General features: G+C 54.4%; 2 protein-coding genes across 2 annotated transcripts; both read right to left on the bottom strand.

The window, feature by feature from the left end:
* Window positions 1-90,909: 90,909 nt before the first annotated feature.
* LOC138302239 (uncharacterized) lies at window positions 90,910-94,121 on the bottom strand. The gene is made up of 4 exons (XM_069242558.1): window positions 94,019-94,121; window positions 92,728-93,867; window positions 91,259-92,608; window positions 90,910-91,139 (listed from the first exon to the last, which is right to left on the bottom strand). The coding sequence occupies exons 1-4, from the start codon at window positions 94,119-94,121 to the stop codon at window positions 90,910-90,912; spliced, it is 2,823 nt and encodes a 940-aa protein (XP_069098659.1).
* Window positions 93,931-280,893, bottom strand: ENG (endoglin). Its single transcript, XM_069236953.1, has 15 exons — window positions 280,195-280,893; window positions 206,984-207,138; window positions 196,421-196,546; window positions 182,981-183,155; window positions 179,987-180,149; window positions 172,686-172,818; window positions 169,270-169,447; window positions 153,377-153,543; window positions 133,873-134,016; window positions 128,563-128,601; window positions 123,991-124,098; window positions 117,665-117,922; window positions 117,449-117,527; window positions 99,749-99,850; window positions 93,931-95,798 (listed from the first exon to the last, which is right to left on the bottom strand). Exons 1-15 carry the CDS (start codon window positions 280,250-280,252, stop codon window positions 95,680-95,682), a joined length of 2,004 nt encoding a protein of 667 aa, XP_069093054.1. The 5' UTR covers window positions 280,253-280,893; the 3' UTR covers window positions 93,931-95,679.
* Between the last annotated feature and the right edge of the window lie 7,465 nt (window positions 280,894-288,358).

The raw sequence follows: 288,358 nt of genomic DNA, 5'->3' as shown, positions 1-288,358 counted from the left end.
GTGCTCGGTGTATGATGCGTGCTCGGTGTATGATGCGGTGTATGACGTGTGCTCGGTGTATGACGTGTGCTCGGTGTATGATACGGTGTATGATGCGTGTTCGGTGTGTGATGTGTGCTCGGTGTATGATGCGGTGTGTGATGTGTGCTCGGTGTGTGATGTGTGCTCGGTGTGTGATGTGTGCTCGGTGTATGATGTGTGCTCGGTGCGTGATATCGTGTATGATGTGTGCTCGGTGTGTGATGTGTGCTCGGTGTGTGATGTGTGCTCGGTGTGTGATGCCGTGTATGATGCGTGCTCGGTGTATGATGCGGTGTATGATGCGTGCTCGGTGTTTGATGTTTGCTCGGTGTATGACGTGTGCTCGGTGTATGACGTGTGCTCGGTGTATGATGTGTGCTCGGTGTATGATGCGGTGTATGATGTGTGCTCGGTGTATGATGCGGTGTATGATGTGCGCTCGGTGTATGACGTGTGCTCGGTGTATGATGTGTGCTCGGTGTATGATGCGGTGTATGATGTGTGCTCGGTGTATGATGTGTGCTCGATGTATGATGCGTGCTCGGTGTATGATGCATGCTCGGTGTATGATGCGTGCTCGGTGTATGATGCGTGCTCGGTGTATGATGCTGTGTATGACGTGTGCTCGGTGTATGACGTGTGCTTGGTGTGTGATACGGTGTATGATGCGTGTTCGGTGTGTGATGTGTGCTCGGTGAATGATGCAGTGTATGATGTGTGCTCGGTGTATGATGCAGTGTGTGATGTGTGCTTGGTGTGTGATGTGTGCTCGGTGTATGATGCGTGCTCGGTGTATGATGTGTGCTCGGTGTATGATGCGGTGTATGATGTGTGCTCGGTGTATGATGCGGTGTATGATGTGTGCTCGGTGTATGATGTGTGCTCGGTGTATGATGCGGTGTATGATGTGTGCTCGGTGTATGATGCGGTGTATGATGCATGCTCGGTGTATGATGTGTGCTCGGTGTATGATGCGGTGTATGATATGTGCTCGGTGTATGATGCGGTGTATGATGTGTGCTCGGTGTATGATGTGTGCTCGGTGTATGATGTGTGCTCTTGTGCTCGGTGTATGATGTGCGCCCGGTGTATGATGCGTGCTCGGTGTATGATGCGTGCTCGGTGTATGATGCGGTGTATGACGTGTGCTCGGTGTATGACGTGTGCTCGGTGTATGATACGGTGTATGATGCGTGTTCGGTGTGTGATGTGTGCTCGGTGTATGATGCGGTGTATGATGTGTGCTCGGTGTATGATGCAGTGTGTGATGTGTGCTCGGTGTGTGATGTGTGCTCGGTGTATGATGTGTGCTCGGTGTGTGATGTCGTGTATGATGTGTGCTCGGTGTGTGATGTGTGCTCGGTGTGTGATGTGTGCTCGGTGTGTGATGCCGTGTATGATGCGTGCTCGGTGTTTGATGTTTGCTCGGTGTATGACGTGTGCTCGGTGTATGATGTGTGCTCGGTGTATGATGTGTGCTCGGTGTATGATGCGGTGTATGATGTGCGCTCGGTGTATGACGTGTGCTCGGTGTATGATGCGTGCTCGGTGTATGATGCGTGCTCGGTGTATGATGCGTGCTTGGTGTATGATGCTGTGTATGACGTGTGCTCGGTGTATGACGTGTGCTCGGTGTATAACGTGTGCTCGGTGTGTGATACGGTGTATGATGCGTGTTCGGTGTGTGATGTGTGCTCGGTGTATGATGCGGTGTATGATGTGTGCTCGGTGTATGATGCAGTGTGTGATGTGTGCTCGGTGTGTGATGTGTGCTCGGTGTGTGATGTGTGCTCGGTGTGTGATGTCGTGTATGATGTGTGCTCGGTGTGTGATGTGTGCTCGGTGTGTGATGTGTGCTCGGTGTGTGATGCCGTGTGATGCCGTGTATGATGTGTGCTCGGTGTATGGTGCGGTGTATGATGCGTGCTCGGTGTTTGATGTTTGCTCGGTGTATGACGTGTGCTCGGTGTATGATGCGGTGTATGACGTGTGCTCGGTGTATGATGCGGTGTATGATGTGTGCTCGGTGTATGATGCGGTGTATGATGTGTGCTCGGTGTATGATGCGTGTATGATGCGTGCTCGGTGTATGATGTGTGCTCGGTGTATGATGCGTGCTCGGTGTATGATGCTGTGTATGACATGTGCTCGGTGTATGACGTGTGCTCGGTGTATGATGTGTGTTCGGTGTGTGATGTGTGCTCGGTGTATGATGCGGTGTATGATGTGTGCTCGGTGTATGATGCGGTGTGTGATGTGTGCTCGGTGTGTGCTCGGTGTATGATGTGTGCTCGGTGTGTGATGTCGTGTATGATGTGTGCTCGGTGTGTGATGTGTGCTCGGTGTGTGATGTGTGCTTGGTGTGTGATGCCGTGTGATGCTGTGTATGATGTGTGCTCGGTGTATGATGCGGTGTATGATGTGCGCTCGGTGTATGACGTGTGCTCGGTGTATGATGCGGTGTATGATGTGTGCTCGGTGTATGATGCGGTGTATGACGTGTGCTCGGTGTATGACGTGTGCTCGGTGTATGATGTGTGCTCGGTGTATGATGCGGTCTCGGTGTATGATGCGGTGTATGATGCGTGCTCGGTGTATGATGCGTGCTCGGTGTATGATGCTGTGTATGACGTGTGCTCGGTGTATGACGTGTGCTCGGTGTATGATGCGGTGTATGATGTGTGCTTGGTGTATGATGCGGTGTATGACGTGTGCTCGGTGTATGATGTGCGCTCGGTGTATGACGTGTGCTCGGTGTATGATGTGTGCTCGGTGTATGATGTGGTGTATGACGCGTGCTCGGTGTATGACGTGTGCTCGGTGTATGACGTGTGCTCGGTGTATGACGTGTGCTCGGTGTATGATGCGTGCTCGGTGTATGATGCTGTGTATGATGTGTGCTCGGTGTATGACGTGGGATGTTGAACCCCCCCATGCCCTTGCAGTGGTATTTAGAGAGGTGTCTGTAGCGCTGCGTGCGGGGCCGGTGTCCTCGGGGTGCAGGGCCCTCCTAGGAGGCACGGAGGGGCCCCCGAGCTGCCCCCAGGCTGCGGCCTGTGCTGAGTGCTCGTGAAGTGCTCAGAGGCTGCACCGGGCCCTGGGTGAGGGGCCACTTGCCGCCCGGGCACATGGAGGGGTTCCATGGAGGGGCCCCAGGCACACGGAGGGGCCCCCGGAAGGGTTCACAGTTATGTGCAGCAGTTCTCCCTTCTGCCGCTAGATGGCGCCCCACCCCGGAGCGCCGCCCTGTGGGTGCCCCACCTGCTCCGCCGGCCTCGCGCCGCCAGCGCTTAACTTGAGCCGGGGTCCGCCGGCACGCGCTCGGGCTCCGGCGCTTCCACGACAGAGAAAGGGCGACGGAGGGACGGAGGAGGCTGAGAGAGGGGGGAGAAGGGAGGGAGGTGCTGCGGTAAAGAGGCCTGGGGTGCGGTCAGTACCACACAGCATCAGTACTCCGGCCGCGGCTTCTGAGCACTCGGGCCCCTCACTGCTGCTTCTAGGGATGGAGCGCTGCGACCGCGGCTGCTGTGTGGGGGCCACATCTGGGGGGGGGGGGGTGATAACAAAGGACCTTCTAGCCAGGGTGCCTCCTTCCCTGAAGACATGCAGATGTGCCCACCTGGTAAGTCTGCAGTGCAGGGGCTGGAACCCGGCACTGACTTCAGCCGAAGGAGTGACTGGAAGACATTACCAGGGCGGGACTGCAGGGGGCGCTGCCAGGGGGCGGTGGAGGGCGCGGGTTCTTCCGCTGCTGTAACACTGTTAGCTCGATCATTCACGTGGCATAGAGGGGCATACAGCGGAGTGCATCAGTCCTGTTACTGGGCGTCAGTGCCCTTGTTACACAGTACTGCTGTGCATCGGTCCTCTTACTGGGCGTCAGTGCCCTTGTTACACAGTACTGCTGTGCATCGGTCCTGTTACTGGGCGTCAGTGCCCTTGTTACACAGTACTGCTGTGCATCGGTCCTGTTACTGGGCGTCAGTGCCCTTGTTACACAGTACTGCTGTGCATCGGTCCTGTTACTGGGCGTCAGTGCCCTTGTTACACAGTACTGCTGTGCATCGGTCCTGTTACTGGGCGTCAGTGCCCTTGTTACACAGTACTGCTGTGCATCGGTCCTGTTACTGGGCGTCAGTGCCCTTGTTCCACAGTACTGCTGTGCATCAGTCCTGTTACCGGGCGTCAGTGCCCTTGTTCCACAGTACTGCTGTTATTAGGCATCAGTGCCTTGTTACACAGTACTGCTCTTATTAGGCATCAGTGCTCTTGTTACACAGTACTGCTGTTATTAGGCATCAGTGCTCTTGTTACACAGTACTGCTGTGCATCAGTCCTGTTACCGGGCGTCAGTGCCCTTGTTCCACAGTACTGCTGTGCATCAGTCCTGTTACTGGGCGTCAGTGCCTTGTTACACAGTACTGCTGTTATTAGGCATCAGTGCTCTTGTTACACAGTACTGCTCTTATTAGGCATCAGTGCTCTTGTTACACAGTACTGCTGTTATTAGGCATCAGTGCTCTTGTTACACAGTACTGCTGTTATTAGGCATCAGTGCTCTTGTTACACAGTACTGCTGTTATTAGGCATCAGTGCTCTTGTTACACAGTACTGCTGTTATTAGGCATCAGTGCTCTTGTTACACAGTACTGCTGTTATTAGGCATCAGTGCTCTTGTTACACAGTACTGCTGTGCATCAGTCCTGTTACCGGGCGTCAGTGCCCTTGTTCCACAGTACTGCTGTGCATCAGTCCTGTTACTGGGCGTCAGTGCCTTGTTACACAGTACTGCTGTTATTAGGCATCAGTGCTCTTGTTACACAGTACTGCTCTTATTAGGCATCAGTGCTCTTGTTACACAGTACTGCTGTTATTAGGCATCAGTGCTCTTGTTACACAGTACTGCTCTTATTAGGCATCAGTGCTCTTGTTACACAGTACTGCTGTGCATCGGTCCTGTTACTGGGCGTCAGTGCCCTTGTTACACAGTACTGCTGTGCATCGGTCCTGTTACTGGGCGTCAGTGCCCTTGTTCCACAGTACTGCTGTGCATCGGTCCTGTTACTGGGCGTCAGTGCCCTTGTTCCACAGTACTGCTGTGCATCGGTCCTCTTACTGGGCGTCAGTGCCCTTGTTACACAGTACTGCTGTGCATCGGTCCTGTTACTGGGCGTCAGTGCCCTTGTTCCACAGTACTGCTGTGCATCGGTCCTGTTACTGGGCGTCAGTGCCCTTGTTCCACAGTACTGCTGTGCATCGGTCCTGTTACTGGGCGTCAGTGCCCTTGTTCCACAGTACTGCTGTGCATCGGTCCTGTTACTGGGCGTCAGTGCCCTTGTTCCACAGTACTGCTGTGCATCGGTCCTGTTACTGGGCGTCAGTGCCCTTGTTCCACAGTACTGCTGTGCATCGGTCCTGTTACTGGGCGTCAGTGCCCTTGTTCCACAGTACTGCTGTGCATCGGTCCTGTTACTGGGCGTCAGTGCCCTTGTTCCACAGTACTGCTGTGCATCGGTCCTCTTACTGGGCGTCAGTGCCCTTGTTCCACAGTACTGCTGTGCATCGGTCCTGTTACTGGGCGTCAGTGCCCTTGTTCCACAGTACTGCTGTGCATCGGTCCTGTTACTGGGCGTCAGTGCCCTTGTTCCACAGTACTGCTGTGCATCAGTCCTGTTACCGGGCGTCAGTGCCCTTGTTCCACAGTACTGCTGTGCATCAGTCCTGTTACTGGGCGTCAGTGCCTTGTTACACAGTACTGCTGTTATTAGGCATCAGTGCTCTTGTTACACAGTACTGCTCTTATTAGGCATCAGTGCTCTTGTTACACAGTACTGCTGTTATTAGGCATCAGTGCTCTTGTTACACAGTACTGCTCTTATTAGGCATCAGTGCTCTTGTTACACAGTACTGCTGTGCATCAGTCCTGTTACTAGGCATCAGTGCCCTTGTTACACAGCACTGCTGTTACTATGCATCAGTGCCCTTGTTACACAGTACTACTGTGCATCAGTCCTGTTACTAGGCATCAGTGCTATTGTTACACAGTACTGCTCTTATTAGGCATCAGTGCCCTTGTTACACAGTACTGCTGTGCATTAGTCCTGTTACTGGGCATCAGTGCCCTTGTTACACAGTACTGCTCTTATTAGACATCAGTGCTCTTGTTACACAGTACTGCTGTGCATCACTCCTATTAGTAGGCATCAGTGCAATTGTTACACAGCACGAATGTTACTAGGTATCGGTGCTCGTTACACAGCACTGCTGGTACTGTGCATCAGTGCTCTTGTTACACAGCACCACTGGTACTGTGCATCAGTCCTGTTACTAGGCATCAGTGCTCTTGTTACACAGTACTGCTCTTATTAGGCATCAGTGCTCTTGTCACACAGCACTGCTGTTACTAGGCATTAATGCCCTTGTTACACAGCACTGCTATTACTAGGCATCAGTCCTATTTCTAGGCATCAGTGCTATTGTTACACAGTACTGCTGTGCATCAGTCCTGTTACTAGGCATCAGTACTATTGTTACACAGCACGAATGTTACTAGGCATCAGTGCTATTGCTACACAGTACTGCTCTTATTAGGCATCAGTGCTCTTGTTACACAGTACTGCTGTTACTAGGCATCGGCACTCTTGTTACATTTCACTGCTGTTACCAGGCATCAGTGTTCTTGTTACACAGCACTGCTGTTACTAGGCATCAATGCCCTTGTTACACAGCACTGCTGTTACTAGGCATCAGCACTCTTACTAGGCATCAGTGCTCTTGTTACTCAGCACTGCTGTTAGTGTACATCAGTCCTGTTATTATCCATCTCTTGGATTGGTATACATCACTGCTGGCACTACGCAGCACTCCTGTTGCTACGCATCACTGCTGGTAGTATGCCACATTCCTGTTACTATGCATCTCTTGCGTTGGTATGCATCACTGTTGGTTCTATGCAGCACTCCTTTGGTAATGCATTACTCCCAGTACCATGCATCACTCCTGTTGCTATGCATCTCTGCTGGTACTTCTCAGCACTTGTTACTATGCGTCACTCCTGTTGCTAGGCATCACTGCTGGCACTACGCAGCACTCCTGTGGGTAAGCGTTACTTTAGTTACTATGCATCACTGCTAGTACTACGCAGCACTCCTGTTACTATGTATCACTACTGGCACCACGCAGCACTTGTTACTACGCGTCTCTTGCATTGGTATGCATCACTGCTGGCACTACGCAGCACTCCTGTTACTAAGCATCACTGCTGGCACTACGCAGCACTCCTGTTACTATGTATCACTGCTGGCACTACGCAGCACTTGTTACTATGCATCACTGCTGGCACTACGCAGCACTCCTGTTACTATGTATCACTGCTGGCACTACGCAGCACTCCTGTTACTATGTATCACTGCTGGCACTGCGCAGCACTCCTGTTACTATGTATCACTTCTGGCACTACGCAGCACTTGTTACTACGCGTCTCTTGCATTGGTATGCATCACTGCTGGACCTACGCAGCACTCCAGTTACTATGTATCAGTGCTGGCACTAAACAGCACTTGTTACTATGCATCACTGCTGGCACTACGCAGCACTCCTGTTACTATGTATCACTGCTGGCACTACGCAGCACTTGTTACCATGCATCACTGCTAGCACTACGCAGAACTCCTGTCACTATGTATCACTGCTGGCACTACACAGCACTCCTGTTACTATGCATCACTGCTGGCACTACGCAGCACTTGTTACTATGCATCACTGCTGGCACTACGCAGCACTTGTTACTATGCATCACTGCTGGCACTACTTGTTACTATGCATCACTGCTGGCACTACGCAGCACTTGTTACTATGCATCACTGCTGGCACTACGCAGCACTCCTGTTACTATGTATGACTGCTGGCACTACGCAGCACTCCTGTTACTATGCATCACTGCTGGCACTGCGCAGCACTCCTGTTACTATGTATCACTGCTGGCACTGCGCAGCACTCCTGTTACTATGTATCACTGCTGGCACTACGCAGCACTTGTTACTATGCATCACTGCTAGCACTACGCAGCACTCCTGTTACTATGCATCACTGCTGCCACTACGCAGCACTCATGTTACTATGTATCACTGCTGGCACTGCGCAGCACTCCTGTTGCTATGCATCACTGCTGGCAGTACGCAGCACTCCTGTTACTATGCATCACTGCTGGCACTACGCAGCACTTGTTACTATGCATCACTGCTGGCACTACGCAGCACTCCTGTTACTGTGCATCACTGCTGGCACTACGCAGCACTCCTGTTACTATGTATCACTGCTGGCACTACGCAGCACTTGCTACTATGCATCACTGCTGGCACTATGCAGCACTCCTGTTACTATGTATCACTGCTGGCACTACGCAGCACTCCTGTTACTATGTATCACTGCTGGCACTACGCAGCACTCCTGTTACTATGTATCACTCCTGGCACTACGCAGCACTCCTGTTACTATGCATCACTGCTGGCACTACGCAGCAGTCCTGTTACTATGTATCGCTGCTGGCACTGCGCAGCACTTGTTACTATGTATCACTGCTGGCACTGCGCAGCACTTGTTACTATGCATCACTGCTGGCACTACGCAGCACTCCTGTTACTATGTATCACTGCTGGCACTGTGCAGCACTTGTTACTATGTATCACTGCTGGCACTGCACAGCATTTGTTACTATGCATCACTGCTGGAACTACGCAGCACTTGTTACTATGCATCACTGCTGGCACTACGCAGCACTTGTTACTATGCATCACTGCTGGCCCTACGCAGCACTCCTGTTACTATGCATCACTGCTGGCACTACGCAGCACTCCTGTTACTATGTATCACTGCTGGCACTACGCAGCACTTGTTACTATGCATCACTGCTGGCACTATGCAGCACTCCTGTTACTATGTATCACTGCTGGCACTACGCAGCACTCCTGTTACTATGTATCACTGCTGGCACTACGCAGCACTCCTGTTACTATGTATCACTCCTGGCACTACGCAGCACTCCTGTTACTATGCATCACTGCTGGCACTACGCAGCAGTCCTGTTACTATGTATCGCTGCTGGCACTGCGCAGCACTTGTTACTATGTATCACTGCTGGCACTGCGCAGCACTTGTTACTATGCATCACTGCTGGTACTACGCAGCACTCCTGTTACTATGTATCACTGCTGGCACTGTGCAGCACTTGTTACTATGTATCACTGCTGGCACTGCACAGCATTTGTTACTATGCATCACTGCTGGAACTACGCAGCACTTGTTACTATGCATCACTGCTGGCACTACGCAGCACTTGTTACTATGCATCACTGCTGGCACTACGCAGCACTTATTACTATCCATCACTGCTGGCACTACGCAGCACTCCTGTTACTATGTATCACTGCTGGCACTAGGCAGCACTCCTGTTACTATGCATCACTGCTGGCACTACGCAGCACTCCTGTTACTATGCATCACTGCTGGCCCTACGCAGCACTCCTGTTACTATGCATCACTGCTGGCACTACGCAGCACTTGTTACTATGCATCACTGCTCGCACTATGCAGCACTTGTTACTATGCATCACTGCTGGCACTACGCAGCACTTGTTACTATCTATCACTGCTGGCACTACGCAGCACTCCTGTTACTATGTATCACTGCTGGCACTATGCAGCACTTGTTACTATGCATCACTGCTGGCACTACGCAGCACTCCTGTTACTATGCATCACTGCTGGCACTGCGCAGCACTTGTTACTATGCATCACTGCTGGCACTACGCAGCACTTGTTACTATCCATCACTGCTGGCACTACGCAGCACTCCTGTTACCATGTATCACTGCTGGCACTACGCAGCACTTGTTATCCATCACTGCTGGCACTACGCAGCACTCCTGTTACTATGCATCACTGCTGGCACTACGCAGCACTTGTTACTATGCATCACTGCTGGCACTACGCAGCACTTGTTACTATCCATCACTGCTGGCACTACGCAGCACTCCTGTTACTATGTATCACTGCTGGCACTATGCAGCACTTGTTACTATGCATCACTGCTGGCACTACGCAGCACTCCTGTTACTATGCATCACTGCTGGCACTGCGCAGCACTTGTTACTATGCATCACTGCTGGCACTACGCAGCACTAGTTACTATCCATCACTGCTGGCACTACGCAGCACTCCTGTTACTATGTATCACTGCTGGCACTACGCAGCACTTGTTATCCATCACTGCTGGCACTACGCAGCACTCCTGTTACTATGCATCACTGCTGGCACTACGCAGCACTTGTTACTATGCATCACTGCTGGCACTACGCAGCACTTGTTACTACGCGTCTCTTGCATTGGTATGCATCTCTGCTGGCACTACGCAGCACTTGTTACTATGCATCACTGCTGGCACTACGCAGCACTCCTGTTACTATGTATCACTGCTGGCACTACGCAGCACTTGTTACTACGCGTCTCTTGCATTGGTATGCATCACTGCTGGCAGTACGCAGCACTTGTTACTATGTATCACTGCTGGCACTACGCAGCACTCCTGTTACTATGTATCACTGCTGGCACTACGCAGCACTTGTTACTACGCGTCTCTTGCATTGGTATGCATCACTGCTGGCACTACGCAGCACTTGTTACTATGCATCACTGCTGGCACTACGCAGCACTCCTGTTACTATGTATCACTGCTGGCACTACGCAGCACTCCTGTTAGTAAGGTTACTCTGTGTCAGGACCGGAGGCTCCGATTATACCTCGGTTTCTTTATTTAAATGTACAACAGCCAATCCCATCAAGGGAAGTAAAGCACTCCATTACCCGCGCCCCCCGCACCTCACAGCACATGCTCCAGTCGCCTGCGAGTATTCCACATACATTTCGTGGCCTCTTTCTTTGCTGCTTCGCAGCCAGATAAGTACTTCTCCCCTCACTGAAGGCGCTCGTGCTATTGAGCGCTATTTAATGGTTTCTTTTCCCCTCATGATCGCGGGATTAAGTGAGGCGCTTTACCACAACCTTGTATTCGGCACATGGCGCTACCTTCCTGCCGATATTCGGAGCGGTCGGGTTCCGACGCTCTGGCCTCTGTGTACACCTGAGGATACAAGGTACAAGGGGAGGATGCAGGGTCTGCAGAAGGATACATGGGGTCTTGTGGTACAAGGGAAGGATACAGAGTCTGCAGAAGGATACATGGGATCAAAGGAGACCTGGACACCTGAGGATACAAGGTACAAGGGAAGGATACAGGGTCTGCAGAAGGATACATGGGGTCTTGTGGTACAAGGGAAGGATACAGAGTCTGCAGAAGGATACATGGGGTCAAGAGACCAGGCACACCTGAGGATACCAGGGACACAGGAAGGATACAGGGTCTGCAGAAGGATACAAGGGTTCCAAGGAGACTGCACACCTGAGGGTACAAGGGAAGGATACAGGGTTTGCAGAAGGATACATGGGGTCTTGTGGTACAAGGGAAGGATACAGGGTCTGCAAAAGGGTACATGGGGTCATAGTATACAATTTACACAGGAAGGATACAGAGTCTATGGAAGGATACAAGGGCTCCAAGGAGACTCGGCACACCTGAGGATACAAGGTACAAGAGAAGGATGCAGGTTCTACAGAAGGATACATGGGATCAAAGGAGACCTGGACACCTGAGGGTACAAGGGAAGGATACAGGCTCTACAGAAGGATACATGGGGTCAAAAGAGACCATGCACACCTGGGGGATACAAGGTACAAGGGAAGGATACAGGGTCTACAGAAGGATACATGGGATCAAAGGAGACCCGGACACCTGAGGATACAAGGTACAAGGGAAGGATACAGGGTCCACGGAAGGATACATGGGTTCAAAAGAGACCATGCACACCTGGGGGATACAAGGTACAAGGTAAGGATACAGGGTCTACAGAAGGATACATGGGGTCTAATGGTACAAGGGAAGGATGCAGGGTCTGCAGAAGGATACATGGGGTCTTGTGGTACAAGGGAAGGATACAAGGTCTACAGAAGGCTACATGGGATCAAAGGAGACCTGGACACCTGAGGATACAAGGTACAAGGGAAGGATACAGGCTCTACAGAAGGAAACATGGGATCAAAGGAGACCTGGACACCTGAGCATACAAGGTACAAGGGAAGGATACAGGGTCTACAGAAGGATACATGGGGTCAAAAGAGACCATGCACACCTGGGGGATACAAGGTACAAGGGAAGGAAACAAGGTCTACAGAAGGATACATGGGGTCTAATGGTACAAGGGAAGGATACAGGGTCTGCAGAAGGATACAGGGGGCAAGAGACCAGGCACACCTGAGGATACAAGGTACACAGGAAGGATGCAGGGTCTATTGAAGGATACAAGGGCTCCAAGGAGACCTTGTGCACCTGAGGGTACAAGGGAAAGATGCAGGTTCTACAGAAGGATACACAGACATTTGAAAATACATGGTACAAGGCAAGAATAGAGTATACAGAAGGACCCATGGGCTCCAAGGAGACCTGGACACCTGAGGATATGAGGTACAAGGGAAGGATGCAGGGTCTACGAAGTATACATGGGGTGAAAGGAGACTGCCCACCTGAGGTTACAAAGTATAAGGAAAGGATATATGGAATCAAAGGATACCTGGACATCTGAGAATACAAGGTACAAGGGAAGGATAGAGTATACACAAGGATACATAGGCTCCAAGGAGAACTGTACACCTGAGGATACAAGGTAAGGATGCAGGGTCTACATAAGGCTACATGGGCTCAAAGGAGACAATACACACCTGAGGATACAAGGTAGAAGAGAAGGTTATAGGGTCTACAGAAGGATACTTTGTGTCTTAGGATACAAGGTAGAAGAGAAGGATACAGGGGCTATGGAAGGATACAAGGGCTCCAAGGAGACCGTGCACACCTGAAGATGCAAGGTACAGGAGAAGGATACAGGGTCTACAGAAGGACACATGGGGTCAAAGAAGACGTGGACATCTGAGAATACTAGGTACAAGGGAAGAATAGAGTATACAGAAGGATACAAGGGCTCCAAGGAGACCTGGACACCTGAGGAAACAAGTTACAAGGGAAGGGCTCGGGCTCCACATAAGGATACCTTGTGTCTTAGGATACTAGGTACAAGAGAAGGATACAGGGTCTGTGGAAGGATACAAAGGCTCCAAGGAGACCGTGCACACCTGAAGATACAAGATACAAGAGAAGGATGCAGGGTCTACTGAACGATACATGGGGTTAAAGGAGACTGCACACCTGAGGATACAATGTACACAGGAAGGATACATGGGATCAAAGGAGACCTGGACATCTGAGAATACAAGGTTCAAGTGAATGATAGAGCATACAGAAGGATACATGGGCTCCAAGGAGACCTGGACACCTGAGGATACAGGGTAAGGATGCAGGCTCTACATAAGGATACATGGGTTCTTACGATACAAGGTACAAGGGAAGGATATACGGTCTATGGAAGGATACAAGGGGTCCAAGGAGATCATGCACACCTGAGGATACAAGGTAGAAGGGAAGGATATAGAGTCTACATAAGGATACCTTGTGTCTTAGGATACAAGGTAGAAGGGAAGGATACAGGGTCTATGGAAGGATACAAGAGCTCCAAGGAGACCATGCACACCTGAGTATACGAGGTACAAGGGAATGATACAGGTTCTACCTCATGAGACAAGGGCTCCAAGAAGATTGCACACCTGAGGGTAAAAGGGAAGGTTACATGTTCTACAGAAGGATGCATGGAGTCAAAGGAGATCATGCACACCTGAGGATACAAGGTAGAAGGGAAGGGCTCGGGCTCCACATAAGGATACCTTCTGTCTTAGGATACTAGGTACAAGGGAAGGGTACAGGGTCTGTGGAAGGATACAAAGGCTCCAAGGAGACCGTGCACACCTGAAGATACAAGGTACAAGAGAAGGGTGCAGGGTCTACTGAACGATACATGGGGTTAAAGGAGACTGCACACCTGAGGATACAATGTACACGGGAAGGATACATGGGATCAAAGGAGACCTGGACATCTGAGAATACAAGGTTCAAGTGAATGATAGAGCATACAGAACGATACATGGGCTCCAAGGAGACCTGGACACCTGAGGATACAGGGTAAGGATGCAGGGCCTACATAAGGATACATGGGTTCTTACGATACAAGGTACAAGGGAAGGATATACGGTCTATGGAAGGATACAAGGAGTCCAAGGAGATCATGCACACCTGAGGATACAAGGTAGAAGGGAAGGATATAGACTCTACATAAGGATACCTTGTGTCTTAGGATACAAGGTAGAAGGGAAGGATACAGGGTCTATGGAAGGATACAAGCGCTCCAAGGAGACCATGCACACCTGAGTATACGAGGTACAAGGGAATGATACAGGTTCTACCTCATGAGACAAGGGCTCCAAGAAGATTGCACACCTGAGGGTACAAGGGAAGGTTACATGTTCTACAGAAGGATGCATGGAGTCAAAGGAGACCATGCACACCTGAGAATACAAGGTAGAAGGGAAGGATATAGGGTCTACATAAGGATACCTTGAGTCTTAGGATTCAAGGTAGAAGGGAAGGATACAGGGTCTATGGAAGGATACAAGGGCTCCAAGGAGACCGTGCACCCCTGGGGACACAAAGTAGAAGGGAAGGATAAGACATAAGGATAGGGTCTACCTAAGGATACCGTGTGTCTTAGGATACAAGGTAGAAGGGAAGGATACAGGGTCTACTGAACAATACAAGGGCTCTAAGGAGACTGCATACCTGAGGAAACAAGTTACAAGGGAAGGGTGCAGGGTCTACATAAGGATACCTTGTGTCTTAGGATACTAGGTACAAGAGCAGGATACAAGGGCTCCAAGGAGACTGCCAACCTGAGGATTCAAGGGAAGGATGCAGTGTCTACATAAGGATACTTTGGCCCATATTTATACTTTTTTTGCACCTCATTTGTGTCATTTTTTGATGCAAAAGCAGTGCAAACGTCCACAATTCAATTGTATTTCGTAAGTTTGCGCCGATTTTGCATCAAAAAATGACGCAAATGCGGCGCAAAAAAAGTTTAAGTATAGGCCTTTGTGTCTTAGGATACTAGGTACAAGGGAAGAATACAGGGCCTATGGAAGGATACAAAGGCTCCAAGGAGACTGTGCACACCTGAAGATACAAGGTACAAGAGAAGGATACAGGGTCTACAAAAGAATACATGGGAGCAAACGAGACCTGGACATCTGAGAATACAAGGTAAAAGTGAAGAATAGAGTATACAGAAGGATACAAGGGCTCCAAGGTGACCTAGACACCTGAGGATATAAGGTAAGGATGCAGGGTCTACATAGGGATACATGGGTTCTTAGGATACATGGTAAAAGGGAAGGATCCTGGGTCTATGAAAGGATACAAGGGGTCCAAGGAGATCATGCACACCTGAGGATGCAAGGTACAAGGGAAGGATACAGGGTCTACTGAACGAGACAAGGGCTCCAAGGAGACTGCACACCTGAGGGTACAAGGGAAGGTTACATGTTCTACAGAAGGATACATGGAATCAAAGGATACCTGGATAGCTAAAGATACAAGGTACAAGGGAAGGATGGAGTACACAGAAGGATACATAGGCTCCAAGGAGAACTGTACACCTGAGGATACAAGGTGAGGATGCAGTGTCTACATAAGGATACATGGGGTCAAAGGAGACCATGCACACCTGAGGATACAAGGTAGAAGGGAAGGATATAGGGTCTACATAAGGATACCTTGTGTCTTAGTATACAAGGTAGGAGGGAAGGAAACGGGGTCTATGGAAGGATACAAGGGCTCCGAGTAGACCATGCACACCTGAGGATACAAGGTAGAAGGGAAGGATGCAGGGTCTACTGAACGATACAAGGGCTCCAAAGAGACTGTGTACCTGTGGATACAAGGTACAAGGGAAGGGTGTAGGCTCTACATAAGGATACCTTGTGTCTTAGGATACAAGGTAGAAGGGAAGAATACAGGGTCTATGGATGGTTACAAGGGCTCCAAGGAGACTGTGCACACCTGACGATACAAGGTACAAGAGAAGGATACAGGGTCTACAGAAGGATACATGGTTCAAAGGAGACCTGGACATTTGAGAATACAAGGTACAAGTGAAGAATAGAGTATACAGAAGGATACAAGGGCTCCAAGGAGACCTGGACACCTGAGGATACAAGGTAAGAAGGCAGGGTCTTAATAAGGATACATGGGTTCTTAGGATACACGGTACAAGGGAAGGATACAGGGTCTATGGAAGGATACAAGGGGTCCAAGGAAATCATGCACACCTGAGGATACAAGGTACAAGGGAAGGATAAAGGGTCTACTGAATGGCTCCAAGGAGACGGTTACATGTTCTACAGAAGGATACATGGAATCAAAGGAGACCTGGACACCTGAGGATACAAGGGAAGGATACAGGGTTTATGGAAGGATACATGGGCTCCAAGGAGACCTGGACACCTGAGGGTACAAAGGAAGGGTACAGGGTCTATGGAAAGATATATGGGCTCGAAGGAGACAGTGCACACCTGAGGATACAAAGTACAGGGGAAGGATACAGAGTATATGGAAAAATACATGGGATCAGAGGAGATCGTGCTCACCTGAGGGTACAAGGTACAAGGGAAGGATACAGGGTCTACAGAAGGCTACATGGGATCAAAGGAGACCTGGACACCTTAGGATACAAGGTACAACGGAAGGCTAAAAGGTCTATGAAAGGATACAAGGGCTCCAAGGAGACCATGCACACCTGAGGCTACAAGGGAATGATACAGAGTATAGGCAAGGATAGATGGTATCAAAGAAGTCCTTGCACACCTAAGGATACAAGGTACAAGAGAAGGATATGGGGTCTTTTGAAGGATACATGGGGTCAAAGGAGACTGTGCACACATGCATACAGAAGAATACATGGTCTCCAAGTAGACTTGGGCACCTGAGCATACAAGATACAAAGGAAGGATACAGGGCCTACGGAAGGATACTTGGGATCAAAGGAGACCGTGCATACCTGAGGAAACAAGGTACAAGGGAAAGATGCAAGGTCTACAGAAGGATATATGGATCAGAGGGGATCTGCACACCTGAGGGTACAAGGTACAAGGGATGGATACCGGGTCTACAGAAGGATACATGGGATCAAGAGACTGTGCACACCTGAGGATATACAGCACATAGGAAGGATAGAGAGTATACAGAAGGATACATGGATTCCAAGGAGACCCCGACAGGTGAAAATACAAGATACAAGGGAAGGATACAGAGTCTACAGACGGATGCATGGGGGTCTTACCATACAAGGTACAAGGGAGGGATACATGGTCTACGGAAGGATACAAGGGCTCCAAGGAGACTGTGCACAGCTGAGGATATACAGCACGAAGGAAGGATACAGAGTATACAGAAGGATACATGGCTCCAAGGATGCCGTGCATGCCTGAGGATACACGGCACAAAAGAAGGTCACAGTGTATAAAGAAGGATACAAGGGATTGAAGGGAGCTGTGCAAGGTGCTTCGTAAGTTCAGGGATACATGGGCCCAGATTTAAGAGGGCCTAGCGCCAGTCCAGTGCCACATTAGCGTCATTTTATTGACGCTAATGTGGTATTGGAAGGCCAAAAACGCTGCGCCATATTTACAGTGCTTGCATTGTGCCACTTTGTAACCCCTTGCGCCACATTATTCCGGTGCAAGGCGTAACGTATGCAAGGGGGCGTTCCGTCACTATGGGGGGGGGATCTAGGCGATTTCTTTGCATCAGTTTTATAAGCATTTTCAACGCCTGCCAAGAGCAAGCTTTAAAGGGAGGCTCCCATTGTTTCAATGGGCCTCTGGGCGCTTTGCGGGATTCTGACGCTAGTACCCCTGGCTACCGCCATACCGCACACACAAGGTGGCGCTAGGGGGCGCTAAGGGGCGCGCGAGAAGTGCCGCTGCACTGGGTGCTGCTAGATACATCAAGGATCAGGCGTTGCGTAATGATAAAGATTTGTCTCAGTAGAACCACAGACCAGTTTTTGTCTCCACTGGGGAGCAGTGAGTGGGGGTTCAGAGTAAATGCTGTGGTTTGTGGTCTGACGACTTGCACCACTGGATGGGGCTGAGGGTATCCTTGTTTCTGGAAAGCCACAACCTGAGGGTGTTCACCTATATCTGGAATACATGGTCGTGACCTCTGTTTGGGGTCATTGGGACTAGTTCAATGTCCAGTTGGACTCTGAAAGACACGTCACGTTGGGATGCTACCAGCCTCCTTGGGGTGCCAGTGACCAGGATACCACTGGGGCGCTTGGACGTGGGGAACGCTCCACTGGCTTGTCTGCCACCAGTTTGGGTCACCCATGGGATATTATTAGGGTTTGAGGTCCCCCTCTCTGTCTGGCCCCTAACAAGGCCCAGGTCCTCATCTTAAGACAGTGAGCACCAAATCCAGCCCTCTCCGGGACCACAGCGGACGCCCCACCGGGCCTGAAGAGTAGCCCCCAACATTAACCAGCAGCACCCCGAGGGGGCATCGAACTCTACGAACGACCCCCGGAGTGCTCGCGATCCAGAGGGGACCTGTACCTCTACTAAAGACCCCCTGTCACTCTTGGGTTCTTGGGTCTAGTTTTCTAATTTCTTTCTTGGATCTAGTTCTCCTGTGTCACTCTTGGGTTCTTGGGTCTAGTTTTCTAATTTATTTCTTGGGTCTAGTTCTCCTGTGTCACTCTTGGGTACAGTTCTCCTGCGTCACTCTTGGGTTCTTGGGTCCAGTTCTCCTGCGTCACTCTTGGGTTCTTGGGTCCAGTTTCCCTGAGTCACTCTTGGGTTCTTGGTTCCAGTTCTCCTGCGCCGCTCTTGGGTTCTTGGGTCCAGTTCCCCTGCATCACTCTTGGGTTCCTGAGTCCAGTTCTCCTGCATCACTCTTGGGTTCTTGGGTCCAGTTCTCCTGCTTCACTCTTGGGTTCTTGGGTCCAGTTCTCCTGCGTCACTCTTGGGTTCTTGGGTCCAGTTCTCTTGGGTCCAGGTCTCCTGCGTCACTCTTGGGTTCTTGGGTCTAGTTCTCCTGTGTCACTCTTGGGTTTTTGGGTCCAGTTCTCCTGCGTCACTCTTGGGTTCTTGGGTCTAGTTCTCCTGCGTCACTCTTGGGTTCTTGGGTCCAGTTCTCCTGCGTTACTCTTGGGTTCTTGGGTCCAGTTCTCCTGCGTCACTCTTGGGTTCTTGGGTCTAGTTCTCCTGCGTCACTCTTGGGTTCTTGGGTCCAGTTCTCCTGCGTCACTCTTGGGTTCTTGGGTCCAGTTCTCCTGCGTCACTCTTGGGTTCTTGGGTCCAGTTCTCCTGTGTCACTCTTGGGTTCTTGGGTCTAGTTCTCTTGCGTTGCTCTTGGGTTCTTGGTTCCAGTTCTCCTGTGTCACTCTTGGGTTCTTGGGTCCAGTTCTCCTGCGTCACTCTTGGGTTCTTGGGTCCAGTTCTCCTGTGTCACTCTTGGGTTCTTGGGTAAATTTCTCCTGCGTCACTCTTGGGTTCTTGGGTCTAGTTCTCCTGCGTCACTCTTGGGTTCTTAGGTCCCGTTCTCCTGTGTCACTCTTGGGTTCTTGGGTCCCGTTCCCCTGCGTCACTCTTGGGTTCTTTTGGTCCAGTTCTCCTGCGTCACTCTTGGGTTCTTGGGTCTAGTTCTCCTGCGTCACTCTTGGGTTCTTGGGCCTAGTTCTCCTGTGTCACTCTTGGGTTCTTGGGTCCAGTTCTCCTTTGTCTGTCTTGGGTCCAGTTCTCCTGCGCCACTCTTGGGTTCTTGGGTCCAGTTCTCCTGCGTCACTCTTGGATTCTTGGGTCTAGTTCTCCTGCGTCACTCTTGGGTTCTTGGGTCCAGTTCTCCTGTGTCACTATTGGGTTCTTGGGTCTAGTTCTCCTGTGTCACTCTTGGGTTCTTGGGTCCAGTTCTCCTGCTTCACTCTTGGGTTCTTGGGTCCAGTTCTCCTGCGTCACTCTTGGGTTCTTGGGTCCAGTTCTCTTGGGTCCAGGTCTCCTGCGTCACTCTTGGGTGCTTGGGTCCAGTTCTCCTGCGCCGCTCTTGGGTTCTTGGGTCCAGTTCCCCTGCATCACTCTTGGGTTCCTGAGTCCAGTTCTCCTGCATCACTCTTGGGTTCTTGGGTCCAGTTCTCCTGCTTCACTCTTGGGTTCTTGGGTCCAGTTCTCCTGCGTCACTCTTGGGTTCTTGGGTCCAGTTCTCTTGGGTCCAGGTCTCCTGCGTCACTCTTGGGTTCTTGGGTCCAGTTCTCCTGCGTCACTCTTGGGTTCTTGGGTCTACTTCTCCTGTGTCACTCTTGGGTTTTTGGGTCCAGTTCTCCTGCGTCACTCTTGGGTTCTTGGGTCTAGTTCTCCTGCGTCACTCTTGGGTTCTTGGGTCCAGTTCTCCTGCGTTACTCTTGGGTTCTTGGGTCCAGTTCTCCTGCGTCACTCTTGGGTTCTTGGGTCTAGTTCTCCTGCGTCACTCTTGGGTTCTTGGGTCCAGTTCTCCTGCGTCACTCTTGGGTTCTTGGGTCCAGTTCTCCTGTGTCGCTCTTGGGTTCTTGGGTCCAGTTCTCCTGTGTCACTCTTGGGTTCTTGGGTCTAGTTCTCCTGCGTTGCTCTTGGGTTCTTGGTTCCAGTTCTCCTGTGTCACTCTTGGGTTCTTGGGTCCAGTTCTCCTGCGTCACTCTTGAGTTCTTGGGTCCAGTTCTCCTGTGTCACTCTTGGGTTCTTGGGTACATTTCTCCTGCGTCACTCTTGGGTTCTTGGGTCTAGTTCTCCTGCGTCACTCTTGGGTTCTTAGGTCCCGTTCTCCTGTGTCACTCTTGGGTTCTTGGGTCCCGTTCCCCTGCGTCACTCTTGGGTTCTTGGGTCCAGTTCTCCTGCGTCACTCTTGGGTTCTTGGGTCTAGTTCTCCTGCGTCACTCTTGGGTTCTTGGGCCTAGTTCTCCTGTGTCACTCTTGGGTTCTTGGGTCCAGTTCTCCTTTGTCTGTCTTGGGTCCAGTTCTCCTGCGCCACTCTTGGGTTCTTGGGTCCAGTTCTCCTGCGTCACTCTTGGATTCTTGGGTCTAGTTCTCCTGCGTCACTCTTGGGTTCTTGGGTCCAGTTCTCCTGTGTCACTGTTGGGTTCTTGGGTCTAGTTCTCCTGTGTCACTCTTGGGTTCTTGGGTCCAGTTCTCCTGCGTCACTCTTGGGTTCTTCTGCGTCACTCTTGGGTTCTTGGGTCCAGTTCTCCTGTGTCTTTCTTGGGTCCAGTTCTCCCGTGTCTTTCTTGGGTCCAGTTCTCCTGTGTCTTTCTTGGGTCCAGTTCTCCCGTGTCTTTCTTGGGTCCAGTCCAGTTCTCCTGTGTCTTTCTTGGGTCCAGTTCTCCTGTGTCTGTCTTGGGTCCAGTTCTCCTGTGTCTTTCTTGGGTCCAGTTCTCCCGTTTCTTTCTTGGGTCCAGTTCTCCTGTGTCTTTCTTGGGTCCAGTCCAGTTCTCCTGTGTCTTTCTTGGGTCCAGTTCTCCTGTGTCTGTCTTGGGTCCAGTTCTCCTGTGTCTTTCTTGGGTCCAGTTCTCCTGTGTCTTTCTTGGGTCCAGTTCTCCCGTGTCTTTCTTGGGTCCAGTTCTCCTGTATCTTTCTTGGGTCCAGTTCTCCTGTGTCTTTCTTGGGTCCACTTCTCCTGTGTCTTTCTTGGGTCCACTTCTCCTGTGTCTTTCTTGGGTCCAGTCCACTTCTCCTGTGTCTTTCTTGGGTCCAATTCTCCTGTGTCTTTCTTGGGTCCAGTTCTTCTGTGTCTGTCTTGGGTCCAGTTCTCCCGTGTCTTTCTTGGGTCCAGTTCTCCCGTGTCTTTCTTGGGTCCAGTTCTCCTGTGTCTTTCTTGAGTCCAGTCCACTTCTCCCATGTCTTTTTTGGGTCCAGTTCTCCTGTGTCTGTCTTGGGTCCAGTTCTCCTGTGTCTTTCTTGGGTCCAGTTCTCCTGTGTCTGTCTTGGGTCCAGTTCTCCCGTGTCTGTCTTGGGTCCAGTTCTCCCGTGTCTTTCTTGGGTCCAGTTCTCCCGTGTCTTTCTTGGGTCCAGTCCAGTTCTCCTGTGTCTGTCTTGGGTCCAGTTCTCCCGTGTCTTTCTTGGGTCCAGTTCTCCTGTGTCTTTCTTGGGTCCAGTCCAGTTCTCCTGTGTCTGTCTTGGGTCCAGTTCTCCTGTGTCTGTCTTGGGTCCAGTTCTCCCGTGTCTTTCTTGGGTCCAGTTCTCCCGTGTCTTTCTTGGGTCCAGTTCTCCCGTGTCTTTCTTGGGTTCAGTCCAGTTTTCCCATGTCTTTCTTGGGTCCAGTTCTCCTGTGTCTGTCTTGGGTCCTGTTCTCCCGTGTGTTTTTTGGGTCCAGTTCTCCTGTGTCTTTCTTGGGTCCAGTTCTCCCGTGTCTTTCTTGGGTCCAGTTCTCCGTGTCTGTCTTGGGTCCAGTCCAGTTCTCCCGTGTCTGTCTTGGGTCCAGTCCAGTTCTCCCGTGTCTGTCTTGGGTCCAGTTCTCCTGTGTCTTTCTTGGGTCCAGTTCTCCCGTGTCTTTCTTAGGTCCAGTTCTCCCGTGTCTTTCTTGGGTTCAGTTCTCCCATGTCTTTCTTGGGTCCAGTTCAGTTCTCCCGTGTCTTTCTTGGGTCCAGTTCTCCCATGTCTTTCTTGGGTCCAGTTCTCCTGTGTCTTTCTTGGGTCCAGTTCTCCTGTGTCTGTCTTCGGTCCAGTTCTCCCGTGTCTTTCTTGGGTCCAGTTCTCCCGGGTCTTTCTTGGGTCCAGTTCTCCTATATCTTTCTTGGGTCCAGTTCTCCTGTGTCTTTCTTGGGTCCACTTCTCCTGTGTCTTTCTTGGGTCCACTTCTCCTGTGTCTTTCTTGGGTCCAGTCCAGTTCTCCCGTGTCTTTCTTGGGTCCAGTTCCCCTGTGTCTTTCTTGGGTCCAGTTCTTCTGTGTCTGTCTTGGGTCCAGTTCTCCCGTGTCTTTCTTGGGTCCAGTTCTCCCGTGTCTTTCTTGGGTCCAGTTCTCCTGTGTCTTTCTTGGGTCCAGTTCTCCTGTGTCTTTCTTGGGTCCAGTTCTCCCGTGTCTTTCTTGGGTCCAGTTCTCCTGTATCTTTCTTGGGTCCAGTTCTCCTGTGTCTTTCTTGGGTCCACTTCTCCTGTGTCTTTCTTGGGTCCACTTCTCCTGTGTCTTTATTGGGTCCAGTCCAGTTCTCCCGTGTCTTTCTTGGGTCCAGTTCTCCTGTGTCTTTCTTGGGTCCAGTTCTTCTGTGTCTGTCTTGGGTCCAGTTCTCCCGTGTCTTTCTTGGGTCCAGTTCTCCTGTGTCTTTCTTGGGTCCAGTTCTCCTGCGCCACTCTTGGGTTCTTGGGTCCAGTTCTCCTGCGTCACTCTTGGATTCTTGGGTCTAGTTCTCCTGCGTCACTCTTGGGTTCTTGGGTCCAGTTCTCCTGTGTCACTGTTGGGTTCTTGGGTCTAGTTCTCCTGTGTCACTCTTGGGTTCTTGGGTCCAGTTCTCCTGCGTCACTCTTGGGTTCTTCTGCGTCACTCTTGGGTTCTTGGGTTCAGTTCTCCTGTGTCTTTCTTGGGTCCAGTTCTCCCGTGTCTTTCTTGGGTCCAGTTCTCCTGTGTCTTTCTTGGGTCCAGTTCTCCTGTGTCTTTCTTGGGTCCAGTCCAGTTCTCCTGTGTCTTTCTTGGGTCCAGTTCTCCTGTGTCTGTCTTGGGTCCAGTTCTCCTGTGTCTTTCTTGGGTCCAGTTCTCCCATGTCTTTCTTGGGTCTAGTTCTCCTGTGTCTTTCTTGGGTCCAGTTCTCCTGTGTCTTTCTTGGGTCCAGTCCAGTTCTCCTGTGTCTTTCTTGGGTCCAGTTCTCCTGTGTCTGTCTTGGGTCCAGTTCTCCTGTGTCTTTCTTGGGTCCAGTTCTCCTGTGTCTTTCTTGGGTCCAGTTCTCCCGTGTCTTTCTTGGGTCCAGTTCTCCTGTATCTTTCTTGGGTCCAGTTCTCCTGTGTCTTTCTTGGGTCCACTTCTCCTGTGTCTTTCTTGGGTCCACTTCTCCTGTGTCTTTCTTGGGTCCAGTCCACTTCTCCCGTGTCTTTCTTGGGTCCAGTTCTCCTGTGTCTTTCTTGGGTCCAGTTCTTCTGTGTCTGTCTTGGGTCCAGTTCTCCTGTGTCTTTCTTGGGTCCAGTTCTCCCGTGTCTTTCTTGGGTCCAGTTCTCCCGTGTCTTTCTTGGGTCCAGTTCTCCTGTGTCTTTCTTGAGTCCAGTCCAGTTCTCCCATGTCTTTCTTGGGTCCAGTTCTCCTGTGTCTGTCTTGGGTCCAGTTCTCCCGTGTCTTTCTTGGGTCCAGTTCTCCTGTGTCTGTCTTGGGTCCAGTTCTCCCGTGTCTGTCTTGGGTCCAGTTCTCCCGTGTCTTTCTTGGGTCCAGTTCTCCCGTGTCTTTCTTGGGTCCAGTCCAGTTGTCCTGTGTCTGTCTTGGGTCCAGTTCTCCCATGTCTTTCTTGGGTCCAGTTCTCCTGTGTCTTTCTTGGGTCCAGTCCAGTTCTCCTGTGTCTGTCTTGGGTCCAGTTCTCCTGTGTCTGTCTTGGGTCCAGTTCTCCCGTATCTTTCTTGGGTCCAGTTCTCCCGTGTCTTTCTTGGGTCCAGTTCTCCCGTGTCTTTCTTGGGTCCAGTCCAGTTTTCCCATGTCTTTCTTGGGTCCAGTTCTCCTGTGTCTGTCTTGGGTCCAGTTCTCCCGTGTCTTTTTTGGGTCCAGTTCTCCTGTGTCTTTCTTGGGTCCAGTTCTCCCGTGTCTTTCTTGGGTCCAGTTCTCCCGTGTCTTTCTTGGGTCCAGTCCAGTTCTCCCTTGTCTTTCTTGGGTCCAGTCCAGTTCTCCCGTGTCTTTCTTGGGTCCAGTTCTCCCATGTCTTTCTTGGGTCCAGTTCTCCCGTGTCTTTCTTGGGTCCAGTTCTCCTGTGTCTGTCTTGGGTCCAGTTCTCCCGTGTCTTTCTTGGGTCCAGTTCTCCCGTGTCTTTCTTGGGTCCAGTTCTCCTGCGCCACTCTTGGGTTCTTGGGTCAAGTTCTCCTGCGTTACTCTTGGATTCTTGGGTCTAGTTCTCCTGCGTCACTCTTGGGTTCTTGGGTTCTTGGGTCCAGTTCTCCTGTGTCACTGTTGGGTTCTTGGGTCTAGTTCTCCTGTGTCACTCTTGGGTTCTTGGGTCCAGTTCTCCTGCGTCACTCTTGGGTTCTTCTGCGTCACTCTTGGGTTCTTGGGTCCAGTTCTCCTGTGTCTGTCTTGGGTCCAGTTCTCCTGTGTCTTTCTTGGGTCCAGTTGTCCCGTGTCTTTCTTGGGTCCAGTCCAGTTCTCCCGGGCCTTTCTGTCTGAACCACTGTTGGGTTCTTGTGGATCAGAGCTGAAGACAGGATGGTGCCATCTCTCAGACCCTTGGGTCTCATTTCAAACCCTCTGAGATGTTGGTGACCAGCTTGTCATTGATGGGCTGTGATTCCTTTGGTAATTCCTCTTTCAGCTGAATGAAGGTTTACTCCTGAGGTCCAGGCCTCTGAAGATCTCCACTCTTGGTCGGTCCAAGCGCTGCCCCCTTTGGCGTCTTTGGCCCGGGTGGTCACTGGCGCCCCTGGGTGCCCAGAGCCTTGGAGCGCAGAGTCCTTGTGTCGGGGGGGGGGGCTGTCCTTGAAGGGTTTGGACGTGTCAAAGTCCTGGGGGGGCGGGGGGGGCTGTCCTTGTTCAATGGGGTTTTTGAAAGTCAACAGATGACATTCCTCCTCGCACATCTTTGGGATGTTTGCTCAGAAGCAGTCCGGAAGGAACTTGCTGTCCTAGTGCCAAGAAAATATTACTCTTGGTTGACGTGGTTGACCCTCGAGGCTGGTGCCACGGTGGTTCTTTAGAAGGCCGGATGGCCATGCTCAGGGGTCGTGGTGGTCTCCCTGCCTTCCTCTCCCGCCTTCTTGCTTTCTTAGAAGGTCTATGACGATGCTCAGCCTTCTCTGGTGGCCCGCCTGCCTTCCTCCCCCTCCATCTTGGTGCATTAGAAGCCCCGGGTCGGTGGTGGCCACCTGCCTTCCTCCTCGTTCTTGGTGCATTAGAAGCCCCGGGTCGGTGGTGGCCACCTGCCTTCCTCCTCGTTCTTGGTGCATTAGAAGCCCCGGGTCGGTGGTGGCCACCTGCCTTCCTCCTCGTTCTTGGTGCATTAGAAGCCCCGGGTCGGTGGTGGCCTTCATGCCTTCCTCCCTCGTTCTTGGTGCATTAGAAGCCCCGGGGTCGGTGGGGGCCTTCATGCCTTCCTCCCTCGTTCTTGGTGCATTAGAAGCCCCGGGTCGGTGGCGGCCACCACTCCTTCCTCCCTCGTTCTTGGTGCATTAGAAGCCCCGGGTCGGTGGCGGCCACCACTCCTTCCTCCCTTGTTCTTGGTGCATTAGAAGCCCCGGGTCGGTGGTGGCCTTCATGCCTTCCTCCCTCGTTCTTGGTGCATTAGAAGCCCCGGGTCGGTGGCGGCCACCACTCCTTCCTCCCTTGTTCTTGGTGCATTAGAAGCCCTGGGGTTGGTGGCCCGCCTGCCTTCCTCCCTTGTTCTTGGTGCATTAGAAGCCCCGGGTCGGTGGTGGCCACCACTCCTTCCTCCCTCGTTCTTGGTGCATTAGAAGCCCCGGGTCGGTGGGGGTCCACCTGCCTTCCTCCCCGTTCTTGGTGCATTAGAAGCCCCGGGTCGGTGGTGGCCACCACTCCTTCCTCCCTTGTTCTTGGTGCATTAGAAGCCCCGGGGTCGGTGGTGGCCACCTGCCTTCCTCCTCGTTCTTGGTACATTAGAAGCCCCGGGGTTGGCGGCCACCACTCCTTCCTCCCTTGTTCTTGGTGCATTAGAAGCCCCGGGTCGGTGGTGGCCTTCATGCCTTCCTCCCCGTTCTTGGTGCATTAGAAGCCCCGGGTCGGTGGTGGCCACCACTCCTTCCTCCCTTGTTCTTGGTGCATTAGAAGCCCCGGGGTCGGTGGTGGCCACCTGCCTTCCTCCTCGTTCTTGGTACATTAGAAGCCCTGGGGTTGGTGGCCACCACTCCTTCCTCCCTTGTTCTTGGTGCATTAGAAGCCCCGGGTCGGTGGTGGCCACCACTCCTTCCTCCCCGTTCTTGGTGCATTAGAAGCCCCGGGTCGGTGGTGGCCACCACTCCTTCCTCCCTTGTTCTTGGTGCATTAGAAGCCCCGGGGTCGGTGGTGGCCACCTGCCTTCCTCCTCGTTCTTGGTACATTAGAAGCCCTGGGGTTGGTGGCCACCACTCCTTCCTCCCTTGTTCTTGGTGCATTAGAAGCCCCGGGTCGGTGGTGGCCACCACTCCTTCCTCCCCCACCCACGGTGTTGGACTCCTGCGCTGGCCACGGGCCCAGGGCACCCTCCAGAGGCGCAGCGGGCGCGCAGTGGCGCCGGCGCCAGGGACCCTCGTGTCGGGAGGTGGCTGCTCCAGGGCTTCGCTTGCGTAAACGTGTCCTCAGCGGGTCCTCAGTGTCCGACACTCAAGCTGTTGAATTCCTGCGCTGACCTTTCCACTTCCGGCCGCGGCCTTTGTTCCTCCCTTGTTGGACCCCGGTCACTTCCCGGCGCAGGAAGGGGCCCCTTGGGCAGCAGAGGCTCCTGAACCCCGACAGTCTCCCGCGCAGCCGGCCTTGGCTCTCCCTCCACTCTCCCGGCGGCGCCCTCCCTTCCTGGAGCCGTCCTCCCTCCCAGGCCAGGGCCACGGCTAAGAATACTCCAGACGAGCATTAAAATACCTCGTGCCCCCCCGGAGCTGATGGAAAGATCAGACCATTCATGTCTGCGCACTGCGGGGACCCCCGTGGGCAGAGGGGGTGGGGGAGCAGTCATGGAGACAGGCACCCTGCTGCCCCTTGCCAACTCACGACTCCACTCTGCCCTGCCCACTGCATTAAAGTACCCCGTGCCCTCCCCCCACCCCCACCACCAGTCTGCCCCACGTCCTGGAGCTGATGTAAAGATGAGAGGGCCATTCATGTGGGCAGAGGGGGCTGGGAGGGTCAGTCATGGAGACAGACACCCTACTGCCCCCTGCCAACTCACGACTTCAGTCTACACTGCCCACTGCCTTCTACACCTCACGGATACCACCCTGCCCTTTGTTGTCATGAACTCTCTGCTCCCTGCCTCCCTGCCCAGTGCGGCCCATGCAATGACACACACACAGTACAGACAAGCTAATGCCCCTGCCCTCTCATGCCTGCACTCTACCCTGCCTTGCACTTCTCCCAGCTTCCACCCTGCCATCCCTTGCCATGACCCCTCCGCTCCCTGCCCAGTCCTGCCCTCTCCTGCCATGCCCCCTCCGCTCCCTGCCCAGTCCTGCCCTCTCTTGCCATGCCCCCTCCGCTCCCTGCCCAGTCCTGCCCTCTCCTGCCAACCTCTCCGCTCCCTGCCCTCTCCTGCCATGCCCCCTCCACTCCCTGCCCTCTCCTGCCATGCCCCCTCCGCTCCCTGCCCAGTCCTGCCCGCTCCCTGCCCAGTCCTGCCCTCTCCTGCCATGCCCCCTCCGCTCCCTGCCCAGTCCTGCCCGCTCCCTGCCCAGTCCTGCCCTCTCCTGCCATGACCCCTCCGCTCCCTGCCCAGCTCTAACCATGCGTAGGAGGCTGGCTCCGTGTGAAGTGCACAGAAACCACATGCCCTGTGTAGAGAGTCCAGGCAACCCCACCTCGGTATCCAGAGGTACAAAGCAGACCACCTAATGCTCTGGGACTGAGGCACTGTGGGAATCAGTGAGGATAATCCAGAAGTTGTGCTAAGCATTTGTTGTACTCACAGTATCAATAAATGTGGACACACACTCAAAAGAATAACTCAAGATCAATTTACAAAAATACTTTAGAATATTATAAAATGTTTAAGACCAAGAACATCGAAATTGGGTAACTGTGAGAAAGTAGCCTCTTTCTATCCTCGTTAACCCCACTTTTGGCCTGTTTGTGAGTATATGTCAGGGTGTTTTCACTGTCTCACTGGGATCCTGCTAGCCAGGGCCCAGTGCTCATAGTGAAAACTCTATGGTTTCAGTATGTTTGTTATGTGTCACTGGGACCCTGCTAGTCAGGACCCCAGTGCTCATAAGCTTGTGACCTATATGTATGTGTCCCCTGTGTGATGCCTAACTGTCTCACTGAGGCTCTGCTAACCAGAACCTCAGTGGTTATGCTCTCTCTGTACAAATTGTCACTAACAGGCTAGTGACCAATTTCACCAATTCACATTGGCATACTGGAACACCCTTATAATTCCCTAGTATATGATACTGAGGTACCCAGGGTATTAGGGTTCCAGGAGATCCCTATGGGTTGCAGCTTTTCTTTTCCCACCCATAGGGAGCTCTGACAATTCTTACACAGGCCTGCCACTGCAGCCTGAGTGAAATAACGTCCACGTTATTTCACAGCCATTTTACACTGCACTTAAGTAACTTATAAGTCACCTATATGTCTAACCTTTACCTGGTAAATGTTAGGTGCAAAGTTACTTAGTGTGAGGGCACCCTGGCACTAGCCAAGGTGCCCCCACATTGGTCAGGGCCAATTCCCCGGACTTTGTGAGTGCGGGGACACCATTACACGTGTGCACTATACATAGGTCACTACCTATGTATAGCGTCACAATGGTAACTCCGAACATGGCCATGTAACATGTCTAAGGTCATGGAATTGTCACCCCAATACCATTTCTGGCATTGGAGAGACAATTCCATGATCCCAGTGGTCTGTAGCACAGAACCCGGATACTGCCAAACTGCCTTTCCGGGGTCTCCACTGCAGCTGCTGTTGCTGCCAACCCCTCAGACAGGTTTCTGCCCTCCTGGGATCCAGGCAGCCCTGGCCCAGGAAGGCAGAACAAAGGATTTCCTCTGAGAGAGGGTGTTACACCCTCTCCCTTTGGAAATAGGTGTGAGGGCTGGGGAGGAGTAGCCTCCCCCAGCCTCTGGAAATGCTTTGATGGGCACAGATGGTGCCCATCTCTGCATAAGCCAGTCTACACCAGTTAAGGGATCCCCCAGCCCTGCCCTGGCGCGAAACTGGACAAAGGAAAGGGGAGTGACCACTCCCCTGACCTGCACCTCCCAGGGGATGTGCCCAGAGCTCTTCCAGTGTGTCCCAGACCTCTACCATCTTGGAAACAAAGGTGTTGGGGGCACACTGGACTGCTCTGAGTGGCCAGTGCCATCAGGTGACGTCAGAGGCTCCTTCTGATAGGCTCTTACCTCTCTTGGTAGCCAATCCTCCTAACCTGGTAGCCAAACCTCCTTTTCTGGCTATTTAGGGTCTCTGCTTTGGGGATCTCACCAGATAACGAATGCAAGAGCTCATCAGAGTTCCTCTGCATCTCCCTTTTCACCTTCTACCAAAGGATCGACCGCTGACAGCTAAGGACGCCTGAAAAACCGCAACAAAGTAGCAAGACGACAACTAGCAACCTTGTATCGCCTCATCCTGCCGGCTTTCTCGACTGTTTCCAGGTGGTGCATGCTCTGGGGGTAGCCTGCCTTCACCCTGCACCAGAAGCTCTGAAGAAATCTCCTGTGGGTCGACGGAATCTTCCCCCTGCAACCGCAGGCAACAAAAGACTGCAACACTGGTCCTCTGGGCCCCCTCTCATCCTGATGAGCGTGGTCCCTGGAACTCAGCAACTCTGTCCAAGTGACTCCCACAGTCCAGTGACTCCCCAGTCCAAGTTTGGTGGAGGTAAGTCCTGGCCTCCCCACGCTAGACTGCATTGCTGGGTACCACGTGATTTGCAGCTGCTCTGGCTCCTGTGCACTCTTCCAGGATTTCCTTCGTGCACAGCCAAGCCTGGGTCCCCGACACTCCTTCCTGCAGTGCACAACCTTCTGAGTTGTCCTCCGGCATCGTGGGACTCCCTTTTGTGACTTCGCGTAGACTCCGGTTCACTTTCCTTCCAATTGCCTGTTCAGGTACTTTTGCGTGTGCTGCCTGCTTCTGTGAGGGCTCCCTGACCTGCTGGGCGCCCCCTCTGTCTCCTCATCCAAGTGGCGACATCCTGGTCCCTCCTGGGCCACAGCAGCACACAAAAACCTCTACCGCAACCCTTGCAGCTAGCAAGGCTTGTTTGCAGTCTTTCTGCGTGGGAACACGTCTGCAAGCTTCATCGCGACGTGGGACATCCGTCTTCCAAAGGAGAAGTTCCTAGCTCTCTTCTTTCTTGCAGAACTTCAAGCTTCTTCCATCCGGTGGCAGCTTCCTTGCACCCTCAGCTGGCATTTCCTGGGCTCCTGCCCACTCTCGACACTGTCGCGACTATTGGACTTGGTCCCCTTGTCTTACAGGTACTCAGGTCCGCAAAATCCACTGTTGTTGCATTGCTGGTGTTTGTTCTTCATGCAGAAACCCCCTATCACGACTTCTGTGCTCTCTGGGGGTAGTAGGTGCACTTTACTCCTACCTTTCAGGGTCTTGGGGTGGGCTATTTTTCTAACCCTCACTGTTTTTTTATAGTCCCAGCGACCCTCTACAAGCTCACATAGGTTTGGGGTCCATTCGTGGTTCGCATTCCACTTTTGGAGTATATGGTTTGTGTTGCCCCTATACCTATGTGCTCCTATTGCAATCTATTGTAATTCTACACTGTTTGCATTACTTTTCTTGCTATTACTTACCTATTTTTGGTTTGTGTACATATATTTTGTGTATATAACTTATCCTCATACTGAGGGTACTCATTGATATACTTTTGGCATATTGTTATAAAAAGAAAGTACCTTTATTTTTAGTAACTCTGAGTATTGTGTTTTCTTATGATATTGTGCTATATGATATAAGTGGCACAGTAGGAGCTTTGCATGTCTCCTAGCTCAGCCTAAGCTGCTTTGCCATAGCTACCTCTATCAGCCTAAGCTGCTAGAAACACCTCTATTCTACTAATAAGGGATAACTGGACCTGACACAGGGTGTAAGTACCACAAGGTACCCACCACAAGCCAGGCCAGCCTCCTACAGTAACTCCTTCTTAAGTTATGATTGTTCACAGTTTATCAATAATAGTATTTTGTGCTAATTACGCACTATAGGAATCAATTGGAGAAAACTTTTAAAATGCCGATATAATCGGGCAGTGCTTTCCCAAGTGTCACCTTCGGTTTTTAGGTCGAGGTAATCAAGTTGTCCTGTGAGCCGGACTCAGAGAACTTTAGGGGAATCCCGGTTCAAGCAGCAGGGCCTGAAAGAGCAGAATGAAAAAGGGGACCCCTTGGACGCACACTGCACAAGAAGACTTAAAGGTAAGTCCAGTGGGTCCCCTGGAAGTGTAGAGGTCGCAAGGGGTTAGGGACCCCTAAAGCACAGATGGTTTTAGGATGCAGGCTTGGGGGTTAAGTTTCAAGGACAGTAAGCCCTTTGAATGTCACTGCAAGGACAGTGCACATTGCTGAGGGAGGGGGTGTTAGTTCTTCCACCCAGGAATTGCATTATCTTACAAACCAGAGGCAGGGCTTTCCCCCAAGGTTTGTATATTGACTGTCTGGAGGTGGCAGCTGGATAAGACCAGTCAGCAACCATGCCAGGATAGTTGGCTTTTGCAGGACGCACCTCTAAGGTGACCCCTGGGTATTTTTATCGATAAATATAATTCTGGCACTTGTTTGGATTTATCATTCTGACTTGTTTGATACCAAACTACCCAGGGTTCAGCGTGGCCATCACGTAGCTGGGAAACTCTTATTGACCAGTGTCCAGCACATGTATTAAATGGCTGCTCTGTTCACTCACTATGTCTCAGGTTTTGCAAGGACACAGCGGGGGCATATTGCTCATGCAGCTATGCCCTCACATATAATATGGAGCACCCTGCCTTAGGGGTGTAAGTCCTGCCAGAGGGGTGACTTACCCATAGTAAATGCAGTGTACGGCGGTCAGGACACACAGGCAGTGTACCATGTCGAGTTTGTATGTTAGGTTTGCACCAGGACACTCAGCCTGCAATGGCAGTGCTGGGTGCATGGCCTTAGAGGGTGGCACAGTCAGTGCTGCTGCCCTCAGGGGCCAACCCCAGCACCCCATACCCCAGGTACATAGGTACCCATTTACTAGGGACTTAAGTGATACTTAAGAGTGTATCACAACAGATTTAAGGAAAGCGCTCTGGCCCAGGGAACCTGGTTAGCAATTTCTAGAACACATCAACATCAGGCAAAAAGTGGGGGGATAACCATGGCTGAAAGAGGCCTCCTCTCACAGAGGCCACATCTCCAACCATGATTGGCTATTTTCCTGCCATCCAAGATGGAGGAAAATGTAATGGAATAATCCCCTCGCCTGCCACACCTTGGGGATGGTGCAGGCTGGGGGTGGTCACTCCGTACCTGGATGAGTTTTCCCACTGGCTTTCCCCCTCAAAGTGTGGGAAAAACTGTTGGGTGGCCAACTACTGCTAGCAGCAGTCAGAGGTCAAATTTCAAAGACGGTAAAGCCTTTGAAGCTACCGCTGGGCCTGGGTGCCCGCCTGGGGGCGGAGGTGTAACACCTGCATCCAGGAAAAGTCTTTTTGTTCTGGCTCCTGAGAGCAGAGGCTCTCACCCCAGGAGTCCAGATCTGTGTCTGTCGGTGGCAGGCTGGTAAAAACCAGTCGGCAACCATGCGAGGGCTGTTAGGCATTGGCAGGAGCCACCTCTAAGGTACCCTCTGGGTATTTGTTATAATAAATCCAGCACTGGCATCAGTGTGGGTTTATTATTCAGAGTTGGTTGATACCAAGCAACGCAGGGTTCAGTGAGGTCATCAAGTAGCTGGGAAACTCGTAATGACCAGTGTCCAGCACATGCACTTGCTATGGCTCCCCTGTACACTTACTGTGCCTTAAGCATTTGTAAAAACTCAGCCGGGTGTATTTGCTCAAGCAGCTATATCCCCTCACATGCATTATAGTGCCTTAGGGCTGTAACACCTGCCAGAGGGGTGACTTACCTATAGTGCATGCAGTGTTAGTCAACAGGACACTCTTGGTGATTGCAATGTCGAGTTTGCAGCTTTTAAACACATCTTGTCATGCACCTACAATGGCAGTCTGCATGAGGCTGGTGTGGGGCCTCTCAGAGTGGCACAATTGGCACTGCACCTCTGGGGGGCCATTTGCAGTACCCATGCCCTATCTACCACGGATACGACCTACTAGGGACTTACAAGGGTGGCTGAAGTGCCAATACATGGCAGCTTTGGGGAAGAGATCTGGCCCTGGGAACCTGTTTAACAGGAGCCCAGGGCACTCGCAATTTTGAAACCACATCATTTTCCAGACAGAACGTGGGGGCCTAACAATCCAAAAAGACACTACCCCTCCCTCCCCTCACCCCCCAATCAACAGGGATGAAACTGGCCTTTACCTGGAGAGTCGTCATCCTCTAAGTGGAAGAACCTGGAGAGGCCATCTGCATTGGCATGGGCAGTCCCAGGTCTGTGTTCTACTTTAAAGTCCATTCCTTGTAGAGATATGGACCACCTAATCAGTTTAGCGTTTTTCACCTTTCATCTGTTGAAGCTACTTGAGAGGCCTGTGGTCTGTTTGAGCGATGATGTGAGAGCCAAACAAGTATGACCTCAGCTTCTTCAAAGCCCCGACCCCAGCAAAGGCTTCCCTCTCTATGGCACTCCATTTTTGTTCCCAAATGGAGTCGTCATCTGCTTGTAAAAGCAACCAGCTGGTTATGTCCCTCATAATTGGACTAGGCTAGGACCTCTCCTAGCCCAAGTTCTGTGATGTCTGTTTGGACAATATATTTCCTGGAGCAACCTGGAGCAGAGCACATTGCATCCTTCAGAGTGTCAAAGGCCTCTTGACAACTCACTGTCCAGTTGATCTTTGTGGACTTTTTTTTAGGAGGTAAGTTCTGTGAGGGGGGCAACTATTGTGCCATAACCCTTCACAAACCTCCTATGATATCCAGTCAAGCCAAGGAATGCCCTGACTTGGGTCTCGGTACTTGAAGCTTCCCAAGCCAGAATTGTTTGGATCTTGGGCTCTAGGGGTTGAACATGGTCTCCGCCTACCAGATGTACACAACCTTTCCCTGCCCCATCTGGCTCTTACTGGCCTTGATAGTGAGGCCTGCTTTCTGCAGGGCCTCAAGGACCTTTCCAAGGTGGATCAAGTGATCCTGCCAGGTGGAACCTTAGACACCTATGTCATCTAAGTAAGCTGCACTAAAAGCTTCCAGCCCAGCAAGGACTGGGTTCACCAACCTCTGGAAGGTGGCAGGTGCATTCTTTAATCCAAAGGGCATAACAGTAAACTAAAAATGCCCATTTGGGGTGGAGAGTGCTGATCTCTCTTTTGCTCCTGGGGTCAGGCCAATCTGCCAGTACTCAGATGTAAGATCAAAGGTACTCGGGTATCTGGCTTACATTTCCCATGTACTCAGCCATTTGGAATGTAACCAAAGCATTTAGTCCACAATGTCCTGTTTGGGCTCCTTGAAAGCCCTCTCACAGTCTTCCTTCACAAGACTTAGTGGTCCCCTGACAGGATGCCCTAGCAAAATTTGAAAGGGGGAAACCCTACTCCCTATTGTGGCACTTCCCTGTAGGCAATAGACATAAAAGTAAGACATCCCATCTCCTGAGTTTTTCAGGGAGTCCTCCAATCATGCCTTTCAATGTCTGGTTAAACTTCTCAACCAGTCCATTGGTCTGTGGATGGTATGGGGTAAGGAATTTATAAGTCACTCCACAGTCCTGCCACGTTTTAAGTATGCAGACATGCAGTTTGAACCCCTGTCTGATACTACCTCCTTAGGAAACCAACTCTGGTAAATATGCCCAGAAGGGCCTTGGCCACTCAGGGGCAGTGATGGTTCTAAGTGGAATGGCTTCAGGGTACCTAGTGGCATGATCCACTGCCACTAAAATATACCTGTTTACTGAAGCTGTTTGAGGGTTAAGGGGGCAAACAATGTCAACCCCTACCCTTTCAAAGGGCACCCCAACTGCGGGTAGTGGGATTAGGGGGGCCTTTAGGTGGCCCACTGGCTTGTCAGGAGGGACAGGACTGGCAAACGTCCTTCACCTTCTGGGACATCCCAGGCCAGTAAAAGTGATTGACTAGCCTGCTCCAAGTTTTGTTTTGGCCCAGATGCCCAGCTAGGGGAACGTTATGGGCTAGAGAGAGAAGGAACTCTCTGTACTGCTGGGGCACTACCACCATCCTGTTTGCACCAGGCTTGAGGTCTCTGGCCTCAGTAAACAGGAGTCCATCCTTCCAATAAACCCATTGGGTACCACTGAAACTGCCCTTTTCTTCCTGTGCAGCATGCTGCCTCAGGATTTCAAGAGTGGGACAGGTTCTTTGTCCCTGGTACAGATCCTCCCTTGAGGGCCCCCTGGTCCTTAGAGTTCAGGGTGGTAAGGCCCAAGCTCTGCAGTCTCAGTTCCCTCTGGGGTTAAGAAGTCCTCTTCCAAGGAAGAGGGGTTCTGACTTCTCAGAAGCTGGTCCCTCGCGTTCTTGCCTTTTCTCTTGGAGGGTTGGGCCACTCTTTCAGGATCCAACACCTCTTTTTCACACTGGAGGTTGCTCTGTGCCCTAGTTTTAACACAAGCCCATTCTGGGAACCCAAGCATCGCTGCATGGGTCCTTAGTTCTACTTCAGCCCATGGATATTGCTCCAAATCATTTCCAAGCAGACAGCCTAGAGGGATGGATGAGGACACAGCCACTTCTTTCTGTCAAACTACTCCCCCCAGTCAAAAGATACCCTAGCCATCAGATCTTTGTGACATTGCCAGCATTGGTGACAGAATAACCTTTCCCTACCGGGTACTGATCTGAGTGGATCAGGTGCTTGGCCACCAAAGTGACACTAGCCCCAGTGCCCCTCAAGGCTTCTACCTTAGTCCCATTACTCAAGGGGTGCTGCCTGTATTTTTGCATGTTGGGGGCAAGGTAGCGCAGGACAGATCTAACCCTCCCTCACTAACTAACGTTGCCTCTGCGGGGTCACTGACATGGTCAGGCCACAACTGTGAACCCATCTGGATATTGGCAACTGCATTTACTGCAGATGAACTGGGGGCATTTTTCTTGTTTTTACAGCTGGGGTCTCCAGTTTGGTGCCCTCTATTCTTGCAGTCACAGCACCAAGCCTTGCTGGGATCAACGTTCCTATCTTTGTGTCCACCCTTAGGCTCAAGGGAGTCTCTGAGCCCACCCTCCTGAACATGTTTTTGAGGGCCTGGTGAAGACTCTGTTTTTATTTTGGCTCCCATCTTTCTCTTGGGGGGGGCTTTTTGGCCTCTTTCTTTCAGTCTTCCCCAGCAGTGGTAGTTTTTGTCACCCTTGCCTTGGCCCAGTGGTCTGCCTTCCTCCCCAATTCTTGAGGGGAAAGTGGACCCAGGTGTAGGAAAGTACCATCTTGCCTGGCATGTTACCCCCATATTTCACTGTATATATGTTGTTTTAGTTGTATGTGTCACTGGGACCCTGCCAGCCAGGGCCCCAGTGCTCATAAGTGTGCCCTGTATGTGTTACCTGTGTGATGACTAACTGTCTCACTGAGGCTCTGCTAACCAGAACCTCAGTGGTTATGCTCTCTCATTTCTTTCCAAATTGTCACTAACTGGCTAGTGACCAATTTCACCAATTTACATTGGCATACTGGAACACCCTTATAATTCCCTAGTATAGGGTACTGAGGTACCCAGGGTATTGGGGTCCCAGGAGATCCCTATGGGCTGCAGCATTTCTTTTGCCACCCATAGGGAGCTCTGACAATTCTTACACAGGCCTGCCACTGCAGCCTGAGTGAAATAACGTCCACGTTATTTCACAGCCATTTACCACTGCACTTAAGTAACTTATAAGTCACCTATATGTCTAACCTTTACCTGGTAAAGGTTGGGTGCTAAGTTACTTAGTGTGTGGGCACCCTGGCACCAGCCAAGATGCCCCCACATTGTTCAGGACAAATTCCCCAGACTTTGTGGGCGCGGGAACACCATTACGCGCGTGCACTATACATATGTCACTACATATGTTTAGCGTCACAATGGTAACTCCGAACATGGCCATGTAACATGTCTAAGATCATGGAATTGTCACCCCAATGCCATTCTGGCATTGGGGAGACAATTCCATGATCCCCCGAGTCTCTAGCACAGACCCGGGTACTGCCAAACTACCTTTCCCGGGGTTTCACTGCAGCTGCTGCTGCTGCCAACCCCTCAGACAGGTTTCTGCCCTCCTGGGGTCCAGCCAGGCTTGGCCCAGGAAGGCAGAACAATGGACTTCCTCAGAGAGAGGGTGTTACACCCTCTCTCGCTTTGGAAAAAGGTGTCAGGGCTGGGGAGGAGTAGCCTCCCCCAGCCTCTGGAAATGCTTTGATGGGCACAGATGGTGCCCATCTCTGCATAAGCCAGTCTACACCGGTTCAGGGATCCCCCAGCCCTACTCTGGCGCGAAACTGGACAAAGGAAAGGGGAATGACCACTCCCCTGACCTGCACCTCCCCTGGGAGGTGCCCAGAGCTCCTCCAGTGTGCTCCAGACCTCTGCCATCTTGGAAACAGAGGTGCTGCTGGCACACTGGACTGCTCTGAGTGGCCAGTGCCAGCAGGTGACGTCAGAGACTCCTTCTGATAGGCCCTTACCTGTGTTGCTAGCCTATCCTCCTTCCTAAGTAGCCAAACGTCCTTTTCTGGTTATTTAGGGTCTCTGCTTTGGGGAATTCTTTAGATAACGAATGCAAGAGCTCATCAGAGTTCCTCTGCATCTCTCTCTTCACCTTCTGCCAAGGAATCGACCGCTGACTGCTCTGGACGCCTGCAAAACCGCAACAAAGTAGCAAAGATGACTACTGCAACCTTGTATCGCTGATCCGGCCGCCTTCTCAACTGTTTTCCTGGTGGTGCATGCTGTGGGAGTAGTCTGCCTCCTCTCTGCACTAGAAGCTCCGAAGAAATCTCCCGTGGGTCGACGGAATCTTCCCCCTGCAACCGCAGGCACCAAAAGACTGCATCAGCGGTCCTCTGGGTCCCCTCTCAGCACGACGAGCGTGGTCCCTGGAACTCAGCAACTCTGTCCAAGTGACTCCCACAGTCCAGTGACTCTTCAGTCCAAGTTTGGTGGAGGTAAGTCCTTGCCTCACCACGCTAGACTGCATTGCTGGGTACCGCGCGATTTGCAGCTGCTTCGGCTCCTGTGCACTCTTCCAGGATTACCTTTGTGCACAGCCAAGCCTGGGTCCCCGACACTCTAACCTGCAGTGAACGACCTCCTGAGTTGTCCTCCGGCGTCGTAGGACCTTCCTTTGTGACTTCGGGTGAGCTCCGGTTCACTCTTCTTTGTAGTGCCTGTTCCGGCACTTCTGCGGGTTCTGCCTGCTTCTGAGTGGGCTCCTTGTCTTGCTGGGTGTCCCCTCTGTCTCCTCACGCAATTGGCGACATCCTGGTCCCTCCTGGGCCACCGCAGCATCCAAAAACCCCAACCGTGACCCTTGCAGCTAGCAAGGCTTGTTTGTGGTCTTTCTGCACGGAAACACCTCTGCAAGCTTCTTCATGACGTGGGACATCCATCCTCCAAAGGGGAAGTTCCTAGTCCTCTTCGTTCTTGCAGAATCCACAGCTTCTACCATCCGGTGGCAGCTTCTTTGCACCCTCAGCTGGCATTTCTTGGGCATCTGCCCACTCACGACTTGAGTGTGACTCTTGGACTTGGTCTCCTTGTTCCACAGGTACTCTTGTCTGGAAATCCATTGTTGTTGCATTGCTGGTGTTGGTCTTCCTTGCAGAATTCCCCTCTCACGACGTCTGTGCTCTCTGGGGGTTATAGGTGCACTTTGCACTCACTTTTCAGGGTCTTGGGGTGGGCTATTTTTCTAACCCTCACTGTTTTCTTACAGTCCCAGCGACCCTCTACAAGCTCGCATAGGTTTGGGGTCCATTTGTGGTTCGCATTCCACTTTTGGAGTATATGGTTTGTGTTGCCCCTATACCTATGTGCTCCCATTGCAATCTATTGTGACTGTACATTGCTTGCATTGCTTTCTATTGCTGTTACTGCATATTTTGGTATTGTGTACATATATCTTGTGTATATTTGGCATCCTCATACTGAGGGTACTCACTGAGATACTTTTGGCATATTGTCATAAAAAAAGTACCTTTATTTTTAGTATATCTGTGTATTGTGTTTTCTTGTGATATTGTGCATATGACACCAGTGGTATAGTAGGAGCTTTGCATGTCTCCTAGTTCAGCCTAAGCTGCTCTGCTATAGCTACCTTCTATCAGCCTAAGCTGCTAGAAACACCTCTTCTACACTAATAAGGGATAACTGGACCTGGTGCAGAGCGTAAGTACCCCTTGGTACCCACTACAAGCCAGGCCAGGTCTACCAGATGTTGATGTAGTCTATCATTGGAACAATTACTCATCAGATGTTCTTTCATGAAGAAATTGAAAAGTCCATCATAATCGTGTACCTGGTTACCTTCTAATGAGCCACCCAGCATTTTTACTGAATAGTCCACAAATTCTACCCAGGACTGAGACTGCATTTTTCGAGTCTCCCTGAATTTTCTGGGATACTCTTCAGTTGCAAATCCAAAGCCCTCAATCAGGGTGCCCTTCATGAGATCATAGTATTTGGCTTCTGCCTCATTTAATGTCAGGAGCCTGTCCCTGTATTTACCTGTTCCCGCATTAAAGTGCCACCATTTCCCCTTGCAACTCTCCTACATTCACAGGCTCTTTCAAAGGCAGAAAACCACTTAATGATATCATCTTCAGTGTAAGGGGGAACAACTCCTTTTGGGAGTTTTAGGTTGAAAGCTCCCTCTTCCTCCATAGTTATTTGCATGTTGCCACCAGAGATAGGCCCTAAGCCCATCTCCCTTGTTTTAACTTCTATTTCTAAAGATTGTGCCTCAAAGGCCAACGTTTTGGAGTCTGTCCAGATTCAGGTCCTCCTCTGAGGGGGCACTTGCGCTAGGGGGAGGGGGGCTGACTACTCCCTTTCTCCCTCCTCAGTCTTAGCTCCTTGCTCACAACCGTCTTCTTCATTTTCTCTGAGATGGTCGTTGTCGTACTGTGCCACAAGCTGTCTAAGCTTTTCTGTGGTAGGACACCTCCCAGTGGGGATATTGTAAGTCTGGCCAAGAGACCTTGGGTGTCTATGGTTATATTCTAGGTGAGGGGTCAGGTTGAGTTCCTGAGCCTGGGTCTCTGCATCAGAAATGTTTTAAATTACTAAAGTTGGAGCTTTTTTCCACTTTAGAAAATGTTTTGCAAACTTTCAAAAACTTGCAAACTTTTTGAAACTTTTTCTAAGACCTAACTAGAGTTAAGACGTTTAGGCCCATATTTATATTTTTTTACACAAAACTGCGCAATCACAGTTTTGCGTCAAAAAGCATAGTGCCAGCTTGCATGATTCCAGGATGCCAGCTGGGCACCAAATGTATGGAATCCTGCAAGCCGTCGCAAAGGGTGGGCTAGCGTCTGGGAAAATAACGTTAGCCGCGTGAGGGTGGCAGTATAGGGGAAGGGGGGTTTGCACCCAAAAAGTACATTAGGCTCGTTAGAGGCAAAAAAAAAAAAAATGCCTCTAACCAACCTAGAGTAATTTCCTGACGCAGAATCATCCATACCACATGACTCCTGCCTTAGAAAAGACAGTAGTCATGCCCACCACCCCAATGGCCAGCACAGTGGACTAGTGTCCCCTGGGCATGGCCATTGCACCCTGTGCCATGCAGGGGGCCCCAAGTTCGGCCCACGATGGCACTTTAATTAAAAACAAAAATACTTACCTATACTTATCTGGGATGGGGTCCGCCATCCTCCGGTGTTCCTCCGGTGTGGGTGGGGGTGTTCCTGGGGCTTGAGGAGGGTACCTATGGACCCATTCCATGGTGTTCAACCATGGAAATGGGTCCACAGGTCCCCTAACGCCTGGCCTGACCCAAGCGTTAAATAATGGTGCAAAACAAGCATGCAAGCTTAGCGCCATTATTTAGCCCCTCCTCCCACCCGTGCGTCGTTTTAGCACAGGGGATAAATATGGGGCTTGGGGGATAGCACCATTTTTTGGATGGGAACGCCTACCTTGCATCTCATTGACACAAGGTAGGTTCACACATCTAAAAAATGGTACAAACTCCTATATTTTGACATTATATCGGTCTTACGTCAAAATATAAATATGGAGTTAGTTTTGTGCCAAATTTGTGTAAAACAAATGACGCAAATTCGGCACAAATGGAGTATAAATATGCCCCTTAGTTTCTAATCACTATTTTAGAGACCTAAACAGGGCTCTAGTAATTAATTTTAAAAATTTAAAAAAATAGTACAGTTGTAAAAAATACAACTACAGGCATTTTTGTTTTTAGTTATTTCGGTGCTCACTTAGTGAAAAAGTTGTACCAGCAAATGCAAAGTGTTGGATCCCACCGCTGTACCACCATATGTAGGAGGCTGGCTCTCTATATAGTCTACAAAAAAGATGTGCACTGTGCGGAGAGTCCAAACAACCACACCTTGGTATGCAGAGGTTACAAGTAGACCACCTAAGGCTCTATTTTTTATGGTAGCTTGGTCGAGCAGTTAGGCAAATGTTGAAGATGTGCTAGGCATTTGTGGTATTCACAGTATCAACAAATATGGACCCACACTCAAACGAATAACTTGAGACCAATTTACAAAAATACTTGAGATTTTTATAAAACATTTTAAGACCAAGATCATTGAAATCAGGTAAGTACTTCTTAAGTTACGATTTTTCAAAGTTTAGAAAATGCTCTGTTTCTGTGCGTAATTACGCACTATAGGAATCAATGGGAGAAAACTTTAAAATTGCATATACTATCATGCAATGCTCTCAAAAGTGTCACCTTTTGTTACCAGGTCAAGGTCGTCGAGATGTCTTGTGGATTAGCTGGGAAGTTGCGGTGGCTCCCACAGGGAAGGGGACCGCTTAGAAATGAGCTGCACAGGCGTACTTAGAGGTAAGTCCGGCAGCTCTCCCTGGAGAGTAGAAATCGCAAGGGGTTGGGGACCCCTAGAGCACAGATGGTTCTTCAATGTAGGGGCCGGTGTGGCCGGGTGCAGAGCAGACAGGTCCGCCAAGGGTCGTGCGACCTAGGGTCCTTGGAGCCAGGTGCAGGTCACCTTGAGGGTGCATTGCAGGTCAGCAGGGCCACTCTAAGGGGTGGCCGTTGGGTGTCCTTAAGTCCCTCGACTGGTGCTTGCTTCTGGTCCTTGGAGAGTCCAGAGTGAACTTTTCTTCTGGGTGAGCGTCACTGGGGGTCCATTACCCCTGGCTGTTGCACGGTTCAGCCACTGGAGGTCGCAGGGCCACCAGTCTTGGCACACTCGCAGGGTGTGGTGAAATTTGGTCCCGCTGCGGTGTCCGGTTCATTGGTCAGTGGCCGGTCAGTGAACTGGACTTCACTGGATCTTGCTTGCTGGTTGCAGGGAGTGATGCCTTCACTCAGGAGGGGATGCTTGGCAATTTTTAGAAGGTTGGAGGCCCTCTTGGGTTACTTATAGTCCGTCCAATGTCCAGTCGACCCCTCAGCGGTGATTGTCGATGCCTGTGAGCAGCGGGCAGGGTTTTGTGCCTTTTCCTTCTTGCAGCAGGATGTCTGTTCTCGAGCTGTGGGTCTTCTTGTGTCTGTTGAATCTGATCTGCAGGTCGAGGGGTGCCCACTAAAGGCTGCATTTAGTGGCATTTAGGGGAGCACCGGGTAGTGGACACTGGGCCATTTACCTTAGGGTGGCTCCACTCACTATGTGACCACTTCCTGTCACATCCCTAACCCTGATTGGCTATTTTGCTTCCATCCAAGATGGAGGAAAATGAAATGGGAGGTCACCTCACCTGCCACACCTGAGGGGTGGTGCAGGCTGAGGGTGGTCACTCCCCCCATCGTTTGTTAGTTTTCCTGTTATTCCTCCCGCCAAAAGTAGGGTCTAGGATGGGGGTGGCCATCTGCTGCTAGCAGCAAATGGCTGGAGCGGTGCTTCAAAGGCCATAAGGCGTTTGACGCTCGGTAGCAGGGCAGTACACATTCCTGGTGCAGGAGGTGTGACACCTCCGCCCAGGAAAAGCTTTGTCTTCTGGCCTCAGAGAGCAGTAGCTCTCACCCCAGGGATCCCGAATCGTGTCTTCTAGTGGCAGACCGGTTAGGACCAGTCAGCAACCATGCCAGGGTGGTGTAGGTTTTGCAGGAGCACCTCTAAGGTGGCCCCTGAGTACATTTTATAATACAACCATGGCTTGTACCAGTTTGGATTCATTACTCTGAGTTGTTTATACCAAACAACCCAGGGTTCAGAGTAGCCATCATGTAGCTGGGAAACTCGTAATGACCACTGTCTATCACATGTACTTGCTGTGGCTGCTCTCCTCACTCACCATGGCCCTCATTATGAACACAGCAGTGAAAACCGCTGTGTTCATGCTGGCGGTCTGCTCAGTGACCGCCAGCGCCCCCGGAACTCTGCCGACCGTTTAATGTACATTCCTCTGGACCGGCGGGTGGAAATATTGTTTCCACCCCTGGCCCAGAGGACTGCATAGCCAGAACATTGACGGCGACTCCACATGGAGCCACCGCCAATGCCTCTGTGCGGCGGGTGCAGCTGCACCCGTCACGCAGATCACTGCCTGTAAATTGGGCAGTGAACTGCGCGATGGGACACTGCACAGGGGCCCCTGCACTGCCCATGCCAAGTGCCACCCTTCTGCCAGGGAAAGGCTGGAGGCTAAGGGATCATTATCCGAGGGGCAGCACCGCTGCCCTGTCAAATAATGATGTCGTCCACCGCCAGGCTGCCTGACGGAGGCAGCCTGGCGGTGGGTGAGGCGGCCCTCCACTGCTTGATTATGTGGCGGTGTCTCCAGCCGGCATGGCGGCCCACACCGCCATGTTCATAACATATAATATACCCTTACATGCATCCTAGTGCACCCTGCCTTAGGGCTGTAAGGCCTGCCAGAGGGGTGACTTAAATATATTGCATTCAGTGTTAGTGGATCGGGCACCCTTGGTGAGTGCCATGTTGAGTTTGTAACTTTTAAACACACCGGGTCGTGCACTTGCACTGGCAGTCTGCATGAGGCTGGTGTGGGGCCTCTCAGAGTGGGACAGTTGGTGCTGCAGCTCTGGGGGGGGGCGTTCTTCCTTTCCCATTACCTAGGTATCAAGGGTACCATTTACTAGGGACTTACAAGGTGGCTGTCGGCCAAACATACTAGTGTTGGGGAAAGAGTTCTGGCCCTGGGAACCTGTTTAGCAGGGGTCAGGGCATTTACAGTTTGAAACCACATCATTTTCCAGGCACAAAGTGGGGGCTAACCATGCAAAAAGAGGCCTCCCTCACTCGTGATATGGTCACTCAGTGTCAGACATGTTCACTCTATCTGCGTCTCCTCCATCTGCACGTCTCACACCTCCTCTCTTCCCTCTTCAGAGTGTCTCACTGACTCCTGGTATGGTCATTCGGTGTCAGGCATGTTCAGCCCCTCCATGTCTCTCTGCACGTCTCACACCTCCTTTCGTTCCTCTTCAGAGTGTGTCACTCACTCCTGGTATGGTCATTCGGTATCAGACATGTTCACCCTCTCCATGTCTCTTCCATCGGCACGTCTCACATCTCCTCTCGTTCCTCTTCAGAATGTCTCACTCACTCCTGGTATGGTCACTCGGTGTCAGACATGTTCACACTCTCCATGTCTCTTCCATCTGCACGTCTCACACCTCCTATCTTCCCTCTTCAGAGTGTCTCACTCACCACTCCTGGTATGGTCACTCGGTGTCAGACATGTTCACACTCTCCATGTCTCTTCCATCTGCACGTCTCACACCTCCTCTCTTCCCTCTTCAGAGAGTCACACTCCTGGTATGGTCATTCGGTGTCAGACATGTTCACACTCACTCCTGGTATGGTCACTCGGTGTCAGACATGTTCACCCTCTCCATGTCTCTTCCATCTGCACGTCTCACACCTCCTCTCGTTCCTCTTCAGAGTGTGTCACTCACTCCTGGTATGGTCATTCAGTGTCAGACATGTTCACCCTCTTCATGTCTCCTCCATCAGCACGTCTCACACTTCCTCTCGTTCCTCTTCAGAGTGTCTCACTCACTCCTGGTATGGTCACTCGGTGTCAGACATGCTCACACTCTCCATGTCTCTTCCATCTGCACGTCTCACACCTCCTTCCTCTTCTCTTCAGAGTGTCTCACTCACTCCTGGTATGGTCATTCGGTGTCAGACATGTTCACCCTCTCTATGTCTCTTCCATCTGCACGTCTCACACCTCCTATCTTCCCTCTTCAGAGTGTGTCACTCACTCCTGGTATGGTCACTTGGTGTCAGACATGTTCATCCTCTCCATGTCTCTTCCATCTGCACGTCTCACACCTCCTATCTTCCCTCTTCAGAGTGTGTCACTCACTCCTGGTATGGTCACTCGGTGTCAGACATGTTCACCCTCTCCATGTCTCTTCCATCTGCACGTCTCACACCTCCTTTCTTCCCTCTTCAGAGTGTGTCACTCACTCCTGGTATGGTCACTCGGTGGCAGACATGTTCACCCTCTCCATGTCTCTTCCATCTGCACGTCTCACATCTCCTCTCGTTCCTCTTCGGAGTGTCTCACCCACTCCTGGTATGGTCACTCGGTGGCAGACATGTTCACCTTCTCCATGTCTCTTCCATCTGCATGTCTCACACCTCCTCTCTTCCCTCTTCGGAGTGTGTCACTCACTCCTGGTATGGTCACTCGGTGTCAGACATGTTCACCCTCTCCATGTCTCTTCCATCTGCACGTCTCACACCTCCTATCTTCCCTCTTCAGAGTGTGTCACTCACTCCTGGTATGGTCACTCGGTGTCAGACATGTTCACCCTCTCCATGTCTCTTCCATCTGCACGTCTCACACCTCCTATCTTCCCTCTTCAGAGTGTGTCACTCACTCCTGGTATGGTCACTCGGTGTCAGACATGTTCACCCTCTCCATGTCTCTTCCATCTGCACGTCTCACACCTCCTTTCTTCCCTCTTCAGAGTGTGTCACTCACTCCAGGTATGGTCACTCAGTTTCAGACATGTTCACCCTCTCCATGTCTCTTCCATCTGCACGTCTCACACCTCCTCTCTTCCCTCTTCAGAGTGTCTCACTCACTCCTGGTATGGTCACTCAGCGTCAGACATGTTCACCCTCTCCATGTTTCTTCCACCGGCACGTCTCACACCTCCTCTCGTTCCTCTTCAGAGTGTGTCACTCACTCCTGGTATGGTCACTCGGTGTCATACATGTTCACCCTGTCCATGTCCCTTCCATCTGCACGTCTCACACCTCCTCTCGTTCCTCTTCAGAGTGTCTCACTCACTCCTGGTATGGTCACTCGGTGTCATACATGTTCACACTCACTCCTGGTATGGTCACTCGGTGTCATACATGTTCACCCTGTCCATGTCCCTTCCATCTGCACGTCTCACACCTCCTCTCTCCCCTCTTCAGAGTGTCTCACTCACTCCTGGTATGGTCACTCAGTGTCAGACATGTTCACCCTCTCCATGTCTCTTCCATCTGCACGTCTCACACCTCCTCTCTTCCCTCTTCAGAGTGTCTCACTCACTCCAGGTATGGTCACTCATTTCCACCAGGGGCGGCTCAGCAGAGAGGCCAAGGATTGAATGGTCATGTACTCTGCGCAGCCTTCTGACCCGCTGAGAGGCCCTGTGGGAGACACACTGCTTCCGGCCTTCAGCCTCACGAGCGCCCTGCTCTGGCCTCTTATAAACGCCAGGGGGCGGCACAGCTCAAAATATGAGCCTCACAGGAGTGATATCCTGCACTCAAAGTAAGCGCTATACAGGAGTGATATCCTGCACTCAAAGTAAGCGCTATAGAGGAGTGATATTTCTCACTCAAAGTGAACATCATAGAGAAGTGATACCCTGCACTCTAAGTAAACACTGTACAGGAGTGATATCCTGCACTACTAAACGGGAGTGATATCCTGCTCTCAAAGTAAGCGTGATACAAGAGTGATATTCTGCAGAAGAGTGATATCCTACACTCAACGTAAGCGCTACACAGGAGTGATATCCTGCACTCAAAGTAAGCACTATACAGGAGTGATACCCTGCACTCATCGTAAGCACTATACAGGAGTGATATCCTGCATTTAACATAAACACTATAGAGGAGTGATACCCTACACTACTATACAGAAGTGATACCACACACTCAAAGTAAACCCTATCTAGGAGTGATATTCTGCACTCAAAGTAAGCACTATACAGGAGTGATATCCTGCATTTATCATAAACTCTATACAGGAGTGATACCACGCACTCAAAGTAAACACTATCTAGGAGTGATATCCTGCACTCCTACAGAAGTGCTATACAAGAGTGATATCCTGCACTCAAAGTAAGCAATATACAGGAGTGATATCCTGCACTCTTAAGTGCTATACAGGAGTGATATCCTGCACCCAAAGTTAATACATACAGAAGTGATATCTTGCACTCAAAGTAAGCACTATACAGGAGTGATATCCTGCACTCAAAGTAAGCGCCATAGAGGAGTGATATTCTGCACTCAAAGTGAACATTATAGAGGAGTGATATCCACCACTCAGAGTAATATCCTGCACTACTATAGAGGAGTGATACCCTTCACTCGAAGTCAACACTATATAGGAGTGATATCCACCACTCAGAGTAAGCACTATACAGGAGTGATATCCTGCACTCAAAGTAAACACTATACAAGAGTGATATCCTGCACTCAAAGTAAACAATATACAGGAGTGATATCCTGCACTCAAAGTAAACACTATACAGGAGTGATATCCTGCACTCAAAGTAAAAACTATAAAGGATTGATACCCTACACTACTATACAGGAGTGATACCCTGCACTCGAAGTAAACACTATATAGGAGTGATATTCACCACTCAGAGTAAGCACTATACAGGAGTGATATACTCCACTCAAAGTAAACACTATACAGGAGTGATGTCCTGCACTCGTACAGAAACACTATACAGGAGTGATATCCTGCACTGAAAGTAAGCACTATACAGGAGTGATATCCTGTACTAGTACAGAAACACTATACCGGAGTGATATCCTGCACTCAAAGTAAGCACTATACAGGAGGGATATCCTGCACTCATACAGAAGCACCATACAGGAGTGATATCCTGCACACATGCTGAAGCACTATACAGGAGTGATACCCTGCAGTCATACAGAAGCACTACACAGGAGTGATATCCTGCACTCAAAGTAAGCCCTACACAGGAGTGATATCCTACACTCAAAGTAAACACTATACCGGATTGATATCCTGCACTCAAAGTAAACACTATACAGGAGTGATATCCACCACTCAAAGTAAACACCATACAGGAGTGATGTCCTGCACTCAAAGTAAACAATATACAGGAGTGATATCCTGCACTCAAAATAAATACTATACAGGAGTGATATCCTGCACTCATACAGAAGCACTATACAGGAGTAATATCCTGCACTCATACTGAAGCACTATACATGAGTGATATCCTGCAGGCATATAGAAGCACTATATGTGAGTGATATCCTGCACTCATGCAATTGAACTATTGATTAATGACATCCTGCAATCACACAGAATCACTATAGAGGAGTGATCTCCTACATTTACATAAACACTATTCAGGAGTGATACCCTGCACTCGAAGTAAACACTATATAGGAGTGATATCCACCACTCAAAGTAAGCACTATACAGGAGTGATATCCTGCAGTCATATAGAAGCACAATACGTGAGTGATATCCTGCATTTAACATAAACACTATACAGGACTGCTATCCTGCACTCAAAGTAAACAATATACAGGAGTGATATCCTGCACTAAAAGAAATACTATACAGGAGTGATATCCTGCACTAAAAGAAATATTATACAGGAGTGATATCCTGCACTAAAAGTAAAAACTATACAGGAGTGATATCCTGCAGTCATACAGAAACACTGTACAGGAGCGATATCCTGCACTCATTCTGAAGCACTATACAGGAGTGATATCCTGCACTGAAAGTAAGCACTATACAGGAGTGATATCCTGTACTCGTACAGAAACACTGTACAGGAGCGATATCCTGCACTTGTACAGAAACTCTATACAGGAGTGATATCCTGCACTGACAATAAGCACTATACAGGAGGGATATCCTGCACACATGCTGAAGCACCATACAGGAGTGATACCCTGCAGTCATACAGAAGCACTACACAGGAGTGATATCCTGCACTCAAAGTAAGTGCTACACAGGAGTGATATCCTGCACTCAAAGTAAACACTATACAGGATTGATATCCTGCACTCAAAGTAAACAATATACAGAAGTGATATCCACCACTCAAAGTAAACACCATACAGGAGTGATATCCTGCACTCAAAGTAAACAATATACAGGAGTGATATCCTGCACTCAAAATAAATACTATACAGGAGTGATATCCTGCACTCAAAGTAAATACTATACAGGAGTGATATCCTGCACTCATGCAGAAGCACTATACAGGAGTGATGTCCTGCAGGCATATAGAAGCACTATATGTGAGTGATATCCTGCACTCATGCAATTGCACTATAGATGAATGATATCCTGCAATCACACAGAATCACTATAGAGGAGTGATATCCTGCATTTACATAAACACTATACAGGAGTGATACCCTGCACTCGAAGTAAAAACTATATAGGAGTGATATCCACCACTCAAAGTAAGCACTATACAGGAGTGATATCCTGCAGTCATATAGAAGCACTATACGTGAGTGATATCCTTCATTTAACATAAACACTATACAGGATTGCTATCCTGCACACAAAGTAAACAATATACAGGAGTGATATCCTGCACTCAAAGTAAATACTATACAGTAGTGATATCCTGCACTCATACAGAAGCACTATACAGGAGTAATATCCTGCACTCATACTGAAGCACTATACATGAGTGATATCCTGCAGGCATATAGAAGCACTATATGTGAGTGATATCCTGCACTCATGCAATTGAACTATTGATTAATGACATCCTGCAATCACACAGAATCACTATAGAGGAGTGATCTCCTACATTTACATAAACACTATTCAGGAGTGATACCCTGCACTCGAAGTAAACACTATATAGGAGTGATATCCACCACTCAAAGTAAGCACTATACAGGAGTGATATCCTGCAGTCATATAGAAGCACAATACGTGAGTGATATCCTGCATTTAACATAAACACTATACAGGACTGCTATCCTGCACTCAAAGTAAACAATATACAGGAGTGATATCCTGCACTAAAAGAAATACTATACAGGAGTGATATCCTGCACTAAAAGAAATATTATACAGGAGTGATATCCTGCACTAAAAGTAAAAACTATACAGGAGTGATATCCTGCAGTCATACAGAAGCACTATATCCTGCACTCATTCTGAAGCACTATACAGGAGTGATATCCTGCACTGAAAGTAAGCACTATACAGGAGTGATATCCTGTACTCGTACAGAAACACTGTACAGGAGCGATATCCTGCACTTGTACAGAAACTCTATACAGGAGTGATATCCTGCACTGAAAATAAGCACTATACAGGAGGGATATCCTGCACACATGCTGAAGCACCATACAGGAGTGATACCCTGCAGTCATACAGAAGCACTACACAGGAGTGATATCCTGCACTCAAAGTAAGTGCTACACAGGAGTGATATCCTGCACTCAAAGTAAACACTATACAGGATTGATATCCTGCACTCAAAGTAAACAATATACAGAAGTGATATCCACCACTCAAAGTAAACACCATACAGGAGTGATATCCTGCACTCAAAGTAAACAATATACAGGAGTGATATCCTGCACTCAAAATAAATACTATACAGGAGTGATATCCTGCACTCAAAGTAAATACTATACAGGAGTGATATCCTGCACTCATGCAGAAGCACTATACAGGAGTGATGTCCTGCAGGCATATAGAAGCACTATATGTGAGTGATATCCTGCACTCATGCAATTGCACTATAGATGAATGATATCCTGCAATCACACAGAATCACTATAGAGGAGTGATATCCTGCATTTACATAAACACTATACAGGAGTGATACCCTGCACTCGAAGTAAAAACTATATAGGAGTGATATCCACCACTCAAAGTAAGCACTATACAGGAGTGATATCCTGCAGTCATATAGAAGCACTATACGTGAGTGATATCCTTCATTTAACATAAACACTATACAGGATTGCTATCCTGCACTCAAAGTAAACAATATACAGGAGTGATATCCTGCACTCAAAGTAAATACTATACAGTAGTGATATCCTGCACTCATACAGAAGCACTATATCCTGCACTCATACTGAAGCACTATACAGGAGTGAAATCCTGCACTCATATAGAAGCACTATACGTGAGTGATATCCTGCACTCATGCAATTGCACTATAGAAAAGTGATATCCTGCACTCATACAGAACCAGTATAGAGGAGTGATATCCTGCACTCATACAGAAGCACTATACAGAAGTGATATCATGCAGTCATATAGAAACAATATACAGGAGTGATATCCTGCACCCAAAGTGAGCACTATACAGACGGTATGTCCTGCACTCATACATAAGCACTATACAGGAGTGATATCCTGCAGTCATATAGAAGCACTATACAGGAGTGATATCCTGCACTCATGCAATTGCACTACACAGGAGAGATATCCTGCACTCATGCAGAAGCACTATAGAGGAGTGATATCCTGCACTCATACAGAAGCATTGTAGCGGAGTGATATCCTTCACTACTATACAGGAGGGATATCCTGCACTCATACAGAAGCACTATAGAGGAGTGGTATCCTGCACTCATACAGAAGCACTAAACAGGAGTGATATCCTGCACCCAAAGTGAGTACTATACAGACGGTATATCCTGCACTCATACATAAGCACTATACAGGAGTGATATCCTGCAGTCATATAGAAGCACTATACAGAAGTGATATCCTGCAGTCATTCAATTGCACTACACAGGAGAGATATCCTGCACTCATACAGAAGCACTATAGAGGAGTGATATCCTGCACTCATACAGAAGCATTATACCGGAGTGATATCCTTCACTACTATACAGGAGGGATATCCTGCACTCATACAGAAGTACTATAGAGGAGTGGTATCCTGCACTCATACAGAAGCACTAAACAGGAGTGATATCCTGCACCCAAAGTGAGCACTATACAGACGGTATATCCTGCACTCATACATAAGCACTATACAGGAGTGATATCCTGCACTCATACTGAAGCACTATACAAGAGTGATATCCTGCAGTCATATAAAAGCACTATACAGGAGTGATATCCTGCACTCATGCAATTGCACTACACAGGAGAGATATCCTGCACTCATACAGAAGCACTTTAGAGGAGTGATATCCTGCACTCATACAGAAGCATTATACCGGAGTGATATCCTTCACTACTATACAGGAGGGATATCCTGCACTCATACAGAAGCACTATAGAGGAGTAGTATCCTGCACTCATACAGAAGCACTAAACAGGAGTGATATCCTGCACTGAAAGTAAGTGCTATACAGAAGTGATATCCTGCACTCATACAGAAGCACTATTCAGGAGTGATATCCTGCACTCAAAGTAAGCACTATACAGGAGTGATATCCTGCACTCAAAGTAAGCACTATACAGGAGTGATATCATGCACTCAAAGTAAGGACTATATAGGAGTGATATTCTGCACTCAAAGTAAGTGCTATACAGGAGTGATATCCTGCACTCAAAGTAAGCACTATACAGGAGTAATGTCCTGCACTCAAAGTAAGCGCTATATAGGACTGATATCCTGCTCTCATACAGAAGCACTATGCAAGAGTGATATCCTGCACTCATACATAAGTCCTATGCAGGAGTGATATCCTGCACTCATACAGAAGCACTCGGTGCCGGACACGGCAATCACTCTTTGAGTGATGCAGTAAAAGTTGAGACTATGAGCAGGAAGTGACGACTGATCACCCGGAAGTTTTAGGCTCATTGCCAGAGGGCATCAGTGCTTCTGCCACTAAGATTAAGGACAGGAGCACAGGGCCCGGTGGGGCCGCCGGCTCTGAGACCCCGAGGGACCCTGCCCACTGTCCTGCCCTCTGTCCTTGCACTGCCCTGTGCACTGTCCTACCCACTGTCCTTGCACTGCCCTGTGCACTGTCCTGCCCACTGTCCTTGCACTGTCCTTGCACTGCCCTGTGCACTGTCCCCATGACCCGCTCCTTCCATCTCACTGCCCACTGTCCTTGCACTGCCCTGTGCACTGTCCTGCCCACTGTGCACTGTCCTGCCCACTATCCTACCCACTGTCCTTGCACTGCCCTGTGCACTGTCCTGCCCACTGTGCACTGTCCTGCCCACTGTCCTACCCACTGTCCTTTCACTGCCCTGTGCACTGTCCTGCCCACTGTCCTTGCACTGCCCTGTGCACTGTCCTGCCCACTGTCCTTGCACTGCCCTGTGCACTGTCCTGCCCACTGTGCACTGTCCTGGCCACTGTCCTACCCACTGTCCTTGCACTGCCCTGTGCACTGTCCTGCCCACTGTCCTTGCACTGCCCTGTGCACTGTCCTGCCCACTGTCCTTGCCCTGCCCTGTGCACTGTCCTGCCCACTGTCCTTGCACTGCCCTTGCACTGCCCTGTGCACCATCCACGTGACCCACTGCCTCCATCTCACTGTCCTATCCACTGTCCTTGCTCTGCCCTGTGCACTGTCCTCCCCACTGTCCTACCCACTGTCCTTGCACTGCCCTGTTCACTGTCCTGCCCACTGTCCTTGCACTGTCCCCGTGACCCACTGCCTCCATCTCACTGTCCTACCCACTGCCCTTGCACTGTCCTGCCCACTGTCCTACCCACTGTCCTTGCACTGCCCTGTGCACCGTCCCCGTGACCCACTGCCTCCATCTCACTGTCCTACCCACTGCCCTTGCACTGCCCTGTGCACTGTCCTGCACACTGTCCTACCCACTGTCCTTGCACTGCCCTGTGCACTGTCCCCAAGACCCCGCTGTGGGCGGGGTCCCAGTCCAGGAGTGGTGACCACAAAGCATTCCTGCTGCCCTGACTCAGGTGTGACACACAATAGCGGACACACAACACAGACACACAACAGCGGACACACAACACAGACACACAATAGCGGACAGACAATAGCGGGCTGCATTGTGTGCTCCCTCATGTCTGCAGGGCAGTGAGTACCAGCCAGGAGTACCAGTACCTTTCAACAGCGCCCTCATGTCTGCAGGGCAGTGAGGAGTGGGGTGAGGGGGTGAGGGGGTGAGGGGCAGAGGGCCCGTGACACGGAGGGACACCTGCTGCCTGCTCCTGCACAGGGCATAGGGCGGATTTAATGGTAATTTAAGAAACTTTACAAGGGTTTGTTCAGTGGTGTCTGGTGCATTGGGCAGATTTAATGGTAATATAAAGAAACTTCACAAGGGTTGGGTCAGTGGTGTCGAGCGTATTGCGCATATTTAATGGTAATTTCCATAAACTTTACAAGGGTTGAGTGAGGGGTGTCGGGTGCATGGGGTGGATTTAATGGTAATTTAAGGAAACCTGACAAGGGTTGAGTCAGTGGTGTTGGGAGCAGTGGGCAGAATTAATGGTAATTTAAGGAAACTACAAGGGTTTGGTCAGTGGTGTTAGGTGCATTGGGCAGATTTAATGGTAATTTAAAGAAACTTTACAAGGGTTTGTTTAGTGGTGTAGTGTATTGCGCATATTTAATGATAATTTCCCTAAACTTTACAAGGGTTGAGTGAGTGGTGTCGGGTGCATGGGGTGGATTTAATGGTAATTTAAGAAATCTTGACAAGGGTTGAGTCAGTGGTGTCGGGTGCATTGGGCAGATTTAATGGTAATTTCAGGAAACTTTAAAAGGGTTTGGTCAGCGGTGTTGGGTACATTGGGCAGATTTAATGGTAATTTAAAGAAACTTTACAAGGGTTTGGTCAGTGATCTCTGGTGCATTGTGCAGATTTAATAGTAATTTAAATAAACTTTACAAGGGTTGAGTGAGTGGTGTCTGGTGCATGGGGCAGATTTAACGGTAATTTAAAGAAACTTTACAAGGGTTGAGTCAGTGGTGTGGGGGGAATTGGGTAGATTTAATGGTAATTTAAAGAAACTTTACAAGGGTTGAGTCAGTGGTGTTGTGTGCATTGGCAGAATTAATGGTAATTTAATGAAACTTTACAAGGGGTTGGTCAGTGGTGTCAGATGCATTGGACAGATTTAATGGTAATTGAAAGAAACTTTACAAGGGTTGACTCAGTGGTGTGAAGGGCACTGGGCAGATTCTATGGTAATTTAAATAAACTTGACAAGAGTTGAGTCAGTGGTGTGGGGGGGCATTGGGTAGATCTAATAGTAATTTGAAGAAACTTTACAAGGGTTTGGTCAGTGAAGCCGGGTGCATTGGCAGATTTAATGGTAATTTAAAGAAACTTTACAAGGGTTTGGTCAGTGGTGCCGGGTGCATTGGCAGATTTCATGGTAATTTTAAGAAACTTTACAAGGGTTTGGTCAGCGGTGTTGGGTACATTGGGCAGATGTAATGGTAATTTAAGGAAACTTTACAAGGGTTGAGTCAGTGGTGTTGGGGGCATAGGGTAGATTTAATGGTAATTTAAGGAAACTTTACAAGGTTTGAGTCAGTGGTGTGAGCGGCACGGGCAGATTTAATGGTAATTTAAAGAAACTTTACAAGGGCTGAGTTACTGGTATCGGGTGCACTTGGCAGAGTTAATGTTAATTTAAGGAATCTTGACAAGGGTTGAGTGAGTGGTGGTGGGTGCATTAGGCCGATTAAGAAACTTTACAAGGGTTTGGTCAGTGGTGTTGTGTGCATTGGGCAGATTTAATGGTAATTTAAGGAAACTTTACAAGGGTTTGGTCGGTGGTGTTGGGGGCATTGGTCAGATTTAATGGTAATTTAAAGAAACTTTACAAGGGCTGAGTCAGTGGTATCCAGTGCACTTGGCAGAGTTAATGGTAATTTAAGGAATCTTGACAAGGGTTGAGTGAGTGGTGTTGGGTGCATTGGGCTGATTAAGAAACTTTACAAGTTTTTGGTCAGTGGTGTTGGGTGCATTGAGCAGATTTAAGGGTAATTTAAAGAAACTTTACAAGGGTTGAGTCAATGGTGTCGGGTGCACTGGAATGATTTAATGGTAATTTAAGGAAACTTTACAAGGGTTTGGTCGGTGGTGTTGGGTGCATTGGGCAGATTTAATGGTAATTTAAAGAAACTTTACAAGGGTTTGGTCGGTGGTGTTGGGTGCATTGGGCAGATTTAATGGTAATTTAAAGAAACTTTACAAGGGTTGAGTCAATGGTGTTGGGTGCACTGGAATGATTTAATGGTAATTTAAGGAAACTTTACAAGGGTTTGGTCGGTGGTGTTGGGTGCATTGGGCAGATTTAAGGGTAATTTAAAGAAACTTTACAAGGGTTGAGTCAATGGTGTTGGGTGCACTGGAATGATTTAATGGTAATTTAAGGAAACTTTACAAGGGTTTGGTCAGTGGTGTTGGGTGCATTGATCAGATTTAAGGGTAATTTAAAGAAACTTTACAAGGGTTGAGTCAATGGTGTCGGGTGCACTGGAATGATTTAATGGTAATTTAAGGAAACTTTACAAGGGTTTGGTCGGTGGTGTTGGATGCATTGGGCAGATTTAATGGTAATTTAAGGAAACTTTACAAGGGTTTGGTCGGTGGTGTTGGGTGCATTGGGCAGATTTAATGGTAATTTAAGGAAACTTTACAAGGGTTTGGTCGGTGGTGTTGGGTGCATTGGGCAGATTTAATGGTAATTTAAAGAAACTTTACAAGGGTTTGGTCGGTGGTGTTGGGTGCATTGGGCAGATTTAATGGTAATTTAAGGAAACTTTACAAGGGTTTGGTCGGTGGTGTTGGGTGCATTGGGCAGATTTAAGGGTAATTTAAAGAAACTTTACAAGGGTTGAGTCAATGGTGTCGGGTGCACTGGAATGATTTAATGGTAATTTAAGGAAACTTTACAAGGGTTTGGTCGGTGGTGTTGGGTGCATTGGGCAGATTTAAGGGTAATTTAAAGAAACTTTACAAGGGTTGAGTCAATGGTGTCGGGTGCACTGGAATGATTTAATGGTAATTTAAGGAAACTTTACAAGGGTTTGGTCGGTGGTGTTGGGTGCATTGAGCAGATTTAAGGGTAATTTAAAGAAACTTTACAAGGGTTGAGTCAATGGTGTCGGGTGCACTGGAATGATTTAATGGTAATTTAAGGAAACTTTACAAGGGTTTGGTCGGTGGTGTTGGGTGCATTGGGCAGATTTAATGGTAATTTAAGGAAACTTTACAAGGGTTTGGTCAGTGGTGTTGGGTGCATTGGGCAGATTTAATGGTAATTTAAAGAAACTTTACAAGGGTTTGGTCGGTGGTGTTGGGTACATTGGGCAGATTTAGTAGTAATTTAAATAAACTTTACAAGGGTTGAGTGAGTGGTGTTGGGTGCATGGGGCAGATTTAACAGTAATTTAAAGAAACGTTACAAGGGTTGAGTCAGTGGTGTCGGGTGTTCTCGTGTGATTCTGGGAGAAGGCTGTTACTTATCTGGTAAATGTAGGCATTTGAGAAAAATGCAAAAGTAGCCACCGCTCAGGGCTTCGTCTGCTGTCCATCCCAACGCCGTGGTTCGTCCAGTCTGTCTCCTCCTAGCCCAAAAGGTAATTCCATTCTCACTCCAGCGTCTCACTTTAATGTTCCAAGAGCTCCAAGAGCAGGGGCCTCCCGCCGTTTCTACTCCTGATCCCTGGAAGTACTCCTAGGGTACAAAGGACTCGGATATTGGTTGCAGCAGCGTCCAGTTCAGAGAGAACCACAGCAGTTACCACAACTTGCAGGATCACTAGTCGTGACCACCCAGACGTATGTCACAATACTGAGTGATGCCAAAATATCATATTCAGAATATTGAGTGATATCTATAGAAATGGCCACTTCTCACACGGTGGCGTCAACATTGTTTTTGCTAATCCTGCAAAGCCCGTTGAGGCTCATTGTACCCAGCGCCAGCCTTCTTTAAGTTACAAATGCCACAGAAACCGGCGCACAGAAATATTCTAGATTTCTTTGCGCCGTCTTTTAGGCGCCCCTATGGGTGAACGCCCCCCTTGCATACGCTATGCCTGGAGCATAAATGAGGCGCAAGGGGTTACAAAGAGGCCCAAGGCATGCATTGCGCTACTTTGTAAACTTGGCGCGGCGTTTTTGGCCTCGTTGGGCCACATTTGCATAAAAAAATAAAGCTAATGTGTTGCAAGGAGGCGCTTGGGGCTCTTAAATCTGGGCCTAATAGTGTCACACGTTTATGACGTCTTGTGAGAGAGTTACACATGAATGCGTGCCCCGACGGTTACACTGGAGCAGTGACACAGTGGTGTATGTAGCGTGTCCTTACCTTGGTTTCCATATGTGCTGGTTGAAGCCTCGTCCCGATGTGCTCAGCACTGCACACTCGCTGATGCCCTGAGGTGCAAGGAGCGCGTCTGCAGTGAAGGATGCAGGGGTGTTGTCTGACTGTGGTGGTCTCTGTCATCCTTTGCATCGGCCCCCCCTGTGGTGGGGACAAATCTGTCCCATTGAGAGGCCTCAGGCCAGAAAAGGCTGCTCTTCTGGGCTTATGTAACATACTTCATTAAGTCGGGCCCATTTCTAACATAGTCCTGGACTTAGGAAGACTGTTTTAATTTCTGATAATCACAAATTGTTAATTAGGTTGTTTTATTCTATGCAGTTTGTCTGTGGTTGTGAAAATCATTCTGTGGATGAATTAGTGTCCTGGGCAAACCAGGGCCCTGATTTATACATTTTGACGCAGAACAGCGCTAACGCAGTTCAGCGTCAAAAGGTTTACCGCCGGGTAGCGCATGTAGGAGGCTGGACTGGCTTGTAGTGAGTACCAAGGGGTACTTGCACCTTGCACCAGGCCCAGTTATCCCTTATTAGTGTATAGGGTGTCTAGCAGCTTAGGCTGATAGATAATGGTAGCTTAGCAAAGCAGCTCAGGCTGAACTAGGAGACGTGTGAAGCTACTACAGTACCACTTAGTGTCATATGCACAATATCATAAGAAAACACAATACACAGTTATACTAAAAATAAAGGTACTTTATTTTTATGACAATATGCCAAAGTATCTTAGAGTGTACCCTCAGTGAGAGGATAGGAAATATACACAAGATATATATACACAATAGCAAAAATATGCAGTATAGTCTTAGAAAACAGTGCAAACAATGTATAATTACAATAGGATGCAATGGGGAAACATAGGGATAGGGGCAACACAAACCCTATACTCCAAAAGTGGAATGTGAACCACGAATGGACCCCAAACCTATGTGACCTTGTAGAGGGTCGCTGGGACTATTAGAAAATAGTGAGAGTTAGAAAAATAACCCTCCCCAAGACCCTGAAAAGTGAGTGCAAAGTGCACCAAAGTTCCCCTAAGGACAAAATAGTCGTGTTAGAGGGAGAATGCAAGGAAAACACAAATCAGCAATGCAACAACGATGGATTCCTGTCTGAAGGTACCTGTGGAACAAGGGGACCAAGTCCAAAAGTCACAAGCAGCTCGGAGATGGGCAGATGCCCAAGAAATGCCAGCGGTTGGTGCAAAGAAGCTCTTTCTAGGCTGAAGAACTGTGAATACTGCAGGAACGACAAGGGCTAGAGACTTCCCCTTTGGAGGATGGATCCCCCACGCCTTGGAGAGTCGTGCAGAAGTGTTTTCCCGCCGGATGGACGCCAACAAGCCTTGCTACACGCAAATCGTGCGTTTGGCGTTTTTGGACGCTGCTGGGGCCCAGGAGGGACCAGGAGGTCGCAAATTGGACCTGCAGAGAGAGGGGACGTCGAGCAAGACAAGGAGCCCTCACTGAAGCAGGTAGCACCCGGAGAAGTGCCAGAAACAGGCACTACGAGGATGCGTGAAACGGTGCTCGCCGAAGTTGCACAAAGGAGTCCCACGTCGCCGGAGACCAACTTAGAAAGTCGTGCAATGCAGGTTAGAGTGCCGTGGACCCAGGCTTGGCTGTGCACGAAGGATTTCCGCCGGAAGTGCACAGGGGCCGGAGAAGCTTGCAAAGTCGCGGTTCCCAGCAATGCAGCCCAGCGAGGTGAGGCAAGGACTTACCTCCACCAAACTTGGGCTGAAGAGTCACTGGACTGTGGGGGTCACTTGGACGGTGTCGCTGGATTCGAGGGACCTCGCTCGTCGTGCTGAGAGGAGACCCAAGGGACCGGAGATGCAGCTTTTTGGTGCCTGCGGTTGCAGGGGGAAGATTCCGTCGACCCACGGGAGATTTCTTCGGATCTTCTGGTGCAGAGAGGAGGCAGGCTACCCCCACAGCATGCACAAGCAGGAAAACAGTCGAGAAGGCGGCAGGATCAGCGTTACAGAGTTGCAGTAGTCGTCTTTGCTACTATGTTGCAGGTTTGCAGGCTTCCAGCGCGGTCAGCGGTCGATTCCTTATCAGAAGGTGAAGAGGGAGATGCAGAGGAACTCGGCTGAGCTCATGCATTCGTTATCTAAAGTTTCCCCAGAGACAGAGACCCTAAATAGCCAGAAAAGAGGGTTTGGCTACCTAGGAGAGAGGAAAGGCTACTAACACCTGAAGGAGCCTATCACAAGGAGTCTCTGACGTCACCTGGTGGCACTGGCCACTCAGAGCAGTCCAGTGTGCCAGCAGCACCTCTGTTTCCAAGATGGCAGAGGTCTGGAGCACACTGGAGGAGCTCTGGACACCTCCCAGGGGAGGTGCAGGTCAGGGGAGTGGTCACTCCCCTTTCCTTTGTCCAGTTTCGCGCCAGAGCAGGGGCTAAGGGGTCCCTGAACCGGTGTAGACTGGCTTATGCAGAATTGGGCACATCTGTGCCCAACAAAGCATTTCCAGAGGCTGGGGGAGGCTACTCCTCCCCTGCCTTCACACCATTTTCCAAAGGGAGAGGGTGTCACACCCTCTCTCAGAGGAAGTTCTTTGTTCTGCCATCCTGGGCCAGGCCTGGCTGGACCCCAGGAGGGCAGCTGCCTGTCTGAGGGGTTGGCAGCAGCAGCAGCTGCAGTGAAACCCCAGGAAGGGCAGTTTGGCAGTACCAGGGTCTGTGCTACAGACCACTGGGATCATGGGATTGTGCCAACTATGCCAGGATGGCATAGAGGGGGCAATTCCATGATCATAGACATGTTACATGGCCATATTCGGAGTTACCATGGTGAAGCTACATATAGGTAGTGACCTATATGTAGTGCACGCGTGTAATGGTGTCCCCGCACTCACAAAGTTCAGGGAATTGGCTCTGAACAATGTGGGGGCACCTTGGCTAGTGCCAGGGTGCCCTCACACTAAGTAACTTTGCACCTAACCTTTACCAGGTAAAGGTTAGACATATAGGTGACTTATAAGTTACTTAAGTGCAGTGTAAAATGGCTGTGAAATAACGTGGACGTTATTTCACTCAGGCTGCTGTGGCAGGCCTGTGTAAGAATTGTCAGAGCTCCCTATGGGTGGCAAAAGAAATGCTGCAGCCCATAGGGATCTCCTGGAACCCCAATACCCTGGGTACCTCAGTACCATATACTAGGGAATTATAAGGGTGTTCCAGTAAGCCAATGTAAATTGGTAAAATTGGTCACTAGCCTGTTAGTGACAATTTGAAAGTAATGAGAGAGCATAACCACTGAGGTTCTGGTTAGCAGAGCCTCAGTGAGACAGTTAGGCACCACACAGGGAACATATACATGCACACCTATGAGCACTGGGGCCCTGTGTGACAGGGTCCCAGTGACACATACATATAGGCCACAAACCTATGAGCACTGGGGTCCTGACTAGCAGGATCCCAGTGACACATAACAACCATACTGAAAACATAGTGTTTTCACTATGAGCACTGAGGCCTGGCTATCAGGATCCCAGTGAGACAGTGAAAACAGTGACAAACACCCTGACATACACTCACAAACAGGCCAAAAGTGGGGGTAACAAGGCTAGAAAGAGGCTACCTTCTCACACAACCCCCCCCCAAACGAAGGACAATAAGGCTAACCTTGGCCAGTTGAGACTTTATTGTCTAAGTGGTGATAAGTAGAGAGTAGCTCTGCAATAGACTGGTTACTCCCTTTATCATCCACTATATGGTTACTTCCCTGTGGGGATGTAAACCACCCTGTTTGAAGTTTTTTAGCTAAGCAATAATGTGAAGATGTATTTTCAGAGTTTCTATCAGTAAGTTTTAGTTTAGAGCAGTGGGAATTGTCCACTGAACCTATTTGTAGTGATGGAAATGCCAGACAGGGATGCTGTCTCAGAAAAGCCATAGCTGGGCAAAAACTTTGTCCATCTGGCTGGAAGAGAGAACAGGGATGCTGTTTCTCTTGAGTTGGAGCAGGGCAGGGATGCTGTCCTATCAGCTCCACACTAGGGCAGGGATGCTGTCCTAAGTGTTGTGAGGCAGTGCAGAGTTTCTGCACTAAAGTTTCTCTGGGAGGGTTGGAGGGATGCTCCATGTTAACTAAAATGGTGCTCTTTTTCTCACCAATGTTAGTTATCCCACAGAGAGGTACTTCTACCTCAGGGAGTCCAGCTTTGCCAGCTGATGATTCCCTTGGAACAGGTGCCACCCCAGGAGAGGTTTCTCCCACCACCGGAATGGTATCCTGAATGGTAGGGTGGTTAGGGGATACTGTGATACCCTTTTTACCTGTTGATGGAGAGGGATCCTGAGTTTTCAGGCCTTCTCTCCTTTGCTTTTTCATTTCAGTAGAAATGAGAGGGAACAATTCCTCAGGGATGCCCAGCATGGCTGCATGGGCATAAAACTCTACATCTGCCCAACCTGAGGCCTCTAGGTCATTACCTAAGAGACAGTCTACAGGTAAGCTAGGTGATACCACCACCTGCTTAGGGCCAGTAACTCCACCCCAACTAAACTGAATTATAGCTAAGGGAAGAAACTTAGTGGAGTTATGGACATCAATAATCTTATACTGTTGTCCAATGATGTGTTGTTCAGGAGGCACTAGGTTTTCAGTCACCAAAGTGAAACTGGCACCTGTGTCCCTGTAGGCCAAGGCCTCAACACCATTTATTGAAACTGTCTGCCTGTACTTATCCATTGTAAGGGGACAAGCAGCCAGTGTGGCAAGGCCAATGCCACTAGGTGTGACAGAAACTGTCTTGGGACTGATTACATCAGTTTCCACTATGGACCCATAAGTGAACCCAACTACACCCTTTGCTTGACTGTTGCCAGCAGTCCCACCACTAGTACCACTACTGCTAGGGGCACTAGAGCTTGCTGTATTAGTGGTGGTAGGCTCAGGGGGTTTACCTGGACAGGACTTATCCCCTGGCCTATGGCCTCTGTTTTTACACACAAAGCACCAAGGCTTTTTAATGTGTGCAGGTTGGGAAGAAGAGGAAGAATTTGTTTTATCCCCACCCTCTGAAGAGTGTTTAAGATTTGAAGTGGGATCTTTGGTTTTACCCTTATCCCCATGCTTATCTTGAGATTTTTCACCATCTTTCTTCTTATTGCCATCTTTGTCACCCCCTGTATGAACTTTTCTGTTCACCCTTGTTCTGACCCATTTGTCTGCCTTCTTTCCCAATTCTTGGGGAGAGGTCAGATCAGAGTCTACCAGGTACTGGTGCAACAAATCAGACACACAATTATTAAGTATATGCTCTCTCAGGATTGTGTTATACAGGCTTTCATAATCAGTAACTTTACTGCCATGTAACCACCCCTCCAAGGCCTTCACTGAATGGTCAATGAAATCAACCCAGTCTTGTGAAGACTCCTTTTTGGTCTCTCTGAACTTTATCCTGTACTGTTCAGTGGTTAAGCCATAACCATCCAGGAGTGCATTCTTAAGAACTGTAAAATTATTGGCATCACTTTCTTTCACAGTAAGGAGTCTATCCCTACCCTTTCCACTAAATGATAGCCATAGGATAGCAGCCCACTGCCTTTGAGGGACATCCTGTACAACACAGGCCCTCTCAAGTGCAGCAAACCACTTGTTAATGTCATCCCCCTCCTTATAAGGGGGAACTATCTTGTGCAGATTCCTGGAATCATGTTCTTTTGCAGGATGACTATGGGGAATACTGCTGCTGCCACCATGGGTTTCTAAACCCATCTTCTGTCTTTCCCTCTCTATTTCTAAAGACTGTCTATCCAAATCCAGCTGTTGCTTCTTGAGCTTCAGTCTGGTTTGCTCCACTCTCAATCTATTGAGCTCCCTTTCCAACAATCTGTCATCAGGGTGGGTGGGAGGGACATTTCTAGATACAGAGGTATGATGGGAATGAACAGAAGGAGACCTGTCCCTTACAGAGGGCACCCTAACAGCTTGGCTACCAGTATAATGTGAGAGCACATCATCAGTATGATGTGATTCAACCTCTGTACCAACTATGCTAGACTGTCTAGTAATGGGCAGGCTGAGAAGTTTCTTTCCTGAACCTTTTCCTGGGGGAGTCCCTGGATCAGATTGAGAACCATTAGCTACTTTTTCTACAGATTGGGCACTTATGGCCTTATCTTGTACTCTAAGCATATTAATTAACAGTTCTAAAGAAGGATTCTTCCCTACACTCAAACCTCTCTCTATGCAGAGACTCCTTGCTCCTTTCCAGCTAAGGTGATCATATGCAAGTTTGGACAGTTCAACTTTTTGGCCTGTGCCAGACATTTTTTAGAGAGAGTAAAAGTGATAGACAAAGAGAAAAAAGTTTTCAGAACTTTTTGGAAAGACAGAAAAAAAACTTTTTAAACTTTTAAGAACTTTTTGAAAGTTTAGAAGTACTTTTCAGCACTTAGAAAAGAGTGAAAAGAGGAAATGCAAAACTTTTTGGCTATGTGTATATACACTGACCTTGTTTTGTATATTTTTCTCTTATGAAAAGTACAATGACAAGAGTGGTAAGTAGTCTCAAAGCACTTATCCCACCACTGCACAACCAATGTAGGAGGCTGGACTGGCTTGTAGTGAGTACCAAGGGGTACTTGCACCTTGCACCAGGCCCAGTTATCCCTTATTAGTGTATAGGGTGTCTAGCAGCTTAGGCTGATAGATAATGGTAGCTTAGCAAAGCAGCTCAGGCTGAACTAGGAGACGTGTGAAGCTACTACAGTACCACTTAGTGTCATATGCACAATATCATAAGAAAACACAATACACAGTTATACTAAAAATAAAGGTACTTTATTTTTATGACAATATGCCAAAGTATCTTAGAGTGTACCCTCAGTGAGAGGATAGGAAATATACACAAGATATATATACACAATAGCAAAAATATGCAGTATAGTCTTAGAAAACAGTGCAAACAATGTATAATTACAATAGGATGCAATGGGGAAACATAGGGATAGGGGCAACACAAACCCTATACTCCAAAAGTGGAATGTGAACCACGAATGGACCCCAAACCTATGTGACCTTGTAGAGGGTCGCTGGGACTATTAGAAAATAGTGAGAGTTAGAAAAATAACCCTCCCCAAGACCCTGAAAAGTGAGTGCAAAGTGCACCAAAGTTCCCCTAAGGACAAAATAGTCGTGTTAGAGGGAGAATGCAAGGAAAACACAAATCAGCAATGCAACAACGATGGATTCCTGTCTGAAGGTACCTGTGGAACAAGGGGACCAAGTCCAAAAGTCACAAGCAGCTCGGAGATGGGCAGATGCCCAAGAAATGCCAGCGGTTGGTGCAAAGAAGCTCTTTCTAGGCTGAAGAACTGTGAATACTGCAGGAACGACAAGGGCTAGAGACTTCCCCTTTGGAGGATGGATCCCCCACGCCTTGGAGAGTCGTGCAGAAGTGTTTTCCCGCCGGATGGACGCCAACAAGCCTTGCTACACGCAAATCGTGCGTTTGGCGTTTTTGGACGCTGCTGGGGCCCAGGAGGGACCAGGAGGTCGCAAATTGGACCTGCAGAGAGAGGGGACGTCGAGCAAGACAAGGAGCCCTCACTGAAGCAGGTAGCACCCGGAGAAGTGCCAGAAACAGGCACTACGAGGATGCGTGAAACGGTGCTCGCCGAAGTTGCACAAAGGAGTCCCACGTCGCCGGAGACCAACTTAGAAAGTCGTGCAATGCAGGTTAGAGTGCCGTGGACCCAGGCTTGGCTGTGCACGAAGGATTTCCGCCGGAAGTGCACAGGGGCCGGAGAAGCTTGCAAAGTCGCGGTTCCCAGCAATGCAGCCCAGCGAGGTGAGGCAAGGACTTACCTCCACCAAACTTGGGCTGAAGAGTCACTGGACTGTGGGGGTCACTTGGACGGTGTCGCTGGATTCGAGGGACCTCGCTCGTCGTGCTGAGAGGAGACCCAAGGGACCGGAGATGCAGCTTTTTGGTGCCTGCGGTTGCAGGGGGAAGATTCCGTCGACCCACGGGAGATTTCTTCGGATCTTCTGGTGCAGAGAGGAGGCAGGCTACCCCCACAGCATGCACAAGCAGGAAAACAGTCGAGAAGGCGGCAGGATCAGCGTTACAGAGTTGCAGTAGTCGTCTTTGCTACTATGTTGCAGGTTTGCAGGCTTCCAGCGCGGTCAGCGGTCGATTCCTTATCAGAAGGTGAAGAGGGAGATGCAGAGGAACTCGGCTGAGCTCATGCATTCGTTATCTAAAGTTTCCCCAGAGACAGAGACCCTAAATAGCCAGAAAAGAGGGTTTGGCTACCTAGGAGAGAGGAAAGGCTACTAACACCTGAAGGAGCCTATCACAAGGAGTCTCTGACGTCACCTGGTGGCACTGGCCACTCAGAGCAGTCCAGTGTGCCAGCAGCACCTCTGTTTCCAAGATGGCAGAGGTCTGGAGCACACTGGAGGAGCTCTGGACACCTCCCAGGGGAGGTGCAGGTCAGGGGAGTGGTCACTCCCCTTTCCTTTGTCCAGTTTCGCGCCAGAGCAGGGGCTAAGGGGTCCCTGAACCGGTGTAGACTGGCTTATGCAGAATTGGGCACATCTGTGCCCAACAAAGCATTTCCAGAGGCTGGGGGAGGCTACTCCTCCCCTGCCTTCACACCATTTTCCAAAGGGAGAGGGTGTCACACCCTCTCTCAGAGGAAGTTCTTTGTTCTGCCATCCTGGGCCAGGCCTGGCTGGACCCCAGGAGGGCAGCTGCCTGTCTGAGGGGTTGGCAGCAGCAGCAGCTGCAGTGAAACCCCAGGAAGGGCAGTTTGGCAGTACCAGGGTCTGTGCTACAGACCACTGGGATCATGGGATTGTGCCAACTATGCCAGGATGGCATAGAGGGGGCAATTCCATGATCATAGACATGTTACATGGCCATATTCGGAGTTACCATGGTGAAGCTACATATAGGTAGTGACCTATATGTAGTGCACGCGTGTAATGGTGTCCCCGCACTCACAAAGTTCAGGGAATTGGCTCTGAACAATGTGGGGGCACCTTGGCTAGTGCCAGGGTGCCCTCACACTAAGTAACTTTGCACCTAACCTTTACCAGGTAAAGGTTAGACATATAGGTGACTTATAAGTTACTTAAGTGCAGTGTAAAATGGCTGTGAAATAACGTGGACGTTATTTCACTCAGGCTGCTGTGGCAGGCCTGTGTAAGAATTGTCAGAGCTCCCTATGGGTGGCAAAAGAAATGCTGCAGCCCATAGGGATCTCCTGGAACCCCAATACCCTGGGTACCTCAGTACCATATACTAGGGAATTATAAGGGTGTTCCAGTAAGCCAATGTAAATTGGTAAAATTGGTCACTAGCCTGTTAGTGACAATTTGAAAGTAATGAGAGAGCATAACCACTGAGGTTCTGGTTAGCAGAGCCTCAGTGAGACAGTTAGGCACCACACAGGGAACATATACATGCACACCTATGAGCACTGGGGCCCTGTGTGACAGGGTCCCAGTGACACATACATATAGGCCACAAACCTATGAGCACTGGGGTCCTGACTAGCAGGATCCCAGTGACACATAACAACCATACTGAAAACATAGTGTTTTCACTATGAGCACTGAGGCCTGGCTATCAGGATCCCAGTGAGACAGTGAAAACAGTGACAAACACCCTGACATACACTCACAAACAGGCCAAAAGTGGGGGTAACAAGGCTAGAAAGAGGCTACCTTCTCACAGCGCATCACCAACACACTGCCCGGGGGTCATATTTATGGTATGACGCTAGCCGGCAGTAAGGCCTGGCTTGCGTCATAGAAAAGGACGGTAGCCGGGTGGGGGAGGCGTACGGGGGACAGGGGGTTTAGCGTCAGAGGATCACACTAGTACGGGCAGAGGCATAAATAACGCCTCCAGCCAGACTAGCGTCAGTTATTGACGTTAAAACCCCAAGGGCATGACTCCCGTCTCAGTTAAGACAGGAGTCATGCCCACCCCACCAATGGCCATGCCCAGGGGACTTATGTCCACTGGGCACAGTGCCATGTAGGGGGGCCCAAGTTAGGCCCCCCATGGCACTTTGAAGAAAAAAAAATACTTACCTGGATTTACGTGGGATGGGTCCCCCCATCCTTAAGTGCCCTCCAGGTGTGGGGGTCGGTGGTTGGGGGTGTCCCTGGGGGCAGGGAAGGGCACCTGTGGGCTGTTTCCATGGTCTCTGACCATGGAAAAAGGCCCACCGGTCCCCTAACGCCTGCCCATACCCAGGCGTTATAAAATGACGCTAAGCAGGCTTAACGCCATTATTTAAGGCCCTCCTCCTCCCGTGCGTGATTTAGGGTAAATAAAGCGCTAAGGCCTTAGAGTTATTTTTTGCCTGGGAACGCCTACCTTGCATCTCATTGACGCAAGGTAGTTTTCCACAGGCAAAAAATGACTTTGACTCCCATATTTTAGCGCTAGACATGTCTAGCACCAAAATATAAATATGGACTTACGTCCGCGCCAGATTTGCGTATTTAAAAAAAATGGCACAAATCCGGCGCAAACAAAGTATAAATATGGGCTCAAGTGTTTCAGCCATACCTATGGGCCTAATTTAGACTTTGGCAGATAGGACACTGTCAAAATGTGGTGTATAACCTGCCCACTGTTTTACAACAGCATCATAGTCTATAGCCCTTGTAATACGGCCAGTGGCACTCGTAATACAACCAGTGGCACTTTAATGCAGCGAATGGCAGTTTAATATGTTGTATGGAACTTGTAATATGACCCACAGCACTTGTAATACGGCCTATGGCACTTGTAATATGACCAATGGCACTTTAATGCAACGTATGGCACTTTAATATGGTCTATGGAACTTGTAATATGACCTATGGCACTTGTAATACGGCCTATCCTATGGCACTTTAATATGGTCTTTGGAACTTGTAATATGACCTACGGCATTTGTAATATGACCTATGGAACTTGTAATATGACCTAACACACTTGTAATACGGTCAATGGAACTTGTAATACTATCTACGGAACTTGTAATATGACTTATGGAACTTGTAGTATGACCTATGGCACTTGTAATGCAGGCTGTGGGTCTTGTAACACGACCTATGGGACATGTAATACGACCTATAGCACTTGATACAAACCCTTTGTAATTCTGGGCCTTAGTTACCTGATTGGACGCATGGACGAAGGACAAAGGGCAGATTCCTCCTCTGTGTTTATCACTTTCTGGAGGGGGTTTCTCCAGTTTCATTCTCATTCTATTCTTCCTCTGGACCTGCTGCTATTAGTCTCAGTCTTCATTCTTCAGTTCAGTGTTTGTGACAGTGCTGCCATGTTCATGTTAAGGCTGCTTTTTAATAGTGAAGTGCCCCTGGGTGCTGATGCGCTATGCATGTGCACTAAATAAACAAGCATTGGCAAAGCCAATAGGTGTCCCCTGTGCAAGATCTATTGGCTTTGCCAATGTGCTTTAGCCATGATGTTCCCCAGCGTGGCTGCTGTTCAGCATTGGCTAAAAGCTAGTGGCGTAGAGGAGAGGGTTGTGGACTGGAGTGTCAGAGTGGAGTTGTGTAGAGTGTTGTGGAGTAGAGTGGCATAGAGTGGAGTGGCATAGAGTATCGTAGAGTGGAGTCGCGCATAGTGTCATGGAGTGGAATAGAGTGGAGTGGTGTAGAGTAGACTAAGGTGGGGTGGGTGTAGGAAAGTACCATCTTGCCTGGCATGTTACCCCCATTTTTCACTGTATATATGTTGTTTTAGTTGTATGTGTCACTGGGACTCTGGTAACCCAGGGCCCCAGTGCTCATAAGTGTGCCTGAATGTGTTACCTGTGTAGTGACTAACTGTCTCACTGAGGCTCTGCTAATCAGAACCTCAGTGGTTATGCTCTCTCATTTCTTTCTAAATTGTCACTAACAGGCTAGTGACCAATTTTACCAATTTACATTGGCTTACTGGAACACCCTTATAATTCCCTAGTATATGGTACTGAGGTACCCAGGGTATTGGGGTTCCAGGAGATCCCTATGGGCTGCAGCATTTCTTTTGCCACCCATAGGGAGCTCTGACAATTCTTACACAGGCCTGCCACTGCAGCCTGGGTGAAATAACGTCCACGTTATTTCACAGCCATTTTACACTGCACTTAAGTAACTTATAAGTCACCTATATGTCTAACCTTTACCTGGTAAAGGTTAGGTGCAAAGTTACTTAGTGTGAGGGCACCCTGGCACTAGCCAAGGTGCCCCCACATTGTTCAGAGCCAATTCACTGAACTTTGTGAGTGCGGGGACACCATTACACGCGTGCACTACATATAGGTCACTACCTATATGTAGCTTCACCATGGTAACTCCGAATATGGCCATGTAACATGTCTATGATCATGGAATTGCCCCCTCTATGCCATCCTGGCATTGTTGGTACAATTCCATGATCCCAGTGGTCTGTAGCACAGACCCTGGTACTGCCAGACTGCCCTTCCTGGGGTTTCACTGCAGCTGCTGCTGCTGCCAACCACTCAGACAGGCAGCTGCCCTCCTGGGGTCCAGCCAGGCCTGGCCCAGGATGGCAGAACAAAGAACTTCCTCTGAGAGAGGGTGTGACACCCTCTCCCTTTGGAAAATGGTGTGAAGGCAGGGGAGGAGTAGCCTCCCCCAGCCTCTGGAAATGCTTTGTTGGGCACAGAGGTGCCCAATTCTGCATAAGCCAGTCTACACCGGTTCAGGGACCCCTTAGCCCCTGCTCTGGCGCGAAACTGGACAAAGGAAAGGGGAGTGACCACTCCCCTGACCTGCACCTCCCCTGGGAGGTGTCCAGAGCTCCTCCAGTGTGCTCCAGACCTCTGCCATCTTGGAAACAGAGGTGCTGCTGGCACACTGGACTGCTCTGAGTGGCCAGTGCCACCAGGTGACGTCAGAGACTCCTGCTGATAGGCTCCTTCAGGTGTTAGTAGCCTATCCTCTCTCCTAGGTAGCCAAACCCTCTTTTCTGGCTATTTAGGGTCTCTGTCTCTGGGGAAACTTTAGATAACGAATGCATGAGCTCAGCCGAGTTCCTCTGCATCTCCCTCTTCACCTTCTGATAAGGAATCGACCGCTGACCGCGCTGGAAGCCTGCAAACCTGCAACATAGTAGCAAAGACGACTACTGCAACTCTGTAACGCTGATCCTGCCGCCTTCTCGACTGTTTTCCTGCTTGTGCATGCTGTGGGGGTAGTCTGCCTCCTCTCTGCACCAGAAGCTCCGAAGAAATCTCCCGTGGGTCGACGGAATCTTCCCCCTGCAACCGCAGGCACCAAAAAGCTGCATTACCGGTCCCTTGGGTCTCCTCTCAGCACGACGAGCGAGGTCCCTCGAATCCAGCGACGCTGTCCAAGTGACCCCCACAGTCCAGTGACTCTTCAGCCCAAGTTTGGTGGAGGTAAGTCCTTGCCTCACCTCGCTGGGCTGCATTGCTGGGAACCGCGACTTTGCAGCTACTCCGGCCCCTGTGCACTTCCGGCGGAAATCCTTCGTGCACAGCCAAGCCTGGGTCCACGGCACTCTAACCTGCATTGCACGACTTTCTAAGTTGGTCTCCGGCGACGTGGGACTCCTTTGTGCAACTTCGGCGAGCACCGTTTCACGCATCCTCGTAGTGCCTGTTTCTGGCACTTCTCCGGGTGCTACCTGCTTCAGTGAGGGCTCTTTGTCTTGCTCGACGTCCCCTCTCTCTGCAGGTCCAATTTGCGACCTCCTGGTCCCTCCTGGGCCCCAGCAGCGTCCAAAAACGCCAAACACACGATTTGCGTGTAGCAAGGCTTGTTGGCGTCCTTCCCGCGGGAAAACACTTCTGCACGACTCTCCAAGGCGAGAGGAATCCGTCCACCAAAGGGGAAGTCTCTAGCCCTTTTCGTTCCTGCAGAAACCTCAGCTTCTTCTGTCCAGTCGAAGCTTCTTTGCACCCGCAGCTGGCATTTCCTGGGCATCTGCCCATCTCCGACTTGCTTGTGACTTTTGGACTTGGTCCCCTTGTTCCACAGGTACCCTAGATTGGAAATCCACAGTTGTTGCATTGCTGGTTTGTGTCTTTCCTGCATTATTCCTCTAACACGACTCTTTTGTCCTTAGGGGAACTTTAGTGCACTTTGCACTCACTTTTCAGGGTCCTGGGGAGGGTTATTTTGCTAACTCTCACTATTTTCTAATAGTCCCAGCGACCCTCTACAAGGTCACATAGGTTTGGGGTCCATTCGTGGTTCGCATTCCACTTTTGGAGTATATGGTTTGTGTTGCCCCTATCCCTATGTTTCCCCATTGCATCCTATTGTAACTATACATTGTTTGCACTGTTTTCTAAGACTATACTGCATATTTTTGCTATTGTGTATATATATCTTGTGTATATTTGCTATCCTCTCACTGAGGGTACACTCTAAGATACTTTGGCATATTGTCATAAAAATAAAGTACCTTTATTTTTAGTATAACTGTGTATTGTGTTTTCTTATGATATTGTGCATATGACACTAAGTGGTACTGTAGTAGCTTCACACGTCTCCTAGTTCAGCCTAAGCTGCTCTGCTAAGCTACCATTATCTATCAGCCTAAGCTGCTAGACACCCTATACACTAATAAGGGATAACTGGGCCTGGTGCAAGGTGCAAGTACCCCTTGGTACTCACTACAAGCCAGTCCAGCCTCCTACATTGGTTGTGCAGTGGTGGGATAAGTGCTTGAGACTACTTACCACTCTTGTCATTGTACTTTTCATAAGAGAAAAATATACAAAACAAGGTCAGTGTATATACACATAGCCAAAAAGTTTTGCATTTCCTCTTTTCACTCTTTTCTAAGTGCTGAAAAGTACTCCTAAACTTTCAAAAAGTTCTTAAAAGTTTAAAAAGTTTTTTTCTGTCTTTCCAAAAAGTTCTGAAAACTTTTTTCTCTTTTTCTATCACTTTAACTCTCTCTAAAAAATGTCTGGCACAGGAAAAAATGTTGAACTGTCCAAACTTGCATATGATCACCTTAGCTGGAAAGGAGCAAGGAGTCTCTGCATAGAGAGAGGTTTGAGTGTAGGGAAGAATCCTTCCTTAGAACTGTTAATTAATATGCTTAGAGTACAAGATAAGGCCATAAGTGCCCAATCTGTAGAAAAAGTAGCTAATGGTTCTCAATCTGATCCAGGGACTCCCCCAGGAAAAGGTTCAGGAAAGAAACTTCTCAGCCTGCCCATTACTAGACAGTCTAGCATAGTTGGTACAGAGGTTGAATCACACCATACTAATGGTGTGCTCTCACATTATACTGGTAGCCAAGCTGTTAGGGTGCCCTCTGTAAGGGACAGGTCTCCTTCTGTTCATTCCCATCATACCTCTGTATCTAGAAATGTCCCTCCCACCCACCCTGATGACAGATTGTTAGAAAGGGAGCTCAATAGATTGAGAGTGGAACAAACCAGACTGAAGCTCAAGAAGCAACAGCTGGATTTGGATAGACAGTCTTTAGAAATAGAGAGGGAAAGACAGAAGTTGGGTTTAGAAACCCATGGTGGCAGCAGCAGTATTCCCCATAGTCATCCTGCAAAAGAGCATGATTCCAGGAATCTGCACAAGATAGTTCCCCCTTATAAGGAGGGGGATGACATTAACAAATGGTTTGCTGCACTTGAGAGGGCCTGTGCTGTACAGGATGTCCCTCAAAAGCAGTGGGCTGCTATCCTATGGCTATCATTTACTGGAAAAGGTAGGGATAGGCTCCTTACTGTAAAAGAAAATGATGCTAATAATTTCCAAGTTCTTAAGAATGCACTCCTGGATGGTTATGGCTTAACCACTGAACAGTACAGGATAAAGTTCAGAGAGACCAAAAAGGAGTCTTCACAAGACTGGGTTGATTTCATTGACCAGGCAGTGAAGGCCTTGGAGGGGTGGTTACATGGCAGTAAAGTTACTGATTATGACAGCCTGTATAACTTAATCCTGAGAGAGCATATTCTTAATAATTGTGTGTCTGATTTGTTGCACCAGTACTTGGTGGACTCTGATCTGACCTCTCCCCAAGAATTGGGAAAGAAGGCAGACAAATGGGTCAGAACAAGAGTGAACAGAAAAGTTCATACAGGGGGTGACAAAGATGGCAACAAAAAGAAGGATGGTAAGTCTTCTGACAAAGGTGGGGACAAATCTAAAAATGAGTCTTCATCAGGCCCACAAAAACACTCTGGTGGGGGTGGTGGGTCCAAATCCTCCTTTAATCAGAACAAGGAAAAGAAACCATGGTGCTATTTATGTAAAATAAAAGGCCATTGGACAACAGATCCCAGTTGTCCAAAGAAAGGCACCACAGCTCCTACCACTACAACCCCTACTGCTACACCTAGTGTCCCTACCAATAGCAGTGGTGGTGGGAGCAAACCTACTAATAGCCAATCCAAGGGAGTAGCTGGGCTCACTTTTGGTAATTTAGTTGGGGTTGGTCTGATTAGGGAGACCACAGCGGCTACTTTAGTCTCTGAAGGGGCTATTGATTTAGCCACTTTGGTTGCTTGCCCCCATAACTTGGAGAAGTACAAGCAACTAACCCTAATAAATGGTGTTGAGGTCCAGGCCTACAGGGACACAGGCGCCAGTGTCACAATGGTGATTGAGAAACTGGTGCACCCTGAACAACACATACTTGGACACCAGTACCAAGTAACCGATGCTCACAACATAACACAAAGCCACCCCATGGCTGTTGTAAATCTCAACTGGGGGGGGGTAACTGGTCCAAAGAAAGTTGTGGTAGCTTCAGATTTACCTGTAGACTGTCTATTAGGGAATGATTTGGAGACATCAGCTTGGTCAGATGTGGAGTTGGAGGCCCATGCAGCAATGCTGGGCATCCCAGGGCATATTTTTGCTTTGACAAGGGCTCAGGCCAAAAAGCAAAAAGGACAGGGAAGCTTGGATCCTGGAACAATGGACCAAGTGCTCCCTAAAGCTAGGGCTAGTAGAAGCAAACCACTTCCTACTATCCCTCCCTCTACAGTGGATTCTACTTCTGAGGAAGAAGAATTCCATCCCTGTGCAGAACCTACACCAGAGGAGCTGGAAGCAGACACTGCTGAGCTTTTGGGTGAAGGGGGGCCTGCCAGAGAGGAGCTGAGTGTGGCACAGCAAACCTGTCCCACATTAGAGGGTCTCAGACAGCAAGCTGTCAAACAGGCTAATGGGGATGTCAGTGACTCTCACAGAGTTTACTGGGAGGACAACCTCTTGTACACTGAGCATAGGGATCCTAAACCTGGAGCTGCCAGGAGATTAGTGATTCCTCAGGAGTACAGAAAGTTCCTCCTAACACTGGCACATGACATTCCCTTAGCTGGGCACCTGGGCCAAATGAAAACTTGGGACAGATTGGTACCATTGTTTCATTGGCCTAGGATGTCTGAGGACACAAAGGAATTTTGCAAGTCCTGTGAAACCTGTCAAGCCAGTGGCAAGACAGGTGGCACTCCAAAGGCACCCCTTATCCCACTGCCTGTGGTTGGGGTTCCCTTTGAAAGGGTAGGGGTTGACATAGTTGGCCACCTCGACCCTCCTACTGCTTCAGGCAATAGGTTTATCTTAGTGGTAGTGGACCATGCCACAATATATCCTGAAGCTATTCCTTTAAGGACCACTACAGCTCCTGCAGTGGCAAAGGTCCTCCTGGGAATATTTTCCAGAGTGGGCTTCCCAAAGGAAGTGGTATCAGACAGGGGAAGCAATTTCATGTCTGCATACTTAAAGGCCATGTGGAAGGAGTGTGGTGTAACGTACAAGTTCACAACACCCTATCATCCACAAGCAAATGGACTGGTGGAGAGATTTAATAAAACTCTCAAAGGCATGATTATGGGTCTCCCTGAAAAACTCTGCAGGAGATGGGATATCCTTCTACCATGCCTCCTTTTTGCCTACAGGGAGGTACCCCAGAAAGGAGTGGGCTTCAGCCCCTTTGAACTTCTTTTTGGACACCCTGTTAGGGGTCCACTCACACTTGTGAAGGAGGGTTGGGAACAACCTTTAAAAGCTCCTAAGCAGGATATTGTGGACTATGTACTGGGCCTCAGATCAAGAATGGCTGAGTACATGAAAAAGGCCAGTAAAAACCTTCAGGCCAGCCAAGAGCTCCAGAAGCAATGGCATGATCAGAAGGCTGTTTTGGTTCAGTACCAACCAGGGCAGAAAGTGTGGGTCTTGGAGCCTGTGGCCCCAAGAGCACTCCAAGATAAATGGAGTGGACCCCACACAATTGTTGAAAAGAAGGGTGAAGTCACCTACTTGGTTGACTTAGGCACTGCCAGGAGTCCCCTTAGGGTGCTCCATGTCAACCGCCTAAAACCCTACTATGACAGGGCTGATCTCACCCTGCTCATGGCAACAGATGAGGGACAGGAAGAAGACAGTGATCCTCTACCTGATCTCTTCTCTTCCACAGAACAAGATGCTCTTGTGGAAGGTGTAGTTTTGGCTGATTGTCTTACTGCTGAGCAGAAAGATAATTGCATAAATCTCCTAGGACAATTTTCAGAACTCTTCTCTATTGTGCCAGGCACCACTTCTTGGTGTGAGCACACTATAGATACTGGAGACAGTTTACCTGTCAAAAGTAAGATCTATAGGCAGCCTGACCATGTCAGGGACTGCATAAAGCAAGAAGTTCAGAAAATGTTGGAACTAGGAGTGGTTGAGCACTCTGACAGTCCATGGGCTTCTCCTGTGGTACTGGTACCAAAACCCAATTCTAAAGATGGAAAGAAGGAAATGAGGTTTTGTGTAGACTATAGAGGTCTCAACTTGGTAACCAAAACTGATGCTCACCCTATACCCAGGGCAGATGAGCTTATAGATACACTGGCATCTGCCAAGTATCTAAGCACTTTTGATTTGACTGCAGGGTATTGGCAGATCAAATTGTCAAAAGATGCTAAACCTAAGACTGCATTTTCTACCATTGGAGGACATTACCAGTTTACTGTAATGCCTTTTGGTTTGAAAAATGCACCTGCCACTTTTCAGAGGTTGGTGAACACAGTCCTGCAAGGGCTGGAAGCTTTCCGTGCAGCATATTTGGATGATATAGCTGTCTTTAGCTCCAGCTGGGATGATCACCTGGTCCACCTGTGGAAAGTTTTGGAGGCTCTGCAAAAGGCAGGCCTCACTATCAAGGCTTCAAAGTGCCAGATAGGGCAGGGTAAGGTGGTTTATCTGGGACACCTTGTTGGTGGGGAACAGATTGCACCACTTCAGGGGAAAATCCAAACTATTATTGATTGGGTTCCCCCTACCACTCAAACTCAGGTGAGAGCCTTCCTAGGCCTCACTGGGTATTACAGGAGGTTCATTAAGAACTATGGCTCCATTGCAGCCCCTCTTAATGACCTCACCTCCAAGAAAATGCCGAAAAAGGTATTATGGACAGCATGCTGTCAGAAAGCTTTTGAGGAGCTGAAGCAGGCCATGTGCTCTGCACCTGTCCTGAAAAGCCCTTGTTACTCTAAAAAATTCTATGTCCAGACTGATGCATCTGAATTAGGAGTAGGGGCAGTCCTATCACAACTTAATTCTGAGGGCCAGGATCAACCTGTTGCTTTTATTAGTAGGAGGTTGACCCCTAGAGAAAAGCGTTGGTCTGCCATTGAGAGGGAGGCCTTTGCTGTGGTCTGGGCTCTGAAGAAGTTGAGGCCATACCTGTTTGGCACTCACTTCATTGTTCAGACAGACCACAAACCTCTACTTTGGCTAAAACAAATGAAAGGTGAAAATCCAAAATTGTTGAGGTGGTCCATATCCCTACAGGGAATGGACTATACAGTGGAACATAGACCTGGGAGTAGCCACTCCAATGCAGATGGACTCTCCAGATATTTCCACTTAGACAATGAAGACTCATCAGGTAATGGCTAGTCTTATTGTCCTTTGTTTGGGGGGGGGTTGTGTAGGAAAGTACCATCTTGCCTGACATGTTACCCCCATTTTTCACTGTATATATGTTGTTTTAGTTGTATGTGTCACTGGGACCCTGGTAACCCAGGGCCCCAGTGCTCATAAGTGTGCCTGAATGTGTTACCTGTGTAGTGACTAACTGTCTCACTGAGGCTCTGCTAATCAGAACCTCAGTGGTTATGCTCTCTCATTTCTTTCTAAATTGTCACTAACAGGCTAGTGACTAATTTTACCAATTTACATTGGCTTACTGGAACACCCTTATAATTCCCTAGTATATGGTACTGAGGTACCCAGGGTATTGGGGTTCCAGGAGATCCCTATGGGCTGCAGCATTTCTTTTGCCACCCATAGGGAGCTCTGACAATTCTTACACAGGCCTGCCACTGCAGCCTGAGTGAAATAACGTCCACGTTATTTCACAGCCATTTTACACTGCACTTAAGTAACTTATAAGTCACCTATATGTCTAACCTTTACCTGGTAAAGGTTAGGTGCAAAGTTACTTAGTGTGAGGGCACCCTGGCACTAGCCAAGGTGCCCCCACATTGTTCAGAGCCAATTCACTGAACTTTGTGAGTGCGGGGACACCATTACACGCGTGCACTACATATAGGTCACTACCTATATGTAGCTTCACCATGGTAACTCCGAATATGGCCATGTAACATGTCTATGATCATGGAATTGCCCCCTCTATGCCATCCTGGCATTGTTGGTACAATTCCATGATCCCCTGGTACTGCCAGACTGCCCTTCCTGGGGTTTCACTGCAGCTGCTGCTGCTGCCAACCACTCAGACAGGCAGCTGCCCTCCTGGGGTCCAGCCAGGCCTGGCCCAGGATGGCAGAACAAAGAACTTCCTCTGAGAGAGGGTGTGACACCCTCTCCCTTTGGAAAATGGTGTGAAGGCAGGGGAGGAGTAGCCTCCCCCAGCCTCTGGAAATGCTTTGTTGGGCACAGAGGTGCCCAATTCTGCATAAGCCAGTCTACACCGGTTCAGGGACCCCTTAGCCCCTGCTCTGGCGCGAAACTGGACAAAGGAAAGGGGAGTGACCACTCCCCTGACCTGCACCTCCCCTGGGAGGTGTCCAGAGCTCCTCCAGTGTGCTCCAGACCTCTGCCATCTTGGAAACAGAGGTGCTGCTGGCACACTGGACTGCTCTGAGTGGCCAGTGCCACCAGGTGACGTCAGAGACTCCTGCTGATAGGCTCCTTCAGGTGTTAGTAGCCTATCCTCTCTCCTAGGTAGCCAAACCCTCTTTTCTGGCTATTTAGGGTCTCTGTCTCTGGGGAAACTTTAGATAACGAATGCATGAGCTCAGCCGAGTTCCTCTGCATCTCCCTCTTCACCTTCTGATAAGGAATTGACCGCTGACCGCGCTGGAAGCCTGCAAACCTGCAACATAGTAGCAAAGACGACTACTGCAACTCTGTAACGCTGATCCTGCCGCCTTCTCGACTGTTTTCCTGCTTGTGCATGCTGTGGGGGTAGTCTGCCTCCTCTCTGCACCAGAAGCTCCGAAGAAATCTCCCGTGGGTCGACGGAATCTTCCCCCTGCAACCGCAGGCACCAAAAAGCTGCATTACCGGTCCCTTGGGTCTCCTCTCAGCACGACGAGCGAGGTCCCTCGAATCCAGCGACGCTGTCCAAGTGACCCCCACAGTCCAGTGACTCTTCAGCCCAAGTTTGGTGGAGGTAAGTCCTTGCCTCACCTCGCTGGGCTGCATTGCTGGGAACCGCGACTTTGCAGCTACTCCGGCCCCTGTGCACTTCCGGCGGAAATCCTTCGTGCACAGCCAAGCCTGGGTCCACGGCACTCTAACCTGCATTGCACGACTTTCTAAGTTGGTCTCCGGCGACGTGGGACTCCTTTGTGCAACTTCGGCGAGCACCGTTTCACGCATCCTCGTAGTGCCTGTTTCTGGCACTTCTCCGGGTGCTACCTGCTTCAGTGAAGGCTCTTTGTCTTGCTCGACGTCCCCTCTCTCTGCAGGTCCAATTTGCGACCTCCTGGTCCCTCCTTGGCCCCAGCAGCGTCCAAAAACGCCAAACGCACGATTTGGGTGTAGCAAGGCTTGTTGGCGTCCTTCCGGCGGGAAAACACTTCTGCACGACTCTCCAAGGCGAGAGGAATCCGTCCACCAAAGGGGAAGTCTCTAGCCCTTTTCGTTCCTGCAGAAACCTCAGCTTCTTCTGTCCAGTCGAAGCTTCTTTGCACCCGCAGCTGGCATTTCCTGGGCATCTGCCCATCTCCGACTTGCTTGTGACTTTTGGACTTGGTCCCCTTGTTCCACAGGTACCCTAGATTGGAAATCCACAGTTGTTGCATTGCTGGTTTGTGTCTTTCCTGCATTATTCCTCTAACACGACTCTTTTGTCCTTAGGGGAACTTTAGTGCACTTTGCACTCACTTTTCAGGGTCTTGGGGAGGGTTATTTTGCTAACTCTCACTATTTTCTAATAGTCCCAGCGACCCTCTACAAGGTCACATAGGTTTGGGGTCCATTCGTGGTTCGCATTCCACTTTTGGAGTATATGGTTTGTGTTGCCCCTATCCCTATGTTTCCCCATTGCATCCTATTGTAACTATACATTGTTTGCACTGTTTTCTAAGACTATACTGCATATTTTTGCTATTGTGTATATATATCTTGTGTATATTTCCTATCCTCTCACTGAGGGTACACTCTAAGATACTTTGGCATATTGTCTTAAAAATAAAGTACCTTTATTTTTAGTATAACTGTGTATTGTGTTTTCTTATGATATTGTGCATATGACACTAAGTGGTACTGTAGTAGCTTCACACGTCTCCTAGTTCAGCCTAAGCTGCTCTGCTAAGCTACCATTATCTATCAGCCTAAGCTGCTAGACACCCTATACACTAATAAGGGATAACTGGGCCTGGTGCAAGGTGCAAGTACCCCTTGGTACTCACTACAAGCCAGTCCAGCTTCCTACAGTGGGGTGCAGTGAGGGAGCAGCGTACAGTGGAGGAGTGGAGTGTCGTACCATAGAGTAGATTGTGGTAGAGCGAAGTGTCAGAGTGGAGCAGAGTTTCATGGATTAGGGTGAAGTAGAGTGGAATGGTGTAGAGTGGAGTAAAGCGGCATGGAGTAGCGTAGAGTTGGGGAATAGAGTGTTGTAGAATAGAGTGTCATCGAGGGAGTAGATTGTTACAGAGTGGAGCGGTGTAGACTGGAGTAGAGTGTCATCAAGTGGAGTGTTGTTGAGTAGAGTGTCACAGACTGGAGTGGAGTAGATTGGATTGACATCGAGTGGAGTAGAGTGTTGTGAAGTGGAGTGTCATAGAGTCGAGTTACAGAGTGTCAGAGTGGATTAGCATGGAGTGGCATAGAGTGAAGTGGCTTAGGGTGGTGTAGTGGAGTAGAGTGGAGTAAAGTGCCATGGAGTGACATTGAGGGAGTTGCATGGAGTAAAGTAGAGTGGCATAGAATAGAGTGTTGTAGAACGGCATAGAGTAGAGTGTTGTAGAGTAGCACAGAGTGGAGTAAAGTGCCATGGAGTGGCATTGAGTCGGTTGCATGGAGTGCAGTAGAGTGGCATAGAATAGAGTGTTGTAGAATGGCATAGAGTAGAGTGTTGTAGAGTGGCACAGAGTGGAGTAAAGTGCCATGGAGTGACATTGAGGGAGTTGCATAGAGTAAAGTAAAGTGGCATAGAACAGAGTGTTGTAGAACGGCATAGAGTAGAATGTTGTAGAATGGCACAGAGTTGAGTAAAGTGCCATGGAGTGACATTCAGGGAGTTGTATAGAGTGTTGTAGAGTGGCACAGAGTGGATTAAAGTGCCATGGAGTGACATTGAGGGGGTTGCATAGAGTGAATTAGAGTGGCATAGAATAGAGTGTTGTAGAATGGCATAGAGTAGAGTGTTGTAGAGTGGCACAGAGTGGAGGAAAGTGCCATGAAGTGGCATTGAGGGAGTTGCACAGAGTGAAGTAGAGTGGCATAGAATAGAGTGTTGTAGAACGGCATAGAGTAGAGTGTTGTAGAGTGGAGTAGAGTGGCATAGAGTAGAGTAGGGTGTTGTAGAATGGAGTGGTATAGAGTGTTGTAGAATGGGTTAGAGTAGAGTGTTGTAGAGTGGCATAGAGTGGAGTAAAGTGCCATGGAGTGGCATTGAGTCAGTTGCATGGAGTGAAGTAGAGTGGCATAGAATAGAGTGTTGTAGAATGGCACTGAGTGGAGTAAAGTGTCATGGAGTGGCATTGAGGGAGTGGCATAGAGTGAAGCAGAGTGTTATAGAATAGAGTGAAGTAGAGTGGCATAGAATAGAGTGTTGTAGAGTGGCACAGAGTGGAGTAAAGTGCCATGGAGTGGTATTGAGTCAGTTGCATAGAGTGCAGTAGAGTGGCATAGAATAGAGTATTGTAGAACGGCTTAGAGTAGAGTGTTGTAGAGTGGCACAGAGTGGAGTAAAGTGCCATGGAGTGGCAATGAGTCGGTTGCATAGAGTGAAGTAGAGTGGCATAGAATAGAGTGTTGTAGAATGGCATAGAGTAGAGTGTTGTAGAGTGGAGTAGAGTCGCACACAGTAGAGTAGGGTGTTGTAGAATGGAGTGGTATAGAGTGTTGTAGAGTGGAGTAGAGTGGCACAGAGTTGAGTAGGGTGTTGTAGAATGGAGTTGTATAGAGTGTTGTAGAGTGGAGTAGAGTGGCACAGAGTTGAGTAGGGTGTTGTAGAATGGAGTGGTATAGAGTATTGTAGAGTGGAGTAGAGTGGCGTAGAGTAGGGTGTTGAAGAATGGAGTGGTATAGAGTGTTGTAGAGTGGAGTAGAGTGGCACAGAGTTGAGTAGGGTGTTGAAGAATGGAGTAGTATAGAGTGTTGTAGAGTGGAGTAGAGTGGCACAGAGTGGAGTAGGTTGTTGAAGAATGGAGTGGTATAGAGTGTTGTAGAGTGGAGTAGAGTGGCACAGAGTTGAGTAGGGTGTTGTAGAATGGAGTGGTATATAGTGTTGTAGAACGGAGTAGAGTGGCACAGAGTTGAGTAGGTTGTTGAAGAATGGAGTGGTATAGAGTGTTGTAGAGTGGATTAGAGTGGCACAGAGTTGAGTAGGGTGTTGTAGAATGGAGTGGTATAGAGTGTTGTAGAACTGAGTAGAGTGGCACAGAGTTGAGTAGGGTGTTGTAGAATGGAGTTGTATAGAGTGTTGTAGAGTGGAGTAGAGTGGCACACAGTAGAGTAGGGTGTTGTAGAATGGAGTTGTATAGAGTGTTGTAGAGTGGAGTAGCGTGGCACAGAGTTGAGTAGGGTGTTGTAGAATGGAGTTGTATAGAGTGTTGTAGAGTGGAGTAGGGTGTTGTAGAATGGAGTGGTATAGAGTGGAGTAGAGTGGCACAGAGTTGAGTAGGGTGTTGTAGAATGGAGTTGTATAGAGTGTTGTAGAGTGGAGTAGTGTGGCACAGAGTTGAGTAGGGTGTTGTAGAATGGAGTTGTATAGAGTGTTGTAGAGTGGAGTAGAGTGGCACAGAGTTGAGTAGGGTGTTGTAGAATGGAGTTGTATAGAGTGTTGTAGAGTGGAGTAGAGTGGAGTAGGGTGTTGTAGAATGGAGTGGTATAGAGTGGAGTAGAGTGGCACAGAGTTGAGTAGGGTGTTGTAGAATGGAGTTGTATAGAGTGTTGTAGAGTGGAGTAGCGTGGCACAGAGTTGAGTAGGGTGTTGTAGAATGGAGTTGTATAGAGTGTTGTAGAGTGGAGTAGCGTGGCACAGAGTTGAGTAGGGTGTTGTAGAATAGAGTTGTAGAGTGTTGTAGAGTGGAGTAGAGTGGAGTAGGGTGTTGTAGAATGGAGTGGTATAGAGTGGAGTAGAGTGGCACAGAGTTGAGTAGGGTGTTGTAGAATGGAGTGGTATAGAGTGTTGTAGAACGGAGTAGAGTGGCACAGAGTTGAGTAGGGTGTTGTAGAATGGAGTTGTATAGAGTGTTGTAGAGTGGAGTAGTGTGGCACAGAGTTGAGTAGGGTGTTGTAGAATGGAGTTGTATAGAGTGTTGTAGAGCGGAGTAGAGTGGCACAGAGTTGAGGAGGGTGTTGAAGAATGGAGTGGTATAGAGTGTTGTAGAGTGTTGTAGAGTGGCACAGAGTGGAGTAAAGTGCCATGGAGTGGCATTGAGGGAGTTACATAGAGTGAAGTAGAGTGGCATAGAATAGAGTGTTGTAGAACAGCATAGAGTAGAGTGTTGTAGAGTGGCACAGAGTGGAGTAAAGTGCCATGGAGTGGCAATGAGTCGGTTGCATAGAGTGAAGTAGTGTGGCATAGAATAGAGTGTTGTAGAATGGCATAGAGTAGAGTGTTGTAGAATGGCATAGAGTAGAGTGTAGTGTTGCAGAGTGGTTTAGAGTGTTGTAGAGTGGAGTAGAGTGGCACAGAGTTGAGTAGGGTGTTGTAGAATGGAGTGGTATAGAGTATTGTAGAGTGGAATAGAGTGCACAGAGTTGAGTAGGGTGTTGTAGAATGGAGTGGTATAGAGTGTTGTAGAGTAGAGTAGAGTGGCAGAGAGTTGAGTAGGGTGTTGTAGAATGGAGTGGTATAGAGTGTTGTACAGTAGAGTAGAGTGGCAGAGAGTTGAGTAGGGTGTTGTAGAATGGAGTGGTATAGAGTGGAGTAGAGTGGCACAGAGTTGAGTAGGGTGTTGTAGAATGGAGCGGTGTAGAGTGTTGTAGAACGGAGTAGAGTGGCACAGAGTTGAGGAGGGTGTTGAAGAATGGAGTGGTATAGAGTGTTGTAGAGTGGAGTAGAGTGGCACAGAGTGGAGTAGGTTGTTGAAGAATGGAGTGGTATAGAGTGTTGTAGAACGGAGTAGAGTGGCACAGAGTTGAGTAGGGTGTTGAAGAATGGAGTGGTATAGAGTATTGTAGAGTGGAATAGAGTGGCGTAGAGTAGGGTGTTGAAGAATGGAGTTGTATAGAGTGTTGTAGAGTGGAGTAGCGTGGCACAGAGTTGAGTAGGGTGTTGTAGAATGGAATAGAGTGGCACAGAGTTGAGTAGGGTGCTGTAGAATGGAGTTGTATAGAGTGTTGTAGAGTGAAGGTCACAGGCCGGGGTAGTGTTGGCTATGAAGGTCATGGGCCATGGTGATGTGGGCTATGAAGGTCATGGGCCGTGTTGATGTGGGCTGTGAAGGTCACAGGCCAGAGTAGTGTGGGATGCGACGGTCAGGGGCCAGGGTGATGTGGGCTGTGAAGGTCATGGACTGTGAAGGTCACGGGCCAGGGTGGTGTGGGCTGTGAAGGTCATGGGCCAGGGTGATGTGGGCTGTGAAGGTAATGGGCCAGGGTGGTGTGGGATGTGAATGTCAGGGGCTGGGGTGGTGTGGGCTGTGAAGGTCACGGGCCAGGGTGATGTGTGCTGTGAAGGTCACGGGCCAGGGTGGTGTGGGCTGTGACGGGCACGGGCCGGGATGATGTGGGCTGTGAAGGTCACAAGCCAGGGTGGTGTGGGCTGTGAAGGTCACGGGCCGGGGTGTTGTGGGCTGTGAAGGTCACGGCTGGGGTGATGTGGGCTGTGAAGGTCATGGGTCGTAGTGATGTGGGCTGTGAAGATCACAGGCCGGGGTAGTGTTGGCTGTGAAGGTCATGGTCCATGGTGATGTGGGCTATGAAGGTCACAGGCCAGGGTAGTGTGGGATGTGAAGGTCAGGGGCCAATGGTGTGGGTTGTGAAGGTCACGGGATGGGTGGTGTTGGTTGTGAAGGTCATGGGCCGGGGTGATGTGGCCTGTGAAGGTCAGGGGCCAGGGTGGTGTGGGTTGTGAAGATCACGGGCCAGGGTGATGTGGGCTATGATGGTCACAGGTTCAGGGTGATGTGGGCTGGGAAGGTCATGGTCTAGGAAGGTCATGAGCTGGGGTGATGTGGGCTGGGAAGGACATGGGACAGGGTCGTGTGGGCTGTGAAGGTCATGGGCCGTGGTGATGTGAAGGTCAAGGGCCAGGGTAGTGTGCGCTATGATGGTCATGGGTTCAGGGTGATGTGGGCTGTGAAGGTCATGGACTGTGAAGGTCATGGGTCAGGGTGGTGTGGCCTGTGAAGGTCAGGGGCCAGGGTGGTGTGGGCTGTGATGGTCAGGGGCCACAGTGATGTGGGATGTGAAGGTCAGGGGCCGGGGTGATATGGGCTGCAATAGTCACGGGCCAGGGTGGTGTGGGCTTTGAAGGTCATTGGCTGTGGTGATGTGGGCTGTGAAGGTCACGGGCCAGGGTAGTGTGGGCTATGAAGCTCACAGGTTCGGGGTGATGTGGGCTGGGAAGGTCATGGGCTATGAGGTCATGGGCCAGTGTGGTGCGGGCTGTGAAGGTCACGGGCCAGGGTGATTTGGGCTATGAAGGTCACAGGCCGGGGTAGTGTGGGCTATGAAGGTCATGGGCCATGGTGATGTGGACTGTGAAGGTCATGGGCCAGGGTGGTGTGGGATGTGAATGTCAGGGGTCGGGGTGGTGTGGGCTGTGAAGGTAATGGGCCAGGGTGATGTGGGCTGTGAAGGTCACGGGCCAGGGTGGTGTGGGCTATGAAGGTCACAGGCCAGGGTGGTGTGGGCTATGAAGGTCACAGGCCATGGTGATGTGGGCTGTGAAGGTCACGGGCCAGGGTGGTGTGGCATGTGAAGGTCAGGGACCGGGTGGTGTGTGCTATGAAGGTCAGGGGCCAGGGTGATGTGGGTTGTGAATGTCACAGGCCAGGGTGATGTGGGTTGTGAATGTCACTGGTTCAGGGTAATGTGGGCTGGGAAGGTCATGGGCTGGGGTGATGTGGGCTGTGAAGGTCAGGGGCCAGGGTAGTGTGGGATGTGAAGGTCTGGGGCCAGGTGGTGTGGGCTGTAAAGATCAGGGTTCAGGGTGATGTGGGCTGTGAAGATCACAGGCCGGAATTATGTGGGCTGTGAAGGTCACTGGCCATGGTAGTGTGGGCTGTGAAGGTCACAGGCCGGGGTGATGTGGGCTGTGAAGGTCATGGACTGTGAAGGTCATGGGCCAGGGTGGCGTGGGCTGTGAAGGTCATGGGCCAGGGTGGTGTGGGCTGTGAAGGTCAGGGGCTGAGGTGATGTGGCCTGTGAAGGTCACAGCAGGGTGGTGTGGGCTATGAAGGCCATGGGATGTGTTGATGTGGGCTGTGAAGGTCACGGGCCAGGGTAGTGTGGGCTATGAAGGTCATGGGTTCTGGGTGATGTGCGCTGGGAAGGTCATGGGCTGGGGTGGTGTGGCTGTGAAGGTCACGGGCCAGGGTGGTGTGAGCTATGAAGGTCATGTTCCATGGTGATGTGGACTGTGAAGGTCACGGGCCAGGGTGGTGTGGGCTATGAAGGTCATGGGCCACAGTCATGTGGGCTGTGAAGGTCATGGGCCAGGGTGGCGTGGGATGTGAATGTCAGGGGCTGGGGTGGTGTGGGCTGTGAAGGTCATGGGCCAGGGTGATGTGGGCTGTGAAGGTCATAAGCCAGGGTAGTGTGGGATGTGACAGTCAGGGGCCAGGTGGTGTGGGCTGTGATGGTCAGGGGCCAGGGTGATGTGGGTTGTGAAGGTCACGGGCCGGGGTGATGTGGCCTGTGAAGGTCATGGGCCAGGGTGGCGTGGGATGTGAATGTCAGGGGCTGGGGTGGTGTGGCTGTGAAGGTCACGGGCCAGGGTGGTGTGAGCTATGAAGGTCATGTTCCATGGTGATGTGGACTGTGAAGGTCACAGGACAGGGTGGTGTGGGCTATGAAGGTCATGGGCCACAGTGATGTGGGCTGTGAAGGTCATGGGCCAGGGTGGTGTGGGATGTGAATGTCAGGGGCTGGGGTGGTGTGGGCTGTGAAGGTCACGGGCCGGGGTAGTGTTGGCTATGAAGGTCATGGGCCATGGTGATGTGGGCTATGAAGGTCATGGGCCGTGGTGATGTGGGGTGTGAAGGTCACAAGCCAGGGTAGTGTGGGATGTGACAGTCAGGGGCCGGGTGGTGTGGGCTGGTGATGGTCAGGGGCCAGGGTGATGTGGGTTGTGAAGGTCACGGGCTGGGTGGTGTGGGTTGTGAAGGTCACGGGCCGGGGTGATGTGGCCTGTGAAGGTCATAAACTGTGAACGTCACGGGCCAGGGTGGTGTGGGCTGTGAAGGTTACGGGCCAGGATGATGTGGGCTATGATGGTCACGGGTTCAGGGTGATGTGGGCTGGGAAGGTCCTGGGCTGGGGTGATGTGTGCTGTGAAGGTTATGGGCCAGGGTGGTGTGGGTGTGAACACGGGTCAGAGGGGTGTGAACATGGGACAGAGGGATGTGAACACGGGTCAGGGGAGTGGAAACATGGGTCAAAGGAATGTGAACATTGGTCATGAGAGTGTGACATGGGTCAGAGGAGTGTGAACACGGGTCATGAGAGTGTGAACACAGGTCACCGGAGTGTGACACGGGTCAGAGGAGTGTGAACACTGTTCACAGGAGTGTGACATGGGTCAGAGGGAGTGTGAACACGGGTCAGAGGGATGTGAACATGGGGCGGAGGGATGTGAACACGGGGCGGAGGGATGTGAACACGGGGCAGAGGGATATGAACACGGGGCAGAGGGATGTGAACACGGGGCGAAGGGATGTGAACACAGGGCGAAGGGATGTAAACATGGGGCAGAGGGATGTGAACACTGGACAGAGGGATGTGAACACTGGACAGAGGGATGTGAACATGGGGCAGAGGGATGTGAATACGAGTCTGAAGAGTGTTGACATGTGTCAGAGGGGTGTGGACATAGGACAGAAGTGGGCATGAGTGATGTGGTCAGGTTATTATAGGGTGCAGAGGGTATGGATGACATACTTCTGCATGAGTGAGGCGGGGGTACGAGAGCGGTATACAGGCGTGACTGTTGCAGGGAGGGTAGGAGGACCCTGGCGGGGACGTATGAGTGATGTGGAGATGGTACTGTCAGGGAGAAGGGATGGTTATTACAGAGAGGGTGAAAGAAACATGGAGATGGCATGAGTGACACAGCAACTGTAAGAGTGACATAGCAAGAGTGTGAGTGACTCAGCTGTAGTATGAGTGACGTAACAGAAATATGAGTGACTCAGCTGTTGTATGAATGACATGGCGGAAGTATGAGTGACTCAGCTACATTATGAGTGACATAGCAAGAGTATAAGTGACTCAGCTATGGTATGAGTGACCTGGCGAGTGTATGAGTGACATGGCAAGAGCATGAGTGACTCAGCTACGGTTTGGGTGACATGGCCAAAGACTGAGTGACTCAGCTACAGTATGAGTGACTCAGCTATGGTATGAGTGACATGGCCAGAGACTGAGTGACTCAGCTACAGTATGAGTGACTCAGATATGGTATGAGTGACATGGCCAGAGACTGATAGCTGGCTGTGACAGAGGACACCCCAGAAGTGTCGGACTGATAGCTGGCTGTGACAGAGGACACCCGTGGAGTATCAGACTGATAGCTGGCTGTGATGGAGAACACCCGTGGAGTATCAGACTGATAGCTGGCTGTGAAGGAGGACACCCCTGGAGTATCAGACTGATAGCTCGCTGTGACGGAGGACACCCCTGGAGTATCAGACTGACAGCTAGTTGTGACAGAGGACACCCCTGGAGTATCAGACTGACAGCTGGTGTGAAGGAGGACACCCCTGGAGTATCAGACTGACAGCTGGCTGTGACGGAGGACACCCAGGGAGTATCAGACTGACAGCTAGTTGTGAGGGAGGACACCCCTGGAGTATCAGACTGATAGCTGGCTGTGAAGGAGGACACCAGTGGAGTATCAGACTGATAGCTGGCTGTGACGGAGGACACCCCTGGAGTATCAGACTGACAGCTAGTTGTGAGGGAGGACACCCCTGGAGTATCAGACTGATAGCTGGCTGTGACGGAGGACACCCCTGGAGTATCAGACTGACAGCTGGCTGCGACGGAGGACACCCAGGGAGTATCAGACTGACAGCTAGTTGTGACGGAGGACACCCCTGGAGTATCAGACTGACAGCTGGCTGTGAAGGAGGACACCCGTGGAGTATCAGACTGATAGCTGGCTGTGACGGAGGACACCCGTGGAGTATCAGACTGACAGCCAGTTGTGACGGAGGACACCCCTGGAGTATCAGACTGACAGCTGGCTGTGAATGGGGACACCCGTGGAGTATCAGACTGACAGCCAGTTGTGACGGAGGACACCCGTGGAGTATCAGACTGACAGCTGGCTGTGAAGGAGGACACCCGTGGAGTATCAGACTGACAGCCAGTTGTGACGGAGGGCACCCCTGGAGTATCAGACTGACAGCTGGCTGTGAAGGAGGACACCCGTGGAGTATCAGACTGACAGCCAGTTGTGACGGAGGGCACCCCTGGAGTATCAGACTGACAGCTGGCTGTGAAGGAGGACACCCGTGGAGTATCAGACTGACAGCCAGTTGTGACGGAGGACACCCCTGGAGTATCAGACTGACAGCTGGCTGTGAAGGAGGACACCCGTGGAGTATCAGACTGACAGCCAGTTGTGACGGAGGGCACCCCTGGAGTATCAGACTGACAGCTGGCTGTGAAGGAGGACACCCGTGGAGTATCAGACTGACAACTGGCTGTGAAGGAGGACACCTGTGGAGTATCAGACTGACAGCTAGTTGTGACGGAGGGCACCCCTGGAGTATCAGACTGACAGCTAGTTGTGACAGAGGGCCCCCCTGGAGTATCAGACTGACAGCTGGCTGTGAAGGAGGACACCCGTGGAGTATCAGACTGACAGCCAGTTGTGACAGAGGACACCCCTGGAGTATCAGACTGACAGCTGGCTGTGAAGGAGGACACCCGTGGAGTATCAGACTGACAGTCAGTTGTGACGGAGGGCACCCCTGGAGTATCAGACTGACAGCTGGCTGTGAAGGAGGACACCTGTGGAGTATCAGACTGACAGCCAGTTGTGACGGAGAACACCCGTGGAGTATCAGACTGATAGCTGGCTGTGAAGGAGGACACCCCTGGAGTATCAGACTGATAGCTGGCTGTGACGGAGGACACCCCTGGAGTATCAGACTGACAGCTAGTTGTGACGGAGGACACCCCTGGAGTATCAGACTGACAGCTGGTGTGAAGGAGGACACCCCTGGAGTATCAGACTGACAGCTGGCTGTGACGGAGGACACCCAGGGAGTTTCAGACTGACAGCTAGTTGTGAGGGAGGGCACCCCTGGAGTATCAGACTGATAGCTGGCTGTGAAGGAGGACACCAGTGGAGTATCAGACTGATAGCTGGCTGTGATGGAGAACACCCGTGGAGTATCAGACTGACAGCTGGCTGTGACGGAGGACACCCAGGGAGTATCAGACTGACAGCTAGTTGTGACGCAGGACACCCCTGGAGTATCAGACTGACAGCTGGCTGTGAAGGAGGACACCCGTGGAGTATCAGACTGATAGCTGGCTGTGATGGAGAACACCCGTGGAGTATCAGACTGACAGCTGGCTGTGACGGAGGACACCCAGGGAGTATCAGACTGACAGCTAGTTGTGACGGAGGACACCCCTGGAGTATCAGACTGACAGCTGCCTGTGAAGGAGGACACCCGTGGAGTATCAGACTGATAGCTGGCTGTGACAGAGGACACCCGTGGAGTATCAGACTGACAGCCAGTTGTGACGGAGGACACCCCTGGAGTATCAGACTGACAGCTGGCTGTGAATGAGGACACCTGTGGAGTATCTGACTGACAGCTGGCTGTGAAGGAGGACACCCGTGGAGTATCAGACTGACAGCTAGTTGTGACGGAGGGCACCCCTGGAGTATCAGACTGACAGCTGGCTGTGAAGGAGGACACCCGTGGAGTATCAGACTGACAGCCAGTTGTGACGGAGGACACCCCTGGAGTATCAGACTGACAGCTGGCTGTGAAGGAGGACACCCGTGGAGTATCAGACTGACAGCCATTTGTGACCGAGGGCACCCCTGGAGTATCAGACTGACAGCTGGCTGTGAAGGAGGACACCCGTGGAGTATCAGACTGACAGCCAGTTGTGACGGAGGGCACCCCTGGAGTATCAGACTGACAGCTGGCTGTAAAGGAGGACACCTGTGGAGTATCAGACTGACAGCTAGTTGTGACGGAGGGCACCCCTGGAGTATCAGACTGACAGCTAGTTGTGACGGATGGCACCCGTCGAGTATCAGACTGACAGCTAGTTGTGACGGAGGGCACCCCTGGAGCATCAGACTGACAGCTAGTTGTGACGGAGGGCACCCGTGGAGTATCAGACTGACAGCTGGCTGTGAAGGAGGACACCCCTGTGCCTGATTCACTTCTGTTTCCATTTGTACAGTACAAGCTGATTCTCTGTTCATTGTTTCAAACTTTAATAACAGTAATAATAGAAGCACAATAATAGTAATAATAGTAATGAGATCGCAGGCTACAGACATCTCCCGGGCTCTGCTCGCTGCTGTTCTTCAGATGGGTAAACATAGAGGCTCGGAGGTGCGTCGTGACCTTGTGAGGATGCTGTGACCTTGGGGTCCACCATGGCCTGTGCTCAGAGTTCCAGTTTTGAATTAATCAATAATCCATAATTTTCCTTTGCTATAGTAATGCAGGGCCCTTGCACTGCACATGCTCTGATTGGTTAGAAATCATCCTTCCTCGTGTGGCCGTGGGCCAGTTGTACAAAGCATTTCTATGGTCGCAAACGCTCCGATTCAGTGTTTTCAACCGTGCAAATGCATTTCAGATGTATTCATTCCATTTTAGGAGTTGGAAATATTTCCTGACTCCTAAAATAGGATTCTGAATGGATATCGATTCGGTTTTTGGATGGGGCACGTTGTAGGCGTCGCTTCCAAATACTGAATCGGTGTGGTATGTAATAATGCTTTGCAACCGAAATCCAGTTGCGGATATTGACAGTTTGATGATCTACAATTTGGGTTGGTAACTCATTCACAAAAGGGAAGGGGCCACTGACTACTATCAAACAAAATGAAGAAAGTAAACTTTTCTGTTTAAAAGCAGCCCTGCTGTCTAAGGAAAATGGGCTTCATTAATTAAAAAAAAGGAAGCAATCAGTGATGGAAAGGTCTGCTGCCCCCAGCTGGCCACCTTCCTTCTGGTGGCCTCCACCTGGAGTGAGTACAATTTACACTCTACCTCATGAATATTAGTCACACAAGTTACACTGCCACTCACACCAAATCAGAATTTTTGGAATCAACCTTTTCGTACAAAGCTCAGTTTGAAAAATTACTTACTGGTCACAAAAACACTAGTTGCAAATTCTAAGAAGTATTTAACTAGCAGTAAATAGTACAACTGGCCGTCAGACTCATGGTATACCCATTAATATTTCAGGTGGGATCCAGGGAGGACGTTTCATTGGTTCCTGGGTTCCTCTCTCTTGACTGTGAGTGGAGCTTTGCCTCCCCAGAGTTTGAGCTTTTCTTCAAACCCCGGCTCAGGCATAGTGCCTAAATAGGGCACTCTCGTTCAGTGACGCTGTGCTGGGTTACCATGAACACGAGGCCTGGGCCGATGTCTGAATTAACAAGATGGCAGACATGAAGAACACTGCAGTGTGAGTGTCAGGCCACCAGCGGAGGACGCAGAGGTGGGAAGAGGAGATGGTCGCCAGCAGGGGCATCAGCGAGCAATGTTCTGGTGGCTCCTCCTTGCTCAGTCTACTCAGGGGGCGGTGTCCTTGTTTCCACGCATGGTCCAACATTAACAAATGGGCACCGCTATCCATGTTCCGCTACCTCCAAGCACCTCCTTACATTGCGGAACAAGGTGTCAATCTGGGCTCTGTAAGTCTTTTTGTTGATGCCATACCTGTCCCCCAATAAATAGTGAGAGTCTTTGCCTCCCCAAGCGGGGTCAGGCAGGGCGCGGACCAGCGTGTAGGCCGCAAGTCTGTGGTCATCTTGTGCGTCAGTTGGTCCCCAGGATGTGCTGCTCTAGTCCAGGTGGAACCAATCCATCTCCGAGAGGCTCACGTGCCAAAGCAAGGTACTTCCTGGTCCGGCACATGAGCAGCCAAAACTGGAGCATCCTCAGAGCAGCCGTTGGTCGTCGGGTGCCTCCAGCCCTCGCTACGCCATGCTGCTGGTGGAGCAGGGCGTGCTTTGGGTACTTCCAATGCTCTGGTTGGCACTGCTGCTCTCCGAGGCTCCCGCCTTGATGGCCACTGGCTGCTTCCTGGTGGAGGAACCTGTGGTGGGAACAAAGAACCTGGTCAGTTTGAGGTGTCTACTGCAGAGGACAACTATACTCACTGCGCGTTGACCATGGCAGGGGCCTCTGCTGCTGAGGCAAGAAAATGATATCTTAGTTACGCTGCTGCAGTCAACCACAGAGATTCACAGCGGAAACCTGGTTGGACTCTCTTCAACCAATCCAACTGCAGATTACTGCAGGATGCATGGGTTTAAATGGTTCCCCATCCCTGCGGAAATTACTCCTCAATGGCGTATTTATTTACGAGTTTACCACATCCAGGAACAGATACATTGTTTTCACTGGAGAACTCCATCCGGGTGAAGATTACTGAATGACATTTATGTTTACACTGATTTACCCCACCCAGTTGGACCTCACTCAAGGTGAGATTGGTCTACACTGCCGAATGAACTGTCGATTCCACAGTTTACCCGGCCAGAGAGAGATTAGCCTATAGTGTAGCACATGACACAGGCTTTAGGCAGTAACTCAGTCACAAGTTCACTTCAGCTCAGACATAACTGCTCCCTGGCGCAAGATGCAGATAATCCATGTCCACAGGAGTCCCCAGGAGCTCTGAACACCCAGCTGAAGAGATGGACACTCTGAACGAGACCACCCTGCACATGCGCAACGTAAACAACTCTTGGCCCCCTAAACAAGACAGGACAACAAACTCTGCTCAATTTAAAGCATAATATTTCATTCTAGTGTTTTACATCAATGTCCGTGAACTCAGCAGCGTGAGGACCCTGCTGGGCACCGTCCTGCAGACAGATAAAATATAAGGAAGGAGTGAGGCCGATTTATCATGTGGAGGAGGGTGGCGGTAAATCCGACAGGGTGACGGAGTAAGCTACTGTTGCCCCCCGAGCTCCTGCGATGACCGCCAAGCCTGTGGTTCCTTTGAAGCGTCGGCAGGAGGCGCTGTCACGATGGTTCCTATCAATGCTTTTCTAAGTTTGACTGGCGGCTCCGAAGCGGGATTTTCTTTTTGAAAATGAAAAAACTCTGCCCTTCTCACTAGGGGAGTCATATCTCACGGCAAGAAGGGCATTTTTATATTTTACTGTCCTTTACCAGCTGGGTTTTCCTGGCGGGGGAGGGCAGTAAAAAAAAGCGATATGTCCGCTCATCAAAATGGGAGGGTGGACATATACCCATCTTCCGACGCCCCTTACTACGTCGGACCATCGGAGAAGTCTGGCCACAGCAGAGGCGGAGTAGTCGCCACCCTTGTCAAACTACGGTCCTCGTGCGTCTCGTTCGGCGGGGGGACCACTGTACTGCCGTAAGGATACGCCGATACCCCGATATACCAATGAACCTGCAAGCCCTACAGCTGTTGGATAAAGATTTCAACAACTCATCTCTCCAGGTGCGGAGGCGTAAACCACACCTTTCACCCAAGGATTGATGTCTCCATAGTTTTAGAACCAGACATTTTCAAGGCACACTCCGCACGCATTATTGTTGGTGCCTGGTGATGATGGACGTCTGGTGAAGAGGACACACTCTCCCTGCCCACTGGTGGCCGCTGTAAGCTCCTGCAGAGAACGAGGGGGTCGCCCTGGCTCTCCAGAGTAAAAAGGGTGACGGGCCATATTTACACAGAAGTGGCGCAGCGCTGTGTCACTTTAGAAACGCAGGGATGTGCAGTATTTAAGTGAATATGGCCCACCCCTACATTTACCCCTGCGCTGGCACTAAATCTGCAGCCAAGCGCCAACATAGCCACCCTTGCGCCATCGTTCAACAGTGTCTGCATTGAGGGGTGTGATTGTTTATGTGCAGGAAGATGTCCGTTCCTGCACATAAACTATCTACAATGGTGATTTGTTACTTGTGTGTGTGCGCTGCAGAATGCAGCAGACATAAAAGTTAGCAAATCGACATTGTTGAATGATTATGTGCAGGAAGGGACACCTTCCTGCACATAAACAATCATTGATGGTGTTCTGCTCTTTCTATGTGTGCTGCAGAATGCAGCGCACGTAGAAAAAGCAAGAATGAGAAGATTCCTTGTAAATCTAGGTCAGCATCAAAAGCAATGGATGTTGTGGTGTAACCCCCACAGCAACACCCACTGCACGTCCCTTTGACACAGAAAAATGAGTCGGAGGAGCCCATATTTACAAGACGGCGTTAAGCCACAAAAAATGAATTAGCGTTGCCTTGTAAATATGGTGCAGTGCACAGCGCACAGCGCTACAGGAGGGTCGCTAAACATGACGTAAATCTGCCCCATGTATTCCTGGAACGTGATCTGAAAATCAGCCGGCCTCTGAAACATGGTGCCCAGTGCAGCCTGGCCATATATAGCAGAGGAATGCTTGATAGGATCTGCCCCGTGATCAATATCACATATCCTGCCCCCCAGCCAAATGCTGCCCAAAAGGGGGATAAAATCACTTTGTTTACACTAACTTTAGCCCGAGTGGAGATTAGCGTACCGAGTATCGGACTACACTGCTTTGAGCCAATCAGAGTGGAGATTAGCGTACCAATATCGGATTACACTGCTTTGAGCCAATCAGAGTGGAGATTAGCGTACCAATATCGGATTACACTGCTTTGAGCCAATCAGAGTGGACATTAGCGTACCAATATCGGATTACACTGCTTTGAGCCAATCAGAGTGGATATTAGCGTACCGAGTATCGGATTCCACTGCTTTGAGCCAATCAGAGTGGAGATTAGCCAGTGGTGTATCAGTTTACACTGTTAGCCAATGAGAGTGCACTTTAGCCGACGGAGTACTGGATTACACTGTTTTAGCAAGAGTGAAGGTTAGCGAAAGGTTGCTTAGTCTTCATCTAGTCGGGTGTATACTGATGATAGTATTTTCATTCATTTCAGACAGTCAGAGTGGAGATTTATCAAAAGTGGATCAGTTTACACTGGTAGAGATGAATCAAAGGCAGAGGAGTATCAGTTTAGACTGCTGGCCAATCAGAGTAGAGATGAATCAAAGGCAGAGGAGTATCAGTTTACACTGCTGGCCAATCAGAGTAGGGATGAATCAAAGGCAGAGGAGTATCAGTTTACACTGCTGGCCAATCAGAGTAGAGATGAATCAAAGGCAGAGGAGTATCAGTTTACACTGCTGGCCAATCAGAGTAGAGATGAATCAAAGGCAGAGGAGTATCAGTTTACACTGCTGGCCAATCAGAGTAGGGAAGAATGAAAAGACAGGAGTGTATCAATTTACACTGCTGGCCAATCAGAGTAGAGACTAGCCAGTGGTTTACGAGAGTTTAGGCGCCGAGGTAGGGCGATTTGCCTGCTGTGTAGTGACTTGTTTAGGTCAATTACAGTGTAAATTTGCCAGATGTTTTAAACAGCCAATCGGTGAGAACTTCTGACAACAGTTTCTTTGTTTCATTTACCTTTACCAATCATAATGCAGCTGGGACAATGACCTTATGGCCTTTATGAATCAAGAATGGAAAATAACAGACACTGTCAAGGCTTCACTGGTGCAAGCCAATCGAAACCGACAACAGACACAGTGTGCAGGGTTCACCGGTTCAAGAGAATAGAAACTGACAGACACAGTGCAGGCTTCACTAGTGCAAGCCAATAGAAATTGACAACAGACACAGTGTGCCAGCTTCACTGGTGCAAGCCAATCGAAACCGACAACAGAGACGGGTCTTTCTGTTTACACTGGCCTTAGCCACAATCACACTGACTTCACCAGTAAGGTTGGAAGTTAGACAATGATTGACACTGGCTTTAGCCACTCATTCTTCAGCTTCCACCAATAAGAGTGAAGATTAGACAATGATCCACCCCGGGTTCAGCCAATAAGAAATTAAACAGACCATGTTGTTTGATTCGCAGTGGCTCTGACCTATCAGTGCTGAGATTAGACAATGGAATAGTGCTCAACCTTGGCGTGTCCAATCAGAGTGCAGCATAAGTGTTGCGGGTACTTACGGGTGTGGCTGTAGATGAACCACAGGGCAGCGGTCAGCAGGGCACCAATCAGGAAGGCTCCAAAGGTGATCCCCAGCACTGAGCCAGTGCCCAGCCCTTGATCTGCAACACACAAGCGAGGGTTAGAGGAAAGGCAAAGATTACATGTGCTACAACAGTAGATGTTACATGTATGTAACCACAATACAAGCAATCACACGTGCAACCATAATACAGGCAATCACACATGTAACCACAATACAAGCAATGACGTGCAACCACAATACAGGTGATCATACGTGCAACCACAATACAAGCAATCACACGTGCAACCACAGTACAAGCAATCACACATGCAACCACAATACAGCTGATCATATGTGCAACCACAATACAAGCAATGACATGTGCAACCACAATACAGGCGATACTGTGCAACCACAATACAAGCAATCACACATGCAACCACAATACAAGCAATGACATGTGCAACCACAATACAGGTGATCATATGTGCAACCACAATACAAGCAATCACGCGTGCAACCACAATACAAGCAATCACACGTGCAACCACAATACAGGCGATACTGTGCAACCACAGTACAAGCAATCACACATGCAACCACAATACAAGCAATCACAAGTGCAACCACAATACAGCTGATCATATGTGCAACCACAATACAAGCAATAACATGTGCAACCACAATACAGGCAATACTGTGCAACCACAATACAAGCAATCACACATGCAACCACAATACAAGCAATGACATGTGCAACCACAATACAAGCAATCACATGTGCAACCGCAATACAGGCAATACTGTGCAACCACAATACAAACAATCACACGTGCAACCACAATACAAGCAATCACACGTGCAACTGCAATACAAGCAATCGCATGTGCAACCACAATACAGGCGATTATGTGCAACCACAATACAAGCAATCACACGTGCAACCGCAATACAAGCAATCGCATGTGCAACCACAATACAGGCGATTATGTGCAACCACAATACAAGCAATCACACATGCAACCACAATACAAGCAATGACATGTGCAACCACAATACAAGCAATCACATGTGCAACCGCAATACAGGCGATACTGTGCAACCACAATACAAGCAATCACAAGTGCAACCCCAATACAGGCGATACTGTGCAACCACTATACAAGTAGTCCCAGTGCAACCACAATTCAGACAATCACACATGCAACCACGATACAGGTGATCACACATGCAACCACAATACAGGCAATCACACACGCAACCACACTACAAGCAATCACACGTGCAACCACAGTACAAGCAATCACACGTGCAACCACAATAGAAACAATCATACGTGCAATCACAATATAGGTGATCAAACGTGCAACCACAATAAAGGAGATCACATGTGGAACCACATTACAGGTGATCACATATGGAACCACAATACAGACGATCACACAAGCAATCACATGTGCAATCACAATACAGGTGATCACATGTGCAACATCAATACAGGTGATCACATGTGCAACTTCAATACAGGTGATTACATGTGCTACCACAATACAGGCAATCGCACATGCAACCACAATACAAGGGATCACATGTGTAACCACAATACAGGTGATCACACAAAGAACCACTCAAACACATTCCTGGAGGGTCCATGAGATGCTCTCCTGAGGCCTTGCACACAGAGGCTGTCTCCTCTCAGACACATTCCTAGAGGGCCCCTGAGATGCTCTCCTGAGGCCTTGCACACAGACGCTGTCTCCTCTCAGACACACTCCTGGAGGGGCCCCTGAGATGCTCTCCTGAGGCCTTGCACACAGACGCTGTCTACTCTCAGACACACTCCTGGAGGGCCCCTGAGATGCTCTCCTGAGGCCTTGCACACAGACGCTGTCCCCTCTCATGGAGGGTCCCTGAGATGCTCCTCTGAGGCCTTGTACACAGACGCTGTCTCCTCTCAGACACATTCCTGGAGGGGCCCTGAGATGCTCTCCTGAGGCCTTGCATACAGATGTTGTCTCCTCTCATGGAGCACCCCTGAGATGCCCTCCTGAGGCCTTGCACACAGACGCTGTCTCCTCTCAGACACATTCCTGGAGGGCCCCTGAGATGCTCTCCTGAGGCCTTGCACACAGACGCTGTCTCCTCTCAGACACATTCCTGGAGCGCCCCTGAGATGCTCTCCTGAGGCCTTGCACACAGATGCTGTCTCCTCTCAGACACACTCCTGGAGGGGCCCCTGAGATGCTCTCCTGAGGCCTTGCACACAGACGCTGTCTCCTCTCATGGAGGGTCCCTGAGATGCTCCTCTGAGGCCTTGTACACAGACGCTGTCTCCTCTCAGACACACTCCTGGAGGGGCCCTGAGATGCTCTCCCGAGGCCTTGCACACAGACACTGTCTCCTCTCAGACACACTCCTGGAGGGGCCCTGAGATGCTCTCCTGAGGCCTTGCACACAGACGCTGTCTACTCTCAGACACACTCCTGGAGGGCCCCTGAGATGCTCTCCTGAGGCCAGGCACACAGATGCTGTCTACTCTCAGACACATTCCTGGGGGGCCCCTGAGATGCTCTTCTGAGGCCTTGCACTCAGATACTGTCTCCTCTCAGACACACTCCTGGAGGGCCCCTGAGATGCTCTCCTGAGGCCTTGCACACAGATGTTGTCTCCTCTCATGGAGGGCCCCTGAGATGCTCTCCTGAGGCCTTGTACACAGACGCTGTCTCCTCTCAGACACACTCCTGGAGGGCCCCTGAGATGCTCTCCTGAGGCCAGGCTCACAGACCCTGTCTCCTCTCAGACACATTCTTGGAGGGCCCCTGAGATGCCTGAGGACTTGTACACAGACGCTGTCTCCTCTCAGACACACTACTGGAGGGCCCCTGAGATGCTCTCCTGAGGCCTTGCACACAGACGCTGTCTCCTCTCAGACACATTCCTGGAGGGCCCCTGAGATGCTCTCCTGAGGCCTTGCACACAGACGCTGTCTCCTCTCAGACACACTCCTGGAGGGGCCCCTGAGATGCTCTCCTGAGGCCTTGCACACAGACGCTGTCTCCTCTCATGGAGGGTCCCTGAGATGCTCCTCTGAGGCCTTGTACACAGACGCTGTCTCCTCTCAGACACATTCCTGGAGGGGCCCTGAGATGCTCTCCTGAGGCCTTGCACACAGATGTTGTCTCCTCTCATGGAGGACCCCTGAGATGCTCTCCTGAGGCCTTGCACACAGACGCTGTCTCCTCTCAGACACACTCCTGGAGGGGCCCCTGAGATGCTCTCCTGAGGCCTTGCACACAGAAGCTGTCTCCTCTCATGGAGGGTCCCTGAGATGATCCTCTGAGGCCTTGTACACAGACGCTGCCTACTCTCAGACACACTCCTGGAGGGGCCCTGAGATGCTCTCCTGAGGCCTTGCACACAGACGCTGCCTACTCTCAGACACACTCCTGGAGGGCCCCTGAGATGCTCTCCTGAGGCCAGGCACACAGATGTTGTCTCCTCTCCTGGAGGGCCCCTGAGATGCTCTCCTGAGGCCTTGCACACAGATGCTGTCTACTCTCAGACACATTCCTGGGGGGGGCCCTGAGATGCTCTTCTGAGGCCTTGCACTCAGATACTGTCTCCTCTCAGACACACTCCTGGAGGGCCCCTGAGATGCTCTCCTGAGGCCTTGCACACAGATGTTGTCTCCTCTCATGGAGGGCCCCTGAGATGCTCTCCTGAGGCCTTGTACACAGACGCTGTCTCCTCTCAGACAAACTCCTGGAGGGCCCCTGAGATGCTCTCCTGAGGCCACGCACACAGACCCTGTCTCCTCTCAGACACATTCCTGGAGGGCCCCTAAGATGCTCTCCTGAGGCCTTGTACACAGACGCTGTCTCCTCTCAGACACACTACTGGAGGGCCTCTGAGATGCTCTCCTGAGGCCTTGCACACAGACGCTGTCTCCTCTCAGACACATTCCTGGAGGGCCCCTGAGATGCTCTCCTGAGGCCTTGCACACAGACGCTGTCTCCTCTCAGACACATTCCTGGAGCGCCCCTGAGATGCTCTCCTGAGGCCTTGCACACAGACACTGTCTCCTCTCAGACACACTCCTGGAGGGGCCCCTGAGATGCTCTCCTGAGGCCTTGCACACAGACGCTGTCTACTCTCACACTCCTGGAGGGCCCCTGAGATGCTCTCCTGAGGCCTTGTACACAGACGCTGTCTCCTCTCAGACACACTCCTGGAGGGCCCCTGAGATGCCTGAGGCCTTGTACACAGACGCTGTCTCCTCTCCTGGAGGGCCCCTGAGATGCTCTCCTGAGGGCAGGCACACAGACGCTGTCTCCTCTCATGGAGGGCCCCTGAGATGCTCTTCTGAGGCCTTGCACACAGACGCTGTCTCTTCTCAGACACACTCCTGGAGGGCCCCTGAGATGCCCTCCTGAGGCCTTGCACACAGACGCTGTCTCCTCTCAGACACACTCCTGGAGGGTCACTGAGATGCTCTTCTGAGGCCTTGCACACAGACACGGTCTCCTCTCAGACACACTCCTGGAGGGGCCCCTGAGATGCTCTCCTGAGGCCTTGCACACAGACGCTGTCTACTCTCAGACACACTCCTGGAGGGGCCCTGAGATGCTCTCCTGAGGCCAGGCACACAGATGCTGTCTCCTCTCCTGGAGGGCCCCTGAGATGCTCCTCTGAGGCCTTGCACACAGACACTGTCTCCTCTCAGACACATTCCTGGAGGGGCCCCTGAGATGCTCTCCTGAGGCCAGGCACACAGACGCTGTCTCCTCTCAGACACACTCCTGGAGGGCCCCTGAGATGCTCCCCTGAGGCCTTGCACACAGATGCTGTCTCCTCTCAGACACACTCCTGGAGGGCCCCTGAGATGCTCTCCTGAGGCCTTGCACACAGACGCTGTCTCCTCTCAGACACACTCGTGGAGGGCCCCTGAGATGCTCTTCTGAGGCCTTGCACACAGACGCTGTCTCCTCTCAGACACACTCCTGGAGGGCCCCTGAGATGCTCTCCTGAGGCCTTGCACACAGACGCTGCCTACTCTCAGACACACTCCTGGAGGGCCCCTGAGATGCCCTCCTGAGGCCTTGCACACAGACGCTGTCTCCTCTCAGACACACTCCTGGAGGGCCCCTGAGATGCTCTCCTGAGGCCTTGCAGACAGACGGTGTCTCCTCTCAGACACACTCCTGGAGGGCCCCTGAGATGCTCTCCTGAGGCCTTGCAGACAGACGCTGCCTACTCTCAGACACACTCCTGGAGGGCCCCTGAGATGCTCTCCTGAGGCCTTGCAGACAGACGGTGTCTCCTCTCAGACACACTCCTGGAGGGGCCCTGAGATGCTGTCCTGAGGCCTTGCACACAGACGCTGTCCCCTCTCATGGAGGGGCCCTGAGATGCTGTCCTGAGGCCTTGCACACAGATGCTGTCTGGTCTCAGACACACTCCTGGAGGGTCACTGAGATGCTCTCCTGAGGACTTGTACACAGATGCTGTCTCCTCTCATGGAGGGGCCCTGAGATGCTGTCCTGAGGCCTTGCACACAGACGCTGTCTCCTCTCATGGAGGGTCCCTGAGATGCTCTCTCTAGGCCTCCCTCACACTTCCCTCTCTCCTGAGACACTCTCCTCCGCTCACAGACCAGTCTCTTCCTGTTTTCGCCTCACTCAGGGCCTCTGTTGTTCTTGGCCCAGGCTCAGGGGCAGACTGTCCCCTCTCTTCCTCTGGCCTCTCATCCTTCTGTGTCGAGGGTCACAGCACAGTCCTTCCTGAGGAGAGCCAGGACAGTCTCCATGGAGACAGGCCGTGGCGTCACTCCCCAGCCCTGGCCTCTCAGGCCCCTCACTTCCTGGGGAGGAGCCCCCCCCCCTCTCTTGGATGAAAGTTTGTTGCACAGTTTAGGAAGTCTGTGCATTCCTGCTGGACTCGACTATCCATCACATCCCTGGAAGAGGCCATCGTCTTTGTTGTTGTTTGTCATCAAAGCAGTGCCTGGGAGGCCAGGGCCCCCCCATGTGACCCCCCCATCCCTCACCCAGACCATGCTGAGACTGAGGGGGTGGGATGGGTCCCTCACCCAGACGTGCTGTGACTGAGGGGGTGGGAGGGGTCCATGCTCCGGGGCACAGGCCCTTGTTTCTGTAGCCCTGGGAGGCCAGGGCCCCCCCATGTGACCTCCCCACCCCCATCCCTCACCCAGACCATGCTGTGACTGAGGGGGTGGGATGGGTCCCTCACCCAGACGGTGCTGTGACTGAGGGGGTGGGAGGGTCCATGCTCCGGGGCACAGGCCCTTGTTTCTGTACCCCTGGCAGAGACCCATCGAGTCCATAAACTGGTCTGCATGTCTTCATCACGTGTGGGCATCTGTGCAAGTTGTGGGTTGACTTCTATGTGGTTTGCCCACGGTGGCGTGACGTCCTCCCCGGGGGTTGCGTGACGTCCTCCCCGGGGGTGGCGTGACGTCGCGTTTTCTCCTCTTTCTATGTCTGGTGCATTCTGCAGCACATATAGAAGGAGGCAGCTGCCTCCATTGATTGTTTTTGTGCAGGAAGGGGCCAGTGTAGCCATGGGGACGACTCCTCAGATGAGGGGGTGTTCCTAGCCTTCAACTGGAAAACGGGCCCCACAGGTGAGCTGCAGATTCCAGGGGGAAGTAGACACTTCCACCACCTACTGGTGAATGGAATCCCAGCCACTGCACTGAGAGACACCTGTACAAGTCACACAATTGTGCATGACAGTCTGGTGCTCTCAAACCGGTACATCCCAGTAAAGACTGCCAGGGTAAGGGTTATCCCAGGGAAAGTCACTGATAGACCAGTAGCTGTAGTGCCTATAGAGATAGATGGGTCCCTTAGCTGAAGAAGGGTGGTAGTCAGTACAGACCTCCCCCTTGACTGTGTCCTTGGAAATGACCTCCCAGAGGTTGGTCAGAGCACAAAAGAGGAACTGACTCAGTGCCAATCCTCTACCAAGGATTCTGGAGGTGCTGCCCCTGCAGTGAGTGCAAGTAGGCCACAAAAGAAAAAGGGAAAGCAGAAGAAAAGGAAAGGTGGGTAACCTTTAACTAAGGCACCAGAGAGCCAAGGGGTTTCTACTCCATTATGGAAGAACTCCACTGTTGGAACTGGTGAAGCCCAGCTGGACCCCCAAGAATGCTTGACTAGTAAGACATCTGCTCAGCCTGAGTTGGCAGCTCCTCAGCTGGCAGAAAGGAGAGTGGAAGGAGGGTGTTCTTTGCAGGATGTAGAGATCCCCCACTCCCTTACCGCAGACAGGCACCCTGAACCCCAAGAAGCCTGTAACGTAGCCCTGTCCCCTGTGGGTATGGAGCTAGAGGTGTGGTTCTGGGCACTGACAGCTGTCAGTGGCCTCTGCTGGGTGTTAGCCTTTATGGCTGCTGTCCTAGGCCTGGTGGTCTGACCCCATGCCAAAGAGCAAGTTAGGCCCCCTGACCTTGTTGGTCATGGTGGGGTTACTCCAGCTGTGGGCAACTTCAGGGAGTAAGCTAGGGGTGACTCTGGCTAAGATAGGAGCAGAGGTGGACACCCCTCACCCTCAGGAAGGAGAGAACACTAGAGACTACTGCTGCGCTCCTGGAGCTGTTGCAGGGGTCACGCTCCCACAGGAAGTGCTCCCACAGGAAGTGACCTGGACAGTGCGATGCAAGGCAGAGCAGGGCCTACTACCAGGTGGCTTGCTTCCTTGTCCTCGCCTGACAGACCAGGAAGACTTCCCCACAAGTGGGTTACACTCCTGGCCTGTTGGCTGGCGGGGCTATGTAGTAAGCTGGGCTCTAGTTGTAGTACGCCCCAGTTTCTGTTGCCTGGTTAGTATGTTTTGGACTGTAGCGCACTAGCATCCCGCTAACCAGGACCCCAGTGACTGCTCTCTCCCTTAAATTTAGTTTCTAGTAACCTTCTTACACCCACAATTGGCATACTGGTGCACCTATGTAAGTCTCTAGTATATGGTACTTACGTACCCAGAGCAGTGGTACACCAGGGGTCCCCCATGGGCTGCAGCATGTATTGTGCCACCCCTGGGGGCCCATGTAAACTATATCTGCAGGCCTGCCATTGCAGCCTGTGTGAAAGGGTGCAAGCACCCTTTCACTGCCAAACCTGACCATTGCACCTAACCGCAAAACTACACAAAGGACAGGGGAGTGACCACCCCCGTCCAGCTCCTCGCCTAGGGAGGTGCACAGACCACTTGATTCAGCCATCTTGGAAATAAGATGTGCAGGTGCCCCTGGGAGCATCTGACTGCTTAGGCCAGGTGGGTGACGTCCCTGACCCCCTCTGAAAGGTGGGTCCCTGCAGAGAGTAACCAACCCTCCTTTAAAGTTATTTAAGGGCTCCCTTGTGAGTGGGTCCTCAGATGTGTCAAGCAAGACACTACAAGGAACTTTCGACAACAAATCTTTTGCTCCTGGCCTCTGGAACAGCTGCTGGTCTTTGTTGGAACCGAACAAGTCTACTTCTGGTGGGACGGCTCCCACTGCAATATTGTTTCTATAGATCCTGCAAGAATTCTGCAAAATTCAAGGCTGTGCATCCTCCAGGGTCAGAAGGTTTATGTTTGCACCTAGAAGCACGAAGGAATCTCCCTTGGAGTGAAGGACTCACTCCCCTGCATCCGTAGGCACCTCAAGACAACATCGACTGGCTGGTGGGGTCTGCTATTCCCAGACATCTGAAGATCCTGCAACACAGGTGGTGAATCTGTGGCCTCCTCTGGGTCCTGCTTGTCTTCTAACCAACTTGGGAGACGAGGTGCCACTGGGCTGGAACCCCTGTGCGCTGCAACTGTTGCACTTGCCAAAGCTTGTTGACTCTTTCTCCAGGAGGCACCGTGATGTCCTGGACTCCAGCACTCTGCAGTCTGAAGATCAGCCCCTGTCCTGCTGCTCCTGTGATGTGGGACTTTTGTTTTGTTGTGCTGGTGAGGCCTCCTTGTTTCTTCCAGATGTCCAGCAGCTGTGGGTCACATCATGGGGGCTCCATCAACGTCTGCTGGCCTTCCTGTGTGCTGAGGACCAGTCCCGAATCCCCCTCCTGGGTACAGTCTCCTCGACCTTGCTGGTACCCATAACTTTGCAGATGCTTCTTCAGCTCCTGCTTGTATTTGCCAGTGCTTGTTGGTGACCTGGCTGGTCACTGACTCTCCTGCAATCTGGAGACCATCGAAGGGCAGCTCGCAGGTGACTCCTGGGGTCTTCTGCAGCTCCTGGACCCCGCAGATGGACTTCGTCTTCCACCGACTTGCAGGAAAATCCTCTTCAGGAGGGTGGGCATTGCCACCTGCACCACCTGGGCACCTCCAAGGGTGCCGGACTCTGTCCCCTTCTTTTACAGGCCCTACAGATCTGGTATCCGTCCCTGGGTCCCACCAGCCTGGTCCACGGGTCGTGACAGCAGCTGGACAATGACTTCCGAGAGACTGGCCTTGCTGCAGTGCCCCGCGCCACAGGAAAGGGCAGGAATACGCCAGATTTACAAGGTACAGTGCATTTCTATCCTCTCCTCTTGGGCTGATGCACACATTGCTGCCTAGTGCCAACCCAGGGACCCTTTCACCATAGTGCAAGCGTGCCTGAGTTGTTGGCAGGATTGTTTGTGTGGGAAGACATTTCTTCCTGCACAAAAACAATCCAGGGAGGCGTTTTCTTCTTTGCAGCCCACATAGAAAGAGGAAAAGAACAAGGAGAAATCAAGCTATTTCTGCTCTTTGCCTGCTGTGTGGAGGCACAGAGTTATCCCATATCCAGATTTACAGATTCTTCTAGACCTGGGAATGCGTCAGAAGCCATGGGTGTTGCGTGGGGTAAGGCAACGCAGGGACTTGTGTGGCATGACTATGAGGCCCCGAAAAGCCAGGCAAGGTGGCTCCTGTGGCCTCCGAGGAGTGGGCCTGCACTGTGGCTCAGGGGCTTGTAAATAGCTCCCTGGGTTTGATGCCCCCCCAACTTCCAGAGTATTCAGATGCTTAAGGGAGGAGTTTGAGGCCTCAACAGGGAGAGTGACCCTGGGCCCAGCCAGAGGCTGCCTGGAGGAGGCTTCAAGTGGAAGAAGACACTGCAGGCCAGTGGTACCAGGTACTCACCTAGGTACTCACCTGCACAAACTGATGCTGAGATGTATCTGGCCTTAGGTGCACATTACAGGGGTGACCTCCAAGGCATGAAGAGTGAAGGCAAAGGCTGACAGGGGCATAGTGTGGTCAGTGAGATTGGGGGGGGGCTTATCATACCACACCCTTGAACTATGGTGAACGCCCATGCTTAACGTCACACACCCCTTGCACTATGGCGCAACCCGGTGCTTAAGGTCACACACCCCTTGCACTATGGTGCACGCATGGTTTTAAGGTCACACACCGCTTGCACTATGGTGCAAGCCAGTACTTAAGGTCACACACCACTTGCACTATGGTGCAAGCCTGTGCTTAACGTCACACACCCCTTCAACTATGGTACAAGCCTATGCTTAAGGTCACACACCCCTTGCACTATGGTGAACGCCTGTCCTTAACGTCACACACCCCTTGCACTATGGTGCAAGCCCACGCATAAGGACCCAACCCCTTGCGCTATGGTGCAAGCCCATGCAGCATGCTTTAGGACAACCCCCCCCCCTTGCACTATGGTGCAAGCCTGTGCTTAACGTCACACACTCCTTCAACTAGGGTGCAAGCTTGTGCTTAAGGTCACACACCCCTTGCACTGTGGTGCAAGCCTATGCTTTAGGGCACACACCCCTTGCACTATGGTGAAAGCCTGTGCTTAACATCACACACCCCTTCAACTATGGTGCAAGCCTGTGCTTAACATCACACACCCCTTGCACTATGGTGCAGGCCTGTGCTTATGGTCACACACCCTTTGCACTATGGTGCAGCCCGGTGCTTAAGGTCACACACACCTTGCACTATGGTGCATGCATGTGCTTAAGGTCACACACCGCTTGCACTATGGTGCAAGCCCGTACTTAAGGTCACACACCCCTTGCACTATGGTGCAAGCCCATACTTAAGGTCACACACCCCTTGCACTATGGTGCATGCATGTGCTTAAGGTCACACACCCCTTGCACTATGGTGCATGCATGTGCTTAAGGTCACACACCCCTTGCACTATGGTGCAAGCCCATACTTAAGGTCACACACCCCTTGCACTATGATGCACGCCTGTCCTTAATATCACACAACCCTTGTACTATGGTGCACGCCTGTGCTTAACGACACACACCCCCCTTGCACTATGGTGCAGGCCCGTGCTTATGGTCACACACCCCTTGCACTATGGCGCAAGCCCGTACTTAAGGTCACACACCCCTTGCACTATGGTGCAAGCCCATACTTAAGGTCACACACCCCTTGCACTATGGTGCATGCATGTGCTTAAGGTCACACACCCCTTCCACTATGGTGCAAGCCCATACTTAAGGTCACACACTCCTTCCACTATGGTGCAAGCCCATACTTAAGGTCACACACCCCTTGCACTATGATGCACGCCTGTCCTTAATATCACACAACCCTTGCACTATGGTGCACGCCTGTGCTTAACGTCACACACACCCCTTGCACTATGGTGCAGGCCCGTGCTTATGGTTACACACCCTGGTCACGCACTATGGTGCAGGCCCGTGCTTATGGTCACACCCTGGTCACGCACTATGGTGCACGCCTCTGCTTAAGGTCACACACTGCTGGTGCAAGCCTGTGCTTAATGTCACACACCCCTTGCACTATGGTGCACACTTGTGCTTAACGTCACACACCCCTTGCACTATGGTGCAAGCCTGTGCTTAACGTCACACAACCCTTGCACTATGGTGCACACCTGTGCTTAACGTCACACACCCCTTGCACTATGGTGCACGCCCATATTTAATGTCCCAATCCCTTGCGCTATGGTGCAAAGTGCCGAGAGTGCCCAGCACAGGGCGAGAGAATGACTGCTGCAACCAGTGAGCTGCGCCGCAGTCCTGCCCTTTCCATTTCACGCAGTGCAGTGCAGCGCAGCATTGTTTACTGCTGTCCTGTGCTGCGCTGTCGTGTGCTGCGCTGTGCTGCACTGCCCACTGCTGCCCTGTGCTGCGCTGCACTGTGCTGCAGTGCACTGTCCTGCCCTGTCCTGCACTGCGCTGTGCTGTCCTGCGCTGCATTGTCCTACGCTGCACTGTGCTACACTGTGCTGTGCTGCGTGCTGTGCTGTCCTGTGCTGCGTGCTGTGCTGTCCTGCGCTGCGCTGTCTTGCGCTGCATTGTCCTGCGCGGCACTGTGCTGCGCTGCGTGCTGTGCTGTCCTGCGCTGCATTGTCCTACGCTGCACTGTGCTGCGCTGCGTGCTGTGTTGTCCTGCGCTGCATTGTCCTACGCTGCACTGTGCTGCGCTGCACTGTGCTGTGCTGCGTGCTGTGCTGTCCTGTGCTGTCCTGTCCTGTGGGAATTCTTTGTAAGTTTGGCCCAGAGAGTATGGAACATGGCCGCAACATTGAGGGCGACACCAATGTTGGTGTGCGGCAGGTGCAGCAGCACCCGTCACACATGTCACTGCCCGTAAATTGGGCAGTGACATGCGCGACGGCGGCCTGCACGGGGGCCCCTGCACTGCCATCCGGGAGGGAACTCTGTCCCATAACTGAGACTCCAGGCAGGAACTCTGTCCCATTCTGGCAGGAACTATATCCCATGACTGAGACTCCAGGCAGAAACTCTGTCCAAAACTGGGACTCCAGGTGAGAGCTTTCCCATCCGGGAGGAGCTCTGTCCCATCCGAGAGGGAAGTTTGTCCCACCCGAGATAGAACTCCCTGGAGTCTTAGTTATGGGACGGAGTTCCCACCTGGAGTCTCAGGTATGGGGCAGAGTTCCCACCTGGAGTCTCAGTTATAGGACAGAGTACCTGCCTGGAGTCTCAGTTATGAGCTATAGTTCTATCTCGGGTGGGACCGAGTTCCCACCTGGAGTCTCAGTTATGAGACAGAGTTTTCCCCGGAGTCTCAGTTATGGGACAGAGTTCCTCCCTGGAGTCTCAGTTATATGAGAGAGTTCCCTCTCGGATGAACAGAGTTCCAACCTGTATTCACAGTTATGAGAGAGAGTTCCCGCCTGTAGTATCAGTTATGGGGCAGAGTTCCCACCTGGAGTCTCAGTTATGGGACAGAGTTCCCACCTAGAGTCTCAGTTAGGGGACAGAGTCCCCCCCTGTTGTCTCAGTTATGTGTCAGAGTTCCTCCCTGGAGTCTCAGTTATGAGACAGAGTTCCCTCCTGGATGTGACAGAGTTCCTCCCTGGAGTCTCAGTTATGAGACAGAGTTCCCGCCTGTAGTATCAGTTATGGGGCAGGGTTCCCACCTAAAGTCTCAGTTATGGGACAGAGTTCCCACCGGAGTCTCAGTTTGGGACAGAGTTCCCTCCTGGATGTGTCAGAGTTCCTCCCTGGAGTCTCAGTTATGAGACATAGTTCCCTCCTGGATGTGACAGAGTTCCTCCTTGGAGTCTCAGTTATGAGACAGAGTTCCCGCCTGTAGTATCAGTTATGGGGGCAGAGTTCCTCCCTGGAGTCTCAGTTATGAGACATAGTTCCCTCCTGGATGTGACAGAGTTCCTCCCTGGAGTCTCAGTTATGAGACAGAGTTCCCGCCTGTAGTATCAGTTATGGGGGCAGAGTTCCCACCTGGAGTCTCAGTTATGGGACACAGTTTCCCCCGGAGTCTCAGTTATAGGACAGAGTTCCCTCCTATGGCCTGGGCTTCTCTGAGACAGCTCAGTCACGGGACTGACATCTGCTCACATTTTAGAGACAACAAATATTTCTCCGAATTGGTGTTAAAAATATCCTGGGGGGAGGGAGGCAGCGCCCATAGACGGCTGTGGAGGCAGATAGCGCCCTGAAGGGGCCCAGAGGGGGACTGACCCGCAGCCAATGGCCACACCCCGCAGGGCCAGAAACAGGACCGGGTGTGTGAGGGACGTGCCTGTCTGTCCCTCCTTGAGGGCCCTGTCCAGGGTATGTCTTTCCTGTCCTTGGACAGTCCTTAGCGCCAACACACCGCCTGGGCTCCTGTCCAGGGTCTGTCCATCCTGTCCCTGGACAGTACCTAGCGCCAACGCTCACGTCCAGGGGTCTGTCAATGCTGTCCCTGGACAATCCTTAGCGCCAACACTCCGCCTGGGGTCCTGTCCAGGGGTCTGTCCATCCTATCCTTGGACAGTACCTAGCGCCAACACTCCGCCTGGGCTCGACCTGTCTAGGGGTCTGTCCATCATGTCCCTGGACAATCGTTAGAGGAAACGAGGGGGCAGCTTAGGAACACAGATACTCTATCTGGAGGGCTGGGCAGAGTCAGTCACAAGGGTGTGTGTGTGTCCCTGAAAGGCCAGGAGGGCTGGGAAGAATCAGTCACAAGTCAGTCACAAGGATGTGTGTGCCTCTGAAAGGGGTGCTAAGGTGAGAGTGGGGGAAAGCTCTGGGGGCAGGATGAGAGTGGGGGAGAGCTGTGGGGGGCAGGGTGAGAGTGGGGGAGACCTCTTGGGGGGGGGCAGGGTGAGATTGGGGGAGACCTCTGGTCCAGGGTGAGAGTGGGGGAGACCTCTGCGGGGGCAGGGTGAGAGTGGGGGAGACCTCTGGGGTCCAGGGTGAGAGTGGGGGAGACCTCTGGGGGGGCAGGGTGAGATTGGGGGAGACCTCTGGTCCAGGGTGAGAGTGGGGGAGACCTCTGTGGGGGCAGGGTGAGAGTGGGGGAGACCTCTGGGGTCCAGGGTGAGAGTGGGGGAGACCTCTGGGGGGGGCAGGGTGAGAGTGGGGGAGACCTCTGGTCCAGGGTGAGAGTGGTGGAGACCTCTGTGGGGGCAGAGTGAGAGTGGGGGAGACCTCTGAGGGGGCCAGGGTGTGAGTTGATGGGGAGCTCTGGGGGGGCAGGGTGAGAGTGGATGGAGAGCTCTGGGGGGCCAGGGTGAGAGTGGGGGAGAGCTCTGGGGGGCCAGAGTGAGAGTGGGGGAGACCTCAGGGGGGCAGGATGAGGGTGGATGCAGAGCTCTGGGGGGCCAGGGTGAGTGTGGGGGAGAGCTCTGGGGGGCCAGTGTGAGGGTGGATAGGGAGCTCTGGGGGGCCAGGGTGAGAGTGGGGGGAAACCTATGGGGGGCAGGATGAGGGTGGATGCAGACCTCTGGGGGGCCAGTGTGAGAGTGGGGGAGACCTCTGGGGGGGGCCAGGGTGAGAGTGTACAACGCCTCAGTTGCCTCAGTCACTGTCTCTGATTTATCATTCGTGTGATGAGGAGATAGGAGGCGGGACTTCATGGATTCTCACATCAGTGCCCTCTGACGCCTTCTCAACACTGTAGGAGGCTGGCTCAGTTTTTGGGGTACACCTATGGTGCGGCCCCTATACCGAGTCCAGGGAACCCTTAGTGATAGTGAACGGGTGTCCAGATAGGGAAGGCTCCCTAGGGGTATCTGTGGCGAGCAGCGGAAGCTTATCCAGGAGGAGTGTAAAGCATTTGCAATACCACAGTAGTCAGTCAGTAACTCACTCATGATAAAGAACCACACAAGTGCTGCAAAACTAAAGGACATTTTATTACAGCACTACTACTAGACTAGCATTTGTGTATCTCACTCTGAGATATCTACACACAATATGTACACAAGATGACCAGCAGAAATAACATAAAATGTACGGGCCCTATGGGGGGGGGGCACACCATATGCTAAGTGAGTGGAATGTGAACTAGTGACTCCAGCCAAGGTAAGTGTGGTAGTTAGCTGCGGGTAGTTAGGAACACCAGAGGTGAGTACAGTAAGTGCCCCCAGCAACCAGGAGTAAGTTAGTTACCCACTCTGTTGCCCCATAGGTGAACACAGAGAGTAGTAATTGGAGTTTATGGAATCCAAGACCCTTCTCAGTGGACCCCGAGGAAACCAGCAGACAGGAGGATGGATGGAGCGGGCCCCCACCCCATGATACCCAGAAGACAGGAGTACCCACCCCAGGATACCTAGAAGACAGGAGCACCTACACCTGGAACCTGGATGCAGAGGGGAGAAGGAACTCTCTGAAGCCTGTGGATGCCTCGGATTGTCCAGCTGCTGTCACGACCCGTGGACCAAGCTGATGGAACCCAGGGATGGTTTCCGTACGTGGAGGACCTGAAAAGGAAAGGGGCAGAGGCCAGCACCCATGGGACAATAGACCTCACCAGTTGGTGGACGTCTTGAGGTGCTGCAAAAGCAGATGATGTGACCCCTTTAATCAAATAGAGATTCCTTCATGCTTCCAGGTGCAAACAGACTCCTTGTGACCCCGGAGGATGCACAGCCTTGGATGTTGCAGGATTCTTGCAGGATCCGGAGAAGCAATGATGCAAAGGGAGCCTTCCCACCAGAAGCAGACTTGTACAGTTCCAAAGCAGACCAGCACCAGAAGCAGACTTGTACAGTTCCAAAGCAGACCAGCAGTGGTTCTAGAGGCCAGAAGTGGAAGATGTCTTGCAGAGTTCCTTGGCGAGTCTTGCTTGATGAATCTGAGGACCCACCCCGGGGAGCCCTGAAGTAACTCTAAAAGGGGGTTGGTCACTCTCTGAAAGACCCACCTATCAGAGGGGTCATCTACCTAACCAGTCAGATGCCCCAAGGGGCCTCTCCACATCTTATTTCCAAGATGGCAGAATCAAGTGGCCACCTGGCAAAGGTCTGTGCACCTCCCTAGGGGAGGAGCTGGATATGGGGAGTGGTCACTCCACTGTCCTTTGTGCAGTTACGCGCCAGAGCGCGAACTGGGGGTTCCTGAACTGGTGTAAACTGGATTATGCAAGGAGAGCACCAAATATACCCTTTAAAGCAGTCTGGTGGTGCTCAGAGGCCCCCCCACCTCAGCTCTTAGACACCCAATACACAGGGAGAGTGGTCACACCTCTCCCTTGCAGGAAATAGTTTGTTCTGCTCAGCCGACATGCGCCTGGCGCACCATCAGGAGGGCAGAACAGTGTGTGGGGTCAGCAGCAGTGTGGGCTGGCAGCTGGCCCCGTAAGGCTCCACTGCAGAGCGATACAATGCCATATTAGACAGTGATATATCACCTTGAATGACACAATAAACTACCAATCACGAAGTAGACACAAACGCAACAAACACCTATTGTATTAGTATTACTTTGGTGAACTTCAGGAGTGTGTGTATATGAATGCCATAGTTTATGCCAGAGGCTTTGTGACTGGAGCTTGCGTCCATGCCATGTGTAACCTTCTTGAATACTTTACTAAGTGTTGGCACTGAGCATGGAACGTGAGGGTTCGGAGACGCCTGGGCACGAAGCTGTGCACATCATGGACTTGCTGTCTCCAGGGAACCTTTGTGGCTCAACACTTCATGGAATAAAAGGTACCACCACCACAGTGATACCCACACACCCAGGGATGTGGTACCCATCCCACACCCGCTCTAGAGGCCTGTGCAGACAGAGACAGGCCCAAACACATCACACCGTAGGGCGGTGGGGTACAGTCTGAACTGAGGGAGACAAACACACCCAACCACACTACACGGCGACTAGAGACGTCCTGCAATCCAGACATGTTCACTGAGAGACATTTGGGCAAACATGACACCCACACCAAAGACATTTCACTCCTCCAGAGACCAAGAACACTCAACCACTGAAAGTGACCTTACCTTGACCAAGGGTAGTAGGGCTCTGGCCGGTGATCGACAGATCTAAAGATGCTTTCATGAGTTTGTTGTCCGAGCAGTTCTGTAAATAGAAAGACAGGCATGAAGGTGTGTGGCATGCACCTGACATCTGTGAACAGATCAAGAACAAGCATCACTGAAAGCTCATCCAGGGCACCCACATCCTCCCATTGAACCCCAAGGTGAAGAGACCCTCACAGTGGCATGGTCCGGCTCCAGGCACAGCACACAGGTCAGCACCCCGGTGCAGGCAGGTGGGCCTGAGGTGGGTCGGTACACGAAGGTGAAACGGAAGAGCTTGTGGGCGCTGTCCAGTTCTACCGGCTCCAGGATCTGCACGGTGGGCATCTTCGGAACATCTCTGGCAATCAGGGTCCTGCTCTTCTCGGAGCCCGGGGTCAGCGAGCACTCCTGAAGACGCAGCAGGGCATAGTCGGCTGCCCCGCTCACCGACACCTGCAGGGGAGAATTACAAGAATGAGTGAATGAATGGATGAATGAATGGAAAGCAAACATCAAACTCCTCTGCTCATAGCACTCAGCATCACATCTGTCACTGAGCCTTACAACCTGGAAGATGCCAAAAACACTGCAGAGGGTTAAACAACATTAAACCGGTGGATGATGGACGTCAGAGCGCCTGCCCTACCTTCCTAAGTCCTTTCTTCCTGTTTGCAGCCACCAGTGACAGCCTGGTCCCCAAAGGCAGACATGGATAATGACCCCACTCACTGGGCAAACACTGAGTGCATCAGGGAGAATCATTTTTTGTGCATCACAGACTCTTGCTTTGGGAGTTTGCAGTGCTGGTGCATTGATCATGGCATCTGCAGAACAAAGCTTGGGGGCCTCGTCTGAAGGCACTGAGGTCTTTAGATGTGGGGGTCTGTGTCCCTCTGCTGACCTGGCAGGACAGAGTACATCTTCCAATCTTTAATTAAGGCCCATGGACTCTGCCTGGCCTGCTACACTCACTGGTGTGTATGTGGGGGGAGCTAATGGGGCCTGTCTCCAGCTCGATTTGTCCTGCCCCCCACCCGGTGACCCACCACCACATCTGTTGAATGTACCAGGAGGTGGCACAGAAAAACACCCATGCCCTGTGCCTTGTCACACACTTTAATTTGCGCCAATAGGTTTCATCGCAAAGGAGTGTTGTTTGCTTAAAATGTTTAAACCTGAGTGTGCATGAATATCCCTACATACTGATTCACTAAAAAAGCCAAGGGTTACTATGACTTCAAAGTTAGGTGCTCAAGTGAGATAAGAACAAACATTTTAAAAAATGAACAACCGCCAAAGTTCGCAGTTATACTTTAATGAACTAATTTCAACTTCGGTCCCATCAGGCACTGCTAATGAGCTCACACGTTATGTCACTCATGACGTGTTAAGTGACATCACTGGTGACATCTCAAGTGGCACTAATGATTTTTGCCAAATTTGGTGCATTCTGTTCAGTTGTTTTTCTGTATTGGAGTGCAAAGTTTTCTATGGAAATAAACATGGGACATTACACTTTTGGGACCTCCCCTTTCTTTTGGGCCCCGCTTGACAGACTGACAAGAACTCCTGGATGATGGAGCCAAAGTGGATGATTTCTTTGGGTGAAAGCTTTGTCCACATTCATCAAACATTGCTTAGTTATTAAAGAAAAACCCCTTTCCCATGGAAAGTCTGACCTAACTATCACTACAGCATTTAAACACATACAGAGTCAGATGTAAAGAGATACTGGGTCCAGCACTTTCATCTGTGGCCCAGTGTGGCCCCCCTTACAGTTTCCATCTAGAGACGCCGCTGCTATCGCTGTCCAGGATCGCACTCGCCATCGTTCCTTGCAGTCCTTCTGGGGCCTCTCTCGACACCCGCTCTCGTCCTCACTAGTGATAGCCGCAGCAGCGGGGACCCCATTACTGAGGTGCCTTCACTAAGGGCCGGACTATGATCTTGGCAGATGGAATTCTCAGTCACAAACATGGCGGATATTCCATCCCCCATATTACAAGTTCAGGTTCCATAGGATATAGGTGGTCATTATGACCCTGGCGGTATTACAACGCCAGGGCCAAAATGACGGGAGCACCGCCAACAGGCTGGCAGTGCCTCCTGGCGTATTTTGACCGCGGCGGTAGCGCCGCGGTCACACCGCCGGGGCCGGTGGTTTTCCACCACAATGGCCCCAGCGGTTGTAAACCGCCAGGGCAGAGCTGCTTGCAGCGCTGCCCATGGGATTACGAGTCCCCGACCGCCAGCCTTTTTCTGGTGGTCTGAACCGCCAGGAAAAGGCTGGCAGTACGGGGAGTCGTGGGGCCCCTGGGGGCCCCTGCACTGCCCATGCCACTGGCATGGGCAGTGCAGGGGCCCCCTGACAGGGCCCGATGCGGCTTTTCGCTGTCTACTGTGCAGACAGTGAAAAGCGCGACGGGTGCAACTGCACCCGTCGCACGGCCGCAACACCACCGGCACCATTTGGAGCCGGCTCCCATGTTGCGGCCCACATCCCCGCTGGGCCGGCGGGCGGAAACTTGGTTTCCTCCCGCCGGCCCAGCGGGGATGTCGAAATGGGCACAGCGGTTACGGCTTGGCGGGCGGCTAATGTTGTAATGACCCCCATAATGTAATTGTAATTTGGCAGACGGGATATCAGCCATGTTTGTGACCGAGTGACCCTGTTCACCAAGATCATAAACAGGCCCTTGCTTCGTGGACATGGGAAACTCTTTCCAGGATTACTTTCACGCGCCAGATCTTTAACCACACGGGGATGGTACTCAGTCGCATGGACTACTGCAACGCCATCCTTCTTGGAGCTCCAGATGTTCTATTGAAGAGACTTCGAAGAGTGCTGACAGTGGCTGCAAAACTAACGCTCAATCTGCCTAGAAGGACCTCGGCCTCCCTCGCTCTTGGGAGGATTCGTTGGCTTCCGGTGGAGGAGAGGATGCAGTTCGAGTCCTTGTGTGTTGTGTTTAGGATGCTTCGCAGTATCTGCCCCTTGTTGAGGCAGCACAGATTCAAACTGTGTGTTCCGAGTAGACATTTGCGATCTACTATGGCTAAATTGGTGCGGGTCCCAGGATCCACAGACCCGACAAGGAGACCGAGCCCTTTCTATTGCTGCAGCTCGACTGTGGAACAAGCTCCAGTCTCTCTGAAGATGCTCTCAGATTTGGTGCAATTCAGAAAAGCTTTCAAAACCTGGCTTTTTCCTAATACTGTGGTCCTTCCCACACCGCGTTGGCTTTGCAATAGCGCCGGGACAACGGAACTGGTCACAGTGCGCTTTACAAATGCTACATAATAATAATACATTATGTGGCATGAAGAGGAAAGTGCTGTAGCACATTCTGCGGCTACATTATCCGGCTATTTTTCCACATTCAGACACATTGATCCAAAAGGGGCCCCACTATTCTCCAAAATACAATTTTAAAGAACATTCTGTAGACACATTCATCAGAACCTACTAAAAGATTATTCATCAGATGTTATATTCTTAGATGGAACCACAGGAGCAATGATTCTTCCAACTCACGGAGTGAAATAGTTTGTGTGAAACAATTTTTTTTTTTGTATTCAGCTGAAAATAACCCAATATGTGCACAATCTATGCCATAAAATGTGGGCCTGGTTGAGGAGCGGCCCGACTACTGATTCAATAACATAGCATGGGATAGAACACTGAAAATCTCAGCACGTAAGCCAGTCTAGACTTTATATACCTAACTCCACATATGTACACCTACACGGTACACGCATTCTTCAAGGTACGTAGAAGTGGAGTTATGAACAGTAAATCTATACTTCCTTGATGCGCTTACCTTTCGATTTGCCCGCTGTCACTGCGCTTAGACTGTTTTCACTGGGATCCTGCCAACCAGGACCCCAGTGTCTGTGCTCTCGCCTCTAACTTTGGTTGCTTTGGGACCCTTTACACCCCACAATTGGCATACTGGTGCCCCCATGTAAGTCCCTAGTATATGGTACTTGGGTACCCAGGGCATAGGTACACCAGGGGTCCCTCATGGGCTGCAGCATGTGTTATGCCACCCATGGGAGCCCATGCAAACTGTGTCTGCAGGCCAGTCATTGCATCCTGCGTGAACGGGTGCATGCACCCTTTCACTACAGGTCTCTGCACCAGGTCACTGTAAGACACCCCTATGGCAGGGCGTGTTTGGCAGCAAACATGTCAGAATCATACTTGGTGGCATGATTCCATGCACTCTGAGGGCTCCTTAGAGGACCCCCCCAGTATTGTTCCTACCGGTCTTCCAGTGTCTGCAAGGAGCCCATGCTGCTGTAGCCCCTTGGACATGATTCTGCCCTCCTGCTGCCTGATCAGCTCAAGCAGGGGAAGGCAGAACAAAGGATTTCCTGTAGGAGAGGGGTGCAGCCTCCTCTCCTTCGGAAATAGGTGTTAGCCTCCCTGCGCATCAGGCCTGCTTTGAAGGACACATTTGGTGCCCTCCATGCATAATCTGGTTTGCACCAGTCCAGGGACCACTACTCCCGGCTCTGGCACAAAACACACAATCGAAAGGGGAGTTACCACTCCCCGGTCCAGCTCCACCCCTAGGGTTGTCCCCAGAGCTCCTCTTAAAGCCAAGATGGGCAGAGGCCTCTGGGAGCATCTGACTGGGCAGTCAAGGAAGCAGGCAGGGAAGGAAGCGGATGTCAGTGACCCCTCCTCATAGGTGATCACTCCAGAGACTGACCAAACCCCCTTTTAGGGCTATTTAGGGTCTCCCTTGCGGGTGGGTCCCCACCTTGCAAGACTCCACCAGGACTCCTCTGCATTGTTTACTTCTACTTCTGGCCACTGGACTCTTCAGGAACCAAGAAGACTGCAATGCCTGAGACAACCTCGCCTTGCAACATGGTTTCACCTGCTCCTTCCAGCAGCTGCAACATTTCCCTGGCTGTGCATCCTCTGGGGTCAGCAAGACTTCAGCTGCACCAAGGAGCAAGAAGGAATCTCCCTTGGAGTGAAGGAGTCACTCCCCTGCATCCACAGGCACCAACTGCAACTACGCCCGGCTGCTGGAATCTGCTGTCCTCTGGGCCTCCGAAGATTCTCCAACACAGCTACTGGTTCTGAGAGATCCCTTGTCTCTGCCACTGGTACAGAATCCCTGTGCACCGCAACTGTTGCAACAGCCAAGGCTTGTTGACCCTTGCTGCGTGGGATCTTCAGGCTTCAAGTAGCCTCCGCCCCCAGTACCCTACCTCTGCAAGGACACTCTTTCCTTTGCTGCTACAGTGACCTGAGACTCCTCTTCAGGTACGCTGACTGGGCCTCACTGCAATTCATGCCTGCTGCCAGCGGGCTGCTTGTGGGGGCTCCACCTGCTTCTGCTGGGTCTCCTGTCTTCCGAGTGTCAGCCCGTACTCCCCTACAAGAGTCGAGTCCCCAGGAACTTGCTGGTCCTCCACAGCTCTGCAGAAGTTCCAACAGTTCCTCTTGCATTTGCTTGTGCCTGTTAGTGGCCCTCCTCTGCAGCTCCTAGACTTCATCCATCACCGTTGACCCAGATCTTCAGCTACAGAAGGGTGGGCATTGCCTCCTGCCCCACAGAGACACTCCTGCGTGGACTGGACTCCGCCCCCTTCTTTGGTAGGTCTTCTTCATCCAGAATCCACCTCTGGGCTCCACTGACCCGGCCCTGCTTCTGCATTTCCAACTGCAACGTCCCCTTGTTAGCCTATGGGAGAACGGGGTAACTTAACTCTCTGTAGCTGGCCGCTGGGGATCTAGGTACTTACTTTTTGGGGTTCCACTCTCCCCCAGCCCTTGTCTAACTACTCCATACAGTCTGGTGGGGACACCCCTCTGAATTCAATTTTTTAAAGTATATAATATGCCCCCCCCCCCCCCCCCCCCCCCCAACAAGGCTCTTGTTATTTTGTGGTTTTCCTGAGTAGCCACCTGTGTATATTCTGTGTGTTCATACCGCAGGAGGGAGGTACACCAGTGGTACTCTAGTTTGATGTTCCTATAATAAAGTACTTTTATTTTTGTAACACTGAGTGTTTTCTTCCAGGTGTTTAAGTGCTGTGTGACTACAGTGGTATTGCAAGAGCTTTGCATGTCTCCTAGATACGCCTTGGCTGCTCATCCACACCTACCTCTAGAGAGCCTGGCTTCTAGGCACTGCCTACACCTCGCTGATAGGGGATACCTGGACCTGGTGTAAGTGCCTCAGGTACCCACCACACACCAGGCCAGCCTCCTACACCCTGGATGCTAGAACTCCACAGCTTTATTGATGTTGATATTGTGTGTTTGATGTTAGTAGGCCACAGTATTACTGATTTCGAGTTTCAGTTTCACAATCCCTCCTTTACACAGTGGCTCTGAATTGTCAGCTCTCACCACCTGGAAGGTACATGTTTCTTTTGGTGACTTTTCTTATTTTTGTGCTAGAAGCATTGTTTGTTAAAGTCTGAAGATGGTGCAGCAGGTGTGAGGATGCTGCGGGAGCCCTGGCACTGCTGCCACCTGGGCACATGCCCCTTACCTGGACATAGGTCTTCACGCCGGCCTCCAGGGACTCAGAGGGGCTGGTGAAGTCTGGAGTCCCATAAACCTGCAGTTCCACTGATGGACTCACACAGACAAAGGGCACCTGGGGAGGGAAGGACTCAGGTGAGCAGAGGGAGCACTGAGAGACAAGAGGAGAGACATGCGCCAAGGGCAGGGAGAGCTCTGGGAAGGGTATATGGGTAACAAAAGGGACAGTGCACCGGTGAGAGGAGCACGGAGGGGTGCACCGGTGAGAGGGGAGCACGGAGATTTGCACCGATTAGAACCAAAGAGACATGCACCGATGAGACATGCACTGATGAGAAGTACAGAGACATGCACCGATGAGAACCAAAGAGACGTGCACCTATGAAAAGCACAGAGACATGCACAGATTAGAACCAAAGAGACATGCACCGATGAGAGGGGCACGGAGTGGTGCACCTGTGAGAGGGGCACGGAGACGTGCACCGGTGAGAGGGGAGCACGGAGATGTGCACCAATGAGAACCAAAGAGACATGCACCGATGAGACATGCACCGATGAGAAGCACAGAGACATGCACCGATGAGACATGCACCAATGAGAAGCACAGAAACATGCACCGATGAGACATGCACCGATGAGAAGCACAGAGACATGCACCGATGAGACATGCACCGAAGCTATCCTCTACCAGGAAGGCCTTCCCCAACTCTCAAACTCCTGTTCATAGAAAGGCCCTGTGTCAGGGGTCTAACGAGAGACAGACACACAGAGACAGTTGAAAAAGGTGAGAGCTGGCAGACATGGAGAGAGGGCCATGGAGAGAGCTGTCAGACACGAAGAGAGGGCCATGGAGAGAGCTGGCAGACATGGAGAGAGGGCCATGGAGAGAGGACCATGGAGAGAGATGGCAGAAATGGAGAGAGGGCCATAGAGAAAGGAGAGAGGGCCATGGAGAGAGGGCCATGGAGAGAGCTGTCAGACATGGAGAGAGGGCCATGGAGAGAGAGCCATGGAGAGAGGGCCATGGAGAGAGCTGTCAGACATGGAGAGAGGGCCATGGAGAGAGAGCCATGGAGAGAGGGCCATGGAGAGAGGGCCATGGAGAGAGGGCCATGGAGAGAGATGGCAGACATGAAGAGAGGGCCATAGAGAGAGATGGCAGACATGAAGAGAGGGCCATAGAGAGAGATGGCAGACATGAAGAGAGGGCCATGGAGAGAGATGGCAGACATGGAGAGAGGGCCATGGAGAGAGGGCCATGGAGAGAGCTGTCAGACATGGAGAGGGCCATGGAGAGAGCTGTCAGACATGGAGAGAGGGCCATGGAGAGAGGGCCATGGAGAGAGCTGTCAGACATGAAGAGAGGGCCATAGAGAGAGATGGCAGACATGGAGAGAGGGCCATGGAGAGAGAGCCATGGAGAGAGATGGCAGACATGAAGAGAGGGCCATGGAGAGAGGGCCATGGAGAGAGCTGTCAGACATGAAGAGAGGGCCATGGAGAGAGCTGGCAGACATGGAGAGAGCTGTCAGACATGAAGAGAGGGCCATGGAGAGAGGGCCATGGAGAGAGCTGTCAGGCATGAAGAGAGGGCCATGGAGAGAGATGGCAGACATGGAGAGAGGGCCATGGAGAGAGAGCCATGGAGAGAGATGGCAGACATGAAGAGAGGGCCATGGAGAGAGGGCCATGGAGAGAGCTGTCAGACATGAAGAGAGGGCCATGGAGACAGCTGGCAGACATGAAGAGAGGGCCATGGAGAGAGGGCCATGGAGAGAGCTGTCAGGCATGAAGAGAGGGCCATGGAGAGAGATGGCAGACATGGAGAGAGGGCCATGGAGAGAGGGCCATGGAGAGAGCTGTCAGACATGAAGAGAGGGCCATGGAGAGAGCTGTCAGACATGGAGAGAGGGCCATGGAGAGAGCTGTCAGACATGAAGAGAGGGCCATAGAGAGAGATGGCAGACATGGAGAGAGGGCCATGGAGAGAGAGCCATGGAGAGAGATGGCAGACATGAAGAGAGGGCCATGGAGAGAGGGCCATGGAGAGAGCTGTCAGCCATGAAGAGAGGGCCATGGAGAGAGCTGGCAGACATGGAGAGAGCTGTCAGACATGAAGAGAGGGCCATGGAGAGAGGGCCATGGAGAGAGCTGTCATGCATGAAGAGAGGGCCATGGAGAGAGGGCCATGGAGAGAGCTGGCAGACATGGAAAGAGCTGTCAGACATGAAGAGAGGGCCATGGAGAGAGGGCCATGGAGAGAAGGCCATGGAGAGAGCTGTCAGACATGAAGAGAGGGCCATGGAGAGAGCTGTCAGACATGAAGAGAGGGCCATGGAGAGAGATGGCAGACATGGAGAGAGGGCCATGGAGAGAGATGGCAGACATGGAGAGAGGGCCATGGAGAGAGCTGTCAGACATGAAGAGAGGGCCATGGAGAGAGGGCCATGGAGAGAGGGCCATGGAAAGAGGGCCATGGAGAGAGATGGCAGACATGAATAGAGGGCCATGGAGAAAGGGCCATGGAGAGAGATGGTAGACATGGAGAGAGGGCCATGGAGAGAGATTGCAGACATGAAGAGAGGGCCATAGAGAGAGATGGCAGACATGAAGAGAGGGCCATGGAGAGAGCTGTCAGACATGAAGAGAGGGCCATGGAGAGAGCTGTCAGACATGAAGAGAGGGCCATGGAGAGAGCTGTCAGACATGAAGAGAGGGCCATGGAGAGAGGGCAATGGAGAGAGGGCCATTGAGAGAGCTGTCAGACATGGAGAGAGGGCCATGGAGAGAGCTGTCAGACATGAAGAGAGGGCCATGGAGAGAGGGCTATGGAGAGAGCTGTCAGACATGAAGAGAGGGCCATAGAGAGAGATGGCAGACATGAAGAGAGGGCCATGGAGAGAGCTGTCAGACATGAAGAGAGGGCCATGAAGAGAGCTGTCAGACATGAAGAGAGGGCCATGGAGAGAGGGCCATGGAGAGAGATGGCAGACATGGAGAGAGGGCCATGGAGAGAGGGCCATGGAGAGAGCTGTCAGACATGGAGAGAGGGCCATAGAGAGAGATGGCAGACATGAAGAGAGGGCCATGGAGAGAGGGCCATGGAGAGAGGGCCATGGAGAGAGATGTCAGACATGGAGAGAGGGCCATGGAGAGAGGGCCATGGAGAGAGCTGTCAGACATGAAGAGAGGGCCGTGGAGAGAGATGGCAGACATGGAGAGAAGGCCGTGGAGAGAGATGGCAGACATGGAGAGAGGGCCATGGAGAGAGCTGACAGACATGGAGAGAGGGCCATGGAGAGAGCTGTCAGACATGGAGAGAGGGCTATGGAGAGAGCTGTCAGACATGAAGAGAGGGCCATGGAGAGAGATGGAAGACATGAAGAGAGGGCCATGGAGAGAGATGGCAGACATGAAGAGAGGGCCATGGAGAGAGCTGTCAGACATGAAGAGAGGGCCATGGAGAGAGGGCCATGGAGAGAGCTGTCAGACATGAAGAGAGGGCCATGGAGAGAGCTGTCAGACATGAAGAGAGGGCCATGGAGAGAGCTGTCAGACATGGAGAGATGGCCATGGAGTGAGCTGTCAGACATGGAGAGAGGGCCATGGAGAGAGGGCCATGGAGAGAGCTGTCAGACATGAAGAGAGGGCCATAGAGAGAGATGGCAGACATGAAGAGAGGGCCATGGAGAGAGCTGTCAGACATGAAGAGAGGGCCATGGAGAGAGATGGCAGACATGAAGAGAGGGCCATGGAGAGAGGGCCATGGGCCATGGAGAGAGGGCCATGGAGAGAGCTGTCAGACATGAAGAGAGGGCCATGGAGAGAGCTGTCAGACATGGAGAGAGGGCCATGGAGAGAGCTGTCAGACATGAAGAGAGGGCCATGGAGAGAGGGCCATGGAGAGAGCTGTCAGACATGAAGAGAGGGCCATGGAGAGAGGGCCATGGAGAGAGATGGCAGACATGAAGAGAGGGCCATGGAGAGAGGGCCATGGGCCATGGACAGAGATGGCAGACATGGAGAGAGGGCCATGGAGAGAGCTGTCAGACATGAAGAGAGGGCCATGGAGAGAGGGCCATGGAGAGAGCTGTCAGACATGAAGAGAGGGCCATGGAGAGAGCTGTCAGACATGAAGAGAGGGCCATAGAGAGAGGGCCATGGAGAGAGATGGCAGACATGAAGAGAGGGCCATGGAGAGAGGACCATGGGTCATGGACAGAGATGGCAGACATGGAGACAGGGTCATGGAGAGAGCTGTCAGACATGAAGAGAGGGCCATGAAGAGAGGGCCATGGACAGAGATGGCAGACATGGAGAGAGGGCCATGGAGAGAGGGCCATGGAGAGTTATGGCAGACATGGAGAGAGGGCCATGAAGAGAGGGCTATGGAGAGAGAGCCATGAAGAGAGCTGGCCCCACTCATCAGAGACAGGCGAAGAGACCGTGTGCATGACCTCTCCAGAGAGACAGCCTAAATGAGGACATCTCATGGAGCCCCCACACCCGGGCCTCAGTTCCTGCTCTTCGTGACATCTGAGGGGCAGACACTGGTACCCCCCCCAGGGCCCCCACTCACCACTACAGGCTCTGCCAAGGTGTTCACCGTCAGGAGCAGCTGAGGGGGGAACAGGGAGAGGTATTAAAACATGAAGGAACCCACAATCTATCCAGGGGGCCTCGGAGAAGGTCCTAGACACCCCCCTGTCCTCTGAAAGATGAAAGCCCCCTTCCACTGGGAGAGGGGTGCCCACTGAAAAGCCTCACCTGCCCCCTTCCCCTGCACCCCCAAACACAGAGCGCAGCAAGCGCTGAGAGAGGGGTGCCCACTGAAAAGCCTCACCTGAACCCCTTCATCGAGGCGGGGTCACCTGCCCTCACACTCACTGAGTCAGGGACCTCACACTCACTGAGCCAGGGTCCGGTGCTCTCACACTCACTGAGTCAGGGTCCGGTGCCCTCACACTCACCGAGCCAGGGTCCAGTGCCCTCACACTCACCGAGCCAGGGTCCGGTGCCCTCACACTCACTGAGTCAGGGTCCTCACACTTCACCGAGCCAGGGTCCTCACACTCACTGAGCCAGGGTCCTCACACTCACTGAGCCAGGGTCCGGTGCCCTCACACTCACTGAGCCAGGGTCCGGTGCCCTCACACTCACTGAGTCAGGGTCCTCACACTCACTGCGCCAGGGTCCAGTGCCCTCACACTCACTGAGCCAGGGTCCGGTGCCCTCACACTCACTGAGTCAGGGTCCTCACACCTCACCGAGCCAGGATCCTCACACTCACTGAGCCAGGGTCCTCACACTCACTGAGCCAGGGTCCGGTGCCCTCACACTCACTGAGCCAGGGTCCGGTGCTCTCACACTCACTGAGCCAGGGTCCTGTGCCCTCACACTCACTGAGCCAGGGTCCTCACACTCACTGAGCCAGGGTCCGGTGCCCTCACACTCACTGAGCCAGGGTCCGGTGCCCTCACACTCACTGAGTCAGAGTCCTCACACTCACTGCGCCAGGGTCCAGTGCCCTCACACTCACTGAGCCAGGGTCCGGTGCCCTCACACTCACTGAGTCAGGGTCCTCACACCTCACCGAGCCAGGGTCCTCACACTCACTGAGCCAGGGTCCTCATACTCACTGAGCCAGGGTCCGGTGCCCTCACACTCACTGAGCCAGGGTCCGGTGCTCTCACACTCACTGAGCCAGGGTCCTGTGCCCTCACACTCACTGAGCCAGGGTCCGGTCCTCTCACACTCACTGAGTCAGGGTCCTCACACCTCACCGAGCCAGGGTCCTCACACTCACTGAGCCAGGGTCAGGTGCCCTCACACTCACTGAGTCAGAGTCCGGTGCCCTCACACTCACTGAGTCAGGGTCCTCACACTCACTGCGCCAGGGTCCAGTGCCCTCCACACTCACTGAGTCAGGGTCCTCACACCTGACCGAGCCACGGTCCTCACACTTACTGAGCCAGGGTCCTCACACTCACTGAGCCAGGGTCCGGTGCCCTCACACTCACTGAGCCAGGGTCCGGTGCTCTCACACTCACCGAGCCAGGGTCCAGTGCCCTCACACTCACTGAGTCAGAATCCTCACACCTCACCGAGCCAGGGTCCTCACACTCACTGAGCCAGGGTCAGGTGCCCTCACACTCACTGAGTCAGGGTCCGGTGCCCTCACACTCACTGAGCCAGAGTCCGGTGCCCTCACACTCACTGAGCCAGGTTCCGGTGCCCTCACACTCACTAAGTCAGGGTCCTCACACTCACTGAGCCACGGTCCTCACACTCACTGAGCCAGGGTCAGGTGCCCTCACACTCACTGAGTCAGGGTCCGGTGCCCTCACACTCACTGAGCCAGGGTCAGGTGCCCCCACACTCACTGAGTCAGGGTCCGGTGCCCTCACACTCACTGAGTCAGGGTCCTCACACTCACTGCGCCAGGGTCCAGTGCCCTCACTGAGTCAGGGTCCTCAAACCTCACCGAGCCAGGGTCCTCACACTCACTGAGCCAGGGTCAGGTGCCCTCACACTCACTGAGTCAGGGTCCGGTGCCCTCACACTCACTGAGCCAGGGTCCTCACACTCACTGAGTCAGGGTCCTCACACCTCACCGAGCCACGGTCCTCACACTTACTGAGTCAGGGTCCTCACACTCACTGAACCAGGGTCCGGTGCCCTCACACTTACTGAGTCAGGGCCCTCACACTCACTGAGCCAGGGTCCGGTGCCCTCACACTCACTGAGCCAGGGTCCGGTGCCCTCACACTCACTGAGCCAGGGTCCGGTGCCCTCACACTCACTGACTCAGGATCCTCACACTCACTGAGCCAGGGTCCGGTGCCCTCACACTCACTGAGCCAGGGTCCTCACACTCACTGAGCCAGGGTCCTCACACTCACTGAGCCAGGGTCCTGTGCCCTCACACTCACTGAGTCAGGGTCCTGTGGCCTCACACTCACTGAGCCAGAGTCCTCACACTCACTGAGCCACGGTCCTCACACTCACCGAGCCAGGGTCCTCACACTCACTGAGCCAGGGTCAGGTGCCCTCACACTCACTGAGCCACGGTCCTCACACTCACTGAACCAGGGTCCGGTGTCCTCACACTCACCGAGTCAGGGTCCGGGGCCCTCACACTCACTGAGTCAGGGTCCGGGGCCCTCACACTCACTGAGCCAGGGTCCTCACACTCACCGAGTCAGGGTCCGGGGTCCTCACACTCACCGAGTCAGGGTCCGGGGCCCTCACACTCACTGAGTCAGGGTTCGGGGCCCTCACACTCACCGAGTCAGGGTCCGGGGCCCTCACACTCACCGAGTCAGGGTCCGGTGCCCTCACACTCACTGAGCCAGGGTCCTCACACTCACCGAGTCAGGGTCCGGGGCCCTCACACTCACTGAGCCAGGGTCCTCACACTCACCGAGTCAGGGTCCGGGGCCCTCACACTCACTGAGTCAGGGTCCGGGGCCCTCACACTCACTGAGCCAGGGTCCTCACACTCACCGAGTCAGGGTCCGGGGCCCTCACACTCACTGAGTCAGGGTCCGGGGCCCTCACACTCACCGAGTCAGGGTCCGGGGCCCTCACACTCACTGAGCCACGGTCCTCACACTTACGGAGTCAGGGCCCTCACACTCACTGAGTCAGGGTCCGGTGCCCTCACACTCACTGAGTCAGGGTCCGGTGCCCTCACACTCACTGAGCCAGGGTCAGGTGCCCCCACACTCACTGAGTCAGGGTCCGGTGCCCTCACACTCACTGAGTCAGGGTCCTCACACTCACTGCGCCAGGGTCCAGTGCCCTCACTGAGTCAGGGTCCTCACACCTCACGAGCCAGGGTCCTCACACTCACTGAGCCAGGGTCAGGTGCCCTCACACTCACTGAGTCAGGGTCCGGTGCCCTCACACTCACTGAGCCAGGGTCCTCACACTCACTGAGTCAGGGTCCTCACACCTCACCGAGCCACGGTCCTCACACTTACTGAGTCAGGGTCCTCACACTCACTGAACCAGGGTCCGGTGCCCTCACACTTACTGAGTCAGGGCCCTCACACTCACTGAGCCAGGGTCCGGTGCCCTCACACTCACTGAGCCAGGGTCCGGTGCCCTCACACTCACTGAGCCAGGGTCCGGTGCCCTCACACTCACTGACTCAGGATCCTCACACTCACTGAGCCAGGGTCCGGTGCCCTCACACTCACTGAGCCAGGGTCCTCACACTCACTGAGCCAGGGTCCTCACACTCACTGAGCCAGGGTCCTGTGCCCTCACACTCACTGAGTCAGGGTCCTGTGGCCTCACACTCACTGAGCCAGAGTCCTCACACTCACTGAGCCACGGTCCTCACACTCACCGAGCCAGGGTCCTCACACTCACTGAGCCAGGGTCAGGTGCCCTCACACTCACTGAGCCACGAACCTCACACTCACTGAGCCAGGGTCCGGTGCCCTCACACTCACTGACTCAGGATCCTCACACTCACTGAGCCAGGGTCCGGTGCCCTCACACTCACTGAGCCAGGGTCCTCACACTCACTGAGCCAGGGTCCTCACACTCACTGAGCCAGGGTCCTGTGCCCTCACACTCACTGAGTCAGGGTCCTGTGGCCTCACACTCACTGAGCCAGAGTCCTCACACTCACTGAGCCACGGTCCTCACACTCACCGAGCCAGGGTCCTCACACTCACTGAGCCAGGGTCAGGTGCCCTCACACTCACTGAGCCACGGTCCTCACACTCACTGAGCCAGGGTCCTGTGCCCTCACACTCACTGAGTCAGGGTCCTGTGGCCTCACACTCACTGAGCCAGAGTCCTCACACTCACTGAGCCACGGTCCTCACACTCACCGAGCCAGGGTCCTCACACTCACTGAGCCAGGGTCAGGTGCCCTCACACTCACTGAGCCACGGTCCTCACACTCACTGAACCAGGGTCCGGTGTCCTCACACTTACTGAGTCAGGGCCCTCACACTCACTGAGGCAGGGTCCAGTGTTCTCACACTCACCGAGTCAGGGTCCTCACACTCACCGAGTCAGGGTCCGGTGCCCTCACACTCACTGAGCCAGGGTCCTCACACTCACCGAGTCAGGGTCCGGGGCCCTCACACTCACTGAGTCAGGGTCCGGTGCCCTCACACTCACTGAGCCAGGGTCCTCACACTCACTGAGCCAGGGTCCGGTGCCCTCACACTCACCGAGTCAGGGTCCGGTGCTCTCACACTCACCGAGTCAGGGTCCGGGGCCCTCACACTCACTGAGTCAGGGTCCGGGGCCCTCACACTCACTGAGCCAGGGTCCGGTGCCCTCACACTCACCGAGTCAGGGTCCGGGGCCCTCACACTCACTGAGCCAGGGTCCTCACACTCACTGAGTCAGGGTCCGGGGCCCTCACACTCACCGAGCCAGGGTCCGGGGCCCTCACACTCACCGAGTCAGGGTCCGGGGCCCTCACACTCACTGAGCCAGGGTCCTCACACTCACTGAGCCAGGGTCCGGGGTCCTCACACTCACCGAGTCAGGGTCCGGGGTCCTCACACTCACCGAGTCAGGGTCCGGGGCCCTCACACTCACTGAGCCAGGGTCCTCACACTCACCGAGTCAGGGTCCGGGGCCCTCACACTCACCGAGTCAGGGTCCGGGGCCCTCACACTCACCGAGTCAGGGTCCGGGGCCCTCACACTCACCGAGTCAGGGTCCGGGGCCCTCACACTCACCGAGCCAGGGTCCTCACACTCACCGAGTCAGGGTCCGGGGCCCTCACACTCACCGAGTCAGGGTCCGGGGCCCTCACACTCACCGAGTCAGGGTCCGGGGCCCTCACACTCACCGAGTCAGGGTCCGGGGCCCTCACACTCACCGAGTCAGGGTCCGGGGCCCTCACACTCACCTGGTTCCGGAGCTCATTCCCAGGCCCGGCGGTGGTCAGGCAGCGGTCAGTTCTCGTGCTCAGGAAGATGTGTGTGTCGTTCTGCTCAGCTCTGCAGCTGGAGTCCAGGAGGGTCAGGGCTTGCACTTGTACTCCACCGGCGGCCTGGAGGGAAAGAGAGTGTCTGTGAGAGAGAGGCGAGAGAGGGAGAGGGAGAGAGAGTGTGTGTGTGTGAGAGAGAGAGAGACAGAGAGAGAGAGAGAGAGAGAGAGAGAGAGTGTGTGTGAGAGAGAGAGAGAGAGAGTGTGTGTGAGAGAGAGAGAGACAGAGAGAGAGAGAGAGAGAGTGTGTGTGTGTGTGAGACAGAGAGAGACAGAGAGAGAGAGAGAGGGAGAGAGAGAGAGAGAGAGAGAGAGAGAGAGTGTGTGTGAGAGAGAGAGAGAGAGAGAGTGTGTGTGAGAGAGACAGAGAGAGAGAGAGAGAGAGAGAGTGTGTGTGTGTGAGACAGAGAGAGACAGAGAGAGAGAGAGAGGGAGAGAGAGAGAGAGAGAGAGAGAGAGAGTGTGTGTGTGAGAGAGAGGCAGAGATTGGGACAGAGAGAGACAGAGAGAGAGAGAGAGAGAGAGTGTGTGTGTGAGAGAGAGGCAGAGATTGGGACAGAGAGGGAGAGAGACAGAGAGGAGAAGGGGACAGAGAGGCAGTGTCTGTGAGAGAAAGACGAGAGAGAAAAAGGGTGATGTGTGCTAGACAGATAGAAGAGACAGCTTAGACAATAAAAGTGTGTGAAAGTGAAACAAAAAAGAGAAAGAAACTGAAATGAATGTGAGAGGCAGAGTGGATGTGTGCATGAGAGAGAGAGAGTGGGTGTATGCATGAGAGAGAGAGTGAGAGTGGGTGTATGCATGAGAGAGAGAGTGAGAGTGGGTGTATGCATGAGAGCGAGTGAGAGTGGGTGTATGCATGAGAGCGAGAGTAGGTGTATGCATGAGAGCGAGTGAGAGTGGGTGTGCGCATGAGAGAGAGTGAGAGTGGGTGTATGCATGAGAGAGAGTGAGAGTGGGTGTGTGCATGAGAGAGTGAGAGTGGGTGTGCGCATGAGAGAGAGTGAGAGTGGGTGTATGCATGAGAGAGAGAGTGAGAGTGGGTGTATGCATGAGAGAGAGTGAGAGTGGGTGTGTGCATGAGAGGGAGAGTGGATGTGTGCATGAGAGAGTGAGAGTGGGTGTGCGCATGAGAGAGAGTGAGAGTGGGTGTATGCATGAGAGAGAGTGAGAGTGGGTGTGTGCATGAGAGAGTGAGAGTGGGTGTGCGCATGAGAGAGAGTGAGAGTGGGTGTATGCATGAGAGAGAGAGTGAGAGTGGGTGTGTGCATGAGAGAGTGAGAGTGGGTGTGTGCATGAGAGAGTGAGAGTGGGTGTGTGCATGAGAGAGTGAGAGTGGATGTGTGCATGAGAGAGAGAGTGAGAGTGGGTGTGTGCATGCGAGAGAGACTGGGGGCGTGCATGGGAGAGAGTGAATATGTGTACACTCATGAGAGAGTGAGTGTGTGTATGCATGAGAGTGAGTGTGTGTGTATGCATGAGAGAGAGAGTGAGAGTGGGTGTATGCATGAGAGAAAGAGTGAGAGTGGGTGAATGCATGAGAGAGAGAGTGAGAGTGGGTGTGTGCATGAGAGAGAGAGTGAGAGTGGGTGTGTGCATGAGAGAGAGAGTGAGAGTGGGTGTGTGCATGAGAGAGAGAGTGAGAGTGGATGTGTGCATGAGAGAGAGAGTGTGTGTCCATGAGAGAGAGAGTGAGAGTGTGTGTATGCATGAGAGAGAGAGTGAGAGTGGGTGTATGCATGAGAGGGAGAGGGAGAGTGGATGTGTGCATGAGAGAGAGAGTGAGAGTGGGTGTGTGCATGAGAGAGAGACTGGGGGTGTGCATGGGAGAGAGTGAATATGTGTACACTCATGAGAGAGTGAGTGTGTGTATGCATGAGAGAGAGAGTGAGTGTGGGTGAGAGTGTGTGTATGCATGAGAGAGATAGTGAGTGTGGGTGAGAGTGGGTGTATGCATGAGAGAGTGAGTGTGTGTATGCATGATAGAGAGAGTGTGGGTGAGAGTGAGAGTGGGTGTATGCATGAGAGAGTGAGTGTGTGTATGAATGAGAGTGATAGTCGGTGCATTCATGAGAGAGTGAGTGTATTCATGAGAGAGTGAGTGAGTGTATGTATGAGAGAGTGAGTATGTGTATGCATGAGAGCGAGAGTGGGTGTATGCATGAGAGCGAGTGAGAGTGGGTGAATGCATGAGAGAGATAGTGAGCATGTGTATGCATGAGAGTGAGTATGTGTATGCATGAGAGTGAGAGTAGGTGTATGCATGAGAGCGAATGAGAGTGAGTGTATGCATGAGAGCGAGTGAAAGTGGGTGTATGTATGAGAGAGAGAGTGAGCATCTGTATGAATGAGAGAGTAAGTATGTGTATGCATGAGAGTGAGAGTGGGTGTATGCATGAGAGCGAGTGAGAGTGGGTGTGTGCATGAGAGAGAGACTGGGGGTGTGCATGAGAGAGAGTGTGTGTATGCATGAGAGCGAGTGAGTGTGTATGCATGAGAATGAGTGAGAGTGTGTGTGTATGCATGAGAGCGAGTGAGAGTGGGTGTATGCATGAGAGCGAGAGTAAAAGTGGGTGTATGCATGAGAGAGAGTGGGTGTGTGCATGAGAGAGAGACTGGGGTGAGCATGAGAGAGAGTGTGTGTATGCATGAGAGCGAGTGAGAGTGTGTGTGTATGCATGAGAGCGAGTGAGAGTGGGTGTATGCGTGAGAGCGAGAGTAGGTGTATGCATGAGAGAGAGTGTGTGTATATGTATGAGAGCAAGTGAGAGTGGGTGTATGCATGAGAACGAGTGAGAGTGTGTATATGCATGAGAGCGAGTGTGTGTGTATGCATGAGAGCGAGTGAGAGTGGGTGTGTGCATGAGAGAGAGTGAGAGTGGGTGTATGCATGAGAGAGAGTGAGAGTGGGTGTATGCATGAGAGCGAGTGAGAGTGGGTGTATGCATTATAGAGAGAGTGAGCATGTGTATGCATGAGAGTGAGTATGTGTATGCATGAGAGTGAGAGTAGGTGTATGCATGAGAGCGAATGAGAGTGAGTATGCATGAGAGCGAGAGTGGGTGTATGCATGAGAGCGAGTGAGAGTGGGTGTATGGATGAGAGAGAGAGTGAGCATCTGTATGCATGAGAGAGTAAGTATGTGTATGCATGAGAGTGAGAGTGGGTGTATGCATGAGAGCGAGGGAGAGTGGGTGTATGCATGAGAGAGAGAGTGGGTGTGTGCATGAGAGAGAGACTGGGGGTGTGCATGAGAGAGAGTGTGTGTATGCATGAGAGCGAGTGAGAGTGTGTATGCATGAAAATGAGTGAGTGTGTGTGTGTATGCATGAGAGCGAGTGAGAGTGGGTGTATGCATGAGAGCGAGAGTGAGAGTGGGTGTATGCATGAGAGAGAGTGGGTGTGTGCATGAGAGAGAGACTGGGGTTGTGCATTAGAGAGAGTGTGTGTATGCATGAGAGCGGGTGAGAGTGTGTGTGTATGCATGAGAGCGAGTGAGAGTGGGTGTATGCGTGAGAGCGAGAGTAGGTGTATGCATGAGAGAGAGTGTGTGTGTATGTATGAGAGCAAGTGAGAGTGGGTGTATGCATGAGAGCAAGTGAGTGTGTGTATGCATGAGAGCGAGTGAGTGTGTGTATGCATGAGAGCGAGTGAGAGTGGGTGTGTGCATGAGAGAGAGTGAGAGTGGGTGTATGCATGAGAGCGAGTGAGAGTGGGTGTATGCATGAGAGAGAGTGGGTGTGTGCATGAGACAGAGACTGGGGGTGTGCATGAGAGAGAGTGTGTGTATGCATGAGAGCGAGTGAGAGTGGGTGTATGCGTGAGAGCGAGAGTAGGTGTATGCATGAGAGAGAGTGTGTGTGTATGTATGAGAGCAAGTGAGAGTGGGTGTATGCATGAGAGCGAGTGAGTGTGTGTATGCATGAGAGCGAGTGAGTGTGTGTATGCATGAGAGCGAGTGAGAGTGGGTGTGTGCATGAGAGAGAGTGAGAGTGGGTGTGTGCATGAGAGAGAGTGAGAGTGGGTGTGTGCATGAGAGCGAGTGAGAGTGGCTGTGTGCATGAGAGCGAGTGAGAGTGGGTGTGTGCATGAGAGAGAGTGGATGTGTGCATGAGAGAGAGTGAGAGTGGGTGTATGCATGAGAGCGAGTGAGAGTGGGTGTGTGCATGAGAGCGAGTGAGAGTGGGTGTATGCATGAGAGCGAGTGAGAGTGGGTGTATGCATGGGAGCGAGTGAAAGTGGGTGTGTGCATGAGAGCGAGTGAGAGTGGATGTATGCATGAGAGCGAGAGTAGGTGTATGCATGAGAGCGAGTGAGAGTGGGTGTATGCATGAGAGCGAGTGAGAGTGGGTGTATGGATGAAAGCGAGTGAGAGTGGGTGTATGCATGAAAGCGAGTGAGAGTGGGTGTATGCATGAAAGCGAGTGAGAGTGGGTGTATGCATGAGAGAGAATGAGTGTGGGTGTATGCATGAGAGCGAGTGAGAGTGGGTGTATGCATGAGAGCGAGTGAGAGTGGGTGTATGCATGAGAGCGAGAGTAGGTGTATGCATGAGAGCGAGTGAGAGTGGGTGTATGCATGAGAGCGAGTGAGAGTGGGTGTATGGATGAGAGCGAGTGAGAGTGGGTGTGTGCATGAGAGCGAGTGACAGTGTGCGTACGTAGGAGGCTGGCTCTCTATATAGTGTACGGAAATGATGTGCCCTCTGCAGAGTTCAAGCAACCCCACCTTGGTATCCAGAGGTAACAAATAGACCACCTGATGCTCTCTTTTTGTGGCCAAGCAGTGAGGCTCATCCAGGAGGTGTGCTAGGAATGTGCTGTACTCAGAGTATCAATGTGTGGACACACACTGGAAGAAAAACCACTGGTGGAAGTGTGGAGGTCTGCCAAGATCTGAGACCCCTGCCACTGCCAAGCCTGACCCAAACACCACTGGTGGAAGTGTGGAGGTCTGCCAAGATCTGAGACCCCTGCCACTGCCAAGCCTGACCCAAAGACCACTGGTGGAAGTGTGGAGGTCAGCCAAGATCGGAGACCCCTGCCACTGCCACGCCTGACCCAAAGACCACTGGTGGAAGTGTGGAGGTCAGCCAAGATCGGAGACCACTGCCACGCCTGACCCAAAGACCACTGGTGGAAGTGTGGAGGTCTGCCAAGATCACAGACCCCTGCCACTGCAAGCCTGACCCAAAAACCACTGGTGGAAGTGTGGAGGTCTGCCAAGATCTGAGACCTCTGACACTGCCACGCCTGACCCAAAGACCACTGGTGGAAGTGTGGAGGTCAGCCAAGATCGGAGACCCCTGCCACTGCCACGCCTGACCCAAAGACCACTGGTGGAAGTGTGGAGGTCAGCCAAGATCTGAGACCACTGCCACGCCTGACCCAAAGACCACTGGTGGAAGTGTGGAGGTCTGCCAAGATCACAGACCCCTGCCACTGCAAGCCTGACCCAAAAACCACTGGTGGAAGTGTGGAGGTCAGCCTGACCCAAAGACCACTGGTGGAAGTGTGGAGGTCAGCCAAGATCGGAGACTCACACGCTGCTGAGACTGACCCAAAGCTGCAATCAGGGATGTCTAACTCACAGCCACCAGAGGCTGCAATCAGGGATGTCTAACACACACAGCCACCAGAGGCTGCAATCAGGGATGTCTAACACACACAGCCACCAGAGGCTGCAATCAGGGATGTCTAACACACACAGCCACCAGAGGCTGCAATCAGGGATGTCTAACACACACAGCCACCAGAGGCTGCAATCAGAGATGTCTAACACACACAGCCACCAGAGGCTGCAATCAGGGATGTCTAACACACACAGCCACCAGAGGCTGCAATCAGGGATGTCTAACTCACAGCCACCAGAGGCTGCAATCAGGGATGTCTAACACACACAGCCACCAGAGGCTGCAATCAGGGATGTCTAACACACAGCCACCAGAGGCTGCAATCAGCGATGTCTAACACACACAGCCACCAGAGGCTGCAATCAGGGATGACTAACACACACAGCCACCAGAGGCTGCAATCAGAGATGTCTAACTCACACAGCCACCAGAGGCTGCAATCAGGGATGTCTAACACACACAGCCACCAGAGGCTGCAATCAGAGATGTCTAACTCACACAGCCACCAGAGGCTGCAATCAGGGATGTCTAACATACAGCCACCAGAGGCTGCAATCAGGGATGTCTAACACACACAGCCACCAGAGGCTGCAATCAGGGATGTCTAACACACAGCCACCAGAGGCTGCAATCAGCGATGTCTAACACACACAGCCACCAGAGGCTGCAATCAGGGATGACTAACACACACAGCCACCAGAGGCTGCAATCAGAGATGTCTAACTCACACAGCCACCAGAGGCTGCAATCAGGGATGTCTAACACACACAGCCACCAGAGGCTGCAATCAGGGATGTCTAACTCACACAGCCACCAGAGGCTGCAATCAGGGATGTCTAACTCACACAGCCACCAGAGGCTGCAATCAGGGATGTCTAACACACAGCCACCAGAGGCTGCAATCAGCGATGTCTAACACACACAGCCACCAGAGGCTGCAATCAGGGATGACTAACACACACAGCCACCAGAGGCTGCAATCAGAGATGTCTAACTCACACAGCCACCAGAGGCTGCAATCAGGGATGTCTAACACACACAGCCACCAGAGGCTGCAATCAGAGATGTCTAACTCACACAGCCACCAGAGGCTGCAATCAGGGATGACTAACACACACAGCCACCAGAGGCTGCAATCAGAGATGTCTAACTCACACAGCCACCAGAGGCTGCAATCAGGGATGTCTAACACACACAGCCACCAGAGGCTGCAATCAGAGATGTCTAACTCACACAGCCACCAGAGGCTGCAATCAGGGATGTCTAACACACAGCCACCAGAGGCTGCAATCAGGGATGTCTAACACACACAGCCACCAGAGGCTGCAATCAGGGATGTCTAACACACAGCCACCAGAGGCTGCAATCAGCGATGTCTAACACACACAGCCACCAGAGGCTGCAATCAGGGATGACTAACACACACAGCCACCAGAGGCTGCAATCAGAGATGTCTAACTCACACAGCCACCAGAGGCTGCAATCAGGGATGTCTAACACACACAGCCACCAGAGGCTGCAATCAGGGATGTCTAACACACAGCCACCAGAGGCTGCAATCAGGGATGTTCAATCTATCCAGTCAGCCAATCACAGGCAGCCCCCCACCTGCGCACATCACACCCCAGAGGAGAGGAAACATCTGCCCCTGTGTGTCTGTGCGCACTCAACTTCCGGAAACTCCTCCATAGGAATGCAGGAGACACAACATCAACAAAGCGCTGGCAAGACAAGGGGACTGGAGGATGGCGAACAGCGCTTGAAACCGGAGCCAGGGTCAGGCAGGGACGCGGCGCTATGTTCTTGGGTTGCAGTGATCTTTATTGAGATATAATACAGCCAAACCCAAGAAGTGGCGGTCTGCCACGGAAGAGAGAGCTGCCAGTCAGCAAACATCAGTCCATAGACAGAAATCAGGTCACAGATTAACAAATCAGCTCCTCGGCACGTCTTGGGCAATCCTGCTGGTAACTGAAGTATCTTACGGTGAGTTTGTCGGAGACAGACCAGCTCTATTTACTATCAAGTGAACAACCTGGAAGCTTCTAGAAGAATCGGTAACCCTGGACTATTCCTCAAAAATATGAGTGTCTGCTGAGCGCCCCCGGCAGCCAATCACATGGCGCCTTTTATACATTTCATTTTTGCATTTTTTTTTTAATAGCGTGAACTTTGCCTTAAGGCCTCAAGGCGCTTCACGGCCGAAGGACATGGATAACCGTCTCTAGGGTCCAAAGAAAGCACAGAGACCACAGACAGACTATCTGGACCAAGGTGAAAGGGCAGATGGGGCACCATCTTGGCTCCAGCCAGAGTGTCCCTCAGAGAGGATTGTGGGACCGGAGGTTGGGGGGCCACAGAATCCTTCCTTCATCAAACCTCTCTGCCTGGATGAGGGAGGCCCTAGCAGCATCTCTCCAACCAAGCAGGGGGTCTTAAATGTGGCCCCTGCCTCACTGGGGGCCATTGTGGAAGCGGAGAATGGCGGAGGTGTGCCCATGTCCACCCCACTGCCACCCCTGAGGGCAGAGAACAAAACAACACAAACCCCAGAGGGCTCCCAGGAGAAGCCCGAGGTGAGGGCCGGAGGGTCCCAGCTAATGACACACGGGGGACCGTGCAACCCACACATACCAGCAGCAACTGGAGTACCCGCCATGAGGTGAGGAACCCCACCCAGGCCGGGGCTACCTCCAAGGAAGGCGCTGTGAGGACCAACATCAAGGCGCAACTCCAGTAGAGAGGGGTACCAAAGCTATCAGCTCGGGCCTCTCCCACAGGTCACACCCGGAGTGACACACCCAGAGTAACACAACACACACCTGCTGCCCAGGGAGCCAGCCCTTGGGGTGCACACACCACCCACACACCCACAGCAACATAACACACACCTGCTGTCCAGGGAGCCAGACCTGGGGGTGCGCACACCACCCACACACCCAGAGGAACCAGACCTGGGGGTGCGCACACCACCCACACACCCAGAGGAACCAGACCTGGGGGTGCACACACCACCCACACACCCAGAGTAACACAACACACACCTGCTGTCCAGAGAGCCAGACCTGGGGTGCGACACCACCCACACACCCAGAGGAACCAGACCTGGGGGTGCGCACACCACCCACACACCCAGAGGAACCAGACCTGGGGGTGCACACACCACCCACACACCCAGAGTAACACAACACACACCTGCTGTCCAAGGACCCAGACCTGGGGGTGCGCACACCACCCACACATCCAGAGGGACCAGACCTGGGGTGCACACACTACCCACACACCCACAGTAACACAACACACACCTGCTGTCCAGGGAGCCAGACCTGGGGGTGCGCACACTACCCACACACCCAGAGGAACCAGACCTGGGGGTGCGCACACCACCCACACACCCAGAGGAACCAGACCTGGGGGTGCACACACCACCCACACACCCACAGTAACATAACACACACCTGCTGTCCTGGGAACCAGACCTGGGGGTGCACACACCACCCACACACCCAGAGGAACCAGACCTGGGGGTGCGCACACCACCCACACACCCAGAGGAACCAGACCTGGGGGTGCACACACCACCCACACACCCACAGTAACATAACACACACCTGCTGTCCTGGGAGCCAGACCTTGGGGTGCGCACACCGCCCACACACCCAGAGGAACCAGACCTGGGGGTGCACACACCACCCACACACCCAGAGGAACATAACACACACCTGCTGTCCAGGGAGCCAGACCTGGGGGTGCGACACCACCTACACACCCAGACGAACCAGACCTGGGGGTGCACACACCACCCACACACCCAGAGGAACCAGACCTGGGGGTGCACACACCACCCACACACCCAGAGGAACCAGACCTGGGGGTGCACACAGCCAGAGTATCACAACACACACCTGCTGTCCAGGGAGCCAGACCTGGGGGTGCGACACCACCTACACACCCAGAGGAACCAGACCTGGGGGTGCGCACACCACCCGCACACCCAGAGGAACCAGACCTGGGGGTGCGCACACCACCCACACACCCAGAGGAACCAGACCTGGGGGTGCACACACCACCCACACACCCAGAGTAACATAACACACACCTGCTGTCCAGGGAGCCAGACCTGGGGGTGCGCACACCACCCACACACCCAGAGGAACCAGACCTGGGGGTGCACACACCACCCACACACCCAGAGGAACCAGACCTGGGGGTGCGCACACCACCCACACACCCAGAGGAACCAGACCTGGGGGTGCGCACGCCACCCACACACCCAGAGGAACCAGACCTGGGGGTGCGCACACCACCCACACACCCAGAGTAACATAACACACACCTGCTGTCCAGAGAGCCAGACCTGGGGGTGCGACACCACCCACACACCCAGAGTAACATAACACACACCTGCTGTCCAGAGAGCCAGACCTGGGGGTGTGACACCACCCACACACCCACAGTAACATAACACACTCCTGCTGTCCAGAGAGCCAGACCTGGGGGTGCGACACCACCTACACACCCAGAGGAACCAGACCTGGGGGTGCACACACCCAGAGTATCACAACACACACCTGCTGTCCAGGGAGCCAGATCTGGGGGTGCAACACCACCCACACACCCAGAGGAACCAGACCTGGGGATGCACACACCCAGAGTATCACAACACACACCTGCTGCCTAGGGAGCCAGACCCGGGGGTGCGACACCACCCACACACCCAGAGGAACCAGACCTGGGGGTGCACACACCACCCACACACCCAGAGTAACACAACACACACCTGCTGTCCAGAGAGCCAGACCTGGGGTGCGACACCACCCACACACCCAGAGGAACCAGACCTGGGGGTGCGCACACCACCCACACACCCAGAGGAACCAGACCTGGGGGTGCACACACCACCCACACACCCAGAGTAACACAACACACACCTGCTGTCCAAGGACCCAGACCTGGGGGTGCGCACACCACCCACACATCCAGAGGGACCAGACCTGGGGTGCACACACTACCCACACACCCACAGTAACACAACACACACCTGCTGTCCAGGGAGCCAGACCTGGGGGTGCGCACACCACCCACACACCCAGAGGAACCAGACCTGGGGGTGCGCACACCACCCACACACCCAGAGGAACCAGACCTGGGGGTGCACACACCACCCACACACCCACAGTAACATAACACACACCTGCTGTCCTGGGAACCAGACCTGGGGGTGCACACACCACCCACACACCCAGAGGAACCAGACCTGGGGGTGCGCACACCACCCACACACCCAGAGGAACCAGACCTGGGGGTGCACACACCACCCACACACCCACAGTAACATAACACACACCTGCTGTCCTGGGAGCCAGACCTTGGGGTGCGCACACCGCCCACACACCCAGAGGAACCAGACCTGGGGGTGCACACACCACCCACACACCCAGAGGAACATAACACACACCTGCTGTCCAGGGAGCCAGACCTGGGGGTGCGACACCACCCACACACCCAGAGGAACCAGACCTGGGGGTGCACACACCACCCACACACCCAGAGGAACCAGACCTGGGGGTGCACACAGCCAGAGTATCACAACACACACCTGCTGTCCAGGGAGCCAGACCTGGGGGTGCGACACCACCTACACACCCAGAGGAACCAGACCTGGGGGTGCGCACACCACCCGCACACCCAGAGGAACCAGACCTGGGGGTGCGCACACCACCCACACACCCAGAGGAACCAGACCTGGGGGTGCACACACCACCCACACACCCAGAGTAACATAACACACACCTGCTGTCCAGGGAGCCAGACCTGGGGGTGCGCACACCACCCACACACCCAGAGGAACCAGACCTGGGGGTGCACACACCACCCACACACCCAGAGGAACCAGACCTGGGGGTGCGCACGCCACCCACACACCCAGAGGAACCAGACCTGGGGGTGCGCACGCCACCCACACACCCAGAGGAACCAGACCTGGGGGTGCGCACACCACCCACACACCCAGAGTAACATAACACACACCTGCTGTCCAGAGAGCCAGACCTGGGGGTGCGACACCACCCACACACCCAGAGTAACATAACACACACCTGCTGTCCAGAGAGCCAGACCTGGGGGTGTGACACCACCCACACACCCACAGTAACATAACACACTCCTGCTGTCCAGAGAGCCAGACCTGGGGGTGCGACACCACCTACACACCCAGAGGAACCAGACCTGGGGGTGCACACACCCAGAGTATCACAACACACACCTGCTGTCCAGGGAGCCAGATCTGGGGGTGCAACACCACCCACACACCCAGAGGAACCAGACCTGGGGATGCACACACCCAGAGTATCACAACACACACCTGCTGCCTAGGGAGCCAGACCCGGGGGTGCGACACCACCCACACACCCAGAGGAACCAGACCTGGGGGTGCACACACCACCCACACACCCAGAGTAACACAACACACACCTGCTGTCCAGAGAGCCAGACCTGGGGTGCGACACCACCCACACACCCAGAGGAACCAGACCTGGGGGTGCGCACACCACCCACACACCCAGAGGAACATAACACACACCTGCTGTCCAGGGAGCCAGACCTGGGGGTGCGACACCACCCACACACCCAGAGGAACCAGACCTGGGGGTGCACACACCACCCACACACCCAGAGGAACCAGACCTGGGGGTGCACACAGCCAGAGTATCACAACACACACCTGCTGTCCAGGGAGCCAGACCTGGGGGTGCGACACCACCTACACACCCAGAGGAACCAGACCTGGGGGTGCGCACACCACCCGCACACCCAGAGGAACCAGACCTGGGGGTGCGCACACCACCCACACACCCAGAGGAACCAGACCTGGGGGTGCACACACCACCCACACACCCAGAGTAACATAACACACACCTGCTGTCCAGGGAGCCAGACCTGGGGGTGCGCACACCACCCACACACCCAGAGGAACCAGACCTGGGGGTGCACACACCACCCACACACCCAGAGGAACCAGACCTGGGGGTGCGCACGCCACCCACACACCCAGAGGAACCAGACCTGGGGGTGCGCACGCCACCCACACACCCAGAGGAACCAGACCTGGGGGTGCGCACACCACCCACACACCCAGAGTAACATAACACACACCTGCTGTCCAGAGAGCCAGACCTGGGGGTGCGACACCACCCACACACCCAGAGTAACATAACACACACCTGCTGTCCAGAGAGCCAGACCTGGGGGTGTGACACCACCCACACACCCACAGTAACATAACACACTCCTGCTGTCCAGAGAGCCAGACCTGGGGGTGCGACACCACCTACACACCCAGAGGAACCAGACCTGGGGGTGCACACACCCAGAGTATCACAACACACACCTGCTGTCCAGGGAGCCAGATCTGGGGGTGCAACACCACCCACACACCCAGAGGAACCAGACCTGGGGATGCACACACCCAGAGTATCACAACACACACCTGCTGCCTAGGGAGCCAGACCCGGGGGTGCGACACCACCCACACACCCAGAGGAACCAGACCTGGGGGTGCACACACCACCCACACACCCAGAGTAACACAACACACACCTGCTGTCCAGAGAGCCAGACCTGGGGTGCGACACCACCCACACACCCAGAGGAACCAGACCTGGGGGTGCGCACACCACCCACACACCCAGAGGAACCAGACCTGGGGGTGCACACACCACCCACACACCCAGAGTAACACAACACACACCTGCTGTCCAAGGACCCAGACCTGGGGGTGCGCACACCACCCACACATCCAGAGGGACCAGACCTGGGGTGCACACACTACCCACACACCCACAGTAACACAACACACACCTGCTGTCCAGGGAGCCAGACCTGGGGGTGCACACACCACCCACACACCCAGAGGAACAGACCTCGGGGTGCACACACCACCCACACACCTACAGTAACACAACACACACCTGCTGTCCAGGGAGCCAGACCTGGGGGTGCACACACCACCCACACACCCAGAGGAACCAGACCTGGGGGTGCACACACCACCCACACACCCACAGTAACACAACACACACCTGCTGTCCAGGGAGCCAGACCTGGGGGTGCACACACCACCCACACACCCAGAGGAACCAGACCTGGGGGTGCACACACCACCCACACACCCAGAGAAACCAGACCTGGGGGTGCACACACCACCCACACACCCAGAGGAACCAGACCTGGGGGTGCACACACCACCCACACACCCAGATCACACCACCCACAAACCCAGAGGAACCAGACCTGGGGGTGCACACACCACCCACACACCCTGAGTAACACAACACACACCTGCTGTCCAGGGAGCCAGACCTGGGGGTGCGCACACCACCCACACACCCAGAGGAACCAGACCTGGGGATGCATACACCCAGAGTATCACAACACACACCTGCTGCCTAGGGAGCCAGACCTGGGGGTGCAACACCACCCACACACCCAGAGGAACCAGACCTGGGGGTGCACACACCACCCACACACCCAGAGTAACACAACACACACCTGCTGTCCAGAGAGCCAGACCTGGGGGTGCGACACCACCCACACACCCAGAGGAACCAGACCTGGGGGTGCACACACCACCCACACACCCAGAGTAACACAACACACACCTGCTGTCCAAGGAGCCAGACCTGGGGGTGCGCACACCTCCCACACACCCAGAGGAACCAGACCTGGGGGTGCACACAGCCAGAGTATCACAACACACACCTGATGTCCAGGGAGCCAGACCTGGGGGAGCGACACCACCCACACACCCAGAGGAACCAGACCTGGGGTGCACACACCACCCACACACCCACAGTAACATAACACACACCTGCTGTCCAGAGAGCCAGACCTGGGGGTGCGCACACCTCCCACACACCCAGAGGAACCAGACCTGGGGGTGCACACACCACCCACACACCCAGAGGAACCAGACCTGGGGGTGCACACACCACCCACATACCCAGAGTAACACAACACACACCTGCTGTCCAGGGAGCCAGACCTGGGGGTGCGCACACCTCCCACACACCCAGAGGAACCAGACCTGGGGGTGCACACACCACCCACACACCCACAGTAACATAACACACACCTGCTGTCCAGAGAGCCAGACCTGGGGGTGCACACACCACCCACACACCAGAATTAATGCATCCAGAGTAACATAACACACATCTGTTGTCCAGGGAACCAGACCTGGGGGTGCACACACCACCCACACACCCAGAGTAACACAACACACACCTACTGTCCAGGGGAAAAGAGGGGGGGTGCACACCACCTTCACACCCCGAGTAACAGAACACACACCTGAGGCATATTTACAAGCCCCGTGGTGGAGGGCAGAGCTGCAAGTGCCCTTCCTGGCTGCCCTGCGCCACAGGGAAAGAGCAGAAGGGCACCTGGTGAGGCTTATTTAGAAGGAGTCTGCACTGCCGTTACGTCATTTGTTTCGACGCATCAGTTGCGCATTCTATGATCCATGTTGCCCCATATTTACAAAATGACGCACTGGACACAATGCGTCAGTTTTTGATGGCCTGTGTCAAAAGATACCTACGCTGGAACCAGGTGCGTAATGCAGTTTATAATGTATGCAGGATAGGCCTTCCTTCATAAAAACTCTCTTAGGATTGATGCAGTGATACAAGTTTTCTAATATGTGACGCATCTTTGAGATGTGTCACTTGTAGTCTGGAAATCATAAAAATTCCTACACCTCCTCAACCCAGGAGTAAGAAAGACACATTGACTTTTCAATAAGAATCTGACCAGCTGAAGTCACTTTACACACTGGAATAACTTATAACATCACATCCTCTCAACCAGTAGTAGGATTACACACGTAACAATCGGGTAGTAGGCCCCCTTGACCAACCAGGGACCATGGCTCCTGAGATACCAACATCCACTGCAGCAGTGCAATGTGACCCTGTGTCCTCCATGGCAGAGACAGGCCAGGATTGCCGCATTGCCACAAGTCCAGCGAAACGTACGCCCAAGCACAAGAGGAAGCACACATACCAGGTAGGTAACACATTACATTACACTACATACTTGCATCCACTCACATGACAGTGTCACTCAATAGATCACACATACTGTACATCCAGGACAAATGTAATAGAGTAAAAGGTGGGTTTTACACCATTTCATACTCTTATTACATTGGTCCCCACACATTAGGCTACTTGCGTCAGAAGTGACGCATCGCCTATGTGTTTTTGCTGCATTGCTGAAGTTGTGCAAGTTCTAAGCTCATCTTCAACAATGCGTCACTTTTTGGGCAGATGTATTGCAGCATCCTTCCCTCGGAAGGATGCCTCACCATGGCGTACAGTTCCAGGATTTCCGACGCATCCTGGGACTGTACGCCATGGTGCACCATATTGTAAATATGGCGCATCCATGGCATCGTAAACTATCACGCACCCCAAGTGATTTTGATGCATCGCTGCCGCAATGCAGCAGTGTCAATCCTTGTAAATGACGCATTTCTGTGTCCCTTGCCCCTGCATTTGTGCACAATTGGCTGCCTAGTAACAACTGCAAGCGCGCCTCTGATGCATGCAGGAAAATCCACAGAGATGTTTTCCTCTTTCTATGTGTGCTGCTACAGCACACATGGAAAGAGGAAAAAACAAGCAGAAATGCAAATATTTCTCCTTGATATGCCTCCCCTGGGGAGGCGTACTGTTTTGTCGCATTCCCAGGTTTGTACGCCCATGGCACGCCTCCCTGGTGCGGAGGAATGCAATGCAGCCACTTGCTCTGCCTTGTCTTACTCCATATCTATGAGGCCATTCAAAGCCATGCAAAGTGGCTCTGCGTGGCCTTGTAGCGATGGGCCTACAGCCTGCGTCACCAGTGCGTCATAAATGTGACGCACCGGAGGCGCAAGCCACTTGTAAATAGGCCTACCAATGTCTACTCAGGAAACAAGAACTGGGGGACATGAACCCACCAATGTCTACTCAGGAAACAAGAACTGGGGGTGCACAGGAACCCACCAATGTCTACTCAGGAAACAAGAACTGGGGGTGCACACGAACCCACCAATGTCTACTCAGGAAACAAGAACTGGGGGTGCACACAAACCCACCAATGTCTACTCAGGAAACAAGAACTGGGGGACACGAACCCACCAATGAGGGACACGAACCCACCAATGTCTACTCAGGAAACAAGAACTGGGGGACACGAACCCACCAATGTCTACTCAGGAAACAAGAACTGGGGGTGCAAACGAACCCACCAATGTCTACTCAGGAAACATGAACTGGGGGTGCACACGAACCCACCAATGTCTACTCAGGAAACAAGAACTGGGGGACACGAACCCACCAATGAGGGACACGAACCCACCAATGTCTACTCAGGAAACAAGAACTGGGGGACACGAACCCACCAATGTCTACTCAGGAAACAAGAACTGGGGGTGCACACAAACCCACCAATGTCTACTCAGGAAACAAGAACTGGGGGGACACACAAACCCACCACCAATGTCTGCTCAGGAAACAAGAACTGGGGAGGGGCACAAGAACCCCCCAATGTCTGCTCAGGAAACAAGAACTGGGGGTGCACACGAACCCACCAACAATGTCTGCTCAGGAAACAAGAACTGGGGGTGCACAGGAACCCACCACCAATGTCTGCTCAGGAAACAAGAACTGGGGGTGCACAGGAACCCACCACCAATGTCTGCTCAGGAAACAAGAACTGGGGGTGCACACGAACCCACCAACAATGTCTGCTCAGGAAACAAGAACTGGGGGTGAACACGAACCCACCAACAAGGTCTGCCCACGAAACAAGAACAGGGGGTGCACACAAACCCGCTATGTCTACTGAGGAAAGAAGATCTGAGGGTGCAAACGAACCCCTCAATGTCTACTCAGCACACTGCTTGAATTTCAAACACAGACACTTTGGGAGGCTGAAAAGCTCCCAGAAGCCGGAATAGTCACCAGGGTACGTCACAGGAAGCGGACACTTCTCAGGGAAACAGGAAGTGCTGAGAGGCACAGGACAAGAATCTGCTCTCAGAACAAAGCAAACAAGATCATGTGGCCCAACAGGAAAGACAAACACAACACAGGCCCAAAGGGATGGAAGTCCTCCCTGTGAAGATCAAACACAGAGAGCTGGAGAGCAGGGTCAGAGGAAACACCCACAGACAGGCCTGGGACCACAACAAGGGCAGACAGGCAACTAGGGGGAGGGCTCTGGGCTGCAGGATGAACAGCAGAGCCAGCCCTCCCTGAGAAACAGCATCCTTCACACACTGCCCTGCAGGATGAACAGCAGAGCCAGCCCCACCCCCTATGAAACAGCATCCTTCACACATTGCCCTGCAGGATGAACAGCAGAGCCAGCCCCACCCTTCTGAGACAGCATCCTTCACACACTGCCCTGCAGGATGAACAGCTGAGCCAGCCTCTCCTCTGAGACCGCATCTTTCACACACTGCCCTGCAGGATGAACAGCAGAGCCAGCCCCACCCCCTCTGAGACAGCATCCTTCACACACTGCCCTGCAGGATGAGCAGCAGAACCAGCTCCACCCCCTCTGAGACAGCATCCTTTACACACTGCCCTGCAGGATGAACAGTAGAGCTAGTCCCACCCCTCTGAGACAGCATCCTTCACACATTGCCCTACCAGGATCAACAGCAGAGCCAGTCCCACCCCCTCTGAGACAGCATCCTTCACACACTGCCCTGCAGGATGAACAGCAGAACCAGCCCCACCCCCTCTGAGACAACATCCTTCACACACTGCCCTGCAGGATGAACAGCAGAGCCAGCCCTCCCTGAGATAGAGCATCCTTCACACACTGCCCTGCAGGATGAACAGCAGAGCCAGCCCCACACCACATCCACCCACACCAGGTTACAGAGCCATCGCGGTCGCAGCAAGAGTAGTCGCGACAGCGGGATTTCGAGGGGCTTCGTGATATCTTCACACAAGATGTGAACGGGCATGGCCCTCACAGGGTCCTGGGGTAAGAAATGGCCAGTGCTGGGCGGTCAGGGCACTTGCTGCCCAGGCGACCCTCAGGCCAGGAACCCACACACTGGGTAGCAGGGGGAGGCTCGAAGCGCTGACCCTGTGCCAAGCATCCATAGCAGGGGAGCCAGGAGTGACCGATGCCAACCCTTCTCCGGAGTGACTGACAGCTTGAAGGTGGGCACAGCATGGGCAGCTATGAAGTACTGCTTTACACGAGGATAACCAATGCTGGGCATGGCAGTGTCGTGGATATCGCGATAACCTATGTACCAGCCGATGATGTGAACCTGCGGGCCCGCCTCTCGGGGCTCAGTTGATGGGTGGACAGAAGGGTGGAGGCCCAGGGGTGCCCCCACAGCTGGGGGGGGGGGGGAGTGTGGGAGGCCCAGGGGTGCCCCCACAGCTGGGGGGGGGGGGGGGGAGTGTGGGAGGCCCAGGGGTGCCCCCACAGCAGGGGGGGGGGTGTGGGAGGGCCCGCGGGTGCCCCCACAGCTGATGGGGGGGGGGGGAGGCCCGCAGGTGCCCCCACAGCTGGTGGGGGGGGGGTGGGAGGGCCCGCAGGTGCCCCCACAGCTGGTGGGGGGGTTGGGGGGAGCCCCGCAGGTGCCCCCACAGCTGGTGGGGGGCATCCGGCTCTGACCTGCACTGCTCTCGGTCTGCGCACATCACATCCATAGTGGCTTCTGCCCCCCCAGCCCCTCCAGCGCCCCCACCCTGCGCCCCCCGTGCCCCCTCACCTGGAGGTATGCTTTGGTCAGGGAGACGGACAGGTACCCTGGGGTGCACCTCCAGGGCTTCACCAGGTGCAGGATCTGTCTGATCTCTTCATTCAGCGTCGAGGGCTGGTCCTCCGTGGGGGGCCGAGTGGTGCCCACGTCCTCCACCGTGGGGGGCACCTGACTCTCTGTGGGAGCAAAGGAAGCAAGGGGTCAGGCCATGACCTTTAAAGAGCAGAAGGACAGAGCCACAGATCAACACCGAGGCAATGAGAGACCCACAACCACACACCGAGGCAATGAGAGACCCACAACCACACACCGAGGCAATGAGAGCCCCACAACCACACACCGAGGCAATGAGAGCCCCACAACCACACACCGAGGCAATGAGAGATCCACAGAGAAACCACACACCGAGGCAATGAGAGACCCACAACCACACACCGAGGCAATGAGAGACCCACAACCACACACCGAGGCAATGAGAGCCCCACAACCACACACCGAGGCAATGAGAGATCCACAGAGAAACCACACACCGAGGCAATGAGAGACCCACAACCACACACCGAGGCAATGAGAGACCCACAACCACACACCGAGGCAATGAGAGATCCACAGAGAAACCACACACCGAGGCAATGAGAGACCCACAACCACACACCGAGGCAATGAGAGACCCACAACCACACACCGAGGCAATGAGAGACCCACAACCACACACCGAGGCAATGAGAGCCCCACAACCACACACCGAGGCAATGAGAGATCCACAGAGAAACCACACACCGAGGCAATGAGAGATCCACAGAGAAACCACACACCGAGGCAATGAGAGACCCACAACCACACACCGAGGCAATGAGAGACCCACAACCACACACCGAGGCAATGAGAGACCCACAACCACACACCGAGGCAATGAGAGCCCCACAACCACACACCGAGGCAATGAGAGATCCACAGAGAAACCACACACCGAGGCAATGAGAGACCCACAACCACACACCGAGGCAATGAGAGACCCACAACCACACACCGAGGCAATGAGAGACCCACAACCACACACCGAGGCAATGAGAGACCCACAACCACACACCGAGGCAATGAGAGATCCACAGAGAAACCACACACCGAGGCAATGAGAGACCCACAACCACACACCGAGGCAATGAGAGACCCACAACCACACACCGAGGCAATGAGAGACCCACAACCACACACCAAAGCAATGAGAGACCCACAACCACACACCGAGGCAATGAGAGACCCACAACCACTCACCGAGACAATGAGAGACCCACAACCACACACCGAGGCAATGAGAGACCCACAACCACACACCAAGGCAATGAGAGACCCACAACCACACACCGAGGCAATGAGAGCCCCACAACCACACACCGAGGCAATGAGAGATCCACAGAGAAACCACACACCGAGGCAATGAGAGACCCACAACCACACACCGAGGCAATGAGAGACCCACAACCACACACCGAGGCAATGAGAGATCCACAGAGAAACCACACACCGAGGCAATGAGAGACCCACAGAGAAACCACACACCGAGGCAATGAGAGACCCACAACCACACACCGAGGCAATGAGAGACCCACAACCACACACCGAGGCAATGAGAGCCCCACAACCACACACCGAGGCAATGAGAGATCCACAGAGAAACCACACACCGAGGCAATGAGAGACCCACAACCACACACCGAGGCAATGAGAGACCCACAACCACACACCGAGGCAATGAGAGATCCACAGAGAAACCACACACCGAGGCAATGAGAGACCCACAACCACACACCGAGGCAATGAGAGACCCACAACCACACACCGAGGCAATGAGAGCCCCACAACCACACACCGAGGCAATGAGAGATCCACAGAGAAACCACACACCGAGGCAATGAGAGATCCACAGAGAAACCACACACCGAGGCAATGAGAGACCCACAACCACACACCGAGGCAATGAGAGACCCACAACCACACACCGAGGCAATGAGAGACCCACAACCACACACCGAGGCAATGAGAGCCCCACAACCACACACCGAGGCAATGAGAGATCCACAGAGAAACCACACACCGAGGCAATGAGAGACCCACAACCACACACCGAGGCAATGAGAGACCCACAACCACACACCGAGGCAATGAGAGACCCACAACCACACACCGAGGCAATGAGAGACCCACAACCACACACCGAGGCAATGAGAGATCCACAGAGAAACCACACACCGAGGCAATGAGAGACCCACAACCACACACCGAGGCAATGAGAGACCCACAACCACACACCGAGGCAATGAGAGACCCACAACCACACACCAAAGCAATGAGAGACCCACAACCACACACCGAGGCAATGAGAGACCCACAACCACACACCGAGGCAATGAGAGACCCACAACCACTCACCGAGACAATGAGAGACCCACAACCACACACCGAGGCAATGAGAGACCCACAACCACACACCAAGGCAATGAGAGACCCACAACCACACACCGAGGCAATGAGAGCCCCACAACCACACACCGAGGCAATGAGAGATCCACAGAGAAACCACACACCGAGGCAATGAGAGACCCACAACCACACACCGAGGCAATGAGAGACCCACAACCACACACCGAGGCAATGAGAGATCCACAGAGAAACCACACACAGAGGCAATGAGAGACCCACAACCACACAGCGAGGCAATGAGAGACCCACAACCACACACCGAGGCAATGAGAGACCCACAACCACACACCGAGGCAATGAGAGACCCACAACCACACACCGAGGCAATGAGACCCGCAGAGCAACCACAGAGCAAGGCGATGAGAGACCCACAGAGAAACCACACACCGAGGCAATGAGAGACCCACAACCACACACCGAGGCAATGAGAGACCCACAACCACACACCGAGGCAATGAGAGACCCACAACCACACACCGAGGCAATGAGAGACCCACAACCACACACCAAGGCAATGAGAGACCCACAACCACACACCGAGGCAATGAGAGACCCACAACCACACACCGAGGCAATGAGAGACCCACAACCACACACCGAGGCAATGAGAGCCCCACAACCACACACCGAGGCAATGAGAGATCCACAGAGAAACCACACACCGAGGCAATGAGAGACCCACAACCACACACCGAGGCAATGAGAGACCCACAACCACACACCGAGGCAATGAGAGACCCACAACCACACACCGAGGCAATGAGAGACCCACAACCACACACCAAGGCAATGAGAGATCCACAGAGAAACCACACACCGAGGCAATGAGAGACCCACAACCACACACCGAGGCAATGAGATACCCACAACCACACACCGAGGCAATGAGAGACCCACAACCACACACCAAAGCAATGAGAGACCCACAACCACACACCGAGGCAATGAGAGACCCACAACCACACACCGAGGCAATGAGAGACCCACAACCACACACCGAGACAATGAGAGACCCACAACCACACACCGAGGCAATGAGAGACCCACAACCACACACCAAGGCAATGAGAGACCCACAACCACACACCGAGGCAATGAGAGCCCCACAACCACACACCGAGGCAATGAGAGATCCACAGAGAAACCACACACCGAGGCAATGAGAGACCCACAACCACACACCGAGGCAATGAGAGACCCACAACCACACACCGAGGCAATGAGAGACCCACAACCACACACCGAGGCAATGAGAGATCCACAGAGAAACCACACACCGAGGCAATGAGAGACCCACGACCACACACCGAGGCAATGAGAGACCCACAACCACACACCGAGGCAATGAGAGACCCACAACCACACACCGAGGCAATGAGAGACCCACAACCACACACCGAGGCAATGAGACCCGCAGAGCAACCACAGAGCAAGGCGATGAGAGACCCACAGAGAAACCACACACCGAGACAATGAGAGACCCACAACCACACACCGAGGCAATGAGAGACCCACAACCACACACCAAAGCAATGAGAGACCCACAACCACACACCGAGGCAATGAGAGACCCACAACCACACACCGAGGCAATGAGAGACCCACAACCACACACCGAGACAATGAGAGACCCACAACCACACACCGAGGCAATGAGAGACCCACAACCACACACCAAAGCAATGAGAGACCCACAACCACACACCGAGGCAATGAGAGACCCACAACCCCACACCGAGGCAATGAGAGACCCACAACCACACACCGAGACAATGAGAGACCCACAACCACACACCGAGGCAATGAGAGACCCACAACCACACACCGAGGCAATGAGAGACCCACAACCACACACCGAGACAATGAGAGACCCACAACCACACACCGAGGCAATGAGAGACCCACAACCACACACCAAGGCAATGAGAGACCCACAACCACACACCGAGGCAATGAGAGACCCACAACCACACACCGAGGCAATAGGGTGACCACCTGGCACTGAGGCAAATTCTGGACAGGACTGTGAAAAATTCAGGACAAAGGGTCAAAATTCAGGACAAAAATTCAGGACAAAGGGTCAAAATTCAGGACACAAATTGAAGAACAAACGTCAGTTTTACAGACACACGCAAGAGAGGCGATGCCTCACTATGTTGTCAGTGCATTTATTTACTCTTTTTTAACATAGCACTATTAATTCACTGTGGACCTTTTGTGATTGCCTCCTGGTGTGCTACATTCAGGTGTCACATTATGTCCTTGTTCAGTAGTAAATTAATGCCCTTCACCCAAGGCCATCGCCCCTACCCAAATCTACCCGATCTTTCCTGAAGAGAAAGTAACAGCAACATTTTGATGATGTTTCTGAACATTTCAAAACCCCTGGCAAACAGTTTGGGAAACATTAAGGTAATTAACCTTATGCTAGTTTAAACAAATTGAACAAAAACATCTGGCTTACCCCAACCGCCCATGGACTTTCAACCTAATTTTTTTTAAAGAGGCAGTGCAGATGGTCTGGGTGACAGTCTCACACCTAATGACAGGATGTGATGTACCCATAACTTGTCTGTGGTCTCACAGCACTAGAGTGTATGTTTGGGACTCTAGATTTATCTCAGAGCTGGGAGCCCGGACTACCAATCAAAGATAATAAAAGAGTAAGATAAACTCGAGATCAAATGGGAGATCCACGGCAAGTAATTCAAAGGGTTGTTGCTAACAACTGGCTAAATAAAGAAGAGAAGAACAAGGTGGGACAATTCCTAAAATCAGACAAGATGGGTCCACCAAGACTATTTGAAGGTATTGGGTACCTGGGGAGTTGTCTGCACACAGGAGCGAAACAGAAGGGGCACTGTCAAGTGGTTGAACAATCAACACCCATCCACCTTGGCAAACTCTTCTGGTGCAATGGTTCGCTGTTAGTGCTTGTGAAGGGTGAGCAGGTGCCAGACCCCGTGCAAGGTTGTGCAAGACAATTGCCCGCTTAGTCCATGTCTTTATATGGTTTTGAAATTGAGCAAAAGCAAAACTAGAGATCTGGGTTATCCCTAAGTGTCAAGTACACATTGAATCTTCAAAATATTTGGGATGTAAATTGCACAAACAAAATGTAAAACATTAAAAATGTAATTAGTGTTTCTTTGACATATGACACTGTTTTTCCCTTTATATACAATTAGATCTCAGATTGAACTGGGAACCAGTTACCTTTTGATACCTAGTGATTAATATCTACCATTCTTACACTGATTTCCAGGATGGAAATCTCGGCAGAGCGAACGGTCCCTCCAAGCCCAGTTTACCTTTTGGTCTTCTCTTCTGCTTTCTGTAGAGGCCACGTGGCACTAGCGAAGATGGCGTGCTACCCCAATGATAGTATTATTTTGCAAACCTTCCCCTGCTCGTCCTTCATTCCTTCTTCAGACAGGCCACACATCTGATTTGGTCGCTGCGGCGCCATCAGGAGCTCTTTCCACTCTAAAGCTAACTGTGACTGCGGGTGGATTAGATCTTCTGGACTTAGAATGCTTTTATTCAGCTGCAGATGTCCAATGGGTGGCTCACTGGCTTTCTGCCCACCTCCCTGCATGAGGTGGGGTTTACCAGTAAAGACTTTTAAGGAAGGCTTAATGCACTGATCATCGTTTCCTACTGACCATTCTACGGATCTCCATCCGGGGTTATCATGCATGGCTTTCCCTTGCCTTGCCAGAACCTGTAAACTCACTGACACTAAGAAACCAAGTGCTCCTGCACTACCTTTGCTAAGCCTTCCTACTCGCACAGGATGGCTGTGCTCAGAGCAACTCCATCAGTGGCTGCTGCAGGTGTCTTAAAATTGGGGACTTTGTTTCTGAACAGTGAGCTACTAAATTTCCAAACCCTTGTGGCAGTCTACCATCTTCACCCCGGTCAACTCCTTACTTACAACCACCTTAAATAATCATTAAATACCCTATTTCATGTCTGCCACCTAGCACTAACCCTACAAGAGGTGTGCCAGAAGCTCTGTACCATAGGAAATGGTGGCAAACTGATAGAATGGGTGTACAGACCTAACCTGCAACATGGAAACCACTCCAGGTCTTCTTGTCATACTACCTGGGTGATTGATGTGGCCAAACCTCTGCAAGATATGGACTAAAATACCGGACTTTCCCCACAAAGTACCCACAGCTGCCACTTTAAGTAAATTCATAGTGCTTCCTCGTGAATGCATTCTGCCCGTTGCTTGCCATTGGCCTTGTGGTTTGTAACTCACAATTTGTTGCTTTCAATTTGCTGGCTTTATTTGTTTTAGGCCATGCAGCTTGAATTTGTCCCTTCCCTTGCCAAAACCTTATTTACAGTATCCTGCTGAGTGCTCCCTTTCTGTAAACAGGCCGGTAAATCTTGTTCTTATCTTGTCATATTTGCTGTGCATTCAAAGAACAAAGTCAAATGTCAGGCTCTGTCTTCGGTGGGAACTTAGTGTTTACTTTCCTTTCTCTGACTTCAAAGTGAGAGGATGTATGCGACAATCTTGCTGGATACTGGGGTTAGGAAAGAGTTTTTTCTATCACATGACAACATTTAAATAGACTTCAGAATATATCAGAATTCGAAGTACAAATCAAGCACATTTTTGTTAATTCTGAACTGTGCTGGAAACAAATACCTTTACATGATTAAAACAAATCATTGCATTAGGTGATGCAATTTCCACACATCATCGTCTGAGCACAATATAGTTTGATTTAAAAAACTGTATATCTGTGCAAATGTAATGGTCATTTCAATCAAAAATGTGTTGTCTGTAATGGCAGTGTGTTACCACACCATGCATGCTCCACTCCACTCTGCTCTGCACCACTCCACACCACTGCACCCTACTCTGTGTCACTCCACTTTACGCCACTCCATGCCACTGCACTCTTCTCCATTCGGAACCACTCCACATTATGCCACTGCACTCTATGCTACTTCACACTATGCCTCTCTACTCTACTCTGTACTACTCTACTCTAAGCCACTGCACTTTACGCCTCTCTACACCACTGCGCTCTGCTCGTCTGCACGCCATACCTCTCCAGTCTAGGCAACACCAATCTAATCTGCACAACTCCACTCTCTGCCACTCTGCAACGCTGCACTGTACGCCCCTGCACTCTATGCTAATACACTCTATTCTAATGCACTTTACTCTGTAACACTCAACTCTATGCCCCTGCACTCTACATCAATACACTGTACATCATTCTAATCTACTCTGCACCCCTGCACTCTATGCCACGGCACTCTACACTACTTTACTCTATGCCATCACACTCTATGCCACTTTATGCAACTCCACTCTAACCTGCACTTCTCCACTCTAAGCCACCTCACTCTACTGTGAAATAATCTACTTTATGCCACTGCACTCTGTGCCACTGCATTCTATGCCACTGCACTCTACCCTGCACCTCTCCACTGTATGCAACTGCACTCTACTCTGAAACAATCTATTCTACGCCACTGTACTCTATACCACTCTGACCACTGCACTCTAGTTCAATGCACTCTACACCACTGCACGCTGACACTCTGCAACACTGCTCTGGCCGCCACTATACTCTACACCACTCTGCTCTGTACTACTGCATTTTGCACCAATATACTCTATTCCACTGCATTCTATGCCACTCTACTCTGCCCAATGCCACTCTATGCAACTGCACTCTACACCAGTGTACTCTAAACAACTGCACTGCCCTTTACTCTGCACCACTGTACTCTATGCCACTGTTCTCTGTGCCACTCTACACCACTGCACTGACACTCTACTCTGCAACTCTGCACTCTACACCACTCTACTCTATGCTACTGCACTCTAGGCACTATACTCTACTCTACACCACTCTACAATACTCCACTCTGCACCACTCTACACCACTACACCCTATGCCCCATGAGTCTACTCTGCACTCTATGACACTGCACCACTCTGCATTACTGCGCTCTCTGCTACTCTGTTGTATGCCACTCTACTCCACTGCACTCTATGTAACTCTACCCCATGCCACTCTATGCCACTGCACTCTGCGCCAATGCACTCTAAACAACTGCACTGTACGCCACTGCCCTCTACTCTGTACCAGTACTCTACGCCACTGATCTGTGCCACTCTACTCCACTCTACATCACTGCACTGACACTCTACTCTGCAGTGTTGCACTCTCCACCACTGTACTATACACCAATGTACTATGTACTACTGCATTCTATGCCACTGCACTCTATGCCACTCTACTCTGCATCACTCCACTCTACAGCACTTTGCTCTACTCTGCACCACTCTACACTATGCCACTGCACTCCCTGCAATGTGAGTCTACTCTGCAATCTATGCCACTGCACCACTCTACACTACTGCTCTCTCTGCCACTCTATTGTATGCCACTGTACTCCACTGCACTCTATGCCACGCTACTCTGCCCATTGCCACTCCATGCCACTGCACTCTAAACCACTGCACTGTACCCCACTGCACTGTACTTTGCACCACTGGGCTCTACGCCACTGCTCCTATGCTACTCTACTCCACTCCACACCACTATGCCACTAGCTTTAAGCCGTGCTGAACAGCAGCTACTCTGGTGTATAACATGGCTAATGGCTAAAACACATTAGCAAAGCCAATAACTCTTTTGTAGATGAGACCTACTGGCTTTGCCAATGTTTGTTAGTACAATGAGGTACTGAGGTACCTGAAAGAACTGTAAAAAATACAATTACACCATAATAAAGGCTGCTACAAAATGCGCAAATACATTTCGGTTAAATAAAAAAAAAAGCGCTTCTCAAATACAGATTTGAATAATATACAGTTTCTACCTAGTGCTAAAAAAATGTTATAACACTCCATTAATACCACACACTCCACAGCTCACCTTGGAAAACCATTACAATACCTCTCTGAAAGAAATATCTTTGCCACCAGAAAACTTCAAGTGGCTCCTTTTAGTAAATTCAATGCAGGTTTTCAAGCCCCTTTGTATTTGCAGATTTACCAGTTGCCCACATTTGCATGTGTTTAGGGAAGGAGACCCCCTGGCAAGAAGGCCTTTTCTTATCTGTCTGCCCCTCCCTCCCTCAGAGCACAGGGCAATGAGAGATCCACAACCACACACCGAGACAATGAGACCCAGAGAGCAACCACACACCGAGGCAATGAAAGGCCCACAACCACACACCGAGGCAATGAGAGGCCCACGACCACACACCGAGGCAATGAGAGACCCACAACCACACACCGAGGCAATGAGAGACCCACAACCACAGAGCAAGGCGATGAGAGACCCGCAGAGCAACCACAGAGCAAGGCGATGAGAGACCCACAGAGCAACCACACACCGAGACAATGAAAGATCCATAGAGCAACCACACACCGAGGCAATGAGAGACCCACAACCACACACAGAGGCAATAAGAGACCCACAACCACACACGAGGCGATGAGAGACCCACAACCACACACCGAGACAATGAGAGACCCACAGAGCAACCATACACCGAGGCAATGAGAGACCCAGAGAGCAACCACACACCAAGACAATGAAAGACCCACAACCACACATCGAGGCAATGAGCGACCCACAACCACACACCGAGGCAATGAGAGACCCGCAGAACAACTAACACACTGAGGCAATGAGAGACCCACAGAGCAACCACACACCAAGGCGATGAGAGACCCAGAGAGCAACCACACACCGAGGCAATGAAAGATCCACAGAGCAACCACATACCGAGGCAATGAGAGACCCACAACCACACACCGAGACAATGAGAGACCCACAACCACACACCGAGACAATGAGAGACCCACAACCACACACTGAGACAATGAGAGATCCACAACCACACACCGAGGCAATGAGAGACCCACAGAGCAACCACATACCGAGGCAATGAGAGACCCACAACCACACGCTGAGGCAATGAGAGACCCACAGAGCAACCACACACCGAGGCAATGAGAGACCCACAGAGCAACCGCACAGCACGGGAATGAGAAACCCACAGAGCAACCACACACTGAGGCAATGAGAGACCCACAGAGCAACCACAGAGCAAGGCAATGAGAAACCCACAGAACAACCACACAGCAAGGCAATGAGTGACCCAGAGAGCAACCACACACCGAGGCAATGAGAAACCCACAGAGCAACCACACACAGAGGCAATGAGAGATCCACAGAGCAACCACACACTGAGGCAATGAGAGATCCACAACCACAAACCGAGTCAATGAGAGACCCAGAGAGCAACCACAGACCGAGGCAATGAGAGATCCACAAACCGAGGCAATGAGAGATCTACAACCACACACCGAGACAATGAGAGACCCAGAGAGCAACCACACACTGAGGCAATAAAAGGCCCACAACCACACACTGAGGCAATGAGAGGCCCACAACCACACACCGAGGCAATGAGAGACCCACAACCACACACCGAGGCAATGAGAGACCCACAACCACACACCGAGGCAATGAGAGACCCACAACCACACACCGAGGCAATGAGAGACCCGCAGAGCAACCACAGAGCAAGGCGATGAGAGACCCACAGAGCAACCACACACCAAGGCAATGAAAGATCCACAGAGCAACCACACACCGAGACAATGAAAGATCCATAGAGCAACCACACACGAGGCAATGAGAGACCCAGAGAGCAACCACACACCGAGGCAATGAAAGATCCAGAGAGCAACCACACACCGAGACAATGAGAGGCCTACAACCACACACCGAGGCAATGAGAGATCCCCAACCACACACCGAGACAATGAGAGACTCAGAGAGCAACCACACACCGAGGCAATGAGAGATCCACAGAGCAACCACACACCGAGGTAATGAGAGATCCACAAACACAAACCGAGGCAATGAGAGATCCACAACCACACACTGAGACAATGAGAGACCCAGAGAGCAACCACACACCGAGGCAATGAGAGGCCCACAACCACACACCGAGGCAATGAGAGGCCCACAACCACACACCGAGGCAATGAGAGTCCCACAACCACACACCGAGGCCATGAGAGACCCGCAGAGCAACCACATACAGAGGCAATGAGAGACCTGCAGAGCAACCACAGAGCAAGGCGATGAGAAACCCACAGAGCAACCACACACCAAGGCGATGAAAGATCCACAGAGCAACCACACACCGAGGCAATGAGAGACCCACAGAGCATCCTTGGAGCCCAAGGACAGACATGGCATCAGGGCAGTGAGGGATCTCACACCTCCTGCATGAGATACATTGTGTGAGGGTGGCAGTGTATAGGAGAGGGCTGTGGGATAAAGGACATCCTTGGGGCCATCTATGGCGTGAATGCACGAGCGCCCGTCCAGTACTCTCCGGGTGGCACAGGACCTTCGACATACAGATGAAGGCGTCACTACTCACTGGATTACCCTCAGTAATCTTCTAGAGACTCAAGAGTTGACATAGTGGCTTTGAGGGTGTGGTAAGGTAGCGCCTTATGGACTAGGGACTCTACAGGCGCTTCACTTGGATCTGCTGATGTGGTGTGCATGAGACCCCTGAGGACCCCAACAGGAAACCTCTGGGCCTGGTGACAAGAGGCCCTGACTTCTGTGCCTCAGAACATCTACAGACCAGCTCCAGGCTCCTCCCCTTACTGCCCTTGTTAGGGACGCCTGTTCCGCTATTTCAGAAGTAATAGTGGCTACCATCCTGTCTGCTATGGAAGAACCAGGGGTCATTGTTATGGGTGCTGTGGAAGGAGCAGGGGTCATTGTTATTGGCGCTATGGAAGGAGCAGGGGTCATTGTTATTGGTGCTTCGTAAGGAGCAGGGGTCATTGTTATGGGTGCTTCGGAAGGAGCAGGGGGTCATTGTTATTGGTGCTATGGAAGGAGCAGGGGTCATTGTTATTGGTGCTTCAGAAGGAGCAGGGGGTCATTGTTATGGGTGCTTTGGAAGGGGCAGGGGGTCATTGTTATTGGTGCTATGGAAGGAGCAGGGGTCATTGTTATGAGTGCTTCGGAAGGAGCAGGGGGTCATTGTTATTGGTGCTTTGGAAGGAGCAGGGGTCATTGTTTTGGGTGCTTCGGAAGGGGCATGGGTCATTGTTATGGGCGCTATGGAAAGAGCAGGGGTCATTGTTATGGGTGCTGTGGAAGGAGCAGGGGGTCATTGTTATTGGCGCTATGGAAGGAGCAGGGGTCATTGTTATTGGTGCTTCGGAAGGAGCAGGGGTCATTGTTATGGGTGCTTCGGAAGGAGCAGGGGGTCATTGTTATTGGTGCTATGGAAGGAGCAGGGGTTATTGTTATTGGTGCTTCAGAAGGAGCAGGGGGTCATTGTTATTGGTGCTATGGAAGGAGCAGGGGTTATTGTTATTGGTGCTTCAGAAGGGGCAGGGGGTCATTATTATTGGTGCTATGGAAGGAGCAGGGGTCATTGTTATGAGTGCTTCGGAAGGAGCAGGGGGTCATTGTCATTGGTGCTTCGGAAGGGGCAGGGGTCATTGTTATGAGTTCTTCGGAAGGAGCAGGGGGTCATTGTCATTGGTGCTTCGGAAGGGGCAGGGGTCATTGTTATGAGTGCTTCGGAAAGAGCAGGGGGTCATTGTCATTGGTGCTTCGGAAGGGGCAGGGGTCATTGTTATGAGTGCTTCGGAAGGGGCAGGGGGTCATTGTTATTGGTGCTTTGAAAGGAGCAGGGGGTCATTGTTATGGGTGCTTTGGAAGGAGCAGGGGGTCATTGTTATTGGTGCTTCGGAAGGGGCAGGGGTCATTGTTATGGGTGCTTCGGAAGGAGCAGGGGTCATTGTTATGGGTGCTTCGGAAGGGGCAGGGGGTCATTGTTATTGGTGCTTCGGAAGGAGCTTCGGAATGGGCAGGGGGTCTTTGTTATTGGTGCCTAGCTCTGCACACTACATAGAGGGACAGCCTCCCCCTCGCAGTGTGCCTAACCCTGCACACTACATAGAGGGACAGCCTCCCCCTCGCAGTGTGCCTAGCTCTGCACGCTACATTGAGGGCCAGTCTCCCTGCGCAGTGTGCCTAACTCTGCACACTGCATAGAGGGCCAGTCTCCCCGCGCAGTGTGCCTAACTCTGCACACTGCATAGAGGGCCAGTCTCCCCGCGCAGTGTGCCTAGCTCTGCACACTATATAGAGGGCCAGCCTCCCCTGAACAGTGTGCCTAGCTTTTTACACTACATAGAGGGTCAGCCTCTCTGTGCAGTGTGTCTACCTCTGCACACTACATAGAGGGCCAGCCTTCCCCGGCGCTGTGTGCCTAACTCTGCACACTGCATAGAGGGCCAGCCTCACCCGCGCAGGTTGCCTAGCTTTGCACACTACATAGAGGGCCAACCTTCCCCCGCACAGTGTGCCAAGCTCTGCACACTACACAGAGGGCCAGCCTCCCCGTGCAGTGTGCCTATCTTTGCACACTGCATAGAGGGCGAGCCTCCCCTTGCAGTGTGCCTAGCTCTGCACACTGCATAGAGGGCCAGCCTCCCCCGCGCAGTGTGCCTAGCTTTGCACACTACATAAAGGGCCAGCCTCCCCGTGCAGTGTACCTAGCTCTGCACACTACATAGAGGGCGAGCCTCCCCCTGCACAGTGTGCCTAGCTTTGCACACTGCATAAAGGGCCAGCCTCCCCGTGCAGTGTACCTAGCTCTGCACACTACATAGAGGGCCAGCCTCCCCCGCACAGTGTGCCTAGCTCTGCACACTACATAGAGGGCCAGCCTACCCCTGCACAGTGTGCCTAGCTTTGCACACTGCATGGAGGGCAAGCCTCTCCGCTCAGTGTACCTAGCTCTGCACACTACATAGAGGGTCAGCCTCCCCGTGCAGTGTGCCTAGCTCTGCACGCTACAGAGAGGGCCAGTCTCCCTGCGCAGTGTGCCTAGCTCTGCACACTACATAGAGGGCCAGTCTCCCCGCGCAGTGTGCCTAGCTGTGCACGCTATATAGAGGGCCAGCCTCCCCCGCACAGTGTGCCTAGCTGTGCACGCTATATAGAGGGCCAGCCTCCCCCACGCAGTGTGCCTAGCTGTGCACGCTACATAGAGGGCCAGCCTCCCCCGCGCAGTGTGCCTAGCTGTGCACGCTATATAGAGGGCAAGCCTCCCCCACGCAGTGTGCCTAGCTGTGCATGCTACATAGAGGGCCAGCCTCCCCGCGCAGTGTGCCTTGCTGTGCACGCTACATAGAGAGCCAGTCTCCCCGCACAGTGTACCTAGCTCTGCACACTACATAGAAGGCCAGCCTCCCCCATGCAGTGTGCCTAGCTCTGCACACTACATAGAGGGCCAGCCTCCCCCTGCACCCTGTGCCTAGCTACGCACGCTACATAGAGGGCCAGTCTCCCCGCGCAGTGTACCTAGCTCTGCACACTACATAGAGGGCCAGCCTCCCCGCGCAGTGTGCCTAGCTCTGCACGCTACATAGAGGGCCAGTCTCCCCGCGCAGTGTACCTAGCTCTGCACGCTACATAGAGGGCCAGCCTCCCCGCGCAGTGTGCCTAGCTCTGCACGTTACATAGAGGGCCAGCCTCCCCGTGCATTGTGCCTAACTCTGCACACTACATAGAGGGCCAGTCTCCCCGCGCAGTGTACCTAGCTCTGCACGCTACATAGAGGGCCAGCCTCCCCCGCGCAGTGTGCCTAGCTCTGCGCGTTACATAAAGGGCCAGCCTCCCCGCGCATTGTGCCTAGCTCTGCACGTTACATAGAGGGCCAGCCTCCCCCGCGCAGTGTGCCTAGCTCTGCACACTACATAGAGGGCCAGCCTCCCCCGCACAGTGTGCCTAGCTCTGCACACTACATAGAGGGCCAGCCTCCCCCGCACAGTGTGCCTAGCTCTGCACACTACATAGAGGGCCAGCCTCCCCCTGCACACTGTGCCTAGCTCTGCACACTAAATAGAGGGCCAGCCTCCCCCCGCGCAGTGTGCCTAGCTCTGCACACTACATAAAGGGCCAGCCTCCCCGCGCAGTGTGCCTAGCTCTGCACACTACATAGAGGGCCAGCCTCCCCCGCACAGTGTGCCTAGCTCTGCACACTACATAGAGGGCCAGCCTCCCCCTGCACACTGTGCCTAGCTCTGCACACTACATAGAGGGCCAGCCTCCCCCCGCGCAGTGTGCCTAGCTCTGTACACTGCATAGAGGGCCAACCTCCCCCGCGCAGTGTGCCTAGCTGTGCACACTACATAGAGGGCCAGTCTCCCCGCGCAGTGTGCCTAGCTGTGCACGCTACATAGAGGGCCAGCCTCCTACAGTGACTACTGCCTGCTCCCTGTCCGGGCTGCACCTCCAGTCCAAACCCTGACCCACCCTCTTGTCCCCTCCCTGCCCAACCCTCCTGCCCCTTCCGTGCCCGGTACTCACGGCAGCTCTGCAGACGCACTGTGATCCTCCTCACCGGGGGCATCTGAGTGTACCAGACCCCCTGGAAGCCCTTCTCCTGGGCCCAGAGGATAACCTGCTCCGGGGAGGACAGCACCTGACCTTCATCCTGGCTGATGGTCTCAGGACTTGTAACCCAGGACACTGCAGGGGGCTGAGTCTGAAGGGAGGGTCCGGGGCAAGAGGGCAGAGGGAGGGGGGGGGGGCGGGGAAGAGAGGGGCGACATACAGAAGAGCAAGTGAAGGGACAGAGAGAGAGAGGGCAGAAGTGCAAGTGAAGGGACAGAAAGAGAGAGGGCAGGAGAGGAAGTGAAGGGAGAGAGAGAGAGGGCAGGAGAGGAAGTGAAGGGAGAGAGAGAGAGGGCAGGAAAGGAAGTGAAGGGAGAGAGAGAGAGGGAAGGAAAGGAAGTGAAGGGAGAGAGAGAGAGAGAGAGAGAGAGAGAGAGAGAGGGCAGGAGAGGAAGTGAAGGGACAGAGAGAGAGAGGGCAGGAGAGGAAGTGAAGGGAGAGAGAGAGAGGGCAGGAGAGGAAGTGAAGGGAGAGAGAGAGAGAGGGCAGGAGAGGAAGTGAAGGGAGAGAGAGAGAGGGCAGGAAAGGAAGTGAAGGGAGAGAGAGAGAGGGAAGGAAAGGAAGTGAAGGGAGAGAGAGAGAGAGGGCAGGAGAGGAAGTGAAGGGACAGAGAGAGGGGGGGCAGGAGAGGAAGTGAAGGGAGAGAGAGAGAGAGAGTGCAGGAGAGGAAGTGAAGAGAGAGAGAGAGAGAGAGAGTGCAGGAGAGGAAGTGAAGAGAGAGAGAGAGAGAGAGAGAGAGAGGGCAGGAGAGGAAGTGAAGGGACAGAGAGAGGGGGGGGCAGGAGAGGAAGTGAAGGGAGAGAGAGAGAGAGAGGGCAGGAGAGGAAGTGAAGGGGCAGAGGGAGAGAGGGCAGGAGAGGAAGTGAAGGGAGAGAGAGAGGGGGCAGGAGAGGAAGTGAAGGGACAGAGAGAGGGGGCAGGAGAGGAAGTGAAGGGAGAGAGAGAGAGAGAGAGAGAGAGGGCAGGAGAGGAAGTGAAGGGAGAGAGAGAGAGAGAGAGAGAGAGGGAGGGCAGGAGAGGAAGTGAAGGGGCAGAGGGAGAAAGGGCAGGAGAGGAAGTGAAGGGGCAGAGGGAGAGAGGGCAGGAGAGGAAGTGAAGGGAGAGAGAGAGAGGGCAGGAGAGGAAGTGAAGGGACAGAGAGAGAGAGAGGGCAGTAGAGGAAGTGAAGGGACAGAGAGGGAGGGCAGGAGAGGAAGTGAAGGGGCAGAGGGAGAGGGCAGGAGAGGAGGTGAAGGGACAGAGAGAGAGAGAGAGGGCAGGAGAGGAAGTGAAGGGGCAGAGGGAGAGAGGGCAGGAGAGGAAGTGAAGGGGCAGAGGGAGAGAGGGCAGGAGAGGAAGTGAAGGGAGAGAATGAGGGGGGCAGGAGAGACAAAAGAACCAATTAATTTATTCAAATCATCAGTTTACAAAGGAAACTCACACTGAAAGTATCCGCTCATAAGAGACTCCTATGAAGACCCCCTGTCTGAAGGGGCGATGCATAAAATGAGCACCTGTGGCCCCTTCCGAGGGACCCTCAAATAAAGATCTCTGCTCCCAAGTGAGATGGCCCCCTAAATAGAGTCCCTAGAGTACAGGAGGATACCTTAGGCCCTGATGGGGGATCCTGGTTCTGGTGACCACCTATGGCCCTAGGAAAGGGACCCCTGAATATAGACAGGCCCAGTGACCCTGTCAGAGACACCTTCATATAGAGACCACCAGCCCCCATCATAAAACCCTGAATATTCCTTCCAGTTAAACCATGATAACACCTACACCTGTGACCCTGGAAACACCCACAACTGTGACCCTCGAAACGCCCACCTCTGTGGCCCTGGAAACACCCACCTCTGAGGCCCTGGAAACGCCCACCTCTGAGGCCCTGGAAACGCCCACCTCTGAGGCCCTGGAGACACCCACAACTCTGACCCTGGAAACACCCACAACTCTGACCCTGGAAACACCCATATCTGAGGCCCTGGAGACATCCACCTCTGAGGCCCCGGAAACACCCACAACTGTGGCCCTGGAAACACCTCCTCTGTGACCCTGGAAACACCCACCCCTGAGGCCCTGGAAACACCCACAACTGTGGCCCTGGAAACATCCATCTCTCTGATCCTGGAAACACCCACAACTCTGACCCTGGAAACACCCACAACTGTGGCCCTGGAAACACCCACAACTGTGGCCCTGGAGACATCCACCTCTGTGGGCCTGGAGACATCCACCTCTGTGGCACTGGAGACATCCACACCTATGTCCTTGGAAACACCCACAACTGTGACCCTGGAAACACCCGCGCCTGTGGCCCTGGAAACACCCACGCCTGTGACCCTGGAAACATCCACCTCTGAGGCCCTGGAGACACCCACCTCTGAGGCCCTGGAGACACCCGCGCCTGTGGCCCTGGAAACACCCGCGCCTGTGGCCCTGGAAACACCCGCGCCTGTGGCCCTGGAAACACCCACGCCTGTGACCCTGGAAACACCCACCTCTGAGGCCCTGGAGACACCCACCTCTGAGGCCCTGGAGACACCCACCTCTGAGGCCCTGGAGACACCCACCTCTGAGGCCCTGGAGACACCCACCTCTGAGGCCCTGGAGACACCCACCTCTGAGGCCCTGGAGACACCCACCTCTGAGGCCCTGGAGACACCCACAACTGTGGCCCTGGAAACACCCACGCCTGTGACCCTGGAAACACCCACGCCTGTGACCCTGGAAACACCCACCTCTGAGGCCGTGGAGACACCCACCTCTGTGACCCTGAAAACACCCACATCTATGGCCCTGGAAACACCCACATCTATAGCCCTGGAAACACCTACATCTATGACCCACATCTATGGCCCTGAAAAACCCCACATCTATGGCCATGGAGACATCCACATCCGTGGCTCTGGAGACACCCACATCTGTGGTGCTCTCAGCGGTGCCTTTGGATAGAAGCCACCTCCTGTCCTTCCTTAGAAACCCCGAATATTCCTTCCAGCAGAGGCCCCATCAGTGGGTCCCTGGAGACACCCATATCGGTGGCCCTCTCAAGGGTGCCTTCGTCTAGAGACTAGCTGCTGTCCTATCTTACAAACCCTGAATATTCCTTCCAGCAGAGGCCCCATGAGAGGGTCCGTGTAGTCACCCATATCGGTGGCCCTGGGACACCCACAGCTGTGGTCCTCTCAAGGGTTCCTTGTAGAGACCACCAGCTTCTATTAGAAGGGCCTTGACAAACCTCTGTATACAGCTGAAGGTGTGAGCTTCCCCCAAACCCTGGGGGCCCATCACCAGACCCTTGGGGGGTGATTGGAATGTACCAGTGTGGCCCGAGGGGCCCTTCATCCTACCATGACGCGCAGGGGGTGCCGGGAGTTGATGCTCCAGCGTCGTGGGCTCTTGCTCTGCAGAATCAGCAGCACCTGGTCCTCCTGCAGGACACACTTGGGGTCAGTCAGCAGCTCGATGTCCGTCTGTCCAGAGCTGAAAGGAGAGATGAGTGAGGTGCCCCGTGGGGAGGAGTCAGTGAGAGTGGGCATGCACTGTCCATGGCTGGCACTGGGGCACACAGTTTCAATTTTTGGAAAGGCCTGAGCTCCAGAAAGAACAAGATTTCTTAAATCACCTCCTCCTTCCTGGTGTCTTTGGTGCCCCCGAACCCCCAGACTCCTTCACTCTCCCTCCGCACGCCCCCACATCCGCCGGAGCAACAGTGGAGGACGATCCTCCTGCTACCTCGCTGCCAACTCCTGGAAGGAGAAGTCGCTGCACCGCAGAATCAGCCCTGATGATAATACGGACATCTGGGTCTTTACTAGAACTAGGGCTCTCCATGGCGAACACTGGGGACATCTGACCTGATGGCACTGAGAGGTTGTGATCTAGTGGCTGCCTCACAGACCTCTGAACCCTAAGACTTGGGTTTAAACTCCAGCATTCCCAGTTCCTGGAATTCTGCCGTGACCCCTGACTCCCAGGAGTCTGCAAAACCCAACTTTATGCAGTCTGTGTACCCCGAGTCAGTGCAGTTTCTGAACCCCAACACTTTTCCTCTGACGGCTCTTAACACCCGGCTCTCTTGAGTCAGTGGCCCAATGACCTCGGCAGTCCATGACCTCGGCAGTCTGTGACCTCCTGACCTCAGCAGTCAGTGACCCCTGACCTTGGCAGTCTCTGACCTCGGCAGTCTGTGACCCCTTGACCTCGGCAGTCTCTGACCCCGCAGTCTCTGACCTCTGCGGTCCCTGATCCCCTGACCTCTGCAGTCTCTGATCCCCTGACCTCTGCAGTCTCTGATCCCCTGACCTCTGCAGTCTCTGAACCCCTGACCTCTGCAGTCTCTGAACCCCTGACCTCTGCAGTCTCTGATCCCCTGACCTCTGCAGTCTCTGATCCCCTGACCTCTGCAGTCTCTGAACCCCTGACCTCTGCAGTCTCTGATCCCCTGACCTCTGCAGTCTCTGAACCCCTGACCTCTGCAGTCTCTGAACACCTGACCTCTGCAGTCTCTGATCCCCTGACCTCGGCAGTCTGTGACCACCTGACCTCAGCAGTCAGTGACCCCTGACCTTGGCAGTCTCTGACCTCGGCAGTCTGTGACCCCTTGACCTCGGCAGTCTCTGACCCCGCAGTCTCTGACCTCTGCGGTCCCTGAACCCCTGACCTCTGCAGTCTCTGAACCCCTGACCTCTGCAGTCTCTGATCCCCTGACCTCTGCAGTCTCTGATCCCCTGACCTCTGCAGTCTCTGAACCCCTGACCTCTGCAGTCTCTGAACCCCTGACCTCTGCAGTCTCTGAACCCCTGACCTCTGCAGTCTCTGAACCCCTGACCTCTGCGGTCTCTGAACTCCTGACATCTGCGGTCTCTGAACTCCTGACCTCTGCGGTCTCTGAACCCCTGACCTCTGCAGTATCTGAACCCCTGACCTCTGCAGTCTCTGAACCCCTCGTGATCTTACTGACCTTGGCAGTAACTTGCTGCCCTCCCCCACTGCTCTGCCTGGTAGCTGTTACAACCTGACCCTTTCAGACCTTTAGGCCTGTGTTTATACTTTTTGGTGCAAAACTGCGGGAATGCAGTTTTGCACCAAAATGTATAGTGCCGGCTTGTGTCATTTAACAACGTCAGACGGGCACCGTTTTAATAGTATGGCGCAAGCCAGCGCTAAACCTGGGCTAGCGTCTTAAAAAAAAAAAGACACTAGCCGGTGGCGGTAGGGAAGGAGGGGGTTGTGTGTCAGAAAATGGCGCTAGCCTAGTTAGAGGTAAAAAAAATGCCTTTAACCAGACTTGTGCCATTTCCTGATGCACAGTCACCAAAAACATGACTCTTGTCTTAAGAAAGGGGACAAGTGTCCCCTGGGCATGGCCACTGCACCCTGTGCCATGCAGGGGGCCCCAATGGCAAAAAAAAAAAAAAAAAAAATACTTACCCTACTTACCTGGGATGGGGTCCTCTGGTGTGGGTGGGGGTGTTCCTGGGCCTTGGAGGGCACCTGTGGACCCATTCCATGGTGTTTAACCATGGAAATGGGTCCACAGGTCCCCTAACGCCTGGTCTTACCCAGGCGTTAATTAATGGTGCAAAGCAAGCTTAGCGTCATTATTTAGACCCTCCTCCCACCCATGCGTCATTTTAGCATGGGGGATAGATACGGAGCTATGGGGTTAGCACCGTTTTTTGCATTGGAACGCCTAACTTGCACCTCATTGACGCAAGGTAGGTTCACGCATCAAAAGAATGGTGCAAACTCCAATATTTTGACATTAGACGGGTTTAACATCAAAATATAAATATGGAGTTAGGTTTGCACCAAATTTGCATCATAAAAATGATGCAAATTCAGCGCAAAAGGAGTTTAAATATGGGCCTTAGTTGGAGGCTCTCCTCCACCCGCAGGCGCCCGCCTACGCCTCATCCGTGGTGCTCCCGGGAGCAGCATCTCTGCTTTGCTCTTTTCTACTTTCTGCTTTTCTGCTCTTGTTTCCACCTTTTCACCTATTACTGCTTTCTTTCACTGTATCTAATTTTTCCTCTTTTTTTGCACCTGTTTTTATCTTCATGCCCTGCCCGCTGCTAGTCCCCCGTGGCTCTGCCCCTTCCAGCACCGTTTTCCCGCTACCCGCTTCATAGCTGTCCAGCCCTACCCAACACTACTTAATGGTGGCTGCGCCCCTGACACACCAAAGGCAAGCCCGTCCGCGCCCGTCTGCGCCCGTCTGCGCCCGTCTGCGCCTGGACCAACCCTGGTTTGCGGACCATCCAACGGTACAACTCCAGCACCCTTCATGCACTCAACCCCAGACAACCCACCGCCTACCACTTTGCATCTCCGAAGAACACCCAAGGCCCATTCACCTGCCGCAACTGCTCCTTCTTGTCTCACCGCACACCAGACCCACCGTCGGCACAACCTTCAAGAACCAGACCAGACCACCTCAGATGCATCCTACGCAACACCCGCTCCCTCAAAAGACATGCCGTGGAGATCTGGGACCGGCTTGACTCCATCTCCCCGATGTCGCCTTCTTTACAGAAACCTGATGGACTCCACCTCAGCCCCAGACATCACAACCACCATCCACAACAGCTACAAAATCATACACAAGGACAGCATCAACTGTTCAGGAGGAGGCGTCACCATTGTACACAAAAACGCCCTCCGCCTCACAACCAGCTCCAATGACCTCTTACCCGACATGGACCACCTCCACCTCCACTTCCAGATCCAGACCAACCCAGACACCACTCACTGTGACACCCTCGACTACAGACCCTGCTCCCCCTTCAGCAAAGCCATAGTCAACTTCACTCCTCACTACGCTCTTGCCTCAACGGACTCTATCCTCCTCCGTGACCTCAGCTACCACCTGGACAAGCTCAATGACCACAACACGTCATCCCCACTGGAGAACCTCGCCACCATGGACTCAAACAACTCGTCACAACTCACTCAGTAGGACACATTCTCAACCCATCTTCTCTGCAACCAACAATATTTCCATCAGACACACCTCCGACCAACCACCAATGCATCCACTTCTCCTTCACCAACCTCTCCGTACACCACCACACCCACCGTAATCCTCACAGAAGCTGGAACTAGGTCACCGAAGACCAGCTCTCCACCTCCCTCAGCAAAACCCCACCACTGACATCCACGGATGCCAACATCTCAGCAAGCAACCTCCACCGCAGGATATCCGAGTGCTCCAACACACTGGTTCCCCTCAGGAAACCCTCAGACAAGCAGGCCTCGAAGAAAGCCAGATGGGTTTCCCCTGCCCTCCAAGACTCCAAGCGTGCCTGCAGACGGCTCGAGAAAAGATGGGGGAGCAGCAAAACCGTGGCAGACCACACAGCCTTCAAGAACACTGTCACCGCACACTACAACCTCATCAAAACATCAAAGAAAGCAGCCATATAGGAATGCATCAATGCCAACACACACAATAGCAAAGAACTCTCACTGCAGTTAAATTCACCAAACCCAACACAGAGACAGCAGACATTCCCCCTTTCAAAACCTCTGTGACAACCTTGCCACCTTCTTCCACCACAAGATCAGAGAGATCTACAACAGCTTCGCAGCCCAAGACACACCCACCCGCAACCACTGCACTCAATGGCTCCAGTCCCCTGCAGATCTTATCCAACTGGACCACTCTCACCTCTGAAGACATCCTCAGGATCATGAAGAGCATCCACTCTGGACCCCCTCGGACCCCTGCCCTCACCACATCTTTAACAGAGTCGGCAGCGCCATCGCACCCAATCTCTGCCGCACCATCAACTGCTCCATCGAGTCCACCACCTTCCCAGAAGACTGGAAGCATGAAGAGATCAACACCCTGCTGAAGAAACCCTCTGCCGACCCAACGCACCTCAAGAGCTACAGATCCCTCTCGCTGCTCCCCTTCCCAGCCATTCATCAAGAAAGCTATCAACACCCAACTCTCCAAGTTCATAACTCTCCCAATCGGGCTTCAGAAGCAACTACAGCACAGAGACTGCTTTCTTCTTCGCTACAGACGACATCCGCACCCTCCTTGACCAGGACAAAACTGCTCCCCTCATCCTCTTGGACCTCTCAGCCGCCTTCGATACCGTCTCCCACCACATCCTCTGTGCACGGCCTACAACGCCAGCATTCGCGACAAAGCCCTAGAATGGATCTGTTCCTTCCTCACAGGCCAAGCACAGAACTCAGAACCCACAGCTATCAGCTGCAGCGTGCATCAGAGATCCTTCCTGAGCCCCACCCTCTTCAGCATGTACATGGCCCTGCTTGCAGCCATTATCACGAGCCATGGACTCAACATCATGTCCTATCCCGACGACACCCAGCTGGTTCACTCCCTCACAGACGAACCCACAGCTGCCAAGAAAAGCTCCCACAATGGGATGAAGGGAGTCGCCACCTGGATGAAGGAGAGCTGCCTCAAGCTCAACTCAGACAAGACCAAAGTCCTCATCCTGGGATCCAACCCCCTCTACCTGCGACGACCCCTGGTGGCCTTCAGCGCTCGGCACCTCCCCCACAGACCATGCACAAAACCTCAGCACCATCCTGGACTCCTCGCTGTCAATGAACCGCCAAATCAATGCCGTCTCGTCCTCCTGCTTCCATACACTCCACCTGCTTCAAAAGATTTTCAAGTGGATCCCCACTGAATCCAGAAAAACAGACTCTACTACGGCGATGCACTCTACGCTGGCAGCATCACCCAGAAACTCCTAAAGACACCTCCGCTCCACCAGACTCATCCTGAACATCCCACGCCACAGCCACATCACCGGCCACCTGAGAAACACTCACTGGCTACCCATCAACAAAAGAATCACCTTCAAGCTCCTCACGCATGTCTACAAAGGCCTCCACAATGCTGGACCTGCACACCTCACCCACCGCCTCACCTTCTACACCCCAGCAGACACCTCCGGGCCGCCCAACGAGCCCTGGCCACCATCCTACGGATCTGCAGGACCACAGCTGGAGGAAGATCCTTCTACCTCGCTGTGAAGACCTGGAGCTCCCTGCTCTGCATCTCAGGAAATCACCATCGCTGCCGCAGTTCAGGACCTCAAGACCCTGGCTCTTCAACTAGTCTGGAGACCCCCCCCGGTGTCTTGAGACCCCCACAGACAAGTAGTCACCTGATTAATTATAAAAACCCTGATTGATTGATTGAACCCCTGACCTCTGCACTCTGTGATCCCTTTGTAGGAAAGTCCCTCTTTTTGGCATGGTTACTCCCACGTTTTGCCTGTTTATCAGTGTGTTTAGACTGTTTTCACTGGGACCCCAGTGACTGTGCTCTCTGCTCTAAATTTGATTACTTTGGTATCCTTCACACCCCTCAATTGGCATACTGGGGTCAGGTACGCAGGACACTGGAACCCCAGGGGTCTCCCAAGGGCTGCAGCATGTAGAATGGCACCCATAGGAGACCATGCAAACTGGACACGCCTGCGTGGACTGGACTCTGTCCCCTTCTCTTCAAGGTCCTCTCCTTCCGGAATCCACCGTTGGGTTCCACTGGGCTGGTCCTTGTATTGCAATCTTCCTTTTCCAAGTCCCCTTGTTAGTCCTTGGGAAGACCAGGTAACGTACCTCTGCTCTTCTGGTCGCTGGGCATCACCTAGGTACCTACCTCTTGGGGTCCTGAGTTCTCCCAGCTCCCCTCTAACTGCTCCATATCCTTGGGTGGGGGGACCTCACTTTGCATTCCACTATTTTGGTATATGGTTTGCGCCCCCCCCCCCACATAGGGCCCTAGCCATTTTCTGCTATTATTTGCCAATGTTTGTTGTTTCTATATGCCAGTCCCTAATATTTGCTGTGTGTATGTAGTGTGTACTTACCTCCCGTTAGGGGACTGACTATAAGTAATCTAGTTCAGTGATACTGTAATAAAGTACCTTTATTTTTGTAACACTGTGTGGTTCTTTCATGTGTGTGAGTGCTGTGTGACTACAGTGGTTTTGCATGAGCTTTGAATGCCTCCTAGATAAGCCTTGGCTGCTCATCCACAGCTACCTCTAGAGAGCCTGGCTTCCAGACACTGCCTACATTCACTAAGAGGGGATACCTGGACCTGGTATAACGTGATAACACCATAGGTGCTCACCACACACCAGGCCAGCTTCCTACAACCCTGACCTCTGCAACTCTTTGAACTCCTGACCTCTGTAGTCTCTGATGTCAGCAGTCTCTGACCCCCGTCTTCTGCAGTCTCTGACCACCGACCTCTGCAGTCTCTGAACTCTGAAGTATCTGACCCACTGACCTCTGCAGTCTCCAACCCACTGACCTCTGGAGTCTCTGACCTCTGCAGTCTCTGACCCCCTGACCTCTACAGTCTCCAACCCCCTGACCTCTGCGGTCTCTGACCTCTGCAGTCTCCAGCCCCCTGCAGTCTCTGACCTCCGCAGTCTCTGACCTCTGCAGTCTCTGACCCCCTGACCTTTGCAGTCTCCAACCCCCTGACCTCTGCAGTCTCTGACCTCTGCAGTCTCTGACCCACTGACCTCTGCAGTCTCTGACCTCTGCAGTCTCTGACCCACTGACCTCTGCAGTCTCTGACCTCTGCAGTCTCTTAGGAGCCTGGCTGTCTCTTTGGATAGGATGAACCCCATGCACTGTGTACCTCTCTTCCTCTGGGTCACCGATGACCACTGCGTAGGCCTCCTTCCGCCCCTCCTCTCCGGGGATCTGACAGCCAATCACCTCTGCAGCATTTGAGTCCCACTCCAGGACCCCCCTCAGGCTGACCCCCTGGGTGAGGGCACAGGTCCTGGTGCTGAGGCCATCTGTGGAGAAACACAAGAGGGTGAATATCACTCAGAGACAGCACCCCAAAACTTCCTAGGGGATCTCTGTCTGCACCCAAAACACACAAGATCCATCGGTGGGAGGTCCTGACAGCACTGACAGATGGACGCCCTACCCAAGGAGTCCTGTCAGCACCCCATAGACAGGGGCCCCACCCAAGGAGCGCTGACAGCTCCCCACAGAGCGGCCACACCTGGGGAGCCCTGACAGCAGCCCACAGAGGGGCCACATCCAGGGAGCTCTGACAGCACCCCACAGACGGGCCACACCCGGGGAGCACTGACAGCAGCCCACAGATGGGCCACACCCAGGGAGCGCTGCCTGCAGCCGACAGAGAGGGCCACACCCGTGGAACGCTGACAGCAGCCCACAGAGAGGGGCAACATCCTGGGAGCGCTGACAGCACCCACAGACGGGCCACCCAGGGGAACGCTGACAGCAGCCCACAGAGAAGGGCCACCCCCTGGGAGCGCTAACAGCACCCACAGACAGGCCACACCCAAGGAACGCTGACAGCACCCCACAGACGGGCCACACCCGGGGAGCACTGACAGCAGCCCACAAAGAGGGGCCACACGCGGAGAGCACTGACAGCAGCCCGCAGAGAGGGGCTACACCCAAGGAGCGCTGACAGCACCCCACAGACCGGCCACACCCAGGGAGCGCTGCCTGCAGCCCACAGAGAGGGCCACCCCCGGGGAGCGCTGACAGCACCCACAGACGGGCCACATCCGGGGAGCACTGACAGCACCCCACAGACAGGCCACACCCAGGGAGAGCTTGACAGCACCCCACAGATGGGTCACATCCGGGGAGCACTGAGAGCACCCCACAGAGTGGCCACACCCGGGGAGCACTGAGAGCACCCCACAGAGTGGCCACACCTGGGGAGCGCTGACAGCACCCCACAGAAGGGCCACACCCAGGGAGCACTGACAGCAGCCCACAGAGAGGGGCCACACCAGGGAGCGCTGACAGCACCCCACAGACGGGCCACACCCGGGGAGCACTGACCGCACCGCACAGATGGGTCACACCCGGGGAGCACTGACAGCATCCCACAGACGGGCCACACCCGGGGAACGCTGACAGCACCCCACAGACGGGCCACACCCAGGGAGCACTGAGAGCACCCCACAGAGTGGCCACACCCGGGGAGCACTGAGAGCACCCCACAGAGTGGCCACACCCGGGGAGCACTGAGAGCACCCCACAGAGTGGCCACACCTGGGGAGCGCTGACAGTACCCCACAGAAGGGCCACACCCAGGGAGCACTGACAGCAGCCCACAGAGAGGGGCCACACCAGGGAGCGCTGACAGCACCCCACAGACGGGCCACACCCAGGGAGCGCTGACAGCACCCCACAGACGGGCCACACCCGGGGAGCACTGACCGCACCGCACAGATGGGTCACACCCGGGGAGCACTGACAGCATCCCACAGATGGGGAACGCTGACAGCACCCCACAGACGGGCCACACCCAGGGAGCACTGGCAGCAGCCCACAGAGAGGGGCCACACCCGGGGAGCACAGACAGCAGCCCACAGAGAGGGGCTACACCCAGGGAGCGCTGACAGCACCTTTCAGACAGGCCACACCGGGGGAGCACTGACAGCACCCCTCAGAAGGGCCACACCCAGGGAGTGCTGACAGCACCCCACAGAGGGGCCACGCCCAAGGAGCGCTGACAGCACCCCACAGATGGGCCACAACCGGGGAGCGCTGACAACACCCCACAGACAGGCCACACCCGGGGAGCGCTGACTGCAGCCCAAAGAGAGGGCCACCCCCGGGAAGCGTTGACAGCACCCACAGACGACCCACACCCAGGGAGCGCTGACAGCACCCCACAGACGGGCCACACCCGGGGAGCGCTGAGAGCACCCCTCAGAGTGGCCACACCCGGGGAGCGCTGACAGCACCCCACAGATGGGCCACACCCGGGAAGCACTGACAGCACCCCACAGAAGGGCCACACCCAGGGAGTGCTGACAGCACCCACAGACGGGCCACACCCAAGGAGCGCTGACAGCACCCCACAGACGTCCACACCCGGGGAGCACTGACAGCACCCCACAGATGGGCCACACCCGGGAAGCACTGACAGCAGCCCACAGAGAGGGGTCACACCCAGGGAGTGCTGACAGCACCCACAGACGGGCCACACCCAAGGAGCGCTGACAGCACCCCACAGACGTCCACACCCGGGGAGCACCGACAGCACCCCACAGATGACCCACACCCAGGGAGCGCTGACAGCACCCCACAGACGGGCCACACCCGGGGAGCGCTGAGAGCACCCCTCAGAGTGGCCACACCCGGGGAGCGCTGACAGCACCCCACAGATGGGCCACACCCGGGAAGCACTGACAGCAGCCCACAGAGAGGGGTCACACCCAGGGAGTGCTGACAGCACCCACAGACGGGCCACACCCAAGGAGCGCTGACAGCACCCCACAGACGGGCCACACCGAGGGAGCACTGACAGCACCCCACAGAGGGGTCACACCAAAGGAGCGCTGACAGCACCCCACAGAGGGGCCACACCCGGGAGGGCTGAGAGCACCCCACAGAGGGGCCACACCCGGGGAGCGCAGACACCACCCCACAGACAGGCCACACCCAGAGAGCATCAACACCACCCCACAGATGGGCCCCCACCCAGGGAGCCCTGACAGCACCCCACAGAAAGGGCCCCACCCAGGGAGCACTGACAGCACCCCACAGACAGGAACTCCTCAGAGAGGTCCCATAGCAGGGGAGCACCCTTGGGTACCTCCAGGACCCCGGAAGCTCGGACACTCACCTGCGCCCACTGTCAGCCGGATGGCACTGGGGCTGTGGAGCTCAGCGAAGGAGGTGACGCTTCCAAACGTGGCCTGCGCCCACAGGAGCAGCTCCTGGCTGTCAGAGGCCAGGGCTGCCGACTCCACCTTCAGCAGCTCCAGGTTTTCAGTCATTGCGAAGGAGTTCTGCTGGAGCTGGGAAGGAAGACAAGAAGGAGTCAGGAGCCGAGGAGGGGTCAGCCAAGGGATGGTTTAAGGGGCAGCCAGAGCCAGGGGTCCCTCGCCAGCCCCCTCCCCCGTAGAGTGCGCAGAGGGGCCTCTCAGGTGCCCACATTTAGGTATACTCCCAGGCCTTACACCACACAGCACACTGACGCAAGCAGATGGAGTATGTGTGTATATGGTATTTGTTTAGCAAGAACCTACTCAAGTGGGCTTCGAAGCACTGTACATGGTCAAGGACATTCATAAAGTGAACAAGTGACAGAAGAGGGGCAGGGCTGTGGACTGCAATGCTCTGTCAGGTAGGGCAAGAGCTGCGGCTCCCACCCTTTCCTAAACTGGAGCAGCTCTGGGGGGTCCTGGTGGAGAAGGGGGCGTTGTTCCAGATACGGGGTGCATAGGTAGACACGGCCTGCTGTCTTGTTTTCACACTACTTGCTCTGGAGCCTGATGCGTCCTGGCTGTGGGTGTGCCGACGGCCACCGGAGGTGGTGAACGTGCCTGTGCCGACGGCCACCGGAGGTGGTGAACGTGCCTGTGCCGACGGCCACCAGAGGTGGTGAACGTGCCTGGCAGATGAACAGGTCCTGGCGGGGTTGAAAGGGATGCAGCTGGTTTTGAGGATGGTTCCGGCTGGTAAGGGGAGCCAATGACGTTCCATCATGATGGGGGTGGTGTGATCATCTTTTCAGGCCATGGATGAGTCCTGTTGAGGCCTGCAGGATGTCCTAAAGCAATGGTTCTCAACCTTTTGACTTCTGTGGACCCCCACTTTATTATTACAGGATCCCAGGGACCCCCACTGAATCATTATTGGAATCCAGGGGTCCTCCACTGAGTCATTAATGAAAGCTGGGGACCTAATCTGTTTACTTTTCTAGATAGTCGCGGACACCCTGAGGAGGCTTCGCGGACCCCTAGGGGTCCCTGGACCACAGGTTGGGAACCACTGTCCTAAAAGGTGCCATTGAGATGTCGGAGAGGCCATGGAGCAGGGTGTTACCAGCAGCCAAATACCAGAGTACGAGGGCCTGAAGACCATGGCTTGTAGACTTGAACACCAGTTTGAAATCACTTTCTGGAAGACAGTTTCACTTTCTTTAGAAGAGAGCGTTGGTACTAGTGTGCCTTTATTTGGCAATGTGTTCCTGGAGGGTGAGACTGGTGTCCAGGCTGAATATAACTGAGTTCAATTCAATTAAAGTTGAGGTTCAAAGCAGTCAAGGTTCATGTTGTTGAGTCAGGTTTGTACTGCATCTTGTTTATTGTTCTTGGCAAATAACAGAAATTCTGTCATTGTGGGGTTCAGCTTCATGTGTGTGCAGTACATGTAGGTCTTGATGATGTGCTCTCAGAGTTTGAGGCGCTGGACAAAGGTCTGGGTGATGTGCCGGCAGTGTGTGAGGGTGTGGACACCTTGGTCTGGGTGATGTGCCGGCAGTGTGTGAGGGTGTGGACACCTGGGTCTGGGTGATGTGCCGGCAGTGTGTGAGGGTGTGGACACCTTGGTCTGGGTGATGTGCCGGCAGTGTTTGAGGGTGTGGATGTCTGGGTGATGTGCCGGCAGTGTTTGAGGGTGTGGACACCTGGGTCTGGGAGACGTGCCGGCAGTGTGTGAGGGTGTGGACACCTTGGTCTGGGTGATGTGCCGGCAGTGTGTGAGGGTGTGGACACCTGGGTCTGGGTGATGTGCCGGCAGTGTGTGAGGGTGTGGACACCTGGGTCTGGGAGACGTGCCGGCAGTGTTTGAGGGTGTGGACACCTGGGTCTGGGTGATGTGCCGGCAGTGTTTGAGGGTGTGGACACCTGGGTCTGGGTGATGTGCCGGCAGTGTGTGAGGGTGTGGACACCTTGGTCTGGGTGATGTGCCGGCAGTGTGTGAGGGTGTGGACACCTGGGTCTGGGTGATGTGCCGGCAGTGTGTGAGGGTGTGGACACCTTGGTCTGGGTGATGTGCCGGCAGTGTTTGAGGGTGTGGATGTCTGGGTGATGTGCCGGCAGTGTTTGAGGGTGTGGACACCTGGGTCTGGGAGACGTGCCGGCAGTGTGTGAGGGTGTGGACACCTTGGTCTGGGTGATGTGCCGGCAGTGTGTGAGGGTGTGGACACCTGGGTCTGGGTGATGTGCCGGCAGTGTGTGAGGGTGTGGACACCTGGGTCTGGGAGACGTGCCGGCAGTGTTTGAGGGTGTGGACACCTGGGTCTGGGTGATGTGCCGGCAGTGTTTGAGGGGTCTGGGTGATGTGCCGGCAGTGTTTGAGGGTGTGGACACCTGGATCTGGGTGATGTGCCGGCAGTGTTTGAGGGTGTGGACACCTGGGTCTGGGTGATGTGCCGGCAGTGTGTGAGGGTGTGGACACCTTGGTCTGGGTGATGTGCCGGCAGTGTTCGAGGGTGTGGACACCTTGGTCTGGGTGATGTGCCGGCAGTGTTTGAGGGTGTGGACACCTGGGTCTGGATGATGTGCTGGCAGTGTTTGAGGGTGTGGACACCTGGGTCTGGGTGATGTGCCGGCAGTGTGTGAGGGTGTGGACACCTGGGTCTGGGTGATGTGCCGGCAGTGTTTGAGGGTGTGGACGTCTGGGTGATGTGCCGGCAGTGTTTGAGGGTGTGGACATCTGGGTGATGTGCCGGCAGTGTTTGAGGGTGTGGACATCTGAGTGATGTGCCGGCAGTGTTTGAGGGTGTGGACACCTGGGTCTGGGTGATGTGCCGGCAGTGTTTGAGGGTGTGGACACCTGGGTCTGGATGATGTGCTGGCAGTGTTTGAGGGATCTGGGTGATGTGCCGGCAGTGTTTGAGGGTGTGGACACCTGGGTCTGGGAGACGTGCCGGCAGTGTTTGAGGGTGTGGACACCTGGGTCTGGGTGATGTGCCGGCAGTGTTTGAGGGTGTGGACACCTGGGTCTGGGAGACGTGCCGGCAGTGTTTGAGGGTGTGGACGTCTGGGTGATGTGCTGGCAGTGTTTGAGGGTGTGGACACCTGGATCTGGGAGATGTGCTGGCATATTTGTAAGTGAAAAATACAGCCATTACTTTAAGTGGAGAAAAATGTTGGATATTGTGGACATTTTTGCACTTGAAATTTCTCCAGTTTTAAAAAAAATGGTTGTAAGTTTGTGTTGCACATGTGATGATGCCACATATGGCGAAAGGTATGTTCTGTGCCACAAGCACATACGACACAGTCTCTCAGTTACTCGTACATATATGTTCCATTCATACGCACAAATGTTCATACATCTCCAAGGACCACGTTGTCACTGACACACATGCCACCCACAGTCCGTGGCTCTCTGGAGTTAGGTTTAAAGTGAATGAGGCTGGGCGTGGGGACATCAGGTTCACCGCATGATTGGCTTGTCCTTCAGTAGCTCATCAGGACTTTCACTGATCAGACGTAGCTCTCCCTACAGAAAAGGTTGGAGACCCCTGATCTAGACATAATCCAGTGGCAAGGCCATGTCGAGCCCTGAGGAACGTCCTGGCTAAGCTCCCCAGTGACGGGGCCACAAGCTGGCATTGCCTCTGTTTGTACCCTGTCGTACCAGACTTCAGCTGGTCCAGGAAGGACACACCACAGGCAGGGGTTTAACGTCCTGTGCACAAGAGGTCCATAGTGTTGAGGGCTGCAGAGGTCTGAGAAGGCGGGGGCTCTGACAGCCCCCACCAGCGCTGCATGAGGTCCACCTTTGAGATGCCACCACCTGTGGCCTGCTCTGGGCACATTGTGGACAGAATATAACATGAGTAAAGGTGTCGGGCTGCCCAGGTGTGTGGTACTCATACAGCATCGGTCGCCCACGAGGGTCCTCAAGGGTTTCGGGGGTGCAATGATTTGGTTTCACTGTCCAGGTGCCCATGGACCCATGGGCTGGTCCCCCTGAAATGTCTGGGTGAGCACCCCTCGCAGGCTCTGGTAGCATCACTGCCTTCTGCAGCCGGAGGGGCTCAGACATGACTCCCATCTTTAGGGCCAAGCATCAATGTCCGATGCTTGGGGTCACAACCCCGGGGGCTTATTTACAAGAGGCCTGCGCCACCGTTGCGTCATTATTGTTGCGCCACTTTGTGACCTTACGTAATCACGGCGCAATCATGACGTTGGAAACTGTCGTACCGCAGCGCAACCTTTCCCGGCGCGACGCTGCTTACCTCAGCGATACGTCAGTTCTTGTAAATACGCCCCCTGGTGTCCAGATGAAGGCGCACCGGCAAGGGCGCAAGCAAAAGACGTCATCATCTTCTCAGCCAATGGGCTTCTTTGACTCTGTGGCCAGCTGCATGCACGTTGCCAGGACAACCATGGAATATGGAAATGAGCTCCATTGAGATTCATGTATGCAGATGTATCTTTTGTGAAAATGGTGAAATGTGGCCTGGATCTGCCCCTGGGCCTATGCTGATACCCTTGCTGCCAAGTGCCACCAGGAGGGGGGGGAGGTGCTTTGCAAACACGCGGGTGTGACTCCGCCTCCCCAGGGCTTTCAATCAGCACAGTGCATTCTGGGATTTTTAGTCCTGCATGGGAGTCTGAATACAGTGGTGTGTTTTGGAAATCCCCAGCAGTGGTGACATGCTTCCTGTTGGGAGGGGGGGTTAGGTCTGCACTTGAAGCAGGTCCGTGGGCCCCGCCCTACCCTGGAACCGGCTATTATTGGAAGCTGCAGGAAGTAGCTGGTTTCTGCTGACACAGGAGGGTAAAGGGATCTGTGCTGGAGCCTGACCCTCCACAACCGGAAGTGAGAGCTTTGTGAGAGCCATGCATCAATGCACACCACTGCCCTGTGCCCTCTCTCCCAGCCACTGCCCTGTGCCCTCTGCCCTCACTTCCAGCCACTGCCCTGTGCCCTCTGCCCTCACTTCCAGCCACTGCCCTCTCTCCCAGCCACTGCCCTGTGCCCTCTCTCCCAGCCACTGCCCTGTGCCCTCTGCCCTCACTTCCAGCCACTGCCCTCTCTCCCAGCCACTGCCCTCTCTCCCAGCCCCTGCCCTGTGCCCTCTCTCCCAGCCCCTGCCCTGTGCCCTCTGCCCTCACTTCCAGCCACTGCCCTCTCTCCCAGCCACTGCCCTGTGCCCTCTGCCCTCACTTCCAGCCACTGCCCTCTCTCCCAGCCCCTGCCCTGTGCCCTCTGCCCTCTCTCCCAGCCACTGCCCTCTCTCCCAGCCACTGCCCTATGCCCTCTGCCCCCTCTCCCAGCCCCTGCCCTGTGCCCTCTGCCCTCTCTCCCAGCCACTGCCCTCTCTCCCAGCCACTGCCCTATGCCCTCTGCCCTCTCTCACAGCCACTGCCCTGTGCCCTCTGCCTCTCTTCCAGCCACTGCCCTCTCTCCCAGCCACTGCCCTCTCTCCCAGCCCCTGCCCTGTGCCCTCTGTCCTCACTTCCAGCCACTGCCCTCTCTCCCAGCCACTGCCCTGTGCCCTCTCTCCCAGCCCCTGCCCTGGGCCCTCTGCCCTCACTTCCAGCCACTGCCCTCTCTCCCAGCCACTGCCCTCTCTCCCAGCCCCTGCCCTCTCTCCAAGCCCCTGCCCTGTGCCCTCTCTCCCAGCCCCTGCCCTGTGCCCTCTGCCCTCACTTCCAGCCACTGCCCTCTCTCCCAGCCACTGCCCTGTGCCCTCTCTCCCAGCCACTGCCCTCTGCCCTCTGCCCTCACTTCCAGCCACTGCCCTCTCTCCCAGCCCCTGCCCTGTGCCCTCTGCCCTCTCTCCCAGCCACTGCCCTCTCTCCCAGCCACTGCCCTATGCCCTCTGCCCTCTCTCACAGCCACTGCCCTGTGCCCTCTGCCTCTCTTCCAGCCACTGCCCTGTGCCCTCTGCCTCTCTTTCAGCCACTGCCCTCTCTCCCAGCCACTGCCCTCTCTCCCAGCCCCTGCCCTGTGCCCTCTGCCCTCACTTCCAGCCACTGCCCTCTCTCCCAGCCACTGCCCTGTGCCCTCTCTCCCAGCCACTGCCCTGTGCCCTCTGCCCTCACTTCCAGCCACTGCCCTGTGCCCTCTGCCCTCACTTCCAGCCACTGCCCTCTCTCCCAGCCACTGCCCTGTGCCCTCTCTCCCAGCCACTGCCCTGTGCCCTCTGCCCTCACTTCCAGCCACTGCCCTCTCTCCCAGCCACTGCCCTCTCTCCCAGCCCCTGCCCTGTGCCCTCTCTCCCAGCCCCTGCCCTGTGCCCTCTGCCCTCACTTCCAGCCACTGCCCTCTCTCCCAGCCACTGCCCTGTGCCCTCTGCCCTCACTTCCAGCCACTGCCCTCTCTCCCAGCCCCTGCCCTGTGCCCTCTGCCCTCTCTCCCAGCCACTGCCCTCTCTCCCAGCCACTGCCCTATGCCCTCTGCCCCCTCTCCCAGCCCCTGCCCTGTGCCCTCTGCCCTCTCTCCCAGCCACTGCCCTCTCTCCCAGCCACTGCCCTATGCCCTCTGCCCTCTCTCACAGCCACTGCCCTGTGCCCTCTGCCTCTCTTCCAGCCACTGCCCTCTCTCCCAGCCACTGCCCTCTCTCCCAGCCCCTGCCCTGTGCCCTCTGCCCTCACTTCCAGCCACTGCCCTCTCTCCCAGCCACTGCCCTGTGCCCTCTCTCCCAGCCCCTGCCCTGGGCCCTCTGCCCTCACTTCCAGCCACTGCCCTCTCTCCCAGCCACTGCCCTCTCTCCCAGCCCCTGCCCTCTCTCCCAGCCCCTGCCCTGTGCCCTCTCTCCCAGCCCCTGCCCTGTGCCCTCTCTCCCAGCCCCTGCCCTGTGCCCTCTGCCCTCACTTCCAGCCACTGCCCTCTCTCCCAGCCACTGCCCTGTGCCCTCTCTCCCAGCCACTGCCCTGTGCCCTCTGCCCTCACTTCCAGCCACTGCCCTCTCTCCCAGCCCCTGCCCTGTGCCCTCTGCCCTCTCTCCCAGCCACTGCCCTCTCTCCCAGCCACTGCCCTATGCCCTCTGCCCTCTCTCACAGCCACTGCCCTGTGCCCTCTGCCTCTCTTCCAGCCACTGCCCTGTGCCCTCTGCCTCTCTTTCAGCCACTGCCCTCTCTCCCAGCCACTGCCCTCTCTCCCAGCCCCTGCCCTGTGCCCTCTGCCCTCACTTCCAGCCACTGCCCTCTCTCCCAGCCACTGCCCTGTGCCCTCTCTCCCAGCCACTGCCCTGTGCCCTCTGCCCTCACTTCCAGCCACTGCCCTGTGCCCTCTGCCCTCACTTCCAGCCACTGCCCTCTCTCCCAGCCACTGCCCTGTGCCCTCTCTCCCAGCCACTGCCCTGTGCCCTCTGCCCTCACTTCCAGCCACTGCCCTCTCTCCCAGCCACTGCCCTCTCTCCCAGCCCCTGCCCTGTGCCCTCTCTCCCAGCCCCTGCCCTGTGCCCTCTGCCCTCACTTCCAGCCACTGCCCTCTCTCCCAGCCACTGCCCTGTGCCCTCTGCCCTCACTTCCAGCCACTGCCCTCTCTCCCAGCCCCTGCCCTGTGCCCTCTGCCCTCTCTCCCAGCCACTGCCCTCTCTCCCAGCCACTGCCCTATGCCCTCTGCCCCCTCTCCCAGCCCCTGCCCTGTGCCCTCTGCCCTCTCTCCCAGCCACTGCCCTCTCTCCCAGCCACTGCCCTATGCCCTCTGCCCTCTCTCACAGCCACTGCCCTGTGCCCTCTGCCTCTCTTCCAGCCACTGCCCTCTCTCCCAGCCACTGCCCTCTCTCCCAGCCCCTGCCCTGTGCCCTCTGCCCTCACTTCCAGCCACTGCCCTCTCTCCCAGCCACTGCCCTGTGCCCTCTCTCCCAGCCCCTGCCCTGGGCCCTCTGCCCTCACTTCCAGCCACTGCCCTCTCTCCCAGCCACTGCCCTCTCTCCCAGCCCCTGCCCTCTCTCCCAGCCCCTGCCCTGTGCCCTCTCTCCCAGCCCCTGCCCTGTGCCCTCTCTCCCAGCCCCTGCCCTGTGCCCTCTGCCCTCACTTCCAGCCACTGCCCTCTCTCCCAGCCACTGCCCTGTGCCCTCTCTCCCAGCCACTGCCCTCTGCCCTCTGCCCTCACTTCCAGCCACTGCCCTCTCTCCCAGCCCCTGCCCTGTGCCCTCTGCCCTCTCTCCCAGCCACTGCCCTCTCTCCCAGCCACTGCCCTATGCCCTCTGCCCTCTCTCACAGCCACTGCCCTGTGCCCTCTGCCTCTCTTCCAGCCACTGCCCTGTGCCCTCTGCCTCTCTTTCAGCCACTGCCCTCTCTCCCAGCCACTGCCCTCTCTCCCAGCCCCTGCCCTGTGCCCTCTGCCCTCACTTCCAGCCACTGCCCTCTCTCCCAGCCACTGCCCTGTGCCCTCTCTCCCAGCCACTGCCCTGTGCCCTCTGCCCTCACTTCCAGCCACTGCCCTGTGCCCTCTGCCCTCACTTCCAGCCACTGCCCTCTCTCCCAGCCACTGCCCTGTGCCCTCTCTCCCAGCCACTGCCCTGTGCCCTCTGCCCTCACTTCCAGCCACTGCCCTCTCTCCCAGCCACTGCCCTCTCTCCCAGCCCCTGCCCTGTGCCCTCTCTCCCAGCCCCTGCCCTGTGCCCTCTGCCCTCACTTCCAGCCACTGCCCTCTCTCCCAGCCACTGCCCTGTGCCCTCTGCCCTCACTTCCAGCCACTGCCCTCTCTCCCAGCCCCTGCCCTGTGCCCTCTGCCCTCTCTCCCAGCCACTGCCCTCTCTCCCAGCCACTGCCCTATGCCCTCTGCCCCCTCTCCCAGCCCCTGCCCTGTGCCCTCTGCCCTCTCTCCCAGCCACTGCCCTCTCTCCCAGCCACTGCCCTATGCCCTCTGCCCTCTCTCACAGCCACTGCCCTGTGCCCTCTGCCTCTCTTCCAGCCACTGCCCTCTCTCCCAGCCACTGCCCTCTCTCCCAGCCCCTGCCCTGTGCCCTCTGCCCTCACTTCCAGCCACTGCCCTCTCTCCCAGCCACTGCCCTGTGCCCTCTCTCCCAGCCCCTGCCCTGGGCCCTCTGCCCTCACTTCCAGCCACTGCCCTCTCTCCCAGCCACTGCCCTCTCTCCCAGCCCCTGCCCTCTCTCCCAGCCCCTGCCCTGTGCCCTCTCTCCCAGCCCCTGCCCTGTGCCCTCTCTCCCAGCCCCTGCCCTGTGCCCTCTGCCCTCACTTCCAGCCACTGCCCTCTCTCCCAGCCACTGCCCTGTGCCCTCTCTCCCAGCCACTGCCCTCTGCCCTCTGCCCTCACTTCCAGCCACTGCCCTCTCTCCCAGCCCCTGCCCTGTGCCCTCTGCCCTCTCTCCCAGCCACTGCCCTCTCTCCCAGCCACTGCCCTATGCCCTCTGCCCTCTCTCACAGCCACTGCCCTGTGCCCTCTGCCTCTCTTCCAGCCACTGCCCTGTGCCCTCTGCCTCTCTTTCAGCCACTGCCCTCTCTCCCAGCCACTGCCCTCTCTCCCAGCCCCTGCCCTGTGCCCTCTGCCCTCACTTCCAGCCACTGCCCTCTCTCCCAGCCACTGCCCTGTGCCCTCTCTCCCAGCCACTGCCCTGTGCCCTCTGCCCTCACTTCCAGCCACTGCCCTGTGCCCTCTGCCCTCACTTCCAGCCACTGCCCTCTCTCCCAGCCACTGCCCTGTGCCCTCTCTCCCAGCCACTGCCCTGTGCCCTCTGCCCTCACTTCCAGCCACTGCCCTCTCTCCCAGCCACTGCCCTCTCTCCCAGCCCCTGCCCTGTGCCCTCTCTCCCAGCCCCTGCCCTGTGCCCTCTGCCCTCACTTCCAGCCACTGCCCTCTCTCCCAGCCACTGCCCTGTGCCCTCTGCCCTCACTTCCAGCCACTGCCCTCTCTCCCAGCCCCTGCCCTGTGCCCTCTGCCCTCTCTCCCAGCCACTGCCCTCTCTCCCAGCCACTGCCCTATGCCCTCTGCCCCCTCTCCCAGCCCCTGCCCTGTGCCCTCTGCCCTCTCTCCCAGCCACTGCCCTCTCTCCCAGCCACTGCCCTATGCCCTCTGCCCTCTCTCACAGCCACTGCCCTGTGCCCTCTGCCTCTCTTCCAGCCACTGCCCTCTCTCCCAGCCACTGCCCTCTCTCCCAGCCCCTGCCCTGTGCCCTCTGCCCTCACTTCCAGCCACTGCCCTCTCTCCCAGCCACTGCCCTGTGCCCTCTCTCCCAGCCCCTGCCCTGGGCCCTCTGCCCTCACTTCCAGCCACTGCCCTCTCTCCCAGCCACTGCCCTCTCTCCCAGCCCCTGCCCTCTCTCCCAGCCCCTGCCCTGTGCCCTCTCTCCCAGCCCCTGCCCTGTGCCCTCTCTCCCAGCCCCTGCCCTGTGCCCTCTGCCCTCACTTCCAGCCACTGCCCTCTCTCCCAGCCACTGCCCTGTGCCCTCTCTCCCAGCCACTGCCCTGTGCCCTCTGCCCTCACTTCCAGCCACTGCCCTCTCTCCCAGCCCCTGCCCTGTGCCCTCTGCCCTCTCTCCCAGCCACTGCCCTCTCTCCCAGCCACTGCCCTATGCCCTCTGCCCTCTCTCACAGCCACTGCCCTGTGCCCTCTGCCTCTCTTCCAGCCACTGCCCTGTGCCCTCTGCCTCTCTTTCAGCCACTGCCCTCTCTCCCAGCCACTGCCCTCTCTCCCAGCCCCTGCCCTGTGCCCTCTGCCCTCACTTCCAGCCACTGCCCTCTCTCCCAGCCACTGCCCTGTGCCCTCTCTCCCAGCCACTGCCCTGTGCCCTCTGCCCTCACTTCCAGCCACTGCCCTCTCTCCCAGCCACTGCCCTGTGCCCTCTCTCCCAGCCACTGCCCTGTGCCCTCTGCCCTCACTTCCAGCCACTGCCCTCTCTCCCAGCCACTGCCCTGTGCCCTCTCTCCCAGCCACTGCCCTGTGCCCTCTGCCCTCACTTCCAGCCACTGCCCTCTCTCCCAGCCCCTGCCCTGTACCCTCTCTCCCAGCCCCTGCCCTGTGCCCTCTGCCCTCTCTCCCAGCCACTGCCCTCTCTCCCAGCCACTGCCCTCACTTCCAGCCACTGCCCTCTCTCTCAGCCACTGCCCTCTCTCCCAGCCCCTGCCCTGTGCCCTCTGCCCTCTCTCCCAGCCACTGCCCTCACTTCCAGCCACTGCCCTCTCTCCCAGCCACTGCCCTCTCTCCCAGCCACTGCCCTCACTTCCAGCCACTGCCCTCACTTCCAGCCACTGCCCTCTCTCTCAGCCACTGCCCTCTCTCCCAGCCCCTGCCCTGTGCCCTCTCTCCCAGCCACTGCCCTCTCTCCCAGCCACTGCCCTCTCTCTCAGCCACTGCCCTCTCTCCCAGCCACTGCCCTGTGGCCTCTCTCCCAGCCCCTGCCCTCTCTCCCAGCCACTGCCCTGTGCCATCTGCCCTCACTTCCAGCCACTGCCCTCTCTCCCAGCCACTGCCCTGTGCCCTCTGCCCTCACTTCCAGCCACTGCCCTCTCTCCCAGCCACTGCCCTGTGGCCTCTCTCCCAGCCCCTGCCCTGTGACCTCTCTCCCAGCCACTGCCCTGTGCCCTCTGCCCTCACTTCCAGCCACTGCCCTCTCTCCCAGCCACTGCCCTGTGCCCTCTGCCCTCACTTCCAGCCACTGCCCTCTCTCCCAGCCACTGCCCTGTGGCCTCTCTCCCAGCCCCTGCCCTGTGGCCTCTCTCCCAGCCCCTGCCCTGTGACCTCTCTCCCAGCCACTGCCCTATGGCCTCTCTCCCAGCCCCTGCCCTATGGCCTCTCTCCCAGCCCCTGCCCTGTGCCCTCTGCCCTCACTTCCAGCCACTGCCCTCTCTCCCAGCCACTGCCCTGTGGCCTCTCTCCCAGCCCCTGCCCTGTGACCTCTCTCCCAGCCACTGCCCTGTGCCCTCTGCCCTCACTTCCAGCCACTGCCCTCTCTCCCAGCCACTGCCCTGTGGCCTCTCTCCCAGCCCCTGCCCTGTGGCCTCTCTCCCAGCCCCTGCCCTGTGACCTCTCTCCCAGCCACTGCCCTATGGCCTCTCTCCCAGCCCCTGCCCTATGGCCTCTCTCCCAGCCCCTGCCCTGTGCCCTCTGCCCTCACTTCCAGCCACTGCCCTCTCTCCCAGCCACTGCCCTGTGGCCTCTCTCCCAGCCCCTGCCCTGTGACCTCTCTCCCAGCCACTGCCCTGTGCCCTCTGCCCTCACTTCCAGCCACTGCCCTCTCTCCCAGCCACTGCCCTGTGGCCTCTCTCCCAGCCCCTGCCCTGTGGCCTCTCTCCCAGCCCCTGCCCTGTGACCTCTCTCCCAGCCACTGCCCTATGGCCTCTCTCCCAGCCCCTGCCCTATGGCCTCTCTCCCAGCCCCTGCCCTGTGCCCTCTGCCCTCACTTCCAGCCACTGCCCTCTCTCCCAGCCACTGCCCTGTGCCCTCTGCCCTCTCTCCCAGCCACTGCCCTGTGCCCTCACTGCTCCTGAGTGTACACCGACACTGCTCCTGTGGGTAACCTCACACTCTTCCTTGGAGTATGTTCCCTCACTGTTTCTTCGCCTACTCTGCCCCAAGTAGTGTGCGCATGCGCAGGTCTCAGTTGTGCAGGTTTCAGGGGAGCAGGTTGCAGGGATGCAGGTCGCAGGGGCACAGGTCTCAGGGGCCCTGGTCTCTGGGGCCCAGGTCTCGTGAGTACAGATCTCAGGGGAGCAGGTCTCAGGGGAGCAGATCTAAGGGGCCCAGGTCTCAGGGGAGCAGGTCTCATAGGCCCTGGTCTCAGGGGAGCAGGTCTCAGAGGCCCATAGGCTCAGGTCTCAGGGGCCCAGGTCTCGGGGGCTAAGGTCTCAGGGAAGCAGGTCTCAAGGACCCAGAGGCTCAGGTCTCAGGGGCCCAGGTCTCAGGGGAGCAGGTCTCAGAGAAGCAGGTGTCAAAGGCCCAGGTCTCAGGGGAGCAGGTCTCAGAGGCCCATAGGCTCAGGTCTCGGGCCCAGGTCTCAGGGGAGCAGATCTGAGGGGCCCATAGGCTCAGGTCTCAGGGGCCCAGGTCTCGGGGGCTAAGGTCTCAGGGGAGCAGATCTCAGGGGTCCATGGTCTCAGGGGCCCAGGTCTCAGGGGAGCAGATCTCAGGGGCCCATAGGCTCAGGTCTCAGGGGCCCAGGTCTCAGGGGAGCAGGTCTCAGGGGAGCAGGTCTCGGGGGCTAAGGTCTCGTGAGTACAGATCTCAGGGGCCCAGGTCTCAGGGAAGCAGGCCTCAGGGGCTCATAGGCTCAGGTCTCAGAGGCCCAGGTCTCAGGGGCCCAGGTCTCAGGGGCCCATAGGCTGAGGTCTCTGGGGCCCAGGTCTCAGGGGCCCATAGGCTGAGGTCTCTGGGGCCCAGGTCTCAGGGGCCCAGGTGTACTTACATAGATTTCGGGCTCCAGGTCCTGGGGGAAGGGGCTGAATGTTATGAATCCTTCTGCATTGATGATGATGATGGGTTTCTCACTCGGCCTCGCACCTTTCAACAGGTTTACAGTCAAAGCAGAAGTCTGGAAGCAAGAGGAGGCAGGTTACTGTGGGGACCCTGAGCACCCATGAGGGGGGAGGGGGAGGGCAACAGAGACAGGAGGAGGAGGGGTGAGAGCAACATAGACAGGAGGAGGAGGGGTGAGAGCAACATAGACAGGAGGAGGAGGGGTGAGGGCAACAGAGACAGGAGGAGGAGGGGTGAGGGCAACAGAGACAGGAGGAGGAGGGGTGAGGGCAACAGAGACAGGAGGAGGAGGGGTGAGAGCAACAGAGACAGGAGGAGGAGGGGTGAGAGCAACAGAGACAGGGGGACTAGGGGGGAGGGCAACAGAGACAGGAGGAGGAGGGGTGAGAGCAACAGAGACAGGAGGAGGAGGGGTGAGGGCAACAGAGACAGGAGGAGGAGGGGTGAGGGCAACAGAGACAGGAGGAGGAGGGGTGAGGGCAACAGAGACAGGAGGAGGAGGGGTGAGAGCAACAGAGACAGGAGGAGGAGGGGTGAGAGCAACAGAGACAGGGGGACTAGGGGGGAGGGTACCAGAGACAGGTGGAGGAGGGGGAGGGCAACAGAGACAGGAGGAGGGGGGTGAGGGCAACAGAGACAGGAGGAGGGGGGTGAGGGCAACAGAGACAGGAGGAGGTGGAGGGCAACAGAGACAGGAGGAGGAGGGGTGAGGGCAACAGAGACAGGAGGAGGGGGGTGAGGGCAACAGAGACAGGAGGAGGGAGGGCAACAGAGACAGGAGGGGGGAGGGCAACAGAGACAGGGGAGGAGGGGGAGGGCAACAGAGACAGGAGGAGGGGGAGGGCAACAGAGACAGGAGGAAGAGGGGTGAGAGCAACAGAGACAGGAGGAGGGGGGTGAGGGCAACAGAGACAGGAGGAGGGAGGGCAACAGAGACAGGAGGGGGGAGGGCAACAGAGACAGGAGGAGGGGGAGGGCAACAGAGACAGGAGGAAGAGGGGTGAGAGCAACAGAGACAGGAGGGGTGAGGGCAACAGAGACAGGAGGAGGGGGGGAGGGTACCAGAGACAGGTGGAGGAGGGGGAGGGCAACAGAGACAGGAGGAGGGAGGGCAACAGAGACAGGAGGAGGGGGGTGAGGGCAACAGAGACAGGAGGAGGGGGAGGGCAACAGAGACAGGAGGGGGGAGGGCAACGGAGACAGGAGGAGGGGGGTGAGGGCAACAGAGTCAGGAGGAGGAGGGGTGAGGGCAACAGAGACAGGAGGAGGGGGAGGGCAACAGAGACAGGAGGAGGGGGGTGAGGGCAACAGAGACAGGAGGAGGGGGGTGAGGGCAACAGAGACAGGAGGAGGAGGGGTGAGGGCAACAGAGAGAGGAGGAGGGGGGGTGAGGGCAACAGAGACAGGAGGAGGAGGGGGGCAACAGAGACAGGGGAGGAGGGGGGAGGGCAACAGAGACAGGAGGAGGAGGGGGGAGGGCAACAGAGACAGGGGAGGAGGGGGGAGGGCAACAGAGATAGGAGGAGGGAGGTGAGGGCAACAGAGACAGGAGGAGGGGGGTGAGGGCAACAGAGACAGGAGGAGGGGTGAGGGCAACAGAGACAGGGGGAGGAGGGGGGAGGGCAACAGAGACAGGAGGAGGGGGAGGGCAACAGAGACAGGAGGAGGGGGGTGAGGGCAACAGAGACAGGAGGAGGAGGGGTGAGGGCAACAGAGACAGGAGGAGGGGGGGTGAGGGCAACAGAGACAGGAGGAGGAGGGGGGCAACAAAGACAGGGGAGGAGGGGGGAGGGCAACAGAGACAGGAGGAGGAGGGGGGAGGGCAACAGAGACAGGGGAGGAGGGGGGAGGGCAACAGAGACAGGAGGAGGGAGGTGAGGGCAACAGAGACAGGTGGAGGAGGGGTGAGGGCAACAGAGACAGGGGGAGGAGGGGGAGGGCAACAGAGACAGGAGGGGTGAGGGCAACAGACAGGAGGGGTGAGGGCAACAGAGACAGGGGAGGAGGGGGAGGGCAACAGAGACAGGAGGAGGGAGGTGAGGGCAACAGAGACAGGAGGAGGGGGGTGAGGGCAACAGAGACAGGAGGAGGAGGGGTGAGGGCAACAGAGACAGGGGGAGGAGGGGGGAGGGCAACAGAGACAGGAGGAGGGGGTGAGGGCAATAGAGACAGGAGGAGGGGGGTGAGGGCAACAGAGACAGGAGGAGGGGGGGTGAGGGCAACAGAGACAGGAGGAGGGGGGGCAACAGAGACAGGAGGAGGAGTGAGAGGGAGTGGGACAGAGGAGAAGACGACAGAGGAGTGTGAGGGACTGGGACAGAGGAGAAGGTGGAGGAGTGTGAGGGACTGTGACAGAGGAGAAGAAGGCAGAGGAGTGAAAGAACTGGGACAGAGGAGAAGAAGGCAGAGGACAGAGGGGTTGGCTCAAACGAGAGGATGGAGGAGTGAGAGGGACTGGGACAGAGGAGAGGACAGAGGAGCAGAAGGCAGGACAGAGGAGTGAGAGGGACTGGGACAAAGGAGAAGAAGGCAGAGGAGTGAGAGTGAGAGGAACAGAGGAGAAAAAGGCAGAACAGAGGAGTGAGAGGGACTGTGACAGAGGAGAAGGCAGATGAGTGAGATGGACTGCGACAGAGGAGAAGAAGGAAGGACAGAGAAGTGAGAGGGACTGGGACAGAGGAGAAGGCAGAGGAGTGAGAGGGAGAGGAGACGAAGGCAGAGGAGTGAGAGGGCTGGGACATAGGAGAAGGTGGAGGAGTGAGAGGGCAGAGACAGAGGAGAAGAAGGCAGAGGAGTGAGAGGGAATGGGACAGAGAAGAAGGCAGAGGAGTGAGAGGGAATGGGACAGAGAAGAAGGCAGAGGAGTGAGAGGGAATGGGACAAAGGAGAGGACAGAGGAGTGAGAGGGAATGGGAGAGAGAAGAAGGCAGAGGAGTGAGAGGGAGACGAATAGAGGAGAAGAAGGCGGACCAGATGAGGTGCCTGGGCCTCGCCATGCCAGGGTGCCCGGCTCTCGGGCTGGACCCAGAACTTCCTGCCAGAACAGCCCTGTGCCAGGGCATGCCCCTGGTCCTGGCTCCCGGCCACCTCCCGGGAGGTGACGCAGTCCTGGGGCGAGGGGTCACCGACTATTTATAACAGACTTCTCCCTGGCAGACACCATTGTTTGTCCTCAGAGGGAGACCACCCTCCCCTCACCCCGTCCACTTCCAGCAATTCAAGCCTGGAGGGCTTCCAAGGCCCTGGCATCCACCCGGCCTCTCACCCCGGTCTGGTGTCTCGCCCACCACTGCGAGCCATCCCATCCCCACTGTCTCACACAGTCTAGTGTCTCACCCATCACTGCGAGCCATCCCATCCACACTGTCTCACACAGTCTAGTGTCTCACCCATCACTGCGAGCCAACCCATCCACACTGTCTCACACAGTCTAGTGTCTCACCCATCACTGTGAGCCAACCCATCCACACTGTCTCACACAGTCTAGTGTCTCACCCATCACTGCGAGCCATCCCGTCACACTGTCTCACACAGTCTAGTGTCTCACCCATCACTGCGAGGCATCACCCATCACTGCGAGCCAACCCATCCACACTGTCTCACACAGTCTAGTGTCTCACCCATCACTGTGAGCCATCCCATCCCCACTGTCTCACACAGTCTAGTGTCTCACCCATCACTGTGAGCCATCCCATCCACACTGTCTCACACAGTCTAGTGTCTCACCCATCACTGCGAGTCATCCCATCCACACTGTCTCACACAGTCTAGTGTCTCACCCATCACTGTGAGCATCCCATCCACACTGTCTCACACAGTCTAGTGTCTCACCCATCACTGTGAGCCATCCCGTCACACTGTCTCACACAGTCTAGTGTCTCACCCATCACTGCGAGGCATCACCCATCACTGCGAGCCAACCCATCCACACTGTCTCACACAGTCTAGTGTCTCACCCATCACTGCGAGCCAACCCATCCACACTGTCTCACACAGTCTAGTGTCTCACCCATCACTGTGAGCCAACCCATCCACACTGTCTCACACAGTCTAGTGTCTCACCCATCACTGCGAGCCATCCCGTCACACTGTCTCACACAGTCTAGTGTCTCACCCATCACTGCGAGGCATCACCCATCACTGCGAGCCAACCCATCCACACTGTCTCACACAGTCTAGTGTCTCACCCATCACTGTGAGCCATCCCATCCCCACTGTCTCACACAGTCTAGTGTCTCACCCATCACTGTGAGCCATCCCATCCCCACTGTCTCACACAGTCTAGTGTCTCACCCATCACTGTGAGCCATCCCATCCACACTGTCTCACACAGTCTAGTGTCTCACCCATCACTGCGAGCCATCCCATCCACACTGTCTCACACAGTCTAGTGTCTCACCCATCACTGTGAGCATCCCATCCACACTGTCTCACACAGTCTAGTGTCTCACCCATCACTGTGAGCCATCCCGTCACACTGTCTCACACAGTCTAGTGTCTCACCCATCACTGTGAGGCATCACCCATCACTGCGAGCCAACCCATCCACACTGTCTCACACAGTCTAGTGTCTCACCCATCACTGCGAGCCAACCCATCCACACTGTCTCACACAGTCTAGTGTCTCACCCATCACTGTGAGCCATCCCATCCACACTGTCTCACACAGTCTAGTGTCTCACCCATCACTGCGAGGCATCACCCATCACTGCGAGCCAACCCATCCACACTGTCTCACACAGTCTAGCGTCTCACCCATCACTGCGAGCCATCCCATTCACACTGTCTCACACAGTCTAGTGTCTCACCCATCACTGCGAGCCATCCTATCCACACTGTCTCACACAGTCTAGTGTCTCACCCATCACTGCGAGCCATCCCATCCACACTGTCTCACACAGTCTAGTGTCTCACCCATCACTGTGAGCATCCCATCCACACTGTCTCACACAGTCTAGTGTCTCACCCATCACTGTGAGCCATCCCGTCACACTGTCTCACACAGTCTAGTGTCTCACCCATCACTGCGAGGCATCACCCATCACTGCGAGCCAACCCATCCACACTGTCTCACACAGTCTAGTGTCTCACCCATCACTGCGAGCCAACCCATCCACACTGTCTCACACAGTCTAGTGTCTCACCCATCACTGTGAGCCAACCCATCCACACTGTCTCACACAGTCTAGTGTCTCACCCATCACTGCGAGCCATCCCGTCACACTGTCTCACACAGTCTAGTGTCTCACCCATCACTGCGAGGCATCACCCATCACTGCGAGCCAACCCATCCACACTGTCTCACACAGTCTAGTGTCTCACCCATCACTGTGAGCCATCCCATCCCCACTGTCTCACACAGTCTAGTGTCTCACCCATCACTGTGAGCCATCCCATCCCCACTGTCTCACACAGTCTAGTGTCTCACCCATCACTGTGAGCCATCCCATCCACACTGTCTCACACAGTCTAGTGTCTCACCCATCACTGCGAGGCATCACCCATCACTGCGAGCCAACCCATCCACACTGTCTCACACAGTCTAGTGTCTCACCCATCACTGCGAGCCATCCCATTCACACTGTCTCACACAGTCTAGTGTCTCACCCATCACTGCGAGCCATCCTATCCACACTGTCTCACACAGTCTAGTGCGATCCATCCCATCCCCACTGTCTCACACAGTCTAGTGTCTCACCCATCACTGCGAGCCATCCCATCCCCACTGTCTCACACAGTCTAGTGTCTCACCCATCACTGCGAGCCATCACCCATCACTGCAAGCCAACCCATCCACACTGTCTCACACAGTCTAGTGTCTCACCCATCACTGCGAGCCATCCCATCCACACTGTCTCACACAGTCTAGTGTCTCACCCATCACTGCGAGCCATCCCATCCACACGGTCTCACACAGTCTAGTGTCTCACCCATCACTGTGAGCCATCACCCATCACTGCGAGCCAACCCATCCACACTGTCTCACACAGTCTAGTGTCTCACCCATCACTGCGAGCCATCCCATCCGCACTGTCCCACACAGTCTAGTGTCTCACCCATCACTGCGAGCCATCACCCATCACTGCGAGCCAACCCATCCACACTGTCTCACACAGTCTAGTGTCTCACCCATCACTGCGAGCCATCACCCATCACTGCGAGCCAACCCATCCACACTGTCTCACACAGTCTAGTGTCTCACCCATCACTGCGAGCCATCACCCATCACTGTGAGCCAACCCATCCACACTGTCTCACACAGTCTAGTGTCTCACCCATCACTGCGAGCCATCCCATCCACACTGTCTCACACAGTCTAGTGTCTCACCCATCACTGCGAGCCATCCCATCCACACTGTCTCACACAGTCTAGTGTCTCACCCATCACTGCGAGCCATCACCCATCACTGCGAGCCAACCCATCCACACTGTCTCACACAGTCTAGTGTCTCACCCATCACTGCGAGCCATCCCATCCCCACTGTCTCACACAGTCTAGTGTCTCACCCATCACTGCGAGCCATCCCATCCACACTGTCTCACACAGTCTAGTGTCTCACCCATCACTGCGAGCCATCCCATCCACACTGTCTCACACAGTCTAGTGTCTCACCCATCACTGCGAGCCATCCCATCCGCACTGTCCCACACAGTCTAGTGTCTCACCCATCACTGCGAGCCATCACCCATCACTGCGAGGCATCACCCATCACTGCGAGCCATCCCATCCGCACTGTCCCACACAGTCTAGTGTCTCACCCATCACTGCGAGCCATCACCCATCACTGCGAGCCAACCCATCCACACTGTCTCACACAGTCAAGTGTCTCACCCATCACTGCGAGCCATCCCGTCACACTGTCTCACACAGTCTAGTGTCTCACCCATCACTGCGAGCCATCCCATGCACACTGTCTCACACAGTCTAGTGTCTCACCCATCACTGCGAGCCATCACCCATCACTGCGAGCCAACCCATCCACACTGTCTCACACAGTCTAGTGTCTCACCCATCACTGCGAGCCATCCCGTCACACTGTCTCACACAGTCTAGTGTCTCACCCATCACTGCGAGCCATCCCGTCACACTGTCTCACACAGTCTAGTGTCTCACCCATCACTGCGAGGCATCACCCATCACTGCGAGCCATCCCATCCACACTGTCTCACACAGTCTAGTGTCTCACCCATCGCTGCGAGCCATCACCCATCCACACTGTCTCACACAGTCTAGTGTCTCACCCATCACTGTGAGCCATCACCCATCACTGCGAGCCAACCCATCCACACTGTCTCACACAGTCTAGTGTCTCACCCATCACTGCGAGCCATCCCGTCACACTGTCTCACACAGTCTAGTGTCTCACCCATCACTGTGAGCCATCCCATCCACACTGTCTCACACATTCTAGTGTCTCACCCATCACTGCGAGCCATCCCATCCGCACTGTCCCACACAGTCTAGTGTCTCACCCATCACTGCGAGTCATCCGGTCCACACTGTCTCACACAGTCTAGTGTCTCACCCATCACTGTGAGCCATCCTATCCACACTGTCTCACACAGTCTAGTGTCTCACCCATCACTGCGAGTCATCCCATCCACCTGGCGTCTCACCCCGGTCTGGCGTCTCACCCATCACTGCGAGCCATCCCATCCACACTGTCTCACTCAGTCTAGTGTCTCACCCATCACTGCGAGTCATCCCATCCACACTGTCTCACACCGGTCTGGCGTCTCACCCATCACTGCGAGCCATCCCATCCACACTGTCTCACACAGTCTAGTGTCTCACCCATCACTGCGAGCCATCCCATCCACCCGGCGTCTCACCCTGATCTAGTGTCTCACCCATCACTGCGAGCTATCCCATCCACACTGTCTCACACAGTCTAGGCAGGTGTTTCAGACCCCTCCCCAGATGGTGTCTCAGACCCCTACTCTGCCCCTCGCAGGTGTCTCAGACCCCCTCTTGCACCCCTAGATGGTGTCTCAGTCCCCTCCTCTGCCCCTGGTAAGTTTCTCTGACCCCTCCCCTGCCCCTCGCAGGTGTCTCAGACCCCTCCTCTGCCCCTGGATGGGGTCTCAGTCCCCTCCTCTGCCCCTGGATGGGGTCTCAGACCCCCTCCTCTGCCCCTGGATGGGGTCTCAGTCCCCTCCTCTGCCCCTGGCAGGTGTCTCAGACCCTTCCTCTGCCCCTAGATGGTGTCTCGGACCCCTACTCTGCCCCTGGATGGGGTCTCAGTCCCCTCCTCTACCCCTAGATGGTGTCTCAGTCCCCTCCTCTGCCCCTGGCAGGTGTCTCGGACTCCTCCTCTGCCCCTGGATGGTGTCTCTGACCCCTCCTCTGCCCCTAGGTGGTGTCTCAGACCCCTCCTCTGCCCCTGGATGGGGTCTCAGTCCCCTCCTCTGCCCCTGGCAGGTGTCTCTGACTCCTCCTCTGCCCCTGGATGGGGTCTCAGTCCCCTCCTCTGCCCCTGGCAGGTGTCTCGGACTCCTCCTCTGCCCCTGGATGGTGTCTCTGACCCCTCCTCTGCCCCTAGGTGGTGTCTCAGACCCCTCCTCTGCCCCTGGATGGGGTCTCAGTCCCCTCCTCTGGCCCTGGCAGGTGTCTCGTCCTCCTCCTCTGCCCCTGGATGGTGTCTCAGTCCCCTCCTCTGCCCCTGGATGGGGTCTCAGTCCCCTCCTCTGCCCCTGGCAGGTGTCTCTGACTCCTCCTCTGCCCCTGGATGGGGTCTCAGTCCCCTCCTCTGCCCCTGGCAGGTGTCTCGGACTCCTCCTCTGCCCCTGGATGGTGTCTCTGACCCCTCCTCTGCCCCTAGGTGGTGTCTCAGACCCCTCCTCTGCCCCTGGATGGGGTCTCAGTCCCCTCCTCTGGCCCTGGCAGGTGTCTCGTCCTCCTCCTCTGCCCCTGGATGGTGTCTCAGTCCCCTCCTCTGCCCCTGGATGGTGTCTCAGACCCCCTCCTCTGCCCCTGGCAGGTGTCTCAGACCCCCTCCTCCACCCCTAGATGGTGACTGAGACCCCTCCTCTGCCCTGGATGGGGTCTCAGTCCCCTCCTCTGCCCCTGGCAGGTGTCTCGTCCTCCTCCTCTGCCCCTGGATGGTGTCTCAGTCCCCTCCTCTGCCCCTGGATGGTGTCTCAGTCCCCTCCTCTGCCCCTGGCAGGTGTCTCAGACCCCCTCCTCTGCCCCTGGCAGGTGTCTCAGACCCCCTCCTCCACCCCTAGATGGTGTCTCAGACCCCCTCCTCTGCCCCTAGATGGTGTCTCTGACCCCCTCCTCTGCCCCTAGATGGTGTCTCTGACCCCCTCCTCTGCCCCTAGATGGGGTCTCAGTCCCCTCCTCTGCCCCTGGATGGGGTCTCAGTCCCCTCCTCTGCCCCTGGATGGTGTCTCGGACCCCCTCCTCTGCCCCTGGCAGGGGTCTCTGACCCCTCCCCTGCCCCTAGATGGGGTCTCAGTCCCCTCCTCTGCCCCTAGATGGGGTCTCAGTCCCCTCCTCTGCCCCTCGCAGGTGTCTCAGACCCCCTCCTCTGCCCCTAGATGGGGTCTCAGACCCCTCCTCTGCCCCTGGCAGGTGTCTCAGACCCCCTCCTCTGCCCCTGGCAGGGGTCTCAGTCCCCTCCTCTGCCCCTCGCAGGTGTCTCAGACCCCCTCCTCTGCCCCTAGATGGGGTCTCAGTCCCCTCCTCTGCCCCTGGCAGGGGTCTCTGACCCCTCCTCTGCCCCTAGATGGGGTCTCAGTCCCCTCCTCTGCCCCTAGATGGGGTCTCAGTCCCCTCCTCTGCCCCTCGCAGGTGTCTCAGACCCCCTCCTCTGCCCCTAGATGGGGTCTCAGTCCCCTCCTCTGCCCCTAGATGGGGTCTCAGTCCCCTCCTCTGCCCCTCGCAGGTGTCTCAGACCCCCTCCTCTGCCCCTAGATGGGGTCTCAGACCCCTCCTCTGCCCCTGGCAGGTGTCTCAGACCCCCTCCTCTGCCCCTGGCAGGGGTCTCAGTCCCCTCCTCTGCCCCTCGCAGGTGTCTCAGACCCCCTCCTCTGCCCCTAGATGGGGTCTCAGTCCCCTCCTCTGCCCCTGGCAGGGGTCTCTGACCCCTCCTCTGCCCCTAGATGGGGTCTCAGTCCCCTCCTCTGCCCCTAGATGGGGTCTCAGTCCCCTCCTCTGCCCCTCGCAGGTGTCTCAGACCCCCTCCTCTGCCCCTAGATGGGGTCTCAGTCCCCTCCTCTGCCCCTAGATGGGGTCTCAGACCCCTCCTCTGCCCCTGGCAGGTGTCTCAGACCCCCTGCTCTGCCCCTGGCAGGGGTCTCTGACCCCTCCTCTGCCCCTAGATGGGGTCTCAGTCCCCTCCTCTGCCCCTGGATGGGGTCTCAGTCCCCTCCTCTGCCCGTAGATGGTGTCTCGGACCCCCTCCCCGCCATTGGACTGACCCTCTGCTGGATCGATGTTGTGAGTATCCTACCCCGGGATCACCCCCACTCCCCCCCCCGCACTTACCTTCTCTTCAGACTGGTCCACGTTCAGGACGTGCACTTCACGGGCGCCTCCTCCACCGACGCAGCCTCTTGGCGCTTTACTCTGGGTGTAAGACAAGTCCATGTGGGGGGGTCTGGTCATCGGCTTCGGCTCGCATGTGGGTCCCCTCAGCGGACCTGCAGAGGGAGGAGAAAGGGTGCAGAGTGGTGAATGAGGGGTGCTGCCTGGTGACTGAGGGGTGCAGAGTGGTGAATGAGGGGTGCTGCCTGGTGACTGAGGGGTGCAGAGTGGTGAATGAGGGGTGCTGCCTGGTGACTGAGGGGTGCAGAGTGGTGAATGAGGGGTGCTGCCTGGTGACTGAGGGGTGCAGCGGGGTCAGGGGGACTGAGGGGGTGCTGCCTGGTGACTGAGGGGTGCAGCGGGGTGAATGAGGGGTGCTGCCTGGTGACTGAGGGGTGCAGCGGGGTGAATGAGGGGTGCTGCCTGGTGACTGAGGGGTGCAGCGGGGTCAGGGGGACTGAGGGGGTGCAGCGGTGTGACTGAGGGGTGCAGTGTGGTGACTGAGGGGCGCAGCGGGGTGAATGAGGGGTGCTGCCTGGTGACTGAGGGGTGCAGAGTGGTGAATGAGGGGTGCTGCCTGGTGACTGAGGGGTGCAGCGGGGTCAGGGGGACTGAGGGGGTGCTGCCTGGTGACTGAGGGGTGCAGCGGGGTGAATGAGGGGTGCTGCCTGGTGACTGAGGGGTGCAGCGGGGTGAATGAGGGGTGCTGCCTGGTGACTGAGGGGTGCAGCGGGGTCAGGGGGACTGAGGGGTGCAGCGGTGTGACTGAGGGGTGCAGTGTGGTGACTGAGGGGCGCAGCGGGGTGAATGAGGGGTGCTGCCTGGTGACTGAGGGGTGCAGAGTGGTGAATGAGGGGTGCTGCCTGGTGACTGAGGGGTGCAGAGTGGTGAATGAGGGGTGCTGCCTGGTGACTGAGGGGTGCAGAGTGGTGAATGAGGGGTGCTGCCTGGTGACTGAGGGGTGCAGCGGGGTCAGGGGGACTGAGGGGGTGCTGCCTGGTGACTGAGGGGTGCAGCGGGGTGAATGAGGGGTGCTGCCTGATGACTGAGGGGTGCAGCGGGGTCAGGGGGACTGAGGGGGTGCAGCGGTGTGACTGAGGGGTGCAGTGTGGTGACTGAGGGGCGCAGCGGGGTGAATGAGGGGTGCTGCCTGGTGACTGAGGGGTGCAGAGTGGTGAATGAGGGGTGCTGCCTGGTGACTGAGGGGTGCAGAGTGGTGAATGAGGGGTGCTGCCTGGTGACTAAGGGGTGCAGCGGGGTCAGGGGGAGTGAGGGGGTGCAGCGGTGTGACTGAGGGGTGCAGTGTGGTGACTGAGGGGTGCAGCGGTGTGAATGAGGGGTGCTGCCTGGTGACAGGGATTCAGCGTGGTGACTGAGGAGTGCAGCGTGGTCAGGGTGACTGAGGGGTACAGCGGGGTGACTGAGGGGTGCAGCGGGGTGACTGTGGGATGCAGCGTGGTCAGAGAGAGTGAGGGGTTCTGCGTGGGGACTGAGGGCTGCAGCGGGGTCAGGGTAACAGGCTGAAGGAGGGTGCAGGCCTGGGCACCTGCTTCTGTGGGGCACAGGGGGTGAATGAGTGCAGGCCTGGCACCTGCTTCTTTGGGGCACTGGGGGTGAATGAGTGCAGGCCTGGGCACCTGCTCCTGAGGGGTACTGGGGGTGAATGAGTGCAGGCCTGGGCACCAGCTTCTGGGGGGCGCTGGGGGTGAATGAGTGCAGGCCTGGGCCCCAGCTTCTGGGGGGCGCTGGGGGTGAATGAGTGCAGGGCTGGGCCCCAGCTTCTGAGGGCACAGGGGGTGAACGAGTGCAGGGCTGGGCACCAGCTTCTGAGGGCACAGGGGGTGAATGAGTGCAGGCCTGGGCACCGGCATCCGGGGGGCACTAGGGGTGAATGAGTGCAGGCCTGGGCACCGGCTTCCGGGGGGCACTAGGGGTGAATGAGTGCAGGCCTGGGCACCGGCTTCCGGGGGGCACTAGGGGTGAATGAGTGCAGGTCTGGGCACCTGCTCCTGAGGGGTACTGGGGGTGACTGCCCCAAGTTTAGGCCGGGGGTACCCAGCCTCTTCTATAATAAGAGTTACTTCTTTTCAATGGAAGCCATGCCAGGCACTGATATGACTAGGACAGTAGACGCCCTGGCATGACTGGCAGCCCCGGCGGGTAGAAGCGCTGCCCTCCGTGCACCAGACAGCGCTGCGAGTAGTGGTGTGAAAGGCGCTATGAATCAGGAAACCTTCTAGGTGGGTAACACGTGCCAGCCTCAGTAGTATCACCAGTAATAAGTCTTCCCAGTGCCTCGTGACTCAAATATCAGTTTTAATAAATGTATGGAAAGTTAAGCATTTGTCTCCGAACACCCGCTCCTTAGTTCAGTTCAGGGGGGCGCACAGACTCAGCCAAACAAAGGCCCCCGATAGCAGCTGCAGGGCCTCTCTCTGCAGGAGTCTGCCCTGGGCTCCATCACAGCAAGCACGTCTGTGCCCCCGAGCCCCCGCCCAGGGTGCTCCCGGGGGGCAGTAAAGTGCCTGGCACCCCCCCCCCCCCCTTCTGTGAGGAGCCCTCAGTCCTGGGGTCACACTGCCCACAGCGGACGGGGGCGCCTTTAAAGGGGCCTTTCACCCCCTGAGCTCTGTGGTTTCTCATTCTGGGGGTCTGGGGGTTGTAACCTGCGAGTTGGGATTTTCATTCTCGGATTACAAAGTGCTGCTGGTTGAAAAACCGGGATTACCTGACGGCAACATGCAAGAGATGAGATCAGGGGTAATCAGAGGCAGCTGTGTATGAGGGGACACAGCAGTGTATGAGGGGACAGCAGTGTATGAGGGGACACAGCAGTGTATGAGGGGACACAGCAGTGTATGAGGGGACACAGCAGTGTATGAGGGGGCACAGCAGTGTATGAGGGGACACAGTGTATGAGGGGACACAGCAGTGTATGAGGGGGCACAGCAGTGTATGAGGGGACAGCAGTGTATGAGGGGACACAGCAGTGTATGAGGGGACACATGTGTGGCAGAGGTGGCAGGGGTCAGAGACAGCAGGGTATGAGGGGACACAGCAGTGTATGAGGGGGCACAGCAGTGTATGAGGGGACACAGTGTATGAGGGGACACAGCAGTGTGTCGCAGAGGTGGCAGGGGTCAGAGACAGCAGTGTATGAGGGGACACAGCAGTGTATGAGGGGACACAGCAGGGTATGGGGGGACACAGCTTTGTATGAGGGGACACAGCAGGGTATGAGGGGACACAGCAGGGTATGAGGGGACACAGCAGGGTATGAGGGGACACAGCTTTGTATGGGGGGACACAGCAGTGTATGAGGGGACACAGCAGTGTGTACGCAGAGGGGGGAGGAGCAGAGTTCTGGAAGGGAAATTAACAGCTTTTTCTAATATTAAAATTGCTAACAATTCATAAGAGGTCCTAATTCATATTCAAAACTGTGACGTGACCCCGGACTCCACCAATAGTCGTGTGAATCGGGCTCCATGGAGTGCAGGTAAGAGCTGAGACCCCCCACCCACCTGGAGCCCTCCCATCCAGACGGCGATCGTGGTAAGAAATAGCTCATAATACTCTGCACAGATGGTTAATGGAAGTCTGTTCCAATGCATTCTCCTCTTAAGAAAGTGGTTTCCCTGCAAGCAGGATGCGAGGGGCTCCATCTGTGCTGAAAGGTATCATCACACTGAGGTGCTCTCATGAGTATTAGGAGGGTGGAGTAATTGTTACACAGTCTGTGATGCAGTCAAGCACATTTCTCTCATGTCAATGTTGCTTTTTTGTAAAGTTGACCTTTGCACTGCAATATTAAATGTGGATGTTTTAGTCCAATTACCTAACATGATGTGTAATTGGGAACACTGGTTTTTGACTCATGCGAGTGCCAACCCTTGCTGAGTGTGGCCTTTGACCCAGGGGCGGCCACGGAGCCTGCCCCACAGCCGAGCCCTCCCCCCAGACTCATGCGAGTGGCCAAGCCTTGCTGAGTGTGGCCTTCGGCCCAGGGGCGCCCACGGAGCCTGCCCCACAGCCGGGCCCTGCCCCCAGCCCTGCCCCCAGACTCATGCGAGTGCCAACCCTTGCTGAGTGTGTCCTTCAGCGCCAGGGGCGGCCACAGAGCCTGCCCCACAGCCGGGCCCTGCCCCCAGACTCATGCGAGTGCCAACCCTTGCTGAGTGTGGCCTTTGACCCAGGGGCGGCCACAGAGCCTGCCCCACAGCCGGGCCCTGCCCCCAGACTCATGCGAGCGGCCAACCCTTGCTGAGTGCGGCCTTCGGCCCAGGGGCGGCCACGGAGCCTGCCCCACAGCCGAGCCCTGCCCCCAGACTCATGCGAGTGCCAACCCTTGCTGAGTGTGTCCTTCAGCGCCAGGGGCGGCCACAGAGCCTGCCCCACAGCCGGGCCCTGCCCCCAGACTCATGCGAGCGGCCAACCCTTGCTGAGTGCGGCCTTCGGCGCCAGGGGCGGCCACAGAGCCTGCCCCACAGCCGAGCCCTGCCCCCAGACTCATGCGAGTGCCAACCCTTGCTGAGTGCGGCCTTCGGCCCAGGGGCGGCCACGGAGCCTGCCCCACAGCCGAGCCCTGCCCCCAGACTCATGCGAGTGCCAACCCTTGCTGAGTGCGGCCTTCGGCCCAGGGGCGGCCACGGAGCCTGCCCCACAGCCGAGCCCTGCCCCCAGACTCATGCGAGTGCCAACCCTTGCTGAGTGCGGCCTTCGGCGCCAGGGGCGGCCACGGAGCCTGCCCCACAGCCGAGCCCTGCCCCCAGACTCATGCGAGTGCCAACCCTTGCTGAGTGCGGCCTTCGGCCCAGGGGCGGCCACGGAGCCTGCCCCACAGCCGAGCCCTGCCCCCAGACTCATGCGAGTGCCAACCCTTGCTGAGTGCGGCCTTCGGCCCAGGGGCGGCCACGGAGCCTGCCCCACAGCCGAGCCCTGCCCCCAGACTCATGCGAGTGCCAACCCTTGCTGAGTGCGGCCTTCGGCGCCAGGGGCGGCCACAGAGCCTGCCCCACAGACGAGCGCTGAGAGGAATTAGTGGTGGTTTAGTATAGGGAAATATGAGTACAGCATTAGTATTAGTATAGGGATGTATGAGTACAGTATTAGTATTAGTATAGGGAGGTATGAGTATAGTATTAGTACAGGGAGGTATGAGTACAGTATTAGTATAGGGAGGTATGAGTACAGTATTAGTATTAGTATAGGGAGGTATGAGTATAGTATTAGTAGAGGGAGGTAGGAGTACAGTATTAGTATAGGGAGGTATGAGTACAGTATTAGTATCAGTATAGGGAGGTATGAGTACAGTATTAGTACAGGGAGGTATGAGTACAGTATTAGTATAGGGAGGTATGAGTACAGTATTAGTATTAGTATAGGGAGGTATGAGTATAGTATTAGTAGAGGGAGGTAGGAGTACAGTATTAGTATAGGGAGGTATGAGTACAGTATTAGTATCAGTATAGGGAGGTATGAGCACAGTATTAGTACAGGGAGGTATGAGTACAGTATTAGTATAGGGAGGTATGAGTACAGTATTAGCATTAGTATAGGAAGGTATGAGTACAGTATTAGTATAGGGAGGTAAGAGTACAGTATTAGTATAGGGAGGTATGAGTACAGTATTAGCATTAGTATAGGGAGGAAAGAGTACAGTATTAGTATAGGGAGGTATGAGTACGGTATTAGCATTAGTATAGGGAGGTATGAGTACAGTATTAGTATCAGTATAGGGAGGCATGAGTTCAGTATTAGTATAGGGAGGTATGAGTACAGTATTAGTATAGGGAGGTATGAATACAGTATTAGTATCAGTATAGGGAGGTATGAGTACAGTATTAGTATCAGTATAGGGAGGTATGAGTACAGTATTAGTATTAGTATAGGGAGGAATGAGTACAGTATTAGTATCAGTATAGGGAGGTATGAGTACAGTATTAGTACAGGGAGGTATGAGTACAGCATTAGTATAGGGAGGTCTGAGTACAGTATTAGTATAGGGAGGTAAGAGTACAGTATTAGTATAGCGAGGTATGAGTACAGTATTAGCATTAGTATAGGGAGGTAAGAGTACAGTATTAGTATAGGGAGGTATGAGTACAGTATTAGTATTAGTATAGGGAGGAATGAGTACAGTATTAGTATCAGTATAGGGAGGTATGAGTACAGTATTAGTACAGGGAGGTATGAGTACAGTATTAGTATAGGGAGGTATGAGTACAGTATTAGCATTAGTATAGGGAGGTATGAGTACAGTATTAGTATAGGGAGGTAAGAGTACAGTATTAGTATAGGGAGGTATGAGTACAGTATTAGCATTAGTATAGGGAGGTAAGAGTACAGTATTGGTATAGGGAGGTATGAGTACGGTATTAGTATAGGGAGGTATGAGTACAGTATTAGCATTAGTATAGGGAGGTATGAGTACAGTATTAGTATAGGGAGGTAAGAGTACAGTATTAGTTTAGGGAGGTATGAGTACAGTATTAGTATTAGTTTAGGGAGGTATGGGTACAGTATTAGTATAGGGAGATATGAGTACAGTATTGGTATTAGTATAGGGATGTATGAGTACAGTACTAGTATAGGGAGGTATGAGTACAGTATTAGTATAGGGAGGTATGAGTACAGTATCAGCATTAGTATAGGGAGGTATGAGTACAGTATTAGTATAGGGAGGTAAGAGTACAGTATTAGTATAGGGAGGTATGAGTACAGTATTAGCATTAGTATAGGGAGGTAAGAGTACAGTATTAGTATAGGGAGGTATGAGTACAGTATTAGCATTAGTATAGGGAGGTATGAGTACAGTATTAGTATAGGGAGGTAAGAGTACAGTATTAGTTTAGGGAGGTATGAGTACAGTATTAGTATTAGTTTAGGGAGGTATGAGTACAGTAGTAGCATTAGTATAGGGAGGTATGAGTACAGTATTAGTACAGGGAGGTATGAGTACAGTATTAGCATTAGTATAGGGAGGTATGAGTACAGTATTAGTATAGGGAGGTATGAGTACAGTATTAGCATTAGTATAGGGAGGTATGAGTACAGTATTAGTATAGGGAGGTATGAGTACAGTATTAGCATTAGTTTAGGGAGGTATGAGTACAATATTAGTATAGGGAGGTATGAGTACAGTAGTAGCATTAGTATAGGGAGGTAAGAGTACAGTATTAGTATAGGGAGGTATGACTACAGTAGTAGTATGTTTATGAGTTAATTTGAGCCGCGGATGTGTGAGTTTGTTAGTTGGGTTGACTGGAGTAATGGGGGGATGGAGGAGGGAAGAATCCAGAAGTGTTAATTGGGAGTTTATAGTAATAGGATGAGGCTTGGGATGAGTAAAGGAGTGATGGAGGAGGGAAGAGTCTGTGGAAAGGGTGAGGGAGATCATAGTAGCAGGAGGGGCTTTGGATGAGTCAAAGGTGAGATGAATGAGGGAGAATTTAGTAGGGTGTTTGGGAGATCATGGTACTAAACGGAGGTTTGGGTGAGTTAGATGTGGAAGAGGAGGGAAGAGCTTAGGCAGGGTTATTTAGGAGATGAACGTAGTAGAATGGGTTTGGGATGAGTCAGAGTGGGGATGGAGGATAGACTGATAGAGACATGACATATGGTGATTGGGAAACAGAGTAAAGCTTACGAGGGAGTATTTTAAAAAAATATATATATTTATTTCCTCTTGTACAGTAGGACTAAAGTAATAAATTAATAGATATGTGAATACATAGTTAGGGAATATATGTGTAAGGAATATATTAATGGGTATAATATTTTGAAATTGAAAGTTGTGTTGTATAAACACAGAGTTTCAACATTAGCAATATTTGAGGTTAATTAATATGTGTACTTTTCTAACATTATTTTATCTTTCCTCAGTTTTCCACAGCCATATGCTTGCTGATTAAACAGGATCGCGTTTGCTCATTGTGATAGATAAAAATGAAAGCAGGAATTCATCTAATATAACAACTTACCTAGGAGCTATGGAATGACCTATGAACATGTTAAGCACAGAATATTATACACATTTATATGCATAAATAAATACACATATAGACATACCGTATACATACTGTATACATACTTATATGTACATGTATATATACACACACACACACAAAGGCATACGCAGTCCTTTGCCGTTTGGATATGGTGGTTATGAAGGAAAGAGGGAACTCTTGAGTAGTCTTATGAAGATAAGATAGTTATCTGTCGATCTTATATTTGGGGGCAATGAATTCCATAGTTTGGCCACTTAAACAGAGAAGTATGTACCACCTGTAGCGGAGGTTTCTTTGTTGCGTGTATTTGGTGATTTTATTCCTGATGAAGAGCGGTCCTGTTCCATGTATTGCTTTGTGGGTGATACAAAGCAGTGGTCGACTGTGTTTTTGAGATCACCTCCGATTGCGATGAGCGCACATTCAGTGCCTCGTCCCGGGCGGAATCCAGTTTGGTGTCTGAAAGTCTGGAATTGTCTTCAATGAATTGTAACATCTGGTCAAAAGCTGCTCTTTCTATAAGTTTGCACAGGAAAGGCCCATTTGTAACAGGTATGCCATAGGGGGTGGCCACAGAGGCATGCCTACAGCCAAGCCCTGCCCCCAACCTGCTGCGAGTGGCCAGCCCCCGCTGCACACAGACTTCTGATGTGGACAGCAGGGAATGGTAACTGGGTCTTGCCTGTGTCTAGGCCATGCTCCCTACCTTCCACTAAGGCCAACCCTTGGTGCGTACGGCCTTCTGATGTATGAAGCAGGGGGTGGCCACAGAGTGCTGCCTACAGCCAAGCCCTGCCTCCAACCTGCTGCAGGGCATGGCCACTGGGTCAGGCCTACAGGCAAGCCCTGACTCCAACCTGCTGCAGGGCATGGCCACTGGGTCAGGCCTACAGGCAAGCCCTGACTCCAACCTGCTGCAGGGCATGGCCACTGGGTCAGGCCTACAGGCAAGCCCTGACTCCAACCTGCTGCAGGGCATGGCCACTGGGTCAGGCCTACAGGCAAGCCCTGACTCCAACCTGCTGCGAGTGGCCACTGGGTCAGGCCTACAGGCAAGCCCTGCCTCCAACCTGCTGCAGGGCATGGCCACTGGGTCTTGCCTGTGTCTAGGCCATGCTCCCTACCTTCCACTAAGGCCAACCCTTGGTGCGTACACCCTTCTGGTGTATGAAGCAGGGGGTGGCCACTGGGTCTGCTCTCCATCTTCCACTGAGGCCAAGCCCACTGCACATGCTTGCAGTCCTTGGCCACCATTCCAGGTGTTAGGAATTCATGAGCCTGAACATGAAATTGCAAATTTTGTGTCTTTCTTTGATTTTGTTTAAAATTGAAACCAGGCCCTTCGAGGATCCTTGACTATGGCCTGGGGGTCAGTATGGCCTATTCTACTCCTTATATGCCCTTTTTAAAATATTCAAGACTCAGAGATTGTGTCCTGTGTTTTAGTTTTTTTTCTTTGGCGGCAGCCAATCAGCTCTCTCAGTATGGCTTTGAAACTGCAGTTTGGAAAGGGGTGACAGGAGAAAATACTTATCCAGTTAGATCCTTTTTTCAAAACCCAGACTCACAAAAAACTTATGAATCTCAATCGACAGAGAGATCGAAAAGTTTTGGCCCTTTAAACCTTGCTCTCCGGCTTTTTAAAATGCTTATATCTCGAAACATTTGAATGTGCCCAGGGCCTGGCAGAGTGCTTCCAAGCGTGGGAGGCTGGCACTGTGCCGCGAAGCACACAGGCCAGCCAGGTGGTACCCAGCATGGGTAGCTCAGCCCGCTTCGAGTACCTGAGCATGCCCCTGCCAGCCAAGAGTCTTAAGGGGTTAACAAAAGACTGGTGGGTGCAGACAGGTGTGCCATTCCTCCTGCCACATGTGGTGTGGCAGGGGTGCCCAGCTGCCTGCGGCCCAGCGCCCACCATCTTCAGATGGTTGGCAGGCTGTTGGCTAAGAGAATGCCAGGGACACAGGGTGGCATGTGCTGGAGTGGAGGAGGCTTTTTGGGGGCAGTGGGCACAGATGTGTTCTCAGTGGCAGTGGGCACAGATGTGTCATTCCTCCTGTCACATGTGGTGCTGCAGGGATGCACAGCTGCCTCCCTGCGGCCCAACGCTCCACCACACTCTGTAGGTTGGCACTGAAGGGCAGTTGGGTAAGTCTGAGAAAAGGCCTCTTTTGACATGGTTTGCCCCCACTTTTTGCCTGGTATGTGATGTAGCCTAAAAGTTGCTAGTGCCGTGGGCCCCTGGATCACATCTCTTTCCCTAAACTACTGTGATGCATTGGCACAATTGGCAACACCTGTAGCTGCCGCTGTAGGTTCCTAGTAAATGGTACTTAGATACCCAGGTCATGGGGTACTAAGGGGCATATTTATACTCCGTTTTTTTCGACGCAAATTCGGCGCAAAACTAACGCCATATTTATACTTTGGCGTTAGACGCGTCTAGCGCCAAAGTATGAGGAATGAGCGTCATTTTTTTGCGTGAACGCCTTCCTTGCGTTAATGAGATGCAAGGTAGGCGTTCCCGTCTAAAAAAATGACTGCGACGCAAATGCGTCGTATTTATACTCCCGGGCAAAAATCACGCCCGGGAGTGGTCGGGTCAAAAAACCCTGCATTTGCGCCACTTTTTAACGCCTGGGTCAGGGTAGGCGTTAAGGGGCCTGTGGGCTCAAAATGAGCCCGCAGGTGCCCTCCCCTGCCCCCAGGGACCCCCCCCTGCCACCCCTGCCCACCCCAGGAGGACACCCAAGGATGGAGGGACCCACCCCAGGGACATTCAGGTAAGTTCAGGTAAGTATAATTTTTTATATTTTTAAATTTTTTTTGGTGGCATAGGGGGGCCTTATTTGTGCCCCCCTACATGCCACTATGCCCAATGACCATGCCCAGGGGACATAAGTCCCCTGGGCATGGCCATTGGGCAAGGGGGCATGACTCCTGTCTTTACTAAGACAGGAGTCATTTAAATGGCGTCTGGGCGTCGAAAATAATGGCGCAAATCGGGTTGAGGCGATTTTTTTGCCTCAACCTGACTTGCCCCATTTTAAGACGCCCTAACGCCATTTTCCCCCTACGCCGGCGCTGCCTGGTCTACGTGGTTTTTTTCCACGCACACCAGGCAGCGCCGGTCTGCTAGCGCCGGCTAACGCCATTCCATAAATACGGCGCCCGCATGGCGCTTCAGAATGGCGTTAGACGGCGCTAAATTTTTTGACTCTAAACTGCGTTAGCGCAGTTTAGCGTCAAAAAGTATAAATATGGCCCTAAGTGTAGGTCCCTGAGGGCAGCAGCACTGCTTGTGCCCCCCTCTAGGGCCATGCATCCAGATGCACCCAGCACTGCCATTGTAGTGTGAGTGCTCTGATGCAAACCTAAAACACAAACTCGACTTGGCACACCACCTCTGTGCCCTGTCCACCATACACTGCATACACTATGGGTAAGACACCCCCTGGCAGGCCTTACAGCCCTAAGGCAGGGTGACTATATTATATGTGAGGGCATAGCTGCATGAGCAATATGCCCCCACTGTGTCCTTGCCATAACTGAGACATAGTGAGTGAACACAACAGCCATTTTAATACATGTACTGGACATTGGTGAAACCCAAGATCCCCAGCTACATGATGGCCACTCTGAACCCTGGGTTGTTTGGTGTCAAACACCTCAGAGTGATCAATCTAAACTGGTACCAGCATTAGATTTATTATCCAATGTACCCAGGGGTCACCTTAAAGGTGCCCCATGCAAAAGCTAACTACACTGGCATGGTTGCTGGCCAGTCCTATCCAGCTGCCACCTCCAGACACAAATCTGTACCCCTGGGGTGAGAGATCCTTTTCTCTGGGGTTCAGAACAAAGCCCTTCCTAGGTGGAGGTGCTAACACCCCCTCCCTCAGGAATATGCACTGCCCTGCTGGTGAGCTTCAATGGGCTTACAACCTTTTGAAAACTCGACCTCCGGGCCTGCTGCTAGCAGCAGATGGCTGCCCCCATTGCAAACACCCACTTTTGGAGGACGCTATGGCGTAAAACTCAAACAAAGGACAGGAAGAGTGGCCCTACCTAGCAGGCACCACCGCTAAGGTGTTGCATGCGAGATGGACTCTCCCTTTTATTTTCCTCCATCTTGGATGAGAGGAAAATAGCCAATTAGGTGTAGGGAAGTGACCTCTGCCCACAGGAAGTGGTCACTTAGTGGGTGTAGCAACTAAGGTAGGTGACCCATTGGTCACTATCAGTTCCCTTCTAAAACACCCACAAAATACAGTATTTAGTGGCATCCCTAGACCAAGAACTCAGCTCCCAAGGACTCAAGAAGACCAGCTACAAAGAAGACCCAAGGCTCGAGAACTGAAGTCCTGCTGCACCAAGAAAAGGTGCCAAACCCTGCCTGCTGCACCCAGGACTCGACAGTCACCGCTGAGGAGCTGCTTGGACAGTGGGCAGACTCTAAAAACCCCGAGAGGACCTCCACGCTTCAAAACTCACTAACACTATCCCTCCAGAGTGAAGGCATCACTCTGAAACCTCAAGAAACCAACAAGCAGGTGAGGTCCACTCCACTGACCAGCTGCTGACTGTCAAACCAGATGCCACAGCTGGACCAAGCTTCACAATCCGGACTGCAAGGACAAACCCTGCCAGTGTTTGGTGGCACTGCACCCTCTAGCGGCCGAACCGTACCATTGCCCTGGGTAGTGGTCACTTCACATAGGACACCCAGAAGAAACAGTCCACTCCGGTCTGTCAAAGGACCAAGAGGAAGACCCAGTCGAGGGATGCAGAGTAGCATGTGCTGGCTGGCAGAGGCTGCTGCGGGATGTGTGGCATGTGCTGGCTGGCAGAGGCTCTTGCGGGATGTGTGGCATGTGCTGGCTGGCAGAGGCTTCTGCGGGATGTGTGGCATGTGCTGGCTGGCAGAAGCTCCTGCAGGATGTGTGGCATGTGCTGGCTGGCAGAGGCTCCTGGGGGCAGTGTGGCATGTGCTGGCTGGCAGAAGCTCCTGGGGGCAGTGTGGCATGTGCTGGCTGGCAAAGGCTCCTGGGGACAGTGTGGCATGTGCTGGCTGGAAGAGGCTCCTGGGGACAGTGTGGCATGTGCTGGCTGGCAAAGGCTCCTGGGGGCAGTGTGGCATGCGTTGGCTGGCAGAGACTCCTGGGGGCAGTGTGGCATGTGCTGGCTGGCAGAGGCTCCTGCGCGATGTGTGGCATGTGTTGGCTGGCAGAGGTTCCTGGGGGCAGGGTAGCATGTGCTAGCTGGCAGAGGCTCCTGGGGGCAGTGTGGCATGTGCTGGCTGGCAGAGGCTCCTGCGGGATGTGTGGCATGTGTTGGCTGGCAGAGGCTCCTGGGGGATGTGTGGCATGTGCTGGCTGGCAGAGGCTCCTGGGGGCAGTGTGGCATGTGCTGGCTGGCAGAGGCTCCTGGGGGCAGTGTGGCATGTACTGGCTGGCAAAGGCTCCTGAGGACAGTGTGGCATGTGTTGGCTGGCAGAGGCTCCTGGGGGCAGTGTGGCATGTGCTGGCTGGCAGAGGCTCCTGCGGGGTGTGTGGCATGTGTTGGCTGGCAGAGGCTCCTGCGGGATGAGTGGCATGTGTTGGCTGGCAGAGGCTCCTGGGCGCAGTGTGGAATGTGCTGGCTGGCAGAGGCTCATAGGGGCAGTGTGGCATGTGCTGGCTGGCAGAGGCTCCTGGTGCAGTGTGGCATGTGCTGGCTGGCAGAGGCTCCTGGGGGTCAGTGTGTCATGTGCTGGCTGGCAGAGGCTCCTGCGGGATGAGTGGCATGTGCTGGCTGGCAGAGGCTCCTGGGGGCAGTGTGGCATGTGCTGGCTGGCAGAGGCTCCTGGGGGCAGTGTGGCATGTGCTGGCTGGCAAAGGCTCCTGGGGGCAGTGTGGCATGTGTTGGCTGGCAGAGGCTCCTGTGGGCAGTGTGGCATGTGCTGGCTGGCAGAGGCTCCAGCGGGATGTGTGGCATGTGTTGGCTGGCAGAGGCTCCTGCGGGATGAGTGGCATGTGTTGGCTGGCAGAGCCTCCTGGGGGCAGTGTGGCATGTGCTGGCTGGCAGAGGCTCCTGGGGGCAGTGTGGCATGTGCTGGCTGGCAAAGGCTCCTGAGGACAGTGTGGCATGTGTTGGCTGGCAGAGGCTCCTGGGGGCAGTGTGGCATGTGCTGGCTGGCAGAGGCTCCTGTGGGGTGTGTGGCATGTGCTGGCTGGCAGAGGCTCCTGTGGGGTGTGTGGCATGTGCTGGCTGGCAGAGGCTCCTGTGGGGTGTGTGGCATGTGTTGGCTGGCAGAGGCTCCTGCGGGATGAGTGGCATGTGTTGGCTGGCAGAGGCTCCTGGGGGCAGTGTGGCATGTGCTGGCTGGCAGAGGCTCCTGCGGGATGTGTGGCATGTGCTGGTTGGCAGAGGCTCCTGCGGGATGTGTGGCATGTGCTGGCTGGCAGAGGCTCCTTGGGGAAGTGTGGCATGTGCTGGTTGGCAGAGGCTCCTGCGGGATGTGTGGCATGTGTTGGCTGGCAGAGGCTCCTGTGGGCAGTGTGGCATGTGCTGGCTGGCAGAGGCTCCTGGAGGCAGTGTGGCATGTGCTGGCTGGCAGAGGCTCCTGCGGGATGTGTGGCATGTGCTGGCTGGCAGAGGCTCCAGCGGGATGTGTGGCATGTGCTGGCTGGCAGAGGCTCCTGCGGGATATGTGGCATGTGCTGGCTGACAGAGGCTCCTGCGGGATGTGTGGCATGTGCTGGCTGGCAGAGGCTCCAGCGGGATGAGTGGCATGTGTTGGCTGGCAGAGGCTCCTGGGGGCAGTGTGGCATGTGCTGGCTGGCAGAGGCTCCTGTGGGTTGTGTGGCATGTGCTGGTTGGCAGAGGCTCCTGCGGGATGTGTGGCATGTGCTGGCTGGCAGAGGCTCCTGGGGGCAGTGTGGCATGTGCTGGTTGGCAGAGGCTCCTGCGGAATGTGTGGCATGTGCTGGCTGGCAGAAGCTCCTGGGGCAGTGTGGCATGTGCTGGCTGGCAGAGGCTCCTGCGGGATGTGTGGCATGTGCTGGCTGGCAGAGGCTCCTGGGGGCAGTGTGGCATGTGCTGGCTGGCAGAGGCTCCTGCGGGATGTGTGGCATGTGCTGGTTGGCAGAGGCTCCTGCGGGATGTGTGGCATGTGCTGGCTGGCAGAGGCTCCTGGGGGAAGTGTGGCATGTGCTGGTTGGCAGAGGCTCCTGCGGGATGTGTGGCATGTGTTGGCTGGCAGAGGCTCCTGTGGGCAGTGTGGCATGTGCTGGCTGGAAGAGGCTCCTGGGGGCAGTGTGGCATGTGCTGGCTGGCAGAGGCTCCTGCGGGATGTGTGGCATGTGCTGGCTGGCAGAGGCTCCAGCGGTATGTGTGGCATGTGCTGGCTGGCAGAGGCTCCTGCGGGATGTGTGGCATGTGCTGGCTGACAGAGGCTCCTGCGGGATGTGTGGCATGTGCTGGCTGGCAGAGGCTCCTGGGGGCAGTGTGGCATGTGCTGGCTGGCAGAGGCTCCTGTGGGTTGTGTGGCATGTGCTGGTTGGCAGAGGCTCCTGCGGGATGTGTGGCATGTGCTGGCTGGCAGAGGCTCCTGGGGGCAGTGTGGCATGTGCTGGCTGGCAGAGGCTCCTGGGGGCAGTGTGGCATGTGCTGGCTGGCAGAGGCTCCTGCGGGATGTGTGGCATGTGCTGGCTGGCAGAGGCTGCTGCGGGATGTGTGGCATGTGCTGGCTGGCAGAGGCTCCTGCGGGATGTGTGGCATGTGCTGGCTGGAGGTGGCACAGCACTGAGGCCCAGGTGCAGTGACGAGGCTGGACCACCACAACCCTGTGCCCCAGCGGAGGTCTGCACAGTGAAAGTCACACGGTCCCTGTGGGTGACACTGAGAGCCCTGGGTGAGCTCAGTTAGGTCATACCGACGAATGAGGCCGACGGGGGGTGTGGGGAGCTCAGCTGCTGGGGGCCGGGTGGGTGGCCATCAGCTGTTCTATGTGCCCAGTTCTACTATGGGCAAGGATGGCACTGGAGGGGGCCCTCCTACACCAGAGGAGAACATTTAACCTGGAGAGCGACCTGCTACATGTAAATGGACTATTGTGGGGACCAAATCCATTCACTATAGCAGCGAAGACCCTCCGCGAGCAGTACCCCAGTAATTGTCCAAGGTGGTGAAAGAACTCATCGACCCCCCTGCACAGCGACCCCCAGAAAATCCACAAAGACAGTTGAATACCAACAAGGATGGAGTGTCCCCCTGGAGGGGACCCCATAGTACGGGAACCCTCCGGGGCTCTGCACGCGTCCCCCCGATACCTTGAACACAAATGAGGAATTAACCGGTGCAGTGGACATCGGGCCCCCCAGAGCCCCCCAGAGCCTCACCTGCCCAGAGTCTGATGACCTCGTTTTTAGAAAAGGTTTTTCATCAGCTAATTGGAACGGGGCCTTCCCAGCCCTAAAGAGGCTCTTGTCGTCCCCCTAAAAACAGCCAAATCAGGGACCAGATGCCTCACAAGGTTTGTGTCCTTTCATGCTCCCACCTGCTCCAGCTAAAGGTTTAGGAAAGACCTTGGCCAGATTCATTCCCCGCAGGACCCCCTGGACCCTCAGAGGATGGTTTCTGTGGTGGTCCCTGCACTGAGCCACCTTGGTCCCAGAGGCGGCCACCAGCCGCAGATAAGGGCAGATAGGGGGCAGCAGGCGGAGATAGGGGGTACCAGGCGCAGATAGGGGGTACCAGGCGCAGATAGGGGGCACCAGGCGCAGATAGGGGGCACCAGGCGCAGATAGGGGGTACCAGGCGCAGATAGGGGGCACCAGGCGCAGATAGGGGGCACCAGGCGCAGATAGGGGGCACCAGGCGGAGATAGGGGGCACCAGGCGCAGATAGGGGGCACCAGGCGGAGATAGGGGGCACCAGGTGCAGATAGGGGGCACCAGGCGCAGATAGGGGGCACCAGGCGGAGATAGGGGGTACCAGGCGCAGATAGGGGGCACCAGGCGGAGACAGGGGCCACCAGGCGGAGACAGGGGGCACCAGGCGGAGACAGGGGGCACCACACTGGCTTCGAGTCCACCTCCCACCAGCAGACCCCAGAGCATCAGCTCCTGCTGGGCTCCCCAGGGGTGCCCAAGGGTCCTCGCTCAGCCCCACCCTCTTCAATCTCTGCTGCCCCTCACACCCCTGGTGCAATCATCGGTTGTCAGGTTGTGTCTTACCAGGGGACCCCAGATCAGCATCTGGGTATCCGGTGGGCGCTTTCTGTGGCACCGAGGTGTCCACACCGCAGTCACACACTGGTGTCTCCAGGAGCAGGAGTCTCTGAAAGTAAAGGCGAAGAAGACAGAGACCCTGGTCTTTGGGGCTCAGAACTCGGGGTGGTCAGAGCTGTGGCCCCCCACGCCAGATGAATGCGTAAAACACACGGGAGTGACCCCTGATGAGCAGCTCAGCTGGGCCCCTGCGCCCCCTGCGCCCCTGGCCTTGTAGATATGGATCCCCGGAGACAGGGGGGCTTCCCAGGGACACCCACACATCCTCTGTTGTGCTGTGTGCTGCACCCTGCAAGGGGCTTCAAAGCGCTGTGCAGGGAGAAAGGGGGTCACCCCTGGGTTCTGGAAGACGGAATGGGGGCGCCTAGACCCCCATCACCAACTCAAGACCCGGATGTTCTTCCTTCCGTAATGTCGCCTTCCTTTGCAGCGCTTTGACGCCTACAGACAATGCGCCTTATAAATATTAAATACAAATCATTTATTTTTCACTTTTTTACCATTTTTTAGATGCCACTTCTGAAGTTTTCAGTGTCAACAGTTGTGTGTCACTTCCTGTGATGTCATCAACTTGCAAACTAGAGTTCACGCAGAAGAATCTTCAAAAGGTGAGAGGTCTGCGAGGTGAGAGTATCCGGGCTCTGACCTAGCACCACCCTCATGCATGCTCACCCCCTCACACGGGCTCACACCCTCACACAGGCTCACCCCTCACACCTGCCACCCCTCACACAGGCTCACCCCCTCACACCTGCCACCCCTCACACCTGCCACCCCTCACACGGGCTCACACCCTCACACCCCTCACACGGGCTCACACCCTCACACAGGCTCACCCCTCACACCTGCCACCCCTCACACAGGCTCACCCCCTCACACCTGCCACCCCTCACACAGGCTCACCCCCTCACACAGGCTCACCCCTCACACCTGCCACCCCTCACACGGGCTCACACCCTCACACCCCTCACACGGGCTCACACCCTCACACAGGCTCACCCCCTCACACCTGCCACCCCTCACACGGGCTCACACCCTCACACAGGCTCACCCCTCACACCTGCCACCCCTCACACAGGCTCACCCCCTCACACCTGCCACCCCTCACACAGGCTCACCCCCTCACACCTGCCACCCCTCACACCTGCCACCCCTCACACGGGCTCACACCCTCACACCCCTCACACGGGCTCACACCCTCACACAGGCTCACCCCTCACACCTGCCACCCCTCACACAGGCTCACCCCCTCACACCTGCCACCCCTCACACAGGCTCACCCCCTCACACAGGCTCACCCCTCACACCTGCCACCCCTCACACGGGCTCACACCCTCACACCCCTCACACGGGCTCACACCCTCACACAGGCTCACCCCCTCACACCTGCCACCCCTCACACGGGCTCACACCCTCACACAGGCTCACCCCTCACACCTGCCACCCCTCACACAGGCTCACCCCCTCACACCTGCCACCCCTCACACAGGCTCACCCCCTCACACCTGCCACCCCTCACACCTGCCACCCCTCACACGGGCTCACACCCTCACACCCCTCACACGGGCTCACACCCTCACACAGGCTCACCCCTCACACCTGCCACCCCTCACACAGGCTCACCCCCTCACACCTGCCACCCCTCACACAGGCTCACCCCCTCACACAGGCTCACCCCTCACACCTGCCACCCCTCACACGGGCTCACACCCTCACACCCCTCACACGGGCTCACACCCTCACACAGGCTCACCCCCTCACACCTGCCACCCCTCACACGGGCTCACACCCTCACACAGGCTCACCCCTCACACCTGCCACCCCTCACACAGGCTCACCCCCTCACACCTGCAACCCCTCACACAGGCTCACCCCTCACACCTGCCACCCCTCACACAGGCTCACCCCCTCACACCTGCCACCCCTCACACGGGCTCACACCCTCACACCCCTCACACGGGCTCACACCCTCACACCCCTCACACGGGCTCACACCCTCACACCCCTCACACAGGCTCACCCCCTCACACGGGCTCACACCCTCACACAGGCTCACCCCTCACACCTGCCACCCCTCACACAGGCTCACCCCCTCACACCTGCCACCCCTCACACAGGCTCACCCCCTCACACAGGCTCACCCCTCACACCTGCCACCCCTCACACAGGCTCACCCCCTCACACCTGCCACCCCTCACACAGGCTCACCCCCTCACACAGGCTCACCCCTCACACCTGCCACCCCTCACACAGGCTCACCCCCTCACACGGGCTCACACCCTCACACAGGCTCACCCCTCACACCTGCCACCCCTCACACAGGCTCACACCCTCACACCCCTCACACGGGCTCACACCCTCACACAGGCTCACCCCCTCACACGGGCTCACACCCTCACACCCCTCACACGGGCTCACACCCTCACACAGGCTCACCCCCTCACACCTGCCACCCCTCACACAGGCTCACACCTGCCACCCCTCACACGGGCTCACACCCTCACACAGGCTCACCCCTCACACCTGCCACCCCTCACACAGGCTCACACCCTCACACGGGCTCACACCCTCACACAGGCTCACCCCCTCACACGGGCTCACACCCTCACACCCCTCACACGGGCTCACACCCTCACACAGGCTCACCCCCTCACACCTGCCACCCCTCACACAGGCTCACACCTGCCACCCCTCACACGGGCTCACACCCTCACACAGGCACACCCCTCACACCTGCCACCCCTCACACAGGCTCACACCCTCACACGGGCTCACACCCTCACACAGGCTCACCCCATCACACGGGCTCACACCCTCACACCCCTCACACGGGCTCACACCCTCACACAGGCTCACCCCCTCACACCTGCCACCCCTCACACAGGCTCACACCTGCCACCCCTCACACGGGCTCACACCCTCACACAGGCTCACACCCTCACACCTGCACCCCTCACACGGGCTCACCCCCTCACACAGGCTCACCCCCTCACACGGGCTCACACCCTCACACAGGCTCACCCCTCACACCTGCCACCCCTCACACAGGCTCACCCCCTCACACCTGCCACCCCTCACACAGGCTCACACCCTCACACCTGCAACCCCTCACACAGGCTCACACCCTCACACCTGCAACCCCTCACACGGGCTCACACCCTCACACCCCTCACACGGGCTCACACCCTCACACCTGCCACCCCTCACACAGGCTCACACCTGCCACCCCTCACACGGGCTCACACCCTCACACAGGCTCACACCCTCACACCTGCACCCCTCACACAGGCTCACACCCTCACACAGGCTTACCCCCTCACAGGCTCACCCCCTCACACCTGCCACCCCTCACACAGGCTCACACCCTCACACCTGCAACCCCTCACACGGGCTCACACCCTCACACCTGCAACCCCTCACACGGGCTCACACCCTCACACCCCTCACACGGGCTCACACCCTCACACAGGCTCACCCCCTCACACCTGCCACCCCTCACACAGGCTCACACCTGCCACCCCTCACACGGGCTCACACCCTCACACAGGCTCACACCCTCACACCTGCCACCCCTCACACGGGCTCACCCCCTCACACCTGCAACCCCTCACACGGGCTCACACCTGCCACCCCTCACACGGGCTCACACCCTCACACAGGCTCACACCCTCACACCTGCCACCCCTCACACGGGCTCACCCCCTCACACGGGCTCACCCCCTCACACGGGCTCACCCCCCCACACCTGCCACCCCTCACACAGGCTCACACCCTCACACAGGCCACCCCTCACACAGGCTCACACCCTCACACAGGCTCACCCCCTCACACCTGCCACCCCTCACACAGGCTCACACCCTCACACCTGCAACCCCTCACACGGGCTCACACCCTCACACCCCTCACACGGGCTCACACCCTCACACAGGCTCACCCCCTCACACCTGCCACCCCTCACACGGGCTCACACCCTCACACCCCTCACACGGGCTCACACCCTCACACAGGCTCACACCCTCACACCTGCCACCCCTCACACGGGCTCACCCCCTCACACGGGCTCACACCCTCACACAGGCTCACCCCCCCACACCTGCCACCCCTCACACAGGCTCACACCCTCACACAGGCTTACCCCCTCACAGGCTCACCCCCTCACACCTGCCACCCCTCACACAGGCTCACACCCTCACACAGGCTTACCCCCTCACAGGCTCACCCCCTCACACCTGCCACCCCTCACACAGGCTCACACCCTCACACAGGCTTACCCCTCACAGGCTCACCCCCCCACACCTGCCACCCCTCACACAGGCTCACCCCCTCACACAGGCTTACCCCCTCACACAGGGTCACCCCTCACACCTGCAACCCCTCACACGGGCTCACACCTGCTACCCCTCACACAGGCTCACACCCTCACACAGGTGCTCACCCCCTCACACAGGTGCTCACCCCCTCACACAGGCTCACCCCCTCACACGGACTCACCCCCTCACATGGACTCACCCCCTCACACCTGCCACCCCTCACACGGGCTCACCCCCTCACACGGACTCACCCCCTCACACCTGCCACCCCTCACACCTGCCACCCCTCACACGTGCTCACCCCCTCACACGTGCTCACCCCCTCACACAGGCTCACCCCCTCACACAGGTTCACCCCCTCACACGGACTCACCCCCTCACACCTGCCACCCCTCACACGTGCTCACTCCCTCACACCGGCTCACACCCTCACACAGGCTCACCCCCTCACACCTGCCACCCCTCACACAGGCTCACACCCTCACACCTGCAACCCCTCACACAGGCTCACACCCTCACACCTGCAACCCCTCACACGGGCTCACACCCTCACACCCCTCACACGGGCTCACACCCTCACACAGGCTCACCCCCTCACACCTGCCACCCCTCACACAGGCTCACACCTGCCACCCCTCACACGGGCTCACACCCTCACACAGGCTCACACCCTCACACCTGCCACCCCTCACACGGGCTCACCCCCTCACACCTGCAACCCCTCACACGGGCTCACACCTGCCACCCCTCACACGGGCTCACACAGGCTCACACCCTCACACCTGCCACCCCTCACACGGGCTCACCCCCTCACACGGGCTCACACCCTCACACAGGCTCACCCCCCCACACCTGCCACCCCTCACACAGGCTCACACCCTCACACAGGCTTACCCCCTCACAGGCTCACCCCCTCACACCTGCCACCCCTCACACAGGCTCACACCCTCACACAGGCTTACCCCCTCACAGGCTCACCCCCTCACACCTGCCACCCCTCACACAGGCTCACACCCTCACACAGGCTTACCCCCTCACAGGCTCACCCCCCCACACCTGCCACCCCTCACACAGGCTCACCCCCTCACACAGGCTTACCCCCTCACACAGGGTCACCCCTCACACCTGCAACCCCTCACACGGGCTCACACCTGCTACCCCTCACACGGGCTCACACCCTCACACAGGTGCTCACCCCCTCACACAGGTGCTCACCCCCTCACACAGGCTCACCCCCTCACACGGACTCACCCCCTCACACGGACTCACCCCCTCACACCTGCCACCCCTCACACGGGCTCACCCCCTCACACGTGCTCACCCCCTCACACAGGCTCACCCCCTCACACCTGCCCCTCTCACACAGGCTCACACCTGCCACCCCTCACACGGGCTCACCCCCTCACACGGACTTGCATCTTCACCCCCTCGTCCCCGCACCTCTAAACGCACCCTCTAACCTTGAATTAAGCCGCCTGAAGTCCCAGTGCCTCCCCAAATCCCAGGGCTCTCCCTCGCCTGGGCAAGATCTCTTAGCTTTGTCAGTGCTTGTTTGGCCACGTGGTAGAGCCGCAGGTTGTTAGAAGCAGTGCAGCGCCCCCGCCCCATCACCTCCCACCACAGCCTGGCAGTGCGGGTGCAGGGGGGGCTCGTCCTTTGGCGCTGTCTGTATGTGGTGGGGGGGGGGGACGCGTAGCGAGGGGGGGCGGGGGCAGATAAGCACCAGCGGAGGGACCGGAGAGGCAACGGCGCCGTGTGGGGTTCTATGCGGTGTGATCGGTAGTCAGTCTTGTGCAGTTCATTGCCTTGCAGCGTGCCTTGAGTGTGCAGTAGGTCCCTTGCAGTATGCACCGCCTTAGAGCGTGCCTTGCAGTGTGCAGTAGGTTCCTTGCAGTGTTCAGTCCCTTAGAGCGTGCCTTGCAGTGTGCAGTAGGTCCCTTGCAGTATGCACCGCCTTAGAGCGTGCCTTGCAGTGTGCAGTAGGTTCCTTGCAGTGTTCAGTGCCTTAGAGCGTGCCTTGCAGTGTGCAGTAGGTTCCTTGCAGTGTGCAGTGCCTTAGAGCGTGCCTTGCACTGTGCAGTAGGTTCCTTGCAGTGTTCAGTGCCTTAGAGCGTGCCTTGCAGTGTGCAGTAGGTTCCTTGCAGTGTGCAGTGCCTTAGAGCGTGCCTTGCACTGTGCAGTAGGTCCCTTGCAGTATGCAGTGCCTTAGAGCGTGCCTTGCAGTGTGCAGTAGGTCCCTTGCAGTATGCACCGCCTTAGAGCGTGCCTTGCAGTGTGCAGTAGGTTCCTTGCAGTGTTCAGTGCCTTAGAGCGTGCCTTGCAGTGTGCAGTAGGTCCCTTGCAGTGTGCACCGCCTTAGAGCGTGCCTTGCAGTGTGCAGTAGGTTCCTTGCAGTGTTCAGTGCCTTAGAGCGTGCCTTGCAGTGTGCAGTAGGTTCCTTGCAGTGTGCAGTGCCTTAGAGCGTGCCTTGCAGTTTGCAGTAGGTTCCTTGCAGTGTCTTAGAGCATGCCTTGCAGTGTGCAGTGCCTTAGAGCGTGCCTTGCAGTGTGCAGCGCCTTAGAGTGTGCCTTGCAGTGTGCAGTAGGTCCCTTGCAGTATGCAGTGCCTTAGAGCGTGCCTTGCAGTGTGCAGTAGGTTCCTTGCAGTGTGCAGTGCCTTAGAGCGTGCCTTGCAGTTTGCAGTAGGTTCCTTGCAGTGTCTTAGAGCGTGCCTTGCAGTGTGCAGTGCCTTAGAGCGTGCCTTGCAGTGGGCAGCGCCTTAGAGTGTGCCTTGCACTGTGCAGTAGGTCCCTTGCAGTATGCAGTGCCTTAGAGCGTGCCTTGCAGTGTGCAGTAGGTTACTTGCAGTGTGCAGTGCCTTAGAGCGTGCCTTGCAGTGTGCAGTAGGTTACTTGCAGTGTGCAGTGCCTTAGAGCGTGCCTTGCAGTAGGTTCCTTGCAGTGTGCAGTGCCTTAGAGCGTGCCTTACAGTGTACACTAGGTTCCTTGCAGTGTTCAGTGCCTTAGAGCGTGTCTTGCAGTGTGCAGTGGGTTCCTTGCAGTGTTCAGTGCCTTAGAGCGTGCCTTACAGTGTGCACTAGGTTCCTTGCAGTGTTCAGTGCCTTAGAGCGTGTCTTGCAGTGTGCAGTGGGTTCCTTGCAGTGTTCAGTGCCTTAGAGGGTGCCTTGCAGTGTGCAGTGGGTTCCTTGCAGTGTTCAGTGCCTTAGAGCGTGCCTTGCAGTGTGCAGTAGGTTACTTGCAGTGTGCAGTGCCTTAGAGCGTGTCTTGCAGTGTGTAGTGGGTTCCTTGCCGTGTTCAGTGCCTTAGAGCGTGCCTTGCAGTGTGCAGTAGGTTCCTTGCAGTGTGCAGTGCCTTAGAGCGTGCCTTGCAGTGTGCAGTAGGTTACTTGCAGTGTGCAGTGCCTTAGAGCGTGCCTTGCAGTAGGTTACTTGCAGTGTGCAGTGCCTTAGAGCGTGTCTTGCAGTGTGCACTAGGTTCCTTGCAGTGTTCAGTGCCTTAGAGCGTGTCTTGCAGTGTGCAGTGGGTTCCTTGCAGTGTTCAGTGCCTTAGAGGGTGCCTTGCAGTGTGCAGTGGGTTCCTTGCAGTGTTCAGTGCCTTAGAGTGTGCCTTGCACTGTGCAGTAGGTCCCTTGCAGTATGCAGTGCCTTAGAGCGTGCCTTGCAGTGTGCAGTAGGTTCCTTGCAGTGTGCAGTGCCTTAGAGCGTGCCTTGCAGTAGGTTACTTGCAGTGTGCAGTGCCTTAGAGCGTGTCTTGCAGTGTGCACTAGGTTCCTTGCAGTGTTCAGTGCCTTAGAGCGTGTCTTGCAGTGTGCAGTGGGTTCCTTGCAGTGTTCAGTGCCTTAGAGGGTGCCTTGCAGTGTGCAGTGGGTTCCTTGCAGTGTTCAGTGCCTTAGAGTGTGCCTTGCACTGTGCAGTAGGTCCCTTGCAGTATGCAGTGCCTTAGAGCGTGCCTTGCAGTGTGCAGTAGGTTACTTGCAGTGTGCAGTGCCTTAGAGCGTGCCTTGCAGTGTGCAGTAGGTTACTTGCAGTGTGCAGTGCCTTAGAGCGTGTCTTGCAGTGTGCAGTGGGTTCCTTGAAGTGTTCAGTGCCTTAGAGGGTGCCTTGCAGTGTGCAGTGGGTTCCTTGCAGTGCGCAGAGCCTTAGAAGTGCCTTGCATGGTGCATCCTCCCCGGCAGCTGAGGTCTCCACAGACCCTGTTTACACCCTCCCTGGCAGGGGAGGTCTCCACAGACCCTGTTCCAGTCCCATGGTCCTGTTTACACCCTCCCTGGCAGGGGAGGTCTCCTCCCACCACACCCCACCCCTGCAGGCCTGCGTCAGGAGGGAAGCCAGCCTGGCTCCGGAGTGAAGTCACCATCAGATAAGGACTCAGCTGGTCGTGGCCGCCGGCCCTGGCACGGGGGCGCGCCCTGGGCACGAGGCTCCAGCACAATGAGCCCCCCCACCAGACACCAACCCCAGCACCCGGCAGACGAGAGCTGGCGACGGGGTGCCACCGTCACCCTGTCTCCCCAGCGCCAGAGACACCATCTGAACACAGGGGAGACGCCAGTCACCATGGAGGGGTGCCAGGGGGCACAGAGGGCCAAGCAGCCAAGACCCCGGGGCGCCAAGACAGGGAGACGGGGAGGGGGCGAGGGGGCAAGATAAACACCAGAGAGTGAGGGTGGGAGCCTGGGGAGGGCAGCGGAGACACCCCAAGCACCCTGAGACCCCAGAGAGGGAGACAGAGCACAGCAGGGGGTACAGAGGGACCCCAGGGAGGGGGGCAGAGCACAGCAGGGGGTACAGAGGGACCCCAGGGAGGGGGACGGAGCACAGCAGGGGGTACAGAGGGACCCCAGGGAGGGGGACGGAGCACAGCAGGGGGTACAGAGGGACCCCAGAGAGGGGGACAGAGCACAGGTGGGGGTACAGAGGGACCCCAGAGAGGGGGACAGAGCACAGTGGGTTGGTACAGAGGGCCCCCAGGGAGGGGCACAGAGCACAGCAGGGGGTACAGAAGGACCCCAGAGAGGGGGACAGAGCACAGCAGGGGGTACAGAGGGACCCCAGAGAGGGGGACATAGCACAGCAGGGGGTACAGAGGGACCCCAGAGAGGGGGACAGAGCACAGTGGGGGGTACAGAGGGACCCCAGAGAGGGGGACAGAGCACAGTGGGTTGGTACAGAGGGCCCCCAGGGAGGGGCACAGAGCACAGCAGGGGGTACAGAAGGACCCCAGAGAGGGGGACAGAGCACAGCAGGGGGTACAGAGGGACCCCAGAGAGTGAGGGCCACATGGAGGGAAGGGAGATGTTTGGAGAACCAACATCAGCACTGAGGGCACAGAGCAGCCAAGAGACCCTAAGGACCCGGGGACCCCAGGGAGGGGGGACAGAGCACAGCAGGGGGTACAGAGGGACCCCAAAGAGGGGGACAGAGCACAGCAGGGGGTACAGAGGGACCCCAGAGAGGGAGACAGAGCACAACAGGGGGTACAGAGGGACCCCAGAGCCCAGGAGCCGAAACACGGAGGAGTCAACATGGCCACCAAGCAGACGGGGCTTGTGGAAGGCGGTGCCAAGGGGCGCGGAGAGACACAACCCCCAAAAACCCTGCTGTGTCTGTTTTTCTCTAAGAGGTTTTAACTTGTTCATTTTTCGGATCAGGACCTTAGATATATGTAGAAACCAGTTCACACCCACAGTAGTACTCCTTGAATGGGTGGAGATTTACTACTCGTTGGAATTCACACACACTGGCAGGAGTGAGAGGCTTGAACTGCACCAGCCTCAGGCTTCCAGGCACAGGACTGGCACACACCCAAAGAGGTGATGCGCACTTGTAAATAGTCCAACCTGTGGCAGTCACGTGGGGTACCATTCCAAGCCATCATTTTTCACTCACTGCCACTCTAGACAGAGGCCACCTAACGCAAGTCAGTATTGACCCTGTTACTCATGGAAGCTTCCCATCCAGACAAGGCTCATCTGATCCCTCCACCCTACAGCCCACTACTTTTTAGTTGGGAAAATGAGATTCAACCCCAAAATATCACTATGCTGTGTGGTGTTTTTTTGTGGTTTTATACCATGTTATTGCATGATTTATTGCACAAATACTTTACACATTGCTTCTCAGTTAAGCCTGAATGCTCTGTGCCAAGCTACCAGAGGGTGGGCACAGGATAATTTGGATTGTGTGCGACTTACCCTGACTAGAGAGAGGGTCCTTGCTGGGACAGGGGGTAACCTGACTGCCAACCAAAGACCGCATTTACATAAAATAACATGCAGCTTAAATGAAAAACTGATAAAATAAAGTTGTTACTCATTGGGAAATCCACTATACTACATTACGGAACCTCTATTAGTTCATGCACTGCAGAGACCTGTGTGTAACCATAAAGCGACAGAATTGAGGGCCTCATTATGACTTCCGCAGGTAGAAGGCTGCCTTCATACCAGCCTCCACCCCAGTTGTTTCCACGGCCTTGGCCTCTGCTCCCTTAAGGGAGCAAAAGATGCTGTTAAGAGATAAAACAGCTTGTATTACCTTGTTTGCTTCTCACTTATAACCGGGAACTCCCCTCTCCACCCCGGAATCCAGAACGCTCTCTCACTCCTGATATTTAGGATGGATTTGACGTCTCCTCCACCTGTGACACTGTGGATGATGGACCCCAGCAGGATCTCTCTGTTACTGTTCGTATCTGCTCCCTCTTCGCACTTATAGCCAGTTGTGTACTGGATAACTCAATAACTTATACTACTCCACTCAGCACCCCAAGACGTTTCCAGCACAACACCCACAAATGGTCGACTGCCCACACACCTTCTGGAGATGACAGGGGCGAGCGACTTCTGAAGACCTCATCATATGCAAACAATATCATCCCATCGCCAGTCACTCAAGTCTAGAAATATCCTACCACTCCTCCAGCAGGTGAACCTTTACCCAACCAAACTCATGAACTACTGCCCAGTCACACACCCGTAGACCGGCGATATCCTGCCACTCCTCCAGCAGGTGAACCGTTACCCAACCAAACTCATGAACTACTGCCCAGTCACGCACCCGTAGACCGGCGATATCCTGCCACTCCTCCAGCAGGTGAACCTTTACCCAACCAAACTCATGAACTACTGCCCAGTCACGCACCCGTAGACTGGTGATCTCCTGCCACTCCTCCAGCAGGTGAACCTTTACCCAACCAAACTCATGAACTACTGCCCAGTCACACACCCGTAGACCGGTGATATCCTGCCACTCCTCCAGCAGGTGAACCTTTACCCAACCAAACTCATGAACTACGGCCCAGTCACGCACCCGTAGACGGCGATATCCTGCCACTCCTCCAGCAGGTGAACCTTTACCCAACCAAACTCATGAACTACTGCCCAATCACACACCCGTAGACCGGTGATATCCTGCCACTCCTCCAGCAGGTGAACCTTTACCCCACCAAACTCTTGAACTACTGCCCAGTCACGCACCCGTAGACTGGTGATATCCTGCCACTCCTCCAGCAGGTGAACCTTTATCCAACCAAACTCTTGAACTACTGCCCAGTCACACACCCGTAGACCGGTGATATCCTACCACTCCTCCAGCAGGTGAACCTTTACCTCACCAAACTCATGAACTACTGCCCAGTCATGCACCCGTAGACTGGTGATATCCTGCCATTCCTGCAGTAGGTGAACCTTTACCCAACCAAACTCATGAACTACTGCCCAGTCACGCACCCGTAGACCAGCGATATCCTGCCACTCCTCGAGCAGGTGAACCTTTACCCCACCAAACTCATGAGCTACTGCCCAGTCACACACCCGTAGACTGGTGATCTCCTGCCACGCCTCCAGCAGGTGAACCTTTACCTCACCAAACTCATGAACTACTGCCCAGTCACACACCCGTAGACCGGCGATATCCTGCCACTCCTCAAGCAGGTGAACCTTTGCCCAACCAAACTCATGAACTACTGCCCAGTCACACACCCGTAGACCGGTGATATCCTGCCACTCCTCCAGCAGGTGAACCTTTACCCCACCAAACTCATGAACTACTGCCCAGCACACACCCGTAGACTGGTGATATCCTACCACTCCTCCAGCAGGTGAACCTTTACCCAACCAAACTCATGAACTACTGCCCAGTCACACACCCGTAGACCGGCGATATCCTGCCACTCCTCCAGCAGGTGAACCTTTGCCCAACCAAACTCATGAACTACTGCCCAGTCACGCACCCGTAGACCCGTGATATCCTGCCACTCCTCCAGCAGTTGAACCTTTACCTCACCAAACTCATGAACTACTGCCCAGTCACGCACCCGTAGACCAGTGATATCCTTCCACTCCTCCAGCAGGTGAACCTTTACCCAACCAAACTCATGAACTACTGCCCAGTCATGCACCCGTAGACCGGTGATATCCTGCCACTCCTCCAGCAGGTGAACCTTTACCCAACCAAAGTCATGAACTACTGCCCAGTCACGCACCCGTAGACCGGCGATATCCTGCCACTCCTCCAGCAGGTGAACCTTTACCCAGCCAAACTCATGAACTACTGCCCAGTCACACACCCATAGACTGGTGATATCCTACCACTCCTCCAGCAGGTGAACCTTTACCCAACCTAAATCATAAAATACTGCCCAGTCACACACCCGTAGACCGGTGATATCCTACCACTCCTCCAGCAGGTGAACCTTTACCCCAGCAAACTCATGAACTACTGCCCAGTCACGCACCCGTAGACCGGTGATATCCTGCCACTCCTCAAGCAGGTGAACCTTTACCCAACCAAACTCATGAACTGCTGCCCAGTCACACACCCGTAGACCGGTGATATCCTGCCACTCCTCCAGCAGGTGAACCTTTACCCAACCAAACTAATGAACTACTACCCAGTCACACACCTGTAGACCGGTGATATCCTGCCACTCCTCCAGCAGGTGAACCTTTACCCAACCAAACTCATGAACTACTGCCCAGTCACACACCCGTAGACCAGCAATATCCTGCCACTCCTCCAGCAGGTGAACCTTTGCCCATCCAAACTCATGAACTACTGCCCAGTCACGCACCGTAGACCCGCGATATCCTGCCACTCCTCAAGCAGGTGAACCTTTACCCCACCAAACTCATGAACTACTGCCCAATCACACACCCCTAGACAGGTGATATCCTGCCACTCCTCGAGCAGGTGAACCTTTACCCAACCAAACTCATGAACTACTGCCCAGTCACGCACCCGTAGACCGGTGATATCCTGCCACTCCTCCAGCAGGTGAACCTTTACCCAACCAAACTCATGAACTACTGCCCAAGCACACACCCGTAGACCCGTGATATCCTGCCACTCCTCCAGCAGTTGAACCTTTACCTCACCAAACTCATGACCTACTGCCCAGTCACGCACCCGTAGACCGGTGATATCCTGCCACTCCTCGAGCAGGTGAACCTCTCCCCCACCAAACTCATGAACTACTGCCCAGTCACACACCCGTAGACCGGTGATATCCTGCCACTCCTCCAGCAGGTCAACCTTTACCCAACCAAACTCATGAACTACTGCCCAGTCACACACCCGTAGACCGGTGATATCCTTCGATTCCTCCAGCAGGTGAATGTTTACCCAACCAAACTCATGAAGTACTGCCCAGTCACACACCCGTAGACTGGCGATATCCTGCCACTCCTCGAGCAGGTGAACCTTTACCCAACCAAACTCATGAACTACTGCCCAGTCACGCACCCGTAGACCGGTGATATCCTGCCATTCCTCCAGCAGGTGAACCTTTACCCAACCAAACTCATGAACTACTGCCCAGTCACACAGACGTAGACCGGTGATATCCTTCGACTCCTCCAGCAGGTGAATGTTTACCCAACCAAACTCATGAACTACTGCCCAGTCACGCACCCGTAGACCGGTGATATCCTGCCACTCCTCCAGCAGGTGAACCTTTACCCAACCAAAGTCATGAACTACTGCCCAGTCACACACCCGTAGACTGGTGATCTCCTGCCACTCCTCCAGCAGGTGAACCTTTACCCAACCAAACTCATGAACTACTGCCCAGTCACGCACCCGTAGACCTATGATCTCCTGCCACTCCTCCAGCAGGTGAACCTTTACCCAACCAAACTCATGAAATACTGCCCAGTCACGCACCCGTAGACCGGCGATATCCTGCCACTCCTCCAGCAGGTGAACCTTTACCCAACCAAACTCATGAACTACTGCCCAGTCACGCACCCGTAGACCGGTGATCTCCTGCCACTCCTCCAGCAGGTGAACCTTTACCCAACCAAACTCATGAACTACTCCCCAGTCACGCACCCGTAGACCGGCGATATCGTGCCACTCCTCCAGCAGGTGAACCTTTACCCAACCAAACTCATGAACTACTGCCCAGTCACGCACCCGTAGACCGGCGATATCCTGCCACTTCTCCAGCAGCTGAACCTTTACCCAACCAAAGTCATGAACTACTGCCCAGTCACGCACCCGTAGACCGGCGATATCCTGCCACTCCTCCAGCAGGTGAACATTTACCCAACCAAACTCATGAACTACTGCCCAGTCACGCACCCGTAGACCGGCGATATCCTGCCACTCCTCCAGCAGGTGAACCTTTACCCAACCAAACTCATGAACTACTGCCCAGTCACGCACCCGTAGACCGGTGATATCCTGCCACTCCTCCAGCAGGTGAACCTTTACCCAACCAAACTCATGAACTACTGCCCAGTCACGCACCCGTAGACCGGCGATATCCTGCCACTCCTCCAGCAGGTGAACCTTTACCAAACCAAACTCATGAACTACTGCCCAGTCACGCACCCGTAGACCGGTGATATCCTGCCACTCCTCCAGCAGGTGAACCTTTACCCAACCAAACTCATGAACAACTCCCCAGTCATGCACCCGTAGACCGGCGATATCGTGCCACTCCTCCAGCAGGTGAACCTTTACCCAACCAAACTCATGAACTACTGCCCAATCACGCACCCGTAGACCAGTGATATCCTGCCACTCCTCGAGCAGGTGAACGTTTACCCCACCAAGATCATGAACTACTGCCCAGTCACGCACCCGTAGACCGGTGATCTCCTGCCACTCCTCCAGCAGGTGAACCTTTACCCAACCAAACTCAAGAACTACTGCCCAGTCACGCACCCGTAGACCGGCGATATCCTGCCACTCCTCCAGCAGGTGAACCTTTACCCAACCAAACTCATGAACTACTGCCCAGTCACGCACCCGTAGACCGGCGATATCCTGCCACTCCTCCAGCAGGTGAACCTTTACCCAACCAAACTCATGAACTACTGCCCAGTCACGCACCCGTAGACCGGCGATATCCTGCCACTCCTCGAGCAGGTGAACCTCTACCCCACCAAACTCATGAACTACTGCCCAGTCACACACCCCTAGACCGGTGATATCCTGCCATTCCTCCAGCAGGTGAACCTTTACCTCACCAAACTCATGAATTGCTGCCCAGTCACGCACCCGTAGACCGGCGATATCCTGCCACTCCTCCAGCAGGTGAAACTTTACCCAACCAAACTCATGAACTACTGCCCAGTCACGCACCCGTAGACCGGCGATATCCTGCCACTCCTCCAGCAGGTGAACCTTTACCCAACCAAACTCACGAACTACTGCCCAGTCACGCACCCGTAGACCGGTGATATCCTGAGACTCCTCCAGCAGGTGAACCTTTACCCAACCAAACTCATGAACTACTGCCCAGTCACGCACCCGTAGACCGGTGATCTCCTGCCATTCCTCCAGCAGGTGAACCTTTACCCAACCAAACTCATGAACTACTGCCCAATCACACACCCGTAGACCGGCGATATCCTGCCACTCCTCCAGCAGGTGAACCTTTACCCAACCAAACTCATGAACTAGTGCCCAGTCACGCACCCGTAGACCCGTGATATCCTGCCACTCCTCCAGCAGGTGAACCTTTACCCCACCAAACTCCCGAACTACTGCGCAGTCACGCACCCGTAGACCGGTGATATCCTGCCACTCCTCGAGCAGGTGAACCTCTACACCACCAAACTCATGAACTACTGCCCAGTCACGCACCCGTAGACCGGCGATATCCTGCGACTCCTCCAGCAGGTGAACCTTTACCCAACCAAACTCATGAAGTGCTGCCCAGTCACACACCCGTAGACTGGTGATATCCTGCCACTCCTCCAGCAGGTGAACCTTTACCTCACCAAACTCATGAACTGCTGCCCAGTGACGCACCCGTAGACTGGTGATATCCTGCCACTCCTCCAGCAGGTGAACCTTTACCCAACCAAACTCATGAACTACTGCCCACTCACGCACCCGTAGACGGGTGATCTCCTGCCACTCCTCCAGCAGGTGAACCTTTCCCCCACCAAATCCATGAACTACTGCCCAGTCATGCACCCGTAGACGGGTGATATCCTGCCATTCCTACAGCAGGTGAACCTTTACCCCACCAAACTCATGAACTACTGCCCAAATACGCACCCGTAGACCGGCGATATCCTGCCACTCCTCCAGCAGGTGAACCTTTACCCAACCAAACTCATGAAGTACTGCCCAGTCACACACCCGTAGACCGGTGATATCCTGTCACTCCTCCAGCACATGAAACTTTACCCAACCAAACTCATGAACTACTGCCCAATCACGCACTCGTAGACCGGTGATATCCTGCCACTCCTCCAGCAGGTGAACCTTTACCCAACCAAACTCATGAACTACTGCCCAGTCACACACCCGTAGACCGGTGATATCCTGTCACTGCTCCAGCAGATGAACCTTTACCCAACAAAACTCATGAACTACTGCCCAATCACACACCCCTAGACCGGTGATATCCTGCCACTCCTCGAGCAGGTGAACCTTTACCCAACTAAACTCATGAACTACTTCCCAGTCATGCACCCGTAGACCGGTGATATCCTGCTACTCCTCCAGCAGGTGAACCTTTACCCAACTAAACTCATGAACTACTGCCCAGTCACGCACCCGTAGACCGGTGATCTCCTGCCACTCCTCCAGCAGGTGAACCTTTACACCACCAAACTCATGAACTACTGCCCAGTCACACACCCGTAGACCGGTGATATCCTGCCACTCCTCGAGCACGTGAACCTTTACCCAACCAAACTCATGAACTACTGCCCAGTCATGCACCCGTAGACCGGTGATATCCTGCTACTCCTCCAGCAGGTGAACCTTTACCCAACCAAACTCATGAACTACTGCCCAGTCACGCACCCGTAGACCGGCGATATCCTGCCACTCCTCCAGCAGGTGAACCTTTACCCAGCAAAACTCATGAACTACTGCCCAGTCACGCACCCGTAGACCGGTGATATCCTGCCACTCCTCGAGCAGGTGAACCTCTACCCCACCAAACTCATGAACTACTGCCCAGTCACACACCCCTAGACCGGTGATATCCTGCCACTCCTCCAGCAGGTGAACCTTTACCTCACCAAACTCATGAACTGCTGCCCAGTCACGCACCCGTAGACCGGCGATATCCTGCCACTCCTCCAGCAGGTGAACCTTTACCCAACCAAACTCATGAACTACTGCCCAGTCACGCACCCGTAGACCGGCGATATCCTGCCACTCCTCCAGCAGGTGAACCTTTACCCAACCAAACTCATGAACTACTGCCCAGTCACGCACCCGTAGACCGGCGATATCCTGCCACTCCTCCAGCAGGTGAACCTTTACCCAACCAAACTCATGAACTACTGCCCAGTCACGCACCCGTAGACCGGCGATATCCTGCCACTCCTCCAGCAGGTGAACCTTTACCCAGCAAAACTCATGAACTACTGCCCAGTCACGCACCCGTAGACCGGTGATATCCTGCCACTCCTCGAGCAGGTGAACCTCTACCCCACCAAACTCATGAACTACTGCCCAGTCACGCACCCCTAGACCGGTGATATCCTGCCACTCCTCCAGCAGGTGAACCTTTACCTCACCAAACTCATGAACTGCTGCCCAGTCACGCACCCGTAGACCGGTGATATCCTGCCACTCCTCCAGCAGGTGAACCTTTACACCACCAAACTCATGAACTACTGCCCAGTCACACAACCGTAGACCGGTGATATCCTGCCACTCCTCGAGCACGTGAACCTTTACCCAACCAAACTCATGAACTACTGCCCAGTCATGCACCCGTAGACCGGTGATATCCTGCTACTCCTCCAGCAGGTGAACCTTTACCCAACCAAACTCATGAACTACTGCCCAGTCACGCACCCGTAGACCGGCGATATCCTGCCACTCCTCCAGCAGGTGAACCTTTACCCAACCAAACTCATGAACTACTGCCCAGTCACGCACCCGTAGACCGGCGATATCCTGCCACTCCTCCAGCAGGTGAACCTTTACCCAACCAAACTCATGAACTACTGCCCAGTCACGCACCCGTAGACCGGCGATATCCTGCCACTCCTCCAGCAGGTGAACCTTTACCCAGCAAAACTCATGAACTACTGCCCAGTCACGCACCCGTAGACCGGTGATATCCTGCCACTCCTCGAGCAGGTGAACCTCTACCCCACCAAACTCATGAACTACTGCCCAGTCACACACCCCTAGACCGGTGATATCCTGCCACTCCTCCAGCAGGTGAACCTTTACCTCACCAAACTCATGAACTGCTGCCCAGTCACGCACCCGTAGACCGGCGATATCCTGCCACTCCTCCAGCAGGTGAACCTTTACCCAACCAAACTCATGAACTACTGCCCAGTCACGCACCCGTAGACCGGCGATATCCTGCCACTCCTCCAGCAGGTGAACCTTTACCCAACCAAACTCATGAACTACTGCCCAGTCACGCACCCGTAGACCGGCGATATCCTGCCACTCCTCCAGCAGGTGAACCTTTACCCAACCAAACTCATGAACTACTGCCCAGTCACGCACCCGTAGACCGGCGATATCCTGCCACTCCTCCAGCAGGTGAACCTTTACCCAGCAAAACTCATGAACTACTGCCCAGTCACGCACCCGTAGACCGGTGATATCCTGCCACTCCTCGAGCAGGTGAACCTCTACCCCACCAAACTCATGAACTACTGCCCAGTCACGCACCCCTAGACCGGTGATATCCTGCCACTCCTCCAGCAGGTGAACCTTTACCTCACCAAACTCATGAACTGCTGCCCAGTCACGCACCCGTAGACCGGTGATATCCTGCCACTCCTCCAGCAGGTGAACCTTTACCCAACCAAACTCATGAACTACTGCCCAATCACACACCCCTAGACCGTTGATATCCTGCCACTCCTCCAGCAGGTGAACCTTTACCCCACCAAACTCATGAACTACTGCCCAGTCACACACCCGTAGACCGGTGATATCCTGGCACTCCTCAAGCAGGTGAACCTTTACCCAACCAAACTCATGAACTACTGCCCACTCACGCACCCGTAGACGGGTGATCTCCTGCCACTCCTCCAGCAGGTGAACCTTTACCCCACAAAATCCATGAACTACTGCCCAGTCATGCACCCGTAGACGGGTGATATCCTGCCATTCCTACAGCAGGTGAACCTTTACCCCACCAAACTCATGAACTACTGCCCAATCACGCACCCGTAGACCGGTGATATCCTGCTACTCCTCCAGCAGGTGAACCTTTACACCACCAAACTCATGAACGACTGCCCAGTCACACACCCGTGGACCGGTGATATCCTGCCACTCCTCGAGCACGTGAACCTTTACCCAACCAAACTCATGAACTACTGCCCAATCACACACCCCTAGACCGGTGATATCCTGCCACTCCTTTGAGCAGGTGAACCTTTACCCAACTAATCTCATGAACTACTGCCCAGTCATGCACCCGTAGACCGGTGATATCCTGCTACTCCTCCAGCAGGTGAACCTTTACCCAACTAAACTCATGAACTACTGCCCAGTCACGCACCCGTAGACCGGTGATATCCTGCCACTCCTCCAGCAGGTGAACCTTTACACCACCAAACTCATGAACTACTGCCCAGTCACACACCCGTAGACCGGTGATATCCTGCCACTCCTCGAGCACGTGAACCTTTACCCAACCAAACTCATGAACTACTGCCCAGTCATGCACCCGTAGACCGGTGATATCCTGCTACTCCTCCAGCAGGTGAACCTTTACCCAACCAAACTCATGAACTACTGCCCAATCACACACCCGTAGACCGGCGATATCCTGCCACTCCTCCAGCAGGTGAACCTTTATCCAACCAAACTCATGAACTGCTGCCCAGTGACGCACCCGTAGACCGGTGATATCCTGCCACTCCTCCAGCAGGTGAACCTTTACCCAACCAAACTCATGAACTACTGCCCAATCACACACCCCTAGACCGTTGATATCCTGCCACTCCTCCAGCAGGTGAACCTTTACCCCACCAAACTCATGAACTACTGCCCAGTCACACACCCGTAGACCGGTGATATCCTGGCACTCCTCAAGCAGGTGAACCTTTACCCAACCAAACTCATGAACTACTGCCCACTCACGCACCCGTAGACGGGTGATCTCCTGCCACTCCTCCAGCAGGTGAACCTTTACCCCACAAAATCCATGAACTACTGCCCAGTCATGCACCCGTAGACGGGTGATATCCTGCCATTCCTACAGCAGGTGAACCTTTACCCCACCAAACTCATGAACTACTGCCCAATCACGCACCCGTAGACCGGTGATATCCTGCTACTCCTCCAGCAGGTGAACCTTTACACCACCAAACTCATGAACGACTGCCCAGTCACACACCCGTGGACCGGTGATATCCTGCCACTCCTCGAGCACGTGAACCTTTACCCAACCAAACTCATGAACTACTGCCCAATCACACACCCCTAGACCGGTGATATCCTGCCACTCCTTTGAGCAGGTGAACCTTTACCCAACTAATCTCATGAACTACTGCCCAGTCATGCACCCGTAGACCGGTGATATCCTGCTACTCCTCCAGCAGGTGAACCTTTACCCAACTAAACTCATGAACTACTGCCCAGTCACGCACCCGTAGACCGGTGATATCCTGCCACTCCTCCAGCAGGTGAACCTTTACACCACCAAACTCATGAACTACTGCCCAGTCACACACCCGTAGACCGGTGATATCCTGCCACTCCTCGAGCACGTGAACCTTTACCCAACCAAACTCATGAACTACTGCCCAGTCATGCACCCGTAGACCGGTGATATCCTGCTACTCCTCCAGCAGGTGAACCTTTACCCAACCAAACTCATGAACTACTGCCCGGTCACGCACCCGTAGACCGGCGATATCCTGCCACTCCTCCAGCAGGTGAACCTTTACCCAACCAAACTCATGAACTACTGCCCAGTCACGCACCCGTAGACCGGCGATATCCTGCCACTCCTCCAGCAGGTGAACCTTTACCCAACCAAACTCATGAACTACTGCCCAGTCACGCACCCGTAGACCGGCGATATCCTGCCACTCCTCCAGCAGGTGAACCTTTACCCAACCAAACTCATGAACTACTGCCCAGTCACGCACCCGTAGACCGGCGATATCCTGCCACTCCTCCAGCAGGTGAACCTTTACCCAACCAAACTCATGAACTACTGCCCAGTCACGCACCCGTAGACCGGCGATATCCTGCCACTCCTCCAGCAGGTGAACCTTTACCCAGCAAAACTCATGAACTACTGCCCAGTCACGCACCCGTAGACCGGTGATATCCTGCCACTCCTCGAGCAGGTGAACCTCTACCCCACCAAACTCATGAACTACTGCCCAGTCACACACCCCTAGACCGGTGATATCCTGCCACTCCTCCAGCAGGTGAACCTTTACCTCACCAAACTCATGAACTGCTGCCCAGTCACGCACCCGTAGACCGGCGATATCCTGCCACTCCTCCAGCAGGTGAACCTTTACCCAACCAAACTCATGAACTACTGCCCAGTCACGCACCCGTAGACCGGCGATATCCTGCCATTCCTCCAGCAGGTGAACCTTTACCCAACCAAACTCATGAACTACTGCCCAGTCACACACCCCTAGACCGGTGATATCCTGCCACTCCTCCAGCAGGTGAACCTTTACCTCACCAAACTCATGAACTGCTGCCCAGTCACGCACCCGTAGACCGGCGATATCCTGCCACTCCTCCAGCAGGTGAACCTTTACCCAACCAAACTCATGAACTACTGCCCAGTCACGCACCCGTAGACCGGCGATATCCTGCCACTCCTCCAGCAGGTGAACCTTTACCCAACCAAACTCATGAACTACTGCCCAGTCACGCACTCGTAGACCGGCGATATCCTGCCACTCCTCCAGCAGGTGAACCTTTACCCAACCAAACTCATGAACTACTGCCCAGTCACGCACCCGTAGACCGGCGATATCCTGCCACTCCTCCAGCAGGTGAACCTTTACCCAGCAAAACTCATGAACTACTGCCCAGTCACGCACCCGTAGACCGGTGATATCCTGCCACTCCTCGAGCAGGTGAACCTCTACCCCACCAAACTCATGAACTACTGCCCAGTCACACACCCCTAGACCGGTGATATCCTGCCACTCCTCCAGCAGGTGAACCTTTACCTCACCAAACTCATGAACTGCTGCCCAGTCACGCACCCGTAGACCGGCGATATCCTGCCACTCCTCCAGCAGGTGAACCTTTACCCAACCAAACTCATGAACTACTGCCCAGTCACGCACCCGTAGACTGGCGATATCCTGCCATTCCTCCAGCAGGTGAACCTTTACCCAACCAAACTCACGAACTACTGCCCAGTCACGCACCCGTAGACCGGTGATATCCTGAGACTCCTCCAGCAGGTGAACCTTTACCCAACCAAACTCATGAACTACTGCCCAATCACACACCCGTAGACCGGCGATATCCTGCCACTCCTCCAGCAGGTGAACCTTTATCCAACCAAACTCATGAACTACTGCCCAGTCACGCACCCGTAGACCCGTGATATCCTGCCACTCCTCCAGCAGGTGAACCTTTACCCCACCAAACTCCCGAACTACTGAGCAGTCACGCACCCGTAGACCGGTGATATCCTGCCATTCCTCGAGCAGGTGAACCTCTACACCACCAAGCTCATGAACTACTGCCCAGTCACGCACCCGTAGACCGGCGATATCCTGCGACTCCTCCAGCAGGTGAACCTTTACCCAGCCAAACTCATGAACTGCTGCCCAGTCACACACCCGTAGACTGGTGATATCCTGCCACTCCTCCAGCAGGTGAACCTTTACCCAGCCAAACTCATGAACTACTGCCCAATCACACACCCGTAGACCGGCGATATCCTGCCACTCCTCCAGCAGGTGAACCTTTATCCAACCAAACTCATGAACTGCTGCCCAGTGACGCACCCGTAGACCGGTGATATCCTGCCACTCCTCCAGCAGGTGAACCTTTACCCAACCAAACTCATGAACTACTGCCCAATCACACACCCCTAGACCGGTGATATCCTGCCACTCCTCCAGCAGGTGAACCTTTACCCCACCAAACTCATGAACTACTGCCCAGTCACACACCCGTAGACCGGTGATATCCTGGCACTCCTCAAGCAGGTGAACCTTTACCCAACCAAACTCATGAACTACTGCCCACTCACGCACCCGTAGACGGGTGATCTCCTGCCACTCCTCCAGCAGGTGAACCTTTACCCCACCAAATCCATGAACTACTGCCCAGTCATGCACCCGTAGACGGGTGATATCCTGCCATTCCTACAGCAGGTGAACCTTTACCCCACCAAACTCATGAACTACTGCCCAATCACGCACCCGTAGACCGGTGATATCCTGCTACTCCTCCAGCAGGTGAACCTTTACACCACCAAACTCATGAACGACTGCCCAGTCACACACCCGTGGACCGGTGATATCCTGCCACTCCTCGAGCACGTGAACCTTTACCCAACCAAACTCATGAACTACTGCCCAATCACACACCCCTAGACCGGTGATATCCTGCCACTCCTTTGAGCAGGTGAACCTTTACCCAACTAATCTCATGAACTACTGCCCAGTCATGCACCCGTAGACCGGTGATATCCTGCTACTCCTCCAGCAGGTGAACCTTTACCCAACTAAACTCATGAACTACTGCCCAGTCACGCACCCGTAGACCGGTGATATCCTGCCACTCCTCCAGCAGGTGAACCTTTACACCACCAAACTCATGAACTACTGCCCAGTCACACACCCGTAGACCGGTGATATCCTGCCACTCCTCGAGCAGGTGAACCTTTACCCCACCAAGCTCATGAACTACTGCCCAGTCACGCACCCGTAGACCAGTGATATCCTGCCACTCCTCGAGCAGGTGAACCTTTACCCCACCAAGCTCATGAACTACTGCCCAGTCACGCACCCGTAGACCGGTGATCTCCTGCCACTCCTCGAGCAGGTGAACCTTTACCCAACCAAACTCATGAACTACTGCCCAGTCACACACCCGTAGACCGGTGATATCCTGCCACTCCTCCAGCAGGTGAACCTTTACCCAACCAAACTCATTAACTACTGCCCAGTCACACACCCGTAGACCGGTGATCTCCTGCCACTCCTACAGCAGGTGAACCTTTACCCAACCAAACTAATGAACTACTGCCCAGTCACGCACCCGTAGACCGGTGATATCCTGCCACTCCTCCAGCAGGTGAACCTTTACCCAACCAATCTCAAGAACTACTGCCCAGTCACGCACCCGTAGACCGGTGATATCCTTCGATTCCTCCAGCAGGTGAACCTTTACCCAACCAAACCCATGAGCTGCTGCTCAGTCACACACCCGTAGACCGGCGATATCCTGCCACTCCTCGAGCAGGTGAACCTTTACCTTACCAAACTCATGAAATGCTGCCCAGTCACGCACCCGACGACTTGTGATATCCTGCCACTCCTCCAGCAGGTGAACCTTTACCCCACCAAACCCATGAACTACTGCCCAGTCACGCACCTGTAGACCGGCGATATCCTGCCATTCCTACAGTAGGTGAACCTTTACCCAACCAAACTCATGAACTACTGCCCTGTCACACACCTGTAGACCGGGGATATCCTGCCACTCCTCCAGCTGGTGAACCTCTACCCCACCAATCTCATGAACTACTGCCCAGTCACGCACCCGTAGACCGGCGATATCCTGCCACTCCTCCAGCAGGTGAACCTTTACCCAACCAAACTCATGAACTACTGCCCAGTCATGCACCCGTAGACCGGCGATATCCTGCCACTCCTCGAGCACGTGAACCTTTACCCAACCAAACTCATGAACTACTACCCAGTCACACACCCGTAGACCGGCGATATCCTGCCACTCCTCCAGCAGGTGAACCTTTACCCAGCCAAACTCATGAACTACTGCCCAGTCACACACCCGTAGACCGGCGATATCCTGCCACTCCTCCAGCAGGTGAACCTTTGCCCAACCAAACTCATGAACTACTGCCCAGTCACGCACCCGTAGACCCGTGATATCCTGCCACTCCTCAAGCAGGTGAACCTTTACCCCACCAAACTCATGAACTACTGCCCAATCACACACCCCTAGACAGGTGATATCCTGCCACTCCTCGAGCAGGTGAACCTTTACCCAACCAAACTCATGAACTACTGCCCAGTCACGCACCCGTAGACCGGTGATATCCTGCCACTCCTCCAGCAGGTGAACCTTTACCCAACCAAACTCATGAACTACTGCCCAAGCACACACCCGTAGACCCGTGATATCCTGCCACTCCTCCAGCAGTTGAACCTTTACCTCACCAAACTCATGAACTACTGCCCAGTCACGCACCCGTAGACCGGTGATATCCTGCCACTCCTCGAGCAGGTGAACCTTTACCCAACCAAACTCATGAACTACTGCCCAATCACACACCCCTAGACCGGTGATATCCTGCCACTCCTTTGAGCAGGTGAACCTTTACCCAACTAATCTCATGAACTACTGCCCAGTCATGCACCCGTAGACCGGTGATATCCTGCTACTCCTCCAGCAGGTGAACCTTTACCCAACTAAACTCATGAACTACTGCCCAGTCACGCACCCGTAGACCGGTGATATCCTGCCACTCCTCCAGCAGGTGAACCTTTACACCACCAAACTCATGAACTACTGCCCAGTCACACACCCGTAGACCGGTGATATCCTGCCACTCCTCGAGCACGTGAACCTTTACCCAACCAAACTCATGAACTACTGCCCAATCACACACCCGTAGACCAGTGATATCCTGCCACTCCTCGAGCAGGTGAACCTTTACCCCACCAAGCTCATGAACTACTGCCCAGTCACGCACCCGTAGACCGGTGATCTCCTGCCACTCCTCGAGCAGGTGAACCTTTACCCAACCAAACTCATGAACTACTGCCCAGTCACACACCCGTAGACCGGTGATATCCTGCCACTCCTCCAGCAGGTGAACCTTTACCCAACCAAACTCATTAACTACTGCCCAGTCACGCACCCGTAGACCGGTGATCTCCTGCCACTCCTACAGCAGGTGAACCTTTACCCAACCAAACTAATGAACTACTGCCCAGTCACGCACCCGTAGACCGGTGATATCCTGCCACTCCTCCAGCAGGTGAACCTTTACCCAACCAATCTCACGAACTACTGCCCAGTCACGCACCCGTAGACCGGTGATATCCTTCGATTCCTCCAGCAGGTGAACCTTTACCCAACCAAACCCATGAGCTGCTGCTCAGTCACACACCCGTAGACCGGCGATATCCTGCCACTCCTCGAGCAGGTGAACCTTTACCTTACCAAACTCATGAAATGCTGCCCAGTCACGCACCCGACGACTTGTGATATCCTGCCACTCCTCCAGCAGGTGAACCTTTACCCCACCAAACCCATGAACTACTGCCCAGTCACGCACCTGTAGACCGGCGATATCCTGCCATTCCTACAGTAGGTGAACCTTTACCCAACCAAACTCATGAACTACTGCCCTGTCACACACCTGTAGACCGGGGATATCCTGCCACTTCTCCAGCTGGTGAACCTCTACCCCACCAAACTCATGAACTACTGCCCAGTCACGCACCCGTAGACCGGCGATATCCTGCCACTCCTCGAGCACGTGAACCTTTACCCAACCAAACTCATGAACTACTGCCCAGTCACACACCCGTAGACCGGCGATATCCTGCCACTCCTCCAGCAGGTGAACCTTTACCCAGCCAAACTCATGAACTACTGCCCAGTCACACACCCGTAGACCGGCGATATCCTGCCACTCCTCCAGCAGGTGAACCTTTGCCCAACCAAACTCATGAACTACTGCCCAGTCACGCACCCGTAGACCCGTGATATCCTGCCACTCCTCAAGCAGGTGAACCTTTACCCCACCAAACTCATGAACTACTGCCCAATCACACACCCCTAGACAGGTGATATCCTGCCACTCCTCGAGCAGGTGAACCTTTACCCAACCAAACTCATGAACTACTGCCCAGTCACGCACCCGTAGACCGGTGATATCCTGCCACTCCTCCAGCAGGTGAACCTTTACCCAACCAAACTCATGAACTACTGCCCAAGCACACACCCGTAGACCCGTGATATCCTGCCACTCCTCCAGCAGTTGAACCTTTACCTCACCAAACTCATGAACTACTGCCCAGTCACGCACCCGTAGACCTGTGATATCCTGCCACTCCTCAAGCAGGTGAACCTCTACCCCACCAAACTCATGAACTACTGCCCAGTCACACACCCGTAGACCGGTGATATCCTGCCACTCCTCCAGCAGGTCAACCTTTACCCAACCAAACTCATGAACTACTGCCCAGTCACACACCCGTAGACCGGTGATATCCTTTGATTCCTCCAGCAGGTGAATGTTTACCCAACCAAACTCATGAACTACTGCCCAGTCACACACCCGTAGACTGGCGATATCCTGCCACACCTCGAGCAGGTGAACCTTTACCCAACCAAACTCATGAACTACTGCCCAGTCACGCACCCGTAGACCGGTGATATCCTGCCACTCCTCCAGCAGGTGAATCTTTACCCAACCAAACTCATGAACTACTGCCCAGTCACACACCCGTAGACCGGTGACATCCTTCGACTCCTCCAGCAGGTGAATGTTTACCCAACCAAACTCATGAACTACTGCCCAGTCACGCACCCGTAGACCGGTGATATCCTGCCACTCCTCCAGCAGGTGAACCTTTACCCAACCAAAGTCATGAACTACTGCCCAGTCACACACCCGTAGACTGGTGATCTCCTGCCACTCCTCCAGCAGGTGAACCTTTACCCAACCAAACTCATGAACTACTGCCCAGTCACGCACCCGTAGACCGGTGATATCCTGCCACTCCTCCAGCAGGTGAACCATTACCCAACCAATATCATGAACTACTGCCCAGTCACGCACTCGTAGACGGGTGATATCCTGCCACTCATCGAGCAGGTGAACCTTTACCCAACCAAACTCATGAACTACTGCCCAGTCACGCACCCGTAGACCTATGATCTCCTGCCACTCCTCCAGCAGGTGAACCTTTACCCAACCAAACTCATGAAATACTGCCCAGTCACGCACCCGTAGACCGGCGATATCCTGCCACTCCTCCAGCAGGTGAACCTTTACCCAACCAAACTCATGAACTACTGCCCAGTCACGCACCCGTAGAGCAGTGATCTCCTGCCACTCCTCCAGCAGGTGAACCTTTCCCCAACCAAACTCATGAACTACTCCCCAGTCACGCACCCGTAGACCTGCGATATCGTGCCACTCCTCCAGCAGGTGAACCTTTACCCAACCAAACTCATGAACTACTGCCTAGTCACGCACCCGTAGACCGGCGATATCCTGCCACTTCTCCAGCAGCTGAACCTTTACCCAACCAAAGTCATGAACTACTGCCCAGGCACACACCCGTAGACCGGCGATATCCTGCCACTCCTCCAGCAGGTGAACCTTTACCCAACCAAACTCATGAACTACTGCCCAGTCACGCACCCGTAGACCGGCGATATCCTGCCACTCCTCCAGCAGGTGAACCTTTACCCAACCAAACTCATGAACTACTGCCCAGTCACGCACCCGTAGACCGGTGATATCCTGCCACTCCTCCAGCAGGTAAACCTTTACCCAACCAAACTCATGAACTACGGCCCAGTCACACACCCGTAGACCGGTGATATCCTTCGACTCCTCCAGCAGGTGAATGTTTACCCAACCAAACTCATGAACTACTGCCCAGTCACGCACCCGTAGACCGGTGATCTCCTGCCACTCCTCCAGCAGGTGAACCTTTACCCAACCAAACTCATGAACTACTGCCCAGTCACGCACCCGTAGACCGGCGATATCCTGCCACTCCTCCAGCAGGTGAACTTTTACCCAACCAAACTCATGAACTACTGCCCAGTCACACACCCGTAGACCGGCGATATCATGCCACTCCTCCAGCAGGTGAACCTTTACCCAACCAAACTCATGAACTACTGCCCAGTCACGCACCCGTAGACCGGTGATCTCCTGCCACTCCTCCAGCAGGTGAACCTTTACCCAACCAAACTCATGAACTACTCCCCAGTCATGCACCCGTAGACTGGCGATATCATGCCACTCCTCCAGCAGGTGAACCTTTACCCAACCAAACTCATGAACTACTGCCCAATCACGCACCCGTAGACCGGTGATATCCTGCCACTCCTCGAGCAGGTGAACGTTTACCCCACCAAGCTCATGAACTACTGCCCAGTCATGCACCCGTAGACCGGCGATATCCTGCCACTCCTCCAGCAGCTGAACCTTTACCCAACCAAACTCATGAACTACTGCCCAGTCACGCACCCGTAGACCGGCGATATCCTGCCACTCCTCCAGCAGGTGAACCTTTACCCAACCAAACTCATGAACTACTGCCCAGTCACGCACCCGTAGACCGGCGATATCCTGCCACTCCTCCAGCAGGTGAACCTTTACCCCACCAAACTCATGAACTACTGCCCAGTCACACACCCCTAGACCGGTGATATCCTGCCACTCCTCCAGCAGGTGAACCTTTACCTCACCAAACTCATGAACTGCTGCCCAGTCACGCACCCGTAGACCGGCGATATCCTGCCACTCCTCCAGCAGGTGAACCTTTACCCAACCAAACTCATGAACTACTGCCCAGTCACGCACCCGTAGACCGGCGATATCCTGCCACTCCTCCAGCAGGTGAACCTTTACCCAACCAAACTCACGAACTACTGCCCAGTCACGCACCCTTAGACCGGCGATATCCTGAGACTCCTCCAGCAGGTGAACCTTTACCCAACCAAACTCACGAACTACTGCCCAGTCACGCACCCGTAGACCGGTGATCTCCTGCCACTCCTCCAGCAGGTGAACCTTTACCCAACCAAACTCATGAACTACTGCCCAATCACACACCCGTAGACCGGCGATATCCTGCCACTCCTCCAGCAGGTGAACCTTTACCCAACCAAACTCATGAACTACTGCCGAGTCACGCACCCGTAGACCCGTGATATCCTGCAACTCCTCCAGCAGGTGAACCTTTACCCCACCAAACTCCCGAACTACTGCGCAGTCACGCACCCGTAGACCGGTGATATCCTGCCACTCCTCGAGCAGGTGAACCTCTACACCACCAAACTCATGAACTACTGCCCAGTCACGCACCAGTAGACCGGCGATATCCTGCGACTCCTCCAGCAGGTGAACCTTTACCCAACCAAACTCATGAACTGCTGCCCAGTCACACACCCGTAGACTGGTGATATCCTGCCACTCCTCCAGCAGGTGAACCTTTACCTCACCAAACTCATGAACTGCTGCCCAGTGACGCACCCGTAGACTGGTGATATCCTGCCACTCCTCCAGCAGGTGAACCTTTACCCAACCAAACTCATGAACTACTGACCAATCACACACTCCTAGACCGGTGATATCCTGCCACTCCTCTAGCAGGTGAACCTTTACCCCACCAAACTCATGAACTACTGCCCAGTCACCCACCCGTAGACCGGTGATATCCTGGCACTCCTCAAGCAGGTGAACCTTTACCCAACCAAACTCATGAACTACTGCCCACTCACGCACCCGTAGACGGGTGATCTCCTGCCACTCCTCCAGCAGGTGAACCTTTACCCCACCAAATCCATGAACTACTGCCCAGTCATGCACCCGTAGACGGGTGATATCCTGCCATTCCTACAGCAGGTGAACCTTTACCCCACCAAACTCATGAACTACTGCCCAATCACGCACCCGTAGACCGGCGATATCCTGCCACTCCTCCAGCAGGTGAACCTTTACCCAACCAAACTCATGAAGTACTGCCCAATCACGCACTCGTAGACCGGTGATATCCTGCCACTCCTCGAGCAGGTGAACCTTTACCCAACTAAACTCATGAACTACTGCCCAGTCATGCACCCGTAGACCGGTGATATCCTGCTACTCCTCCAGCAGGTGAACCTTTACCCAACTAAACTCATGAACTACTGCCCAGTCACGCACCCGTAGACCGGTGATATCCTGCCACTCCTCCAGCAGGTGAACCTTTACACCACCAAACTCATGAACTACTGCCCAGTCACACACCCGTAGACCGGTGATATCCTGCCACTCCTCGAGCACGTGAACCTTTACCCAACCAAACTCATGAACTACTGCCCAATCACACACCCGTAGACCAGTGATATCCTGCCACTCCTCGAGCAGGTGAACCTTTACCCCACCAAGCTCATGAACTACTGCCCAGTCACGCACCCGTAGACCGGTGATCTCCTGCCACTCCTCGAGCAGGTGAACCTTTACCCAACCAAACTCATGAACTACTGCCCAGTCACACACCCGTAGACCGGTGATATCCTGCCACTCCTCCAGCAGGTGAACCTTTACCCAACCAAACTCATGAACTACTGCCTAGTCACACACCCGTAGACCGGCGATATCCTGCCACTCCTCCAGCAGGTGAACCTTTACCCAGCCAAACTCATGAACAACTGCCCAGTCACGCACCCGTAGACCGGCGATATCCTGCCACTCCTCGAGCAGGTGAACAACTACCCCACCAAACACATGAACTACTGCCCAGTCACACACCCCTAGACCGATGATATCCTGCCACTCCTCCAGCAGGTGAACCTTTACCTCACCAAACTCATGAACTGCTGCCCAGTCACGCACCCGTAGACCGGCGATATCCTGCCACTCCTCCAGCAGGTGAACCTTTACCCAACCAAACTCATGAACTACTGCCCAGTCACGCACCCGTAGACCGGCGATATCCTGCCACTCCTCCAGCAGGTGAACCTTTACCCAACCAAACTCACAAACTACTGCCCAGTCACGCACCTGTAGACCGGTGATATCCTGAGACTCCTCCAGCAGGTGAACCTTTACCCAACCAAACTCATGAACTACTGCCCAATCACGCACCCGTAGACCGGTGATATCCTGCTACTCCTCCAGCAGGTGAACCTTTACACCACCAAACTCATGAACGACTGCCCAGTCACACACCCGTGGACCGGTGATATCCTGCCACTCCTCGAGCACGTGAACCTTTACCCAACCAAACTCATGAACTACTGCCCAATCACACACCCCTAGACCGGTGATATCCTGCCACTCCTTTGAGCAGGTGAACCTTTACCCAACTAATCTCATGAACTACTGCCCAGTCATGCACCCGTAGACCGGTGATATCCTGCTACTCCTCCAGCAGGTGAACCTTTACCCAACTAAACTCATGAACTACTGCCCAGTCACGCACCCGTAGACCGGTGATATCCTGCCACTCCTCCAGCAGGTGAACCTTTACACCACCAAACTCATGAACTACTGCCCAGTCACACACCCGTAGACCGGTGATATCCTGCCACTCCTCGAGCACGTGAACCTTTACCCAACCAAACTCATGAACTACTGCCCAGTCATGCACCCGTAGACCGGTGATATCCTGCTACTCCTCCAGCAGGTGAACCTTTACCCAACCAAACTCATGAACTACTGCCCGGTCACGCACCCGTAGACCGGCGATATCCTGCCACTCCTCCAGCAGGTGAACCTTTACCCAACCAAACTCATGAACTACTGCCCAGTCACGCACCCGTAGACCGGCGATATCCTGCCACTCCTCCAGCAGGTGAACCTTTACCCAACCAAACTCATGAACTACTGCCCAGTCACGCACCCGTAGACCGGCGATATCCTGCCACTCCTCCAGCAGGTGAACCTTTACCCAACCAAACTCATGAACTACTGCCCAGTCACGCACCCGTAGACCGGCGATATCCTGCCACTCCTCCAGCAGGTGAACCTTTACCCAACCAAACTCATGAACTACTGCCCAGTCACGCACCCGTAGACCGGCGATATCCTGCCACTCCTCCAGCAGGTGAACCTTTACCCAGCAAAACTCATGAACTACTGCCCAGTCACGCACCCGTAGACCGGTGATATCCTGCCACTCCTCGAGCAGGTGAACCTCTACCCCACCAAACTCATGAACTACTGCCCAGTCACACACCCCTAGACCGGTGATATCCTGCCACTCCTCCAGCAGGTGAACCTTTACCTCACCAAACTCATGAACTGCTGCCCAGTCACGCACCCGTAGACCGGCGATATCCTGCCACTCCTCCAGCAGGTGAACCTTTACCCAACCAAACTCATGAACTACTGCCCAGTCACGCACCCGTAGACCGGCGATATCCTGCCATTCCTCCAGCAGGTGAACCTTTACCCAACCAAACTCATGAACTACTGCCCAGTCACACACCCCTAGACCGGTGATATCCTGCCACTCCTCCAGCAGGTGAACCTTTACCTCACCAAACTCATGAACTGCTGCCCAGTCACGCACCCGTAGACCGGCGATATCCTGCCACTCCTCCAGCAGGTGAACCTTTACCCAACCAAACTCATGAACTACTGCCCAGTCACGCACCCGTAGACCGGCGATATCCTGCCACTCCTCCAGCAGGTGAACCTTTACCCAACCAAACTCATGAACTACTGCCCAGTCACGCACTCGTAGACCGGCGATATCCTGCCACTCCTCCAGCAGGTGAACCTTTACCCAACCAAACTCATGAACTACTGCCCAGTCACGCACCCGTAGACCGGCGATATCCTGCCACTCCTCCAGCAGGTGAACCTTTACCCAGCAAAACTCATGAACTACTGCCCAGTCACGCACCCGTAGACCGGTGATATCCTGCCACTCCTCGAGCAGGTGAACCTCTACCCCACCAAACTCATGAACTACTGCCCAGTCACACACCCCTAGACCGGTGATATCCTGCCACTCCTCCAGCAGGTGAACCTTTACCTCACCAAACTCATGAACTGCTGCCCAGTCACGCACCCGTAGACCGGCGATATCCTGCCACTCCTCCAGCAGGTGAACCTTTACCCAACCAAACTCATGAACTACTGCCCAGTCACGCACCCGTAGACTGGCGATATCCTGCCATTCCTCCAGCAGGTGAACCTTTACCCAACCAAACTCACGAACTACTGCCCAGTCACGCACCCGTAGACCGGTGATATCCTGAGACTCCTCCAGCAGGTGAACCTTTACCCAACCAAACTCATGAACTACTGCCCAATCACACACCCGTAGACCGGCGATATCCTGCCACTCCTCCAGCAGGTGAACCTTTATCCAACCAAACTCATGAACTACTGCCCAGTCACGCACCCGTAGACCCGTGATATCCTGCCACTCCTCCAGCAGGTGAACCTTTACCCCACCAAACTCCCGAACTACTGAGCAGTCACGCACCCGTAGACCGGTGATATCCTGCCATTCCTCGAGCAGGTGAACCTCTACACCACCAAGCTCATGAACTACTGCCCAGTCACGCACCCGTAGACCGGCGATATCCTGCGACTCCTCCAGCAGGTGAACCTTTACCCAGCCAAACTCATGAACTGCTGCCCAGTCACACACCCGTAGACTGGTGATATCCTGCCACTCCTCCAGCAGGTGAACCTTTACCCAGCCAAACTCATGAACTACTGCCCAATCACACACCCGTAGACCGGCGATATCCTGCCACTCCTCCAGCAGGTGAACCTTTATCCAACCAAACTCATGAACTGCTGCCCAGTGACGCACCCGTAGACCGGTGATATCCTGCCACTCCTCCAGCAGGTGAACCTTTACCCAACCAAACTCATGAACTACTGCCCAATCACACACCCCTAGACCGGTGATATCCTGCCACTCCTCCAGCAGGTGAACCTTTACCCCACCAAACTCATGAACTACTGCCCAGTCACACACCCGTAGACCGGTGATATCCTGGCACTCCTCAAGCAGGTGAACCTTTACCCAACCAAACTCATGAACTACTGCCCACTCACGCACCCGTAGACGGGTGATCTCCTGCCACTCCTCCAGCAGGTGAACCTTTACCCCACCAAATCCATGAACTACTGCCCAGTCATGCACCCGTAGACGGGTGATATCCTGCCATTCCTACAGCAGGTGAACCTTTACCCCACCAAACTCATGAACTACTGCCCAATCACGCACCCGTAGACCGGTGATATCCTGCTACTCCTCCAGCAGGTGAACCTTTACACCACCAAACTCATGAACGACTGCCCAGTCACACACCCGTGGACCGGTGATATCCTGCCACTCCTCGAGCACGTGAACCTTTACCCAACCAAACTCATGAACTACTGCCCAATCACACACCCCTAGACCGGTGATATCCTGCCACTCCTTTGAGCAGGTGAACCTTTACCCAACTAATCTCATGAACTACTGCCCAGTCATGCACCCGTAGACCGGTGATATCCTGCTACTCCTCCAGCAGGTGAACCTTTACCCAACTAAACTCATGAACTACTGCCCAGTCACGCACCCGTAGACCGGTGATATCCTGCCACTCCTCCAGCAGGTGAACCTTTACACCACCAAACTCATGAACTACTGCCCAGTCACACACCCGTAGACCGGTGATATCCTGCCACTCCTCGAGCAGGTGAACCTTTACCCCACCAAGCTCATGAACTACTGCCCAGTCACGCACCCGTAGACCAGTGATATCCTGCCACTCCTCGAGCAGGTGAACCTTTACCCCACCAAGCTCATGAACTACTGCCCAGTCACGCACCCGTAGACCGGTGATCTCCTGCCACTCCTCGAGCAGGTGAACCTTTACCCAACCAAACTCATGAACTACTGCCCAGTCACACACCCGTAGACCGGTGATATCCTGCCACTCCTCCAGCAGGTGAACCTTTACCCAACCAAACTCATTAACTACTGCCCAGTCACACACCCGTAGACCGGTGATCTCCTGCCACTCCTACAGCAGGTGAACCTTTACCCAACCAAACTAATGAACTACTGCCCAGTCACGCACCCGTAGACCGGTGATATCCTGCCACTCCTCCAGCAGGTGAACCTTTACCCAACCAATCTCAAGAACTACTGCCCAGTCACGCACCCGTAGACCGGTGATATCCTTCGATTCCTCCAGCAGGTGAACCTTTACCCAACCAAACCCATGAGCTGCTGCTCAGTCACACACCCGTAGACCGGCGATATCCTGCCACTCCTCGAGCAGGTGAACCTTTACCTTACCAAACTCATGAAATGCTGCCCAGTCACGCACCCGACGACTTGTGATATCCTGCCACTCCTCCAGCAGGTGAACCTTTACCCCACCAAACCCATGAACTACTGCCCAGTCACGCACCTGTAGACCGGCGATATCCTGCCATTCCTACAGTAGGTGAACCTTTACCCAACCAAACTCATGAACTACTGCCCTGTCACACACCTGTAGACCGGGGATATCCTGCCACTCCTCCAGCTGGTGAACCTCTACCCCACCAATCTCATGAACTACTGCCCAGTCACGCACCCGTAGACCGGCGATATCCTGCCACTCCTCCAGCAGGTGAACCTTTACCCAACCAAACTCATGAACTACTGCCCAGTCATGCACCCGTAGACCGGCGATATCCTGCCACTCCTCGAGCACGTGAACCTTTACCCAACCAAACTCATGAACTACTACCCAGTCACACACCCGTAGACCGGCGATATCCTGCCACTCCTCCAGCAGGTGAACCTTTACCCAGCCAAACTCATGAACTACTGCCCAGTCACACACCCGTAGACCGGCGATATCCTGCCACTCCTCCAGCAGGTGAACCTTTGCCCAACCAAACTCATGAACTACTGCCCAGTCACGCACCCGTAGACCCGTGATATCCTGCCACTCCTCAAGCAGGTGAACCTTTACCCCACCAAACTCATGAACTACTGCCCAATCACACACCCCTAGACAGGTGATATCCTGCCACTCCTCGAGCAGGTGAACCTTTACCCAACCAAACTCATGAACTACTGCCCAGTCACGCACCCGTAGACCGGTGATATCCTGCCACTCCTCCAGCAGGTGAACCTTTACCCAACCAAACTCATGAACTACTGCCCAAGCACACACCCGTAGACCCGTGATATCCTGCCACTCCTCCAGCAGTTGAACCTTTACCTCACCAAACTCATGAACTACTGCCCAGTCACGCACCCGTAGACCGGTGATATCCTGCCACTCCTCGAGCAGGTGAACCTTTACCCAACCAAACTCATGAACTACTGCCCAATCACACACCCCTAGACCGGTGATATCCTGCCACTCCTTTGAGCAGGTGAACCTTTACCCAACTAATCTCATGAACTACTGCCCAGTCATGCACCCGTAGACCGGTGATATCCTGCTACTCCTCCAGCAGGTGAACCTTTACCCAACTAAACTCATGAACTACTGCCCAGTCACGCACCCGTAGACCGGTGATATCCTGCCACTCCTCCAGCAGGTGAACCTTTACACCACCAAACTCATGAACTACTGCCCAGTCACACACCCGTAGACCGGTGATATCCTGCCACTCCTCGAGCACGTGAACCTTTACCCAACCAAACTCATGAACTACTGCCCAATCACACACCCGTAGACCAGTGATATCCTGCCACTCCTCGAGCAGGTGAACCTTTACCCCACCAAGCTCATGAACTACTGCCCAGTCACGCACCCGTAGACCGGTGATCTCCTGCCACTCCTCGAGCAGGTGAACCTTTACCCAACCAAACTCATGAACTACTGCCCAGTCACACACCCGTAGACCGGTGATATCCTGCCACTCCTCCAGCAGGTGAACCTTTACCCAACCAAACTCATTAACTACTGCCCAGTCACGCACCCGTAGACCGGTGATCTCCTGCCACTCCTACAGCAGGTGAACCTTTACCCAACCAAACTAATGAACTACTGCCCAGTCACGCACCCGTAGACCGGTGATATCCTGCCACTCCTCCAGCAGGTGAACCTTTACCCAACCAATCTCACGAACTACTGCCCAGTCACGCACCCGTAGACCGGTGATATCCTTCGATTCCTCCAGCAGGTGAACCTTTACCCAACCAAACCCATGAGCTGCTGCTCAGTCACACACCCGTAGACCGGCGATATCCTGCCACTCCTCGAGCAGGTGAACCTTTACCTTACCAAACTCATGAAATGCTGCCCAGTCACGCACCCGACGACTTGTGATATCCTGCCACTCCTCCAGCAGGTGAACCTTTACCCCACCAAACCCATGAACTACTGCCCAGTCACGCACCTGTAGACCGGCGATATCCTGCCATTCCTACAGTAGGTGAACCTTTACCCAACCAAACTCATGAACTACTGCCCTGTCACACACCTGTAGACCGGGGATATCCTGCCACTTCTCCAGCTGGTGAACCTCTACCCCACCAAACTCATGAACTACTGCCCAGTCACGCACCCGTAGACCGGCGATATCCTGCCACTCCTCGAGCACGTGAACCTTTACCCAACCAAACTCATGAACTACTGCCCAGTCACACACCCGTAGACCGGCGATATCCTGCCACTCCTCCAGCAGGTGAACCTTTACCCAGCCAAACTCATGAACTACTGCCCAGTCACACACCCGTAGACCGGCGATATCCTGCCACTCCTCCAGCAGGTGAACCTTTGCCCAACCAAACTCATGAACTACTGCCCAGTCACGCACCCGTAGACCCGTGATATCCTGCCACTCCTCAAGCAGGTGAACCTTTACCCCACCAAACTCATGAACTACTGCCCAATCACACACCCCTAGACAGGTGATATCCTGCCACTCCTCGAGCAGGTGAACCTTTACCCAACCAAACTCATGAACTACTGCCCAGTCACGCACCCGTAGACCGGTGATATCCTGCCACTCCTCCAGCAGGTGAACCTTTACCCAACCAAACTCATGAACTACTGCCCAAGCACACACCCGTAGACCCGTGATATCCTGCCACTCCTCCAGCAGTTGAACCTTTACCTCACCAAACTCATGAACTACTGCCCAGTCACGCACCCGTAGACCTGTGATATCCTGCCACTCCTCAAGCAGGTGAACCTCTACCCCACCAAACTCATGAACTACTGCCCAGTCACACACCCGTAGACCGGTGATATCCTGCCACTCCTCCAGCAGGTCAACCTTTACCCAACCAAACTCATGAACTACTGCCCAGTCACACACCCGTAGACCGGTGATATCCTTTGATTCCTCCAGCAGGTGAATGTTTACCCAACCAAACTCATGAACTACTGCCCAGTCACACACCCGTAGACTGGCGATATCCTGCCACACCTCGAGCAGGTGAACCTTTACCCAACCAAACTCATGAACTACTGCCCAGTCACGCACCCGTAGACCGGTGATATCCTGCCACTCCTCCAGCAGGTGAATCTTTACCCAACCAAACTCATGAACTACTGCCCAGTCACACACCCGTAGACCGGTGACATCCTTCGACTCCTCCAGCAGGTGAATGTTTACCCAACCAAACTCATGAACTACTGCCCAGTCACGCACCCGTAGACCGGTGATATCCTGCCACTCCTCCAGCAGGTGAACCTTTACCCAACCAAAGTCATGAACTACTGCCCAGTCACACACCCGTAGACTGGTGATCTCCTGCCACTCCTCCAGCAGGTGAACCTTTACCCAACCAAACTCATGAACTACTGCCCAGTCACGCACCCGTAGACCGGTGATATCCTGCCACTCCTCCAGCAGGTGAACCATTACCCAACCAATATCATGAACTACTGCCCAGTCACGCACTCGTAGACGGGTGATATCCTGCCACTCATCGAGCAGGTGAACCTTTACCCAACCAAACTCATGAACTACTGCCCAGTCACGCACCCGTAGACCTATGATCTCCTGCCACTCCTCCAGCAGGTGAACCTTTACCCAACCAAACTCATGAAATACTGCCCAGTCACGCACCCGTAGACCGGCGATATCCTGCCACTCCTCCAGCAGGTGAACCTTTACCCAACCAAACTCATGAACTACTGCCCAGTCACGCACCCGTAGAGCAGTGATCTCCTGCCACTCCTCCAGCAGGTGAACCTTTCCCCAACCAAACTCATGAACTACTCCCCAGTCACGCACCCGTAGACCTGCGATATCGTGCCACTCCTCCAGCAGGTGAACCTTTACCCAACCAAACTCATGAACTACTGCCTAGTCACGCACCCGTAGACCGGCGATATCCTGCCACTTCTCCAGCAGCTGAACCTTTACCCAACCAAAGTCATGAACTACTGCCCAGGCACACACCCGTAGACCGGCGATATCCTGCCACTCCTCCAGCAGGTGAACCTTTACCCAACCAAACTCATGAACTACTGCCCAGTCACGCACCCGTAGACCGGCGATATCCTGCCACTCCTCCAGCAGGTGAACCTTTACCCAACCAAACTCATGAACTACTGCCCAGTCACGCACCCGTAGACCGGTGATATCCTGCCACTCCTCCAGCAGGTAAACCTTTACCCAACCAAACTCATGAACTACGGCCCAGTCACACACCCGTAGACCGGTGATATCCTTCGACTCCTCCAGCAGGTGAATGTTTACCCAACCAAACTCATGAACTACTGCCCAGTCACGCACCCGTAGACCGGTGATCTCCTGCCACTCCTCCAGCAGGTGAACCTTTACCCAACCAAACTCATGAACTACTGCCCAGTCACGCACCCGTAGACCGGCGATATCCTGCCACTCCTCCAGCAGGTGAACTTTTACCCAACCAAACTCATGAACTACTGCCCAGTCACACACCCGTAGACCGGCGATATCATGCCACTCCTCCAGCAGGTGAACCTTTACCCAACCAAACTCATGAACTACTGCCCAGTCACGCACCCGTAGACCGGTGATCTCCTGCCACTCCTCCAGCAGGTGAACCTTTACCCAACCAAACTCATGAACTACTCCCCAGTCATGCACCCGTAGACTGGCGATATCATGCCACTCCTCCAGCAGGTGAACCTTTACCCAACCAAACTCATGAACTACTGCCCAATCACGCACCCGTAGACCGGTGATATCCTGCCACTCCTCGAGCAGGTGAACGTTTACCCCACCAAGCTCATGAACTACTGCCCAGTCATGCACCCGTAGACCGGCGATATCCTGCCACTCCTCCAGCAGCTGAACCTTTACCCAACCAAACTCATGAACTACTGCCCAGTCACGCACCCGTAGACCGGCGATATCCTGCCACTCCTCCAGCAGGTGAACCTTTACCCAACCAAACTCATGAACTACTGCCCAGTCACGCACCCGTAGACCGGCGATATCCTGCCACTCCTCCAGCAGGTGAACCTTTACCCCACCAAACTCATGAACTACTGCCCAGTCACACACCCCTAGACCGGTGATATCCTGCCACTCCTCCAGCAGGTGAACCTTTACCTCACCAAACTCATGAACTGCTGCCCAGTCACGCACCCGTAGACCGGCGATATCCTGCCACTCCTCCAGCAGGTGAACCTTTACCCAACCAAACTCATGAACTACTGCCCAGTCACGCACCCGTAGACCGGCGATATCCTGCCACTCCTCCAGCAGGTGAACCTTTACCCAACCAAACTCACGAACTACTGCCCAGTCACGCACCCTTAGACCGGCGATATCCTGAGACTCCTCCAGCAGGTGAACCTTTACCCAACCAAACTCACGAACTACTGCCCAGTCACGCACCCGTAGACCGGTGATCTCCTGCCACTCCTCCAGCAGGTGAACCTTTACCCAACCAAACTCATGAACTACTGCCCAATCACACACCCGTAGACCGGCGATATCCTGCCACTCCTCCAGCAGGTGAACCTTTACCCAACCAAACTCATGAACTACTGCCGAGTCACGCACCCGTAGACCCGTGATATCCTGCAACTCCTCCAGCAGGTGAACCTTTACCCCACCAAACTCCCGAACTACTGCGCAGTCACGCACCCGTAGACCGGTGATATCCTGCCACTCCTCGAGTAGGTGAACCTCTACACCACCAAACTCATGAACTACTGCCCAGTCACGCACCAGTAGACCGGCGATATCCTGCGACTCCTCCAGCAGGTGAACCTTTACCCAACCAAACTCATGAACTGCTGCCCAGTCACACACCCGTAGACTGGTGATATCCTGCCACTCCTCCAGCAGGTGAACCTTTACCTCACCAAACTCATGAACTGCTGCCCAGTGACGCACCCGTAGACTGGTGATATCCTGCCACTCCTCCAGCAGGTGAACCTTTACCCAACCAAACTCATGAACTACTGACCAATCACACACTCCTAGACCGGTGATATCCTGCCACTCCTCTAGCAGGTGAACCTTTACCCCACCAAACTCATGAACTACTGCCCAGTCACCCACCCGTAGACCGGTGATATCCTGGCACTCCTCAAGCAGGTGAACCTTTACCCAACCAAACTCATGAACTACTGCCCACTCACGCACCCGTAGACGGGTGATCTCCTGCCACTCCTCCAGCAGGTGAACCTTTACCCCACCAAATCCATGAACTACTGCCCAGTCATGCACCCGTAGACGGGTGATATCCTGCCATTCCTACAGCAGGTGAACCTTTACCCCACCAAACTCATGAACTACTGCCCAATCACGCACCCGTAGACCGGCGATATCCTGCCACTCCTCCAGCAGGTGAACCTTTACCCAACCAAACTCATGAAGTACTGCCCAATCACGCACTCGTAGACCGGTGATATCCTGCCACTCCTCGAGCAGGTGAACCTTTACCCAACTAAACTCATGAACTACTGCCCAGTCATGCACCCGTAGACCGGTGATATCCTGCTACTCCTCCAGCAGGTGAACCTTTACCCAACTAAACTCATGAACTACTGCCCAGTCACGCACCCGTAGACCGGTGATATCCTGCCACTCCTCCAGCAGGTGAACCTTTACACCACCAAACTCATGAACTACTGCCCAGTCACACACCCGTAGACCGGTGATATCCTGCCACTCCTCGAGCACGTGAACCTTTACCCAACCAAACTCATGAACTACTGCCCAATCACACACCCGTAGACCAGTGATATCCTGCCACTCCTCGAGCAGGTGAACCTTTACCCCACCAAGCTCATGAACTACTGCCCAGTCACGCACCCGTAGACCGGTGATCTCCTGCCACTCCTCGAGCAGGTGAACCTTTACCCAACCAAACTCATGAACTACTGCCCAGTCACACACCCGTAGACCGGTGATATCCTGCCACTCCTCCAGCAGGTGAACCTTTACCCAACCAAACTCATGAACTACTGCCTAGTCACACACCCGTAGACCGGCGATATCCTGCCACTCCTCCAGCAGGTGAACCTTTACCCAGCCAAACTCATGAACAACTGCCCAGTCACGCACCCGTAGACCGGCGATATCCTGCCACTCCTCGAGCAGGTGAACCTCTACCCCACCAAACACATGAACTACTGCCCAGTCACACACCCCTAGACCGATGATATCCTGCCACTCCTCCAGCAGGTGAACCTTTACCTCACCAAACTCATGAACTGCTGCCCAGTCACGCACCCGTAGACCGGCGATATCCTGCCACTCCTCCAGCAGGTGAACCTTTACCCAACCAAACTCATGAACTACTGCCCAGTCACGCACCCGTAGACCGGCGATATCCTGCCACTCCTCCAGCAGGTGAACCTTTACCCAACCAAACTCACAAACTACTGCCCAGTCACGCACCTGTAGACCGGTGATATCCTGAGACTCCTCCAGCAGGTGAACCTTTACCCAACCAAACTCATGAACTACTGCCCAATCACACACCCGTAGACCGGCGATATCCTGCCACTCCTCTAGCAGGTGAACCTTTACCCAACCAAACTCATGAACTACTGCCCAGTCATGCACCCGTAGACCCGTGATATCCAGCCACTCCTCCAGCAGGTGAACCTTTACCCCACCAAACTCCCGAACTACTGCGCAGTAACGCACCCGTAGACCAGTGATATCCTGCCACTCCTCGAGCAGGTGAACCTCTACACCACGAAACTCATGAACTACTGCCCAGTCACGCACCCGTAGACCGGCAATATCCTGCGACTCCTCCAGCAGGTGAACCTTTACCCAACCAAACTCATGAACTGCTGCCCAGTCACACACCCGTAGACTGGTGATATCCTGCCACTCCTCCAGCAGGTGAACCTGTACCTCACCAAACTCATGAACTGCTGCCCAGTGACGCACCCGTAGACCGGTGATATCCTGCCACTCCTCCAGCAGGTGAACCTTTACCCAACCAAACTCATGAACTACTGCCCAATCACTCACCTCTAGACCGGTGATATCCTGCCACTCCTCCAGCAGGTGAACCTTTACCCCACCAAACTCAGGAACTACTGCCCAGTCACACACCCGTAGACCGGTGATATCCTGGCACTCCTAAAGCAGGTGAACCTTTACCCAACCAAACTCATGAACTACTGCCCACTCACGCACCCGTAGACGGGTGATCTCCTGCCACTCCTCCAGCAGGTGAACCTTTACCCCACCAAATCCATGAACTACTGCCCAGTCATGCACCCGTAGACGGGTGATATCCTGCCATTCCTACAGCAGGTGAACCTTTACCCCACCAAACTCATGAACTAATGCCCAATCACGCATCCGTAGACCGGTGATATCCTGCTACTCCTCCAGCAGGTGAACCTTTACCCAACCAAACTCACGAACTACTGCCCAATCACACACCCCTAGAACGGTGATATCCTGCCACTCCTTTGAGCAGGTGAACCTTTACCCAACTAAACTCATGAACTACTGCCCAGTCATGCACCCGTAGACCGGTGATATCCTGCTACTCCTCCAGCAGGTGAACCTTTACCCAACTAAACTCATGAACTACTGCCCAGTCACGCACTCGTAGACCGGTGATATCATGCCACTCCTCCAGCAGGTGAACCTTTACACCACCAAACTCATGAACTACTGCCCAGTCACACACGCGTAGACCGGTGATATCCTGCCACTCCGCGAGCACATGAACCTTTACCCAACCAAACTCATGAACTACTGCCCAATCACACACCCGTAGACCAGTGATATCCTGCCACTCCTCCAGCAGGTGAACCTTTACCCCACCAAGCTCATGAACTACTGCCCAGTCACGCACCCGTAGACCGGTGATCTCCTGCCACTCCTCGAGCAGGTGAACCTTTACCCAACCAAACTCATGAACTACTGCCCAGTCACACACCTGTAGACCGGTGATATCCTGCCACTCCTCCAGCAGGTGAACCTTTACCCCACCAAACTCATGAACTACTGCCCAGTCACGCACCCGTAGACCGGCGATATCCTGAGACTCCTCCAGCAGGTGAACCTTTACCCAACCAAACTCATTAACTACTGCCCAGTCACGCACCCGTAGACCGGTGATCTCCTGCCACTCCTACAGCAGGTGAACCTTTACCCAACCAAACTAATGAACTACTGCCCAGTCACGCACCCGTAGACCGGTGATATCCTGCCACTCCTCCAGCAGGTGAACCTTTACCCAACCAATCTCATGAACTACTGCCCAGTCACGCACCTGTAGACCGGTGATATCCTGCCACTCCTCCAGCAGGTGAACCTTTACCCCACCAAACTCATGAACTACTGCCCAGTCACGCACCCGTAGACTGGTGATCTCCTGCCACTCCTCCAGCAGGTGAACCTTTACCCAGCCAAACTCATGAACTTCTGCCAAGTCACGCACCCGTAGACCGGCGATATCCTGCGACTCCTCCAGCAGGTGAACCTTTACCCAACCAAACTCATGAACTACTGCCCAGTCACGCACCCGTAGACCGGCGATATCCTGCCACTCCTCCAGCAGCTGAACCTTTACCCAACCAAACTCATGAACTACTGCGCAGTCACGCACCCGTAGACCGGTGATATCCTTCGATTCCTCCAGCAGGTGAACCTTTACCCAACCAAACCCATGAACTGCTGCTCAATCACACACCCGTAGACCGGCGATATCCTGCCACTCCTCGAGCAGGTGAACCTTTACCTTACCAAACTCATGAAATGCTGCCCAGTCACGCACCCGTAGACTGGTGATATCCTGCCACTCCTCCAGCAGGTGAACCTTTACCCCACCAAACCCATGAACTACTGCCCAGTCACGCACCTGTAGACCGGCGATATCCTGCCATTCCTACAGTAGGTGAACCTTTACCCAACCAAACTCATGAACTACTGCCCTGTCACACACCTGTAGACCGGGGATATCCTGCCACTCCTCCAGCTGGTGAACCTCTACCCCACCAAACTCATGAACTACTGCCCAGTCACACACCCGTAGACTGGTGATCTCCTGCCACTCCTCGAGCAGGTGAACCTTTACGCAACCAAACTCATGAACTACTGCCCAGTCACGCACCCGTAGACCGGCGATATCCTGGCACTCCTCCAGCAGGTGAACCTTTACCCAACGAAACTCATGAACTACTGCCCAGTCATGCACCCGTAGACCGGCGATATCCTGCCACTCCTCGAGCAGGTGAACCTTTACCCAACCAAACTCATTAACCACTGCCCAGTCACACACCCGTAGACCGGCGATATCCTGCCACTCCTCCAGCAGGTGAACCTTTACCCAGCCAAACTCATGAACTTCTGCCCAGTCACACACCCATAGACCGGCGATATCCTGCCACTCCTCCAGCAGGTGAACCTTTACCCAGCCAAACTCATGAACTACTGCCCAGTCACGCACCCGTAGACCGGTGATATCCTGCCACTCCTCGAGCAGGTGAACCTCTACCCCACCAAACCCATGAACTACTGCCCAATCACGCACCCGTAGACCGGTGATCTCCTGCCACTCCTGGGGTAAGTAAACCCTCACCCCACCTAACGTCTGAGTTGTCATCACCACCTGGCGGTCGCTGAGCGCACTGGGCCCAATGAAGGCCCTGGCTCATGAACAGAAGTTCAGAAGCGCAGTAAACCCAGCTGACTTTTTACCCCAATGTCATGGTTCTGTTGTGCTCTATAGTATTAATTTAAAACATATATATATTCTGATTTGAAAATTGAGGAACCTAAGCCGAAAAAAACCCCATTTTTTATCTTTGAGTTAGTCATGCTTAGTTTTGTCTTTTCGAGGAGCGGCCACCTAAGCCAGATCCGTGATGTCTGCGCGACTCATTCACCAGCCAGGACTCCTCAGCCAGGGGTTGAGGTGCTGTGTAAATTCATCGCTCCCTGAAACACAACATGTTTCAGCGGTTGGTGACAGTGGCCCACATTAAGACATTGGCGGTATAAGCTGCCTACCGCTGCGGCTACCATCCGCTCGCCAGAGTATGACCACATCTGGACCCCCACCACGAGAAGGGCAGAAATCCGGCCAGGGCCATTCTGGCGGACGGTGGTAAGGTGGCGCTGCTACCACCAACAGCGCCACGCCACTAGACCGCCGCCAGCCGTATCATGACACATGATACGGCCTGGTGGTGTTCTGCTGGCGGGCGCTGCTGGCGTTAGCAGCGCCCGTCCCGTTCCCTGCTGGAACACCACCTGGGTGCAGCTAATTTGGGCTTCCGAGAAGGGAGGGGGTGGAGGGTGTTGTGTGTGTGTGTGTGGGGTTGTGTGCATGGATGTGTAAGCATGTACGTGAATGCGTCTGTGTGTAGTGTTGTTTGCGTGGGTGTATGCATGTGTGTGAATGCGTGTGAGAATGGAAATGTGAATGCGTGTCTGCATGTCAGTGTGAATGTGTCTACCGATGTGTGCGTGAATGAATGCGTGCATGCCAATGTGAGTGAGTGGGTGTATGCGTGGTGCGTGCCTGCGACTGTGCGTATTTGGGGGGAGACTGAAAGGAGGGGAGCGTGGGTGGAGGGGGGGCATCTGGGGAGTATTTGAGGGGGTGGGTGAGCCTCCTACCAATGATTGACAGGGAAGGAATTCCCTCTCACCTGTAGGGCCTACTGCCATGGTTTTCGTGGCGTTGCTAAGACCACGAAAACCATGGCGGTAGGCAGGCTCAAAATGCCACTGGTGGTACAATAGCGGCTGCCGGACTGGAGATTGGTATCTCCAGCCAGGCGGCTGCTACCGCCATGGCGGTAGGAATGGTAAATTGCCAGTGTCATAATGTGGGGGCATGTACCGCCAGCCTGTTGGCGGTACTACCACCAGATTACCACCTACCGCAGGGGTCATAATGACCCCCAGAGACTTCAAGGCTTCCGCATTGAAGGTGCTTTACCGATTTGTTACCTTTCACCAGCTGTGTTTCCTGGTCTCCATTTTCTTACATTCTCCGTTCACAAAGGTAATTTAGGGCTTCTGGAGTTCATGATGGGCCACCTGATGGAGACTGCATGTCACATCCACCTGAGCACAGCAGCCTCATACTGTGCTGAGCTGACCTCTTGTAGGGTGTGTGAGGACTGTCTGAGGACTGTGTGAGGCCCGTGTGTGGACTGTGTGTGGACTGTCTGAGGACTGTGTGTGGACTGTCTGAGGACAGTGAGAGGAGTGTGTGTGGACTGTGTAAGGACTGAGGACTGCGTGTGTGGACTGTGTGAGGACTGCGTGTGTGGACTGCGTGTGAGGACTGTGTGTGGACTGTTTGTGGACTGCGTGTGGACTGTGCCATCTTTGAGGTCTGTCTGAGGACTGTGAGGAGTGTGTGTGGACTGTCTGAGGGCTGTGTGTGCGTGGACTGTCTAAGGAATGTGTCGACTTTGAGGACTGTGTGTGGACTGTGTGAGGAGTGTGTGTGGACTGTGTGTGTGGACTGTCTGAGGACTGTGTGAGGCCCGTGTGTGGACTGTGTGTGGACTGTCTGAGGACTGTGTGTGGACTGTCTGAGGACAGTGAGAGGAGTGTGTGTGGACTGTGTAAGGACTGAGGACTGCGTGTGTGGACTGTGTGAGGACTGCGTGTGTGGACTGCGTGTGAGGACTGTGTGTGGACTGTTTGTGGACTGCGTGTGGACTGTGCCATCTTTGAGGTCTGTCTGAGGACTGTGAGGAGTGTGTGTGGACTGTCTGAGGGCTGTGTGTGCGTGGACTGTCTAAGGAATGTGTCGACTTTGAGGACTGTCTGAGGACTGTGTGTGGACTGTGTGAGGAGTGTGTGTGGACTGTGTGTGTGGACTGTCTGAGGACTGTGTGTGGACTGTCTGAGGACTGTGTGTGGACTGTCTGAGAACTGTCTGAGGGCTGTGAGAGGGCTGTGTGTGAACTGTGAGAGGAGTGTGTGTGAACTGTGAGAGGGCTGTGTGTGGACTGTGTGAGGACTGCGTGTGTGGACTCCGTGTGTGGACTGCGTGTGTGGACTGCGTGAGGACTGTGCCATCTTTGAGGTCTGTCTGAGGACTGTGAAGAGTGTGTGTGGACTGTGTGTGGACTGTCTGAGGGCTGTGTGTGGACTGTCTGAGGGCTGTGTGTGATCTGTGAGAGGACAGAGGACTGCGTGTGTGGACTGTGTGTGGACTGCGTGTGGACTGTGCCATCTTTGAGGTCTGTCTGAGGACTGTGAGGAGTGTGTGTGGACTGTGTGGATTGTCTGAGGGCTGTGTGTGGACTGTGTGTGGATTGTCGGGGGACCGTGTGTGATCTGTGAGAGGACTGTGTGTGGACAGCTTGTGGCTACTACTAAGGCCCCCTCCAGCAGTGCACCCCCCTCCCCCCCCGCAGGGCCACTGGATAATGTATCCGTGGCTGCTGCATTCTCCGCATGATTATAGTTTTTCTGCATTTGTAGGGTCATCTGTCTTCAGAGTTTAACAAAAAATTGTTTCGAGCTCAAATGGATTAAAAGCTGGTAAAAGCGCAGACACAGAAATCAGTGGCAGTGGAGTCCCCCCACGGTGACCTGGCAGTGGAGAGACACCCAAGAGCCACCCAAGTTGACCTGAGAGTGTGGAGCCACCCAAGGTGACCTGGCAGTGGAGAGCCACCCAAGGTGACCTGGCAGTGGAGAGCCACCCAAGGTGACCGGGCATTGGAGAGCCACCCAAGGTGACCGGGCATTGGAGAGCCACCCAGGGTGACCGGGCATTGGAGAGCCACCCAGGGTGACCTGGCAGTGGAGAGCCACCCAAGGTGACCGGGCAGTGGAGAGCCACCCAAGGCGACCCGACAGTGGAGTCCCAACCAAGGTGACCTGGCAGTGGAGAGCCACCCAAGGTGACCGGGCAGTGGAGAGCCACCCAAGGTGACCCGACAGTGGAGTCCCAACCAAGGTGACCCGACAGTGGAGTCCCAACCAAGGTGACCTGGCAGTGGAGAGCCACCCAGGGTGACCGGGCAGTGGAGAGCCACCCACGGTGACCGGGCAGTGGAGTCCCACCCACGGTGGTCTGGCAGTGGAGACCCGTCCAAGAGCCACCCAAGGTGACCTGAGAGTGTGGAGCCACCCAAGGTGACCTGGCAGTGGAGAGCCACCCAAGGTGACCGGGCGGTGGAGAGCCACCCAAGGTGACCGGGCAGTGGAGAGCCACCCAGAGTGACCTGGCAGTGGAGAGCCACCCAAGGTGACCGGGCAGTGGAGAGCCACCCAGGGTGACCGGGCAGTGGAGAGCCACCCAGGGTGACCGGGCATTGGAGAGCCACCCAGGGTGACCTGGCAGTAGAGAGCCACCCAAGGTGACCGGGCAGTGGAGAGCCACCCAAGGTGACCTGGCAGTGGAGAGCCACCCACGGTGACCGGGCAGTGGAGTCCCACCCACGGTGACCGGGCAGTGGAGAGCCACCCAAGGTGACCGGGCAGTGGAGAGCCACCCAAGGTGACCTGGCAGTGGAGAGCCACCCACGGTGACCGGGCAGTGGAGTCCCACCCACGGTGACCGGGCAGTGGAGAGCCACCCAAGGTGACCTGGCAGTGGAGAGCCACCCACAGTGACTGGGCAGTGGAGAGCCACCCACAGTGACCGGGCAGTGGAGAGCCACCCAAGGTGACCTGGCAGTGGAGAGCCACCCACAGTGACCGGGCAGTGGAGAGCCACCCACGGTGACCGGGCAGTGGAGAGCCACCCACGGTGACCGGGCAGTGGAGAGCCACCCACGGTGACCGGGCAGTGGAGAGCCACCCACGGTGACCGGGCAGTGGAGAGCCACCCACGGTGACCGGGCAGTGGAGAGCCACCCACTGTGATGTCACAGACTGTGCCGCATTATGCCTCATAACTTGCCTTTTGTTGCTGCATCATTGAGTGAAGTTTGACACATAATGGGGTCGTCCCCACTGAGCCATCAGGGGCTCTGGCCCCGGGGAGCAGCGCAGACCCCTGCAGTGAAATGGGTGAAAACAAACCGGAGTGGAAACGGGGCGGTGTTTGCAACCAAGACTTGGGGTGTCCGTGTGTACCAGGCTGGCACCTGGGCCCAGTGAGGGGTGAACACAGACCTGTGAGGGGCACCCCATGGAGGACCCCCCACCGACCCCTGCTGCCCCAGGACCCCCCAGTCATCCCTTCTCTCCCCAGGACCCCCCAGTAACCCATGCTCTCCCCAGGACCCCCAGTCACCCCTGCTCTCCCCAGGACCCCCCAGTAACCCATGCTCTCCCCAGGACCCCCCAGTAACCCCAGCTCTCCCCAGGACCCCCCACCGACCCCTGCTCTCCCCAGGACCCCTCAGTAACCCCTGCTCTCCCCAGGACCCCCCAGTAACCACTGCTGTCCCAGGACCCCCCAGCATTGTGAGTATGTCCACATCACACAGGGGTACGGCGCCCCCCACCGACCCCTGCTGCCCCAGGACCTCCCAGTAACCCCTGCTCTCCCCAGGACCCCCCAGTAACCCCAGCTCTCCCCAGGGCCCCCCAGTAACCCCAGCTCTCCCCAGGACCCCCCAGTAACCCCAGCTCTCCCCAGGGCCCCCCAGTAACCCATGCTCTCCCCAGGACCCCCCAGTAACCCCAGCTCTCCCCAGGACCCCCCACCGACCCCTGCTCTCCCCAGGACCCCTCAGTAACCCCTGCTCTCCCCAGGACCCCCCAGTAACCACTGCTGTCCCAGGACCCCCCAGCATTGTGAGTATGTACACATCACACAGGGGTACGGCGCCCCCCACCGACCCCTGCTGCCCCAGGACCTCCCAGTAACCCCTGCTCTCCCCAGGACCCCCCAGTAACCCATGCTCTCCCCAGGACCCCCAGTCACCCCTGCTCTCCCCAGGACCCCCCAGTAACCCCAGCTCCCCCAGGACCCCCGGTAACCCCAGCTCTCCCCAGGACCCCCAGTAACCCCTGCTCTCCCCAGGACCCCCCAGTAACCCCAGCTCTCCCCAGGACCCCCCAGCATTGTGAGTATGTACACATCACACACGGGGTACGGCGCCCCCCACCGACCCCTGCTGCCCCAGGACCTCCCAGTAACCCCTGCTCTCCCCAGGACCCCCCAGTAACCCCAGCTCTCCCCAGGGCCCCCCAGTAACCCCAGCTCTCCCCAGGACCCCCAGCGACCCCACAGGAGGTGCCACCCCATGGAGGACGCATTGTGAGTATGTCCACATCACACAGGGGTACGGCGCCCCCCACCGACCCCTGCTGCCCCAGGACCTCCCAGTAACCCCTGCTCTCCCCAGGACCCCCCAGTAACCCCAGCTCTCCCCAGGGCCCCCCAGTAACCCCAGCTCTCCCCAGGACCCCCAGCGACCCCACAGGAGGTGCCACCCCATGGAGGACGCATTGTGAGTATGTCCACATCACACAGGGGTACGGCGCCCCCCACCGACCCCTGCTGCCCCAGGACCCCCCAGTAACCCTAGCTCTCCCCAGGACCCCCCAGTAACCACTGCTCTCCCTAGGACCCCTCAGTAACCCCTGCTCTCCCCAGGACCCCTCAGTAACCCCTGCTCTTGCTAGGACCCCCAGCGACCCCTGCTCTCCCCAAGACCCCCAGCAACCCCTGCTCCCCCTAGGACCTCCAGGTCCCTAGTGACCCCTGCTCTCCCCAGAACCCCCAACGACCCCTGCTCTTGCTAGGACCCCCAGCGACCCCTGCTCTCCCCAGGACCCCCAGCGACCCATGCTCTCCCTAAGACCCCCAGCGACCCATGCTCTCCCTAAGACCTCCAGCGAACCATGCTCTCCCCAGGTCCTCCAGCGACCACTGCTCTCCCCAGGTCCTCCAGCGACCACTGCTCTCCCCAGGTCCTCCAGCGACCCCTGCTCTTCCTAGGTCCTCCAGCGACCCATGCTCTCCCTAGGACTCCCAGCGACCCATGCTCTCCCTAGGACTCCCAGCGACCCATGCTCTCCCCAGGACTCCCAGCGACCCATGCTCTCCCCAGGACTCCCAGCGACCCATGCTCTCCCCAGGACACCCAGCGACCCCTGGTCTCCCCAGGACCCCTAGCGCCCCCACGCGACCCCTGCTCTCCCCAGGACCTCCAGGTCCCTAGTGACCCCTGCTCTCCCCAGAACCCCCAACGACCCCTGCTCTTGCTAGGACCCCCAGCGACCCCTGCTCTCCCCAGGACCTCCAGGTCCCTAGTGACCCCTGCTCTCCCCAGGACCCCCAGCGACCCATGCTCTCCCTAAGACCCCCAGCGACCCCTGCTCTCCCCAGGACCCCCAGCGACCCATGCTCTCCCTAGGACCTCCAGCGAACCATGCTCTCCCCAGGACCTCCAGCGACCACTGCTCTCCCCAGGTCCTCCAGCGACCCCTGCTCTTCCTAGGTCCTCCAGCGACCCATGCTCTCCCTAGGACTCCCAGCGACCCATGCTCTCCCTAGGACTCCCAGCGACCCATGCTCTCCCCAGGACACCCAGCGACCCATGCTCTCCCCAGGACACCCAGCGACCCCTGGTCTCCCCAGGACCCCTAGCGCCCCCACGCGACCCCTGCTCTCCCCAGGACCCCCAGCGACCCCTGCTCTCCGTAGGACCCCCAGCGACCCCTGCTCTCCCTAGGACCCCCAGCGACCCCTGCTCTCCCTAAGACCCCCAGCGACCCCTGCTCTCCCCAGGACCCCCAGCGACCCGTGCTCTCCCTAGGACCTCCAGCGACCCATGCTCTCCCCAGGACCTCCAGCGACCACTGCTCTCCCCAGGTCCTCCAGCGACCCCTGCTCTCCCCAGGTCCTCCAGCGACCCCTGCTCTTCCCAGGACCTCCAACGACCCATGCTCTCCCTAGGACTCCCAGCGACCCCTGCTCTCCGTAGGACCCCCAGCGACCCCTGCTCTCCCTAGGACCCCCAGCGACCCCTGCTCTCCCTAAGACCCCCAGCGACCCCTGCTCTCCCCAGGACCCCCAGCGACCCATGCTCTCCCTAGGACCTCCAGCGACCCCTGCTCTCCCCAGGACCTCCAGCGACCACTGCTCTCCCCAGGTCCTCCAGCGACCCCTGCTCTCCCCAGGTCCTCCAGCGACCCCTGCTCTTCCCAGGACCTCCAGCGACCCCTGCTCTCCCCAGGACCCCCAGCGACCCCTGCTCTCCGTAGGACCCCCAGCGACCCCTGCTCTCCCTAGGACCCCCAGCGACCCCTGCTCTCCCTAAGACCCCCAGCGACCCCTGCTCTCCCCAGGACCCCCAGCGACCCATGCTCTCCCTAGGACCTCCAGCGACCACTGCTCTCCCCAGGTCCTCCAGCGACCCCTGCTCTTCCTAGGTCCTCCAGTGACCCCTGCTCTCCCCAGGACCTCCAGCGACCACTGCTCTCCCCAGGACCTCCAGCGACCACTGCTCTCCCCAGGTCCTCCAGCGACCCCTGCTCTTCCCAGGACCTCCAGCGACCCATGCTCTCCCTAGGACTCCCAGCGACCCCTGCTCTCCACAGGACACCCAGCGACCCCTGGTCTCCCCAGGACCCCTAGCGCCCCCACGCGACCCCTGCTCTCCCCAGAACCCCCAACGACCCCTGCTCTCCCCAGGACCCCCAGCGACCCCTGCTCTCCCTAGGACCCCCAGCGACCCATGCTCTCCCCAGGACCCCCAGCGACCCATGCTCTCCCCAGGACCTCCAGCGACCCATGCCCTCCCCAGGACCTCCAGATCCCTGGTGACCCCTGCTCTCCCCAGGACCCCTAGGCCCCTGATGACGCATGTTCCACCAGAGCCCCCAGTGCCCCACCCAAAGGACTCACTCCCACTACGAACCCCTCTGCCCCCCACCCCCAGAGGCTGCCAGGGGTCCGCTGGGCACTCACCTGCCCCTGTGGTCCGGCTGGCCAGGAGAAGGACCATCGCCCAGAGAGCGGCTTCCATGGTGCAGGTGGGGGGTCCGGGGCCCCTGCGGCGGTGGCACCTCAGGGGCAGAGGAGGGTGAGGGCAGAGGAGGTCTGGGTGAGGTCTCAGAAGGGCCCGGTGTGAGGGGAGAGAGGGCTGATAGAGAAGGGATGAGTGAGGGCTGATGAGGGCTGAGTGAGACAGGGAGGACTGAGTGAGGTCTCAGAAGGGGCCGGGTGAGGGGAGAGGAGGGCTGGGTGAGGGCAGAGAAGGGCTCCGTGTGAGGGCAGAGAGGGCTGAGTGAGGGCAGAGAAGGTCTGGGTGAGGTCTCAGAAGGGGCCGGGTGAGGGCAGAGGAGGGCTGGGGGAGGGCAGAGAGGGCTGGGTGAGGCAGAGAGGGCTGCGTGAGGTCTGAGAAGGGCCCCGTGTGAGGGCAGAGAGGGCTGAGTGAGGGCACAGAGGGCTGAGTGAGGGCAGAGGAGGTCTGGGTGAGGCAGAGAGGGCTGACTGAGGTCTCAGAAGGGCCCCGTGTGGCCCCCGCACAGCTCCGGCTCAGCGGCTGTAGCTCCTGCTCCGTCGGCGGCCTCCGCAGCACTGAGCTCCCCCCGCACTGAGCTCCAGGCACAGCTCCTCGGGCGGAGCAGGAGGCAGGAAGTGACCGAGGCGCTAGGAGCCGCGAGCATCTGCCAAACACGGGAGGAAATGCCGGAGCTGCCGGCGGCGTGCGAGGGGGGCTGGAGTAAACAACCCCGCCCTCACAGACCCTCACAGACCCCCGAGCTTCACAGACCCGCACAGACCCCCCCGACCCTCACAGACCCAACTGACCCTCACAGACCCCCTGACCCTCACTGACCCCCCGACCCTCACAGACCTCCCAGACCCCCCACCCTCACAGACCCGCTCAGACCCCCGAAACTCACAGACCTCACAGACCCACTGACCCTCACAGACCCCCGAGCTTCACAGCCACCCCGAGTGTCACTGACCCCCCCGACCCTCACAGACCCCCCCACACTCACAGACCATCACAGACCCACTGACCCTCACAGACCCCCGAGCTTCACAGCCACCCCGAGTCTCACTGACCCCCCCGACCCTCACAGACCCCCGCACACTCACAGACCATCACAGACCCACTGACCCTCACAGACCCCCGAGCTTCACAGACTCCCCCCGAGCCTCACAGACCTCCCAGACCCCCCACCCTCACAGACCCGCTCAGACCCCCGAAACTCACAGACCTCACAGACCCACTGACCCTCACAGACCCCCGAGCTTCACAGACTCCCCCCGAGCCTCACAGACCCGCACAGACCCCCCCGACCCTCACAGACCCAACTGACCCTCACAGACCCTCACAGACCCCCCCACACTCACAGACCATCACAGACCCACTGACCCTCACAGACCCCCGAGCTACACAGACTCCCCCCGAGCCTCACAGACCCGCACAGACCCCCCCGACCCTCACAGACCGAACTGACCCTCACAGACCCTCACAGACCCCCGAGCTTCACAGACCCGCACAGACCCCCCCGACCCTCACAGACCCAACTGACCCTCACAGACCCTCACAGACCCCCTGACCCTCACTGACCCCCGACCCTCACAGACCTCCCAGACCCCCCACCCTCACAGACCCGCTCATACCCCCGAAACTCACAGACCTCACAGACCCACTGACCCTCACAGACCCCCGAGCTTCACAGACTCCCCCCGAGCCTCACAGACCCGCACAGACCCCCCCGACCCTCACAGACCCAACTGACCCTCACAGACCCTCACAGACCCCCGAGCCTCATAGACCTCACAGACACCCTGACCCTCACTGACCCCCCGACCCTCACAGACCTCCCAGACCCCCCACCCTCACAGACCCGCTCAGACCCCCGAAACTCACAGACCTCACAGACCCACTGACCCTCACAGACCCCCGAGCTTTACAGACTGCCCTGAGCCTCACAGACCCGCACAGACCCCCGACCTTCACAGACCTCACAGACCCACTGACCCTCACAAACCCCCCAGCTTCACAGACCCCTGAGCCTCACAGACCCGCACAGACCCCCCGACCCTCACAGACCTCACATACCCACTGAACCTCACAGACCCCCCACCCTCACAGACCCTCACAGACCCCCGAGCTTCACAGACCTCCCCCGAGCCTCAAAGACCCGCACAGACCCCCGACCCTCACAGACCTCACAGACACACTGACCCGCACAGACCCTCACAGACCTCACAGACTCACTGACCCTCACAGACCCCCCGAGCCTCACAGACCGGCACAGACTCACTGACCCTCACTGACCCCCCGACCCTCACAGACCTACCTCACAGACCCCCAATCCTAACAGACCCTCACAGACCCCCGAGCCTCACAGACCCGCACAGACCCCCTGACCCTCACTGATCCCCCGACCCTCACAGACCTCCCAGACCCCCCACCATCACAGACCCACACAGACCCCCGACCCTCACAGACCTCGCAGACCCACTGACCCTCCCAGACCCCTGAGCTTCACAGACTCCCCCCGAGCCTCACAGACTCGCACAGACCCCGCGACCCTCACAGACCCACTGAACCTCACAGACCCCACGAGCCTCACAGTCCCGCACAGACCCCCCGACCCTCACAGACCTCACATACCCACTGAACCTCACAGACCCTCACGGACCACCGAGCATCACAGACCTCCCCCGAGCCTCAAAGACCCGCACAGACCCCCGACCCTCACAGACCTCACAGACCCACTGACCCTCACAGACCCCCCCTGAGCCTCACAGACCGGCACAGACCCACTGACCCTCACTGACCCCCCCCCCCCGACCCTCACAGACCTCACAGACCCCCATCGTCACAGATCTCACAGGCCCTCACAGACCCTCACAGACCCCGAGCCTCACAGACCCGCACAGACCCCCCGACCCTCACAGACCCCCCGACCCTCACAGACCTCAAAGACCTCAAAGACCCACTGACGAGCACAGACCACCCGACCCTCAGCAGACCTCACTGACCCACTGACCCTCACAGACCTCACAGACCCCCTGACACTCACATACCCCTCTGACACTCACAGACCCACTGACCCTCACCGACCCACTGACCCTCACAGACCACCCCACCCTCCCAGACCCCCGAGCTTCATAGACCTCGCCTGAGCCTCACAGACCTGCACAGACCCCCTGACCCTCACAGACCTCACAGACCCACTGACCCTCACAGACCCCCGAGCTTCACAGACCCCCTTGAGCCTCACAGACCCCCCGGCCCCCACAGACCTCACAGGCCCACTGACCATCACAGACCCTCACAGACCCCCGACCCTCACAGACCTCCGACCTTCACCGACCACCCAAGCTCCACAGACCTCCGACCATCACAGATCCACTGGCCCTCACTGACCCCCGACCAACACAGATCCACTGACCCTCACAGACCCCCGACCCTCACACACCCTCGAGCCTAACAGACCCCGAGCCTCACAGACTCCCAAGCCGACCCTCACAGACCCACTGACCCTCACAGATTCTCTGTCTCACACACCTCTGCTGTCTCACACACCTCTGCTGCCTCACACATCCCTGGTGTCTCATACACCGCTGCTGTCTCACACACCTCTTCTACCTCCCACATCTCTGCTGTCTCACACACCTCTTCTACCTCACACATCCCTGCTGTCTCACACATCCCTGCTGTCTCACACACCTCTTCTACCTTCACACACCCTTGCTGCCTCACACACCTCTGCTGTCTCACATACCTCTGCTGTCTCACACACCTCTGCTGTCTCACACATCCATGCTGTCTCACACACCCCTGCTGTCTCGCACCCCCCTGCTGTCTCACACATCCCTGCTGTCTCATACATCCCTGCTGTCTCGCACACCCCTGCCATCTCACACACCCCTGCTGTATCACACACCTCTGCTGCCTCACACCCCCTGCTGCCTCACACATCCCTGCTGTCTCACACACCTCTACTGCCTCACACATCCCTGCTGTCTCACACATCCGTGCTGCCTCACACACCCCTGCTGTCTTTCACACCTCTGCTATCTCACACACCTCTGCAGCCTCACACACCTCTGCTGCCTCACACACCCCCTGTCTCACACACCTCTGCTGACTCACATACCCCTGCTGCCTCACACACCCCTGCTATCTCACACACCTCTGCTGTCTCACACACCCCTGCTATCTCACACCCCCCTGCTGTCTCACAGACCCCTGCTGTCTCACACACCTCTACTGTCTCACACATCCCTGCTGTCTCACACACCCCTGCTGCCTCACACACCCCTGCTGTCTCACACACCTCTGCTGTCTCACACACCTCTGCTATCTCACACACCCCTGCTGTCTCACACACCTCTGCTGCCTCACACACCTCTGCTGCCTCACACACCCCAGCTGTCTTACACACTTCTACTGTCTCATCCCCCCTGCTGTCTCACACACCCCTGCTGTCTCACACACCTCTGCTGTTTCACACATACCTGCTGTCTCACACACCTCTTCTACCTCACACACCCCTGCTGTCTCACACACCTCCTCTACCTCACACATCCCTGCTGTCTCACACATCCCTGCTGTCTCACACACCTCTTCTACCTCACACACCTCTGCTGTCTCACATCCCTGCTGTCTCACACACCCCTTCTGTCTCACACACCCCTGCTGTCTCACACACCTCTGCTGTTTCACACATCCCTGCTGTCTCACACACCTCTTCTACCTCACACACCCCTGCTGTCTCACACACCTCCTCTACCTCACACATCCCTGCTGTCTCACACATCCCTGCTGTCTCACACAACCCTGCTGTCTCACACACCCCTGCTGTCTCAACCACCTCTGCTGTCTCACACACCCCTGCTATCTCACACATCCCTGATGTCTCACACACCTCTGCTGTCTCACACACTTCTACTGCCTCACACATCCCTGCTGTCTCACACACCTCTGCTGCCTCACACACCCCTGCTGTCTCACACACCTCTGCTGTCTCACACACCCCTGCTATCTCACACATCCCTGCTGTCTCACACACCTCTGCTGTCTCACACACCCCTGCTGTCTCACACACCTCTGCTGTCTCACACATCCCTGCTGTCTCACACACCTCTTCTACCTCACACACCCCTGCTGTCTCACACACCTCCTCTATCTCACACATCCCTGCTGTCTCACACATCCCTGCTGTCTCACACAACCCTGCTGTCTCACACACCCCTGCTGTCTCAACCACCTCTGCTGTCTCACCACCCCTGCTATCTCACACATCCCTGATGTCTCACACACCTCTGCTGTCTCACACACTTCTACTGCCTCACACATCCCTGCTGTCTCACACACCTCTGCTGCCTCACACACCCCTGCTGTCTCACACACCTCTGCTGTCTCACACACCCCTGCTATCTCACACATCCCTGCTGTCTCACACACCCCTGCTGTCTCACACACCTCTGCTGTCTCACACATCCCTGCTGTCTCACACGCCCCTGCTGTCTCACACACCTCTTCTGTCTCACACACCCCTGCTATCTCACACACCGCTGGTGTCTCACACACTCCTGCTGTCTCACACACCCCTGCTGCCTCACACACCTCTGCTGCCTCACACATCCCTGCTGTCTCACACACCTCTGCTATCTCACACACCCCTGCTGTCTCACACACCTCTTCTACCTCACACACCCCTGCTGTCTCACATATCCCTGCTGTCTCAAACACCTTTGCTGTCTCACACACCCCTGCTATCTCACACACCCCTGCTATCTCACACACCTTTACTGCCTCACACATCCCTGCTGTCTAACACACATCTGCTGTCTCACACACCCCTGCTATCTCACACATCCATGCTGTCTCACACACCTCTGCTGTCTCACACACCTCTACTGCCTCACACATCCCTGCTGTCTCACACACCTCTGCTGCCTCACACACCCCTGCTGTCTCACACACCTCTGCTGCCTCACACATCCCTGCTGTCTCACCCCCCCCTGCTGCCTCACACACCCCTGCTGTCTCACACACCTCTGCTGTCTCACACCCCCCTGCTATCTCACACATCCCTGCTGTCTCACACAGCTCTGCTGTCTCACACACCCCTGCTGTCTCACACACCTCTACTGCCTCACACATCCCTGCTGTCTCACACACCTCTGCTATCTCACACACCTCTGCTGCCTCACACACCCCAGCTGTCTCACACACCCCTGCTGTCTCACACAACCCTGCTGTCTCACACACCCCTGCTGTCTCACACATCACTGCTGTCTCACACACCTCTGCTGCCTCACACATCCCTGCTTCCTCACACACCCCTGCTGCCTCACCCCCCCTGCTGTCTCACACACCTCTGCTGCCTCACACACCCCTGCTGCCTCACCCCCCCTGCTGTCTCACACACCTCTGTTGCTTCACACACCTGTGCTGCCTCACCCCCCGCTGCCTCACACACCTGTGCTGCCTCACACACCCCTGTTGCCTCACACACCCCTGCTGTCTCACACATCCCTGCTGCCTCACACACCCCTGCTGTCTCACACACCATGCCCCAGATCCCTGCTGTCCGCTATCTCACACACCTTTGTTTTCTCACACCCTGCTGTCTCACACTCCCTTACATATGTAACATGTGTAGTGTGAATCATTAAAATGAGCAGTGCATGTGTGTAATACATTCAAATATGCAGTGGAAAGAGTGTGATACATTGAAACGTGCAGTGTTGTACATGTGCTCCACTGACGTGCAGTGTATATGTGCAATGCGTTGAAATATGCAGTGGAAAGAGTGTGATACATTGAAACGTGTAGTGTTGTACATGTGCTCCACTGACGTGCAGTGTATATGTGCAATGCGTTGAAATATGCAGTGGAAAGAGTGTGATACATTGAAACGTGCAGTGTTGTACATGTGCTCCACTGACGTGCAGTGTATATGTGCAATGCGTTGAAATATGCAGTGGAAAGAGTGTGATACATTGAAACGTGCAGTGTTGTACATGTGCTCCACTGACGTGCAGTGTATATGTGCAATGCGTTGAAATATGCAGTGGAAAGAGTGTGATACATTGAAACGTGCAGTGTTGTACATGTGCTCCACTGACGTGCAGTGTATATGTGCAATGCGTTGAAATATGCAGTGGAAAGAGTGTGATACATTGAAACGTGCAGTGTTGTACATGTGCTCCACTGACCTGCAGTGTATATGTGCAATGCGTTGAAATATGCAGTGGAAAGAGTGTGATACATTGAAACGTGCAGTGTTGTACATGTGCTCCACTGACGTGCAGTGTATATGTGCAATGCGTTGAAATATGCAGTGGAAAGAGTGTGATACATTGAAACGTGCAGTGTTGTACATGTGCTCCACTGACCTGCAGTGTATGTGTGCAATGCGTTGAAATATGCAGTGGAAAGAGTGTGATACACTGACATGGTCAATGACTGTTGTGCATTGCAATGTGCAGTGTAATAAGTGTGATGCATTTAAAAATGCAGGATCGCACGTTGAAATGAGCAGTGCAGCAGTGCAGTGACTGTGATACTTTGAAATGTGAAGTGTTACACAGTAAAATTCTGCAGTTCAAATGTGTGTCGCATTGAAATGTGCAGTGCAATGAATGTCATACACTGAAATGTAAATACACTTACAGTATGAATCCCACTTACAGTACAAAACACACAGTATAAATCACAGTTACAGTACAAAACACACAGTATAAATCCCATTTACAGTATAAAACACACAGTATAAATCACAGTTACAGTAAAACACACCTTACAGTATAAAATACACCTACAGTATAAATCCCACTTACAGTATAAAACACACAGTATAAATCACAGTTACAGTATAAAACACACAGTATAAATCACAGTTACAGTACAAAACACACAGTATAAATCCCATTTACAGTATAAAACACACAGTATAAATCACAGTTACAGTACAAAACACACAGTATAAATCCCACTTACAGTATAAAACACACAGTATAAATCACAGTTACAGTAAAACACACCTTACAGTATAAAATACACCTACAGTATAAATCCCACTTACAGTATAAAACACACAGAATAAATGCCACTTATAGTAAAAGACGCTTACAGTATAAATCACAT

This window comes from Pleurodeles waltl, chromosome 6 (assembly GCF_031143425.1).
Source record: "Pleurodeles waltl isolate 20211129_DDA chromosome 6, aPleWal1.hap1.20221129, whole genome shotgun sequence".
Classification (NCBI taxonomy): domain Eukaryota; kingdom Metazoa; phylum Chordata; class Amphibia; order Caudata; family Salamandridae; genus Pleurodeles; species Pleurodeles waltl.
The sequence above is the reverse complement of the archived record's forward strand: the minus strand, read 5'-3'. Positions and strand labels throughout refer to the sequence as shown.

What these genes read in the sequence shown, in the direction of transcription:
- LOC138302239 (XM_069242558.1), bottom strand. Translation starts at nt 94,121, where the DNA reads ATGGTGGACCCCAAGGTCACAGCATCCTCACAAGGTCACGACGCACCT. An exon ending in GCGAGCAGAGCCCGGGAGAT is followed by an intron (nt 93,868 to 94,018) that starts GTCTGTAGCCTG and finishes CCTCCTTCACAG; the next exon opens with CCAGCTGTCAGTCTGATACT. An exon ending in GTCCTCCGTCACAGCCAGCT is followed by an intron (nt 91,140 to 91,258) that starts GTCAGTCTGATA and finishes CCTCCGTCACAG; the next exon opens with CGAGCTATCAGTCTGATACT.
- ENG (XM_069236953.1), bottom strand. Translation starts at nt 280,252, where the DNA reads ATGGAAGCCGCTCTCTGGGCGATGGTCCTTCTCCTGGCCAGCCGGACC. An exon ending in CAGCCGGACCACAGGGGCAG is followed by an intron (nt 207,139 to 280,194) that starts GTGAGTGCCCAG and finishes CTCCCTCTGCAG; the next exon opens with GTCCGCTGAGGGGACCCACA. An exon ending in CCCTACTACCCTTGGTCAAG is followed by an intron (nt 99,851 to 117,448) that starts GTAAGGTCACTT and finishes TGTGTGTTGCAG; the next exon opens with ATCAAGGGCTGGGCACTGGC.